Consider the following 234,400-nt stretch of genomic DNA (forward strand, 5'->3'; position numbering starts at 1 on the left):
AATACATGTTGTATCAAAGTGTGCTAATGTGCTAATCGTGGATTGTCCATGATGGACTGCATGTTCAAGCATGAGGGTGTCCATATGTGCTCGAGGCACCAGGGCATCCTTGGCTGCACTTCATTGAAAGACTTTGTTGTCATCTCATCTGATCTGCAGCTGCATGTCTTGGACACTTGGGAGAAGAAAGGGGAGAAGCTGTCCACTGATCACTTCGGTGGTGAGTTGATTTCAGTGACGGGAGAGGATGCCCAGAGGTTGGGTTAAACAAAAGCATGCAGCATGTACCCAAATGGATTTATTTTGGCTAACTTTTTTGTTGCCAAATACTGGGTTTGTCAGAAAACCCATCGTTATGACAAAAAAGTCTACAAAAGTTAAGATAAGTTAAGATATGAGTCTGGACAGAAATAAGTAAGATCATCTTTGCTGATTCCTTGTGAAATCAGAATCGGAACGATGCATAGATGTGACAGCAGTGCAAGAGATTCAGGACAAACAATATCTCACCTGTCTGATCTTTTTAAATGCCTCTGGATCAACATTTGCAAAGATGTTGCACTCAGGAAGCGAAAGGATCTGAAAGGCCACAGCACAATGATGGTTCTCCAGCGGGGAGATGTCGTTGTAGCGCACTGCCAGCTCCGTGCGAGCGTTGATTTGGTATCTGATAAACGGATGACACAGTAGAATGGATCTGAGATGGCTGGATAGTAAGTTCTCATGAAGGTTTTCTGATAAGGTTTTCACCTGCATAAAATCCAGACACAAACGCATCAACATGATTTGCTCAGTGGGAATGTTTTCATACCTGAATTCTCTCCAGGCTGAACTAGTTTCACAGCTCATCAACAACAATGTTGTGCAGAGTATATCAAAACATAACGAGGGTCAGTGGACTTCTCCAGTGCTGCATATGTCAACATTACTACAGACATAGGAGTGAGTCTTACGTGTTGTTGTAGCCAGGGTGGTCCAAGTCATGACACACCGCTGTTGTCATTAAAATTCCCAGATCTGTGAGGGTCAGCTTCCCCTACAGGGTAATGGATGATGAAACAAGCCTGGAAATACTGTCTTTAATTAAATAATCTTACATCTGGTTTTAGTAAATAAGATTGGGACGTATTCAATGCTTCATAGCTCTTTAATTTTTTATATGTTTTGCCACAATAAAATAGCAAGCTTCAATTTTGCATGCATCAAAATTGATGCATGCAATTTTTGCATGCAGATGTAAAAGACAAACTTTTACATCTTGTTAAAGTTCAAGATGTATGAATAATTTTGAAAGGCCCTGAACAAATATCTACCATACCTGCAGGTTGCAAAGGTGAATCATGCCGTACATCATCTGACTAACACAGAAGCAGTGTCGAAAGTTGTGGAAAGGATTGTTGCGATAGTTTTCCTGTATCGCCAGCTAAAAAGTAAAGAACACACACTGTTTTTATATTACAGGATATTAAATTAATCTGTGTTTCTAACAGAAATACGTAGATTAACGCGCGTCTGCTTTATTTACCAGCCAGCGTTTGAGTATGATGGGGTTCATGTTAAATTCCTTCACCAATCCCAAGTCATGGTACATAAACTCCAGACAACTCAACATCTGTCACCACAAATGGAGAAAAATAATAATAATTAATAATAACATCCTTCTTTCTTGGAGGTGAGAGGGATAACGTTAAACCGTAATGATGGAAATCACCAAACCTCATTATGTTCCCAGTGCCAAACGTCAAACGTTGGCTTCTTCAGTGCCTCAATGGTCTCCTGAGACAGTGTGTACTGAATGTGGCAGATAAACGAACACGGTCAGAAAATCCACACACATCTTTTGTGAACTTCAGAGGCTGCATTGCGGAGAAAAATACCTTTGGGTAAGTGGGGACATCTCTTCTAGGTGTGACCTTCTTCCCCTCTTCTGAGAAATTGAATTTGCAGGAACAGCTTACCCTAAGGTCAGAAGTAGACACAGTAAATCAATCTTCATTGTTGCTATTGTTTTAATGTACTCGGTGTGATGCCGTGTTTGAAGTCTCACCTACTTCCACCTCTTGAAGTCATCTCATCTCGAAGTTTCTTCAGATCGTTTTTACATTTTTCGATTTCGACTACTTTCAAACCCTCCACTGAAACAGGGCGAATGATAAATTTGAGTTCCCTATCAGAGTTTTGTAGATGCTTCTCTTTTTTGTTGCCCACTCACTTTCCACTCTCTTTTCCAACGCTGCCAACCTGTTGGTGACCTCAGCCTTCAGCTCACTGATGCGAAAGGCTCTGTCTCAGACAGTTAAGAACAAATGAGAAGTCAGCTCTGTTTACAAGCGATTCAGTTTACCTCTGAGGGCCGTCGCGGTTTCAAGAACTTTTTGCAAAATGGCGATGGGAAAGCTTCAAAAGATGAAGGTGTTACCTGGTGAACTGCTCTGCCACCTGAGACAGCACGCTCTGAAACATGTCCTCCCTGTCTGTGGCAAGAATAAAAATCTGATGAGCCGTTGAACACCAGTACAATAATTTCCCATACGATTTTCTTAAATTCTTTACCTCCTGGCTGATCAGAAGATAGCGGGACAACTTTGTAAAGAAAACTGTTAAGAAATCAGATGTGAACACTTTAGTTTCTCCCTTATCGTATCATCTGGCACTTTGAAGTTCGTTTAGTGCGCCTAAAGAGCTGATGAATCCATCAACGGATGCAAACACTTAAAATCAAAGGATGCAACATGACTTAAAAGAGTTTTGACTTCGTAACTTAACACCTTGAAATAGGACCTGTGTCTCTTTAAGAAGCTCCTGCTCTTTCCAACACTCCATATCGTCACAACAATGTTAGTTCATTATCCCATCTACAACTATTAGGAGAGTTGGACAGAGAAGAGGTTCACATGAAAAGCTCTGCAGACTTGTAGTTCCACCAGATGTTTGCTAATTGTTGCTGCCGCTAGTCTGTATGAGCTGACTGTCAAAAAGTTGATTTTACGTAATTTTCCATTTTTAAGAAAATGGAATGTGAGGAAATTTAAACAAAGGTGCAATATTTCTACAGTATGTCTGGTAAGTTACTTTGGAGAGTTGGTGGGCATTGTGGCATCGATGGAGACCATGGCACCTTCTGGATTTACAACCTTAATGGCAGAGTTCCTGTTGAAAGACAATGAGATTTGAAGAAAAATGTGAGCATTACATGTGAGTATTGCATGCAATGCCTCACAAAAATGCTCATCACCCCTTTTGTTTTACATTTTGCCACATTAAAACCACAAACTTCAGTTTGGTATTTCTTACCACCACCAATCTGAATAGTTTGGTGGGCATTGTTTTTTTTAATAATTATTATTCAGCCCCTCTAGTTTATGGTTTTAGAATAAAACAATTTGAAAACCTTTACAGGGTGTGCAAACTTTTGCAAGTGTATGCTGCCATATGAAAAAAAAGACAAAAACGTAACATTAACTTGAGAGTAAGCCACAAAGCTCACATTTGTCATTAATCCTCAGTTTTCATCTGTAAAGTATGTCAACATTTTGCTACACAATAGAACAGAATGCTGTCTAAATTGTCCCACAGTGGGAAAAGGTTCATATATATATATATGTTTGTATGTTTACTCGGTATTTCCTTATTTTGTAATGTGAAACCAAACCAAACAACAAACCTGGGAAGGTTGGATGAGGAACACAGAAGTTCCTTGATGTCACACGGACTACAGTGCTGACTGAAAACTACCTGAAATGTCGTAATTCAACAAAGTCAGATCCAAGGTCAGACGGCAGAGAAAAACGATTTGCATAAAAAGCCTCTATGTTACACAAATTCATAACATCGAGGTCATACAATTTACTATGGGTTTTTTTAAATAAATATCTAAAAAGCATCTAAGAAAGTGAAATGAGTTTTGGAATAAGCTAAAGGCAACATTGCTGTGTGGGAAAACTTTGACAGAAAACAACAGCTGGAGTGTGAGATTTCCCAGAGACCTTAAAGATGTCACATGCAAACAAATTAGTCTAGTTTACAAGAGTAAGTCAGCACTTGCAGGCTGTGAAATTGAAGGAATGAACAATGATTTACAGCAAAGATCCAGAAAACTGTAGTTTTCATGGGAGCAGGGGCATTAGCCCCAGCTGTACGGCAGAAAAACAAAACCACACCGCTGTCCAAATCATGGGCTTGAAGCTCCTGTGGAGACATGTGTCATAGCCAGACCTCCACTTAAAAAACCTTTTGCATCACTAGATGTGGAGTGCTTCTGCTTGTGCTTGTTATTATTTTGAACTATGATGTGTCAAACCTGAGCCTGAAACCGTATGTTGTAGCTGCTTATAGAAGGCTGAATTTGATTTATTTAAACATTATTCAAGATTTATGTCAAAAACAATTAACATTCAGAGCACTATAAAAAAAAAAAAAAAAAAGTTTTCCAGAGTCTTAAGGATGCAGAAAGAGATGTGTGGATTGTTGGCAGCACCTTAAAGGCTCACTGACATTCTTCAGTGTCTAATTTTAGATCCTTGTTATGGTTCTTGAATCCTCTGGGATATTGTAATTGCTGTTGAACAGGTAACTTATGGTTTAAGTTTTTGTTTATCACAGTTTGTTTTGATGTTTATTTTGCTCTAAACTCCCTTTCCAGAAAGATAGGTGATCTTTTTTTTCATGTTATTGAGAGTGAACTCAAAGATAGGACAAAGATGAAAGAAAAAAACCCCAAATAGCAATATTTGGAAAATAAATCAAGAACTTTGTTTAATTTTTATTCTGTTTGTGTCAAAGTTATGTTGCTTATGTTAGCTAGTTTTAATAAATTTTAAAAAAAGATAATCTGTTCAAATATATAATGACATTTCAAACATACATGGAAAACTATATAATAGACAAATTTTCAAAAATATCTCTTTTGTTGTTTATAGACATTTATTCTTATTGATTTTGTTTGTATTTGTTCCTGTTATTACATTTGCTGTTAAAGCTCTTTGCCTCTCTCTCTGGTGCTCATTGTCTTTTTGCAGGCATAACAACATAATAAATCCATGAATAAGCTTGTGAACTGCGAAGGGTTTGAGTAACAAAGTTTTAATCTTTTCAGTCGTGAAATGATTCTGTTCCTGATGGTGACAATAACGTTTAATGCTCTTTGATGTGTTTTTATTCTATGCTCCCTGACAATTTCATTCATGCATAATCCAGTCTGTGCATATTTAAGTGTGGATCCATTTGATATATAGCATTTACCAAGTTCAATAATACAAACTCTTCATTTGAACATGTACAGTTAGTCTCACCTTCTGCACCTTCCCTTCGACATCCAGGTAAATGTTTCTGGGGGGGAAGGATGAGGAACTGGACCCCATGGCGCTTTTTTGTCTCCTCTGCTAAACACCTGAAGAGGTTTCACTTTGGAGACCCAGTTAACACCCTGAAGAGTCAAAATCTCTGTTCTGCTTCTCAGGATATGCTGGAAATAGGTTGATGTTTTGGTATGCTTTGCACAGGCAATAAATACAAATCTGACAAACAAAAAAATAAAAAATCAAGCAATAACTACAAACACTATGTCAACAACTTAACACTTAAGTCATATTTGTAACAACTTGAGAACTTTCAATGAGACAATGGACGTAATAAATGGATAAAACAAAAGTAATATATACAATGCTGAAAGAAATCAGTGCATGTAGTGAACTCACGGTGTCAGCGATCCTCCTTCTCCCCCATGGAGACTGGAAACAAAGTCCCAGGTGCAGAAGAACCGGCTTACTCGCATCTCACATGACAGCGCGTTTAGACACAAACAACCGCATGCCCACTGACATACAGTAAAAAGGAGAGGGAGGCTGTGAGTGATGAGGCTGGTGACGCCGGACATGTGAAAGCAGTGAATATAAGTAGCACTTGTTGCCATGGGACTGTCACCATGGAGAATAAAGAGACAATCATCAGGTCTGAAAGAGTAAGAGGGTTTCAGACCAGGCAAAAGATGTTCAACTATGTTTGCAAATGATTTAGCCTTCGCCAGTTCTTCACTGGAAAATACCTCAAGCTTGATTGAGTTTTATGAAAAGTGCATTTGAACAGAGAACCGCCAACCCACCGCCAGCAGGGCGGTATTACCAAACAGGTTTCAGTTTGGTAATAGTGAAACCTGTTCCACTGAGTTGAAATGTCGATTGGTTTCAGGGAATAACATTTTTTTTTTAAATCAGCAAGTTAAATAACATCAAAATGGTATAACAGTGTTGTTAAGACAAGAGACAAAAGATAGCTACAGCTATCAAATCAAAGTCTGCCTCCATTCAAATCAGTTTGTCTGTCATACAGCTTTTGGTTTGTTATTTAAAAAAGGAATTATTTGCTTTTGCATTGTAATAAACATTCTAATATTTCTAATATTCTAAAATTCAAAATACCTTTATGCTGCAAGTAAGGCTCCATCAGCATGGGACAAGTCATTTTGGGAAAACAAAATATGCTATTATAGTATAGATTACAAAGTAAAAAAAAAAAAAAAAAAAGGAAAATATATTGTCAGTTAAATAATTTTGCTCCACCCCCTTTTAACATGATTTGAATAAAGTTATAAACATATTTCAAAAAAGTAAAGATTTTAAAATAAAACAGTCTTTCTGCAGGGAATTTCAGATTGACCGACTGGTGTTAACGAGGACATCTGCAGCGGGGCTCAAACAGGCGGCAGGAGGTGATTAATTGGAACTGGGGCGCGTAGATCAGCTCCTGTCAACTCAGACAACACCTTCTCTCCACACACCTGCAGACCCACAAACACACATCCTCTTTGTACTCTGAAGTGATGCATTTCCCCCAGAGTCTAATTACACCCCTTCCCAGCTCTCCTGCCACACCAGGAGGAAAGATGGAACATGACCGGACAGACTGTGTGACCAGCGTTCAGTAAGTGAGATCACCAGAGATTAAAAGAAGCTTTCCAAAGCACAATACTAACCCACTTCCACTCTCTGACAACGTTGCACAAGTGATTATGCACCAGTTTTCTGTGGGTTTTTCTTTCCTTGTTGTCATGTGAGGACACCGTGCTGCATGTGTATTCATGAGTGCGAGCGCCAGTGAACAAATGGTGCATCCTTTAATACAAAGACAGCAATGAGCAGATCAAACCGAGCGGATCTGATGAGGTTATGCAACCTCGGGACTCACACCTTCAGCGAGGGAAGATCCATTTTGGGATAAAAGCAATCGATAACATCGGGAGGATTTCCATAACAAAACATGTGCAGCTGGACTTCTGAGGGGAACGCATTATTCTGATTATACTAATAGATCGGGCCTGCTTAACTGCATGAATTTTCACACATTTAGTTCACATGTAAATACACCTCGTTTAATTTTTTTTTAGCCTGTTTTGATATTTTATGCTATTTCAATGTTTCTTTAGGACTTGGCAACATAAAGAAGGGGCAAATAAATCATGGAGTTGCTTAACTGTTCCTCTTATGCCTGGATAGAGCTGTCATGTTGGGGCAACACCAGACAAAACTCAAGAATGAAAAATTAAGAAACTAAAGACAGAAGAAAGAAAAGACCCTTAAGGAAATACTAATGAACTGAGTTTGGCAAGACCTGTTGAGCAATAATATAATAACAAATATGATCAAAACCCAAAATTTAAACACCCAAGGATTCTACCTCAAAAGACATATTTGCATGGTGTAAGACTTGTAGTTTTCCAGATAACAGATTCTCCCACTTGAGCTTTGGTTCTTGCAGCTCCTCTGGAGTTACAGGCCTCTGAGAAGATCGCTCTCCTTTATGCCAGGTGGATGAAAATATCCTGGTTGGCTTTATTCCTGGTCTCTGTCCTTGATCTTTATCATACTGTTGGTTTCCTAATGCTCTCTAACAAACGTTTGAAGCTTTTATTGAAGAGGTGGATTCGTGAAATTCAATTACACCCACTGTGAAGCACTTAGTGATTGGTTCAGGGGCATTGAATGCAACGTTAGATTTGAAGCATGTGTCATTTTACTTCTACTTTACAATTAGTGCTTCTCATTAGCCCATCCATCATCTATACTCGCTAGTCCCTTAGAAGGTTGTGGAGGAGCTGGTGCCTGTCTCAAGAGGGGGAATGTGGAATAGTTAAAGGAGTATGAAAGCTTTTGCATGGCACTGTTATTTTTTACACCAATCAAGGGGCTTTCTGTGTGGGTTTTACATCTCACCGCCCAAGGCAACACAAACAAGCAAGTGTTGTGAGCCTTGAAAAAATACGTTATCTGTCAGTTACACCTCAAAGTTGCTCTGAGTCACTCCATGTATTGCAGTAGGAGTCAGCATGAAACAACGCTTTGTTCATCTACATGACCTGCTTGGGAAAATGATGATAAGGCTTCTTGATATTGAGCTTTTAATACCCCGGATGGTAAATAATTCTGTTTAACAATACTGAAGTTTGTATCTGCTTTCCAATTCAAAAGCACATTTACTCAACTTCATCTCATTTGAGTATCATACACCGAATCGAGCATCTTTAAAATGCAACCTGAGATTTCTGAGACCTGGTCTATTTCATATTGAGACAGATGTGAAATGCGGTGTGTAAATTGGTCACACCTAGAGTAATTTTTTTTTCTAAAATGAAACCAGATGATTTAAAACATCTGCATGTTGTTTGGATGGATGGATCATTTTGAAAGCACCAAATATCAAAAACTTCAAAATTAGCTCCACAATTCTGGAGCCCTCTATTGAGTTTTTCTATGAAATGTAAGAAGAGTGTTATTTGCTGTGTTCATTTATTTTACATGCACTTGAAGTGGATTTCAAGCTTTTGGAGGCAAGTCAACGAATTTACTTTTCTTGCTATTGACTATTTTGAGGTGCGACTGGGTTGTTTATTCAGGGCAGAAAAAAATTTGCTGGTGTTACTCCTCACTACTGCTTGACAGGGACTCACATGCACAAACATGCACACAACAGGACCCCGGGGGCCACAGTGCTAAAGACAAAAGCTCAATTTACAACAGAGCTGGTATACAGAACTCCCTCTTAACATAGATATACAGACAGAGCTGTCCTCTTGGGGATTTCTACTGTTTTAGTTTTTTTTTTTTTTTGGTCACATTTATTATTTCAGATCATCGAACAAAAGTTTAAATCGTAGCGTAAATACAAAATAGTGCAATCAAATTATTATCATTTTTGTGGGAGGAAAAAACTTACTTTTGATAAAATAAGACAAAAACGAAAGCTTAAAAGATAACACTCTCACTACAACAAATCGTGTCTCAATTTGAATAAACTTGAAAATCAAAGTTATTGACATCTATTAGGCATAAATTGGACTACCTGCTCAGAGTTTATGTGTTTAGTTGTGCTTCTCTTCTAGATGAAGCCACTAAAGGAGCTACTTGTGCCATTACCTCTTTACTTTTTCTCTAATTAAACAAGTACGTATGGACCAGTTTTGTGGAGTTCATTTATTCTTTCCTTTGTGTTTAATTTCTATTTTACTTCTTGTGTACTTTCCTCTGTGCACTGCACTTTATTCTCTTGTTATTCAAGTCTTATTCTCATTAAGATTTGTATATCCTGCTATGTCAAAACTCAGTGTTCTCTGTATTATCTGTGTGAATTATCCTCTTGGAGAGATATCTCCATGTGATTTGTTTTTGTATTTAGGACATCCATATCACAAGTCAGAAAATTTTTGTATACAAATTAGATTTAGAGAACAAAAAAATGTTTAAATGAAAAAAAAAACCATAAAGACAGATAAAACCTGCTCAAAATGTCATTTGTTATACCTTTTGGGTCAAATGTAAAGGTTGGTAAAAAGCAGACAATCCTGTAAGAGTTACTTGTTATGCAGTGTTGCCCAACCAGTTGAAATGTTTTGGTGACACCTAACGGACTGAAGAAGTATTACAGCAACATTACAAACCAGCCAACTTGCTTTAAATTTTCTCAGGATAACAAAAGAAAGTTTAAGATGTTTTAACAAACATTTTATTGTGTCACATGTTTGGTTATTTGAAATAAGCTTCAGAAAATAAACCAGGCGGTTTAACTTGCAGGAGCTGCAGGATTTATTGTCACAATTACATAAGAAGATACAACATATAACAATATTCTTTTTATCTTTATGTTATAAAGTGACCTAATGTGGAGAAAAAAAGAACGTGTGTTTAATGTCTTGAAAGAAAAATAAACAACACAAAGAGCAAATAATTAAAAAAACATAAAACTATCGACTTATACATTTGTGTGGATGCCACATTACGGGTGGCACATTTAGTGGCACCCTATTTTGTTCTGCAGATTTTACTCTGATTATTTTTTAAATTGACCTTCGATATGAGTATACTTATTCAGTGCTAGAAAATATCTTAAGAAGCAATTGTTAACAAAATCACCAGTGCCAACTCAACCGACTGTCCTAAAATAAATCTAACTGGAGCCATTTTTTTTTTTATTTATACTTGGAGAATCTTGAAGAAAGAAATAGTAGAAAAACACCCCCACTGTATGGTGGAGGATCTGTGATGGTGTGGGACTGTTTTTCTTCCATAGTCCCTGAGAACTTTACTAGAGTGAATGGAATCACATTTAACATATTAAATAAAAATCTGGAGAACTTAAAATCTATGAGGTGAAAAAGACAGTTAAGGATTCTGGGTAATATGCAAAAAGGATGAGTTAAATATCCCTCTTTATGCATGCTCTGATCTATTCTCTATTAGATCACTATTAGATGTGCTATTAGACGAGACCAACAGCAGAGATGCCTGATAAATATATTTGATTGAAACAATTGTTTTGCAACATAGGATTTATTTTCCTAACTGAATAATTACACTCAGATTAATCATTTGGCTTAACTAAGCTGCTTAAAATAAAATTCAAATTCAGTATAAGGCTTTTTATGGATGCCAATAAATATGGCTGGGACTTTGTTCTGTATTTTATAAAATTTTTTCTAAATCAAAAACTCACAATATGGAAACAAGCAGATCTGCATAGACCTGAAGACTGAACCATATTTAAGAGAGAATCTTAAAATTTTTTGTGCATAGCCATAAAGAAGTGCATCATAAATACCGACACGAGGAAAAAAAAAAGAAAGAAGTGAACCCATTTGTTAACCTAGAACATGGAACCCAAACTAAACTTTCACATATCTCAGGGTGAAAACTATTTTCCATACGGCTGTCAGTGCTGTGAGGAGTTGAGAGTCTGATCGCTGGGGTCTGTGCACTCTGCCTCCACAGGCAGGTGGCTGACTGGGATGCCCACTGGAGGACGGACCCTCCTCACCGGGCTGAAACTGCGGGGGGACGATCCCGGAGAGTTCGCCGGGGAGCGAGCCGGAGAGCAGACAGGACGTATCAGGGGCATGGGGAGGGGCTGAGGGAGAGGCTGTGCCAGAGGAGACGGGCTGCGGGGGTACCGGCGGGGCGCGGACCAGATCGGTCGCTCAGTTCTGTTGGTGGTCGGGGGGAGGACTGGAACATAGGCGGCAGGGATATTAATTTCTGATTGGACAGCAGTGTTGCCAGAGGATTCTTCCAGATGCTCCAGAGTCTCCTGAAATGATAAAAGAAAAAAACATGCACGTGATAAATGTGTTTAACTTAATTTTTTTGGTTAAAATTTTAATCTTTTGTCCATTCTATTCTATTCTATTCTATTCTGTTTAACAGTAAGGGACTGAATACAACCACAAAATAAAATTTTCAGATTTTTGTAAAAAAAAAAAAAGAAAAACCAGCAGTCTTTTCCCTTCAGCTTAACATTTTGTCACTTTGTGTTCGTTCATCCTGTAAAATCCCAACGTGGCATAACGTAAAAGCTTTTTTTAAATAGTTCAAATAGTTCAGATTAAAACTTTTACTAAACAAATTTAGTCCTAATTTTCATTTTATGACTCAATCTGATCCAATTGCCTTTTTCCCCCCCAAAGATTGTCTGACAATTAAAATTCTTTATGCAACTCTTCTTTTAAGTCAAAAGTTACAAAAAAAAAACAAAAAACAATGAGTAGAAATACGCAGCACTTTATGGGTCATACATTATAAATGATCATTTTTAACTCGACAGGATGCTACCACTGTGCTTGTGGGCATGCTTAGATTTTGCTTAATGCTTTTAGTCAGGTTCAGTCTCAAAGAGAGACAACATGAAGATGTAGCAATCCTAAATAGAGGTCTTGTAAATAAATGAGTGACTTACATCTTCGTTGAGAACATAAAGAGGCATGGGGCTCCTTCGACCAAGCGTACTTGGCTTTGGCACCACATCAACTGCAAAAGACAATCCTATTACATGATTTAGGCATAATCACGAAATGCTGTTATTTGGTAGTTTAGTAGTTCTGGTCGTTTCTGCCATTGTGTCCAGGACTGTAGTTTATCATGTACATTTATGATCTGTACTTTTAGTAGTGTAGGTAATTTGACCTCCCTCCTGCATGCCTGCCTGTATTCAGGTCTTTCAAACAAGGCAGCTTCATACCCAAATTGTTGAGCTACAAAATGAAGTTGTCTGTCACAGAACTTCAGTTCATACCTTGTGGAGGTTTATACCTCCTCAGTTTGCAGCAAATCACAAGATTTCTTCAAACAAGTGATTTGCAGCAAGGTGAAACATGTCATGATAAGGTTTTCTTATTTTGTACTTTTTGGAACATACTGGATTTGGAAATGTTGGCAGCGTTTTTGGAAATATCCGAGCTAAGGTAAGTGTCTACATTCTAGGTGGGATAGGACAGAAAGTCTAGTTTGTAGCTGCTGACGGAGCTCATTGTGCTGATTGCCAACACAAGTTTAAATTGTAGCTGCTCCTTCACTCTCGCAGTTCAACTTTGTCTCTGTTCCTTGAATAAAAAAATTATAACTGTTCGTAGTAACAAGATTTATATTTTGAATTCTGTTGAATTCTGTCTGTAAGTAGAAATGGGTAAAAATCGGTTTTAGGAGGACAAGACTTTGCAAACACTGGAGATTGGATACTGGTCACAAATGTTTGATTGACACTCTTCTCATTTTAGATATGCTATTTATTTCCTGAATTTAGTTATTTACCATATCTTAAAACTGAGTAAGTTTTAAGATATGTATGAACAGAGCAGAATATAACACCAAGAACACATACACACTTGCGTATTTACTGTGCAAGCCAATTTGAGAATAACTGGGCTTAACTACAACCACTAGATGGCAGCAGAGTGCTTCTACTAAGACCTTTGTTATCTGTTAAATACGCACCAACAGTAATTAGTGGTATCCATACATCACACTGTGTTGTTAAAGGAGGATTCATTGTTTAAGCTAATATAGACTCTAGTCTACAAGGAGTTGGGATTACACTGACTTGTAAGTGATGCTTGGATCAAACCTATTCCCAGATAAAAAATAACATAATTTAAATCTTCCTTACAGCTTCAAAAAGGATAAAGTTAAACTGTTTCTCACCATCATGGCCATTTTCACTTTGCTCCATGTAGATAGGAGCTCTTTGGGGAACAGGTCGATGCTTCTTTCTGCAACAAACACCAAAGAAACATCCACTTATGCTAAAAAAAATAACTTAAACTTTCTGATAAACTCAGACACAGCAAATATCATGGCTTTTTTTTTTTCACTTCACAACTGAGCTACTTGAAATTCTTGTCACATTATTGTTCGCTTTATCAAAGCCTCTCAGAGTAGAAGGAAAAACAAGCTGAGAGGAAAAGTGTTGGAAAAGAAGGGGGGAAGATAAAAGAACAGCTCCTACTTGGAAGGTTTCCAGCAAGCACACACTGTCACCAGGGTGATTAGGAGGAATATGCCCCCGGTGGACAGGATGATGTATAACGAGCTCCGTCCTAAACCAGAGTGGTAGACAGAAAAAAGGAAAACATAGAAAGAAAGGCATTAATAAAAGTGTAATTAAAGTTCTGCCTTTTAAACATACCGTAGCTGCTGTAATTAAATCTGAAACCTGTCTGGTCAGTTCTTTTGTTGCATTTCTTTTCGTCTTACTGGGACTCCGCTGGCATGACTTGGACGCGGTGGACAAAAGGGGAGTCACTCTGAGATTTTGTGTGGCGCTTCTATGCATGCAGAGGAAGTGTGTAGCATGTCGGAGGGCCTGTAGCAATCTGCTCATGCTGCATCACATAACAGTACAGCAATAATGAAGTCAGAATTACTGAGGCTCACTGAGGCAAAGCGCTCTCCCCACCTGCCTCCTTTTCCGTCTCCCTCTTCACAAATAGCTCTTCATTCATTGGATTAGACGCCCCCCGCCCATCTCTCCCAGCCTGGTTTGCAGTTCTGCCCTGGCGCCCCATAACAGCCGCTCTGAGGCGTCGCTCTTACGAACACAGCCGGGATTTGCACTCGTCGTCAACAACATTGTTAGGGAGGCCGGCATGCCTGTGTCCTGCCTGCCGTGAGTTGATAATTGCTTTGATGGGCCCCCTGAAAATGAACGGTTTGTAAACAAAGTACTGAAAGTCCTGAGAAACACTTCCTTTTTTGTATGGTTTGCTTCTGTAAAGTAAGGTGGTCTTAAGGCTTTCTTTCAGCTTTCTGTATGTTTTACAAAAACTTTCCTTGAACTTCGGCTGCTTTTCCACTGTATGTATGTATGCATGTTTTTTTATTATTTTTTTATTTTTTTATTTTATTTTTTTAAATTCCGACATGATAAAAGGCTTCCAAACTCATGGGATGTTCTACATACCTAAAAATGTACAACTCTGCAAACCTTTGCTTAAGCTAACTTAAAAACATGAAGTCTAAATATCAACGTGTTATTCATCTCAAAATCATAAGTTGTGTTCCTCCACAAGTGCTTGTGGTTTTAGCTAGAAGTTAAAGAGCCAACATTTAGAAAGCATACTTAAAGTAAACATTCATTTATTTCTTCAGCCACTTAGCAAAAAATCTCATGAAAGCTCACAGTCATGCAGAACTTATTCAATTTGCTTTAAAATATAACTTTTGTTATACAGCTGTTGCTATAATCCCCCTCAAATTAAGTGATTAATATACTTTTAATAAAAATAAAATTAAAAAATCACACAAAAGCTGCCGCCTCTCTTCCACATATTTATGATATCTGGGATTTTCCATTTAACTGAACCAGGGAGAGTCAAACATTGATTCTGATCAATTGTGTTGTTGTTGAAAGCAATTTGCAAATATAATGCCCAACCAGCAGTTAGTCTCTCCTGAGAAATATTAAAATTTGTTAGTATGAGCAACATTGACAGTGTGAAGCTTGAAATGTTTTGAAAAGGTAGACTTACGGTTTTATCCCTGATATGTGAATAGGCAGATTTACATTTATAGGAGCAAATACAATGTAAAATGTTTGAGGGATTTCAGCACAAATGTCATCAAGTAGCAATGGTAGTTTCCAAAAGCATATTTTTCATTCATGTAACATTTTCATTTCTCAGTATTTGCTTATGTCTTCTGATGCGTTTAGGCCAAATTACCCAGCTCTACTCAAAAGGTTTTGATCGTCCGTCACCTCCTTCCTCTTTTGCTCTTGTGTTATTAAAGCAGAGTAACATGTCACCTACTGTAGACGGTGAGCCGAACGGCGACGCTCTTCGTGCTGCTGATGGGGTTCTCCACTGTGCAGGCATAGATGTCGTCATCGGACATCAGGACGCGTGAGATGGTCAACACCTTCTGGTCGTGTGAAAGCAGAAGTCGTGAGTCATTGGTCAGCACCTTCCCTCCTTTCAGCCAACTGTATGTGGGCTTTGTGCCGTTATCGTGGGAGCAGTGGAGGTGGAAATGCTCGCTGTACTCCAGGACGGAAGAAGCCATCATCTGGATGTAAGGTTTTGACACAGGAACTGAGGAAGACAACAGGAGCAAAGTACAAGTACAGCAAAAACTGGTCACTTATATAAGTATTTCAAGCCTGTATTTCTTGCAATTTTGATGATTGTGTCTCATGGGGAACGTAAAATATATTATATATTATTGAGCTCCACTAATCTATTTCACTATGTAAAATAAGTGACAAAAAAACATTAATTTTTTTGATGATATTCTGTTTTGAGCTGCATTTGAGAGTGAATCTCTTATGATAGGAAACTCACTAACACAGCCCATAAACCCATATTGCAATCACACTGTTTGACAATGTTTTCTTTCCATACATACATACATATACACATAAATATATTACTTAAAAACAAATAGCCTGGTACATTATTTAAAACCAATGTGGCGCACAAAGTTAGCCTGAATACCATCCACAGTCAGCTTAATGTAGTGCTCTCCGGTGAATGTGTCGTCTGTGATGGAGATTTCGACCTCGTACGTCCCTTCATCTGACAGCTGCAGGTTGTGGAGCAGCAGGGAGCCGTTCTCAAACACCTGGATTCGGTGGCGATACTCAGGCCTCAGGTTTCCGATGATCTCTGTGCCGATTGACTGAACGACGGTGACAGGCTTTACTTTGTCCTTCTTGACCTGCCACTTGATGACAGGCTTGTCAGCGCTGCTGCTGGAGTAGCTGACCGACAAGAGGGCCTCTCTGCCCACCGTGCCCCTCACCACTTGGGTCTGGCTGGTCACGTTCACGCCGAGTGCCCCACCTGGAGGGCAGAGACACAGTGACAGTGGCGAGGTCAAGAACTGATGGAAAAATGTGCAGTTGAGAGAGTATTCAGACCAGGTTCACTTCCTAAGTATTTATTTTTTTTCACAATAAGGCCACAAAGTTATTCATTTTATTGGCATTTTATGTGACAGGCAATTGCAACGTGGTGTTAAATTGTGGAGAGGGGGATAGTAAACTTTTTTCATTTTACTCATAAAATTCCGAAAAGTGTGATCTGTCTTTGCATTGTGTTAAGTTTCATTAAATCAACACTTTGCTGAATCACCTTTATGCGGCTGCTGCTGCAGATCTTTTGAGAATTTGTCTCCTATTTATTTAGTGACTGAAAGTTTTGGGTCATAAAATAGCAGAAACGTTTCAGATCGAATGGACATTGTGTTTTATAATAATTTGCTATATGTTGTTGTCGCAGATTCTCAGTGAAATAATCTAAAAAATGAACATTGTTGGAACTACACCATTTAACTGCCAATATGGCTGAAACTTTTAGGCTCATCATCCTGCAGGAATGTGAGCTTTCAGCTTTTCTTCACAAAATAAATCAGTGTTGCTTCAGGATCGTCCATGATCCTGTGATGCACGACAAGCCTGCCTGTCTCTGCAGAGGAAACGGATCACCACAACACCATGCGAGCTATGGATTTCTACTGCTCCTCCAGAGTCACTGTAGACCCCCCTGCTTGCTTCTCTGATTAACGTTCTCCCAACCCTCGAGGAAAGTGACAGGCTTTATCTGTCACTTGTTGATGAGCAGCATGAAAACCGGCTGCGAATAGTTGGGGAAATGTTGTGCAGCAGAGGAAAAATCTGATCAGATTAACGGTGGGAAGGTGAGAAATAATAAAATCAGAAATGAACACAGAGCTAAACAAGAATTAAACTGGGACTTTTCAAGAAAGTAAAAGAACAATTAGAGCTTACCTCGACACAAAATTAGCAGAAGACAAGGAAGAGGTAAGAAACTCAGTACAAAGAAACCTTGAAGGGAACATTCCTTTGGTGTAGCTGTTTGTTTTTAATCTGTACAATAAAATCATTTATTTTTCTGGAATATTATCCCTTTCTGTTGCCCCTGCTTGATTTCAGTGTGTCATATTGCATTATAGACCCTGAAGCTGATCTGCAAAGTCCAACATGTAGTCTAAAGATAGCTGCTGACGTTTCTGCCCCCACACTTTTTGAAAGAGTCGTTCGCTGTTCAGGTTTTGTGTTGTTATCGACAGCAAATCATCTACATATTTCTTGCCTCGTGGCAAGTTTGGCACACCTACAGCGATGAGCAACTGTCATGAACTAATTAAGTTGACCTCTCGTATCATGAACAATTTCTTTTCTTTTAAGCTTTTTGGAAGGTGGCCAACGTGAGGGTGTTAGAAACAAATAATTCAAAAATCAGAGGATGAAAAGGTTATGCAGGGGTGGGGGGAATGCCACTTAAAAAGATGTGAAACTTTTCAGAAGAGCTCTCTTTTTTTGATTATAACAACTTCCTCTTCAGGGAGTGAAGCGAAGTGCTCCAGAGACTGACTTAATGACACGCATGTTTTTATTTGATCCTATGCATCTCAATCGCTAATCTGCTTCTCAGAAACTCACTGCTGGAATTTCTCATGACCTCTCAGAGAGAGAGAACAAACCTTGTACTAATTTTGATTTGTGTTCCCCTGTTATTGCCCACCTCCTAGGGGCTTATGGGGATAAGGCTTAATATTGTAAGTCACATTTTACCTTTGTAGTGGAACCCTGTCTGGGAAACCAAACAAAGCAAAGCCATTATGTTCACAGTGGAGGTAGCTATAACTCAGCCGTAGCTGGACACATGGAGGCCCGTACATTGGCTGCGAGCCTGATGGAGGGCATCCTACTGTTCGGCTCCACGGGCTGATGGAGAGATCAGCCCGTGAGAGAGGGAGAGTCTGCGACGCTCTTTTACAGAGAAGCAGTTAGCAGGGCATCGCCTCATTGCTGTGGTAACCGTTTGGTCCCCTTGACAAGAGTTGCCAAGGCAATAACACAAAGGGCACGATTGTTGCAATGAGTTTCCTCCCTTGAAAAGAGCGAGCAAGAGAGAGAAAGAGAAAAAGAGAAAGAGAAAGAGAGAGAGGCTTACAGAGAGAAATTCTTTGTCACTGGTGAAGCTGGAGATAGACACAGGATCCAGTGATTCTAACCAAATGTGGCCTGCTTGGGTAAACTGGGCCCATGGTACTGTTGTAAAATTTATTTTTCTCGGTTAGTCGTCTGGAACGAGCACTTAAAAATATTAACTGTTCCTAATCATCATTCTTGACTTTGTATTGTCCTCTTCATAAACTCTCTTAATGGCCTCTTCAAGTTCCCTTTGGGCACAAAGTGGGAACTCAGCAAACCCATTCAGAGACAAAGCGCACGGACACAAAAGGCAAAATCTCTTAGACTCATTTAACCTCTCGCTTATTTCCATTTGAAGAATGATGTCAGGGATTTAAAAAAAAAAGAAGTTAGCACCCTTCATGTGACAACTGGTTCAAATGTTCTGTTAGTTTGGTTAACTTTCTTGATTGGACAGCAAATATCGGTACCTACCCGTGAAGAGGATGAGGAGGAGGCAGAGGCCGAAGAACGTCAACAGTGGAGGAATGTCCCTGAAGTTGCTGAATTTAGAGGAGGGCTTCCTCTCTACCTTCATCTTGTGTCCTGGGCAGAGTGTTTCTCCCGCTCAGTGAGCATGGTTTATCCACCCCGGGCACGTCTCTGCGGCACAGCACTCTCTCCACTGCCTGCGACGCTGGCCTCTGCCTGGTCACACTGAGCCCCACTCTCCCCACAGCACCCCACTCACAGCCAACAACAGCCAACTGTGTGTGCGGGCGTGTGTGTGTGTGTGTGTATGTGTGTGTGTGTTCATGTGACACAGAGACAGTGTGTTTGGAGTAGATCAGCCCTTCTTTTCTTCCTAACTTTGATCTTTAAAAGTAGGAGATGAAAGGAAAACGTGTTTTAAACAGGACTTGCTGTGTTTGTTCGCTTTTGAAGCCTCGTAATCTACAAACAGAATTAAATGTTAATGTTTTTGCTTTGCGACTGGTTTGAATAAATCAGTAACTCTTAAAGAAACACGCAAAGTGCCTTTTTGGGCTGCTTTTGTCTCACTGTTCTGTGCTTATTCACTGTATAAAGCACACTCCGTGTAAACACGCAGTTAACCAAAGAAAGTAAATCTATGAAGACTATTTTCTATTCCAGCCTTTTACCAGGTACATCAGTGGTATATTACAGTGCCTTGTTAATTTCCTTCTTCTACACCTTGAACGTTTCAACATTTTGTCAGATTTCAATCACAAACATTAATGTATTTTACCATAATTTATTTCTTTTTGCTGTAGCCTATACATGAGACTCAGCAAAACGCTACATGGTGTGCTAAACGAAAAGAGCACATAACCCTGGACACACTATCCCCTCTGTGAGACATGGTAGTGGCAGCATCATCCTTTTGGGAAAATATTCATTAGCATGGACAAGGAAGAAAGATTGAAGGATGGAGCTAATTACAGGCCAATTCTGAAGAAAACCTGTTAGAGGCAGTAACAGTCAGTAATGGAGCAAAGGTCAACCTTTGCTCCATTACCAAACTGGTCATCCAAACCTGACCAGTTTGGATGAAATCATATGTATGTGTTAGAAGGCCTAAATCCATAGTTTGAAATTTACAGCTGCTCTCCATCCACTTTTTCCTGATCTTGAACCATCTTGCCAAGAATGGCCAAGTATTTCAGCTACAAATCTGGGAGAAACATCCTAAAAGACTTTCTGCTGTGATTGGAGTGAAAGCTGAAGTCTTTGGTCAGAGAGTTTGAATCCAGAGGTAAAAAAACCTCCAACATCTTTTAGAGTCTTATTTGATGAAACTGACTTTGAAAACCATAAATACTTCTTACACATATGTGGAAAGTTCAAAGGGGATGCATACTTTTGCAAGGTACTCAGCCTGTTAATTTATTTTATGACAAAATGAGATGCAAATTACCGAACCACGATAAACAATGAGCTAATACTTACTTTGTCCTCTAGGTGGAGTAGAGGCTGCATTAAGACAGCAGTTTCTCATCTGAGAAACAAAGTGAGCAGTAGGGAAGGGGGTGCATCAAAAGAACAGCCTTGGCCATGTTTTCACATTAAAGCTGAGCAAAACTGAAGGAAAAACATCAAACGCACTGCTGGAAAAAAACAAAAAGACCAACGAAGCAGCAGACGAGGCAGAAAACTTTAATTGAAAGACTTTAACACCATACATCTTTTGCCCACTAACAGATGTTTTTTTTTTTTTTTTTTAAGTTTGTCGAATTATTTCATTCCAGATATTTAAGTCTTTGCATGTGGTCTGATGAATGAGCAGCCATTATAAGTGATCTATCTCTCTGACGTCCAGTCTCTCTCTTTTAATCTGGATTTTGTTGGAAACAAAGGTCACCGCTCACTCTCCAGAGTGGGAATCATGGTTGACGAAGAGCTGCAGGACTGTGGGAGCAGCTACTCCTTTAGTCACCCAAATGTTCAGCCCCCTGTGTACCGTGCCATCAAAGTCGAACCTCTTCCCCTCACATCTGCCCTCGCTAAAAAGCAGACCTCGCCACTCCTCTCAACCCCCGATGGTCTCTGAGTCAAGTGGGACGCTTCTTCTCAGACATAAAAGGCAGAAAGGGAAACGTACCGAGAGATTCAGACAGTTTTAGCTTAATGTCTCATGACTGAAGCCATTGTTGTTCTCACTGAAGTAATCCAACAGACGTTTTTGTAAAATCAACCTATATTAAGTTTGAATGTATCAAGGTTGTTTTTCAAAAGATTTTCTATTTGGCTGTTTTACTCAACATGTCTCTGATGATATGGAGCAACTAACCTGAGATCTATTATATCGATGTTGTGATTTTTCCTCCTACTTAGATTTATTTTTAAAATTCTTTCTTTATATGTATTTAATTGGCTTCATCAGCACCATATGTAAGAATATTGCATGGATTTTAGAAAACTATGGCAATCATAAAACATGTAGAAGCACTTTGAGAAGAAGCCAAGGCTTACTCTGTAAAAACTGGATTTATTTTTATTTTTATCTAAGATCTTTAGTGGTTATTTAAAGTCAAATTGCTATAAGAAGCAACCTGGTAAATGTGTTGCAATAAGATTATTTTTCAAGTCCCAACTTTTATGTCTGCCCATGCCATTGGAGTTGGCAAACATTGCAATGGCATGTTCTCAGTTCATATGAGAAGGAAGAAAAGGGAAACAATCTCATTGCTTGAGGATCAGAAAGAAAGATATTCTTGAAGTCTCATGTTAAGATTCAAACAGGAGTATAAGTAGACTGGTACCACTTAAAGCTCTGGATTCTTGTTCCTCCTGTGATGCCATCAACCCAAATACACACAAAGTAGGGTTGGCACGTTTCCTCTTCAGTGTGGAAATCCATGCAACATTTCTCAGCTGCGCTTTTTTTTTTCTTTGACATTTATTAGTGGAAAAACAAGCAAAGAAAAATAAATCATGGTGGCAAAATTTTCTCTTCCTGATTAACATATGGTTGTGACAAAGTGAATGCTTTTTTTTTCCTCCTTAAACTATGCCTTTCTCTTCACTGTCAGAATTCAATCTACTGCGCAAAGTGGGTGTTGTGCTATGTTTGGAGGTGTGCATAATATTGATTGTTCACCCACAGTCATTAAAGAGACAGCAGAACGTGGCCATGGCACCTCTGGGACTGAGTAGGAGAAAAGAATAGGTCCAAATAAAACCCGTAGAGGATGTTTATGAGATTGAGGAGGAGGAGGAGAAGTAATGTCAGCCAGAGAAGGAAGTGTTTGCACTCTGCCATTGCCAAACCACTTCTAACGAGATGTCGGCTGTCCTATCTCTACAGCTGGTGACACAGCCCATCATTTGCGTACGTGTGTCTGCGTGTGTGACAGTGTGTGTGCATGAGAGACGGTGGGAATGAGTGACTCGAGTGTTGATGAGCATGTTAAAGTATGGGCTGTGTTCTTCCTGTGTGAGGAAGTATGTGCAGCTCGGGTTTGTGCAGTGTGCTGCGTGGCTCAGATGTGTGTGGGTGGGCTGAGTGGGTGCACAGGGAGACTGAGGATGCACTATCCTGTTTCTCATAAAGTGAACAAGACTGCCTCGGCAGATAAAGAGAAATGGAGGTACACTTCTGTGGTTTAGCCAGCCTTATTGTAATAAGTCGTCTATTATTGAAAACGGCTCCTTGCGAAGTTATTTATACTGCTTGACCTTTTTCCACATCTGTTGCGTCACGGCCTCATGATATCAGAAAAACACAAAGTAGAGAGCAACTGGGAATGACAGGGATACATAATATTCAAAACTTTTTTTCCTATGAGTGAAAATCTGAAGTGTGGCACGCACTTGGACTTTCTCACCTATGTAGATATTTTTCCCAAACCACCTTCAACATTCGTTCTTCTAGAAATAAATCAGGCTGCTCATTAAAATATGAGTTTTTCAGGTCTGGACTTTGACTGGGCCATTTTTAGACATGACCATGCTATGATAATTCCCATCATAGTTCTGGATCAATGTTAAGATCATTACATTGTAGAAGGTTCACATTCTTAAGTCTCTTCAAATATGAGATTCCCATCTATCTTCACATAAACTGTTTATTACTGGTACCCTCAGAAGAATGCATTCACACATCATGACGCTGCTACCACCATGCTATAATGTAGAGGTGGTGTGTTCACCCATTGAGTTTGGAATGTAAACCTAAAATTTCCATTGTCCATGGGATTCAGCTCTGACCAGAGACACGTCTTACACAGCTTTGCTGTTGCCCCAATACGGCTTTTGCCAAATTGCAAACAGAACCCCTTATGGCTGTTTTCTGGCCATCCTTAAAAACAAGTCCATATTTCTGCTGTTCACAGTTGGTAGTTTTCTTGATTCCCAAAGCTATCATGACCATCTTGTGGCTGTCCAATATTTTTCCCATTTTGGGATGTTGGACTGATGAATTAGTTGCTGTTTGAGATGTTCAAATTATGAGTTATTGTTTCACAGCCCAAACCTGCTTCCAACAACTGAATATTATGATCCACATTAGTCTGCATGATGCTGTTTATTCACAAATATTTCCTAACAATCTTCTGAGGTCTTGACAGAACAGCTGTATTTATATAAACTCACTTTACCAGTTAAGGAAGTTGTGAAGGCAACTCTTGGTCTGCATTTTATTTTGGGGTGTCAGAGTAAACAGGTGCCAATCTTTACAAACTTTTGTAGAAGAGAAAAAAAATCTCATAGCATTTACCCTTTACTTCTCTATCATGCACTGTTTTGTTATGCACATAAAATCTTATTAAACTACATTAAGGTCTGTAGCTGCAATGTGACAAAGTATGGAAAAGTTAATAATTTTGCAAGCCGGTCTCGCCCTATATGCGAGAAGACCAAACATCACTGTGTGGAGAAAACATCTGGAGACACGATTAAAGCATCTGTGCCATTAATCTACGCCGGCTCTCCAACTATGCAAAACATAATTACTATAATGAAGCCGTGTTGTCTAGTAAACAATATTGCTACCAAACCTGGGAACTTTGTCTGCAGCTCGAAAAACACACATCCATGTTATAAATTATTCATGAGATTTCTTGCATTAGTGAGCTCCACAGGAGACAGAAAAAGATTTCAGCTTCAATAAAACATGCTTCCTCTGATTAAATACTCTGCTACTGTTGCGGAGGAGAACGAGCGGCTGAACTTTTAACCATTTAATGCAAGGACGAGATGTAGATGAACATCAAGGGGCCTGTTTGAAACAAACACATCCTCAAGTTTCACTGTATAGTTAGAATGGATTTATTAGTGCAATGCCACGACTCTACACCGAAGTTCAGGTACTACTCAGTTAACTTTTGAAGCACCAGGGCTCTGAAAAAACTTACAGCACAACACAGGAACAGAGCATATAGAACTATTACCGCATAAGGTAAAACTGTACCAAAATGCATCTGGATAAGAGTGTAGATACGACAATGCTTACTGCTCTGGAAGATCAGATTTATAGAAAAATGCTTGTTGTGAAAAGTCTTATCACATGGTCAGAAAGATATAAACAACAAACAGAACATACATAGCTACTTTTCTTTTGGCGATTTGGATGCTTTAATTGTTTTTGTAAGCAAGTCAGAAAACGGTCAAAATACAAGCACATCAAAAAAACCAAAAACAACAAAAAACGTGGCAAATCAAAAAAAACAACAGAAGCCACCAGTCACAAAAAGTGATGCATACAAGGTGTATACACAAGATATTTGCACTGATCCATTCAAAAAATAAGTCCTGTTTAGCTTTTGGCAGACATTCATTTTCACATTCACAGATCATCAACTAAAAACTAGCACAGTACCAGAAATTTCACAAGTACATGCAGTGAGTCGCAAATTCTGGGTCAAACATATCCGTACTGATGAGGCTGCCGAAGAAGCAGGGAGGGAGTGTTAAAGTTCACAAATATTTCACATAACACACCCTCGAAACTGTTCATTTTCTAAAGCTAACTCATGTTGGGGCGTTGCGGGGAGGATATGATTTTGTTGGGGTGGGATTAAAAAGGTAAACCTGCAAACCAGCTTATGCTATCTTGAGCCACACATCTCTCACTACCTCTTCTTGACTCTTCTCCCTCTCATCATCCAGGTCAGGACAGGGGCCTCACTGCTCCGGCACAGATGTGTCGTCTCTCTCTACTGCCCCCGATCTTCCTGTCTCTAAAAACAGAAATAGGCGAGGTGTGGTCAGGATATGAAGAACCTAGAAAGGACTTGTTCCTACATCTATTACCGTCAAGGTTAAAGAGCCTCTCAGGCAAAGCGACACACTGATTGTACTGAAGCTGAGAAAAGCTATTGGAAAAAAAGAAAAGTGAGAAAACGTTTGGTTCAAATATGTTTATTACTTCTCCAAACTTTTAGTGCACAGTTTATATTGGAGTTTTCTTGAGGGTGACAGTTGAAATGACTGATGAGAACATCTCTTGCAGAAAGGGGGTCTACCCCTGCGGGAGGAGCTCAAGATGCTCAGTTCCCCTCCGACAGGTCCATTAATTCTGCTCGGCCGTTTTAGACTTATACTGTACCTAATGCATCTGCAGCTATAAATACATCTCCTACCTAAAGACACAAAGCGTCCAGCAACTGGGTTAGGGAGAATTATTGATGCAGATCCACCATGTTAAACATGCTCACCTGATTAAAAATACTTGGGAAAGAAATGGGTCACACATATTTAAAGTTTTATTTTAAGTTCATGGGGGTTGATTAGAATTACGAGGAGTGAAGGTTGATGTTGAAAGAATTATCTTTGCAATCTGCATTTAATTTTTTTCTTTCTTTCTCAAACAGGGATAGGAGTCAAAGCAGAAGGAGATGTAGTGTTGCAAAAACCTTTCAGAAGGTAAATACACTGTCGAAATAAACTAAGCCTGGAATTCAAAACTAAGACCTGTTGTTTATGTGTATGGATGTAATGGTATGCTAACATACAATAAGTAAGATAGGAAGACTGGGTGATGCAAAGGTATGAAATGGAGTCTGAACTGAGTGACCAGCATCTGGTTGAGTCATGCTAATTTTCTTGAAAGATGCAGCAGTTTTCATTTCTTTTATGTCATGTTTTCTTGTTTTCTTTTTTATTAATGATCTTTTCTTTGTTTCTTTTTTGTTATTGTTATTTTGCTTTGTTTCTCACTGTTGCCTTCGTTTTCAGGCTCCAGGCTCCAGGATTATGAATGTTGTGCCAACTTCACCCTGATGCTTGGATCAGATCTTGTCTGTCATGCCACTGAGTCAATAAAGACCAACATGCAATGAGAAGAACATCTCACTGTCCACAGTTAGATATAAACATAAAAAAATAAGAAGTTGGAGTAACCATTTCATTCATCTTAACATATCGTCACCTTTCTAAAAGAATGATGGTGTTAATTATATAAAATTTTTGTTTTCAAATTTCTACTCATCGCTCCAAAGACACATCCTGCTTTGGTAAAGATCTGATCAGAACGAGAGATTATAACTGTGATGATTATTGGCTCAGATCTTTAAGAGAAATTAAGACATTGACAATATCACCCAGGTGTTTTGGTAAGGCAAAAAAGTCTTATTTAAAAATAAATTTACAAAGACAGGAAACCTGTTTTACAGGTTGCTATATTAATCAAATACAAATTAAGTTATGTCTTTAGCAAACATTGGAGGATTTTTTTTATTGATCAAGAACAAACTGCCAGCACTTTCAGCTCCATGGTTACAAATGTGATACAATGTTTGTTAAAGGAAACATTTCCGAACTCAAGGTTCCACATCAATTAATAATGTTGGTAATTAATATATACATATATATTTCTTTTATATATATTCATATAGATAGATAGATCCCATAAAAATGTACATAATAATAATAATAAAAAAAACTTTTCCTTGGACTTTTGTCACCCACAGAAATGCTGGTTTGTAAAGCTTAAGCACAACTCGTTGAGTACTTTGCAATGTAATAATTAAATGTTAATTTTTTCCCCCCACCTACTCTCTTACATCAAACAGAGACTAGTAAATAGGTGCGAGATGACGGTACTTGACATTTTCCAAGCAAACGGAACCTGAATACCTTCTCCCTCTTGCATCTGGAGGCAGATTAATCTGAGCTCTCGAGGAGAAAAAATGAACTGAGACACTCAGTCATCTGTCGCTATCCCGTGGGGTAATTAAATGAGTCACTCAGTTATGTCTTGCATTAATCACACTTGGGTTAAACCATGAGGGACTTTTAAAAGACAGACTGAATTATGTATAGGATTAAATGGCTGTTGTCCTAATGTTTAAGATCATATTAGTGTTCCTTCAATATGTGTTTGTCTCAGAGAAGACATCCTGAGAATATCAGATCATGTTGCTTTCGTGAATATATCTGGCTTTATCTAAAGATTCTGTCACTGTGATCAAATAAGTAACTTCCCCATCACTTACCTGAAGTTATCTAGTGCAGTTATGATGTGATGAGAGCCTCTCTCTCTCTTACCATATTTACAATCGCTAACCATAATGCCCTCTTTGCAGCATTATGGGACCTAGTCTTACCCCTTGGCTCTACAACACTGACCTGAGCCCCCCTGGCTGCTGTTGAGCACATCCCCAGTGCTGCTCACCTCCTCCCCTTCGGTTTTGTCCTCTGGCTTCATCTTCTTACGAGTCATGTGGCCGCGGAAGCCGGCCTGGATCTTGGCAGCGGCTCTGTTGGCCTCGGGGTCGTCCAGGGGGATGTCCAAGATGTCCTCCTCCTCCTGGGGTCGGCTGCACTCCTCCTGCTACGAGGACAAGCGAGTTTACAGCAGTGTGGGGAACGGACTTGAAGATCATGCGATGGTGTTTTCTCTTAATTTCCTTCCATGAAACACTTGTGGGAGTTTTTCCACTGATAACAGATTGCGAGACCATATTTTGCTAGGTTAACTGTAAATGCTTAACAGTTGTATTTTTTTTTTTTTTTTTTTTTGCCTAAAGCATGTTCGTTTTAGCAGCTGTGATCCGTGTTCTCAGTCTGTCAGCATTCAACTTTTTCCAAGTTTAGATTCTGTTTTTGTCAATGAAACACTGCCGGTTCAAATCTACTAATTTCAAAAATTTATGTTTTCTGGGTTTTGTTTTATGTGTTTGAATCTTCAAAGAAGGTGAGGAAAGAGTTTAATCTTTCATCATGAGAAACTAACAGTGGCCAAGATTTGAGGACTGCAGATTGAAGTTACTTTACATCATTCCAAACTTGCCAAATTCACACCCAAAGACACCTGTCAAAGAAGTATAAAAATACACCTTCTCTACAGCACCCACTCCCCTCCACAAAAAAAAAAAAGATTATCCAGCAAAAAAAAAGAAATTGTTGCAGTCCATGACAGCCACTCAGAATCCACTGTCCCAGAGGACAAGCGGAGTGGGCGGGAAGAGAAATTCCTGCTGGTGACAAATTGTCAGTGAAAAAGTGCCACGGATATTGATGAGTTATGTAAACACCTATTCAATTTTTGTGGAGACAACAGATTGTGCGCACGTCGTGCTTTGCGTGTGGTAACGAACTGACATTTCCCACTAAAGAAATGCAGCCCACAGAACGGTCCCACTGCCATCCCGCTATCTCAGTGAAGCAGCGCATCATGTCTCCAGTGAAACCCCTTCTAGTGTGGGAGTGTGACCACCCACCTGTTCGGCCAGCACTCATTAGCCTCTCTGTCTGACTGCTCACAGAGCAGCCAGCATCCAGCTCGACAGAGACATACACTGCCAAACACGTTTATTGTGTAAAGTTGGAACGTTTTCCTTCTTTACAACACATTCACGTCTTTTAAAGAATTTAGCTTTGGAAAAAACTAAACAAAACAGGAAAAAATAAAATAAAATAGAAACACACCGCCTTAAAGGACACAAAAGAACAATTGGATTGTCTTTAAGTAACAGCAGATTCATCCAAACAGCTAAAAGGCGTTTAAAGTTCATCTGAAGCATTTACTCACATTGTGACAGTCCATTTCTTTTGCTCTGGGACGACTTCAGTCTTCAGGTGAGCTGATCTAGTTTAACTCGAGTGCCTAAATGAATTATGACTTGGGCCAAGGAGGACGCTCTTTAAACGGGTCTCTGATACAATACAGATGCCTGACTGGCTCTCACTAACAGTCGCTGTAGGTTCAGTAACAGTCGCTCACGCACAGAGGGAGAGGGAGAGAGAAAGAGAGAAGCAGGGACACAGAGCGAGAGAGAGGGAGAAAGAGAAAGAGAGACCTCCTACAAACATAACAGCATGTGTTTCATCCTTTTGTTCTCATTAGGGTTGCTGACCTACTCTGTTCACTTTACCCTTCCAAATGTCTAACAGATCCACAAAGTACAACATCAAAATGGAAATTACACATCACATGAGCAAGCGAAAGATTTAATTTAACCATCTTTGTGTAAACAAGAGAAAGCCGGTTCTGCAGGGAACCTTTATAATTGAAATCTGACAACTTTCTCCATCACAGTAAGGAACTTCACAATTAAGAAAAAAAAGACAGGTGACCAGCCTGGACATACTATTTAAAGTCCAGATGGCAAAAAAAATTCTACTAATAGTGTGAAAACAAAAACTGTGCAAGCATCTTGGAGCGTTTTTTTTTTTTGTTGTTTTTGCACTGGGAGGTGTTATAAATTTATTAGAGGCAGAGAGAGCTAACAGTCCTCTCCATCCCTCTGATCCCAGCTGGTACGGCCGCCCACACTCCTCTGCAAGCCTAACAGACAAGACGGGGGGAGAGAGGGAGGACCAGAAAACATCCATTTATCCACGTTATATGTTAAACAGCAACGCAACGATGCCAATTAGCTGAGCAGTTCATCATGGTAATTGCGACACATGCCTCACAGCTCGAAGCTGAGTTGCTCTGATAATTGATAGATCAATATGTAGAAATTTTAAACACATTTAAATAGGTGGTAACAAATCCCTATGAAGCTAATCTGCTTAATTTGTATTGTAAATATCAGTATTCAAAATTGAGTTAGTGAAAAGTGAAAATATAAGTCATAATAAGAAATACGTCGGTGTCACCGTGGCGGTCTTAATGTTGCAAAAGTGGCCCAGTTTTAACTTATGTCAGGGGATCTACTTTTTTTCCTCAGTGAGCTAGAAACGGCTCTAAAAGGTACAGCACTGATACAGAGGGTGCCTAGCAACTATCAGCATCACCATCTCCTATTAAATCCATGACGATATGTGGATGGTGAGGGAGTTTCCATGGTAACATTCTCGGTACCCCTTCCTACACTCCCTCCCTGTATGTTTGGAGAAGCCTGTTGGCCCAGACAAACCAGATGGGGGTTTTACCTGTGAGAGCACTGAAAATGTTTGAGAAATTGTTTAGTCGTCCTTTTAGAGAGATTATAGAGACCAGTTTCACTCTGGGGGCGCTGCGTTGGCTCCCAGGACGAGACTTGATCCAATCCAGACAGCTTTTTTTTTTTTCTTTTTTTTTTTTTACAAGAAAATAGGCATTGATACAGAGGGATGAAGACCACCTAGTCATTTCTATCATCATGCCAGAAAAGATGGCTTTTAAAGTACCAGAGGGAAAAAATGACACATCAAACAAATAATGAAATATTTTGGAGACACTTTCAAACATTTCCCTCCAGACAGAAAGTTGTGTTCCTATAAAAGGCCCCAGTCTCTATCAGTTTACAAACACCAAACATTTATATTTATGTCACAATAATTTTGAGCTTTTAATGATTTATTTAAACAATTCTCTATTTGAGAGTGGATACACAGTATATACAGGATTAAAGATATGTGGATACACATACAGGATTAAATGGATACACAGTATATACAGGATTAAATATATGTGGATACAGGATTAAATATATAATATTGGAGAAAAAGTAAAAAAAAAAAAAAAAAAAAAGAAAAGAAAAAAAACCCAACAACAAACAGCACTTATATAGTCATTAGCAACCTTCCGGCATATTCTGCAAGGTTAGTTGATCCATCTTCTGACCCAAAATGACAGAGTTCATTTAAAATATTTCTTTTCCCGGCTCAGAGCCCATGAACTTTGAATGATGTCAGGGTGTGGGGCATTCCAGAATCTTCAGGCCTGCAGATATGTTGGAAATATGGAAACATTTATTATTTTTACTGCTTTTATTTTAAAAAAGTTAGTTATCAAAGTGGTAAGAACGAGGAGTTCTTTCTGGCTTGGAAATGTTCCTGCTTCACAAAGACTGTGCACAACTGCTTTACAGTGTCGAAGTCCAAACCTGCAGAATTGATTTTTGTCATTTTCACATTTCTGACCAATCATGTGTGAAATACAACTCAAAAAAAGTTCTGCCCAGAATGTGTGTCAAGGAGAAGCCGAAAGAACTCCTAAAGGAGCGTTGCAAAAACAGAATGACGTCATTAGTTGCACAATTAGGTGGTTTCTATGCAATAAGGGATGCTTGCTCAAATATCACGGAGGGTAATATAATTATCACTCTCAGTTGTGCAAATATTAATTTTACTGCATAGCAAAAGTGTGAAATGCATCATAACAGAGACTGTATAGTTTCTCAAACAACCAGGATTACCTTGTTGCTGTTGTTTGCGCCTGCTGTGCTGTCCTCCTAAATCCCAGCAGGTCCTTCCTCTTCCTTTGAGTCAGTAGGTGTCCCATCAGAACTATCAGAAAGACTGTCCTCATAATCTCTCTCTTCACATTCATTATCCACTTCAGGAGTAAAAATTTCATCTTCTTCTTTAAATGTCACCTGCTTTCCTTCCTTGAAGGACTTCTCAGAGCCTGCTGGACTTACACTGGTTTTCTCAAGAGAAACTTCACTCTCTGTTGTTGCCCCCCCACTTTGAGTCTCACTCATTTCCTTCTCTTTTTTAATCTCAGTTATTTCCCTCTCACCTTGAGTCTCAGCTATTTCCTTTTCTTTTTTAATCTCAGTTATTTCCTTTTCTTTTTGAGTCTCAGTTATTTCCTTTTCTTTTTGAATTTCAGTTATTTCCTTTTCTTTTTTAATCTCAGTTATTTCCTTTTCTTTTTGAGTCTCAGTTATTTCCTTTTCTTTTTGAATTTCAGTTATTTCCTTTTCTTTTTTAATCTCAGTTATTTCCTTTTCTTTTTGAGTCTCAGTTATTTCCTTTTCTTTTTGAGTCTCAGTTATTTCCTTTTCTTTTTGAGTCTCAGTTATTTCCCTCTCACCTTGAGTCTCAGCTATTTCCTTTTCTTTTCGAGTCTCAGTTATTTCCTTCTCTTTTTGAGTCTCAGTTATTTCCCTCTCACCTTGAGTCTCAGCTATTTCCTTTTCTTTTTGAGTCTCAGCTATTTCCTTTTCTTTTCGAGTGTCAGTTATTTCCTTCTCTTTTTGACTCTCCATTATTTCCCCCTCACTTTGAGTCTCAGTTATTTCCCTCTCTTTTTGAGTCTCCATTATTTCCCTCTCATCTTGAGTCTCAGTTATTTCCTTCTCTTTTTGAGTTTCAGTTATTTCCCTCTCACCTTGAGTCTCAGCTATTTTCCCCTCACTTTCAGTTTCTGTTATTTCCTTCTCTCTTTGAGCTTCATCCTTTGCTTCTTGTTGGGTGTCCGGCTGGATTTCATTCTGATTTGCAGGTAATTCAACAGCATTTTCCTCAAGTTGGGTTGTTATAGTTTCAGTCTTTTCAGCAGAATATGTGTCTTCTTGACGAATGTCACCTTCTAATGTTTTTGTTTCACCAGGCTCTGAAGGAGAGGGCTCCACAAGAAGAGTCAAATGTAGAAGGCTCTGAAGTGGTTCTTCTTCTGAGCCAACAGTTTCCTGCTCTTCCAATGCATCAACTGGTTGATCTTCTTCCTCATGTTCCTGATCCTTCCACTCTTCGGAAGGATCATATTCAGATCTTTCCCCCTCACTTACATCAGAAGTTTCATTGTCTGGTTCCACCTGAATCAAGCTCAAGTGTAGTAGGTTATCATCTACTTCACTATCTAGTCCGATAATTTGACTAGGTTCAGCTTTGTCTATCCCGCTCTGTTCATCTGCTTCAGATGGCTGTTCTGCATGTTGTAGGTCAGTTTCCTCATCCTGTGGGCCTTCAGCCGAATCAGTTATATCTGAAATTGGAAGATGTTCGGTGGAAAGTGCTGCTTCTTCAACTGAGTGACTTGGTTCTTCTTCAGTTTGGGATTCGCTTGGTTTTTCTCTAAGAAACAACAACGAAATGGAACATTTTTAGAAATATTACAGATTAAAGCAATGCCTAGAATTTATTAAATGCATCTTTCAAACTCAACTGCGACCTGTGTATGTTCTCTGCTGCTTTTAGTCTCAAGTAGCTCTGTTCCGCCATTTCCTCTCAGCCATGACAAAGAAAATCTTCTTTATTTCCTTCTTCTTGTTTGTCTCACTTCAATGTTTTAGGTCATCAAACAAATTTCGATATTGGGTAAAGACAACCTGAGCAAATACTAAATAAAATGTTCTACTTGAAAAAAATCTATCCAATCGAACCCTACCCTACGTGAAAAGGTGGCCACATGCATGACTCTCTTGTTAAATCATGAATTAGTTGTGATTAACCATATCTTTTGCATTAATTTCACAAGCCACATTTACCAGGTGCTAAATTACTCATCAAGAAATCACCTGAGTAGAACCTGTCAGCAAATTGTGGCCCAAAAAACAAAAACATCATGTTCTAAAAAAAACGTCAAGAAAACAAAGCAGTCAACTGAATAAGACCACTGTTTCCCAAGCTTGTTTTATTATGGGGGCACTGCACAAGCTTGCTATTTCTCCATCAACTGCTTAAGTCTGGTTTGTTGAAGCAGACAAACGTCTAACAATACTTCACATGCAGAGTTTACATGCTTTGAGTTCCAAGGATTTTGGACAAAATAAAATTAAAAAAAACATAGGTGAAGTGTTTCTGTACATATTTCACATCATTAATTCTAATTGTATTATCAAATCAGCTGAATTTGCTAGAAATGCATTAGAGTTTCTCTTAAATATTTGCTCTAAAATCTTAATATGCATAATTTTATTACACTAGTATGAATTGGATTCATTTTGTTATGTTTGTCTTCAAAAGTACATTGAGAAAACAGTGCTTGCAAAATGGCCTTATATTAACTCACTTAGTTGAGTTGAAAGGTCAATATAAAAATGTAATGAATGACAAATTGAGTAAGTTTTTTTTTATTGATGAAAATGTAAACTCCAATGTAATTTCATCAGAGCACATTTCTATCTTTTCTCTCATGTTCTTCCTCTCCCTCTCCTCTTGATCGTGCTTGCTGCACTTAAAGTGACACTCACTTGGAAACGTCGGCCTCCTCTGTTGCTGTTTCGTTTGCATGACTAACAGTCTGGAAAAAAATAAAATAAAAAACAATACAATAAACTAACATAGACTCAGTTTAGTTAAGACATGTTAAGAGCTGCAACTGCAAAAAGTGTGTACCTCTGTACCCTTGAAAGCATGGTTATTGTAGAACCTGTCTTCCAGCCTGGCTGCCCACTCAGAAGGGTCCATCCCACTTTCTGTGAAGAAAGAAGGAAACATCAGTCACCGAAATTTTCCTTATTTAATGAAATATGAAGTTTCAATAAAGTACTGGTATTTTATTTTCTTATGTTCGGTTACCTTCTCTTTCTTTCAGAAGTTTGTCAAAATACTGCGCTGCATATGCAGGGATGTTGTCCGGCTGGTCCCGGAGAACCTCTCGGCTCAGTCCCTCTAAGAGGGCCCCAAACCCCCGAGGTACCCTCAGGTGAGTGTTGGAAAAAGGCACTGACATTTTCCTAAACTACGTGCCTGATTCCAAGCTATAATAACAGCAAGAGGTTTCCGGCTTTTCTCAAGTGAAATGTCACCACTAATTTTGCATCTTTAGTTAACGGACTTTCTAAATATTGTTTGGATTCGCAATTAAATCTCGCTGTTGAATCAGTTAACTGTTTAAATGTAAACCATCTTTCTTAAAAATCCGTTCTAATACAACGGTTTGTTGTAACACCTGTTACCTGGAAGCATTTTAAATCGACCTTTACCGAATCGTTTATAGTTAGCTAGCGCCACTACTAGTGCTGTGTCTTGTTGATATCTGTTACTTAGCAACGGTTCCAAGTACGGAGTGAAATAAGGGTCATGTTTGACGCAACACATTCCACCATAGTTCAATAAAAATCTTTATTTTAGACAAAACATGATAACACAGGCAAAGAGAAATACTTATAAACATTTTTTGTATTTTTAATAGACTTAGAAAAAAAATTAATGATACATTCATAAAAACATCTATTTAAATAAATGTGTTTAATAAAACCAAATAATACTTAAGAGTATATTACAAAAAATGACTTTCACAATTGTATAAGATGAACATAACATAGCTTTTTATAAAAAATTGACTATTGATTATCCCCATTTTCTTTTTTTACTGATAAAGAGAAAATGAGTAATTTAAAATGTTTTTAAACAATAGGTTACTGCGGTAATCCTGAATTTGTTCAAAGAACACCAAAACAAAACTAAACTGCTCATAAGGGAAGATCATATTTACACAAAAACAAGTTGTTTTCTGAATGTTTTCAAGTCTTGTACAAAATCATCATGTACTTCATTTTTATTAACATCAAAAAATTACGGTTTGCTTAACTTGGGGCTTTCAAGTTTAAAAGAGTAAATGCAGCTTATCATCAATATTGTGAACTTTTACTACACATAAAACACTGTATTAACAATGTGCTATACATGTGGATTTCATCTACTGAAACATTTAATGCATTTATATTTATATTCTATTTACAATCAGTTAGGTTTTTCTGCAGTTATTCAGTTATCAGATTGGCACAATTTTGTTTAAAGAAAATCCTGATTATTTATACAATCCTGATTTGAAAAAAAAAATTGCTCGATTTCCTTATTCAAGAAGTTTTATTTTAAGCTCTTTACCTGCTGTAGCAAAATAGGTTTTCCTGTTTTTTGTTTTTTGTTGGGTTTTTTTGCATAAGACTAACAAGAACATTTACAACATCTTAACCAGAGAAGATGCATAAGTATCTGTTTTCCATCCTCCCTTTGCAGTAAACCTGCACAATAAGCCTCTACTGGGTGCTGAAATAGCTGTGTGTAGGCTAATGTATCCCTGGCACAGAGGTTATGTGAACAAAATGCTGCTTCTACAAAATACCAAGAAAAGACAACTCAGAATACATGGGGATCGGCACAAACATTTTATGTTGTGAGGGTTTAATGCAAGCTTCTTTTTTTTTTAATGTAACATTTTGAAACTCAAAATCAGCAGAAAGAGGATTTGATCTTTAAGAATTTGTTCAGGGTTTATCTTTTAATTGTACAAAACCATCTTCGAAACGGTTTTTCTCAAGTCAAATTATTTGTCCTTCAGAATCATCCATTTGAAGATAAAAAGAATACATTAAAACTGTATCAATTTATACACTTAATCCATGTTGTCCATATGTAGGCCTGGTGTTGTCAGAGTGAAAAGCATCAGCAAAACAAGAAAGAACATGTGCTTTGTTGTCCATGATTACTCTCTATTTGCATTTTATCACCTCTGCATTTTAAGCAGCACTTGATGGAATAGACCTTACAAAAAGCATTAGCAGGAGTATTTGAATCACGGTTTACACAGTTAAATGTAAGTTTCTGAAATGTGATTGGAAAATTTACCGAGGTCCGGTGGATGCTTCCTGGACCACATGGTCCAATGAAAGGAAGGCTGAAGTGCTTATGGTCAGGCATATGTTATAACCGCATACTCAGAGTTGGTGCTCATCTTGCGGCTGACCTCTCTGGGCTGGGGAACATGCAGTCTGTCAGCTGAACGCGAGGCCTGCAGGTGGCATCTTGGTTCATCTCCCCGCCACTGCACATGAACCAGAAAAAAACCCCCAAAAAAACCTTTGTTTCACAATGAAGTATTGAATCTCTACTAAAAATCCCGCAAATACACACTAAATTAAACGTCATATTTAAAAATCACAACCACTTAATAACGACAAGCTGCAAGTTTCATTGACTCAAAAGATTACAGACCTCTGTTTTACAACGTAAAAAAAAAAAAAGAAATTAACCATGACAAACCAACTGAAAAACATCACACAAATACTCTATATGAGGGGAAAAATATATTAAATAAAAAACTGCAATAACTTGAATGCACAAGTGTGCAAATCTTTCAATTGATACTTTGTTAGAAGATTCAGTTGTTTTTTGTTGGGAGTCGACAAGCTTACCACATATTGACTTTAAGACACCCAATCTAACTCAAACTGAAAGTCCCCAGGCCTCTTCATTTTAACCCAAATTGTTCTAGGTTTGGCTATAGGGAAACCTTTTTCTTATCACTTGATATATTGTCAAAAAGATCTTGCTGATTTCCATCAAAGCTTGGATTAACTAAAATGGAAAAACAATTAATCTTGAACCCCCTGTATTTTCCTAAAGTTTATTTTTCTATAACGGCACAGAGTATATCTGGAAAGGGTAAGAACTATTTTTATTTTAACTGTACATTATATCCAATTACATGAATTAAGCCTCAGCTGTCTTAGTCTGAGTTTCCTGACATCTGCAAATTTGCATCCTTATAGGTTTAAAGTAATCTTTCAAATTTCTCTACTTTTGTCTTCTTTTTGGAAGTTACATTAACGTTTTGAAGCTGTTTAGCCAGACTTCTGACTTGAATCTGATAGAAATTATGTGGAGGGAATGAAAGACCAATATCAAAGAGGCTTTCCAGTCTCAGAGACTCAGAGCTCATCACCAAAAGTTGAATCACCAAAATACCTATCGGGAAACATTAAACAAGATGACCACCAATTACAATAAGGGTCTGATTCCTGTGATGCCAACACAGATTCTTCAAATAATTATTGAGAAAGGCATAAATAATGTCTGCATGATCTGTTCCTAAATTGACACTCCTTTTATGTTGTTATCCTTTGAGAAATTCTTGTCTCATTTCCTATCAAGCATAAACTACTCACTTGACTTAGAATAGTTTTAAATCCAGATGTGATCTGGCTTGTCTTTTATTGAGGTTTGGTGTTTTTCTACATGGGCTGATTTCTGTCGCTGGATAGAGAAGTGAACAAGACAAAGGTATCCAAACGTGAGCGCACTTACTCAATTAGGCGATTACCCCCATTTTTATTTTTTAAATTTCTCTGAAATATTTCCTTTGGTTGTTTAGTTGAATTTCACGGGATATACATCATGTCGAAGATGCTGTAGAACATTTTTTAATTTATCCTGATCTAATCTTTTTCATCGGAGTATCTGATAGTTTGACACTTTAAGATCCACTGTATACGAGTCATGCTGTAAAGTAGCTCATTAATAAATTGACGACTTTACTGAGGTTTTCCACAGCCTAAATGGACAAAAGTCATTGTTTTTTTTGCTTGTCTGTGCTGAAAATGGTTGTGTTTTAATGTACTCAACCAAATCAAAATGTATACAAACTAAGCCAACAGTGTTGCTTAACAACTGATGCAAATTTCTGAGCAATTTGTACTGCCAAATAAAAATGTATAATTCTAAAATCCATAAATATTTGGAAATAAAAAAACTAACTAACACACAAAGTAAAACATTTCTTCTGAAATGTCTTGCGTGCAATAAGGTGGATCGAAACTAAAGCAACAATATCTGTCAAATTCTCTTATGATTCTTGTAGCTAATGACACATCTAATATATAACAGCTAATATAACAGCACTTTAGCACTAGATAACATAAACTAAGCACATATTTGCAAAAGCCTAATTATCATATAGAGATTATATTTAAAAAGTAAAAAAAAAAAGTTTTTTGGTAAACCCTCCTGTGTGATAAACATGGAGATGGAATGATTGTCTTGCTTTGTCTCTCACCTCTCCTGTTCCTAAGTAGCCAACCTTAGTGAGCTCGGGTGTACTGACCCCTCGGACGGTGATCATTATGTCTGCATATGGAACCTCTGTGTCCCCATCATTGTCTGGGTCAAACAGAACAACGCATTTTACTTGTAAATATCAGCCAACATATGGACTATAATTCAGATGGTTCTGCGTGTTTGTCTTACCGGGCGGAGGAATTCGTAAGGTTATTTTCTCGCTCTGTGTTGATAGCGTCCCTGGATGGAGAAGATGGCAAACGTTAGCTGAAGAGCCCTTTCTGTATGCTCTTTATTTATCTGATATTTTTGATGTTTTACCTTTTACTGGTAGGAGGACTGCATTTGGAGATTGAGATGAGCTGGGAAAGAATTGAAAATAATGCTGATTTGTATAATCTAAATCACGAATTTCACTGTTAATCTCACAGAAATGTGAACGAAGATGAGTTTAGACGGCTCACCATGATGTGGACACAACACGCTCCCCTGGAATGAGAGACACTACATTCAAATCTGTGCATTTTTCTTGCTTTCATCTAGGATTTACACTTATTATTTTTGCAAAAGAATACTACATTGTAATCACCTCTACCCTTCCAGATTGGCTTGTTGCGATTTACGCACAAGAAGACGGCCAAAGCTGCAAGAACCATGGCCACTGTGACGGTTACCGCTGCCAAAACCTTCATTACATTAAACTGTCCTGTTGTCATAAAAACAGATGCATTAGAATTTCTTACATGTAAAAAATATTTTTTTTAATCATTTAGAATGTTTTTGTTTTTGATACTGCCTCACCTCTGTTTGAAGTCCCTGATTCAGTAGGAAGCGATGCTAAGATAATTAAGATCATTGTGTTAAAACATATGGATTAATCAAAATCCGTTCAAATAATTGTTGCAAATAGGGAATATTTTGTATCAGACATTGGAAAGGCTTCTCACTATTTTCAAGAAGAGTGTTTGGGTTACTTGTCCAGTTTGGGACATTGTCTTGAGCTACAAGTACAAGAGAAAGGGTGATTCAGTTCTTGCTTCCTTACACAACTTATGTTATATGTATATATACATGTATATATAGAACGTTGCATACCTTGAAGTCGAAGGAAAATAGTGTGAACTGTTGTTTTTGTGAGCGTAGGGTCCTCTGTATCTTCTGTGTAGCAGCTGTAGTTCTTCGCTGTGTCTTGAGTAGAAATGTTTGATAGGCAGATGGACACAGTGCAAAGGCTGCCATTACTTTTAGTTGTGTTACAAGGAGAGATATCAGACTCTGTCCTCCAGGAGCCGCGGACAAATCCAGACGAGCAGTTATAGGTGCAGTTCAGCATGAGACTTTGCCCCTGTCTTACCATCTTGTAATCAGTGGGTGCCTTTGCATTTTCAGAAATCACACTTCCTGCAAAGAGAAGATAATTTAGTTACATTAGAGAAAGAGAAGTTATATTACTATGAAGATGAAACATTAGGAATAATTGTTTTACCTTTTAGAACTGAAAGAAAGAGTATGATCAAGTAGACTAAGACCTGCATTGCCGTTCCTTTTTTCTTATTTCTTCGTTCCTTATATTCAAACATAAAATACCCCGTGTTCTTGCAGCCTGCTGTTGGTTGCACCTGCACATACCCACATATATGTTTCTCCTCTTAAGTTCGGGTACAGGAAGTGGTGTTCAAAAGGATTCAGGGGTGTGCAAAAATAATGCACAACTTTCCATACAGCGCATCTGGCTTCCTGTCAGAAAAGTGCTGTTAAAAAACAAATAGGGTAAACGCATCATGGAACACAATTATGCAATACTGATTTTTTTTTTTTTTTTACTGTAGATTAAGTTTTTTATTTGTGGATTAATACTATGCTCATGCAGTTGACACCAAGCTTTTCAAAGGCCTCACAGCACATGCTAATGCAGGAAGGCTGAGGGTGTCATTTGCTTTTGTAGCTTTGTGTCTGCTCCAGTAACAGCTGTAGTCAACTTTCGATGCTTCACTATATTTTAATTATCTATTTTGCAATTATTTCCCTGGGAAAACATAATGAGCATTATGTGCATCCATTTATTCCATGCAAATAAATGACTTTGATATATTCTATGTCTTAAATCTCCTACTTACAGTGAATGACAGCTCATGGGTAACATAAATAATTTGCTGTGATCCACTAACAGAAACAACTAGGCTAGCGTTTGCACTTGCTCATGCATAATGAAAGTCACAGATACAGTTACAGAACCTAATTGCACATCACTGTCAGCTTGAGTCACCACCTGGGAATCACATTTCGTGCTCATTTCACTTTCAGGCTCTAAACATTTATCCTTGTAGGATTAGACCAAAATGCTGTGCTCTGGATATGGAGAAAACCTGTAACATGCTCTTGTATACGGGATTAGACATCCAGATATGATGTGTTTGGTGGGGGCTATGTATTTGCTATGTGTTTTAGCTCCTGGGGTTTTTCTGCTGCTCATCCAACCTGGAGCTGCTTCAGGTAAGAAAAACCATCTTCATGCTTTTGTTATTTCCTAAAGTGCATTTATCAACATAATGATCAATTTCTACGTTCTCCCTTTTTTGGGGTGAGAAGTCACAGAGGGGAGTGCAGATCTTATTCTCAGTGACGAAGTGCATGTTGGTGTGTGTCCAGAAGGAAAGTACTTCCACCAGCAGCTTTGTTTGGATTGTCCTTCTGGTCATTTGTAAGTTGTCAGGCATATTCGAATCTATAGGGCAGAATATTATTTAATTTTTTTTATTTTTATTTTTTTTGCATTGGATAAAATAAATTAGTAATTAATTATGTTTTGCCTACTTTATGTCTGCTCTATAGCTGCCCTGGAAATGTATCTGCACCTAATCGATGTCCAGCAGGAACATTCAACCTCTACACAGGGAAGATCAGCATCGATGACTGCCAGGTAAAACACTTTTTCACAAGTCTTTGATTGCTGAAGGCCAAAAGGTATGATTTACATTCAAATAAAACTTTCCCAACAATTTTACTTGTTATAACACTTAATTAAATATAATCAAGGACAAGTGTTTTCCAAACATTTTGACACCAAAATGTTGTAGTTACAGTTGCAGTGCTTTCAAAAATTTGGATGCTCCTTCAACTTCTCCAACTTTTGTTACTTTACAATCACAAATTCAGATGCATTTAATCAGGATTTAATGTGATAGGTGGTGACTAACACATAGAAGTAGGAAAATTATATATGGTTTTCAAATCTAAAAAGTGGGGCCCATTTGTTGCCATAACTTCCATAACTAGCCCCCATGTTCTTTAATAACACTAAACAAAATCCTTCGAACGCAGCTGCAATTTGTGTTTTGGTAATACAGTTCACATAGTTAACAGAAATTACACAATCATGGGTTATTTTAATTAAAATAAAACAAAATAAAGTGGCTGTTCTTCATGAGCCTTTATTTTTTGTCTCATATGTTGTCCTTAACGTTGCAGATGGCAACTGGTTGTAAACAACAGTACTACAATCGTTTGGAATGTTATAGAAAAGATACTTTACTTTGGCTAAGTGACAAAATTCCACTGGTTAACCTTAGTGAGCAGAAAACCACACATGTTTGGAGATTAAAAAGCAAGAATTCAAGGTTGATTCATATTACTTTTGTAAGAGAGCATTGGTGAACAAACGGCTACGAAAGGTTTGAATAGAAAATCAGTGGCATGATTTGAACTAATGTGCCTCCATTCTGACTGAGCTTTTGCTATTTTGTTCAGATGACTTGACAAACATTTCAGTCTACAGGTGTGCAAAGCTTGTAGAAACATATTCCAAAAAGCTAGCACCTGTAACTGCAGCAAAAGGTGGTTATGCAAAGCTTGAACTCAGAAAGCTGAATATAAATCCAAATCTTTTATATTGCCCAAATTAATATTTGTGTAAATTAAGTGCCTTTATGTGACCTCATTGCTATTTGCTGTATGTTGCAGCCTTGTATTCCAGGCCTGATCAGTTCAGAGGACAGAGTGGATTGTCGGCTGTGTCCTGCAGGCTTTTCATGTGACGTCACCAATGGAACACTTTATTTATGCCCAGCAGGACAACATTCACCCGAAGGGGTCCTACAGTGTCTGACCTGCCCTTTTGATTCTGTTTGCAAGTTTGGGCTTCCTTATAAGGTCACCATCAACCATTAAAGACGTGAAAAGAATTGAAAACGCTTTTACAGCTTGCTGCACAAAAAGAAAATTTACTTGTTTTTTTACGGTTTTTATGTGCTCACAGTGTGCACCTGGAAAGGAGCCCGACGTGGATCACACTGAATGTATTGACTGTTTCCCGGGTTTTTACTCCACTATTTGTACGGCTCTGTGTCTACAGTGTCCCGCAGGTAGTGCTTCTAGAAAATATTACTTCTTTTTAGCTATTGTGTCTGTTCTATTTGATAGTTAAATGTCATAAATATGTGCCACAATACCTAAGTTTGTGCCTTATGGCTGCTGTAGGAAATTACTGTCCAAACAGTGGGATGTCACAGCCACTTCCCTGTCCTTCTGGTTGGACCTCCACACCTGGACAGACTTCCTGCCGTAGGTGTAATGATACATCCTTGCTGTGTGGAGGCGCTGTGGCACCCCGCTGGAGCCAGTCTGTGCACAGATCTGGTCAAGCCAACACCTGTAGACCGGGAACCTACAAACCTGTAAAGGAAGATGAAGATTGTATTTCCTGTCCAAAGGGTTAGTGTTAAATATTGCTTTATTATTTTAGAAGGGCTTTTTTTTTTTTTTTTTTTTTTTACTTCCAGAAAGAAACCAAACATGATTTGGTTCTTGTTTATGTCGTTGTTAGGTCATTATTGTGTGGGAGGTGTAGCTATACCCTGTCCTGCAGGGAGTTATGGTCCTAAAGAAGGTCTGGAGAGACTGAAAGACTGTGCAACCTGCCCTGCCGGTACAGCTCTATCAAAACCAAATGTTTTCAAGTCCAAAGAGTTGCACAAATTCTGTGGGCTTTAAACTTTCTAATTGCAGTTTCTCAAGCCGAAGGAACTAAATGTTTTCCATCTTTTCCACCATACAGGCTGTGTCCTTTACAAAATGTTTTTCTAATCTATAAATACTTTTCTCAAGGGTTTTACTGTCTGGAAGGGAGCTCACAGAGACCCTCCTCCCAGTTCATGTGCCCACAGGGCTATTACTGTGAAGAGGGCACCGCCACCCCTCATGGGTCACCTTGTCCTGCTGGTACATCAGGGGAACAACTGGGTCAGACAAGTAGGGCAGCCTGTAAAAGATGCAAAGAGGGACGCTTCTGTCCCGCAGGTTAGTCTTTGTTCGGATAAAACTCACTTCACTGGAGCAACAGATACTGAAATTCAAATAAAACATGTCCCAGAAAGTAAATGTTTCTCACTTGTAGAAAACATACACACACACACACAAAGGTAGCTAAAATGTTTCAACAACAGACATTGTGAACAGAGTTTATTTTTTAAAATACGCTGTATTTGTGAAAGACTTCCTCAAAGTTCAATGAGGTTTTTCCAAACGTTTCTTGCTTTGTGTTTTACCTTAAACAGGGTCTTCAGGTCCAGGTTTGCCCTGTGCTAGAGGAAGGTTCTGTCCAGCTGGCACATTAGAGGAAGTGACTTGTCCATCAGGCACCTTCACCCCTCACCAAGGAGCCATAAGTGAGTTTTCAACATGGGCAGTTTCAGTCAGAAGTGCAGATATCATAAGGATGTTATGTTGATTTTGGACTGTATTTAAACTGTGCTTCTTCACAGTGTTAAAGTTATGCTCACAGGCTCAAATATTTTCATATAAACCTCATTTAATTGAGTAGTATGCTTTTTGAAGCCATCAATAAAATTGTGGCATTATTCTGGTTTGATATTTAATCACGGTTATTAACAAGACTGAGATATTTCATTCAAATATGGTGATTTTATGTCATATACCTTTCATTTCAGGGATGGTTAACAATTTGGAGCTTAGGTCAGGGCCTTTCATCAGGCTTAAGGTCAGCTGGTTTGACCCAAAACCAATCTTAATAAGTCTTTGGGATCAAAATATCATTTGTTTCAACTTTTTCAGACTGTGACCTCAATATTGTTGACAATCTGTGGACTATTTTCAAATGAGAGTAGATACAATATTTAACCAAATTGATGGAGATTTTATGAAAGCTGGACAACAGCTGTGGTAATGGTACAACCTGTGGGGGTGTATGAAAAGATTTCAGCCAATAATTATTCTGAACAACAATAGAAGAATATTTCACTCTAGAATAAAATGGTTCACTTAAAACAATTTAAAACTCCAAATTTAATTGTGGAGTATATGTAAACATCAGACCAGAATTGTTTATATATACATATACTTATTTTTGTTGAAACTTACATAAAAGAAGTGACACGTTGGCAAACCTTTTACTGTAAATTAAAAACACCTTCCACTGTTGTGTGGTTGTTGGTAAATGTCTATATTTTGCTTACATTTAACTTAATTCAATCTTTGATTTTATTTTCTAAAGTTTTGCAGGCAATAATTCAATGTTTTTACACTAGTCCAATCTTCTCATGAGGTGAAATGCTCCTTGATTGCATAAATTACTCAGTTACTAAAGGTTCCCCTGGGAAACCACAATATCTAGATGGAAAATCGCAATGGACAGATGCCAAAGAGGGAAAAAAGCTGATTGAAAAGAAAAAAGCTATTGAGAAAAGACTCACAACTTAACATAGCAAAGGAGGTTTATGTAACAGACCTACATTGACGTCAGTATTCTAACTTTTTCTTCCAGGTGTGAAGGACTGTCTTAAATGTCCACCTGGTTTCTACTGTCCTAAGGGGACCAGCGACCCGATGCCCTGTCCAGCGGGGTCCTTCAACCCCTTAGAGGGGCAGGATGAGGTGGCTGATTGCAGAGAATGCTACCCGGGGAAGGCCTGCACACAGATAGCTCTAAAGGCTCCAGATGTAGACTGCATGCCTGGGTAAGCAACCTGTTCAGAAACATGAAAATATTTCATAAAGAATGCTTCCGTATGCTCATGGCTTTGGTACTTTAAGTATGATGAGAAAGAGCAGTTCTAAGGGATTTGTCTGCATAGGTTCGTGTGTCCTCCTGGCTCATCAAAACCCAACGCACCAGCCAACGCCTGCCCTCCGGGATCGTTTAGCAATCGCATCAATCTTACTGACCGCTCACAGTGTCAACTCTGCCCAGCACAATACGCCTGTCTGAGAGGTTACCTTTTCATGTTCAGCAGCTTCTTAAAAGGACTTGCATCAGGAAAAACAAAGTCTTCTTTATGCTTTACAAACATAGATTGGTGACATCTCATTCTAATTTACAGTGTGTTACAATGTAGTCATGCTGCTTGAAATGTTCCACTTTTGTTACAAATGTCAATATATTTTCTTTTGATTTGATGGGATACACATGCATTATAGTGATGCATAAGAAACTGGATTTAAGCATTTTACCCATAAAAGTCATGGCATTTAGTAAAGTACAGCCTCTTTAATTCTGGTACTCCTAAACAAAAACTATCTTTGATTTCAGCATAAATTGAGTTGTTCAAAAAGAACTCAGAGGTCTGTTAGGGAACATTAGTAAATAAACAATTTTATGGAGAACAAGGCCTTAATCCAAATGAAAATCTTTGGTAAGACCTGTTTGAATTGACTATAATCTTGTCACTAAAGAAAAAAAAAAATTGGGCAAACAATTTTGAGTCTAATTTTGAAAAGTTGGTCGAGATTTTGCCAAAAGACTTGCAGCTGTGATTGCAGGACTTTTGTGAAACATTTTGAAGACTAAGTATTGTATCCTACGTCACAGTTTTGCATTATTTTGTGTTGTTTAAAAATATAAAACTGAAATTCAATTAAATTATATAGAATTTTGTAGAATTTTACGATGCGACAAATTCTGAGAAAGTTTAAGGGGTGCAAGGCTCTGAAAACGCATCAGCAGCAATATTTGAAGATTTAAGTATGGATTATTTATCTTTTCTCCGAAACAAAATTTTTTTCTTATTATATTGGCGATTCTTATTTTTTCATTTCTGCTGTTTCAGGAACAGGTGGTATTCAAAGACCGCCACTTCTTTGTTTCGCCGGACATTATTGTCCCCCTGGAACGATGTTTCCGACGCAGTACAAGTGTCCAGTGGGGACATGGAGCAGTCAAAGTGGACTGGAGGCTGAAGCAGAGTGCCAGCCGTGCCCTCGAGGTTGGTACTGCTTGGCTGGGTCTGCAGCTCCATCAGGCCGATGTAACTCTGGACACTACTGTCCTGAAGGTAAACATGTACGAGTTGAAGGCACGGAAAGAAAAGTATTTTTTTATTTATTTTTTTCTGTTTGACTCTGAACGTTTTTAAGATTGTATGTAAATGATAAACTTGCAAATTGTCGTTTAAATATCTTTACAACGTACTGCAAACATTTCACTCATGCAGTAGTCATGAGTCATTCATTCGGATATAATTATGGGGATGTTGCTTTCTCAGGGACAGCATATGGCACCCAGTACCCTTGCCCTGCAGGCACCTACAGCATCCAAATGGGCAACAGATACAGGGAGGACTGCTTGACTTGTCCCGAAGGTTCATTCTGTCAGCTGGGAACCTCCAAACCCTCACCTTGCCCTCCGTGCGTAAACAGAACATCAGAAATAAGATGTGTGCTTTTTGATAAGAGAATGAAGCAGGTGTTAAAACTGTGATTCGGTAACTATGTCTGCTCTGTCACTCTCAGCTCCTCATTTCGCCGCCTGAAAGGAGGGCGAAGGCTGGAGGACTGCTCCCCATGCCCTGCTGGCTATTTTTGTCCCTACTCAGCCACTATCACCCCGAGAGTCTGCGGAGCTGGCAGCTATTCTGTAAGACCCCATTAAACACACGCCTGTGTGACTGTGACTGGGCAACTGACGGCACCAGTGGAAACCAGCGCTGGTGTAGTCCCATCACTCTGGAAACGGTTTTGATTGTCCTATTTTTAGATTACATTTACCACCCACATGCAATCTCCTTATATTACTCACCTACTGTGTACATCTGTAAATGCCAGCAGGAGAGATAGTGTAGTGCTTTTGACATAATATATAATCTTTTTTCCCTCTCAATTTGAGGCCTTCTTAATGTTCCAGCAATTTCCAGAGTCAAATATTTCTTTTTCGCAAGTTTCCAGTGTGCGTTTTGCTGTCTCCCACCTCCATGCCGGTTGATATCTTTAACTTCAACTCCCTGAATGTTTCTTCTCATTCTCTTGTGTGTAGGATGAGGGCTCTGTGGAGTGCTCGCCGTGCCTACAGGGGCATTACTGCAGTAACGAGACCACCAGCGAGGAGGCCATGCTGAGTGTCATGGTGTGCCCACCTGGTTTCCTCTGCTCTCAGGGTTTGGCCAGAGACCCTCAGAGATCAGCCACGCTCTGCCCTCGAGGTTTCTACTGTCCCGGAGGAGGCATTGTGAGTCTTGGAGTAGGGAAACAGATGACTGTAGTGAATATAAATAAAAGAGCACCACATTTTGAATGAATCTGCCTGCAAATTTAAATACGCAGGACCCAAACCCCATTCCATGCCCTAACGGGACGTACAGTTCATCTCCTGGTCTGCGTGACGTATCTCAGTGTGTCCAGTGTCCCGAGGGGAAGTATTGTTATACCCAGCAGCCTCAGGAGCAGCCAATCACCAAGCCTGTAAGAAAAGAACTGAATTTAAGATGAAATGCCTTATTCACTTTACAAGCTATTACCCAGATGAGGGCAAATTTGTTGGCTTTACTGGCAAAGGTGTGTGAAATAAAAAAAAAAATGTATTTGATTGCAGAAGCATGATCTCACGCAGAATTGAAAAATCCTTTAAAAAATGTGTTCCGAGACGGGGTGGGAAAAATTAAAAGTGAGGAAAAAATATTAACAGAGTCACCAAAGGTACATCTGCTGGTAAACCAAACAGTCCCTTCCAAGTAAGACATAAGTTTCTACACTCCTCTAATTAGTATTCACTGATATATAAAAGTGACACAGTGACCCATTTCCCTTAGCAGATGGAATAAAACAAGAAAACAGGTGTTTTGTGAAGAGGATGGTAAGAAACATAAAGAAAAAACCTCTATCTGTTGGAAAAATACAGCAAAAAGAGGAGTCCTGGGGTCACTGATTCTCCATAACAGCTGCCATTTCCAAGGCTGTGAAGTTATGTAAAAAGATGTGTAGGGTGAGCTGAAGAGAAGAAAGCATTAGAGAGGATCCAGCACTCTGATCAGATTAGAGCTGCGATGTTCTAACTTTTTGCCACGTGGGGCAAAACATTTACTGCGAAAGTCCATTTTTTTCTTTTTTATCTTGCCAATAATGAGCTAAAAGTACAATATTTTAACGAAACAAAGTTGTCTGGTAGGGGGAATGTGGGTCATTTGCCTTTCAAAAAAAGCTCTGCAATTTTGTAGTTTGCACCTTTCCAGAATTGTGGTAGTGGGCCAGACAGAATCCTTCTAGCGGCTGCAAACAGGCCAGGGGCCACCCTTTGGAAACCCATGATCTATGAAGATTGAGGAATAGTAAAAGATAGCCTAATTTTAATCAGCAAGTTCACATGAACTAAGTTTGGTTGGTAATTTTACCAGTGTGGAGTTATACAACTATGACAAAACATATATTTTTTCCCTTAAAGTTGCAATAGGTAACCTTTATACAAATATGTGTTTATTTATTTATTTTTACAAATTAGTTAAAACTATTAGTATGTCCTGACTCATGACAGTAGAATAATAGATAGATGTGAAAAAACATCAAGCTTCTCTGGCTCCCTCCAGTGGTCCTACTGCTATCTGCAGAATTGCACTGTGCTTGATCAGAAACAACCAATCAAAGCCAGGGGGAGGGACTTAGCACTCTTGCATGGGCTGCTCACACTCTGCCCCATAGTTCATTCTCCATGTTTTAATGGCGGAGAAACAAGCTTACTTTACTGGAAAACATTTTTTCCGGTCATTGGTGCTTACTAGGCTGTGCATACACAACAGGCTCCACTGCGGGAGAGTCAAATTTTCAAAGTTAACTCACAACTAGTAGTGCATCTTTAAGGTTTTTTGTACATTTTTGCCAGCAATGCCAGTAAATGAATCAAGGTTTGTAGTGACTTATTCATGTATAAGGTTTTTAAAATCTTTATTTGTATTTCACTGTGAATGTTTTGTGTGTATTCTCATACCAAAGACAGAGCCATGTCCTGATGGGCACTATTGCCCTCCAGGGACCGGCCACCCCTACACACACCCCTGTCAGGTTGGCAAGTTCAGAAACAACACGCATGGTCACACTGGAGAAGTCTGCATTTTATGTCCCTCTGGGCATTTCTGCAGCAAACTGGGAATGGATCTGCCTTTGCTCTGCCCTCAGGTGGGACCTAAAGGGATCCACAATTAGTTGAACGTGTTGGTCTAAATATGTTGTAATTTTCCAATTAACTGAAACAATGCTGTTTCTGATACATCAAACTCATAATTACTTTAAAAAAATGATGTCTTTTGGTATATTTTTCCTCAATGGAGGTTGCAGTTTTTTCACCTGCACAATGCATGCTGGGTTGATGACGTGTTTCAGCCCGTTCTGTAATGGAATCTACACAGTAAACACAGGAAGGCTAACTGTACCTGAGTTGTTATTTATCAATTTGCTTTTGACTGGTGTAAATTTAGACAATGCCACACAGTGTCGCTGTTGACTGTAATTCAAAAAATAAAAATAATGAGGTGAGTCTGCGTTGCTTCCCACATTAAAAAGCATACGTCATTTACCCAGGATGCATTGCACCATAAAATAAACGTATAAAAACTTAACAGTGTTATTAATGTATTCCTTTTACATCTAAAATAAATATTTCTCAAATAAAGTCCATTGTTACAACTAATTATAGATCCCTTTAAACAAATTCACTCGTTTCTCTTGAAAGACAGAACTAGCAGATTCCTAAATTGCTCTCAGATTATATAAAAACACAATCAACATAACATATCACCTCATTCATTACTCATTTCAGGGGTCTTACTGTCCAGACGGCACCTCTACTCCTAAGCCTTGTCCCGAGGGAACCTACAGCTCGCACTCTGCTCTCAGTGAGCTGTCACAGTGTGCCCCTTGTGGCGGTGGACAGTATTGCAGCGGTGTTGGACTGAGAAAGCCTTCTGGAAGCTGCAAAAAACGTTTCTACTGCAGAGTGGGAGCTAAATCTGCAGTACGATTCTGTTATTGCTGTGAAAGAACCAGCAGTGCCTAAATGTTTTACTTCACATATATTAGGAAATCATTTTTTTCAGTCGCTTTCAGAGTCCTTGAATTTTTGCTCCTTTTCACATGTAGGGTTCTGTTCATTTATGTCCAGACTCCAGCTGATGGACCAACGGGAGGTTTATGTCCCCCTGGAGGCTACTGCCCTCTGGCCTCAACCTCTCCCATCCCCTGTCCGTCTGGCACTTTCAGCAACAGCTCTGGCCTCAGCAGCCCTGAGGAGTGCGTCAGTTGTCCGCCTGGGTAATTCAACTCAAACTAAATCGCCATTTTTGAGAGCAAATACATTATTTCCATATACAACCATATTCTCACTCTCCCTATCTCAGTTTTTATTGTTTAGGCTCCAACAATACCTCACCTTCAGGACGTTGTTTTCCTGGTTTCTACTGTACTGGAGGATCTTCATCACCAATTCAGAATGAAGTAGAAGAAGGCTTTTATTCTTTGGAAGGAGCAGCCCGGCCAGAGCCATGCCCTTTAGGCACTTTTCAGCCGGTAGGAAGTAATAAGTACATTTAATTTGACGGTGCTAATCTGAAATTGCAACGCATATTTTACCTAAAAAAAACAAACAACTTACCAGCGTCGAGGTGCAGGTTCATGTGTGGCATGTCAGGGAGGCAGGCTATGCAATCGAACAGGCTTGTCCCAGTCACCAGTCTGCCCCACAGGACACTACTGTCCTCCTGGTTCCTCTGCTGCACGCCCCTGTCCTTCGGTCAGTATCTTCATGTTTGTGATGTTTCTGTCTCCCTGCTTTGATGTTGCTACAGAAATATGATTGTTTATGAATTCATTGTTTGCCTGATAATTACAAATGCTACTGTGTGAATGAGTAGAGATGAGAACCATTAAAGCTCAAAACAGTCTCGGCTTACTTAGAGCATTAAGAAATCTGATTAGCATCAAACTTCCTACGCTTTTTCTGCCTCTGCACTGCTCTTTATCTCATGAAATGACTAGTTTTTTTGGGCAATCTAAAATGTACCATTGCGTTCATCAACTCTATGCTCTGTGCAATTGCCTAGTATACTGACATTCTGAATGCAGCCTGTGCAAATGATGGTGAATAATTCATTTTTTCCAGGGCACTTACTCTGACCAGCTAAGTGGTGAGGACGTGAAGCATTGTCGACCATGTGAAGCAGGTTCTTTCTGCAGCAGAACCGGCCTCTCCAAACCTCAGGGTCTCTGTGACCCGGGCCACTACTGCACTTCTGGAGCCACCACAAGCTCTCCTGTGAGTTCTGATGAAATATCCAAAACGATTCAGATGTGCGCTTTTAAATCAAAGCATATGCATCGACTTGGAAAAGTATTTCATAACAGAAATTCAGCTATTCTGTGAAGACATCAGACGTCATCAAGACTTTTTGGGTTTAAAGTAGAGTTCAATTAAGAACCAGTATCTAAAGCTTTAAGTTCTTCTTTAAATTGTTTAATCCATTATCCAAAAATTGTAATGTTATGGAATTGCTACAAATACATCAACATATGGCTGTCTATTTAAGATGCAGGAGGAATCAGTCAGAGAAGCAGCAGAACACATATGGTTTGCTCTAGAAGAACTGTACAGATTGTGGCGCTGGAAAAATCATTTCTGAACATCACGACTATTGAGTGAAAGCACAAGAAACCTGCTTGTAGTTTTCTACAAAATATTTAGCAGACACAAATCAATACATCAATACAATACAATAGAGAAGTGGTTCAGATGATTTAATCCAAAGTATCAGAGGGAATGAATTCACTTGCTTCGCTTATTTTTAGCAGTTAAAAATTGTGAAAACCATGTATTGTCTTTCTCCCCCTTTACAAATATATGCTGCACTGTGTGAGCTTTTCACGCAGAAATCCTGATATTCCTGATAGTGGTTTGTTGGAGTATGATCACGTTTACAAGGCATTGTGCATTTACCCAAAGAATATGCTTCAAACGTTTTGGTGTCTTGAGTTGTACCTGCTCTTTCCTTCATGTGGGTAAAATGTTTGACAAGCTGTCTTCCAGGTACTTGTTTGTGCTTATAAATCAGTTTTGCTCTAGTCAGGTAATTTGTCAGCATGGTGCCACGTATGAGCGGGGGAGGGACTGGAGGGAGAAACAGGATTATTAAAGAGGGAGAAATGTCCTGATTTTGTTTTTTAATGACTCAAGCTGCACATGACTTTCACGTTTAAACACACTTTGACGCAGTTATTTTCATGCCATTAGCATTAATACAAACCCAGAGGAATATTTTGTTCCTTTCTATTTGTTAAATAAATAACTGCAGATCTTCATTTGGAAAAGCCTTTGATGGTGCGTAGGAAATGAGTGACAGGCACCAGCCTCAACTGCCCACATGTCTTACTTTAAAGAACATTTGCGATGAAGCCAACGTCATGTTTTTGACATCCAAGATTATTTATTTAAACAAAAAGTTTGACACCCAGAGGACACCTTGTACTCTTCAGTTTTGTTTGCTGCAAATTGGGAGAGAAATTAAGATTATTTAAGAAGTAGACTGATAGTTGTCTTAATTCCTGCAGGTATCTGTTGCTACCGGTGACTTGTGTCCTTCAGGATACTTCTGTCTGCAGGGGACAAAATTCCCACAGCAGCATCCCTGTCCTGTAGGGACCTGGAGTATCTCAGTAGGAGGCCAGAACCTGTCCTCCTGTTGGGCCTGCCCACCTGGATTCTACTGCAACTACACTGGACTCAGTCAGCCTTCAGGATTATGCGACGCAGGTGTTTCTTTGTCGATCAGTGATGTGTCCAATTCCAAAAACAGTACAATGTTATAGAAATGAAAGATGCATCATCTAGAAATTATTTTGATCAGTTTTGTAATAACTTTTGGTGTAATGTTGCTTTATCTACTTTATAGGTTATTACTGTTCAGGAGGAGCAAGGTTTTCAAAGCCATCTGATGGTTTAACTGGGGACATTTGTCCAGCTGGACACTATTGTCCCCTAGGGTCAACTTTTCCAATCCCTTGCCCTGATGGGACTTACTCAAACAGTACAGGTATAACATACATTCTTGAAAAAGCAGCTTAGTGGATATCAGAGATGTACACAAAAATGTATATCTCTTTATCTTCTTGACTAAAGGGGCAGAAATGTGTGATGAGTGTCCATCGGGGACGTACTGTCTTTCTGGAGAAGGCGTCCAGCCATGTCCAGTGGGTCACTACTGTCTTGGTGGGGCAGTGGAAGGCATCTTGCCTTGCCCGCCTGGCACATACAGCCCTCGGTTTGGTCTTCGTCAGGTGGAGCAGTGCCTCATTTGTCCAGCAGGTGGGAATGTTGTTGCATCATTTTTAGCACTCATTGGTATTCTGCACATAAGAAGTGCTGCTGAAATGGATTTTAATTTATTACGCTGTAATTTATTCACTGGATGGATTGAAACTAATTGATAAAAATTAAAGGCAATAATTCAAAGTTTAATTGTTTTTAGTGAACTAAATGAGAAATATATTATGATGTGAAGAGGGTTTGTTATGGAGACTTCATGCATTACAGCAACTTCATCAGTGGTTTCTGCAGGTTTCTTTTGTGATGACTGGGGTCTGTTTGAACCTACTGGACTCTGTCAGTCTGGGTACTACTGCATAGCAGGTATAAAGCATGCCTCAAAAAAGTATTTAACCACAATCTGATGGGATTGTGTATTGGAATATGATGCTAAATGGAAAGAATAAATAAACATCTGGAAAGTGTGGCCTGCATTTATTTTGGTCTATTTATAAAAGTCTTTTATAAATAGACCTTTATACCCATCTGTTTTTACAAAGCAAAACAGGTAAAGCTCAGTTATCCTGTATGGACAGAGTGATTTTGATCACATATTTCTCACCTAGAATCCCAACATACTATAGTAAAACTTTTGGTTACAAAATGTGAAATGCCTCAGCAGTATGACAGCATAGGTAGAATCACATGCTCACTATTATTTATTACTCAAACTAAAAGGCCTGTTGCTGCATAAGCACTGTTATGACAAAGTGGAACCAATGAGTACACCTCACTAAAATGCTCGTCTTTGCAAGGTGTGAACTTTGAGAATCCCGATGGGAACTTCAGCACAGGAATCGGAGGAGCATGTCCTCAGGGAAGCTATTGTCCCGAGGGGACCAGTCTTCCTCTGCCCTGTCCACCTGGGACTTACTCTGACAGGTTTCATTGACCTAAATAGTAAAATCCATTTTTTTAACCAACTTTAGGTAGTTTACACTGATGGTCTTGACATTTCCTCCGCTTGCAGACTTTATCTGACAGAAGCCTCTGGCTGCAGTCCGTGTCCAGCAGGTCAATACTGTGGCACCACAGGACTCACTCGTCCATCTGGTCTGTGTCAGGCAGGATCCTATTGTCCAGGTGGAGACACAGCAAGCACAGGTAGGAAGTAGGAATACTGATGTATCCGAGTTGCTTTTTTATGCCTCCTTGTCTGATCAGTGAGGAAAAAGGTGTCTTTATCACCTTTGAGCATGGAAACATGATGGATTAAAATTATACAGTTTGGATTAAATCAAACATTAGAATAGAAATATCTTAAATGACCATCATTTAGGAGAGAAACAATGGCTGGCAGATACACGAAACTCAAATGTGTGAAGGTGAATAAGTGATTACAATCTTGCAACTATAACCAGGCTTGAAGCAGTTATCATTTCAGCATCTTTCCATCACGTTTAATTTAATTTTCCTCTTCAGGCTCTGAAGGAGGACTTTGTCCATCAAGTCATTATTGCCCTGAGGGAAGCTTTAGCCCAGTGGCCTGCTCAGCTGGAACCTACAGCAACCTCACAGGTCAGGCGGCGTGTTCCCGCTGCCCGGCAGGATATTACTGCCCAGAAAAGACCGACAACTTCACCAAGTTCCCCTGTCCCCCCGGGTTCTACTGTCCCGATGGTACTGTCATCCACAAGGCTATCAGTCATATACATCTTGAGAAACGGCCGGAATAGCAGGCGGAGATATTTTTAGCACTTCTGTATAGCTTTTGATTCAGTAAACCTCCCTCCTCAGCTTTGTTGCTTTGTAAATATCTGAATAAAATTAATGTTTTTTTATTTATTTATTTTTTGCTGAATATATAGGAACCAAGCATGCCACCCAGTTTCCTTGTCCTCGTGGATACTACAACCCAGAGCCCATGACTCAGAGTCTGGACAGCTGCCTGCCTTGTCCTCCAGGACACTACTGTGAGAAGGAGCGGCTGACCAAAGTGTCTGGAAAATGCAAGGCTGGTGAGTAATGGTGTCTTTGTTCATTTCTTCCGAGCGCACAGTCACAGTCACGCAGCCTAGTTTCCCAGTGTCAGGACGTTGTCCTCTGTGCCAGCCCGTTTTGGCTTCAGGGCCAAGCAGACCTGTCCGAAGCAGCCTTTAAGACTTTGAAGAAGAGAACAAAGGCTGCGCATGAAGCATGAAACATCACAACCCAACAGAGGCAGCGTCTCAGCTGCAACAAAAGCTTTTGAATAATTTTCGACATATCATTTATTCATGCACAAAGATGCACAGGAGAATCCTCAGTCATATACTACCCACATCTCTAAGGTTGGAAGTTGAAGTACGCCTGTCTGGTTTATTAAGTCATCGCATTTCTCCGCAGTAGCAGTGACTCATCCTTTTCACCTTGGCCTGGGTTGCTTCCTTTCCTGTAACATTGGATTTTATGTTTTTACTCACGCTGAGAAAGTCATCACATAATGCTTGTTTTGTGTCGTTTTGTGCTTTTTGTTCCTCTCAGGTTGGTTCTGTGTGTCAGCAGCGTGGAACTCTCAACCCTTTGACCTTGATAATTACACAAATGCCAACTGCCTGTGCCCAGCTACATCCACAGGGGGGCGCTGTCAAGTTGGCTTTTACTGTCCTCTGGGCAGCTCTGAGCCTATACCTTGTCCTCCGGGAGCCTTCTGCAATAAATCAGGTATTTAGATTCTAAAAATCTTTGTGAGGACTGACTGATTTCTAATACATTTCTGTCTCTATATGCTTTGAAAAAGTAATCCTACCACTTCAAATCTTTTCACATCTTGTCATTTTGTAGTCTCAAACCTTGGAGTAAAATGATTGAGATCCCTGTCCTACTGAAAAGTGAACCTTGATCCAATTCTCAAGGCTTTTGCAGCCTGTTAAAGGTTTCCTTTCAGTTTTCGATGATTTTTAGTTTTGTAGATCTTCCCATCATCATGAAGCATCGTTCTACACCATGATGCCACCACCATCATGAGATGGTTGGTGGCACCATTGGTTATGGGATAACCATCCCATTGGTTATCTTAGGGATGATATTTGCAAGGCAGTTATTAGACATGACATGTTACATACTTTCTTCCCTCCCTGATTCTCTACCTTCTGTTAAGTGTCTAATATTCTGTTAAAGCTTGCTTATGCTGTATGATTTTATGATTGAAAGTGCACTTAAAACTGCTTACTACTTGACAAAGACCATTTTGTAAACGGGAGTATTAATCTCAACGGGGGGGTTTTCTAGTTACATTAAGGTAAGAATAACAGTTTTAAATAAAATAAACATTTTTGTGAAGTGCACAAATGTCATGTAAACAGATTCTTCCACAAGAAAACTTTTACAGTTTTGGTTCTTCAGTAAGAATCTGAAAACCTACAAGCTACCATGTGTTTCCATCAACTGTCTACTGCACTTTCTCTTTCAGCATTTGTTAGCATAGTATTTGCTGCACTATTGTATCCTCCTTTGTAAATTACTTTGGATTAAAGCTCCTCAGCTCAGCTCCTTTAAAGTTCTGTGACACCTGGGAGGATTATCTGATTAATGTTGTCTCTGCTGGGTATGTCAGTTTACTTGAGAGCCAATATCTTGGTAGGTTTGCAGATGCAATGTAAGATTTTTCACCTCTGACGCCTTAACACGAAAGCCCTATTTATATGGCCAGACTGTCTTTTCTAACTAGTCAATTTGTTTCTCTGGAACTTACAACACATCCATATCACATTAAAAATCTGGGTAAAATGTGAATTTATGACAAATGCAGCAATTATTTCACTGTGTGATACAGTTTTAAATAAATCTAGCTGCAGTGGTACGTTATCTCCTCTTTACCAACACCATGCTCTCTAATTTTGTAAGGAAAATCTTACAGCATTCTTCCTTGGTGTCGGACTCCAGCTGTTCAGCAGTGCAAAACTTCCTTTGTTGTCGTTTTTCATTTCAAAGAGTTTTCCATTGGTGGCAGCTCTGGACCTCAGGCTTGCCAGTTTTACACATGGTTCCAACAAAGTTACATCTTAAAGCTTGAACACATTAGCAAACTGCATATCTCCCTTTGCCTGCCTCATGCTTTCTGCTTTAAGCTCTTTGTTTTTATCGAGCAGAATGGCCATTCACACAAGTTTGTGCATAAAAATCTCCTTCAGAGTTGTCGCTTTTCTGCTACTTTATTTTATTGAAAGACTTTTATAAATAAACCAATAATTAAAGAGTAATATTGTACTATTTTTGTAATGTTTTTATGGAGTTTAAGACATCCGTTTTTTCCAGAAGTTGTACTTTATACCTCTACCTGCAGCCCTGTGTTGTTTAGGAATATGAGCATAATGTGGAACTGCCATTTTTATTCAAGCAAAGTTTTCTGACTTGGCATTGCATGGGTGCCTGAATTTGTTGCTCCGGAACATAAATAAATCAGTTTCAGTGATGCCTTCATGGCTGTGGCATTAGGCCATGCCCTGTGCACAAATGCATCAACATGCATCATTGATTCTTGAGCAGAGTGCTGATAAGAAGTTTAATGACCCCCCCCTCACACTCTGGGCTACAAAACATGCCTCTAAGCAATGGCTTACATTTTGATAGATCAGATTTCTGGATAGTTTCTCACTTCATCTTATTCCAGCTAAAATGAGAAAGTGAGAAAGAGGTGGCAGCAGTGACGAATCTTTGTCATAAGTATTTATTTCATTGGATGGTTTTCACTGATCAAGCATCATGTAATTAGTTAGTTAACTCATTCTTACATTAAAGACAAACATGTAATGATTAGAGATATGCTGACACTGAGACCCAATATGGTACTATATGAAAGTTGATTAAAGTATATGGTTGAAACCTTAATAACTTCAGAAGAAAGTAAGACAGCACTACATTTGAGCAGTATTTCATCATCTACATTAATGTTTTGATTATGCACTTCTTACTCAATCACTGACAATCCAGTTACTATAGTTTCTGTTTTCCTGACTTGGCCTAATTGGAGTTCCTGTGTTAAAATGCTGCTCCAACAAAGTGCTAACTAGACCCAGGGTTCTTGAACTGTCTTCCTTAGGTAAGGGTACTCAAGTGGTACTCCAGTAGTTGTATGCTAGAAATTGTAAAATCTAGTTTTTACATGTAAATACAGATATAAATAACGGCCAAAATGAGTTGTTGTTGACGTAAGCAGTTCTTGTTTTGACACAGAAACTATAAAGAGAGCTTTGCTGTATAAGCAGGCAACAACAATACAAGTGCTGGGTTTTTTATTTACCTCTGAAATTAGAATGTGCATCTAGCAATGGTACACATTCTATTTGCAATATTCATTTGCAAATTGCAAAAACAGGAGGATGTACTAATTGCTGTGCATGGTGACAAGCAGGCTGCAATACTGGCTAATAGCTGTGTATTTTTTGTGTGTTATGTATTTAAGGACAAACTGAACATGTTCACATGTACACTTTGTATAGTACCATGTGTGAAAATGATTTAATCATTTTCACACATGGTACTATACGCTTTAGCAAACAGCTGCTTTAGCAAACAGCAAAAGCTGTTTGCTAAAGCACCATACTAACACCACCAGGCTTAATCTCTGAGTTAATATAACCTATCGATTAGGATTGGAACATATTTCAGTTTTGCTAATTTTTTTAAACTAAGTTGTGGTCTCCCACTTGAAAAGAGCAGTGTCCTTGTTGTTTTTCATTTTGCAAATTAAAAAAAGTCCTGCCATCAAACATTTAAATGAGCAATTAATTGTAGACCACATGATTCTATTAATTTTGTTTTTATTGCCAGTATTTAAAAAAAAAAGCTGAAATGATTGGAAAATTTCAAAATGAGCTGGTTGCAAAAATAACAATGTTTTCATGTTATCCAAAAAGGTTTAGCTTTGCCAGTGGGGCCGTGCTCTCCTGGGTATTACTGTGTTCAAGGAGCCACTGAGAGCAGACCGACCGATGGGATAACAGGCAACATCTGCCCTCCTGGGACATACTGCGGTGAGACCCACATAAGCAAGCTAAAAACTGTGTGAAGTTAAAGTGCATTAGTAGGAAAATAGATATATAGTGCATTATAACAGGAAATACATTTAACGAGGTGTTGAACAAGGACAACGATGCGTTTGTATTGCAGCAACCATTCCAAATAGTAATGGACCACCCACGCCAGAAAGATAACACTTTCTTTTTATTGATAAAAATCAGTGTTATATTACTAAATGGGGAGTGCAACCTGGGTGGACACACTGAAATACATAACTTTTATAAATTGTTCTTTGTAGCCAAATAGAACAGAGAGCAATAGGGTACTTCTGAGGTATTGTTTTTTTATTATTATTATTTTTATCTTGATTTTATCTTTCCACTTTCACTTCTCGAAAGAGAAAGTGGAAAATAAATTGGATGGGCTGTAGACCTGAAACAATCTAACAGATTTGGGTAGATAAAACTCTTAAATTACCTGTCTGCATCTGTGTGACTCAGTTTATTTCATTGTGTGTTAGCTTGTTAATAAAATGACAAAGCACATGGAGTTTTGCCCATTCATTCAGCCAAGTTTATTTAGCTATAAATTATCTGCCCCTTTTCATTACCCTGCAGTGGCAATTGATGTGCAAATAAGATGAATGAATAGAAGAATGATTGATGACTTTTTGATCTCTTTCTTTGTCTAGGGGAAGGATCAGGACAGCCAGAGTTGTGTCCACCTGGAAGCTTCTCCTCTCTGTCTGGTCTGACTAATGAGGCTAGCTGTCAGCCATGTACAGCTGGATTCTACTGTGGAGAAGCGGGACTTAGGACGCCTACTGGATCTTGCAGCCAAGGTCAATCCACACTCTGTTTCATGAGTTTGTTTGTAAAAAAAAAAGTTTGCTATCTGTTTTTTTTTTTTGTTAAAATTCTCATGTTTGACTTTTATATTTTGACTGTGCTCTATTTAACACTTTAGGATATTGGTGTCCTCCTGGTCAAAGTGTTGCAACAGCTCTGCCGTGTCCTTCTGGTCATTTCTGCTTAGAGGGTAGTTTAGCTCCAGAGCCCTGTCCATCAGGAACATACCAGGATAGAGACAAACAGGGATCATGCATGATCTGTGATGCTGGTGAGCGGGACTTTCTAATCTCAACAAGTTTTATGAATATTTTTGTTAGCATCATGAGTTGTTTTGACTATTTAATTCTAGTGTTGGTCTCTTTCTTTGATTAGATCAGTCTTGTTTATATTTACTTTATTCCTTCCTGAGTGATTATTCTTTATTAGGTTCATTTCTTGTGCGTAGTTATTCTTTATTCCTCTAGTTTAATTTTGTTTCTTAAGTCTTGTTATTCTTTATTATTAGATAATACTAGTCCCTTGTATACTCTCACTCACCCCCTGTGCCATTTTCTTTCTCTCTGCTCAGTCTGCCTGCTGCTCTCTCCCTTCATCCCTGCAACCTGTCATTGCAAGTCTTTTATTCCAGCATTCACCCTCACAGTATTTAAACCCTTCTTTTGCTCACACATCTTGCTGGTTGTTCCTGTTACACCCTGTTATTCTCCCAGTTTCTTCCACATGTCCCTTCCTGTCTTATCCCTTGGATTTATGGTTTTTGTTCTGCTTTGGCTCCCTGTTCCCCCTGTGAGTTTTTGTTTTTTAAATTTTTTATTAATACTTTATACATGATCCATGCTCCTGTCTGCATTTTAGTCCATCCTCAAACTCACACGTCATGACAGAAAGAAAGAAACTAATGAACACAAAATAATCAAACTAGAATTAAGTAATCAAAACACCAAAACAAGAGCTTAACAGTTTTGCCATTTAGCCATTTATTGCTATTGTCCAACTAAAATGACAACTTTCAAATGTTTTTGTGAAATCAGATTTTTTACAATAATGCGAGTTTGAATAGATTGTACAGGATTGTACAGAAAAAAGATAGGCAGCGATACAAACATCTCCACTTTTGATCTGTACTGGCAATTAATTTAAAAATAAGCATTTCTCCTCTTTCAAGGGTACTACTGTGACTTGAGACTGGGTCCTGTCAATGCCTCCTCTCCCAGGCCCTGCCCTAAAGGGCATTACTGTCCTGCAGGTACTGCCCTAGCCAACCAATACCCCTGCCCCATTGGCTCCTTCAACCCAAGTGAGCGAACAAGCAGCCCAGCAGGGTGTGTCCCGTGTCCTGCTGGACACTACTGTTCTTCCGTTGGACTGTCAGAGCCGACAGGTGAGGTGGACACAGATGTCCTGGCAACAATCCAGCTACCACTGTTTAGATTTATTATGTGTAAACCCTTTATATGGTCTGGTGCATTTTAGTTTTACCAACAAACTTTCCACAGCAGTTGAACTGTTGGATCAAAAGTAACTCAGTTTGTGTGACTTACTTGTATGTATGTATTGAATAAAATTACTGAAAAAATCTGTTATGTGCTTTCATCCATAGGACCTTGTCAAGCTGGTTATTTCTGCAAGCTTGGGGCATCTTCTCCTACCCCCCAGGATGGATTCTCAGGCTCCTTATGCCCTCCTGGTCACTTTTGCCCCTCAGGTTATTTGCCAGCCTCTGCTCAATCATCTTGTAGCTGTTTATGCACTGCACATTGTTAAAGCGTTTGTTGTTGTTTTTTAATATAATGCATATAAACATCCGTATGATAAAAGCACAATGTACACAAATGAATAGAGGAGGACGTTATTACCCTTTTGCCCCATTACACTGTATAGCTGTAATGTATTATTCATTCTAATTACCATTTGGAGGCCATTAGCAAGTTCTGACAACGCGCATCTTTCGGCTTCTGCTTTCCTGATGTCTTTGAAATAATTCCAACACATGCCCTCTTTCACTTGGCTGACCCATCTCTTAGAAATGCTGCTGCAGGGCAAACCGATTTGTTGTGAGTAAGCCAACGCTGCACCCAACACTCGTTCCTTCATAGGAGTGTCTCACTTGTACACTTGTTCTCATACTGTGCGAAACATTGCCACGCTATGTATTTTGGCCAAACAATGTGCATGCATAATTTCAACATTATTATTATTTTTTTTTTTGTTCAAACTCCTCTTTAATGCAGTTTTTCTTATTGTTGTCTTTACAGGCACTGGAGCCCCCAAAGCCTGCCCTGTGGGAAGTTTGTCAAACAGCTCAGGCTTGCATAGACCGGATGATTGTAAAGCTTGTTTGGGGGGATTTTACTGTGACTCTGCTGGCCTCACTAAGCCCAGCGGGTTCTGCAGTAAAGGGTACATCTATTCTATGTTTTGTTTTTCTTTTGTTTGAGTCAAAGTCATTCAAGCCATCTTGTAATCAAACCGATTTGGTTTTGCTGCGTTTCTTATGCAGATATTACTGCATAGAGGGTGCTGTCACATCCACCCCCAGTGATGGGATTTCAGGAGGACCCTGTCCTGAGGGTCACTACTGCCCCGAGGGAACTGTTGAACCTTTGCCATGCAATCCAGGGACCTATGTGGCTGTAACACATGCGATTCAGTGTGAGCTTTGTCTCCCAGGCTGGTTTTGTGTGTCTGGCTCTCTGTACCTCTGTCCTGAAGGTTTGTTGTTTGTTCTTTTGTTTGCTTATTTTTCATAAACGTAATTGAAAAGAAAAAAAATCTTATCCATTAAATTATACCACAATACTTTTGCCAAAAGCAGACACAAAAAAGCATAGAGATGTATCCAAATATTTTTTATCTTTTCATATTTCTCCATTTCCATGATTTCTGTTTTTGTCCTATAGGATTTTATTGTCCTGAAGGGACTGGATTTGCCTTGAGGAGCTGTCCAGAAGGAACCTACGGTCCAGATCCTGGCTATTGGTCTGTCTCCCAGTGCAGACAATGCGACGGAGGCCATTACTGTTCTTCCAGAAATGCCACAGCTGTCACTGGACCGTGCCAGGAAGGATATTACTGTTCACATGGAAACGTCTCTCCTCAGCCTCACTCACAGGCTGCAGGTAAACAAATGTTTTTACACAAATGCTCTGCAAAATCACACATTTACTGTAACTGATCCCAGATGTTGCTTTGCTAATGTCTTTGCCAATTTGATAGTGGTTATCTATTAGTGATCTGTTTGAGACATGTCTCTCGCCAGAAGGAGGACCTTGTCCTGTTGGACACTACTGTCCCCAGGCCACCATCCATCCTCAGCCCTGTCCACCTGGAACATTCTCCAACATCACCAAAGTGGCCTCCGAGGTTACGTTCACTCTGCATGTGATTCTGTTGTCCTCTTTACACTGACAAAACTTACTTTACCTTTGCAAAAACTAAGAGGCACAGAGGCAAAAAGTAAAAGTTTTAGACACAAATCAAAACATAGTAATGGCAGCATCATACTATGTATGTGAAAACCTTTCCTTAGCTTTTCTTCAGCTTTTACTTAACAGAACACATAGTTTTTCTCCCACTTTATAACTATTTGCAACCTTATTATGTTTATTATAACATAAAGCCTCAATAAAATACATTAAAGCTGCTGGTGCTACGAGTGTAAGCGTTATGAATACTTTCTCAATGGATTGTATAAAATTATCAGAAAAGTTACTCAGAGTTTTGGTCTGAATTAAAACAGGCTCTTTATCTTCTTATAGGAAGATTGTCAGCCATGTTTCCCAGGTTACTACTGTGACTCAGCGGGACTCTCTGCACCTTCAGGAAAATGCTGGGAAGGCTTCTTCTGTGTGGAGGGTGCAGATCGTCCTGACCCTCCTCTTAAGGACGACCGTGCAGGGCCATGCCCAAAAGGTACTCAAGCACTCTTGAGATATCAGCTGAAGTGTCTTCTTTAAAAAAATTAGTGACTAACAGATTATCCTGGGGAGGAAATGTACTACTGGGGGAATAATACAAATGTGGTCATAATTAGGTCAGGTCTTTATTGTTGCTCAAGCAGTACACCTCAATACAAAACTATGTTTTTAAGACATTTAACAATCAGTACATACATAGATTTTTAAACAAGCGATTGTGTTTTTCATTTACATAACCTGAAAGCAAGTTCATTGTACAAGTAAACAGTCTCTTTCAAGCTTAGTACGCCAAACAGAAGCAGCTGCTCTGATGGGATCAGTAACCAAACCCTGTTTCTTGTGGATTCTGTGTGTCTCTGTTTCATGGCACTTGTCTGCACAAGCAGGTTATTACTGTTCAGAGGGTTCTGCAGCTCCTCAGCGCTGTCCTCCGGGAACCATCAGCATAGAAGACGGCCAAGCCAGCTGCAGTGTCTGTCCCCAGGGGTATGCTTGCTTATCAAGACTCACACGGTCTCCATGAACTGTAAGCTGACAGAGATTTTCACAAGAATACACTGCAGAAGGTGCAGGACCTGTAAATATTCCTATGGTCTGTGTAAGGAATCCGCTTTTGATGTTTTTGAACGCAAGTTATTTGTAGTTTAGTTTTGTTTTTCTTGTTAGTTCTGCGTTGGATTCAACAGAAGCCAAAAACTAAATTATTAATTTTCCTGTTTTGTCTCAACAGATTTTATTGCCCTGGCAAAAGTAACACTTCTCTGCTTGGGAGTTTTGAGTGTCCGCCGGGTCATTACTGCCCAACCGGAACCTGGTCCAAATACCAGTTCCCGTGTCCAGCTGGAAGTTTCAATCCTCGCACTCAGATGACAAAACCCCTGGACTGCCTGCCATGCCCTCCAGGTCACACATCATTTACTGCTAATGATTAATTAAAGATTCAGCAGTTGACCCAGGGTTACGTTTTTGTTAATGATCATTACTGTAATTAAAAACTCTGTTGCTAAAATAGTCCACTTCAGAATCGGTTGTTAAAATGTCTAGATTTATGTGTTTCAGCATAGGTTCACAAATTTTACAACACTTTTTATTTTTTTTCCAGGATATATTTCCAGCGGCATAGAAATGATATCTTGGCTTTTCTTATTTTTTTCTTCCAACAGGCTCATTCTGTGCGACTCCTGGCAAAGATGTGGCATCTGGCCTGTGTGATGCAGGTTACTACTGTATCTCTGGTGCTCGGTCGCCCACACCGGAGGATGGAGGGGTGACGGGTAATAGATGTCCTGAAGGACATTACTGCACTCAGGGCTCCTCGGCACCATTTCCCTGTCCTGCAGGGCATTACAGCAACAAGAGCAGAAACAGTCATATCTCTGACTGCCTACCTTGTCCTCCAGGTTGGAACTAATTTTAATTATTTGGCAGTAATCCTAAGAAACTGCATCAGTGACTGCCTAACAAATGTTTCTGTTTTGTAGGTTTTCTGTGTGTCAGCAGAGGGCTCTCTTTTCCTCCTCATGTCTGTCCAGCAGGTTATTACTGTCCAGGCACAGAAAGCGGCAACCTGCAGAACTCTATAATTTGCTCACCAGGAAGCAAGTGTCCACCTGGATCTGATAGACAGGTGCCCTGCTTGCCTGGGACATATCAGAATTTGCCAAGTCAGGTGAGGAGGACAAAGATGTATCTTTTTTTTTGTGCCATATTTCAAAATGAAATACAACTTAATAGCATGTGTTAAATAATCTTAAGCCCAAATAATCATAAGTATATTAAGTGGATGTGCATTCAGTTTTCTTCTATGTTACTTCTTTACAGGCTGACTGCATTGAATGTCCTGCAGGATTTTTCTGTCCTGGCTTGGTCAGCGCAGATGTTGACCAGGTGACTGGAACTTCCACTCCTGTGCCTTGTCCTAAAGGACATTACTGCCCAGCTGGTGAGCCACGGTACATCGGATATAACAACACATTCATGACAAATGTACAGCCTCATTGCATTATAACGTCACCGATAAATGTGACAGGTTGTGTTGCATTCGACCTAGGAGAGATTGCTTGTCTGAATACCGCAGAGTGCTCTGCTGAACTTGTTTTATTTGCACTCCTGAATGAATGACTGTGGCGCTAAACTGCTTTCCAATTATGCAAATGGTTATTACGGAGCATAATCGAGAAAGACACGGTCATCATAAAACGCTCTTTGATGTTTAGCCCTCAACCATCTGTAGATTCAATACATGTTTATCTACAGGAACCCAGACTGGTGTGGCGTTCCCATGCCCAGCTGGCACTTTCAGCAGCCAGATGGGATTGTCCAATAAGTCTGATTGTGAGCCCTGCCCCCCTGGGAGATATTGCAGTTCTTCAGGCCTGGCTACTCCCTCAGGGTTCTGCTCTCCTGGGTAAATAAACACCCAGGAAAGATTGAAAGTTCTCTCTGTTTGATCTGATCTTTCTACTCTATCATTTGTCCACATATTACCTCAGTTTACCTTTGCTGTTATGACTTCTTTCTCCTTAGTTACCTCTGTGTCCAAGGTTCCCTTTCGGCCCAACCAGAGGAGGGTCCAACAGGTCGGCGGTGCTCTGCAGGGTTCTACTGTCCCCAGAGCACAAGCTACATGGTTCCTTGCCCTGCAGGCACCTTTAGCTCCATAGATGGTGACATAAAATCTTCATTAAAAAGGCTGATACATTACATACAGAATTATGAAAATAAATAGTCAACTATGGTGCTCCAAACAGTCATCACATTGAAAACTGTTTTGCTTTTAGGGCTGCCTATATTTTCAACAAAGTTGTTAGTGTTCATGTATCAGTTCATATAGCTAGGTGAAAAGAAAGACTGTTGGCAAAAAGAAGAATCATTGAACTACAAAGATGTATTTAAATTCTGAAGAAAAATGAAACATTAATTATATAAAAAAATCATAAATGCTTTTAGAAAATTGCTTTGAAAAATTTACCTATGTTTTTCTAACATCTCACTGAGAAAAAAGCAGGTGATGGATTTAAGTCATTTGAGGTACTCTTCATCAAAATAGGAATGCAATTTTTAAAGTTAAATATAAAAAGTTACAATTATGTTAATTTGGTAACTCGCCGAAAACCAAATTCAGTTTGGTACATTGAATTACCGTTAATAAAGTAAAGATAAATGAGAAGGATTGTTTTTGACTGATGGAAAAAAACAATAACCTGAATGGAGACTTTTAAATAATTTGTTCCCTGATCTATTGTGTGCTTTTAAATAATTCAAATGCCACTTACTTTTTTTTCACAATGGGACTAATTTTTGTACTGAAAGGAAGAAGCCTTCTGTATGTCAGAGAAGCCTGGATATATTTGAGATTACAGCATCATCCCATACCTTATTTCTTATTTCAGTCAATAGTTTTCTTGTCTTGTTCAATATTGTACTAGGTGCAGTTTCTATAGACGTATGTCAGCCCTGTTCGCCTGGCCACTACTGTGCTAAGCCTGGAGCATCTTCCCCATCTGGACTGTGCAATGCTGGTTTCTACTGCAGAGAGGGATCACAAGCTGCATCACCTTTGAGAAATATAACTGGTAGCACTTCATTCATGACTTGACCTTTAAATAATGTTAATAAATGCATTGCAACATTCTGAGCAGGGCTTTTGTAAAATTCCTTCAAAGTGAAATTTCAAATTATGTAATAAAAAAAAAAAAACATAGACATTTTTTGGCATTTCTCTTGCACCTTTAAGCTTTTTCTAATAATCTCAAAGGTTTTAGCAGGGGTTTTTTTTCTTATTTTTACAAAGGTTGGTAAATATTTTAGTCTGTTAGGTAACTTACCAACAAAGCCAGTAAAGTCATCCAATAAAGTTGAACTGTCTGTTCCAGGCGAAGTGAAATCGTCAGCCAGATTTGATGGCGATTCAGTCCAAGGGGATGTGTGTCCCGCGGGATACTACTGTCCAAAAGGCAGCGCAAAACCAAGCCCTTGTCCTCCAGGTAGAACGACTGCATGCACAGACAGAGCACATGAAGAAAAAACTTAACATTTAAAGTCAGCCATTTCCATAAAGGATCTAGTGTACTAGATCAAAAATCTTACCAAGTATTTTTGATTTACTTTTGTCTATTGCAAATATCTCACTACACTTGAAATAAGACAGAACTAACTTACAAGTGACATTTCAGCAAGAAATGGGAGCCTGTTTTAAGTCAGCAATTTGATGAATTTGATGAAAAGTATTAATTTGATGAAATTTATTAATAACATGGGGAAAAATGTCTTGATATAAGTGAAATAATCTGCCAATTAAACTAATGCTTTTTAACAATATTAAGCATTTAAAGTAATATTGCACTTAAAAAAAAGAAAAACATCTCTTTCATCTCTTTCAAACTTGAAATGTGCTGCTGGGCTTTTTACCAGCTCAAATCTGAGATAGAGGTTTTATAGTCTGATGAGTCAAGACTGTTGTTATTGGGTTTAAGGGACAAAATATTCATATAAAAAGACACTGCACCACTGAAAATGATACTGCGCCATATTGAGTTGTATTTTTTTTTTCCATTTTTCTTTGCTCAAGACGTATTGGTGCAACGTAGATGGACTAAAGGTGAAGGATGAAATCACCTCCCAATTATTTTAGTCCACCTAAAATCAACAGGTGGCAAGTTTTAGACAAAATGAATTTCGCCTCTACAGGACAAGGATTTAAAACACAAACTAGTTTTTAGACCAACTTTAGTCATCAGGAGCTTTTTATAACATCTATGATTATACTGCGTGTATATGAACTCCTGCCAAGAACTGTGGGTGTTCTGTCTTTTGCTACAACTGCGTTGTCGACAAGGCTCCCACAGAAATGGTTTGTCACACCCACACATGAGAAATGCTTCTGACCTCACACATTTAGCACACTTCTTCAATAGGTACGGCGAAGGGCTATAATTCTCCCAGGGGGAATGTGTGATAGGTTAATGTATCTACAACATTATGGAGAGATGTAAAACCTAACGGGAGTCCAAATAAAGCTGTCAGAATAGTCAGATAGGTACTTAATTAGGTGAGTAAATGGAGCAGCGGAGCACATATGACAATTATCCCATACCCTTTCAAGTCTGTATAGTTATATGTGTGTATGTGACAAAAGGGAGTGGGACTGTGAATCATTTTCGCATGTAGGGTCATTTATCTTCTTTGAATAGGTACTTTCTTGGGGAGGACTGCAGCTCACGCTGAGGACGATTGTGAAGCTTGTCAGCGAGGGTTCTACTGCCCTTCATGGGCTCAGACGTCCGTGGGCCTCATCTGTCCCCCAGGATGGTTCTGTCCAACAGGATCACCGTCTGGACATCAGCCAGGTGTAATTCACAACGTCGTACAAATCATATCTGTGAGAGAAAAAAAAAATCTCTTCTGTGAGGTGCAGTTTCCTGGCAATTAGAAAGAAATACTTGTAGGAGGCAGTTGTTCAATGAGAGAGTAAAGAATTACTCCTTTTTGAAATGAATCACAGTAGATGAACTGTATAATGGAAGCAGTAACCAAACAGAATAAGCTCTAATGTGAAGAAGAAAATATTAGAAAAGCTATCCAATTTAATAACAGTTAACATAATTATTGTAGCCATAAATAGTTCATGCTCACTGTAAAATGATATAGGATTTTTAAGCAGTCATATTATACATATCATAAAACTGTTACTATAATTTGTCTAATTAGAAATAAATTCTGTCCACAATACTTATTAACATGTGGAGTTGATTACTGGATTTAACCCAATTAGAAAAACAAAAAGGATAGGTATGTAATGCTGGATGATTTAAATAATTGGTTTTATTTCTTTCTATTGAATTCAAGCTGATTGCATCCAGTTGCTGACTTGCAGTATTCACTTCTCCTGCATGAGCATGTTTAAAAATGGGACTATAACTTGCAATGTGATGCTGACTTTGCATCAATCCTTCATACTGACCGTGTTTTTAGTGACAGGATAGAAAAACACCCATGTTAATAGGAAGAAACCTCCAGCAGAACCAACTGAGAGTTCAGTAAAACAAAGCATGCACACAAAATATAAACACAGAGGCACTGATCAAGTTGTACTTACAATGGTAAAGAAAACAGAGCTTAAATTGTAGTAGTAACCCCTGTACGGATTTAATCAGAGAGAAACCCAAATAAGCTCTGAACCGCTTTTATATTGTATCTAATGCATAAATACCATCGAAGTGATTAAATGTCCCAGGTGAACTTCCTGTCTCCTTTTATATTGCATGCCAGAGAGATGCCAAACTTCATTTTAGCAGCTCGTGGAGGGCTTTGTCAAATTTCCCGCACTATGTTTCACATTTCGGTTAATAGTTTTAAAGTTGTGTTATGTCATTTTCAGGCTTTGGAGTTCCTTACGTATTTTTTTACTTTTTTTTGTTGAGTATTAGTTCTGCATATTATAGCTAATATTTTTATCATTGCATTGTTGAAATTGTGATGCACTGCATGAATTAAAACACTTGATAGTTGCCACATTTTTGGATTAATACATACATATACTAATTAAAGCTTTTTCTTACCATGTAATTTTTTTTCCCCACAATTTAGCCATTGTGGAAGCAAAATAACAATCTGAGGTTTTATGTCTGATTATTTCACAGAATACCAGTGCCCACCTGGCTATGCTTGTCCAGCTGGTAGTGCAGAGCCAGTCATCTGTAGTCCAGGCTCGTTTCAGGCTTTGTCTGGACAGTCAGTTTGTGATAGCTGTCCACCTGGTAAATTAAGTGTTCAAATGCGTTTATCTGCTCTAAATTTATATATAGTTGTTTTTTTGTTTTTGTTTTTTTCCTTTTGAGTTTGTTTATTTTTCAGGTTTTTACTGCCTGGAAGGCTCTTCTGTACCTTCTCCATGTCCGGTGGGTTATGTCAGTCGATTAGCTGACAGGATGTCCCTGAGCCACTGCTCTCCTTGCCCCTCTGGCTACTTTTGTAACAGCAATGCTCTGACAGAACCGTCTGGACCCTGCAGCCCAGGTCTGTCAGCTCGCAAGTATCAACAAACCTAGCTAGTAAAAGTTATTTTTGTACAATAACATTTTGTGGAGTCAAGTTAGAGTGATAAGTACTTGATAAATGTATGTGAAAATGACTGAGACGGAATTCAGTCAAAATATAGGATCACGGGGCGCGCTCCGGTGGCGTAGAGGGTAGCGCGCCCCACGTTTGGAGGCCTTCAGTCCTCGACGCGGCCGTTGCGGGTTCGATTCCCGGACCCGATGACATTTTCCGCATGTCTTCCCCCCTCTCCATCCCCCTTTCCTGTCAGTGTACTATGAAAAAAGGGACACTAGAGCCCACAAAAAGGACCCCCTGGTGGGGAAAAAAAAAAAAAAAAAGAAAGCAGCGTTAAAGTTGTAGGTCCATCTTCAAATGCAGGGAAATTTGGGTGTGATTATGTTTTGAAAAAAATTTGTGTGTAGAAAATATTTTGTTGTGACAACAGTAATCAGGTTAAAATTTTATTGGATGTCTTTTATGATTAAAGTTTAACATTATGTGTTCATTTTTGTTCATATGGTAAAATTTAAAATATTTCAGTAATCCTTAGAGGGATATTTGTCCGTATTTTCTACTACAGGACATTTTTGCTCCCAGGGTTCCACCGAGCCTTCACCTGTCTCCCAGCCATATGGGGATGTTTGTCCTATGGGACACTTCTGTCCTCAGGGAAGCGGGTCACCCAAACCTTGTCCTGTTGGCAGTTTTCTTCCAGAACCTGGAGCTTTATCCTTCTCTCAATGCCGTCCTTGCCCTCCAGGGAAATACTGCCTCATTCCCGGAGCCTCACAACCCTCAGGTGGGGAACGTGCTTTATTTTGACTCTATATTCATGTATTGTATCAGGTGTAGAACATTCTTTTTCTTTTTTTTCTTAAATCAAATAATTACAGAATACAACCACATATTTATGGGTTTATTAACAGATTGTTTAATCCTCTCTCTTCTGAATTAATGCCTCTTTGTGCTAGGTTTATGTCATGCCGGTTTTTTCTGTGCTGGAGGTGCTGATAGCCCCACACCGCGAGCAAACTCTTCCATGTCAAAATGTCTTGGGGAAATCCTGGATTCTTACTCGATGGAAATAGACTTGGTCTTGTGGATTTACAACCTGTCCTGTTCCAACGTTTCTTCTAAATCTGGTATTTTTATGCATTTCTTGACATTTAAGTAGTGCAGTGAATGTTTCACTGCTTAGGAGGACATTTTACAACATTTTCTGTTCATTTGTATTATAGTCATTTATACATACAGTACAAATTAGAGAAACAGGGCAGCACATTGGAAGCAGCGTTGTCTTTTAGGAAGAGGTTCCTGGGTTCTGGTTCTACTTGGTTCCTTTGTCTGATCTTCCAGTGCATGCATGGGTTCTCTCCTGGCACTCCCACAATTCAAAACATGACTATTAGGTCACTTAGTTCTCAAGTATGTGTGTTAACATACATGGTCGTTTTCCCATGTTTATCTGTGTTGCCTTGTGGTGGACCTCAGGATGTATCTCACCAAATGTTTTTGCAGTCCTGTAGAAAAAGATGGATGAATGAATGGATGAAAAAAATCCAGACTGCAGATTGAACGAAGGCTCATAAAGGAAGAATTACAGTAGAGATTTATCCATCGAGGAAGAAGTCAAGAGAAATGTTGATAGAGGGCCGTCATGTAGAAATAAAACATATTGACCCCTAACCCAGAGATTTCAAAGCATTCTCTATTGAACTCAGTTTTAATTGATTGTTTTAGTGAAAATTCTGCTATGAATTTAGTATGAATTATAATTTTTGCTCTGGTTTTGAGCTGCATCATTACTCTAACATGTAATGTTGTGCAATACAACTCGCTCTTCAACAACTGCCATCAAAATACTTTATCATAGGAAGCTCTGCATTGGTTGCAGAGAATAGGACTTCCTACGCTTTGCAACCAATGCATAGGAAGGCAGAGAATAGGACTTCCTATGCTCTGCAACCGATATTGGATCGATACCAAAATAGTGGTATTGATCCAATGCAATTCAGTCTGTATTTTAGTGATGTGGATTTAGTTACACCACATTGATGAAGCTGTAAAGAATATTTCTTAGAACACTAGTTGTCATGTGACCCAAACTCTAGAAGTCCATAACATGACTAATTTTCTTTATGCCATGTTTTGATCTGAAAAGTTACTTTAACCTAATGCTACACACACAGTTAAAAGGGAAGTTGAAATCCAAACATGCTATTGGTCATTCATTTAGGTTCGGTATTGAAAAAAACTTTTTTTAAAGTATGATAATTGATAATGTTTTATCAAAACAATCCTTAGAGCTGTGACCTTTTGACTAATAGAGATCTGAAAAGTAAAAACCTTGGTAAATTGGCAAATTTCTAATTCGAGAAACTTTACACTTCTAAAAAACTATTGTTTTTATGTATTGCCAATGAACCACCACAAATTTGTTTAGCATATTCCTGTTATAAAATGTGCTATATAACTAGAATTGACTAGAAAAATTGACTTGGTTGTTTTGTTTTGTATCATATTGAGGTATTATTCCTTCAAAAAATACTTATCTGGTATGTTGATTTGATTGAGATGCAAGCATGACTGACAGTGGAAAGACATTCCTCCTGACTCTGATTGGTTGTTTTTGTCCTGGTGGAGTGTACTTTTTGCAAATGGCAGAGACCACTGAGCAACCCTATAGCATTTTATTTTTATCTCAAATTACCACTCTCAATTTTTTTTGTCTGGACAAAGAGACAGTTTTAACAAATATGTAGAAAATATATTTTTCTGAAAGTTGCCCTCTACAGCTTTGAGGAACTCCTGAAAGGCTGCCACAAGAGATTCATAGGGATTTCTTAAACATGCACAAATAAGTCAAAGCAACATTCTAGGCAGGTTTTTGCTGAGGGGATTACATTATAACATGTAGTACAGCTAAAAAAAAAGTCTATTTTGCATTATTCCCCATCTCCCCCTTCCCTGTAAGAAACAGACAGCTGTTTCTGTTTGTGTACTGTCCGTTTGATAAAAGATGTAAAACAAGCAGTTTTTTTAGCTTTGTCTGCCATGTTCAGCTGCAGGGAGAAATGCTACCTGGATCAAAGTAGCCGCGATGCCTCTGGCAGATTCTGATCACAATGTGAATCACTCAGCAGAACATCTCAAGAGTCCACATTATGCATGTTCCACCTACCGAGGAGATATATGTCCTAAGGGTGAGTAAATCCTGACACGCAAAGTGTGATCTAATATAACTTTATCCCCTCTGCCATGGACATTGTCATCTTATGACATTGTCACTATATTTGCTGTAACATATAAGTACTTTCAAATGCGTGCGTCTAAGATTTGAACCTTTTTATTTATTTGAAAAAATAATGAATGTAGTGAGACAGAACATTTTATAGTAGTTGTAGAAAGTATTTACATGCACTTTCTATGATTAAACAATCTTTGCTGTCAATCAAAGCAGCAGAAGATGCAGATGGTTATGCAAAGTGAGCTGCCTCCTCTATTTGATGCGCCCCACTTTGCAAGTGTCCTCATTTGAAGATGTAAAAGTCTGAATGCCATATTGTGACCTCCCTCTTCAAAAGAAGCCTGGTGGTGGAGACGATGTGAATAAAGGCACTATAAAGTAGCCCATAAAAGAACAAATTCAAATTCCTGCAGCAAAGTAATTAGTTCCTCTGAATTGTCAAAGAAGGTCTGGTAGATGGAAAATAAAAGATTCAGTATTTATGCCTGTGTGCGGGACGAGCGCTTGCGTAAAAGAAAACAGATAATCCTCACAAGTTTCCCCATCTTATAGCAGTTGAATAGTTCTATTGACAGCTTTTGTTGTTGTTTTTCAGGTTTCTATTGTCCTTTGGGATCCGCTTATCCTAAGCTTTGTGATGTCGGATTTTACTGTAACCAGACGGGTCTAACAGCACCAGCAGGGCCATGCGTGGGTGGCTATTTCTGTCCCTGGGGGTCCTCAGATGCTTACGTCAACCCGTGCCCCTCTGGACACTACTGCCCAGTTGGAACGCCTCTTCCCAAGCCATGCCCCTTAGGAACCATTAAAAGTGAGACATTGTGGAATATAGTTGAAATTACTAAATTCCTTTGATAAGTTTTCTCTGACGAAAACAGCTTGTAAAACAATTTTTGAACACATCTGTAATCCCTATCCACCCTGAGTTGGAAATAATGAGTATTCAGACACAAACCGGAGCTGAGATAAACAGGACCCAATCCTCCTCTGCTATCATTGTCAGTTTTTTCCCCCATGTTGTCTTCAAATGAACTGAATGTCTGTCTTTGTGGCTCACTGATGTGGAAAAATATGAAAACAGCCACTGAAGCGTTTTTTTTTTTTTTTTTACCTCACTTGGGCGCTTATAAATAATTATTGTCATAAAATGGTTTAATCGTGTAATTATATTCTCGTCTCGCTGCAGACAGCTAGAAGCTCATTAATGTGTTCCGTAGCTTCTTTGTGTGGCGATGAATTAGAAACTGATGAGGGAGCAGGTACTTTGTAGTTTGCATTCAAATTATATTTTTATCTAAATTAATGCTTGATTTATTTAATCTCACATACTGATTTGATATTGTTTTCTTAAATATCCAAAAAATAACCGGTGCTGTGTATTGTTTCCTCTCTTTAATGTAGACAAAGTGAACTTGTTTTAGAACAAATCATGGCCATCTGTGCTTACCAACTGGGGATCTCTCTTACATCTGTTTTCAAAAATCTTATTTAGTTTTGCCAATGTATTCAAAGCTTCATGGGCATTTTTACAACTGTCTACCGCATATGGCAAGTAGTGGAAAGATGTTTTACCTTGATGAGGGTTTAGAAAAAGATTTCCTTCGATCCAATTGAAGTCTTTTGATCTCTTTAAACATTGTAGTAGATGTAGTAGTCTATAAAATGTGTGATTCTCTATGAGACAGAGATCTGGAGGCTAATACTTGATCCAAAGTTTCCCCCAGAAAATTTGCTGAGCCTGGTGGTTGGGGCTCTCGGCAGTCATTCATCCAATGGGCTGTCATGTTTTTAAGTTAAAAATATGTTTATAGATGACAGGAAATTTTAAAATATCGTTTGATAATTATGTATTATTGAAATATTGGGAGACCAATACCCAACGAACCTGTAAGGCTGTGGACGTTTCTTTCATTCAGAAAATATACAAATGCCTCTAAACCTTCTTTCTGGTCAACAATAAAGGCTGACAAGGTGTGAAACAAGCTTTTAAATGTCAACAATTGATGTTTTTGTGATTAAGGAAATCATTGTTATTTTGCGGTAAGATAACAAGTGATTTAATATACAAATCATTACGTCTTGAAAAGGGATCTTTGAAAGACTTAATTATGTGCAACTGTGAGCTATCAATTAAATTTTTGTTTAACATTTTCTTCTGCTGGTTTGTTTATTGTGTGTTAACCCCAGGTTTCCTTGGTGGATCCACAGTGGAGACATGTCAGCCATGTCCTCCAGGTCACTACTGCGATCAAAGAGGCGGCACTGAGCCAAGTGGCCACTGTGTAGAGGGCTACTATTGTCCTGAAGGACAGACCTCTCGGAGACCACAACTGCATGTCTGCTCACTTGGACATTATTGTGAGAAGGTCAGCCATGTTCCATTAGTCCTCAAGCTCTTGTCAGTCATCGCTGCTGAATTTTGTATGAGATTTCCTCACAGCAGAGTGCTCTGGTATGACAAGCACATTACTATATGCTGCAGTCAATTAATGTTGTCTCCCAGACTGGATCAAGACTGTCTCAGTCTTCACCTTGTGCTGTGTCTCTCTCCAGTCTTATCACTGCTCTGCAGTTATCATAGTTGATAGCTGCTGTTCCCCAGGTGTAAAGTCTTGTAAAATCATTTTAATTGTCATTTCAGGGCAGTGTGAGACAGACACCCTGCATTCCTGGCAGCTACCAGTACAGACAGGGCCAAGGGACCTGTGAAACATGCCCTCCTGGCTTCTATTGTCAAGATCAGGGTAAATCATAATTTGGACAGTGACTACACTTTTAGCAGATGAAGAACTGAATTTTGATTAGCCTTCTTTCATGTAGCTTTTAATGAGAGCAAAGTAAATGTTTCTTTGGGAATTGTGCATCAACACAGGAATGAGTCATCCGCTTCCCTGTGAAAGAGGACATTACTGCCCCTCTGCATCAGCAAATCAACGTCCCTGTCCATCAGGGACCTATGGAAACTTGTCGGGACTTGCAGAGCAGTCCCAGTGCACACCATGCGACCCTGGCATGTACTGCAAAGGAGCAGGTAACGTGGAGACATTCCTCAAAGTGTAAGGAAATTACACTGTGCAGAAAGCTACAGTGTCAGTCAGAAGTTCACAGCTGTTCATCATCAGCAATGAGTGTCATGTTATTTTAGGCTTTTTGTGATTTGTTTGAGATGTTTCTTTTTCAGAGTGGAAAGATTCAGAATAGAATAGATTCACTCCAGGACAGTGGAAGACCTGCTTTATTCTAGTCATTAATGCTGTATTTCCAGCCTTATGAAGTTTATGAACATTTATCGTCAGAAACCGATCAGGATTTGGGTTGAATGGTCAAGATCTCAGCACAATTTACCTGGAACATTAGAATTGGCTATTAATAAATGAATAATAAAGACTGACATAAACCTTTTGGGATCTTAACCGTATTCCGATGTGTGTGTTATGCATAGGTGCTGAAATACTGCCAGAAACATTTTGATTAAGATCTACCAATGCTGCTCTAAAGTGGGCAAATATGCACAAAGGTATATTGCCACAGGCTTGCTGAAGGCTATGAAAACAGCTTTTAAAGTTCATTGCCAATGTTATAACATCCTCCCATTGTGGAAAAACACAACTTCAAATTAATTGCTTTAAACCATAAAATGAGTGACATCGATCCTCACAATGAATGTCTGCCAAATTTAAACAGACTTGTGGAATTTAAATGAAGTGCTAAAAAGTCAGACTGATCTTAGTGCCGTATTGTTCCTTTATAATAAAACATTTAAAGTGAAATGTGCTTCCAGGAAGGATTTTCCCCAGTGGGCTTTGTGCTGAGGGGTACGTTTGTGTCGGCGGCGCCTTTGAGCATTCGCCATCAGACAGTCTGACAGGATTCCCATGTCCTCCTGGGTATTTCTGCCCCATGGGGACTTCTGCACCAAAACCGTGCCCTAAAGGAACATACAGGTGCAAATTGAGTTGTATCTCTTCAACCTTTGAATATCTTTCCTTGGCACATACTATATTATCTGCAGAATATGACTTGATGTGGAATGTAATTGATTTTGACGTTTTGAGAATATGATAACATAGATTTTTGCTAAGTTGTTTAAGTATTTACATTTCTTGTCAACTGTCAACTTGTTAGTGAGGTTTCTTTTTACATTGATACAAATAAACATACCAACCCTAATTTTCCTGTGTGCTATTATCAATTGCTCATGTGTTTTTAAAACGTTTTGTGACAGTGAGCAAAGTGGGCTTGGAGACCTTTCTCAGTGTCAGAGCTGCAGTCCTGGATCTTACTGTTCAGAACCTGGTCTCTCTTCAGTCTCTGGTCTCTGCCTCCCAGGTAAACATGGTCCCTCCCAAACTTATTGACATTTTTTGCCAAGATGTGTAAAAAAAACAAAACAACTTTAAATAAATGCATCCGCCAAAATCCTGGATCCTCTCTTTTGATCCCTTCTTGTCTGCTAACTCCACAGGTTTTACAGAGGTTGATTTGTGTCTGGAGAACTTTTTTTATTTTCTATTTTTCTTTATCCTGTCAGGAAAACAATGTCAGCTCATCGTATCCATGTGGAGTATTTGATGCCAAAATAGATCATGTTTGTCTTATCTAGCTAAATGCATGCTTAGACAGATGAGGCTTTTTGTCTTGGAATGTCTCCCAAGCAACCGGTTGGCTGGGCTCCACAGTGGCGCAGTTAGTAGAACTGTTGCCTTGCAGCAAGAAGGTCCTGGGTTCGATTCCCGGCCCGGGGTCTTTCTGCATGGAGTTTGCATGTTCTCCCTGTGCATGGTGGGTTCTCTCCGGGTTCTCCGGCTTCCTCCCACAGTCCAAAAACATGACTGTCAGGTTAATTGGTCTCTCTAAATTCTCCCTAGGTGTGAGTGTGTGTGTGAATGGTTGTTTGTTCTGTCTGTCTCTGTGTTGCCCTGCGACAGACTGGCGACCTGTCCAGGGTGAACCCCGCCTCTCGCCTGGAACAACTTCCTGGGGATAGACACCAGCAACCCTCCCGACCCCGTTAGGGACAAGGGTGTATAGACAATGGATGGATGGATGGATAGATGGCAACCGGTTGGCTTCTGGAGAGCAAAGACGTGGTGGAGCCAAGATGCCGCTTTTTGATGCTTGTTGTCTTAGAGTTGGCTGTGGAGGTTATTGTTTTTAGTCTCCCTTAACCTGCTGCTCACTCTGCGTGGTGGCACCAAAAGTTGTGTTGCTTTTTTTTGTCACAATTCCAAATATTTTAATCTTATTTTTAAATCTTAAAGTTGTACGAATTTGCACCCACCATAAGGTGCTGCAAATTGATATTCATCAGATACCTGATTCAGTTTGTTCAACTTTCTTTATACCTCCAGGTTACTACTGTCTAGAGGGTTCTCAGTCTGCTTCTCCAGGATCAGGTGACTTTGCAGGTATTTGTCCTGCAGGCCACTACTGTCTTGAAGGCACCAGTGTTCCCTTACCCTGCCCAGCTGGTTTCTACCAGAATAATCCTGGAAGCAAAGGCAAAGATGACTGTAAACCCTGTCCACCTGGTAATCCATAGCAATATCTACAAAGCCTCTCATTTTAAGTGCTATAAATTCCTAATCGTTTTTTAGACTTTTACAGTTCCCATAATAATGCTTCTTCCAGGCTGGTTCCAGGATTTACCTGGCCAGAAAGAGTGTATTCCCTGCCCTGCGGGATTCCACTGCCAGCCTCTGAATCCTGGTCCCACCAGAGGGACTTCTCTTGGAGTTTCCAGTCCTCTGCCCTGCCCAGCTGGGCACATCTGTCCCAGAGACAGCGTGGACAATCAGCCTGTCCCATGCCCTAAAGGAACCTACAGCTCCAGCCAGGGTCTTATCTCTACAGGTGGAAATCGGATTTTCCTTTATTATGATTTTATTAATTACATTCAGCAAATTATAGTTAGCACACCCCAAACACTTTTAACAGCAGGTCTGCACTTCATGCTGATGAATTGCACGAGTCAGATAGCTTGTTTCACTGCTTGGCAGCTGATGTCACAGCTGCTGGTCTCTCTGTTTGCAGGTCAGTGCTTAATGTGTCCGGCTGGCCATTTCTGTGGATCCGAAGGTTTGGTGGAGCCTTCAGGATCGTGTGCGGCAGGTTTTCTGTGTCTGATGGGTGCAATGGTGCCAAATCCAAGTGACAACGTGACAGGATCTCTCTGTCCATCGGGGATATTCTGCCAACGAGGGCTTAGAGCAGGTAGATGGATTTGTTATTTTTGTCATAGTATTAGAGTACATATAAACCAGCAGTGAACTCATTTCGTCAGGTGATTGCCAGGCAGGGTTTTATTGTGACTGGGGGTCCACCAAAGCAGATCAGGCTGTGTGTCCAGCTGGTTTCTTTTGCCCCAGTGGAACAGCAAACCCCTTAGCCTGTCCTGCAGGAACGTTCAGCTCCGAAATGAGCAACACTCACCAAGACAACTGCACCACCTGTACCCCTGGTTACTACTGTCAAGGTGAGAGTCAACACATTGTTCTAACATAATCTGCAGCAAAAGGAGCAGTCAGCTAAAATAAAAAAATATATGATTTAATTTGTAAGTACATGATAAACTGTTACATGGACGGAGTTAGTCAATGTGTTGTCTTTTTATAGAAGCAACAAAGTAGCAAGTTTTCAGGATGCATTTGGTTGAGCAGCTGATGTTTTCTTTGTGGTTTGTCTCAGATGAAGGTACTCTCCAGCCTGTACTTTGTCCTGTTGGACATTACTGTTCTGCGGGACAGATTTTAGGGGATGCGTTCCCTTGCCCACCTGGCACACTACAGAGGAGGCTTGGAGCGTCCAGTCCAGATGCTTGCAGTCCCTGTCCTGCGGGTTAGGGAACAGTTTTTATTAAAATAGTTTCTCCCAATCATCTAATCAGAATTATACTTTGGAAAATATTTGTGTGCATCATGGTAATGTATGTTACTTAATGGTTCTTTGTATTATGTTTGCAGGAATGTTCTGCTCTCAGTTTGGTCTGTCACAGCCCTCAGGTCTGTGTCAGGAGGGATATTTCTGTCCTGCAGGATCAACCAGCCCAAACTCCACCGAAAGTCAGGTGAGGATTTTTAGTCTATTTTTTTCTTAATCGCGCTTATGTTCAACTATACGTCTCCTAAAATGTAACCTTGTTACATCAAAATATCCTATCTTTAAGCTTGAGTAGTTTGATAGGATATATTGTTTTTTTTTAAAAGGTTTTGTTGGCTCTAGTGGCCTTTATTTGAAAGTAGTTCAACAGGAAAGAGGGTAATGAGAGAGGGAGAAGACATGCGGAAAATGTCGCCAGGCCGGGAATCAAACCTGCGACAGCTGCCACGAGGACTAAAGCCTCAATACGTGGGTCATGCTTTGCCCCTGTGCCACCACACCACCCCGATGGGATTTATTGTTAAAAAGGCCTCAATAATTTGTTCTTGTGTACATCCCCCAGATTTGTTCAGATTATCCACAGTGGCTCTTAAAACGTAAACAGACACAAAAATGAGCAACACTTTTACAAATTAAGGCTATGTGGCGCCCTCATCACTCTGCCAATCGAGGCATATTTTGTTATTTTGACTAAATTAAATGTAGTTTAATAAGTTCAAAACAATAAAAAAGCTAAAGTGCAAAGCTAATCTTTTCCCCTATGGAAAGTAGATTTTATGGCTGTAGAGAAATTTTATTAAATAGGAGAGAGGGTCAAAAGAAATCTTTGGATCTTGAGGCCTGCTGTCTGAACCTTGCTCTATGTGTTAAATTTATTAAAATTTTATCCACTGGCAACATTTAATGTTGGAGTACATTAGAAATATAACAATGATTCATCTTAAGTCAATTTTTAACTTAAGAAATTGAAAAATTACACTGTTATTAATAACTTGGCTTACATTTTTAAAATTTTCTTCCAGAATAATTCAACCAACCACCATCTTTGTCCATCTGGCCACTACTGTCCATCTGGCAGTGGTCATCCTCTGCCTTGCCCTGTTGGCTCTCTTGCCATTTCTCAAGGACTAAAAGCTGCAGAAGAATGTCCGCCCTGCCCTCCTGGATTATATTGTGACAGTCCTGCAATGTCCGATCTCTCCAATGCTTTGCCATGTCGCGCTGGGTAAAACTTCCTGACCTTTTTCAAATTTTAAAATAGTTGGTTTTAAATGTCATAGATTTAAATTTCATCATGTATGCGCTGTGTATTTTTAGATCTGAGAATTTTTTTCATTAAAACAATCTCGTACAAATTGGAACGCACATTGGCACTATTGGATAACCTGAAATGTAAGGTTGGTAAGGTTAAGTCATAAGCATTTAGCACACTGGGTTGCATTTATCAAAAAAATCACTTGGCAGAAAAATAGTTGTGGAGCTCAGCTGGGGCTTGAAGCTCCAAGGAGGAACTTTGGGTAAATCGGTGGGGCATTGTACAGCCCGAAAGGCACCTGGAAGGCTGCTGTGGGAGATTCAAGGATTTCTCAAACATGCATGAATGAGTCAAAGCAATATTTTAAGTATGCTTGTGGTGAGGGAGTTTCATTATAATTTTGCATTTAGAAAGCTTAAGCTGTTTTTCAGTCAGTTCTTAACACTAACACTCATTCCTTTCATTCTGAACTTACTCGGTGAGCCTCATTATATTCCTCGAGTTCAATTGATACAGTCGGTTTTTGACAGATAATTGTAATTTCTCCTTCTTTTTTTTTATAAAGTGTTCACTCTTTGAGGACCACATGCTCAGCCAGAGAGTTTTATTGTAGCCAAACCAATAATTGCAATGATCATCATTTGAAGTGCTTGGCATAGCCTGACACCCATCCAAAAGTGTTTCGCTGGAGGGACACTTTCCCGCCGACAGTCTACTCGGCTTTACTAATGGATGCTTCCAGTAATTTTTTATTTCATATGAAGTTTGTTTTCTTTGTTTACGCCTACAGATATGTTTGTTTGAGCGGAAGCTCCAGTCCCTCTCCATCCGACGGCTCCCATGGCTACCCCTGCCCTGCTGGCTACAGCTGTCCTGTTGGCTCAGCGAGCGAAGTGCCCTGTGAAGCTGGCACTTACAGTCCTAGACCCGGAGCAGCTCACTGCTTGGTCTGCCTGAGAGGAACCATGTGTCCCTCTTCAGCTACTCAAGAGCCCTCTACCTGCCCGGCCGGTAAAAACTCATTTTGAATCAGCAGTATGAATTCTTGTGGTTTACTCCTTTGGGTACAGGTGCAATATGTTTCAGCCATCCAGCTCTTATTTCTCTGCTTATAAGTCTTTCTTTTCTTAGGCCATTTTTGTCCTGCTGGGACAGTGGCACCTCAGGCATGCCCTGTGGGAACTTTCAATAACCAAACAGGAGCTCATTCGCTCTCTGCCTGCTTGCCGTGTCCATCTGGGGTGTACTGTAGCTTACGTGGAGCTTCTGCTCCGCAAGGTAAACACACACTAATATGCTGATTTTATTTAAAACCCATGCTAAAGTGTCTTGATTTGACTTGCTACAGGACATCAAGCTGTTAGTGTTGATGGGTTTTGTGTAGCTCCATGTTTGCAGGGCTACTTTTGCCAAGGTGGAGCCACAGTGCCAACACCCGAGAGCTCTGAAACCTTCCTGAGGAACGGTCTCTGTCCAGTAGGACACTATTGTCCAGCAGGGTCTCTCACCCCACTCCCATGTCCTGCCGGGAGTATCCGCAATGCAACTGGTACATGCCTTTATTACAACACCATCTAAAATTAATTTCAAGAATATTTATTGCCCTGAACTTTTTCTTTTCTTTTTTACTTATTTCTTATTGAACTTATCTTTGAACAGTTGCAATGGAAAAGTAGCAGCATGTTTACATCCTTAGGCAATTGTTAGTTTTTAATGTCCGTATTGTGAAAGTGGTATCTTACTTTGTTTCTACTGTATAATCAATCCATTTTTCCTATTTTCCAATAAACTGACCCTCTTGAAATCTGTTTATATATCTTTGCTTTTATCACAGATATCGCCTCCACAATGCACAGTCACTGGTTGTTCCTGTTTATAATATATTCTTGTTATGGGTTTCTCACTTGCTGAAGTACTCATCTTCTTTTTGTAATATGTCTTGTGTAAGAAACCCCAAATAGAGTGTCCTATGTGCTCAGAGTATTTCTTATACTATTATTCTTTTCAAAGTTAAACATATTTTACGCATTGAAGCTTTTTCAAATGTTGTCAAATCAATCCTGCAAAGAAACAGAGCTTGAGCTGTTTTGCAAAGAATTTTGACTCTGGATGTGAAAAGCTGTTTGAGCCGTATCTCTAAAAGACTCGCAGCTGTTGTTGTAGTGAAATGTGGTTTAAAAATTTTGAGACGTTTGGGGCAAGTCCCACTGGGGGAAGACCTAGAGGAAGACCCAGGACACGCTGGAGGGATTGTTTCTTGGCTGGCCTGGGAAGGTCTTGGATTCACGTGGAAGAGCTGGCCCAAGTGGCTGGGCAGAGAGAAGTCTGGGCCTCTCTGCTTAATCTGCTGCCTTGACCCAACCCCGGATTAAATAGATGGATAGATTGGCTGATTGCAAACTTTCCTATTAACATTCCACTAAAGTTACTGTCTACAATAAATCCTTTTGTAGAGTAAATTATGAAAAAGAAAATGGAAATGTGATGACTTTTTCTGACTGTAGGAGGTGTTTCCATGGAAAGCTGCTCTGCCTGTCCTGCTGGCCACTACTGCTCCTCTGAGGGCCTTGCTGCCCCCAGTGGTCCATGCTCTGCTGGTTTTTATTGTCCATTTGACTTCTCCTCGACTACTCCATATGCCTTCCTCTGTCCCAAGGTATGTTTATTTATGTACACTTCAGTTTACGCTTCCTCATTTTCCTCTTTTATGTCGTTGGATCTGAATATGCTGCACATGCTGCATCGTTTATTATTAATGCCCTGCCAAATTGGATGCGTCTCCTTGGATGTGCCTCTTATTGTATTCCTTTTATTCCAGGGCCACTTCTGTCCTGAGGGATCAGCATTGGCCTTGCCTTGTCCTACCGGAGAGTACCAACCGAACCCGGGCTCTGAGAACTGCGTCCCGTGCCGACCTGGATTCTTCTGTGAGGAGGCTGTGGTGGGAGACCCGTGGCCCTGCCCTCCACACTCGTTTTGCCCTGCAGGTGCGATATGGAAAGTTTTATTCCCAACAGGAGGTATGTAACAATTGTTTTACTACTGTGACTGTTTTTTTAGGGACAATGGTGCCGCAGCCCTGCCCTAACGGGACGTACACCCATTCCAACCAGACTGGGTTACAGGAAGAGAAGGAGTGCTTGCCTTGCCCTCCAGGGACATTCTGCAGGTACTCAGGAAGCATCTTGCACCATGAGTTGCACGTGTCTCACTGTCACACTCTATATTTAGACCCACACTCTGCTCATATTTGCCACATTTACATCCTACATGCACCAACACATGCTGAAAGGCAAGTTCTGACTTCATCTTTCACTTTACAGGTGGACATCAGGAAGCTATATCATATTGAGAAATTTAGCTGTACTTGTTATGCACTTCTGTTATAACTGGTGAAAACTACAGAGTGAGAAAACAGTGGTATTAAGTGCAGTCCTATTAATTTAAGTGCATATTTTAGTGCCTATGAATAATTTTGTGTGTTTGATTTTGTCATATTTTCATAGGGCTGGTAAGATCCAAGGTGTTTGTGCTGCAGGATATCTGTGCATTTCTGGGAGTGCAGAGTTCACCCCTCAGGGGTCAGTGTCTAACACGACCCACTGTCAGTGGGGTGTGCAGTGTGCTGGCCCATGCCCACCAGGTATTATGCATCAATAAAATGTTCCTCAGTTTCTTTTGGTTCTTGAAGTTTCCAGTTATGAGTCTTAAAAGGAACTTTTTCTTTTTTTCTTTAGGTTTTTATTGCCCTGAAGGTGCAGAGCAGGTGCAGCTATGTCCTGCAAACACAGTCAGGAGCTTCGCAGGGGGAATGAGTCTGAAGGACTGCTTACCCTGCCCTCCGCAGTATTGGTGCAAACCTGGTAAGTGTTGGCATGCATGCTAGAAAAGTTGTCAAAAATGTAATCAGAATTTACTGAGATTTTAGACTAACAGAAAGAAGTGTGTACATTTAAAGTGAAATGAAATGGCTGTATGCTTTACAAACCGTGCTTGCAAATTAAATCTGAAAAGTGTAGCTTGGAGTTTTATTAAACTTTTTTGGGGTATGTCTGAAATGTTTGGGACAAGCAAAAAAAAAAAAGTTAACTTAGTCTTATTTGTGGCCTGCCATAGAAATGCATGGCAGGCACCTATTATTCTATACCTCAACATTATTGCCGCTTCCTACTGCCGTTAATGCGGCTCGTACCACTGCGTGCCCCCTCACAATACTCTATCTATATATAAAAACATGCGGCTCGATCCCATGAGGGGAGCTATTATTTTTGTTGGCATTTCGAGTAACTGTGGCGACATAATTAACAAAAAACGGGCCAAATTCAACCCAAAGCAAAAGTCTAACTGACACAAAACAGTGTCATTTAGACTCAAAATAGACATACAATTTAGTCTTCCCCTCAGAGCTGCTCTTTAGAACTACAGTGATGGCAGAATCTCAGAACTACAGACATGCTGCTATAAACTCATTGCATCTCTAGTTGCTGTGAGTCTCTGGAATGCTTCACTAATTGCTGCTAGCCTAGCCAGTGAGATTAGGTTGGGGAGCTTTCGGTTGCCAGACTAATAGCAATTTTTAGCTTTAGTTCTCAGGGCTGCACAGTGGTGCAGTTGGTAGAGCTGTTGCCTTGCAGCAAGAAGGTCCTGGGTTCGATTCCCGGTCTGGGGTCTTTCTGCATGGAGTTTGCATGTTCTCCCTGTGCATGGTGGGTTCTCTCCAGGTTCTCCGGATTCCTCCCACAGTCCAAAAACATGACTGTCAGGTTAATTGGTCTCTCTAAATTCTCCCTAGGTGTGAGTGTGTGTGTGAATGGTTGTGTGTCCTGTATGTTTCTGTGTTGCCCTGCGACAGACTGGCGACCTGTCCAGGGTGAACCCCGCCTCTCGCCCGGAACGTAGCTGGAGATTGGAACCAGCAACCTTCCCGACCCCACTAGGGACAAAGGGTGAACAGAAAATGGATGGATGGAACAGTTCTCAGGGTGTTGTTTTACCATCTAAACATGCTTTAACTTCACCGCAACTTTATTCCTGACCCAGTGATGTTTTGTCTTCATGATGCTGTTTGTTTCAGACAGTCTTTGATTATTCTAAAATAACATTGCACACAGATGGACTCTATTAACTGTTTGAAGGCAATTGGTTGAAACTCATTTTAAGATATCAGAATATGGGATACAATGCTCACCACACTTTACAAATGTATACATGTAAGTTTCTGTTGGTCTATTCAATACAATCCCAGTTAAACTGGTTTAAAAATTCAAGGGGAAGGGTTAATTTTGCTGAATGCACTGCATCTGCTTGCAATATTGATTTTATGCCTGTAAGAGGGACTTCATACGTCTTACCAGAACCATTCAAACTTAGCAGCAACATCAGTTCTACCATGAAAGCATTTTTGGCTGATTACTGTCTGGGGGATCATTGTTTGCAGGAGATCCAGCCGTTCATCTGTGTCCGCCTGGTCATTACTGTGACGGTCTGCCCGGCAGTGACTTCAGCGGTGGTACCGGACCCCGGCCGTGTCCCATATTTACTTATCGTGCTTCCCCAGGAGCGGGCAGCAAGGGTGACTGCCTGCCCTGTCCTCCTGGTTCACACTGCAACACCACAGGTACCATGTAAAGACCCTTTGGCAAAAGTTTTAATCAAACATCCATGTTACCATTTTATTCTTATTTACCTTACTTATATCCTCTATGTTCTATTAAGAGTGACAACGTGAAACTCACTTTGTTGTACATTCATCTGGTGGACTTGAATTACAATTTTTATGTTTTAAATTCATTCACAGCAAATTTTCTGCAGTTATTTTTATATATGTGTATATATATGCTCACTCACTATAACATTTTTGCCTCTGACACTGCCTGAGATAGGAGTGAAGGAAATGCAATGCGAAGGGAAGCTCCGAATTTAAAACTTGTCACTTGAGGCCACAGAAATAAATGAGTTGTGGAGTTTCAGAGAAAAAAAATTCTTTCTAATCCCTTTTACAAAACCTCGAGGCTTGAAACTAAACCCTATTGTAATTTCAGCTAATGGATAATGCTCAGCAGATAGTTTTCCTACCCATTCCTCTACTGGTTTTAAACAACCTCCCTTTTTAAATAACAAGAAGCAAAGATATTCACGTTTGAAACAGTAATTTTAATATGTCTGAACCCTGAGGAGTATGTTACTTAATTTTAAGTTCTGTTGAATATGTGAGGTTGATGATGCTACAATTTTATTCCTTCCTCGAGGGGTTTCACTTACATTTAATGTTTTTTTTAATTCCCTCAAATTCAACAGCAAGGCAACTGCTGCAGTGGCCATCCCCTCAAAATAGGCTCCTGTTGATGACAGGAATAAAAAATAAATAAATAAGTGCAAATTTCACATAAAACATATTAAGTGTGACAGGAAAAAAGAATGAAGAAATCTCAAAGGCAGCAAACACGTTCCCACAGCACTGCATGTTTGTAACAGTTTTTGTTCTTTGTTTTTTTTTTCCCATTTTTGCTTTTCATGCTGGTGTTGGTTTCCCTCCTGATAGAAAATTAACGAATTTTAACGGCTGCCTGTCTGAAGCCTTTTGCATATTGAACAAGGTTTAACTTGCAAAAAGAATAGAAAACTTCAGTGACAAAAACTTGCCAGTCATTGTAAGACAACTAGATGAGTACGAATGTAATATCCCAATTTGGAGGAAAACAATCTTACTTTGTTAAAAAGCCTACAAAATTTAAAACAAATTTACAGGCTGGCCATTGTGGAGATTAATTTACCTCCCTATAACTTCTCTCTAACGTTTGGGTTTCTTTAGGACTTGCAGAGTACACCAGTAGTCCCTGCCCACCTGGCTTCTGGTGCAGTGGGACTGGACCCCCCATCCTCTGCCCAGCAGGGACCAAGAGGCATCTTCCTGGAGCCGCTGCTCCCAGCCAGTGTGAATTGTGTGCAGGGGGAACCTTCTGCCCAGATCCTCGTGTGACAGGAAGGCCCAACGTGGAAGGAGTCCCCTGCAGGGCCTCGTATCAATGTCCTGTTGGTAGGCTTGTCCATAAATACTGACTTTCTAAACACATCCAGATGAGGTCCTGGTGTTGTAATGAGCTTTTGACTGCACTCCAGGTGCAGTTTCAGAGAAGTTATGCAGAGCTGGCTCGTTCTGTGGACCTCAGACTGCTGAGCCTCAAGTGTGTCCAAAAGGTTATATTTGTCCTGAGGGATCGTATTCGTATGATTCCTCTAAACAACTGTGAGTACATGAAGAATCCATCAAATTAAAGTGTGTGTTCAGACCCAAAAACACCCTGTAAGTTTGATTTAAAAAAAAAAAAGTTGTTGAAATATGGACTTTATTTGAGTCTACAAGTGTTGGATGAAAGCTTTATAAATACATGTTTTGCGTCACCCCACAGATGTCCATTTCCCTACTACTGCCCTGCCAACAGCTCTGCCATGAAATCCTGTTTTGGAGGATCCATGCCTGTCAGCACGAGCGCTCTCAGGGGATCACACAGCAGCAGCTGTAACTTATGTGAAGGTGGCACTTATCGTCCATATCTTTCCCCGAGTCTGCAGTGCCTCACATGTCCACCGGGATATTACTGTCCTCAAGGTTCTAAAACAAAGTAATTATAAAATTATAATTCTTTGAATTTCCAGGTTTTTATTTTTATTTTTTTGTTGTTGCCCATCTTCATAAAGGCACAGAAGATTACAAAACTAACCCCTGCCCTCATGGACATGTATGTGGGAAGGGATACGCCCAGCCGAAGTCCTGTCCACCAGGCACGTTCGGTAACCGTACCCGTGCAGAGAACATGGACGACTGCCAACCTTGTCCAGACAACACTTTTAACCACCTGCCTGCCCAGAAGGCTTGCTTTCCATGTGGCAGCTCCTCCTTCTCAACACCTGGTTTGTTAACAAAATAAATATAGAAATAATATTAATCTACTTTTTTCCCTACGTTCAATTTTATTGTGACACATTGTACAAAAACACAGTACTTTAAAATTGGCTACAATACTTTTCTTGTTTAATTGAGACACTTTTAATCAAAGTTCAATTGTAAAATGTATATAAAAAAGTGAACTGAAGTGAAATTTGTTTTTCCTCTGACAGGCAAAGTTGTCTCAGCAAGTGTGTTATAGACTTTAGCATCTGAACTGAAAGAAACTATTGTAAACAAGATTACCATAGTTTTTTTTTTAGTTTTTTAGTTTCTTTATGTATTCACAAAACGCAATAGTTGCTGTACATCTTTAAACAATTTTGTCATTAGGTCAACAGTTTATTAACAGTTAAAATAAGCAAATTCTGCTTTTGCCGGATTTCAAAATACGCTATCTGTACTTTATGTAATGAAAGGAGTTATTTCTTTAAAATTGAAAAAGTTGAATTTTTATGATTTTACAGTATTTCTTCTTTCAAAATATTATTTTTAGGTTCCATCTCGTGTACCTGCATTGGGAAGCACCGGGCCTTCCAGTATTCTGATGGATCGTGTCTGTGCAGAACTGGTTTCATCTACTACAATGAGCTGGACTTTAAAAGTTCTACTTCTGACAGTGAACTTGACTGCCAGCCTGAGGCCAGTAAAATTATATACTACATAGTTTATGCTGAATATCTTATAAAGCTTACAGAATATAGCGTTGACCAGAATACTTGCATTAAGGCCGATATTTGTGTTTAAATTTATGTATTGTTTTCTAAGGATCCAAACAGAAGTGGTGCAACCAATAGCAACATGCTTGTGTTTGAAGCCAACTCAGATGTTAGTGTCTCTGATTTTTTTTGTGTGTGTGTTTTTAGGTGAGCAGACGGTGCAGCACAGGAGAAATACGAGTAGCAGCCTCCAGAGAGTGTGTCTTACCCTCACTCCACTCCTGTAATATCACCTGTGGATCTCATGGAGGAATCCTGGATGTGGAGATGGGCATGTGAGTCTTATTATTTTATATATTTTTTCTGATTTAGTACTGATTTAGTTTGCCATGCAAAACCTACTCCAGTCCATGACGGCCAAGTTTGAAATTTTCATCTTGATGTGTCTGATATTTCCCTGTCTCCTGTCTTATCTGTGCCTGTCCCAGCTGTCGGTGTGAGCGATATGTGTCCGCAGAGGAGATTTGCAATACTTCTTGCCTCTTCAGGCTGCCTCAGCTGTCTGCCGAGCTCACGCAGGACGGCGACTTGCAGCTCAGCCTTAGAGAAAGAAACAGCGGGGTCTGGGCAAGGGTGAGAGAAAGCTGATCAGCTCCACCTTAAAAGCACAGAAAATCATCTCATCCAATCCAGTTATTTACCATGCATAAATTTGTTATCCCACATGTGCAAATAACTGAGAAGGATATGTGAAAGCTGCTACTGGGAGATAAAAATAGACACAATGCATTATCAGGATTGTAATGATAGAGCCGGGTAATTTTTCAGACCGCATTGTTTGCTTGGAATAAGAATTTTTTTTGGAAAGCTCTGCACAAGAAGTATTAGTCCCAACTTATCACTTACCGGATTAAATAACTTGCAGTTTCAGACATTTTTTATTTGATTGTATCTGGAGAAGTTATGAATAATCATTTCTTTTTGACAAAAAGAAAAGGGAAAACTGTTTGTGCACAAAATAGTTTCTCAGACTGATCTGTACTAGATGTCTCAACATGTATAACTGTCCACATATTTTTTTTACAAAGTAAATCTAGCGCTTTTTAGGCTTATAGAGAAGGTTTTGTATTACTGTCAGAGGTTATGATTCAGTATGTGGATCCAAATGCACAACTGAGAAAAAAAATATTGTCACAAGAAGCAATAAGGTGAATTAATTTTGATTGTCAGCCTTTTTATAACAACTGCAGGTGACATAGTTACTTGATTGCTGGAAAATGGCCCCATGTACCTGGAAAATACATAATACCTCCTTTAAACAAGTAAAGTTGTTAGAAGAAACATTTCAATAAAATCTTTTGACCGTCAACATGTCGTAGCTCTGAAAATCTCCAGATGAAGGTGCCCAGGAGGCTTCTTGATGAGATGTCCCAACCTCATCAGATGAATTTTTTCATTGGGAAAGATGAAATGATCTCTACGTTCTTCCTCTGGATGACTATTCTCCTCAGCTGAAGCTAAGCTTAGCCACCCAGAAAAAGTTATTTTTAGCCACTTGCATCTGAGATATTTTTCTTTCAGTCATGATCCATAGCCATAGGTGAGGTTTGGGACGATAGAGGTTTTCACCATGACAGATCAGAGGACCGCCTGCATTACTGCAGACAAGCCCCAAGCTGTTTTTCCACGTAGAACCATTTTCAAAATAAAATCTGGCAACACTGTCAACCAAACTTAAGTTGCCATTGGATGTAGTCTCAACATTAAATATGGTGAGATTACTTTACAAAGCGTCACAGCAAACATTCAGGTAACTTTCAAATGTACATATTTGATCAACAAAATTGATTAAATATTTTTCTTCTCATAGCACTGGTAAAAATATAGTATTGTAGTACAGTGAGGAGAAAGGTGATGATACTGCTTCTCACACATATTCTTATACACACTGATAAAATAGTTTTTAATAGCAGTACAGTAATGCAAATACAGTTTTTTAGAAATATAGTTAAAGGTGCAGGCTTACAACTGAGTAATCAGAAAGAATACAATTAAATGATCTTTTTTCCCCCCTAAAAAACATATTTATAAAATTATTTCACTAATACTATGACAACGTGTTGCAGTGCCACTCTTGTGCAGTTGTTTTTTTTTTGTTTTCTACTTTCAGAAAATAGAAAATGTTTTGGGTCCTGATATCCACGCACAGACATCTGGAAGAGTACACTTAGTGCAGTTTACCTCTGAAGGACTCTTTGGTTGGATTCCCCTCCAAAGAGAGCTTGTCAATCTTTTCCTTTCAGGTAAGCCCTGGTTAGAAGTTTACATACACTAGTCATCAGCATAAATGTCATAATTAGTCTTAGGCATTTTGTGATATATTTCAACAACTAATTTTCCAGGCTGGTTTGATGGAATAACATGCAACGTAAGTGAATTTGTAAAAAGAGTATGCATAATTTATTGCTGATATTCCTTTATCCAGTAATGGTCAACATTATACTTACAGATTCAAATACATAAATAGACCATCTCCAATATTTGTAATGTGGAATTTCAAATAATACTTTCTTGCAAATTCCCTAAAAAGAAAGGATTCTTCTATTTCACTCTAAATTTAATTCTCAGTGGGAATCTATGTACAAATTGTAAGTATAAATTAAGATTTATTTGTTGATATAATTTAGCTCCTCTCAAATTCTGTTTTTGTAAACATTGAAGTTATTGATCTGCTTGAATATTTCTCAAAAAAAAACAAGATCAGTTCAAAGTTTGTCATATTCATGAAGTGTTTCCTTTTTAGAACCAATTGATATTGATATAAATACAAGAGCAAGAAAGAGGAGAGATACTGAAGATGAAGAGAATAAGGCCGATGCCCTTCCTCGGATCCCGAATCCTATCGCCTGCCTTTCCTTGGGTGACATGCTCGTTTTTCATCTTACCATCAACCACACTGGTATATTGTATTTTATTTACTTTAACAATCATTTGTCATAATGGTGAGATTAAATATGTTTATTTTAGCTATACCAATGATATTTTAACTTTATTTAAATCTTTAGATCGCCCTCTAAGCCACTTCCCAGTGTACCAGAAGGACCACCTGTTTAACAGTAACCCAAGCTGGGACTTTGGAGCCTTCAGACATCTGCAGATCCTCATGAAGCAAACAAAATTCAACTCTTCTATGTAGAGTCGAGTCCACACAGTTTCTAACGCTTTCAAATGACATTTTGCAAACAGTGGTTTTTAAAAAAATCTTTTCTCCTCCCTCTCAGGTTTGCCCATGTTTTTTCAGAAGCAGGAAAGTACGTGTTTGTGGACAGTGTTGTCCCCGAGTGGAGTATTGTTGTGGTGGTCAGTAGGGAGGGGACAGAATGTGACACCAGGGCTGCCGCGTTTCAACCCATGACTCCAACACACCTGGTCAAATATGGGATTGTAAAAAATCACCGCCTCAACCTTCTGCCTGACTGGGGACTCATTGTTGGCAAGCTGTTTTAATTTATTTTTAATGATTGACTTCATTGAGTAAGTGGTACGGGATTATTAAGCACTGGCTGTGTGCAGGGATCCTGAGTCTGCTGTTGGTCCTAGTTGTAGTCCTGACCACAACTGTGCTGGTTCTGCGACCCAGCAAAGCGAAACTGGTTCCCCACTGGAAGATAAGACCAAAGTGGCGCAGCCTTGGAGAGCCTTTTTGCCCAGCTGAGTGTGTTTGCAGTAGAGAAAGGTGTGTTTGGATTACAGATACGCCCGAGTACTACTCAGGCAGCTTTTTCACACTACTTTTTAAAAACTGCTTTTAAACTACATTATGGATATGTTTATTGTCATTGCACAAAGACACAACAGTGGACCTGGCAACAAAATTTGTTGCTTGGCTACCAGAGTACAGAGAAAAAAAAAAAAACAGAAATAATTGACAATTTACACTCAGAGACACATTTATGCACATATTTACATACAAATGTTTTGGCTTAAGGTAAAGAAACAAGGCTGAAGCAAAAGCCTTTTGTTATAACATGTTGCAAATTAAAACAGTTTTATAACATTATAAAAAAATAATTACTGCTTACTTTTATATAACACAAATTTTCTTATTGCAGCTGTTTTATTTTCTTTTTATTCACACGAGATATTTATTCTACTGCATCAATAATATATTGTACCATGTTAAGAAATAATTCTTAACATGGTGCTATGTTAATAATCCCACACAGTCAGTTTTCTGTTTACTTAAAATTGGACACTCATGTCTATTAGCATTTTGTTTTTCCCTCTTACTAACTAATACCAAATACAGAATTAATTCTTTTTAATTATAATGTTCTGTACAATCCCTGCTCATTGTGTATTAACCACCATTCAGTTTGTGTTTCTTTTTGTTGTTGGTTCCAGATTATGGATAAGGCCAACATTCTTCACTTATAAGCCTCTGGTTATACTATTAAGATAATATGTAAATTAAAATGGAGGTTAGAAACCTCTGGGAATTGAGTCATTTTATCAGGTAGAGTGAGATAGAGGGATTTTAACCCTGTGGTGTCCAAAATCAGTCCTGAAGGGCCGTTATCCTGCATGTTTTAGTTCCTTTTCTGGTACAACACACATTAATTAAATGATGGTTTATAAGCAGGGTTCTGCACCATTACCTGCAGAGGAACTAGCTGCCCCATTTGAATCAGCCGTGTTGAAACAGAGACATGTGTAAAACTGCCAGGACACGCGACCTTAAGGACACCTGTGATCTAGGATTTTTTTCTTGCCAAGAAACACAATTATGTCTGTGCCTCTCTGGCTGATTATGTTGTGATAACTGCCTCTGAATGGGCTGAATCTTCTTAGTGTAAGCAAGCTTATCACAGTGTCACTAGCATATTAATGAGCTTGCAACATGCTCTGTGCATGCATAAAATAGAAATTGATTACCGGTAACAGGTTTAAAGTAGACTGATCTGTTTAGCATTTCTATGCACAATGTTTTTCAGTACATTTCATACAAGAGTGGTTATGGTAATTACATACTAAAAGATAAACTTGTACACAGTTGTTACTTAGCACTATTGTTTTTCAAGCATTTTTCTGCTGATAGCCCAAGAAATTAAACTCAGAAAATAAGACACTTATAGTTAGCTACAGACTTTCCTTCCTTACTTCCTTCCTACCTTCCTTTCTTCTGACTTTACTCCATATATTCTGGAAAATAAAATCAGCTTCTCAATGAGCTTATAAGAAGAACCATTTTAATCCCACTATTGATTAAGTTCGAGATTTTGTTACTAGCTTTAAAAAAAAATTCAGACAAAAAAACTTCTGCATCTAACAAAACTGGTATTGGCCGGTGAAGCTTTAAAGATTGTGATCGGATAGAGAACTGCAATTGGTGCGCCTGTAGTCAGATACTCCTTTATCAAAACATCTTGTGAAAACATGTGAGATTTAGAGATTTTCAGAAATCTTTCCTTCATTCATGTGTTTTAGTATAACTGTCCAGAGTCAAGGCGGCGTTCTTGCCAGTCGAGGTGTAGGTGAGGGAGCAGAAGCTGAGGAATCTGCAGTCATAAAGGGAGGTAAGCTCTGTTTGTACTGAAACCTTTTTCATACAAAACTATTATTTCCTTAATCTTTCTTTAAAGCTACAGTAAGTAAGCTTAATAAAAACTTGTTTGTACATATTTGCTAAAACTGCCACAATGTCATAACAGTGTAGTATGAGATGGATGCTTACTAGCTTGCATGTTCACACCAGACTCCACTGTGGGGAAAGAGCTGTAATGATGCAGAGAACAAGGGGGAGGGTGAGAGCGCCACATACAGCGTGATTGGTTCGTTAAAACCCTACTCCTGGCTCTGATTGGCTGTTTCTCACCAGGAGCCGGTGTATTTCTGCAGATGGCAGTAGGACATCAGGGAGGAGACAGAGGAGCTTGATTTTCTTCCCCCACAGATCATCTGTCTCATATTACACTGTCAGAACAAAGTGATAGTTTTACTTATTATGAAAAAGAAGATTTTAATTAAAAAGTTACCTATTGCACTCTTGAGGATTAAAATATCTTTTAAGAAAATATTTTAGTCTTTAAGGCAAGGGTCTGGGGAGGATTATCAAACAAAAAGAAAAATTAGTTATTTTGATTAATTTCTATTTCAATTAAGGGTCGTTGGAAACACTTCACTAACTTTTTATTCTAACTTTTCCTTTAGTGTTTGTTCCCTGCATGTGTAATCATTTGCTATTATGCTCTGCTGACTGATAATGGTGCTGACCCTAATGTTACTCAGTGCGTATTGCATTATTCATTCAGCTTCATAGGATGGTTATAATGAGATCATCATCCATGATAGCGCCTAGTTAGCAGCCTATTCTGAATTAGATAGATAATAAAGAAAATAATGGCTAATGTTAGACTGTAATGACTTGTGCTTATATCATTTATATAAGGAGAGAGCGAGAGAGAGAGCCCAGTGAATCGACATGTGGTCAAATTAAGCAACGTTTTTACTTCAAGATACAGCCGATACAGCACGAAGATCATTTCACAATTACTTATGATTAATTCTCTCATTTAGGAAATGTGTCAGGTTGCCTGGATCTGGAGGAGTTTAATGTGAAGACTCTTTATGACAAACTAGAGGACCAGAACCTCCACATCGCCGCCCAGCTGGCCAGACATCGCAAAGACATGCAGGAATTTTATAGGAGTATATGCCAGCAGGCTGAATCACTCAAGGTTTAGTGGCTTATTTTTGTTTTTAGCAAATAGGTGGCCTTGCACTCAAAATATATTGGCGGAATGAAGAAAATTTTACATTTTGTTTCAGGATGTGTTTGAAAATATGGATAGTAAAAAACTGAGTCTCCTTAAAGAGATTCTAGTCCATAATGTGAGGAAGGATGTGTTATCACACACTCACATCGGAGAGGGAGACAACCAAGGTGAGAATAAATGCACGTATTAAATAATTAGTTAAGCTACATAAATCAAAAAAATATAACTCTTTTTAAAAACACAATGTAATGTTATGGTCAAAGAAAGATAAATTATGTACTTAGCTATTCATAAAATAAATGGACCCATTAATAACAAAATAGAAGCTGCAACTAGAAATTATAGTTATTATTCCCATTATGTCAGTCTTCTGAGGAAGCTTCTGGAAAATCTATGTTGAAATAATAAGGAAAAAAAATAAATGAAATCTTGTTAAATTATTAGTGTTTTGTAATTTCATTCAATATTGGGTGAAGGGATGGACGAACAGATGGACAGATTGTTTGCTGATGTCTCTTACTGCAGTTCTGGGTGCTGCTCTGAAAACATGGGCAGTCTCTCTGTATAAAATATGAAGAACACTTCAGTGCAGTTTTGAGGTTACTGGAAGCTTCACCGCAGCACATCACAGCATTCGACCATCTGTTGTGTGTAATCACTGCAGTCCCTTCTGCCTTACTCTAATTGCTCAGTTAACAGTCTGTGCCTGTGTCTGAGGTCTGGAAACCTGAAGATCAAAAAACATATTAGTCTGTTTGCTAAATTCAATAGAAAATAAAAAGAACTAAACATATGTATGCTCTGTGATATTCAAAATGCTGCTCATATTGAGTCTATTTTTTAGACTCAGTTGGCAACATTATGCCAGGTCTGTGTGTGTACCAGTGGTTCTGGTCAGTGGATAGTAATATCAAAAAAAATTGAGAACTTCCACATTTTTTTTTAGTACATTTCAACTCAACAACTAAATGCTTACAACTTGGACAGTTTGGTGTAAATTCAAACTTAAGCACACTTAACTTAATAATACTAATAATCTAAGTTGTTTTATCAGCCCACCCATAGTTTATTCTAACTATAGGTGTATTTAAAACTATGATCATAAATGTATGTGGTGCGTCGGCATCATCATGATCAAGCAGCCGGCCTACTGATGTTTTTACAGAGAATATTAATAAAATGCTGAGCTTAACACGTCAAATTTTCAAATCTTTAGGATAAATCATGAATAATAAATTGAATAAAATGCTCTTATTAGTAAAGTAATGAATGCTTGTCCAAAATTGGGAGGAGCTTATTATAATTAGACAACTCTAGTAAAAACAAATGCTGCAGCAAAGCAGAGTAAAAATTAATCAAAATTGTCCTCATCACTGGTTTCTAAAAAATACAATCCAGCCTTCTCCTCTAGTCTTTCATTACATACAAAACAAGTTTAATTGTTTCTCTGATTACCTTGATGATCATAATTATATTATATTATATTATATATTGGATATGGACAGATGGAGAGAGGATCCAGTATATGTAAAAAAAATCACTATTTTTCCTTTATCAAATATTCACAGAGAGGATTGATTTCATGTGATTGAAATAACATAAAATCAACATAACATTGCATTGTAAAAATGACAACAGTAGTTTTTATGAGATTGCTTTTCATTTGTTGCTTTAATGCTAATAATCTTTTAGATGTTATTCTTCAGCACCAGTGCATTCATTTAGCCATATTTTTGTTTGCAATGTTTATAAGTTCATTCAGATTTTTGTCTAGGTTAAGGTTCTGTTGTTCAAATTGAGAATATGATTTTTTTTTTAACACTGCTGTAAAAAACAATCTCCCTTTGCATTTAAACTATTTTTAAATGTTAGTAATTTTATTTTGTATGTTCTGTATATTTTCATGAAAGCAGACTTTTCCACCAGCCAAGCTGTGTCTTTACTGGGAGCTGTTCTTAGATCAGTCGAAGCTATTATATGCAAGCTAACAGCAGAAGCTTGGCAGACCCAGGATCTGTGTGGTCTTCCATATTGTCACGGTTCAAGAGACCCCGATGCTCAGGTTGGATATATGCAACCTGGTAACACCAATATATGTTTTACACAGGTAATATAGAAACATTTGCCAATTGCTTCAAACATATGTTGAGAATGTAAAAACTGTATCCCCTTTTTGTTTGCTTCTACCCAGTGCTCATCGATGTCTATGAATAAAGGAGAAGCTGTTTCTCACGAGACAGGTCAGAAACAAGTCTTTAAAAAATTGAGTTTTCTTTTCTCTGTTAAATAAAGCAGGATAAAATAGTACTTGCGCTAAGATGCCGTTTCTCTGTTCTCCAGACTGCGCACAGACAGCTGCTCCTTGTTTCAGTGAAGACAATCTATCCAAATTGGTCACCGTATCTCCTTTGTTCAAAACTCTGCAGGAGATTCAGGAGTCTTTACAACAGCTTACCACAGATGAGTCACAGCAGCATTCCCATAAAGGTGGAAAAACACAACCGTCTTTTCACAATGAACTACATACAGTGTCTTGCAAAAGCAAAAAAACTTCACATTCTTATCAGTTAGTACTTTTATTTAATCAACCAATGCAAAATAGTGCATTGGTTGATTAAATAGAAAGAAAATGGCAGAGTTTCAACTTTGTAGGACCACTTTCTGTATTTATAGATGCAAATCTTTAAGGTTACATGTTCTCTTGCTTTGCAAATCTACCGAATGAATCTTGTCCCCATTATTACTTCCAAAATAGGTAAAAATCAGGAAGAATGTCTTGGAAATTAATGTAAACATCAACTCTAGCACATGAATATCCTTAAGTCTAAACCATTTCATTGTACTTGTATTTTGGGAGCCGATTTTGGACTTAAGACTTTTCCTTCCCCTAACAAGTTTTCTTTCAAAGCTGCCCTGCATTTAGCTCCATCTATCTTTCCCCAACTCCAAACAGTTTCTATATTCCTGTTGTTGAAAAGCATCACCACAACAAGAAGATACCATTACTCCACTTCAGAATGGGGATGATTTGTGCAATCAGAATTAAGTTTTTGTCCACAGACTATGTTTTACACATTGGCTTATGAAAATTGACAAAACAGGACTTCACATGGCTTTTTTAAAAACATCACTTTCTTTTTGCCTCTTCCTTAAACCTGAGATTTTCACAATAAAAGTTGTCCTGTTGACAAATTCTTCCATCTGAGTTACCATGACTCTCCTGTTGGCTTTTCTGACAGTATCACTAAAGTTCACCACAAAGTTCTCCCTGACACCACTAGTCTTTGTGATAGTGTTTATTCACTAATGTTCCCCACCAAACCTCTGAGACCCTCACAGAATATGTTTTCATGTTATACTTTCACTGAGATGAAATTATATAGGACCCTGTTTGCTATATGTTCCTTCTGGGGAGATGACAACTCTGGAGGTCGTTCATCCTTGGGCAAGGCAGTTCATCCACCTTGCCTGCTGCTGGTGGTCAGAGCGCTCAGTGGTGCTGATTGTATGGCAGCCTTGCTCCTGTTGGTCTGCCTACAGGAGCCAGGTTTTAAAACACTATGCAAGTACAGGCCATTTACTATTCTGAAGGCCGTTGGTGGTTGTTTCAGGGAAGAGTTGAATTACAAATGAATGCCAATTAGATTATTTGGAATGAAGTTTTTAAAAATAAGAAACCCACAAGTCATTTTCCTTCCATGTGAAAATGATGTACTACTTTTACTGAACCTGATGAAATGTATTTACTGCAAGTTTGTGGCTGGCATGTAACAAAAGATGGGTAACGTATCATAAATTCCGATGCATCAACTCCTGATTCACCATTTCTCTGTTTTAGCAGAAACGGGGACTTCAGTCCAAGAGAACCACAACGAACGTCTAATTCCAACTGCACTGGACAGCCTGTCTCCACAGCATTCGGCTGTTTACCTTTTTGGTTGTCACGTGGTGCAGTGGCTTGCAGATTCCCCCATGTTTCCCTCTGTGCTTCTTTTGCTGGCAAAGTCGGTTCCCTTTTGCTCATCTTCCTCTAATGAGAATCCCCTGGCGTATTTCACTGGGGACTTCTATTTTGATCCAACCAATCAAATCATTTATCTGTCGGAGGCAAAGCTTCAGCATGTGGGACACTTTATTGCTGTCATTCTGCTGTCCATGGCCCACATAGCAGTAGGTAATAAAAAAAGTAAAAAAGAATCCTGAATGTCATGCATAACATTATAGGCTGGGCAATCATCTTTGAGCAGTAAGTAAGTAATCTTTTTCGGCAGCAAAAAGATTAATTTGTGTTGTTGTTGGTTTTTTTTTATCCAGGATCCAAACCCCAGAGGTTTCTGCAAGCTTTGCATGAAGCCATTTCAGTTGTAAGCCTTCAGCTGTTCAACCTTTCTTTCAAATGGAGCCCAGCAGAAGTGTGTGAGAGCAATCTGAAGCTCACTCATCATCCTCACACAGTTCGAAATGTAGGCTGATAACTTTTTATTGCTTCTTTTTTCAGCCTAATTTTGATGCATTAGGTGGGCGGCATGGGGAATTAGTGGAGCAATTTCTCAATATCAGAGCTCCCTCTGAAGCACGCTTCACTGAGCCCCTATTAGCCAGAAGGTTGGTGGGAAAAAACAAAAAATTACAGCAGAGAATGTTGGATGCATTTATTATAAGTAACTTTTCTCATCTTCTTCTACTTTAGACTTGAGAAATATAAGTATTTTAAACTGGAAGATCTTATCTGCAACCTCAAACAAAGATCAACTCCAAATACAGGTATGGCAGCTTTTAATGTTCAAGTTCAAGTTATTTTGTAGGCTTATTGTTTTCTTTACACTTTAGAAAAAACAAGTGCAATATGAGGCACGCAAAGAACTCGCAAAAGACTTTGAAAGTAGAACATTTACAATTTTCAAACATTTGTCTCTCTACATTCTATCATATCTGCCATAATAATTATACATATTAAGGCTATTAACAGTTCAGTCAAATTCAGAATAGGGATTATAGTTTAAAAATCCACAACACAGACCATCTGCGGTCTGCATTTTTTTATCCATCGCTGTAATAAGAAAAGGTAAACCTAATCATAGACTTTGTAAAGCTCAGCAAATAGAGCATGAGCTTAATAGAGCATGAGCTTAACAGAGCATGAGCTTAACAGAGCAGAAAAAAAAACTACAAAACTTTTGCTGAGTTGCTCTCAAATGGCTCCATTCAAATAAAGATGAGCACACAACTAGTGTGACAATAAACATCCCCCTGATGCTAGCTCTGAGAAATTAGCTCTGCCTCTTTAGGTTTGTGTGTCTAAAACTAATTAATGAATTTAGTGGTACGAAATATGAAATATGTCTTAAGTCATTAAGATGACACTACTTATAAAGTAAATAACATTATTGATTATTTCATAAAACTGCATTTTTATACCTGATTAATCCTTCAGAGCTCTGCACTCATTAGTAATGTCAACTAGTAATGAATAGTAATTCATTAGTAATTACTACTAACTAGTAATGACTAATCCATGCCAGAGAGAACCTAGGCATGCGTGCTCATTCAAAAGCTAGCTCTGCACAATAAAGCCTGTATTCAAACCCATGACTTTATGGGAACACACCAACGCTGCCGTTACCAACTGTGTGTAAATGATGTGTTTCTTGTGCATTTGCTAAGTATAAAGAAACCAAAATGTAGAGAGAGGAAATTTTAACAGTGGAAATCAGTGAGGGTTTTTTATAATTACAACACTATGAATAAGCAATGCTTTGTTACTTTAAATAAAAGCAATAAAATTGTGTCATGAATTTCAGTTTTTCATTTTTCCATTTGTCTTCAGCAGTCTCTACAAAAAAAAAAAAAAAAAAAAAAAAAAAAGAAACACACCATCCTTAAGTCTACTTGGAAAAACTACACTTTGAATGGTCAATAGAAACTTTCTCTTCTGGTGAGATCTTCAGAACATAATCTATTTTGGGTCCAGATAGTGAAACAATTAAGTCCCATTAATCTGCTGGAATAATGCATCTCATAGATAAATGGATGAATCCATTTGTCGTATCAGACTCTCTTTTTCTAATATCTCCACTTCCACAAGCTATAAATATCATTAAACAATTGTGGGGTCTGGAGAGAAAGTCAATTATTGCCTCCCTAATGAGTTTAGAGAGCTTTTGTTTATGAGAAATGATCCAATATCCCAGTACCAGTGAGTGCTGAAGGAGTGCACACAGGGGCTATTGTGTTAGAAAAGCAACTACATTTACTCAGTTTATTAATTGCTTACGTCATTATTTTCTCTTTTTTTAAATATAATTTTAAATGTATGGTTTAATTTCCTCAGGTTTGCCACCAAATGGGACACCGGTGCAGGTAATGAAGCTACATGGCATAAATGGTTAGAAGAAAATAAGCTAAGATAATTTCCTTTATGCCTTGCATAACATGATCCTTTTTCCCCAGATGTCAAGTGTAGAGGAAGAAATTGACCGCATGAGTGAATCTTTCCTGCAGCTAAGCATGCAGATGCAGAGGAGATCTCAAATAAGCACAATGTTAAAGGAGGGAGAGAACTGTGCTGCAGAAAAAGCGGTAATTAGAATGATTGGTTACATATTTAAAATCCTAAAAATATATATGATTTGTACATTATTGTTTAAATTGAATGATGCATAAGTAATTTATTTCTCTCTTATTTCCTGTGTGTTTGTTTTGAAGTTTTTGTCAGATTTGTTTTTGGTTTTTTTTATTTCATTCAGCCAAAATTGTTTAAATTCCCTGAACCTTTTCAGTGGTTTATCTTTACAGTCACAAACCACCTTTTAATAAACTTTTGTTATAGAAAAGGCTACTTCTGGATACCAGTCATATTGTAGCGCTGTTTTATCCCTAAGCAGCTCATGATCACTGTATTTAAATATTTGTTTTGCTTTTATAGATCTAACAGTGAAAAAAAAAAAAAAAAAACTGAAATAATAGTCCCAACAATGTTTTTAGTTTTGGGGATTTGGAGTTTGTTATTGTCATATTAAATAAAAATTCTCGAGAAGATTAAAAGAACAATTTACGATAAGTGTACAGTAATCACCCATCCCTACTGTCAGCAGGTTCTACAACCTGAGCTCTAATTTCTGCAGCTCATCCAGAGTTACCATCCAGTGGAAAATAATATCCTTGCCGAATCTGTTAGTTTGGGTGAACAATCATTTTTTTAGTAAATTTGCTAAACTCTCTTCATTTCCTGATGATGACTCAACAAATCTGAGATGGGATGTAGTAACTTGGATTACTATATTACTGTTTTGCTAGACACCAAACAAATAAAAGACACATTGCATTAATGTAAACACATTAATGGGAATAGTTCCTTAAACAAATCCCTCCTTCATGTTGATGTAAATGTGCTCCAAGTCATTCTTGACATAAAAGATAAAAGCTCACATTAGGATGCATAAGTGTGATGAATGAATGAGTGATCTATTTTTGCAGAGGGAAACATCAACAAGCACGCCGAGCCTGAGTCGTAACGGAACAATCCTGTTGGAGCTGAAGAGATGTTATGTATCACAGCGACTCAACGAGCTGCAAGCCACATTAAACCAAATGAGACGCTGCCAGCCGCCCGATGGCGAGCTCAGAGACGGAACAAAAGGCCGCGAGGAAAGTGACGATGGCTCCGATCAGCACAGAGAAAAGGAGCTTGATCCTGCCACGGATCGCCGCAGTCCTCCAGATCACCAGCGGCGTGCCGCTCTTTCAGCTGGTCAGAAACTCAACCCACGCAGTTCAGAGAGCCGAGGTCTTTTAAATGATAAAGAGGAGAGTTATATTTCCGACCAGCAGAGAAGTGGCTCTGTTCAGAGCAACAACCCGGACATCTTAATGGATCAAACTTTCCGGCGCACCAAAGATCAACTCCATTAAAAAAAAATAGAAAAGGACACAAAACTATTACAAACATATATACATATGTGATGCTTTGATTTTCTTCTTTCAGAGACTTCTTTTTCTGTAATATTTGGCCTCTAATAGCTTTGAGTTAATATTGTACAAGATAATACTTTTGTTTGCTAAAGTGTGATTCCAGTGACCTCAGTCTTACCATTCTGCAGCTTGAAATCAGTTCAGCTCTGCCCTGTTAACTACCAGTGATAACAGGCAGGAATATATTCTGGCAACGAGCCGCAGTATGACACAACCTGTAATATTATCCAGATAGCGTCTCTGTCAGGAGTTAATAAAGGGGTAGGACTATTGCCTTTAGAACAACCTATGTTAATTATAATAATCTAATTATAAACTAAAACTGAATTACTTTTTTTGTGTGTCTCGATAACAACTTGTCTTTGTTTATATATTCATTAAACAAAATCCAAGTTAGGATATTACTTAATTATGCCATTCAGTGGTGGACTTGCTTGTTTGCTTTGGATTATTGTATTGCTGCAAAACCAATATTATGCAATCTCAGCTTGAGATTGACCTCAAGGTCACAAACTGATGGCTGGAGATTTCTGTTATAGAACAAAAAATTATAGTTTCCAAAAATTATCCTCCAACTCCTTTAAATGCAAAGCTGCTCCACATTATTACATACCCACCTCTATGTTTGACCGGTTTTATATATATTTCTATATAAGCTGACATTGTTTTAGTTTAATGTCAAATTTAATGGACATGCAAATGTTCAAAACAAGTTATCTCTTTGTCACATGGATACGCAGAATATTTTTTTCAAAAGTCTTGAGGATTTGTGGAGTTTTTTTGTACAGAAGTAATTTGCCACCTGGAACTCTTCTCTAGGTGTTTACAGTGCTTTAGATGTTTTTCTGGGTTATTTTTTGACCAACTTGATGAGTTGCTAACACTCTCTTGGAGTCATTTTGGCCAGTCTGCCCCTTTTGGGTTTCATTTTGGTTTTCCTTTGTTGATTATAGTTCTCCCTGTGGTTTGCTGGATTCCCGCAGCCTTAGAAATGTCTTTGTAACCCTCTCTCCACAACCTGAGTGCCAGTCAGAGGAGAAACCTAAGCTTCATAGCTGCTGCTTTCTTCTGGGCCAGCGCTTTATCTGACACACAGGGTTCTGGGTCTTATAATAGAAAGTCAGTATTCCTACCGGGGGGCTGTGAGCCAAATCAGAAGGTCAGATGGAACAAGTCTTCACTTAATATCAGTGTTAGCTTTCCACTCCATGCCAAGTCCCCCTTGTAGAATCCAGCAATGCCCCGCAGCAATGTGTGGGTGCTTGTATGTGAGGTGTTGTTTAGTGACTGACCTGAGATTATGTGCTTATCAGTTAGATTAGCTTCTTTTGCCACTGATCTGACCTGCACGTCTGCTTCACAGTGGCACAGACATACAACAAACTGCTGGAGGAGCCTGTGTGTGTAAATCTGTGGGATGTTTTGCAGTTGTACCACATTACACTTGCTCTAGTTGTTTAGATCACAACACATGGGTTATTTCGGGAAGATTAACTTCATGTGACATCTGTGTGGGTATGTTTCCATACGTGTTATGTTTTCAATCGTATGTTTATAGGCTGCAACCGTGCTCCCTTTTAATTTAACTAATCATGTGCATGCTGACCTAATCTGTTTGTTCATTTGTTTGAAAACATTTTCCGAGTAAATTACTGCTAATACTTTATTCATAAAGCACTTTAAGACATCAGCAGCTGCGACAAAGTGTTGTACGGATGAAATCAATGAACATTCGAAATATGGAATGACCAAAAGAAAACAAGACAATAAAATCAAACATACGATTGCTCAAGATTTAAATTAAATCTATGATTAATTGAGACAAGAAAACAAAATGTATCTTTATTCTTTCACAATATGCACATTATATTTCAACCACAAACATTTCTTTTGAGGTTCTAAGTGGATAACTGAAGAAGAATGAAAATGATAAATGATATTTACATTTTGTTAAGTACATTTTTATTCAGCCTCTTCTATTCTGGTGTCAAGAAAGAAAATCCAGGGAAATCATGTCCTCAAAAATCACCTAATTACTGAACAAAGTTCACAATATTAGTGCCAGAAAGCCTAAGTCTGAACACACAATGTCCATGATGATACATGGCAGTGGCAGCATCATGCTGTGGAGATGCTTGCCTTCCACGGGGACAGGAAAACTAGTCTGAGCCGATGGAAACATGGATGAAGCTAAATACATGGCAACCCTGCAAGAAAACAGAAGATGCAACAAGAGACTATTAAAATAAGTGACTGTAACATGACAAAATATTGTAGAGAACAGTGGGTATGATTATGTTTGCGACACAACGCACAACAAAACAGTTAATCGTACCGAAAGATGAGTGATGTCTGGCTCTATAAGCTGCAGCTTTAAGAGGTTTTTCTAGTAAGACACACATGAGGTTTACATCTCAATTTCCATCATGTTTGATCCATGACTGCCTGCTGTAATCATGTTATAATCTTGAAATCCTTCCAAATCCCTGGAAATCTGCTCTAAGTCTCATAGGTCCTGCAAGCACTCTCACACAACCCATCCTAGTACATATGAACCAGCATATACACTTCTGACCACTTAAATTCCTCCATTTTTGAGCGCTCTCTTGATTTTAGTGTCATGAATATCTGAACTCACAACAACGTCCTGTTTGAAAAATTATGTCAATATATACAGCAGTAGTATATTTATAGGCTGCAACTGTGGTCCCTTTAAACTTTTAATATACAGTGCTGGAAAAAAATGAAGAGGCCACTGCACTGATCCCCATTGAAAACCTCTTGGCTATTCCAGCAAATATTGATTTCTGAACTCTTCCCGAGTTAAAACATTAGCATTGTTGTCTCTAAATGAATATGAACTTATTTTCTTTGCATTATTTGAGGTCTGAAAGCACTGCATCTTTCTTTTATTTTGACCATTTCTCATTTTCTGCAAATAAACACAAAATTTTTGCTTGGAATTTCAGAGACATGTTGTCAGAAGTTCATAGAATAAAAGACGAATGTTCATTTTACTCCAACATATACCTATAAAAAATTAATTCAGAGAAACTGATCATTTTTCCAGAGTTGTACACAATATTGTTTTTTTTGGCTTTGGTTCTTGCAGTTAATAGGTCTGGATGTAAGTAAGGGAGAGAAATTGTTCTGAAGCTTCCTGTAGGCTTATAATGAGTTTGCAGCCTGTCACTAAGCAGGCCCTTAGTCACCATGGCACTGCATTACTGTTGCTATGGTTTCCTTATCTGCAGGATGTGGTTCAACCAGACCTGCCATATTTAGTCTGCTTCTCAGCACGCAAGCCTGCTGCTGCTGGATGCACTTAGCTCCCTTGTTTTTCCACTGTGAAGAATGGAGTGGCTCTGAAGCCTTGTTGTGTAAATTTTTACTTTTGCACTTTTAGCACAACATTAACATCAGTTTGATGTGCATATTTACGTTGAGGGGATTGGTAAACCAGAAATTAGATTTCTTAATCTTTGAAATGACAAAATATTGAACGAAATAATGCTGGTGAACCTCACCAAGCCTACATTCTTGTTTTGTTTATATAATCAGCTTATAGTTCCAGATACAAGATCTGCAGGATTAAATACTCTGAGATTATTGTTTCTCTTTATGGCTTTATCACAGTTTGGTCTGAACCTGCCATTCTTTGCTCCTTCACAGACTTCACAGATTGGAACAGCCCACATAGAAATCTCTTTCTTGGTAGAAACATTATCTTATGTGGAATAAAAAAAAAAAAAATCCTAAACAATTTATATTGTGTAGTGAGATTTTCTTGTAGTAAAAATATACCAGACACAGATTTGAGCAAGAATTACATAACTTTGTAAGAAACCCCTCAAATATCCATCAATCAGCTTGGGTAGAATCTTGGATATTTATGTGGAATGTTTCTTGTCTCTTTGGAATGTCTCTTTAAATCTTAATCCATTTCTGAAGTGTAAAAACATAACACAGTATATTTTCATTTAGACAAGGAATATTGAGACTTTAGTAGTTTGTGTTTCTTACTGTTCAGAAGACCCTAGGAAGTACAGACACATTCACAGAAACCAGAGAAAGACTCATCAGAAAAATAGACTACTGTGTAAAACATTCACGAGTAAATGTTTTAAAATGGTTTATAAAAATAAACAATTTTATTTAAAACTTTACAACAACACTGGTGGTTCAATGTCTTAGTGCATTTCAGGACAAGGTTGGGAATGAAGGAGTTGATCGGACTAAAGTTGTCCTCATCCTCTGAGTCCTGCAGCAAGGACAGCAGAGTCTGAGTCCCAAGGGAAGCTGTGTAGATTCTGTTAGGATCCTGGAAGCTCATTTTAAAAAAAAAATTTCCCAAAGAGCTTCAGCAGAGACATTAGAGATATTGCGGTGTATAATGGAGAGAGGCGCCTTACTTTATCTTGCTCTAAATCTATACATTATAAAAAACTAATTTGAATCTTTGTTTCCTATTTAAATTGTTGTTGAACATGACTTTATAACCGAAGGGAATAAAATGGAGCAACAGAGAGGAGAAACTGGATAAATAACAACTAAATGAAATTCTTTACAAAATGAGAAAACCATCAACTGGTGAATCACGATTTTTTAGTTTGAGATCCAACTCTTCAGCGGACGCAGACCGTTTCCAACCCTGACACTAATGATGCACCTACTAAGAAAAATCAATAATGGTTTTCAAAGTTTTAATCATTTCCCATAACGATGATCTGGTACTCTGGAGGCTCTGGGATTTGACGACAGCAGTAAACGTGCGAGGAATAAACCAAATTCATGAAGTGAAGTAGTGTGCGTAGCATTCTTTTTTAACTAAATACGTTTGAAACTTCAGACTTGGTAAACATTCCAAAGGATTTCAATTTATCTTAAGTCTCAAGTCAGGATGCATAGCTTTTTGTTTTTAATTCGTTAAAGTCATCAAGTCATTATTTTTTGTACAGCCATTAAAGTTGTGCAACTTTACTTTGGGAAGTGTTTACACCATTAAATGTACACAATGTTAATTATAGATAGCTAATAATTTAAACTCTTCCATTTTATAGCTTGCTAGTTGGTCCACTGGTGTATTTATGGTCTTTAAATATTTTCATATTTTCTTATATTACTATCTCAAACTAAAAGACGTGGAGCAGGACTAAGAAGTGGTTAAATAAAGCGGTGCATTACTTTTCACCACACTACATTCCCCCTGTTTGACCTTTTAAGGTCTCCTAATTATCAAATAAATTATTCTTAGCATAAACGATCTATTTGTACAGACTGTAAAGTTTTGTTAGAGAACATCAGTGAAGAAAAACAGCACAATGAAGATCAGGGAGCTCGGTGGACAGGTCAGGGATAAATCAGGGTTAGCTTATAGAACAATAAATATATAAACATCTCACAGAGCACTGGACAATCCAATTTAAAATGAAAGGAGTGTGGGACAGCTAAACCTTTTAAAATGAGGCTGTCTAGCTTGACTAATAGTAGCATTTATCGGAGAAGCAGCCAGGAGGCACAAATTCTAGTCTCTGTGCTTTGAAAGCTGGTTACAACATACCTCAGAAGACATACAAAAGCAAATGGGTCTGAGTACATGTACATACAGCTATTCAAATTTTATTTCACCTCTTAATTATACGTGGCTTTGAATTGGTCCGTCACATTCTAATAAAAGACTTCAAAATAATTGGTTATAAAGAGACGAAATGAAAAAAGGGTGGGAATACTTCATTTTTCTATTATTACTTAAAGGCTTGACCGTCTGCAACATGTTTTGTGCCTTGTTATGATGACACTGGAGAGGTTGAAATAATGTAAGGGCTCAAGTGTAAAAAAAAGGGAAAAAAGGGAAATGTCATGAGTGGGCTCTTCCAAACACCTTATGTAACACATGACAAACTAAGGAACCCCATTCTCTTTCATACTTCTATTTCGTTTTTTGTTTTTGTTTTTTTGTTTTTTTGTTTTTTTGTTTTTTACTCCATTGATTTGCATTACATGTCTGCAAGTCATTCTAAGAGCTGCTCGGATTTGTTTTCAGTCAAATAAAAACAAATTAATTGAAGGGGGAGCTTTCTTAGACAGGACCCAAATGGCTATAACACGATCATGCACGTTGTGTAGTGGGTGGGAGTAACTCACGCATGCGTATCAAACCCTTTCCTCCTGCCAGGCGCTAAGTGGAAAACAAAGAGTGAGCAGCGGCTAGGAAATACGTTCAATAGCTTTTTTTTTTTTTTTAAATGAAAGAGACAGATTTGAATCAATTAACAATCTTACCGTATGTCGTGTAAAATAGGAGAAGTGTTGCCGTTTGGGTCTACTCAAGACTTGAAACCTCGAGGCTGTAAGTGAGTGAATCGGCTTTGTTGTTATAGAATCCACAGGTCTTGATCTTTGATTCTTTTTCTTTTTCTTTAGAAGAAAAGAAAATACTTTCGTGGATGGATCTGGACTGAGGTGACTGGATTTGTGGGCGAGGAAACTGTTGCATCACTCGAGTTTGCTTTCGCACATCACGGACCTGCTCATTCCATCCAGGTGCCAGGGATGATAAAATTTCCTGTCTCCGTGTAGATGATGAATTGCGAACCGAGAAGCCATAAAGTCATAGATGGGCTCTTAAAACTGTAAAACCTGTCGCCTCGCGTCGCTTCTTTTAGCGGGTGGATTTTCACTCTTGGGGCAGAGGGAAGTTTCCTGCGCTCAGGGCGGCCGAGGAGAGGCGCTGTCAGTGGTCCTGAACTCGCATATCTTACCCAGGAGTTGGCCTTGAAGACAACTTCAAGACAACTTGGAGCAGCAGTTGTCCCACCAGCAGCTCCTCATAGGGCTGAATATGCTAACTCTGCACAGAGTTCAACAGCAGACGTTGCTTCTGTTGTTGTTTGTCGGTAAGTATTACATTTGAGGATGGCTTATGTCAGGTTTAAATTATCAGCGTTGAATGCTGTGTGCTTGGCTGTGGCGCATTCACGGTTATGAACACTGACGTTTTCCAGAGCTTTCCGTTCGTTTCATATAATGGGTAAACTGGAGAAAAGAAAGGGATGTTAGGCTGTGTCTTCTTATTTCCTTCTCGTCTCCCTCTCTGTCCTCTTGTTTGTTTTCTCTCCGCTCACATAATAAAAAAAAAAAAAAAGAAAGAATGAGATAAAATTGATGTTGTCACTGTCTGCCCTGGGCGAGACTGGTTATATAAGAGCAATGGGCCTAACGCAGTTACATTGACACTGAACCTTTTCACATTTTGTGACATTACAAACCACTATTAACGACCTTTGACAAAAGAAAACATATTAAGTTTTATGAATATACAGCTGTCTAATACTGTTATCTTTATCCTCAGACTTCAGAGAACACTTAAGTATGAATACAACTACTTACCACTAACTGTGACCACTTGACTCCTTGACTCTTTTCTTTATTTATAGAAAATAGTCCACTTAAAAAAACACATAATTTAAAGTCTCATGTCATTGCCAGACAGAACAAGACAAACAATTTCTGCTGTACCATTAGTGTTTTTTAGTAGTGCACATTTTTATATACATCTCTTGACAGAAGGCCTAAACAATGTTTCCTTGTTCTTAAGAGCCACAAACAAGGGAGTTAATGAGTTCTGTTTGGCTGCTGGTTGCAGACTCCAAGTCTATGCATTTATAACCACTGCATCATTTGCCTTTTTTACTTGATTCCCTCCCCACTTTATTCAATTAAGTGAAATGCAATTATAGTCCATCCTTTTCCTTCCTCAGTTTTCTCACAGTATGTTGAAAACCCCGTCAAATGCATCCCATAGTTTGCATGATCTTTACCAATATTGCAAAACCAAGAAAACATTACTTGGCAGGAGCCACAATATTTTCTTTGTCGATCTTTTATGACTTGAGTCTCTCCAGTGCTCACAGAACTGTGAGCTTAAGTTTACACCTGTGTTTATGTAAACTGAGTTCTGCATCTGGCTTTGTATTGGATTTGACATGTACAGATTAATGGAGATCATGAAACCTAAAAAAATAACCCTTCTCATGAGATTTTTCTTTCTGTTTTGAAAAAGAAAAGAATGTTTGTATTTGTTGTCGAAGTTTGTGTGGCTCTACAAGAGAACTTGTAATTCAGTTGCTTTCTTCTAAGCTTTATGTTTAAGCATTTCCCTCTCGAAATGCCCAAAATAAACACCATTACCATTTGACTTTTTTTTTATTACCAAAAAAGCATTAAACCAATTCCATTGTCATAAAAATATCTATTGCTTGATAAACCATTAAGCAACAACAAGCCATTTACCTTTCATCTTATCAAACATAGGATCGATACATTCTCCATTCTGCAAAGTAAACGGTTTGCTCTCTTTTACTTGTTGGTTTAAATTATCTTTATTCTTCCAGATCAAAGACAGAGGAAAATGTTCAAGATTTATTAAACATTTTCTTGAAAGTTGCTGCATTTTAGATTTGGAAGTATGAGTTGATTGTGGACATAAATGTGTGTAATATTGCTTCTTTTTTAGTCCACCTGAGCAGGCCAGTATGTGTCGATGTGGCGTCCGATACGGAAGCAGTGCTGGGAAGCCCCATGAAGCTGACATGCATCTCTTGTTTGAAGAGGGAGGAACTCAAACCAAACACAAGTGTGGATTGGTATTTCACGCCAAGTGAAAACAACACTCATGACAGAATTCATGTATGTTTCCAGAACAGTGTTGTGTACGACCCATACTTTTTGAGCTTCGTGCTTATCAGTTTAGATTGTAAATGTTCAAATTTTTTTTTTTCTTTTTACCTAGATTTTTGAACATAAGAATGGAGAGAATAGAAGCCTGGATGGACCTTTTAAAGGCCGTCTGACCTGGAATGGTAGCAACGACCTGCAAGACGTCTCCCTTTTGATCCAAAATGTCTCAGAGAGCGACCGGGGTATTTACGAGTGCCGTGTTATTCGTACGTTTGAATTTGGAGGCTATGCGCCATCAACACTGACAATAAAGAACATCACACTGACCGTGAAAGAAAAAGGTACGATTGTGTCCATTGGCTTCAGTGTAAATACCGCAGAAACCGGATAATTAAATCACTGTATAAAAAGACACCCATTTTTTTGTCTCAGTTTGTGATGTAGCATTATGCTAACCTTCCCTGTTGTAGGTCAATTAAGACTACTAGAGTTTTAGGCATGTTAATGGCTATAAAGAAGATGGAATAGATTCTTTCCCAGCTCTCTTTAAATTCAGAAATTGCACCCACTAAAAAAACTTTGAGTAACATTTCAGTTAAATATTGGCATACTGGTGGGTGTATTTTAAGGACAGGGTATAAGGAAGAGAAAGAGGACCTCAAGAATGTATTAAGAATGTTATTTTTATGTATTAAAAATAACTATTGTAAAGATCCTGGCGGAAGAAAAACATCCTGTGCCAACATGGACTTAATGCTGCTTTCAGGAGAAAGAAGCTATTATTGCAGTGGAGTGACTTTAAAAGACAGGTTGAATTGAGCAAATGCACTTAAGGACAAATATATTGAGTCTTGGAGACATGTTCTGTGGTCTGAAACCCATAATAGGAGTGATAATGGCCATCCTTACATTTAGAGGAAAAAGCATTCAAGCTCCATAACAATCTCGCAACTGTGACGTATGAGGGTGGCAGAACCATGGTGTCTGGATGTTTTTCCTGTAGGAAGCACTGGTGCTCTTATTCAAACAAAGTAAAACCTGGGTGAAAATTGGTCTGCCAAACGGACAATGATCTCAAACTCAGGTCTGAAAAGGGTCCAAGTGGCTGAAGGGCAACAAAGTCAACGTTTGGAGTGGCCATGTCAAAGCTCCGATCTTCTATCACTAAAAAATATGTGGAGAAGGTTTACAAAGGTGAGAGTAAGAAGAGAGGCCGACTTAGAAACACCTGACACAGTAAGAATCAACTAAAAATAAAGCAAATTAGCAAGAAGAAATCTTCAAATACTTATTCTGGTATTTACCAATTACAAGTAATTTTTGTAATCTCCACTGACCTTAATGAAAAGGCTTTTGGGCCCAATTTTATGTGAGGGAACAAAAAGTCAATGTCCTTTTATGCAGTTCACATGCAGTTTTTGAAGACAATGTGATTTGTATGATATGGCATTTGGTCCACACTCTTTATCAGTTGGTGGTGGTAGTGATCCACCAGCAGGAGAAAAAGAACAACCAATCAATGACTAGAAGACAGCATCACCTATAGCAACCAGGGTCAACCATACTTCCTCAGTAAGATGGCAATTTCTTTCACTCCCAGTAGCTGACTAAATCACTCTTAAGATACTCTTAGGACTTCTTGGCAGGAATTTTTGGACTAAGATAGAAGCTCTGTGAGGGATTTGAAAACCCTTTTGCATACAGGCTCTGGTGTTTAGCTGAAAGCTGCTAAGCAGTTAGAATGTTTTATTTTAGAGCTGCCTGAATCAACACTGTACTGTTAAGTTGCAAAACTGCTGGCCTCTGTGCACCTAGCCCTGTTTTTGTGCTCTGCCTCCTCTTCATCTGATTTTAAAATGTTTATCAGGCCAGCATGACTTGCTTTGTAATTATAAACCCAACTTTTTGTCTTTGCTAAGTGATGCATTAGTGTGAAATACCTCTTCCCTTTCCCACTCTTCTCTATGTTGTGACTGGTTTGAAAAAAAAATAACTGTGTTTTATCTGCCTTTATTTTCTTCCATTAAAGCTTTCTTCTGTTGTCTGTGAAGGGCTTAATTCAAACCAGCTACTTTGCTATCTGTTTAAAACTGGGTAATGTATTATGCTTCCTGTATGTTTGGCCTGCTGAATGTTTCATCTTCCACCTCAGTCGTATATACAAATGAACGTGTATATTTGGAAGTTCCTAATTCTGTTCCATTTCTTTAGATTTTAATTTTCAATGCTTGCATATGGTAGAATTTTTAATAAGATCCATAGTCATGCAGAATGCTGCAGTCAGACTTCTTTCTGCACAAATATCAAAATCTTCCTTCATATTTCATACAACAGCGGTATCAAGTTTCAGAAAGCCTTTTCTTCAGCAGCCATTATGCATATGTTCTGATAATGATTTTCATAATAATAAGGTGGAAAAGCTCGTTTTCATTGGATCTGTGCTTTCTCATCTAAGGTGTCATACTACAAAAACAGCCAAATCAAGTTGGACAAACTTGGTTCTTCTGAGAAGGTTTTCTGGAATTTGGTACAAACAAACAGGTTCACAGTGGCTCAAAAATTTTAAGCTTTTATATATACATTTCCAAATGTCAGTGTGTGTTCCCAAGACATTTTGGCTCCCAAAGTCCAGTTTCATGTTTAAATTGTCTGTTAAGATTCTCCTCCAAATGAAGTTTAATTGTGATTGATGGGTGACGTACAGTGCTTCGCAAAAGCATTTATGCTTCTTTTATATAATTTGCTGAAGCCTTCAGTGCATCACCACATTTTAATAGGGTTTGGTGTCACAGAACAACCAAACTATTCACAAATAGTTAAGTAGAAGGAAAGTAATGCACAGTTTGCACACTCTTCCACCTGAAATATTGAAAGTGTTGCAAGCATTTTTTTCATCTATTCCCAACTTTTCTGCTTGTCAAAAAAAATAATAATAATAATAATGTTCACATGGGATGATAAAGCTACACCATTTTTTGCCAGGGGAAAGTGCTGTGGTGTTAGTTTTCCTCTGCACATATTTTTGCATTTGGGCCAAAAATTTACATTTGAGTCTTATGTTATCAAAGCATCATCTTCTGTTTGGCTTCAACATGCCTTATGACAAAACTTTAAACTGGGCGAAGATTAGTTTCTTGTCAGAAGGCTTTGCTTTAGAGATCAGATTTGGATAGTGCATAGCTAATAAAGGCTTGCCGACAGATTCTCCCACCTGAGCTGTGAATCAGCTTAGAGGATTAGGGCTGAGAAAGCAGGTCAAACTTTTCAGTGTTTTGTTTATAAATAATAAAAAAAACAAAGTTGAAAACAATTTTTCTTAGTTCAGAATTATGCACGATGTTGTGATGGTCGATTACATAAAAACCTAAAAATACATTGAATTTCGTGGTCATATGCGAACCAGCTTGAGGAGTTTAAATACCTTTGCAAAGCACTTCAGTCTCCAATGTTTTTCTTTTTAATCTTTTACTACAGCTAAGTGAAGAATTTTAGAAAATACAAACAAATAGAATAGTGAAAGCACTCTTTCTTATAGATTTAATGATAATAAATGAAAAGAGAGTGAGCAGAAACTGTCTTCATTTGATGGTATAATTGTTTTCAAACAACAAAAAGAAATGTCTCATCCAAGAACCACTGTGAGTTTGCACCTCCATTTTATATCACACACAAATGTACCCTGTGGAGCTTTCACAGTTCAATTGGTAGGTTTGCTCTCTACCTGCATGTAACTTTGTGAAATCTCTGCAAGGCACCTTTTCTTTTACATTTTTAGGTTCTAATATCATCACTCAGTACTTATGCCCATCATGTTTACCTGTATATTGTTAGATTTATCTAAAATGTAATGCATCCAAAAAGCATTGACTTTTAAGAAGAATGTTTTTAACAGTACTCACTGTAACTGGTAATCAGACAGCATCTCATTACTCCTAAATGTAAAAAAAAAAAATGTTTTTAGTAGAACAACAGAAAGTGGGATTTTTCATGTTGTTAAAATTTATGTTGCATGGAAACCATCGTGTTTTGGGGTTTTCATATCTAGAAACGGATAAAATATTGTTTTTGAATAAACCAAAATATAAGTCAAGATAGGATGCAGTGTTCTAGGCTAAGCTACAAAAGTTAAGTGGAAAATTAAATTTCAGAATAAGAGAACATAAACGTGGTAATTGTGCAACAAGGTTGTGTTGCACAATTAAGGCTGCCACTCTTTCCTGGTAAGTGCAGATTTCTTCATTGAATATCATCCAATGGTTTTTTTGCAAGTGCTTCTGAAAATGTGCTGACGGCATGAAAATGTGCTGACAGCGGTCCTCTTCTGTGTATTCATTTCTGTGGCCATTAGCTTGGAAAACATCCGGAAATTGTTTCCAGTAAATTCAGTTTTGTTTTTTTGCGTTTTGCTGTCAGACTGGGTTGGATTTGGCAGCGGAATATTTAGTGGCAAATTCAGTTTCATCGAGCCGAATTGCTGCAAAGAATGTTGAGAACAGCAGGTTTAGATGGTTTTGTCATTATCAGTAGAAGCTACAGGAATATGAAAGCAACCTTAACTACTACTACCACTTTACTAATAAACATATTCTGGCTAATAATGAGTAATTGATGTTTTATGCTCTTTTCACTGCCTCTTTAAAATGATAAACACCTTCATTTCACAATCACGTTCTAATTAGCACCAAGCTACCATATCCAGTGTGTAAAATGCTCTTTATTAATAACAATGTCAACAAGAAATGGATAAATAAAAATACAAAACAAATAACAAATACATCCTTTAAGAAGCTTAAATTGAACTTTTTATTTAGTCAAATAAGTAACCTGCTGATATCTCGTCCTCTTCGTCATAAATGATGCGAGATTTTGTGCCAGCCGTGTTCAACAAGCTCAGGAGGACATTTCCTAAAAGCCACAGCAGAGTCTATTTTGTCGTTCTTCACAAAATGGTGCAGAAAATGAATGTGTGCTGAATAAAGCATGTGCCTATCTGTTGTTTGTGCTCCGCAGCCTCCAATGACACTACCGCAATCTACTCTCAGATCATGATGTATGTCCTGCTGGTGTTCTTGACCTTGTGGCTGCTGGTGGAAATGGTCTACTGCTACAGGAAGATCTCAAAATCTGATGAGCAAGCGCAGGACACAGCGTGAGTTGCACACGTTTCCACCCGCTCAGATCAGAGTGAGCTAACGACAAACACAGTGTTCTGACCTGATCTGCTTAATAGCAAATCCAGTTGATCTAATCTGAAAAGTATGTTTTACACCCGTGGATCCTTGACTCTCTTCTTTTTATGTAATGCTCATATACAATTCTAGGCATTAATGGCTGAGATTTAGCAGGCTGTCAGACGGAGAGCCAGACCGAAAAGGTCAGACTAACAGACAGATATGGAAATAATTGAAAATTGAGGATATTCCCTACTCTGGTTTTTAACCCTCTTACATCTTTAATCTGTTTTTTTAATTTATTTTATTATTTCTCTACGGAAGCCAGCCAGACACACCTGAATTATTCCAAGCTCTGCTGACTGTTTGTCTTTTGAGCAACCTTTTAACATCCAAGCTGGATTTTATACTCCATCGTAAATTTGCTTTTTGTGTCACCTTGTCTCAAAGCCACCTATGTAGTCAGCTCCTCCTGGATTTACACAACACTGACTCTGCCAGCCTATGCCTGTTGACAGCTTATTCTTTCTTTTCTTTTTTTCTTTTTTTTTTAAATATGTGTCATATTCTGAAAAGCAACAGATAATACACAGCACCATGGTTGATTCACTATTCTTGCAATGTGGATAGAGTCCTGCAGCCGCAAAATAAAATGCGGTATGTTCTAAAGATTCCTTATTTCATGGGGGAGGAAATGTGCAATGCAGTCTCAGACTCTGTGAAAATGGTGGCAAATATCTAATGTCACTGTTTGTGCCTTTGGTTAAATGTCATATATATTCTTCTGAAACCTCCCTAGAACTCGTTTTTTAAGCTCTTGTGGCCTTTATTCAAAAGTAAATGGTAGGTGGTAGTGCTCTTCCTGCTGTGAAATGAGAATAAGACAAGGAGCAAATGGCTTGAATCCACATGTTACTGACAACAGCCTCTGTACATGTATACTCCACTAACTGAGCCCCTTTTAGTCAAATGTGTACGTAGATAATTGCAGATATGATTGCTATATTGATCATTATTGGTCTTTAACTCATTGCATAGTGTTAAAGTTGGCAATAGGCCAAGAAGGTGACTAATCTAGGAGCTTATTGTTAGCCTGTTTTATGGTTTTCAAACCTTTCAGTGACTTCTTCTTCTTTTAGCAAGTGAGCAGAGTAGTTGTATGGCTAATATTATTATTGGGAGGACTTTCTTATAATATTCCAGGTCAGCAATTATTTTAAAGTTGTGAGCCTTGCTGTGTAAGGTTACCATGATTGATTTTTGCATTCCAAATAATTACTTTAACCTTGGGTAAACCATATTAAGCTAGATGGTACTTTGATGAAGCTGCTAAAGCTTTGTAGAGGCTTTAGCCCTTTTTAAAAGACACAAAGCTCAGCAGTACAAAAGTATTTAGTTTCTATTATGTTGGACTCATAATTTTTTATATGCATTTAGTCTTTGTAGTCGAAGCAGTGAATTAGCTGTAATATCTGAGATAATTGCTTTAGATCAAGATGGAAAGTGACAACAAAAAGAAAGACTTGGTCAAAGATTTAGATAACTTTTCTTCCCTAACATTTGCTGACTGGGTAACAAAGTTCGTTTCATTAATATACATCTTGTTTAGTCTGCAGAGAAGTCGTGTAGGTGCACTGCATGTAACTGCAAGCATTTTCAGCGGTGAGATTTTAAGAGGCTAAGAGCATGATGATAAATACTGAATGAGTGTGTCAGTTCATCTGGATGTGCACTCGCTGTCTGAAGACTGCACTGATTTCTTTGTCTTTTATAAACTCCACATGGGACATGTGAGGAATTATTTTCGTGTCATTTAAAGGGAAATGTATGTTGCAGCCTTGTTGTTCCAGACTGAAAAGAAGCATTCTGCCTTCTAACAGGAGAAAACCAAGGCATTGTTTTTTTAGACGCTCCTCTGTTTTTCTGCAGGACAAACTACCTAGCGGTTCCTTCTGAGCAGAAAGACAATCCAGTCGCTCCTATTGCCGAATAAAAGCGCTTTTCAGTGACACGGTATTTTACATGTGATTTCCTCAGCCGGAACCCGATCAGTAAAAATCATCCCCTTCCTTTTTGAATCCATTGTTTGTAGCTTCAACACCCATAACTCTGCAGCTTTGTAGACTCCCGTTGCTTCAACCATCCCTCTGTCTCATCCTTCACACACATTTTTGAAAGGCACTCATTTCTGTCCATTTAGGACTCATCTATTTCTCCATCACCTTGATTCTGATTTAGATATTTCTCATTAGAAAACATCTAATGTTATAGTTGTTTCTTTTAAAAAGATAAGTAGACATGATGCATGATGTTTTTAGTGGTGTGTTCACACCTAGAGTCCTTTGAGATTTTGACGTGTGGCTATTATGTGTAAACATTGTAAAAATATCAAACCAGTGAGTGTGATGTTTGCATGTTAAGTAGCGCTCCGTATTGTTTTCAGGTGAATTAGATGCATTCAGTAGTGCAAAACCTCACAAACCCTTGGAGACACAGCGCCTTGAGAAGTTAATTGTATGCCTTGAACTTTATCATATTTTGTATCACAAACTTCATTGTGTTAATGTGGTTGATAAGTGGCAGATCAATGTGTAATTCTAAAGTGAATTACAAATAGACATGGAATGAAAAGTTAAAGGGCAAAAAAAAAAAAAAAAAATCCTGTTTGTCAACATAGATATTCACAGCTGGTTTTAGTCAAATGTAAGATATTTAAGAATGGAGAAAGGAAATTTGACTCCAGCTTTGCAATAAGGGTGATAAGTTAGTTATTTTTAACTTTGAAAACTTTCATTTTTATTATTTCAAAAAAGTTCAAGATATCACTTTTGCAAGGCACTATATGTCCCATTTATATTTTGCTTCCAATAAGTCATTTTTTTGTCAGCTTGTAAATAATGCTTCCTGGAGGCCTTTTCAAAGTATTTATTTTGATTTGATTTTCTTTATTTATGTCGAGCCTCAGTGGTTCTGTGAAAACCAATGAGAAGGTTAATGTGTCTCACTGGTGGTGCCCATCCTTGCTGAATTTTCCTCTTTCGTAAAGGCACAACTATGATGTGCTGTTGATAGTTTTCAGACCTCACACCTTTCCTTTTGTTTCACACATTTACAATTTGCCCAATTTTTGCTAAAGGTTTGAACAATTTGTTGGTATGAAGACTTTTAAGCATTACTGAACATCTGGCTCAATGGAAGCAAAGAATCAGGAAACAATAGAAGATTTGAAACAACACATGATCTTCTTTAAAGGAAGCATTTCAGCTTTCCTGAGGGAATCATGTTCTCTGTTCTCTTCAGATATTAACCACTCAGGATGATGGCCCAGGCAGCACAGTCCCATCGGTGCCACCAGGAAGATATTTCTCCCAGACAGCGACGTGAATCCCGCCCGCCAACCTTCGCTGTGCATCCACTGTGTCTTATAACAGCAAAGTGCTATATATATATATTTTTCCTTATCCCTCTTCTTTATGAAAGCTCTGACATCAAGTGCTTTTACTAATGCAGTAGTTAAGAGGGGGTAAGACTGTCCCGGACCTATTATCCGATCAATATAGCCATACTGTAGACCTTAAGGACCTGCTGATGTGTTGGTGTGCTACCCATTTCCAAACAGCTAGTGTTGTGAGTTTTGTACCTCGGCATTTACTGCTTGACCTAAAGAGAGAGTCTGCTGTTTTAAAGGCTCTTAAACTTACTCTGCCATGTTTATTTTTCTAACCTTTATATAGACCTTGTTGTGATTTTTCAGGTCACAGAGTTCTTTGTACTGGCCAGGAGTCTTTCTATGACGGTTGAATTGAAAAGCTTTTACACTCATACGTGTCTGCATAATCTCTGCTATCCGTTATGTGCCACAAAATCGTGGAAATGCTTGTAAACATGATATTCCGCAAGAAGAAAAAAGACTTTCTATTCAGCTGAAGTTATTTGAAGTTTTTTACTCGCTGCTGTATAAATCTTTAATCCACATACAGCTCTGATGTCAACGTACATTCAGTAGGTCAAGTGGTTCTGCACTTAGTGCTCTTAAATGTATTCTTGAAGCTTTGACTGTTCCTGAGTATTGCTATCGAGACCCGGTGTGTGCCTCCTTCAACAATACAAAACTGTAGAAACATTTCTAACTTGGTTCCATCATGTCCAGCCATTTTCGTTCTGTTGCAGATACAATAATTAATCTATGAATTTTACATTTTTAACTTAATAAATATACATTCCACAGTGTTATTTGGCACTTCTCTGTTATTTCCAGAAAATGCCCTCAAATCTTTATATATATACATATATATATATTTATTAAATTTTATATATATATAATAACATTTTATTTCAGTAATTCAATTTAAAATGTGAATGGCAAGAATTATTTTTATGAAGAAATTAGCCACACATTTACAGAAGAGGCTGCTTTTTCTTAATCCTCCGCTAAACTAAAGTCAGTGAGGAAAGAAGTGCTCGATTGTGGCTCAGTGGTCTAGAAACCATTTTGCAGACCAAAGTACATTTAGCATTTTCTTTTTTTTTTTTTTTTGGAAATCAAGGTCCCAGACTCTGTAGGAAAAGTGGAGAGGCACAAAATCTGAGCTGCTTGAGGTTCAGTGTGAAGTTTCCATGGTGGGTAAGGATTTAAGGTGTCATGTTATCTGTCTGTGCTGGTCCACTGTGCTTTATATAGTCCAAAGTCAAAGCAGAACATTTCATAGCACTTCATGTTTCCCTCTGCTGAGAAGTTTTATGGAGATTTTTTTCGAGCAGGATTTTCTACCATCTCTTACTGCACTATACTCCACTCAAATGTACTTCAATGACTGTGGTCTCACTCTGTTTAATTGGCTACCTAACTCACATGACCCCACAGAATCTATGGGACATTGTCAAGAGAAAGATGAGAGACGCAGCATCCAAACAGCTGAAGGTGAATATGAATCCAACATTGGCTTTCTTCCAGGCAGTTCACCTCCATGCCACGCTGGGTTGATACAGTATAATTCTCGCTCAAAGGGAGCCTCTGCATAAAGAGTGTACATATTCGAGTATATTTTAGAAAGCTAAAATTTCTGTATAAAAAAATACTTTATTAGATTGTTCTTCCGTAGTATTTTAATTGTGAATATCAAATATCATAGTGAGCAAAAAGTCTTGATGTATATATATCACTCCGAGTAATGAATCCAGCTTTTTGAATTAACTTACTAAATGTACTTTATGAAAAAATATGCTAGAATATTGATTCTCAGCAGCTTCCCCCCCCCCCCCCCCCCCACCACCACCACCCCCTATTATACATGACTGTTGTGTGTTTCAAAGCAGTGGAGTAGATTTAACAACTACAATAAAACCCCCCTGCTGTTTTCGACGCTCATTAACGCTGCAGAAAAGCAGCAAGCAAAGCAGGGTTCGATTTGTTTCTGCTTGACTGTCTGCATTTTGTCAGTCGTCTCGCTGTAAGCAAGGCAATTTTTTGTTTTTGTTTTTGTTTTTCCTGTTTTCATCAACAAGAATACTGCCTCAGCTCACACAGAAAGGCAGACGTTAAAGACAAAGACAGCAATAAGCTGCGGCATATTACATACGGGACGTAACGTACGTTCCTCTTTTAGCTTAACCCAGAGCAGAGAGTTATAGCTGCAACTGTTGTTATAGCAACTCAAGCGTGCTTGTAGCAAAGGAGACAACATCATATAATTTGTGAGACATTCATTAAGGTGAAAAGTTGGTATACGTTCAAAAGAGGACGATAATTGAAGGATCCGGGCAAATCTTGCTCCAAGAGAAAGTTCGGAGGGTTCACACAGAGGAGCAGCACTGCAGAAATGACTCCGCACTTCACAGAAAATGACCAGGCAGTGGTTCCTTTTCCTCAATCAACTTCACATAAATTGGTTATTGACTGCCCAACACATCCTATGAACTATCTGGGAGCATGGCGTTATGGGTTTAAAATAGACTGTGAAAGGGCAATTTGACAGCGCTCTTTTCCTCCTCTCTCCCTGCCTCACACCGTTTCTCCTTTTTCCCATGCTGCCGTTACAATGAGTCTCCCTCAGGATACAGCCCAGTAAAGTGGCCCATATTTCACTACATTATGGTTCAATTAAAGGACCCAGCTGCCTCGATGCTTGTCTAAGCATTTTAAGACACACAGTAACAAGAACGTGACACCAAACCTTCCTTTTTGGGGGATTATTTGATTTTTAAATAAAAACACAAAGGTAATAAGAGATAGGCTATATCTGTGGAAAATACAATCTGCACATACAGTAATACTTCTCTGGCATTGACCTGTATGTCTGCTGCCAATCAGACAGTTGCTTCTCAGCAGAAAATCTTAAGGAGATGAATCTGTTTTTATTTACTTATCACCTGAATTTATTAATCACTCAATCGTTAGTCAACAATAACTGTATGTCCATAAAGGGTCTCTGTCTCCCCCTAGTGTAAAGCCCACTCCGTCATCAAATTACACGCAATCAAAGTCAAGGTGTGATTCCTGCTTCTGTCAAACATGACGCACAAGTATCGCACCAAGTACGTGCTGTGCCTAGTAAAAGCAATGAAACACCTGCAACATTTCCTGCTGTTTGTCACATCCCTCAAACTTTGTTGTGTTTTATTTGGATGGACAAACAAAGAGCAGAACGGAAGTGGAAGGAAAATTCTACGTGGATTTCAAAGGGCTTTGTACATACAGTCTGAAAGGTGGGCAGTCGGCATGTATTACTCCTCATTTATGCTGATGCTCCTTAATAAAGCCCAGCACAACCGTCAGAACACAATTGGTAAACAGCTCCCTTCACAGAGTCCTGATTGTCCATTGTCAAAATGGAAAGTCATTTCTGTCCATCTATACTGAGTCGGAGGCAATGAGAGAATTACCCAGAGAAGCAGTAAAGACTTCCATAGTAGCACTTGAGGAGCTGCAGAGATCCACCACTCGGGTGGGAGGATCTCTGAGTTATTTTATTTTGTGATTTTAACAAAATAAGATATCAAAATATCTTGTTTTGTTAAGACAAAATAATCTGCGTGTATTAAAAAAATTATAATCTCCAGATGTGTAAAGCTGTTAGAGTTACTTCAAAGACCCGGCAGAGCGAGTTCTTATATATATGGATGAATACAAATTCAACTCACATGGTCAAACTATTTGTAAAACAAAAAGTATTAAGAAAAAAATGTCACTCTATTTTCATTTTCCTACGATGGACTATGATTTGTTGGTCTATTTCATGAGATCGCTATGAAATATGTAGAATTTGTAAAGTTCTTGCAACGTGACAAATTCTGAAACAGTTTCACAGTTGTGACTGCTTTAATAAAGCTGTGTAATTATCTTGACAGTAACTGCATTTCCAACAAACATAAAACAGTGTAAATTGAAAGTACAAAAATAAATTTGGCAGTTTTGTATTTTGTTAAAACTGCAATGGAAATATTTTCTGCACATCAAGTCATGTGAGCAACACATGACTCGTGTTACTACTGGCAAAGACGTCAAAAAAGATGGCAGGAAGTAGAGGGAGGAGGATCGTTTGCTTTATATATATATATTTTAGACAAAGTGCAGCTGTCTCCACCTGAGCTCTCAAAGCATCACACAGTTCACGAAAAGATGTGTGTCATTCGAACTTGTTGAATCCATAACTCTTCTATAAAATCGGCAACCATAATTTTCACAAAATGCTGCACACATAGCATTTTGTGGAAATTTAATTTCTTTTTCTCAATGGAAACATCACATTTGTAAAATTGTGTTTTCTTTATACTAGCAGAATATAGATAATTATTTGTTCATATTTGTGATGAAAACAGAGCCATAGTTGTGCTTTTTGTGTAATTTACTGATTGCAGGATTTTGTTCCTTTGGTAGCAGTGGACCTTTGTTCCATAAATATTTTAAGAGAGTATATATGTTTTGATAACAGATGCTTTTCAGCAGACAGAGGAAGATTAAGCATGCTACAAAATGATGTGAGTCACAGCCACATGGAAACCCAGCTTATTGATTAGTGATCAATAGTTGCTTTGCAAGATGTGGGGTTGGTCTGTTGGGCAACAAATTGTTTTGAAAGATGGGATGATAATGAGCCAGTAAAGAGACAGATTTTCCTGCTCGGCTTTTGAGCTTCTTAACTATGTTTCTTGTTTTCTCCCTTCTACTTCACAAAGTCCTCTGTGCAGCACAGTATGAAGGGATTTTCAAAGCTTTGCACCACAGAGGGATAGAGCGAGCTAGAAGAGGGTATTTCCACAGTAACTCTGCTGCCCAGCGGTTTAATTTTAATGGTTTAATACACAAATGTGAACATTTGAAAATGAGAGCAGAGAAACGGAATAATTTCCTAAGAGGAGCGTTTTCTTTTTCCTACCCTGAGACAATCAGTGACGCCCACTCATAATTATAAATCTTCACACATCTGATGCTTCTACAGAGAAGCGTTGTTGACTAGCTCCGCACAAGAATGCCCACTCCACTTCTACAGTGTGCAAGTTCCAACTATCTTGATTATGCACTTCAAGCCAAAGACAAATATTTTTAGATTATGACAGGTCTTTCTTTTAGTTCACAAAAGCAGCAAACTGAATCCCTTACATGGTTAAAGGCAGGCATTTCCACTCTTAATCAAGCTGTGCTGATATGTCATCAATAATTAGACTCACCTTTAGAAAAAACAAATGATGTAATGCAGAGAAAAGTAAATTGGGAAGTCAAACCAATTTAGGTAAACCAATTTAGAGGTAGAACGGATCATTGCACACTTCTTCTGCTAATTGGTTAAGTTTAAATGTACTTGCAGATGTCAAACATTTAACAGAATAATTGTTTGCAGCAGTCACTTCTGGCGTAAATCTGTACTTTGCAAACTCCGGTAAAAAAACCCAAAACACTCACCTTATTAAATACATCTGTTCAACTGCTTGTTAGCAGAAATAGATAATCCACTGATTATTTGGCAGCATCTCAACATATTTAAGCATCTAATTGAGGTAGAGATGATTTGCTAAAACAAGGAGTGGACATCCATCTCCGAACATACCTTGAAACAGACTCCAATTTTAAAACAGTGCAGAAAATCCTCTTCATTGTTTATACCATCTCCTTCTGTTTGCCAATTGGCCTGGAAGAAAAGCTACCTGAGGAATCCAAGTGAATGGGAGAAATCCTTGGACTGGCATAGGAAGGCAATGGCAAGGCTACTCCGGACCGGAAGTTCAGTTGAAAGCTGAAGCCTTTTCTTCCAAACAAAATATCCAAAACATCCAAAGGACATAGGAGGAGGCATCAGGAGTCGATGAACGACATTTTTGAACTCCAATTCCAAACAGTAGTTTTGACACAAAGACACTCTCAATCTTCAAAAAAACCCCACCACATCCACAGTATGGTGGCACAAGCTACATGGCCTTGAGTTGCTTTTGGAATTGAATTTAATAGTCAAACAAAAAGATAACTTCAATGGAGTCATTTTTAAATTTTTCAAAAATATTTGTGGGGTCACCCGAAGAAGCCTGTGGATAATTTCAGATGTGGCACTCTGAAAGACTGCTGCCAAAGAAGACTCCCAGCTGTGCAAGCAGGTTTCTTTGCATGGCCAACCAGATTTGTTATTGTTAATGCCTGCCACTAAGGAAGTGTACAGGATATATGTCACATTGAAGGCGGAAAAAGTTTTAAAATTCTATTGTTTTGTGTTGTGTGACTCTTCACATCTGGGTGTTACTCGAGTGCTTAACTTAACTCAGTTTTTTAATTTAAAATAGATACTTCCTTCAGAAGCTGCATGTTGCTTACTTCTTGCCGTCAAGAACGTTGCCTCACTTTTAGATTAGAGACTTACCTTCAACTCCAGGCCCACACAATCTTCAAAGTCATTGGGTATTATGAAAACATAATTCATACAGATTAACACATCATTCAGGCACTCATACAATCTTGATCAGCAGATAAATTATACCTGGACAACTTTGAAATACCTAATTTCCACTTAGGTTTACCATAATTAAACTGCAGGGAACTTATGTATGCCATACAAATGAATCCTGGCCCTTTATTGTATATGCTTATCAACCTTGCCCTTATAGAGATATTATTGTACCCTTGAGGAGTCATTAGCATAAGGAGCAGGAAATACGTTAAAGTGTCTGACAAATGAAGAACTGCTTCAGACAGCTGGATGAGATGCTGATCTTCTCAGGACTATTAATCTACAGACATAAAAGCCTTCAAAACATTTTTGTTTTGTGGTTGTGCATTGGCCAATGCTGGAAAACAACTGGGTAGGGGAGGTGGGAAATTCACAGTCTAAAGCTGAATCCATGTTTTAAACAGGCCTCTTTTCACTGTAGACCCTCACAAGCCCTCCTCCCTATCCATCGCTGTTATCCATTTTCCCGTCCCTCATTTCATTCAACTGCATTTCAAACAAGAGGCATCTTTGATTAGCAAGACAAAGAGCATGCCTTAAATAAAAAGACCATTTACAAGTCAGACTCCAAAAACGACACGATGAGTAAGGGGCCCTGCTCTTTAATTCGCGATGAGAGGATGAAGCTGGCCTGAGCACAATGACGCAGCAGGGCCTATTGTTAGTAAAATGAACACCTGGCTGCTGGATAAGTGCTACATCACTGCCGTGTATTCACCCACACCTCAGGCTCGTCATAAAAACTGGCGCAAAGCAGAACATTACATTGCAGGCTGCATGAATTCAAATATAGCTGTACTCAAAATGTTTTGAAAAAAAATAAAAAATCTAATCCAACAACAGTTGGCACGTCAGTTCAAATTAACTTGTGTTTTTCTCTATTAAAATCTAAAATGTTATTTCCTCGGAGCAGAACTGCTGTTAATGAAACACTATTAAACGTGGTTATACCAAACTTGAGCAGAGAGAGTTATGGCTGCTCATTTCCAGCAGCTTGTATTGATGCTGTTCTCTCAAAAGTTGATCAGGGGAATGGGGATAGTCTTTTTCAAGGATAACTAGATCAATGAAAAGCCATCTGCTTTATTACCTTTTTGCTGCAACTGAAGCAGCAGTTGACAGATACCCCACTGACAGTCCTGTTCAGAGAAAGCCCCATCACGTTTGAACACAGTCTCTTAAGCCAGTCATCGGTGATAACAGACACGATTCATCAAAGCCGATCATTGGAAATATTGGGTCGTTCATACAAGCAAGATAATATTCTCAGTACTGGAGTGAATAAAACCTATTTAATTAAACTCTTCGGTTCTCTTTCAGCCCAATGGGCTTAAACTGTGGAGGATGAAGTTGTGGAGGTGTTCTAGCAGAGATAAAAGCTGCTGTCCTCCACAATTATTTCACGAGAACTGCTGTACAAAACAAGTGCTGGAAGGTGAACCCACCCAGTCGTGATCCTTTGCAAACTCTAGCAGGCTTCCCTCCGTGAATTGAGCTCCGTCCATCTTCCCTCAACTCTGTGCAGCTTTCGTGTCCCTGCTGAAGGAAAGCACCACGTGGTTTATTAACACAGTTTGACTGGTATGATAATACAATGGAGGAGGCAAGCTAATTATTCCCAAAAAGTAAGAGAAATACAAGTAAAATGACCCAGTCTCCATGAAGTTCTACGCTTCCTTAAAACGTTACACTCTCCAAAGCCATAGTTTCACATGTTGGCCACGAAACCAAAAATGCAAAAGATGAGTTGTTAAAAAACTGATTCTTGCCTTGAAGTGAGAGCACCCATAATTGGAGCTAAGCTGAGATTATGTGAAGACCCTGAAGAAAGTGAGCAGAGAACAATTGCTACTGGCTAATTTTGTCTTAATCTGCCTTGGGACGGTGGATGTTGTAAGGACCTCACCCCAAGCTCAACCGCAGTCTAGTTCCACGTTTGCAGCCAGGCCTTTGTCGACATTTTGGTGTTTGTTGGGTAATTAGTTTACTAGAAAGACTAACTCACTGATCATATTTGGTAAAAGGAAAAAGAAATAAAGAAACAGTACCTGAGCTGTACTGTGCCAATGACAACAGACAAACTTTGTCCTGAGGACTTGAAGCAAAATATTTGGTTGATGTTTGTGACTATGTTCTGTGGTTCATATGCCATCAAACACATCATGTCAACCTGATGCCAAAGAGCTTGAAATTCACCTCATCTGACCGCATCACTTCCTCCCTATCCTTCTCTGAATTATTTAGATGTTAAGACAGGCCTCTAATCGGATACCTACCGGTGAAGTAACGAGTTCAGCGATGGTTTATTTGGGTATTTCTTTACTCACAATCATAAATAAAGGAAGCTCAAATCATTGACGGAAATGAGGGAAGATGGTAAAAATAACCACAAATACTAAAATTTTACCTGAATACCCTTGATAGCACTATAGCACAAGGTTTCAGTAGGATAAACAAAACTTTGGTTTTCTTCACCTTTAACCACAACTTTTGGCTCACCAGGAAGGAAAGAGAAAAAATAAAAAAGTATAAAACATATAACAGGAATTTGATCCTGCAGTACAGTTATGTGAACTCCATATAAATGCTGAGGTGGAGTAGAAAATCAAATTGATTTGATAAGGAAACAATATCTTAATGCTTCTCGCTGCAGACACATGCTGTTTTCTTGAAGCAGCTTCCAAAACCAAGATCAAATTTTCTCACCCCCAGTAAATCTGACCCCTGTGCCTTAAAAATTGCTCAACTAAGTAGATGTGATACAGGCTAGATTGGCATTGTTTTATGCTACTGTGGAAGAGTACAAAAAAAGGGGCATGATTGAATACCGGTCAAACAGAATTCGACTAAAAAAAACCTCCATTCCTGGTAAGGAAAGAGTAAACAAATTGAGTTTAGTCAACTTCTCTGTAGTAATTAACCTTTAGACATTAAAATGCAAATATTCATTTTGCAGTTTCTCTGCAGAAAGAACGTTATGTGAGTAAATTAAATACCTTTCACAAACATCTTCAGTTTCAGGCTCTTTTAAAAAAATATTATTATTATTATTTCTTTTTCTTGACAATTTAACATCTAGAAATGAACGGAAAAAATGACATAGCTGGAAGAAAATTACAGAAACTGAGTTAACTTAGTTATGACAACTGGAATTTCACACTTTCTCATTCAGTTTTTTCTAACTGAATGAATCTCAAAATTCTTAGATATTTTTCACAAATCTTTTGAGCAGCTTGTTTACTGAAATGTAATATTTTCTGTTTTTCTCCTTCTCTCGATATCGTCATTCACTGTACACACATCTCCAGACGGTCTAAGACTGGTTATGTATTCTGAAATATTATTATTCATTCTATAAAATGTTGAAGCGATGTGGGGCGCCTTCTGGAACCCTCATCCCTTTAAAAATAAATTGCCCACAATACAGTCAGCTACAGATGGTTCCTTCAGCCAGAATTTAAGAGTTTTAAAAAAGTATTTTGGTTGCACCTCTTGACAGTTTGTTACAGTTTCCTCAATGGACATTTTTCTGTTAAGTCTTTCATATTACTAGGTTTTACAATAAGAAATCTGTACTGTGTGACCCTGCGTAAGTATAAAGTTAACTCATGCTTTGGTGATTGAAATTCGTAAATAATAAATCTGATAGATTTCTGAAAAACCTATCGGAATAAAAACAGCTCTGCTAGATGGGCAGATGGTTTGAAGCAGAGGGCTTGAATGTTGGGAATTTGAAGATACTGCATTATTTTGTATGGGTTCATAAAAATGATAAATTATCAAACTTTAATTTAACTTTAATCAACATCTAACAAAACAGATGAAACGAGGCACAAAATAATGTGTTTAAGTTGGAAATTTAGTGAGCAAAACATCTAATCGTTCTGCATTTTATGCAAAATAACTGTTAATGGTAGTGGCATTATCAGGCCATCACTTTTGAATTCAAACATAAAAAAAGTTACATGAAGAGACTGTGTGCTTATATTTAACGCACCAGGTGTGTTTGTACTGAAGGCATGTTTTAATGACAAATCATATATACAGATCCATTAAGTTATTAGAATGTTACATTTATTTCAAGAACTTTATTACTGAGTGATAGACATTACATAGATTAATTACAAACAGATGGAGGTTTGGAAGCCTGTATTTCTGCTAATATTTCTGCTAATTATGGAGATTGTCCACTCACAGTTGATAAAATATTACATTAAAAACTAGAATATTACAGCAAACCAATTTTTAACTCAGAAATGTCTACTGAATGAAAAGTATATTTAACGCCTTCTTTAAGGTTGTTATTGCAAAAAGGTGCTTTTCATCTGGCAACGAGCCTCATAGATAGATAGATAGATAGATAGATAGATAGATAGATAGATAGATAGATAGATAGATAGATAGATAGATAGATAGATAGATAGATAGATAGATAGATAGATAGATAGATAGATAGATAGATAGATAGATAGATAGATAGATAGATAGATAGATAGATAGATAGATAGATAGATAGATAGATAGATAGATAGATAGATAGATTAGCATTGGTTGGTGGTGAGGTGATTCATGTCATTCTTCAGTTACTCAACTGCAGATGTGCCTATGAGTATCAACCTTATGTTTTTTGATGTGAAGTAACAGTTTGGTCATAAAAAGAAAACAAAAATGAAAACTTTCATGTTTAATTTTTTTTTTTCTCCTGCTTTGTCATTTTGCTTGCTTTGTGGTAAAATGCTGCAAACAGCTGCCTGTTGAGCAAAGGGCTAGGAATGTCCAAAACAATAACTTATCAGTGGATATTCAAATCATTTGCATCAAATCATTTGCAACCATAACTAAGCATGGCCCTGTCCGTCATCTCTGACATGCATTCGAAGCTCTATGCTTTGTTTTACAGGCACAGGAGATTAATTAGTTGGCCAGTTTCAGTGGTATGTGAAGAAGCTCAGTTGGAGCTACAACCTCAGGCATAATTCAGTGGAATAAAACATCACACCTCTTAAGGTGTGAGCAGAGAGTACAGTTCATAAAATCTCAGTATGTCGCATTTAAAAGTGTAAAAAAAAAAAATTCATATCTAGGGAGTTAAATTATAGATCTACTGAATGTGCAAAAAAAGAATTCAATAAAATATTTGCAGAAAAATTTAGAGTCCAAAAAAAAATATGGCAATAAAAAACACACGACCACATTATTTACTATGCACAATGTTAGAACTTTTATTGACTTAAATTAAAATCACATGTGCTTTCAAACTAAACTTTAATTATATGGGTTAATAATGTATGTTCTTCAGATATTATTTATCTTTAAACCAAATATATTTATGTAGAGTGGAAAATTTCAACATATCAAAATATCTTAAAGCATACATGCTTAGAGAAAGTTGTCCCTGTGCTAAGGACCGAACAGCTCACAACGGTGAAACAGACAAAAGTAATACTAAGTAAAAATTTACTAAAAATGAACCCATGAAAATTGGACAAGGTAAAGGGTGACATGACTTTAGATTTCTCAGTATGACTGACTGTCTTCCAACATCATCTCTATTATTTTCATAACTGGCAATGATCCAACGTTACATGTTGACCCTCTTTTAGAAAGTTGACTGGCAGTGTACAGCAACAGAACGGGTAGAGGCAGTGCTGCAATACTCTGCTCTCCCCTTAACTCTAAATTACTCTGGTCATGGGCAGAACTTCCTCTTGTGTCGCATTAAGTGGACTTTAAACAATAGAGATCGTATAACATAAACTCATAAAGGATTTTGGATAATGTTTTTCCCTTAAACTTAATAACGAAGTGAAATGCAGAGAACTAATCTACATCATCCAGTACAACACTTCTGACCGCTGCGCTGTGCAGTTGGTTGCAGCGAAGTAAAAGGATTTAATAAGAAATGCTGCCTTGCTTGAGTGGCTGAGTTAAATATGAGTCTTATGAGGATGCTGTGTCTTCAGAGTAAACTGCATTATTTAATGTCTCCGTCTGAAAAATGGTAGCTGAAAAAGCAATTATGTTTCTGCATTTTATTCGAAAAACATATCAGTGGATCTACGACAATGCTTCGCACAGAGACCAGCGGTTCCTTAAAATAGAAGCACTTCCTGATTGATTGGAGTACAGTCATTTCTTCCAGTTTGTTTAGAAGCTACGTTTAATGATTTGAAAAAGACAAATATGTTAAATGTTCATGTGAGAATTCAGCAAGATTTTAATTATGTGAATGTACAGCATGTTTTAGGCAGACTGGGTAGCATGCATCTGATAAGAAATGTTTAAATTTAGTCATCAATGTGTGTCTCAAAAATTCCTCTGCCTGAGGACTTAAAAACAACTTCAAATCAGTCAAACACGTAACATTAACACATATTTCATAAATTAACCCAACAATGCATCCCAAGAGAAGATTGCAGTTATCCACATTATTGGGTTTATGTTATTTGTACATTTAAACACAGATTGTTTAATCCCTAACATTTTTCTTTTGTGATGGTTTATTTGCTTTGATTCCCACAACAGATGAAAATAGAAGTAACAATATCTTTAAATGCAGTATTACAATTCATGATAGCAGAAAATATCCACTAGAGAGTTGTTCAAACTGGGATCACTGAGCCATTATCCTCACAGTGTTCTTCCTATTTGAACTAGTAAAGCCCCATGCTATTATTTCAGGATCAAAAGGGCTACCTCAACACCAGGGCTATTTTCTGGTGCATAAAGTACATAAACAAAGATGCACAAAAGAAATAACCCCAGAAACCTCCTGGAAAGGGTTCTGAAAAGGCAAACTTTCCTTATGTTGCCCTTGAAATCAGTCTGCACATGAACATCTCTGCCCACTCCTTGGCTTTATTGTAAGACATTAATTAACTGTGATGGCTGTGAATACCCAGCCGAGTGACAGCCAATAACACATTACATAGTGAGGACTTCTGTCACCCACCACTCCACCAAATTTAGAGCAGTCTCAAGCAGAAGTACACCAACACAGCCATGCCCAAATAGCTCTATCACAGAGGGTCATCTTGAGCAAGCAATGCCACAAACACTTTGAATCGTGTATCTTCCCTCAGACCACTGCGCTGTTCTCCATCCCTTACCAGACACATTTTTAAACGCTTCAAAGTGCTGCATGGCCAGCAGCACTCAGTAAACAAGCTCCAATAACATAAGGCACAAAGTTTGTTTTCATGCATACACAGTGATGTTGGGAGGTTTAATGCTGGCAGGAATATCTCTCCCAGGCAATTCCTGCTTTATTGTTACGCAGCAGTAAATGTCTGAATTAAAAGTGACTGTTTATTTGTCTATTTCAGTCTTTATTGTAGCTTTTGAGACAGTGATATTCTCATGGCCTTTCTTATGGGGTGTTATTTCTTAACTATTCATGGCCTCCCTCCAGCCTCTCTTGGCCCCCTGCCCATCCCATTGTCTCATCTCCTGCTCCCCCTGCCCCTCCCAACTCTTTCAGTCCAATTTCCGCATTCTGTTCCCATCATCTCCCGTCTTAAAGCATTCATATGGCAGCAGATAGAGCTATGGCAACTTGGTCTGATAAAAAAATAATAAAAAAAGCAACCCCCAGTAAATGTTAATACCTAAGCTGCAGCCACATAAAAAAAAAAAAAAAAAAAGAATTCTCAGTGAAACTAAATTACGAGTAAAACTGCTCATGATGAGTCTCCACTGAGAGAAGTTGAAATATAACTGTGGGATTTTGTACAATGTTAAAAAAGAGGAAAGAAGAGAGTCCTTAGCAGGAAATGAGGCATTCTACACCAATATAATTATGACAGAGTGAGTATGCCATGATAGGTACAGACAAGAAGAAGAGATTCAAACAAAGAAAAGGAACGAGACAGCATGACGGTTTTGAAGCTGACACGCTCCGTGGTTGAATGTGAGCCATTCGCAGGTTGCCTCAGGACGGGGGTTTGGAGTCTAAGAAGCCAACACTTGGGATTGTCAGCTCTACCCAGGGCAAGGAGACCTCTTTCTAGGTCCACACTCCATATGTAAATACAAATCACATCATCTGTGTGTTTTGAGAGGAACTTAATCTAAAATGGAGATGTATGTGCCTGCCTGATATTTAGTATATTCAAATGAGAATGGGAAAATGAGATGATAGCAATATCTGTAAAAGCAATTTTAAAAATTCAGAAGTCTCAAACATGATTTTAAACAAGTAACTGTAGCGTAGAATGGTCTAGTCCGCTTTAATCAACCTAAGCACTTTGGATGTGTTGTGTTGAACAAATGCAACCCTGGCTCATAAAACCTGTGAAATAGCAGTTTGATTTAGCCGTAGCAGGGATTTTTAAAGAAACATATGTATTGTTAGTGGCTAAAAGTTAGCTTGTTATGATATTCTCTTGGAGTAAACAAATTGCTTCTGTGTTTTCAGTTTTTTTTTGTTTTTTTTAATTGAAATCCACAACCTTACCTCTCAAGGGTTTACAATGGTAGAGGTTATATGGATGAAAATACTCATTTGGGTAGATGCACATCATTTGTCATATTCTTGCTATTGCCTAAACGTTTCATAGATCAACGCAGTAAACATCCAGGTTTCCAGCTGAAACTAACAACTTTTAAAGATTTTTACTGCTGTCTTTCAGTTACAGGCTGTTATTTCTTGCACCTCCAGTATGCACATCTGTGCATTTTTCTCCATTTGAAAACTCAACCCACACAACTACAAAAAAAAAAAAAAAAAAAACAGTAATGGATAACTTGGCAAATAAATGAGCAATTCCAGAAAGAGCAAGAAGGTCAAACGTACTATAACTTTTGCATGTAAAGCATTATGATAATGTGTGAGAAGTTTTAATTTGAGGGACCATGATTCATTTGGACTCTGTGATCTTCCTGGAATGAGTTGGGTCTTTTTCTGCACGATACTCTGGGTATGCTTGCCTTCTCCACCTTTCCTGTGTTTACCAATACATCCACAGAAGTTTATGTTCCCAAGACATCCTCTTCATTAGCAGAGTCAGCGGTAATGGTCACTAATAACAATGATCAATGTTGAATTTTGCTGGTTTTGGTCACAGGTTATAGCTTTGAAAACTGCAAAAATAAATGTAGTTGTTTCCACTACAAGCACTCTCTATACAGCATTCAGGCTGACCTTCACTACCAAATGAAACAGCTACAGCTGTAGCTGTGGATCTATTGAAATTAATTAGAGAAGAGCTCTGTACTGGCCCAATAATAAAGGTCAAAGGCCTTTTATGGTAAATGTCTTGATAGTCAAGTTGTATAAGAATGCATGCGCTCTGGGATTGTTTTGTGGCTTAGCTACAAATAACAGAAATGGTTTTATTTAACCAAATGCTAGATTTAGTACTCCTCTCAATCAGTAGTCTCAAATTTCAGTTCTCAATATCCTGAAATTTTTAGATGTCTCTCTGCTTCAGCACACCTGGCTCCAAACCTCATTACGACCCTCCAGGCTTATTCCTTGACCCTCTAGTTACCGCTAAACACTAGATACGCTAACAGTAGCCATAGGTTACTCTGAATCTAAGAGCACTTGAAAATAAGCAGTACCTTTCTTGCATCTTTCTTTTTAAGTATGCAACTTTTTTTTCCTGTTGGCGATATAGAAAACTATGTGATCTTTATTTTCTGAAATGCAATGGGTCATGATGTGAAGCTGAGGCAGAAGTCTTAACAAATTTCAGACAATTTTTAAGTGCACCGGCTGAAGTGAATTACCTCAGCCAGTGCAAATAAACACACTGTTTAACAATTACTCTCATCTGCATTGCACCACATGGAATCAAGGAAAATGCTCACACATCCCACAATGTTGAAAGCAAAAATATTATATTTATTAGTACTGAATGCATGAACCAAATTGAAAAGATGACATCATCTGTTCAAACGAGTAATAGATCGCATGTTGCTGGCTGTGCTTGATAACAGTTTTTATATTTAGTTTATATTGGTATTTCAGTGCCAGCAGTGGAACTCGGCATAAAAAGCGCGACAAGAAACAAGCTGCTGCTGTGTTACACACAAGTAATTCCAGGTTTATATACAAGGAGCGTTGCCATTAAAAAGAGCAAATGTTCAATGTGTTTTGCTGTAACACCACTTTAACCCTTTCTGAGACCTATGTGAGAAGCTCCAGACTTCTTAACGGGTTCATTGAGCAGAAAAATCATTCCTCCATGGCACACCTGACGGTACGAGTTGTAAAGCAGCAATGGTTACTCAGCATATTCATGCAGTTGCATTCATTGACTTTCTGTTTATGATAACAAATACATGTGATAGAAGCATATACCTTTTGGAAGATTGAGTGCAAATTTGCATTTGTTTTAAATGGATTGGATCAAACCTCTGAATGAAAGAGGTTTTTGATGTGACTCAGAATACAGTTTGTGTACCTGCATTGTAGATTGTTTTTGTTTGTCAAATTTCCAGAGTGACGACAAGAGGTTTTGAAAAATGCTTTGACTACATTGTTTAAGTTTTAGGATAAGATTAAGTTAACGTTCTTTTTTACACGTAAGTTGTAAAAAAAAAAAAAATAAATCATATTTTTTATTATCTTTTTCTATATTTATGCAAGAAATAAATGCCAATTTTTCAAAGAATGAAGTCGGAAGCGAGCACAGAAACACACACACACACCCACACACACACACACACACACACACATATATATATATATTTTGTTCAATTGTTTCACTTAACAATAGAAACAATGATTCATCAAACCACAAAGGCTCCAATGATCCACTGAAACTGTGCACTATGCAGGAATACCAATGTGTATGGCCACAGATGGGAGCTGAGCAATTTTGAAGAATTAAAGTAGTTTGAAGCTCATCATTTTAATCATCGCTGCTGGGAGTTCAAACTGAAGTGGGTCATAATGTGTGAACTGTAAAAAAAAAGACTCAACACATTTTTCTCTAGCATAATTCTCTCTTAGATTATGCAAATGTCTGAAAAATTGTCCATCTGCCGGTTGTTTGCTGTGGGGTGGTGAAGAGTCCTAATAAAGACCGGGGGTAAACAGTTTGATGCAAATAAAGTCTTGAAAGAACAAAGGTACACAATGCTTGTGGCAACATTACCAGCAAAAGACTTTAATACAGGGAAACTGAAACAGGTGTCGGTGACAACGAAAAAATAACTGCAGGAACTACATCCATTTATTATATATTTAACTGCTACACCTAATTGATACTCACAGTAATAGAGTCATGGGTTGGCGTTATCCCCAGACTAAAATCCAAACTATTCTTTAAATTGAGAAGTTGTCAAGTGTAGTTGATTTGTGAAATTTATTGTGCCCCTTTAATCAAGTATTGGGATTTCGCTTCATTTTAATCACAGATTAAATGCAAACACAATATCACACTAATGCCCTATTTTTGTTCTTATTGTTTCTTTTGAGAAAAACATAAGCTATCATTAACTGCTTAGCAGAAGAAAAGATTGCAATGTGTTAGAGGGCGACAGGCATTAAGGAAGACTGACAAAGGAATGATGTTTTTGGTGATTAATCAACATCCTTTATTTTCACATTTCCATAAAATTCTGTCCATGGAGCGCAAACGTTGTGTTACACTTTGAGAGGAAACTATAAACCTCTAAAGGGAACAGATTGTTTTTACATAAACAAAGAAACCCATTAACAAGTCTGAAGATACACTCGTTTCTTGTCTGAAAACCACAAGAAAAATTAACAAAGTAATTAAAAATGTGGAAAAGAAGGCAAATGAAGGGGTCGAATTTAGTTCGCAAACAAAAAATATACTGTAAGTCGCAGGTTTGATATTTTCTTTTACTTTTTAAACATAAAGATACATGTAGTGGTTTTAGTTACAGTATTTATTTTATAAATAAGTATGACCTCTTTAATGCTTCTCATGAAGGCATTTATTGTTTTAATACAATGTTAAGGAACCACATTGTATATCTTGAGAACTGCCTTAACAATCAACAGATTTGGTTTCTGTGCCTGTAATCTTGTAAAAAATCTTGACAAAAGTCAACATATTGCATCACACTGAGTAAATTATGACATTATGACCTTTTTACATTTTGTGGAATCACTGTGGCTCTTTTGGTTTCTATTTTCATACCATTTCCAAGTTTATAGGTCATTCCATGTGGATTGTGTTACTCCCTCTTCTTTTCCCTGGTATTAATTTGTTACTGGCACATTAAATTAGAAACTATAAATTAAGGTTTAGATTTCCCATGAAATACTACCTTTACTTTAAAAACAATCTCTGAATGCTAACATTTATCTTAATCATAAAGTAATCTCTAATTTGGTCTCTTTGCCAAATTAAAAGATGCAATGAAAAGCATATTTCTTTAAGAATTATGATTCTTATTAGAAAATTATTAGAAAACAACCGAACACTGTAAATGTTGTCTTTACTTCTGTATTAGCTGGAGCAGGCCCATATCTTGACATGAGTGATGTTAAATTATTTTATAAAACAATGTTCTAATCTCCTCTTACTGTCTGTGAGCTACTTTGACAGCGGTGAAACAGCCATTGTGACTTTGAATCATTTAATGTAACATGACATGTATCCATGTCTAGCACTGAGTCGAACCGGAGTTCATTAAGAATTATCAAAGCCAGCGGAGGAATACGTGTTCCAGTCTGCAGCCCAATATAGCTTATGTGAGTCACATGCCAGAGTTTTGCTGTCATTGGTGTCAGTGTGGCAGACAAAACTGAGCTGCTTGTTTTTTCTTTGCAGCTTTTCCAGCTATTCAGCAATGTTTGCTGTAGCAACTGTAGATTTGCGATCTCGACCCAGGATTTTACAAAGAATTTTTGAGATCCACATGCTCTTTGAAGAATGAACTTACAGCAGAAAATGCAAGCAGATTTAAAAAAAAAAAAACAGGAATTGGATTCAATCATACCACAATCTGCTACTTCTCTACTCAGTCCCTGGGTTGTGCATAATCACTCCAAACTTACCAAGGGAGAAGCCCTTTTCAATTTTGGATACGACTGCAATCGTCTGCAAGCGGACGGAAAAAGGATACATGAAAGCATCTCAGGGAGACAGTCACGTCTCTGTTCAGTCAAGGATGGCCAGAGGGATAACAAGCATGTATTTGAATGCAAAGAGAAACCCTGTTTGCTCTGTCGTACTGTCCATGTGTGCCGTTTAGCTTGGCAGATCCAGCGGCGTGTGTGACCTTGAGCTCAAATTATAAGTCAGCTTTCTCTTCTCTCTGTTCTACCTTACCTATGACAGCTTGTTCTCCCCGTACCACACAATTCCCATTCTTATTTTTTGAGAAAAAAAAGTGCTGCGAAGGAAAAACCAGACCTGATGATATTTAAGTATTTCTGCCATAAATTATTTGCCACACAGCTTCTTCTCCATCTGTTTGTCTACCAAGCGTAATTTTCACACCTGCTGTGCAATGGCCTTTAAAAAAAAAAAAGAAATTGAAATGAAACAAGACAGACAGTTGTGACAATTGCTGCACTCAGATTTAATGCGCAATGTACAAGTTACACGTCACACGCAAAAACACCAGAATGAATCAAACGCAGTTCATACATGCATTTGAAATATTTTGAAAGTTGATCCTGTCCACATAGGAAATAATCCTCTGGCTTCTTCATTATGTTTGAATGCATAAGTGACATTAATTACAATATAAAACAACCCTGCAGCCCAAAATATACCACCTTGATCACTAAGGATTGAACCATTGTCTCTGTCATTTTAGCTTGATGAATTTGCATAACGATAGTTTTTATTGTCCTTTACAGCTGACATTTTATCTAGTATATTGAGCATTTTGCTCTAAATTACCATAAAAACTAACAACCACAGTTTGACCTAAAGGTTTTTCCTTTTTTGTTGCTTCACTTCCTCTCTTCCTGGTTTATACTATGAGACATAATGTTGCTGTCACACAATTTCTTCTGTTTACTTGTTGTAATTCCATGCTGAGAAATGTCTTTGACTGAAATTGGTTGCTGTGAGGTGATTCAGCTGTATCACGAAATTAATGCTGCGAGAACTGAGATAGCAGAACCAAGCAATCTTTTCAAGCGCCTTCTTTTCTTATTAATAAAGAACACGTCTTGTCTGTGCAGCACTTTGCAAAACTATGTCACATTTTTCCATGGCAGAAACCCCAATCTGAAATTTCTTTTATAGGGATTTTATGTGAAAGACCACATAGTTTATAGAAATGAATGGGGTGAATAAATGGCTTCCAAGCCTGTTCTATGATGAACATATTTTGATCCAAAACAGCAGTTTTCAAACATTTTAACCAAAATTAAAAGGAATCACGAGTCATAAAAATGAAAATATAGGAATAATTTCATAATAATTTGAGTTTGTTTTTTTCCCCAGTACAATTAAATTCAAAAGTACCGGTACTCAAGTAATCTCAAAGGCAAATTAAATAATATTTGAATTTGTCATGCTTAACCTGGAGAATCTCATATAGCTAACAAAGTGTGATTTTTGTGTAACCATAACAAAACATAAAAGAGGCCTTTCACTTTTTGTAAAAATGACATTTCTGTAAATTTTGGTGTCAAATGTTTTTGACACTTTAGATGAAGTTTTTTTTTATCTACTCGCAACAATAAGGAATAGGATCTGAGTAACTCCATGTATTTTCCTCATCCAGTCATCTTCAAGTGTTGAAGATGTGTTCCTTCTTCAACTCTTCATTCAAATCGACTGATCTCTTCAGATGATCTCAACATTTCTTTGGAACCTGCACATTTTAATCATGTGTGCTAAAATGGAGAAACATAAACCTTGCAGAAAACCAGCACCAAACGACGACTGCTGCCTACTTTTACTCTAACTGTTTTGGCCTGTATTTAGCTTTTTCTTCCCAAAAACTCTGACCATCTTCAGCTCATTATGATAATCTATTTATCTAATTAATCAACTAAATTTTCCAATGCTCAAGCTGTTGGAGGTTAGTAAGTATGTTAGATAAATATAGTAATTTTAAATTGGTGGTTTTGGAAAAAAAAATACGTAAAGCAGATTGACAAATCTTGAGTTTGTGTTGTGTTTTCTTATGGTTTGGTTCCTAGGTTGTCTATGATTAAGTTGATAACTTAAATTGACTTTTCTGTTTGTTTTTATGTTGTGTTAGCTAATCCTATTAAGTTGTTGGTGCTGCAACTATTGTCCCTGTTTTTGGTTAATTTCCACAGTAATAATTTTCATTTAAAGTAAATACTCAAAGAGGCTTCAAGCATCATTTTAGCTGTCTCTGCACTTTGACTTGGTGGGAGAACTCTGTATTTAATTTAGAGCATTGCTAAAGGGAAACCAAATGCCTCTAGTGTTACATGAACTGTAGCAACAGGGGATCACTAAATATTTCAGCTTTATTAAATTGTAGTGAAGATGTCTGACAAAATTTCTCATTCTGTCCAATAATTATTGCAATGTCAAAAATCCACACAAAATACATATAGAATGTTGCACTGCAGTTGGGTTTAATCTTACACTAAATATGAAACCAGAAACTGACAGAGTTGTGATGTTTTTCTTTCTTATTTATTTACCATAGATGCACCAAAGCGCTTCACTGTGGTTCCACTCATCCATTCATGCGCACACTCACAAACTGTAATGCTACAGTAACCATGCAAAGTGCTGGCCTCCCTGCAGCTCCGGCATTTTATCCACAGACAGCTTGGCATGTGGAGGATTTGGAGGAATAAATCACAGAGCAGCACGTGAGCCACAGTTGGCCACAATGCATGGATGTGCTTCAGTTATGCATTTGAAAAAGTAGAGGATGATGGATGATGATAGAATGTCCCACAAAGAGAAATTTGTGAAAATTTTAACAGCTATATTATTAAAAAGTCCTCTCTTTTTCCATGGGAGTCTCACTCAAAGTCCTTCTTGATTATCATCGCATGATAATCAATCATGCCAACACTCTCCCTGTCCTCACCTCTTCTCCTCCCCCAACACACAGAGTATTAAACATCAGCTTATAGTGCAAGCGCGAGCCAGGGAACACGCCAAAGTTTCAAACTCAAGGTGTCACAGAGCCATACTTGGTGCTAACCAGTCGTGGTATTATAAATTCTTTATGTGCTAAGGCCGACTTTAAAGCGCTGACCGCTGGTGCGTAAAATGCGATTCACTACCAGGACCACTGTCTGGAGTATGTGTCTGCTGGAAGTGCTTCCTTGTGTAAAAGGAGGAACTGTGAATTTTTCTTTGCAGTGAGCTCTGCTTTCATGTCAAGCCAGAAACCTCAAGACAGCCTCAGAGTGCAGCTACCGCTCTATGCATCGCTCTAGCTTGTACCTACAATCTGTCTCTGTTTGACTTGAGACTAACAGGGAATCCCAGGTCGACCAGAGAACATTGAGATTGCATACAGATATGTGGATCATTTCTTGAATAAATAAATAAATAAATACATTGGAGTGTGACTGGTTTTTTTTTTTTTTGTCATGACACCAGTCTGGAATTGGTTGTGTGGAACAGGACAAATTAAGCAGTAATACATTTTCTGTGACTTACTGGCAGCAACATAAAAACAATTACATTCTGTGACATTTAGCAGGTGTATATATGTTTGTGCCTCCTATGATTATTTGTGCGGTTGCAGATATGTATTTGAGAATATGTTTGTGTAAATCAGTCATAGGTCTGCACTGAGCTTTGGCCCTCTGTCTGAATTTCCCCAACAGGAGCACTGAAGTGAGAAAAGCCGGTCCTCGTGAGACTTGCCTCCAGCAGAGGCAATTATCAGTGCTCCGGTTGTGTCTCTAATCTGTGATATTTCATCAGGAGAAAAATGATCATTATGGTCTACCCGTCTATTCAGTCTTCACTCTGTGCTTAATTTTTCCTTACATTACATGTGTCCTGTAATTTATAACTTGTCAGTTCTTTCTTACTAAAGACATTTCTCAAACGGATCCTGCTTCCCACCATTATTTAAAAAAATATATTTTTCTAACCAGAATGTTTGCCAAAGCGACTGTGTTTGTTGGCATGACACTCTGTGTTCAGTGGCATTAGCAAATATTGGCATACTTGGAAAAGACAAACAGTGAGCCAATGGTATGAATCTTATAACATTTTTTAAAAAACAAAAACTACTTTTAATTTGAGAGCATTCATTTAGTGTGCATCAGGGTCAGGGGGTCTGAACAATGCATGTGTTTTTCCCCAAACAGAAGTAAAAACTATATGTAACAAGTTCTGGTCTTATAAGATGATAGTTGGGTAATAATCCAACATATATGGACAAATCATCACAGAAATGCACAAAATCAAAATTTTTCCAGGTCCATGCAGGTGTGAATGCTATGGAAATGCTGTGGGGTGGACCAAACAAAACACAAGACAAAAATTATGCTCCAACTTTCAAAGAGAACACTAAGAGATGTCCTGGTGGCAAAATGGGGTCACACAGAGTAATCACATGTGGCTCTAAGTGATATAAAAAAAGGCACCCAAGATTAAGAAAAAATCTTTCTCAAAATTCCTTTTTTTTGGGGGGGTTATACTTCTGCAATAAAATATTAGTGTATTTAATTGTTTTCTCAAACATCTATACAAGCAGGGCAAACGACTGTGGAGCTTTACCCAGCAAATGGAAAGCAGGACTGAATGAAACTTGCCTGAGGCATAAAAATGGAACATCAACACGTAGAAAAACGGGTGTCTGTATCAAATTTGTCCTCAAATGCATTTCTGATGTGATTATGAAAAACAAGTTTGTGTCGTTTTATTGGCCGGACTCAGACAACACGGCTGGTTTTCTCACGCTGCAGTCTGTCATTTACATTTGCAGTAGCAAAGATTAACAACTGAGTAACTACAATGACCTTCCTCTAGCATTCTCAAAATTAATTAAAATCAGATTCATGCACAATAATGGAGAATTCAAAATCCAAACCTAACGTCATGCGAGAGTCTGTGAAAAGTTTTGAATCGAATCTTATAACCTTATATTTCAGTTTTGAAAATGTTTTGTAGTGATCTGATACAGTCTTTTTATATGAAATGCTGTTTTCACTTGATGTAAGAGTCAAATCTTCACAAAAGGAATGAAGATTTGAAAATCATGTAGATGTAATTAATCTGTGCAACTGAATATACTTGAATATACTGAACGTGGCCAGATATCTTTCTTTGAAGGACTTAGAAGTTGACATACTGTGCTGGCCTGTCTCATTGTGACCCTGATGAGGAGCCTTTTCCTCACAGCATCAGCACAAGTGTATTAAGAATCTATCGAAAAAGCAAATGCTTTAAATGCATGCTGGAATTTCTCATCTATAAAGAGTAAAGGCGGTGCTCACTCCAGCTTGGAGAGTCTGAAACTAACATTAGGGACTGAGTCTCACACGACGGTGACATTCACAGAAGCATGACTCCCCGCGGTGGATTAAACAGATGTAACCCCGCCTTGATTTTTCCACACTTCTTCACAGTCGCCGCGTCTCCCGCCTCCATCAGTACCGAAGGTAACTCCGCTGCGTGCGTAAAGCTCCTGGACACTCACGCATCGCGCTCACTGTTCCAACGTCTGCTCTACTTCTTCCGAGATTAAAGAAAACCAATCTTCGGTTGATATTAGACTTATGTAACAAAAAAGAGAGACCAATTTTCCAGCATTTTGAAAACATTCTCGGCAGCGCAGTTTTTGGGCACATTTTCGGATCAGCTTGAACTAAATGCATCGCACTCCAACTGACGCACTACCGATCCGGGTCGTTCAAGTTGAAAGTAAAAATGTGCAAAGCAAATAGAAGATATGGCGGGAGCTAACTGGACTTCTTTGGATTTATTTGTCGGTGCCTTTATAAGGGATTCAATCAAACTTATGGCGTGAAGGTAAGATAGTTTTCTTGTTTTCTTCTTGTGCTCCAAAGGTTATTGTCGCTACAAAACTTTTAAAAAACATACCTTTAACAAAGGCTACTTTGATGAACCTTTCATCCTACTCTTGCAAAATTCCGTTTTGTGTGGATGAGTGAGCGCACTGACGGTTCAGGTGAGAATTTGTATGAAAGTGCTGCTTCAAATATAGATTCTTGCTGGATGCGATACTGAGACAAAACATTTAGGTAATTTTCTGTGGTGATCCAGGACTTGGAGTGTTTTTTTTTTCTTCTTTTCTTTCAGTTCTAAGCCTGCCTCCCCACCCTCTGCTTGTTCCCAGCTGGCAATCAGAGCTGGGCTCTTATTACAGGGGTAGCGGGTCCTTAGCGCCACAGACTCGGCGGCGGGCAGGTGGGAGCTGCTCTGACTGCGCAACCTCCCTCCTGGCGCCCACTCTGAGCCGAGAGCAGTTTTTAACAAGCTGGAGGCAGAAGGCTACATAAATGAGAAGGAAATAAATTGATATTTTAATGTTGCAGCTCCCTCAGAACAACTTGTGATTGCTTTCAAGATATATAAGCTTTCAAGAAATATGTTTCTTTTTTTAAAAACTGATTTTATTTGAGTATTTTTAGTCGCATGGAAACCTACATCCAGCTTTTTCTCTTAACAGCAAAAATAGCTCTTATATGTTTGACATTTTTCCCATATTATTCCATCCTCTTGAAGGCACTAATCATACCCCCCATTTCCTCCCCCTTCACTCCTTGAAACTGGAATGTGCTTTTGAACAGCATTTGCCCATTACCAGTATTCTGGTCTGCACAGTTTAGGCTGCAATAGAACCAGTTTGGGAAACTGGTGCAGAAAAAAAGATTTTTCTTCCCCCATAAATGAGCAAAATCATAATTTCAATGCTTTCTGAACACAGGGAATTCAGCTGCTAATCTCAGGGAATGCATTTTCAGGTAAGTACCAGGGGATAAGCTGAGACTGGCTACATGCACCTTATGTGTGTGTCGGCGTGTGTGTGTGTGTGTTGTGTGTGTTCGGTGTTTATCCGGTGACAGCGCCCAGACAAATATTGAATTCTACACACTCCTGTCTCTTATCTGTTACTCTCCTTTGCGAACAAAACAGCTTCAGCTGAGCAGCCTGATGCAGTTCTTGTCAAGACATGAATGCTTTCAAGAATTGCCCTCTTAGAAAGAAGCATTAAAGAAAGGGTAAAAATTCAGTTTCTCTTTGAGTTGTTAATAAATTACTATCCCTATGAAGGATTTACGTTTTCATTCAAGTGCCGATTACAAAAGAACTTTTAAACCATGTAAAATAATATTATAAAAGATGCCCTATTACACATTTCTTCTGTTTTTGTACACAATTTAGTGTCTGAAAAGGGTAATAGGAAGCTAATGACAAGTACAATTTTTAAATGATGATTAATTTCTTAAGTGAAACAAGCTGTCTGCACCGACTTGCCCTTATGCAGAAAAAAATAATTGCCTCCCTTGATAAATTATGAGCTAACTGTGATTAACCACAATGTTTGGCTTAATTTTAGGTCAGGCTTGATTACTTGTTAACCGGTGAAATCACTAAGCCATTTAAATACAAATTATCTGGTAGCGTGAAATATTTTAAAACAGCATCACATCACACCCTGATTGAAAGAAATTCCAGAACAAATGAAAAACAAATGCATTGTCCTCTGTGATTCTGGAATGGGTTAGAAAGGCATTTCTAAAGCTTTGGGACTTCCAGCAAACCACAGTGACAAGCTAATTTTCCTAAAAGTGGTCAGCTCATTGAAAAGAAAAAAACAAAACAAAAAAAACTAGGTGTTTGCTCAAAGGGCTTTTGGTTTTTAACAGTTTCAAATTGACACATGAACAGCTTCATGTACATCACAAATGGACTTGACAAACAGTTGTGTATGATAGAAATTGAGTCTAGTTTGTGGCAGTACAAGTGAAGGTTTTAAAGCTGAGACATACAAGCCTTCGAGAATAAAATAGTCCTGAAAGCTTGCCTGGCATCACTAGACAATTCAAAATTAGCTTGGACGTCCTCTGTCTTAATTTTCAATTTCCAGCTGATGATATCTGCTGCAAACTAAAATGCCTTTGGACACAAATGAAAAGACCTGCAGCCAGTCAGAGTAACAACGTGTGTGATGAAGCGCAGGATTATTTGCTTCAGCTCTGCTTCAATGTACAGTGTTATCTTTTCAAGCCCCCCGCCCCACTCAAGTATTAGATAAACCGCCATGATTGCTTGCCCAGCACAAAGCGGAAATCTGTTTGAACCGAGTGAGGGCCAGCTGCAGTCTGCCAGAGCAAATAAAATATGTATTCAGATTTGGCTGCTTTTCGAGCTAACAGAAAGCTGCCTAAGCTTGTTCTGTCACCAGTGACATGACATCACACTGTTTTGTTCTGACTACTTTAGCTAAAAGATGTCTCACTACAAAAACGCTTTACTGATTAATATTCTCATTGCAAGGCATGCCTCTTTTGGTTTGCAGTTTTTTTTCATTCTCTTTTAATTACCGGATGATGGACTTCCTAGACGTCTGCACGGTGGTGCTAGCACTATTGCGTTGCTTTGAAAAGGTTCTTGGTTCAAATCCTGACCCAGTGTCTTCCTTCATGAAGTTTGTATTGCATGTTTGCTCCCGGGACTCTTTGCACAACACTTTGACAGTGAATGGTTAGATAAGAAAGCCAGTGGACTTTCTATTATGAGCTGCATGTGCTTCGCATAACAGTTGTGTGGTGAGGAAAGTCGACTTTTCTATTTTTATAATAAGTATCTTATGTTGCTCTTTTTAGTGTACAAAAAAAACCTTTTCCACCTTAGGAGTGTTCAAGATTGATTTTATGTCACTTTTAAAGTGGTTTTTGCTCTTATTCTTACATTTCTGCACTTTTTGTGGAGCATATGTTGCTAGATATAATTAATCACAACAGTTCCTCAGTGTGATACACACATGTGTGAAACAGACTAACCATTAAAACAGATAAAAATAACTTGTACCACAACAGTGCACTACCGGAGTGAAAAAACAATAACATAAACAGCCCATCATTTAAAATTCAGTAAAAACTCAAGACCTGCAACAATAGACCTGCCCACCACTCTCCATTGTAACATTTCTCTGCTAAGGTAAACACTTGTATCCACCCGGTCTTCTCATAAGAGGTGTGAAAATGTTTGACAGTCAAGTATCTCTGTTAGTGCACATCACAGCTTTTACTGCGATCATATTTGCACGTGTGTATTAAATACAGAAACACAATGCCGACGCGGGAAAGCTCAAAATGCCCTAATTGGCTGTAGCAAGAGCTTCATATAAATTCAGAGGTGATGTCTTAAAATCTCGTCCGAGGTCACCACTGGGGGAATTGCTTAAATGAACAATCTGGACCAATAAAAAGGGACGCATTGTTGTGGAAGTGTCGAGATGACTATTAAACAGAGGCGATGGAATGAGGATTAATAGCAAAGCTAGAGAGAAAGAACAGAAATTCCCAGGAGAGTCAAAATCCTTCCCTGTTATCTTGCTGCTGTGTGTTGGCTCTGAATGCCTGAAACACGAAGACATTGACAATTCAAGACTTTATCTGAATAGCTTAAAAACAATATTACCAGCAGATCCCCAACATCTGAACTCCATAAGAGGGTACCCAATACGTAATCCCTTTAAGCAAATGTTTACAGGTAGAAATTGTCACTCAAATGTTCATTAGAAGTGTCACTTCACATACTCACGGTCATGAATAATCGTCATAAATTAGTTTTTAGCTTTTTGCTCACCCAGTGTTGAATGACCATACAGTAAACTGACTGACTTCAAAAACAATATGGACAAGTATAAATTAATTTTACGTTTTCTATTCTTTATAGGTCAAAGTTATTCATACAGGCTCACAGTACCACAGAGAAATAAATGGACTTTTCTACATCTGTTTGTTTTTACTTTTTCATTTGACATTTTAATGTTTCAGAGTATTAGGCAAGTTGTACAAATAAACACATTGGATCTGTGTGGAGGAATTTTGGTTCAGGGTTTTTCACAGAAGTAGTTTTATTCAACCAAATTGCAAATGTTGGCAGTTGTTTCCATCATGGGTGAAACTACCAGGCAATACCTTTAGGAGGCAATTACTTTGGCACATTGGGTCATGTTGTTTGAAATAATCTTACATTGATTATTAGAAAACTGTTTATTTGTGTTTACTTAGGTCGCCTGGTGTTAAAATAAGTTTGATAACCAGTTTCTACTCAAGTGTGAAAAGAGCAAAAACAATAATAATAATAATAATAATAATAATAATAATAATAATAATAATAATAATAATAATAATAATAATTTTAAAAAAAACATCTACAGGGGAAAAATACTTTCTGTAACTTCTGTTACAGCTCCAACAATTTTTGATGAAAAGTTACCAGATGCTTTCTGCTGCCGCTAACAAGTTTTGGCATAATTCCTACTGTGTTTTTAACATCCCTTTCTGGCACTCTTGGTGGATTTACTTTAAACTGTTTTATTTTAGGAAAGTTAATATTAATGGCTGCCCATGTCCAGCAGCCATTGAGCAGGAGATGGGCTGCAACCTGGATAGGTTGCCAGTCTTTCACAGGGTCAAAAATCAAACGATTAATTTAAGGAGGGTGGTCAAATAGTGACCACCTTTCTGGATGGTGATGAGTCAGATTTTCTAGGGGCGTGACAACAAGCATGCATCACAATGAAACATGTTCTCCTCTCAAGCACTGTGAAACAATAATAAAGAAAAAATAGCCCCTTCCGTGACATTTTCCCTAACCGCCTGTGACTGTCATGTCTTAAGAGCAGTCCAAGATCCTATATGACCTTTTGGTTCAAGCTTTAATAAATTATTGTCTCAACATATCCTTCTGTATCTGCTTCACTAATGGCTGAATATAGCCGAGCTTTTAACAGAACCACAATCAATCACAATCAGGAAAACCACTTTTGATATATGTTATCAAGTCGATCAGTCCTGGTTACAGAGGTAGCTTCGATCTCTTTGAAAAATGACCAATCTTCTGCTTTCATGCTTGGCACAGCCTAAACGTATTGCTTTGTCTGTCTGATATAGATTTCATGGTTGCTCACCGAATTAGTGAGAGCAGAGAAGGAAGGGACACATGGCTGCTTCAGAAGACAAACAAACATCTAGATATAGATATTGTCTTCCAAACAATTAGAACTGTAATAAATATTTCAGTTTGGAAAAAACTAAAAGTATGCAAAATTGGACAGCTTACTCTAACATGTTTGTTAGTGGGCTGTTTCATCATAGAAATAGAAAGGTTCATAATGCACTTGAGTGGTTCATAAAAATATTAATATTTTAGCTTGCTGTAGTTTTATTCCTAAAATAGTTATCTCTGGTGGCTTTAGAGACAATGACAAGTAAATTCTCAGGTGATCTAATTAGCCTGGCGACCCAAAAACTGAGCTTTTCCTCCTGGTAGAGGTAATAAAATAGAGGAAATAACTGCTGTTTTAACTCATTGTCACTTCATTTCTTGCAATAATTAATTTTGTAGTGACAAAAACAACCCCAAAAAACATTTGTGCATCTCAATAAGCTAGAGAGTAATCAAAAAAATAATATATTCCTGTAATTTATTCATATTCATCTAGTTCATTATATTCATTACATAGAGCCATCAAAGAGAGTGATACATTTCAAACTTTTAGTTTCATATTTCTGAGTATGGCTTACAGCTAATGCATACCCAAAATTCAGTTTTATAGAAAATTAGATTACCAATAATTAGACATAAAATGATTGTATATTATGGCCAAAATATTGGGGACAGTACTGATTTGATAGTTGTCCAGCAGACAGTCTCTGACACACAAATATATCAAAGACAGTTGTTAAATTCTCTGTGTTTAGCTACTCCTGAACTAGAAACAAGATCATGTTAGCAAAATTATTGAAATAATAATCCATCCATCCATTTTCTGTTCACCCTTTGTCCCTAATGGGGTCAGGAGGGTTGCTGGTGTTTATCTCCAGCTACGTTCCGGGCGAGAGGCGGGGTTCACCCTGGACAGGTCGCCAGTCTGTCACAGGGCAACACAGAGACATACAAGACAAACAACCATTCACACACACACTCACACACTCACACCTAGTGAGAACTTAGAGAGACCAATTAACCTGACAGTCATGTTTTTGGACTGTGGGAGGAAGCCAGAGAACCCGGAGAGAACCCACACATGCACAGGGAGAACATGCAAACTCCATGCAGAAAGACCCCGGGCCGGGAATCGAACCCAGGACCTTCTTGCTGCAAAGCAACAGCTCTACCAACTGCGCCACTGTGCAGAAATAATAATATTTTTCTGAAATTGTGCTGCCCTAATAGAATCCAAGCTGCTTGAGAACAAGTGTGAGGTTTCCACTTTTCCATGCTTTATGGAGCCATGTCAGCAGCTGGTGTTCATGCACTGTGTTTCTCTTTTACTTTTCATGTCCAAAGTCACACAGTCATCTGCCAGGAAATCTGTGTTCACTTCATGGTTCTCCTGACAAATCCTATGAAAATGATCATTTCCATTTCCAGCAGGACTTGGTATTGGCTAACACTGTCATAAGATCTGCATTAATCACCAGGATGGATGACGTGTCCCTAAGTTGTTACTCTAAGGTGGATCTTTCATAACATTTTATTATGAAAATTGTTTTGAACATGTTTTATGTACATCCTACTTGGTCAAACCAAATGGAAATTGACACTTAAATGACAAGTATTGGATTGTGCCTTGCCTTTGACTCTTTACATCAAACTCATCGAACTCACTCAATGAACCTGAGGTTAATTCTGATTCTGTCCATGCAATGCTACATTCACAGTGTAATTCTTCCAAAAGAATCCCCTAACACTAGGCGCATATACTGTACAGTATATTGATATATATACATTTCTGTATATAACAGGTTTTATGTAATACTCAGTTCTTCTGATTGATTCTGAATTTTAAAAATTTGTTTGTATTTAAGGCCAGAATCACTCAATTAAAGAGAAATAACCATTTGAAAAAATAAAAATACACAAACTGACAAACAGGCAGACTCAAACCTATGCTTGAGCTCCAGATTTTGTGACTCAATGCTTTGTATTTGAGAAACATTTATGTGTTTACCTCGACAAGCAATAGGATTTATTAAAAGACTTGATTGGTTTCATAAACCTTAAAGATGATATTTTTATTATTTGAAATATTTCTCATCCACATCCCAGTTGTTACTTTATCTACTTTATGTCTGAGTTTTCTTGTTGTTGTAAGCTTGGATAGGCACATCTGTCTTACCTGCCCTCTTCGGCTCCTTGTCAACCATCATTGTGTCTGGCTGGTTCGCCCTCAGCTACTTGCCAGTCTGGAAGATGAACTCTCTTAGGGTTTAAGCTCTGTTGTTGTCAGCTAATTTGTGGCGTGCTCCTATTGGGACTTGTGAGACTTCCAAGCTGTACTAGGCCCTCATACCCCTGCACACTATTCAAGCTTCTTGGTTGTGCTTGTCAGAGTGCACTATCTCGGTGTTTGTCTTACACCTTACTACAGATCCTTGCATGGCCCACGCCTTGGGCCTGCTGCAATAGACATTGCCCAGTCCTACCTTGATAATACGGTTCTAAGGGTCTATTCCTTCTGCTGCTACGATACTAGTCTTTGCACTGCCCTCCAGGTCTGCCACCTCTTATGAGTGTTAAGATTCCTCAGCCCACACCTTTTGCATCCCTAGTTCTACTTTGAAACTTTGGCAAGTTGTTTCCCTTGTGAGTAGTCTAAAAACATCCCAAATCAACAAGATTATTGTTCTTCTAATATAACATAGTTTCACAATGTCAAGAAAATGATTACAGATTTTGCCAGCTTATAAAACGTAGAACCAATATGGAAATTTACATAAGTGATTAACATATATTTTTTTCTAATGTAGTTCGTATATTCATTCTGAAATGGTTGATATATTTTGAGCATTTGCGTTAGCCAATTTGAATGATTATGGTTCACAACTAATAAAATCTCCAAATTTAATTCTCAGGATTAGAATTTTACAATCGGCCAATAGGAAGACAATTTTAAAACAGTATTTTATTTTATTATTATAGCTTAGCTCACAACATTGTTGGTAGATTGTTGACTGGACAGTTGTCCAGAACATAATCAGAGACTGTTGGTAAGGGTGATAAGCCATTAAAAACAGTAGCTTTTCACTCTTGGTTACACAGTTCTTTACGGGCATGAATCAGCAAAGCACACAACGGTCATAAAGCTGCTGGCATAGTTAGCAACAATACTCAGGTAGGCTGTGGCACTGAAGCAATGCGCATTTGGTAGTAAGGGGCACAATTATTTTTTTCATTAGACGTTACCTGACCCCTTGAGAAAATTACCCATAATAGCATCATCTCCATTTTATAGATATTATAAAATTTTTGAATTATAGATACAAATTCCAAACCCACATACAATACCTGTCCAGAAACTGTTTCTAAAAGACTGAGATGATCCCGTCTGGTAGCAACGAACATGATGAGTCAGTCGCTTAAACCAGAAGTTTTCTTCACCAGATCTACACAAAGAGTCACTGCCTTGTGATCGGTGAACTCCTGGTATGTATTGACAAACAGTTGAATAGGTTTTCCATAATAAAGTAATAAAAATGAGTGCATGAGTTTCATTATTTGAATATATTTAATGACATAAATTCAGTTTTCTGAGATGTTTTGTTTTATTGAGGCATTTGTTACACTTAGTAGTGTTGACATGATGCAGATATCTGAGGGTTAGTAGTGGCAGATCTCTATCCGACACAGTAAAACGGTGCTAAATTGACTGAAAAGATCTCCTTTTCTAAATACAGACATAAATGTACTGAATTCTAAAATTATTTGATAACTCAGCAGCAGTACAGCACACTTAAATGCTCCTATTGCTTCATAAGCTTGGTCAAACGTAAAACCTTCACAATTCTAATCTGGTTTTTATACTCACAATTGCACTGACATAACAAAGTAAAGTAAAAAAATGATAAAGAAACTGAAACTGACAAAAACAGTAGGTTGACTACCTTGGTCAAATGTAAAAAATAAACTGCAACAAACCTTCTTTCAAATGGTTCAGAAAGTGCAATTATTAATTCTAAATATAATTTAAATAAATAATACTGCATGACATTGTTCAGAGCACAAAGCATAGAATTAGAGTGAACAGATCTGCCCTTATGGATTAGACACATTAACATCGACACACAATCCAGAAATGTTTCCAATATCGGAAACATATTGTTTCCATGTCATCTACATGACATTGTTTGTTAAACTACGTTAGACTGAAATTATTTATGCATAAAAAAACCAAAATGTTGGTATATTGACAATTGCTGAATAATATTCAATACAGAAAGAAGTGTCAAGCTTAATCTCCTCTTTCTTGACATTTACTTAAGCTAAGTGTGATTTTTTCCCTCCATATCTTTCATCCTGCCACGATCAAGCTACGGTTGGGATTCTTGCAAGATTATAAACTTCCTGATTTGACCTCGAATTAAGTTGAGGCATAAAAAAGCTAGAAACCTACTTTTATTTACTTATTCTGTACACAAGACAGTTGCAGCTGAACAGATAGCGTGAGAGCTAAAGAAGCAACTGATTTATCAGAGGCTTATGAGTCTCTTCTGAGTATTGAGGAAAAAGCCGAGGCAGAGCCGCCGTGCATGCTGATTTACTTTTTCCACACGCCTGCACACATTGCTTACCTGTATGTCTTTGTGGATCACAATGTGCAATGGAAAACTGGCAAGGGGTTTGTCTGTGTGAGTGAATGTGTGTGTTTGCCTGTTTGTTTAGGTCCTATGCACAAGAGATAAACCTAGTTGTTTAGTTGGAGATTCTCTAGAACTTAATGAGGTCAATGGAGGCTTGTTACCAACATCCCTGTCCTCTCCTTCCACTGGGTGAAAATCCAACAATTTATATCCAATTTACATCCTAATGGGTGGATTTTTATTGCAACTGTTAAGACAAGAGTCAGTCCTGATGTGGTCTTGATTCAAACTTTAATACAGACTTTTATTTTCTTCCATCCATTTTTTTTTTGTCTTCATGTGGGCTGTGGTTGGTTGCAATTTAATCCCGTTTTCACCATTTTCTGTCTGCATTCCAATGTGACAGCTCCAACGTCTGTGTCAAATGTGTACATAAAATGCAAATTCTGAGGGTCAGGTTTAGGAATATATTATTTAAGGGGGGGAGGGTATTATGTATTTTCCTGGCACGTAGTGCCATTTTACAGCACAATCAAGTAACTATCTTACTAGATGAATATGCTGCTTACATCAAAGACAAAATAAATTGGATTGTACAATTTTATGCCTTGAAATTGGCCTCTGTCTCTTTGAGAAGTTGTTGGTCTTTTCTGATGCTGCACCTTTAGCATGTCATCACTACAATGTTCCTCCATTATGCCATTTGCAGCTGTTCTTAGGAGCGTTGGACTGAGAAGTAGTTTGTATGATAAGCTCAGCAGATGTGCAGTTTTGCCAGGTTTTTGGTAATTGTTGCTAGACTGCTGCTAGTCTGGAGGAGCAGATTGGGAAGGCCAAGAGGAGCGGTTCTGTTGCTTCAGACCTCAGCTCTAGAAAGGAGCTTTGTGTGGTCAAGCATTTACACACCCCTTAATGTTTGCCGTGCTATTCCAAACACAGAAACTGCACAAAATGTTAAGTTCTTTTAAGAGCAGTACAAAAACATTTGAGAACCCTTGGTATTTTCTATGGTGCAGGTTTTCAGTGCCAGATTTATAGTTAGAAATAGATTATAACGATAAAACATTATTGTACAAAAACAGCAATACCTCTAGGGGTAAATGCTGTGACTCTTTTCTTCATAATGAAACTGTCCTGAAACATTTTTAATTTACGAGTTTCACATGGGGTGGTCTTTGAAGATGCCTGGGAGAGCTTTACTTAGTTCGTCCTGATACAAAGCTGTTCTATTAGGTTGAAAAAATATATCCAAAAAATTTAACTCACAAAGGAAATCATAAGATATAAGAGCAACCAGCTCTCTGTAAAATCCGTAAATCAGTGGAACATGTTGCCAGATAATGCCAAGAGATGGAGAAGTTTTATTGTTTCCATAAAATCTCCAGAAATTTGCTGAGAAAAACATTGCAGATTGCATTTTTACCCTTGGTTGAAAATAATAAAATATGGAATGCAACACAAGAAAAGAAAGCATAATGTCAGTAAGCTCAATTTCCTCAACTGCTGTTTCTAATTTAACCTAAATATAGATCCAAATCATCCTATTGTTTTTGATTTGAGACAAAACATCGAACTAACCTTAAAATTTTCAATTGCATTGGTCTGACTGTTTTCTATTATTCTGCCTGGCCCCAGAGAAACACAGTTGTTTGCCAAGCAAGTGCAGTGGGCTTTTAGAGTCATTGATATGTTGGCGGTTAAAACAGAAAGTACTGACTGCGCTGTTTGTAAACCAGCTCCTGACGCTGTAGTGGAAAAATTTCCTGTAAGGGAAATGTTTCTATGGAGTCCAGCTCATGGGAACAAGGAAATAAATAAGAGCTCTGTGGAGATCCAGTCTTTCACTATATCCTATGCTATTGGTAGGTTTGTGTGTACAGTTTACCAAAAAAAAACACATAGACTGTAATTTGTTGAAGAATATGTAAAAAAACAAAAAACAAAAAAAACAACATTTTAGAGTTTTGGCTTTGAACTTAGATGGTAAATGACATATTTTTTAAACACAAACCCACATCATACAATAACAAAGATGATAAACCCTATTGATAGGGGGAAAATATATCTGAGCAAGAGCAATAAATTTTTAGGTCTGAGATGTTTTTGCAAAATAAAAATAAAAAATCTTTAAGAAATGCATAATTGTCCTGTTGATTCTACTTAAAACAGAAAAGCACCACATTCCCACTACTACAGAAATAATATACAACATTGATTATTGTAATTCAAATTTTGTTATTACCAACATAGTTATAAGAAGACAGTTGGGTCCCTGGTTTGTGCATCGACCTTCTGCTTCTTCTAGTTGTAGAAGTCTTACCTCCCACTTTCACTTTAAACATTTCCCACATATTTCCCACATGACACTTTCTGTTCCCCCTTTCCATCTCTATGTCAATCACATTTCATCATTGTACATTTTAGTACAATAAACCCAAAGCTAATTCTGAGAACTCCTCTCCTAGCTGTTCAGATAAATACAAACATTAATATGCAAGCTACTGTCCACAAGTATCCATAAGAAATAACATTCCATTTACCTATTTAATAAAGATATTGCATAGGAAACAAATGTTTATTTTATTATTATTTTTTCATTTTATTTCCTAAGTGTGACATTTCCAGACCAGGCGATGATAGAAAATGTTACAATCAGTTCTAAAGAGACTTTTCTTGTCCACACTAAAAACCTGCACCTTAACAGCAGTCAGTGGGGGCTCTTTTTAAAGTGGAAGTCACCCCCAATTCAACTTTCTTTGCTGATATAATGTCTAAATAAGTCATTTTGGGGCTTTATTTTTATCTTTCTGTGCAAAGTTTGACATTTTTGACCAATTCTTTTGGTTTCTCATTATTTTGCCTAAAACCGTCTCACCATCTAGCGTCTTCGGTCAAATGGTTCTTAGGCAGTTTAATTTTCCTGTTGGTTGCAACGAAACAGCTTGGCACAACTTTGTCACTTCAGGTGTAGAATTACAGTGATCCCCCTGACCATCCGATGGCGTGTCAGGATTCGGCATAATGAGCATTGTTGTGGTGACTGGCGAGCATTAATCACCAAAGAAGCTAATGGCAGCTAATGGCTGGCTTCTTGCTAAGACAGGCGGCCTTCACCCGAGCTGCAGAAAAAAACAACACAGAAAAAGAGTTGTTAGTTTTATCGTGAGCTGATTTAAAAAAAAATGACTAGAGGAGTATGAAAAATTTATAATTATAGCAACAAGGTGAATAAGTTGACCACAGTACTTCTTTCATTCTAGTCACAGCCACATTCACTACCCCCGCTCATCCCCACACCCGGCCGTGTCGCTTGGCTCCGCCCAATTTGCCTAATTTTGCAACATTTGCCTGAGGCATTACTATCAGATGGGGGTTAATTAGACTTTAAAGGCAGGCATTTACAATGCTGTAAAATTACATCTTGTAGCAGTTCCAAGGTATTTATATTCTTCAACAATCCCATTGTTTACACTGTTAATTTTGGTTTCCAATGGAGGAGAAGCCTTTGTTTCCTGCATTGTTTAAGTGTAGCTAGGCTTCATCACACCATTTGATAAGGTCCCCCACCACAGATCAGTTCTTGTCCTCATTACCATTCAGCAGACTAACAATAACTGTATCGTCTACAAATTTAAGGACTTGCCTGTAGTCATGGAAACTCCTGCAATGATCAGTCTAAAGGATGTACAACAAGGATGACAGAAAATATCCTTAGGGAGAGGCAGTGGGTCTGGAGTTCATCATCAAAATACCAGTTAAAACATGCAAAAACCTGCATGGCTTGGTTTCAAAACTGTTACTGTGTTTTATGATTGTTATGAAAAATAGTTGTCTTATTTCCTGTCAGGAAAAAAAAAACTTCTTAGTTCAACAGGAATCATTTTGGAGCTTAATCTGGCAGGGTTATGAATTATCTTGGTCTCAGCTGTGCATTTGGAAGAACTTGCCATCTTTCTCTCTCTCTCTCTCTCTCTCTCACACACACACACGCCCACGCACACACACAGACTTCCTCTGCTGCCAGCTCAGTGATGCAGTAGTGTTAGATCACTTAACCCTCTTAATTTCACCTTAGTTATATTTAACATTACACTAAAGCCGTTTTTTCAGGCCAGTTTTAAAAGTATCAGGTGCTTTGGGCTAGCGACACTATTATTATTCATTCAACCCACAGGAAATATTGTTTTAGATAAAATCTGGTGGTAGCTCATTTTAAACTTTTTTGTGAGAGAAAAGTAGTAAAAGGAACAAATAATTTCCTAATCCAAAAACAAGCTGTTTTGCATTTTCAGAATCAGGGTGATAAGGCACTAAACATTTAAAATCTTTTACAATCATGTAGTTTTTAATAGATTTATCTCAAAAACAGTCAAATAAAATTGTGATTGTTGCATGTTCCTTTCAAACAAGCAAAAAAAAAAAAAACAAACAAAAAAAAAAACATCACTTTGAAAATATAATTAACAGGGATTCATCTTCAATTTAAAGCTAAATGCACCTTGATGGGTTTTACTTTGGGGGAGGAGGGAAGGGAGACACCTTCATGATGATGAGTGCAGAGAAAAAGCGCCCATAATTGCAGTGGCAGGATAATGACACAGTAATTGGTACACTGAATGAGCAAGTTTATTTTCAGCTCTGTAAAAGTCATAGCAGCCACCTCCTACACAGCCAGCCAGTCGACAGGGACTTTACACTTTTACATAGATTTTTGTCTGGTTCTCCAGGAGCACAGAACCATGTCTCTGTGACAGAAGGTAGGACATCGGCCAGTCATTGGCTTTGACCAAAATCAGTCATTCTTACCTGGGTGCTGAGATTCTGACTGATAGTAAAACAGATGAGGGAGAACGCTGTCGTGCTGTCGCAGGTTAAAATAAAAATATTATTGACTCGATTGTATCTGTGTCAGCGACATTGTACTTCAACTCTTCAATGACATCATTGTATATGTTTTACAAAAAGTGAAGCTTCTCCAAAACGTCTAGTGGTCTTCTAATTAAGCATCATGTACTGAGTGGCTGAATCCACAGGTGATTCTTCCCAACTTGCATTCAGAAGAAACATGTTGGTAAAATTAAAATATTACTTTCAAACTAAAACTGCCAAAAGTACGAAAAAGGCCCTTACATAGATATAATCATCTATAAATGTAAATAGTTGTACAACTTCTTGTGCTTTAGCAAAGAAAATTCTACTTGAAATGAGGTCATACCTGAAGGCCAATCGGTTAATTGTGGGGGTTTTATTGAAATGTGGTTTAATAAATTGACAAAGCAGTATCATCTGTAATTGGTTTTCTCTGGCTTTTATCAGTTCACGACTCTTACATATATGCTGAATTGGATGGCAATTTAACTGGTAAATTGATCAATGAAAAGATTAATCAAAATTTGTGATAATCTCCATTCCATAATCAAGCTCAATTTAACAAAAGAAAATGATGAAAGCATTTTATTTATTTTTTTTAGTTAAAATGTACACTGGGGTTAATTAGTGGAGCTACAGAGAAAACAAAACATTTTTATTTTCTAAGAACGGATTATGAACTGATTAAGGTTGATGTGTTTAGACAATAGATAGCTATAATTGCTGGTTAAATTAAAATCTGTTTTGAACCACTGTAGCAGAATAATTGCACCTTGTAATTGTTTTTTAAGTGCCCCCCTAATTTTATTAAACTCTCTTTTGGTTAGGATCTCACACGGTAACTTGGGCGCTATTTCTGGTGATAGAGCACAGATCCCGCTCTACAAGACATGCCATGATTATACATAAAGCAAAAATGCTATTTTTAATGTAAATATTTTTTTTAAACTGCCTCTCGTTTAAAGGCTCAAGGGTGGTCGCTCCACACTCTGCAGAAAAAAGACTCGTCATCCAGTAAAGCATGATAACACCCTCCTTGCTCTCGTAGATCAGTGTTGGGGTCGACCGGTAATAAAAATATGCAGTAAGATGTGAGAGCAGGATTGTAGGCAGGAGGAGCAACTCAGGCTATTTAAGGATTTCGTCCAGGAAAGGTCAACTGCTCATGATCCAAGGGTCATCGGCTGGGGTATTGTGCCATTTAACCCGATTAATGATGAGAGGTGGATACACTGTGGCTGCTGCTCTGTGATCCGCATCTTTAATAATGTAAAGCTGCTCTACAATTATTATTATGTAGGAGGAATGTCTCACAGTTGAACATCTCTTTGGTTGTAATATGAAATCTTTGCAGGTCTCTGTGGACAGTAGCTGCACGGTCTGCACGGAGAGAAAGGAAACAAAAGGACATTTTCAAAATGGCGGCACTTGTAATGCATAAAAATTTAAAGGTATGAAGCAATTCCATTAAAATAGACAATAGTGAGGATCCAGCCTTAACCATTTCTTTATCCTTATTCCAGTTTTTTAGCTACATTATGCCAAGCATCTCTTCACTCTCACACAATGTTCTTCCTTGGGCTTTTTTGGGGCACTTTGTTAAATGCTAAGCAAGAGAATGAATTCTACATTGCAGAGTGAGTCTGTGGTAGTTTAAAGAGACTAACCTATGAGGATGGTTGATCGCTTTCATCCCATTGTGCCCAAATGGCACAGATTCAAAAGCAACGCAGAATTTGGCTGCCAAATGATTTTTGAACAGCTGTGTATCTTGTCAGGATTTGCAGACTCCAAACTAACTAAATGTCTGAGCCCACTCATCATCGATCTGCTGATTCAGGCTCTGTGGTCCTGTGTTGCTGCAGGTGATACTTTTGGCTCATTTTACTCCTGAAATGATAGGAATATAGTCTTTTGGTATTTTTCTATAATATTGTTTATTTGGCATAAACAATATGCCAAATATTGTTTATTTGGCATGTTGTTTTGTATAACAATATAACAATATTTGGCATGTTGTTATATTATTAAGTCAATAATATAAATAAATACATTTAAAAGTGTTAATCATTATAGTCATAATGCAACAACAAAATAATAAATAAGAAAATGTAAATGATTTATTACAAAGTAACCACTGTTTCAGAGAACAAAGTTTGGAGTGAGAGTATTTAAACCCTGTAACAGGTTTTAATCGATTTATTATTTGCGGTAATTGAAAGAAGATTATTTTCACTCATGAACAAACTGTTTTGCATGCTTAATCCAGGGAGAAAATATTTGTGTTGCTGACCACTGCCAGGACAGAAAGTATATGTATGTGGCCTGTAGATAAGAATTTATGGGAAATGGCAGAAAATGGTCATTTCATAACCTGCAGCTTGCCTAGTGAAGTTTGTATAGCAATCAGAAGTAATAAAAGGAATTGACTGAATTCTAACAGGATGAAAGTCCAAACTGTTTGCCTAATCAATTTAGGTAAACTTAGCACTGTTCACTGCTAAGGAAGGAGGGCAATAACCCAATAAGCCAACAAATGACTGGAGGTCTGGAAACTCATGAGGGTGTGGAAGAAACACTGGATTCCTACTGGCAGAGAAGAGCACAGGTGAGGCAGGGAGACAATTAGACATGGCACAGGTGGGCTGAATGAGGCTGATTAGAGCAGAGGGATTTGCATGGGAAAAAAAAAGTGAATCATTATAGAGAAAATACATTCAAGGTTTGAGGTTATAACAAAGCCAAAGGTGGAAAGGTGAGGGACTTTACACTTTTACATGTAAATCTGCAAAGTTCAAAGTGTGCATTCCTGTAGGCCTATTTTAAGGCCTCGATATCTTAAAGTTAAAGATACTTCACACTTTATAACTCAGACAGTAATAACTTACATAACTGATGCAACAGTTTCACATAATTCCATCAACAATGGTCCACTGGGTTTCATCATAGCTTTCCTTTGTAGTTTGCTAAAATAAATGTGGAACTTGGAAGTTATAGTTGCACCCTGGTCACTCTTAGTTTATGTGTGTTTTCCTACCAAAAACCATATTTACTATTTTAGTTATTTGTGCTTTCCAAATAACCAGCAGTTCCTGAGATGACGGGAAAAAACACAATACAGAGGACTGTAATACCCATAATGGGTGTCTTCTGCTGCCTGCTGTGCCTTCAAATGGCCAAGATTAAAAAACAAACAAAAAAACCCAAAACATTAAGTGTCAAACAGGAGAAGCAAAAAGGTGGTAATTGCTGCTGCACCTTAAAGGATTAAATATCATAAAAGCTGCCAAAAATAATGGTCCATGACAAGGTTAGCTGCTTTTGAAACCTCCATTTTCTTTGTTTGAGAATCACAATGTGATTCTTGTTGAAAGGAAACAGGAAAATATGAAAGATGTTGTGCAAGCAGGGTGGTGCAGCAAAAATGATTACAGAGAAACTGGCATCGATTAGACACACATTGAAGCCTTTGCAGAAAGGAGATAGGAGAACTTCTGTTTGTTAAAACTCTGACAATATTGCTTTAATTTGTAAGCTACATTAACGACAGTAATAATGTTTTTATTTTTTTCAGTTTAACTTTTGTGTGACTTAAATACAACATAAACATTAGTAATGTCTGAATCAATATTCAACCAGTAGGAAAAGTACAATTCAATATCTAATACCTTTCATTACTTTTGTTTATAGTAAATATTCTATATTTCAGAATTAAATGTACTTTGCATTTTTTCAAATTTATTTTTAGACCTATTTGGCTGCAGATCTGCCAAGTTGACTTGATACCTAACTAAGAATAAATTGCAAATAAAATTTGATTTAGTTCAATTTAATTTGCATCCTTAGAGATCCCAGTAATTATGACAATGGCAATCAAACTTTTCTTCTAGTCTTGAATAATTACCCCCATAAAATTAACGTGCAAATATTTGCTAGTGCAATAAATTTTAAGGCGTGCCTTTACTATGAGTGTCAATAAATGTGAAGTGCACTACATTAATAAAAAGATTCCTGCAGACAAAGTCCAGGTGGCAGCCTGGTTTTATAAAGATGCAGAATGTAATTTGGTTCTTTTCACACGGCTTAGACTGATTTACAGTGCTGCTCAATGTCATTTCAAATAGACAGTGGTTAACAGTAAATCCGAATTGCATAAACATCTTCTTAGAAAATATGTTTGCATTGATTATAAGTATTTAATAAACAACTGTGCCCTTTTACTTAATGGTTGAGCTTTAAAACTTTGGCTCCCAAGTTCAAGGTGTCAGCTCTCCAGCTTTTCACTGTCTTCCCGTTATAGAAATACAGCACAAAGTTGGGAAAGTTTACAGAGACGGCCAATAAATCTTAAATCTGTCACCAAGTGCTTAGTTGTTTGCACAGCATTCCCAAGACCTTTAACTCATTCAGAAAATTCAGAGAAACTGCAATGCTTGTCCGAATGTTTGACTTCTGGCTGAAGCCCAATTCTCCGGATTTCAGAGGTCACTTGTAGGTGACTTGAGGCATTAGATGCTAGTCTGAAAATCAAAGCTTTAGATTTCCTGTAACCACGGTCCATACGGTGAAGTGGCGTTTTAAGGAAGATGTATATTATCTATATTATCTTTAGTACTGCATTCATAGACAGAAAAAGAAATGCATTTGAGTGAGAAAAAGTGACTGTGGAAGACAAGAAACGCTAAATAGATGTAGAAAAGAGAAGAAAATGATTTTCCTTCTATGTTCAGTTCAAGGAATTTTAGTTATGATGTTTAATCTGAGTAAAAAGCAAAACATTGTAAAGCCTCTTAATCTCACTAGTAAAAACAATGCCAAGACTACTGGCATTTGAAAAAGAGCATTGAAAGATCAGTCTTAGTGTTCAACATGTATGTTAGAAACTGTGCGTGCAAAAAAGCTTTTCCTGTTTAGATGATTTACCCTAACCTTTGATTTGTCCCTCAGATCGGTCTGTCCCTGATACAAGAATACAAGTCTTCAAAGACAATAAATTAGGAAAGATAAAGTCACGGCCCAAAGAAAATAACCATCTGTCCGTTAAAAGGCACAAAATTACATATTTTTTCACAGGTTCAGAAATTATTTAGATCTATTTTCAACCAGACAAAATAGATTTTGCTGTGTTATAATTTATTAAATACAGAAGAAAATGGGGCCTAACATCAGGACCACCTGCTTGGCTCTAAGCTCATTGTTTTTGCGTCTCAAACCCTGCCAGAACCATTTATGCTGAAAGAGCCCATGGCAATCAGGGAATATTATTTTTAAAGAAATGGTGTACCAGGAAAGCTGCAATGCTCAGGGTAGTGGTATGTGTAACATCCACATGAATGACAGTACCCAAGGTTTCCCAGAAGAATATTTCGTAACAAAATCAATGCACTGCCTCTTCCCATTAATCTTTTATCCTTTAGTTCTTTCAGTAAGTCAGGCACATTTGGTAGACTATCCTTGTCATGTGAAAGAAAGCGTGTATCATGTCAGATACATCTCTGCTCTGAACAATTTTAGTGGACAGTGATCAGCATTAGCATCCTAACTGGTCGGGAACAGTTTGATCAATGTCAGATCATCTTCTCGTGAAATATTAACTGTATTGTAAATGTTGATAAATCTAACATAGACTTCCAAAAATAAATATTATAAAAAAGTAACACATTCTGTAGTTAGGGTTGCACAAACTTTTCTTCTTCAACCAACTGGTGAATACATGCAGAATTCATCCACTGTTAATGGCAAGCTTGCCTATTTTTTCTTGCTTCATCAACTATTAGAACAAAGTATAATTTTTTTGTCCTTTTTAATACCACCAACCAATTAGTGTAGCGCTGAAGAGATATTCAGTGTTCTTCCCTTCGCTCACCAGTGGTAGTAGTGTTATTCCTTATCTAAGTACTCAAAATCCTAGAAATTAGGGAGTGTTCTGTCTTTTTTTTTTTGCTGTACTCTGCAGAGATTCAAGACATTAGAAAGAAACCAATGATGTTTATTCAAGAAAGCACCACCTACCAGGTCAGCAGCGAGAGATATTTCAAATATTGCAACGAAGGAAGTAGATTGAGCAAACAAATAAGATTAGACAGCGCAGAGCATCTGCAGGGCACACACACACACACACGCACACGCACCCACACACACACACACACACAGGCAGCTGCCTCAGACCATTGCTTACATGTCCTAACGGGAACATGCTTTTTCCCTACTCCAATTCTCTTTCCTTCTTCTACTGGCCCTCACTTAATCCTTCTTCATCCTCCTGTAGCTTTTTTAACCTTCCATATCAGCTCCTGCATGGAGTTAAATAATTAGTTTTCAAAGAGAGTTGGTTGAATAAATGAACTTTTAACTCTAACATAGTTTTCCTTAATTCATCAGTTATACTCAAGGCCAAACACTTCATAATAACATCTTAAAAATGTGAGTAATCTCATCGGTCCTGCTGTGGATCAGATGTACCAGACACTTTGCAATGCTGTGATCAATAGGGATTTTCAAGGACCTTAAAAATAAAAACAAAGGGTGCTTGTATTATGGCTGCAAAGGTCACACAAGAATACATAAAGGTCTGGCCTTTACAAGTCAGTGGTTCACAGCAATGAAGCTCAGGTCAGTTACGAATCTCCCCACAACTTACAAGAGAATTCAGAGAAGTGAAATTAATAAAATATGTTTAACATTGACACCATAAACACATAAAGCTGAGTTTTTTTTGTGCTCATCTCTGGGCATTGAGGTTGTAAGCCCCCTTGTGGTGATTTAAGGATATTAAAACCTCAACAAAAGCAGAGTGTTCATGAAGAAAGATGTTTACACAAGATGCTATCTGTTAATTGCTACTGATGAGAAACCATGTCCTCTTCTGACTCATCTGTTTACACTTAGCATAAGTGTATTTATGTAAATAGTACATTACAGCAAGTTGCTTCATGCATTTCAGACGGAAGTGGTTTTAAAGGCACTTCAAATGTTGTGGGATAGCTCATGCTTTGTTTATTGTATTTTGCAACAACTTTTTACATAATTATTGAAGTAAGTATGTTAAATTTTTGGTGTTGTTGTCCCAAAGATGAGAGCTTTAACTTTTGGTAGCCACCGTGATATAAGTTTCTCTACTAGCGAGTTTTTCGCAGCTGTGAAACTCTACAGCAATAGTGTTGGGTCAGTTAGGAGAAATGCAAAGTAAGTATCATAGTTTTTCCTGTTGAACGTTAGTTATGAACTGGCAGATGACAATGGGGTAGAATCCATCACTGCATTTATTTATTTTTTTCTAACAGCCACTATAACATTGTTGCTCCCTTAAAATCTTAAAATTTTTGTATTACTCGAAATAAACGTTTTTTGAAATTGGGGTATTATGTATTTTCCAGTCACATTTAGCTATTCATTTTATAGCAAAATGAATATAATAACTATTTTACATTGTTATGAAATGTTGTATATGTCAAAAACAGTTTGACTTTGCGTCGTAGCCTTATCGGACACTTTTAAATTGGCCTCTGTCTCTTTAAGAACCTCCCATCCTTTCCAAAACTTTCCCTTTAGCATGTCACCACAACACTGCTTCTCCATTGATTTGAGTATTCCTCAAACAGCGGCTTAGGAGTATTGAAACCAATGCAGATAGATGTGAAGAGAGACACAATAGTCAAAAAGATTTATGCTGGGGAGATTGCTAAACACGTCACAAATCATAAGGTCGAGAAAAGATTTCTGAAAGGAAATTTTCCTAAATATTTGACGTTATTTGTTTTAGACTAAAAAGAATCTATAAAAAAATCTACAAAAAAGTTTTGCTGTAAATTCTTATTTTTATACATAAATGATGTTCCACAATCATTTCATGTTCAAAAAGAACACTTAAAAAACATGAACATGCCAAATGTGATATCCATGTCAGTGTTGAGTGTGTGTAAGCTTTTCACTGGAATGTGTTTTTGAATGAGAGCTATCCCTAAAACCAGAGTGCATACAAGGTTGTGCTGAAGTAGGAGTAAAAGGATGGTAATACAAGAACTAAATAGCTTTTTGTTTAATAAAACCTCAACTGTGAAAACCCTGATGTTTATTTACAGTCATTTTCCAAATGACGCTAAATCAAACATTTGATGCATAAAAGAAAAAAATTATTCACTCAAACATGAATAATAAATCAGGAAGAAACATTGCTATTTTAAAATTCTTTTTAAGTAAAACTTAATGTAACAAAAAGGTTTCGTTTTTCCACCTGTTCTTTTAAAGCAAAACCCGACCAAATATGCTCAACGTTTAGAAGAGATTTCTAATTAGAATTATCATGAATTATGTAAAAACACACATTGCAAAAACTGAATTTTAATTTGCTTAGCCAAATAGATTCTGCTGTTTTCTATCTTTACAGGGAAAATGAATACAATTATCTATAACAGTTATAGATAATTGTTATAGACGATTGACGATTGTTCCTGCATACTGAAACTGCAGGAACACTTTCACAAGTAATACAATTATTTTTTAGCTATGAAATCATTTAAATTTGCTAAGCTAAAATGGCTTGGCTCTAGTTGAGGATGGAAAATCATTTTGCTTCTGCCTCCACGTCAGACTACAGACCTGTTTTTCCGATCAAAGTGCCGATAAAGGGTGAAAAACACATTTGGTTGAAAAAGCGGAGCATTTCATAAAGCATGCATCGTCACAGATGCATGAGAAGTTTATGACTCTTTATTTTTATTCAGGTTTTTATTACAAGACAATGCCAGGCTTGCAGGGAAAGGAGTGTCCCAGCAGCAGTGTCACTTTGATCCAGTAACAAATAAAGCAAAGCACACATCAAGGTAAACTGACTTTTTCTATAGCCCACAACCATCTGGTATGTGTCAGATCCCAGACAGTGAACAAGCAGCAAAGCAGTTTTGTTTACATCAAAAGCTCAGAAAATTTGTCCCAGGGAAAAATAAGATAAGAAAACAAAAGCGATTATCATGAGGTTATTCTTGGGGGCTCTCAGATTGCATGCAATGCAGCTCTTGGTGACTGGTTTCTGACACAGATTTTGGCATCAAGTCATATTTTGTACGACTATTATCTCCTTTAGAATACTGTAGTACCTTGAATATTTAAGATTGCTTTTGTTTTAAGTAAAAGATAAATCTAATTTGGTGTTAGTTATGGAGGAAATTTTATTGTAACACATTGACCTACCAATATCGTCCATTTTCAACGGTTCTTAAAATATTGTAATTAATTCAGCAGCTGTGTTTAATTAATCCATTCATTTACATGTTCATGTGTTCCAATTTCAAAGTAATCATGACTTTGTGTTGCTTGTTGCTGAGAGCCGACAGAGGAAAACTGAAGGCCACCTCTTGAATGTTGTTGCTAGACTTAATGTGTGGGATGCACTGATGACTGGCTGTTTAGTTTACACACGGACCATTAAGGCAAAAACATCCTGCAGACAAGCACTGATGTGATATGAGCAGTCAGTCAATATGAACTGATCGGCCTCGGTGTTAAAACTACAAACAGGGAAAATGACATGTATTGACAATGTCATTGAAATGTTCTGCTCTGCCGGGAAACCTTGTGTCTTGGCATGCTTCAGGCTCTCCAGCAGGCTACTGTGGCTTTATTTGTCTGCAAACATGCTTTAAAATGATCAAGCCTCAATCACACATAGCAGGCGCCTGATTCATTCAGTGGAAAAATATCAAGAGGGCCGCAGAAAACCTGCATGAATAGTAGAGACAGAAAAAGCAAGCTCAACCTGCATGGGAGTTGTATTTCTCAAAACAGCTGTGCTGTTAGCTGCCTTTAAATAGCTGCAGAACTGCAAACGTCCAAGAGGTGACGTGATTGGTCAATGGTTTAACTCATTCTGTGTGTCCAGTTGTGTAATGCTGTATGTAACTTTTTTCTTTTTTTTTTTAAGTATTTTACATATTAAAACTATCGCTGTATAATCTGTGGAAAAAATCGAGCTCCTTTGCCTTCTATCTATGAGTCTGCTGCCATCTACAGAAATACAGAAAAAAAAAAACCTTATCAGAGCCAGAAGGAGGGTCTTCATTCTGTCAATCGTCACACTTGCAATCACTTTTTTACTTGCGCGACGTGCAGCTGACCACCGAAAAGTAGTACACATAAAGAAATATTTTAGTGGCTGTTGTTTGTTTCACATGCTGTGTAAATATACACATGAAAATATGAGTGTGCTGTGCATTAATAAGTACAAGAGTCAAACTACTAATATACCTATATGTCACATTTTCCTGTGAGGAATACAAACCTTTACTCAAAGCAACATCTATAATCTCTTAATCGTCTAGCTTGTTGTCACTTTAACTTTATTGAACCTGTCATGGTTTTGAATCCAATCTCCACCACAATTTGAAATCAAGTCCAATCCCATTACTGGGCTCAGCAGGGTTTAAAAGATCAATCAAGAAACTGCTTTTGTTCTGCAATTACTAAAGCTTTGAAGATTATCTAGGGAGTATCTTCCCGTTTACAAACAATTCACTGAATTCAACATTGAAATACTGTCTCATCTGTCTTGCAGGGCCACTTCCTGGCCTCCATCACTCACAGCTAATGGATGTCTTTGGCCAGTATGCCTACAATGACAGTTTCAATGATAACGGAACATGGCACTTCAACGAAACAGAGCAAGAACAGAGGCATCCTTACAACTACTATGCCATGCTTCTCACGCTACTCATCTTTGTCATCGTCTTTGGCAATGTTCTGGTGTGCATGGCTGTGTCGAGGGAAAAGGCTCTGCAGACCACTACCAACTACCTGATCGTCAGCCTGGCTGTTGCTGATCTTCTGGTGGCCACACTGGTTATGCCCTGGGTTGTCTACTTGGAGGTAGGATGATAGAAATGCCCAAACACAAACATACACACAGCCACAAAAAGAAACAAACAAACAAAGAAAACACATTTCATCCATATTTTGTTGTAATGAAACATAAACGTGACATTTCTTATCCCAGAGACATTCTTACTCTCTTCTCTGTACATTTTATGCTCTTTCTCTCTGCGTATTACATCCATAAAAAAACAACAGCAAAAGATTAAAAAGAGTAATGGTTAGAAAACTAAGGCAACAACTGTGTTTATTTCCAGTATTATAAGTGACTGGAAGATTTGGACAACACTGAAGATCCAAATACAACACATGATTTAAGAGACAAAATTCACAACTGGAGGGTAAACATGTCAGAGCAGATAATGGATTTAGATTAAATATAGTTCTGGTGAAACACTGGTGGAAAAAGGCTTTGATAAAGAAAGCTGCACACTGCAGCTGCATCATCGGGTCACAGGGACAAGGTAAAACAAGAGTGAAGGTTAACATGTTCACATCAGTCTTGTAAACAGGAGCCATGCAGTGGTCAGAGGCCTGTGATTTAGCAGATATGTGACAACAGCAAAATGTCAGACCAACCATTTTTTATTAGAGGTCATTGGTTTATGAATAAATCTTCCTGGGTGCCTTTAATCCAGTGTAGCACAACTGATATCTGTTTTTTTTTAAAGATTCCTAAAAGCCCACAAAAAATGTTTGCTCTAGCGTAAAATTATCTAATCAGTGATCAGTGGGAGGTTATGTTGTTTGAAAACCTCTGTGTGTGTTTTGTACTGTGATGTGCAGGAGTCTTCCTGTTTCCTTAAGTCATTGGCGAGTTTCAATGGCTGGAAGCTTTTCCAGTAACCAAGATCATTTTTAGAGCCCTTCTTTGTTGTGATAAAATCTACCAGATGTATATTTGGGTATCTGGGTCGAAGTGTATTCCCAATAAGACTCTTGAAGTGAGGTGGTGCTTGAAGATTTACTCTAAGTCACAGAGAAAATGCACTTGTGTGAAAATATGAATTTTCACACAATTTAACATGACAAACCCAGTCAAATTTGGTTTCACTTTCTAGAAAGTGAAAATAATTGTTCAAGAAAATATGTTTGCATTTTTTTTTAGTACTGTATATTGATTTCCATGAGATCTGTCTTTGCTCATCAGCCTATAGTGGCATTGGACAACAACAATTTTTAACTTGACTGTGCTCACAGCCCATTAGACGATGAGTAATCAGGCAGTTTTTTAGTGCGTTTATTCTTTTTCGGTTGCTTGGGATTTTTACTATATTTATTTATTCATCTCTGTTCTTTGTAGCAGTAAGATTTCACCTAATTAGTTACTTCCTTGTCTTTACACTCTTTTAAAAATTTTGTTCTGTTTATGCATTTAGTTTATATTTTTTGTGTTAGTGTTAGACATGTTTCCCTTTGTGTCTATTTTAGCTCCCTCCATCTTACCTGTGTTTCTTATTATTAGTCTCTCCCACAGCTGTTTGACCTCCCCTGGTTAGACTCACTCGGTTCCCATTTCACTGAAGCCATCTCTGTGTCTGCATTTGTTGACAGCTGGTTTCTTCAACATACATATGACCTGGTCCTGTCCTGTCCTGTCCTCCTCGTTCTTCAGTATTTTGTCTGCACTCTGCTCCAGCTACAACCTTTGAACTTATAACAGACATGGTACAAGGCACACATTGGGATTAGAGGAATCAGACAAGATGAGATTTTTTTTTTTTTTATGAAATTCATTATGAGGCTGATTAAATTGGCAAACTTATTATTTTAGTTTTGTTATTTTCCCCAAGCTATAACTCTCCTGTAGTAGGAGGAGTGACCTTTCCAGCAGACACAATTTACTTAAGCCGCACAGTTCTTTACACCACAATAGAAAAGACACAGACGTGATGTCCAAGATAAAACAGAGGGCTCCAGCAAAGGAAGCTCTGGGGGGGAAAATATTTTGAGTCACATAGTTGGGATTTTAACATGGCATAGACAACGTTAGAAACACACTCTTTTTTTTTGTTCTCCATGATCCATTAGAACAGCTCTTAACTACCTTTTAGTGATTGCTGTGAGCCGTAATACAGAGCAGAGTGTTCATACTGTGTTTTTATCAAAATTATTTACTTCTTTCTCTGTTGTTGTGGGCAGCTAGCTTCTCACAGCGGGGGGCACATCAAAGCATGCCATAAGCGTTGGAGCTGATTTGCTGCCAGACGCATTTCAAAGCACCAAATGACACCATAACACTTTCTCAATAGAAAATTGCATTTAATGGCATACCAAAGACTCAAAGGAGAGTCTTTGAAGGTGTAAAGTGGTTTAATTGCGTATAGGTGTTCAAACCTAGCTGTGTTTGTTTAAGGATGGCACTTTGGAGTGTGCTAAAAGCAATCACTTTGAAATATTTATCAAATACAAGTAACAGCAAGCTTTTGGGTATAGGTTTGACAAGCATAATTCTTACATAGACAGCATCAAATTACAAGAATGCTCAATATATCCTCAAGGTTTCTGTCCTTTTTGTGCCAATTTTGTTTCTCTGCTGGCAGGATCATAAAAACCTTGTTATGTCAGTTTAATGAAACTTGAAGAACTGGTGTATGTGTTAGGGGAGATAAGGGAATGCTCATTAAAAATTAAATATCTGCAACCCAAAACACTGCAGTTATTATAGTGGGTCAGAGTTGTCCTTTTGACTACACTTTAAGCATATTCCCTGTCTTTACAACTTTTCAATTCACAACTTTTCAGGCCACAGTTGTTACATTGGTCACTACATGAAGGGTACAGCTAATTGTTTTTCCATCTATTTTCAGGACACGGCCAATTAACCAGACAAGATGGATAGCAGTACTAGGATCCAAAACAAACACATAAGAGCAAAACAACAAGATAACAAGATATGATAAAATGCGAACAAAATACTTCAGGTTAGTTTGCTCTGCCTTTTTAGCACGATATAACAATGTCTACCATTAGAGCCTGAGAGAGTAAAGGCTGAGTTGGAAGTTTTCATTGAGTGTGCGCGACTCGAGCAAATGGTGTGACTTTGTCACTTTGACTGGCGGAGGCTCAATGTTTAAAAGGAGACTTAGCAAGAAAAATAAGTCAAAGTAAATTTAATAAAGAAATGCAGATTTGCACCAACACCATTACACAGTGACAGAAAGAAGATGGCTTTATATCTTGAGTAATTTTAGCAGACATACATAAAAAGGGGTAATGAAGCAAAAAAGAAATAAACATTAGTTACACAAACCTAACACCAAAACCATAAATGGTACCAATAAATATTTACATGCATTCAGATCATTACAGTAAGCTAAACTGAGGTCAATCCCTCTGCTGCTTCACTCTGCTGATGAGACACACCAGTAAAACGTAAGTGCTCACTATATAGCTCACATATTTCCAGCGTTAGTCTACTAGTAGTCTTCCACCTGTAACACTTCATTTGACTCATAGTCAATTAAAAACCAAACCTGTAAAATCCTGTTGAAGTACATCAGTTAACAGATATTGGACACATTAGTTAAAAATATTTGCGGTGTTTTTTTGTTGTTATTTTTTTAGGCTCTACCTTTGATATGATCAAACAAAAATGTTTGATTTTTGAGAATGCACAGCATGCAGCTTCCTTTTCCAGCTCTTGTCTGCTGTACCAGAATGAAGATTCATGGTCAACAGCGAAAACTAGGGACGAGACATTTGCTCTTTTCAAAGATTTTGCTTTGGCTCTGTTAGAAAAGTTTCGAAATGGCTCTTTATTCTGTATCATTCTCACTGGCTTGGAGTTGCTATGAAGTTTTTTTGTTCTAGTAGGTTAGTTCAATTTTTTTTATTGCATCTTTTGTTTTTTGTTTTTAAAAAAACCTTGAAATGCCTTATACTATTGAACATTTTAATCAAACTATTCACCAGAAAACTGAAGAGAGAAACAAACGTGTGATTTAGTTTGTTCCTGATGCATATCTTGATCATTTAATAATCTGCTCTCCATTTTACTGCCTTCAATATCAGTGAAATACATCCAAATGCTACCACTTTTTCTCAGCTCTCAGATGCTAGCTTTTAAATCCATCTATCTATTGTTCTATTGCTCTTTGTTCCTGGCCCTGAACACCACACTCTTTCACGTCCCTTTCCTCTTTTTTTTTTACATCATGGTTTGCCTATCGATGGGGTGGTGTACTTAATCTGAAGGTGAGACAGAGACAAGCACTCTCCAGACAAAGCCAACAACACACAGCCCAGCCAGCCTCAAGTATTCAGCTGCTACAGTTCGATGAGAGTGTTTACCACCTTGGATATCTCTTTGCCTTTTTGTAACAATTAAATGTTTCAAATGATCTTCTTCTTAACCTGCTTTAGGCTGACAGATTTTAATAGTTTTTTGTTTTGTTGTTTGTTTGTTTTTCATTTGCTCTTGTTGTAATTTTGATTAAAGAATAATGTTTTACTCTTTAAATCTTTTTAACGTACTTGGTTTAACAAGACTGCTTCTGTTTTACTTATTTCTTGAATATATCAGAATGGCAAGTGGAACTGGTCAATTATAGCTACAAATTATATAAATATATATATATATATATATATATATATATATATATATATATATTACATATGGTCAGATTGTTTTGGATAACTCTTTCTTTTTCGTTACATTTTCAGAACATTTGACACTAATTTTTATTGTTTCCGTTAGTATGTCTTGGATACAATATAATATCATGTCAATGTATGGAAAATAGAAAAAAAAATGACAAAATGAAAAAGGGAAAATGTGTATAGAGCTCTGCATGTGTAGTATAGAGGTATACAGTGTATTTGCAATAACAAAAACAACAACAACAAAGACAGACACTGTTTTGGTAGGTGGTCAAGATCTACCAACACCACACTTTCCTCCAGCAAATGTTGTTTTTGATTTCATCTGTCACTGTCCATTATTGTTGGAGCTTAATGTATTTGACATTAAGCTCAAATTTCTTAGAGTATCTGGTAACTCCTGGAGCATAGACCAGATTTTTTTTTTTATCATTCGCCTGTATTTTTTTTTTTTTAATTCTGGTGTCTCTGACCATGTCCGTGACCAAGGCTCTTGTGTTAAAAATGTTTTAGCATATCTTAGTCACAGAGGGTGGGCAGAGCATTCAACTTGCCCTTTATTATTAAATGCTAGATTTGCATTAATTACCACAGTTTTTGCTTTTTTTTTTCCATGTGTGACGGATTTTTGGAGCCCATGGAAGGAAAATTATGCGTGATCTGAATTGGTGGAAAGACACTTAGAATAAATGTTAATTATCATCTGCTACAGCACACATGCTTAAGCAGCAGTGCAGCTTTTATGTAAGTTCCTGGAGAAAGTAAAAATTAATTTACATTCACCTTTCCATTTTGATTCATTATACCTTATTATTATCAGAGGCAAATTGTTTCACATGTAACATTCACTGTGTGCCATTTACAAAAGCCCAAATTTATGTTAAAATATATTTCCAATTGTAATTTCAGTTTCAGTGTATTTGTCATGCATGCTTTTCAGTTTCATTTTTGCAAGGCTTCATTTTTCCTTAAGTTAAGTTTTGCTTTGTTGTTTTCTCTTAGAAGTCTCTATCCTTGCTGCACCTGATGAGCAGTAAATATTCATTATCATGTAGAACCTTATTATAATCTTCTATTCTTCAAGTATAGAAAACTCTGTTTCACACCCTTACTGTGCATGGGGCTTTTTAAAGGCTGCTTCAGCAGCTGAACACAGATTAAACTGGTCTTCTCCTTTTTCACAGTAGTTAAAGTAGGCAATATGTCAAACATATCATCTTGGTTGCTCCTCTTATCTCGGATAAACTTACTTTCATATCAGTGTTGACTTTTTTGAGATCTATTATTTTTTGAGTTCAGAACAGCCTTATGATTGCAATTTAGGAAACTGTTACATTGTTTGAACTCAGAGTGATATTCATATGAAATTATATAGCATGATCAGCTGTAACTTGCCGTGTGTCCATTGGCAAGGATCCATGGAAAAACAAACAGGTAAATTTGTATGCTTACACTTTTAAATCAAATGGGATAATGAATGACAAATGGAGCTTAGGCGAAAATTCAAACTGGGAGACTCGACCAGCTTCAACACATCATCTAATCACCACGCCGGGCCTCAGCCAATCCGGTACGGAGCTCCACGCCGCTCCAGCCAATCGTCGTCCGAGGACACCTTCAAGAGTTCAAGCTACCCTCGGGGCTTCCTGCTCGTCAGCCGTGCTTCGACTCTACGTATGCGCTTTCCAACCTCTCCCACATTCAGTCAGCTAGTCAGCTGCCTCCCGTCCGCCTGCAAGCCCTGTCCTGCAGTCCCCAATTCAGCTCGCTGGCGCACCTTCCGATTATCTTAGCCCTCTTTCAGAACCAAATGCAGGGAGTGTCCCTCACCTGCCGGCTGCGCTCCTGTCGACTCCCAGTCATTCCTCACCGATCTAACCACCCCATCAAGCCTGCATTCGGCCTCCATTGATGTCTTTCCCTCATTGATGACGCAGGCGTCCTCTGCCATCCGCCTGGCTCCCCGTTCCTGCTCACCGTGGTCAGCTGCTACGGCTCACTGGTGCTGTCAACCTGCAGCCAAGCGCTGGTTGTCTCCACGATCCGCCGTGGCTCCATTGACGCACGTCGGCTCTTCCTCCTCGTCCCATCATGGACTCGATCCGTTGCCCGATCTTCTCTACCAGTCCACCTCCAGGAGAAAACCGAAATCAGATCACTACGCCACCTCCGCGTAGCTCAGCTCGCAGCTGGCTCTTCAGCCTCATCAACCGGAACTTCCATGCCCATCGGGCGCCGTTTCAGGTAAGACGACCCACTCCTGATTCGTTCATTTTCATACGCATCATGTCACCGTCAGCGCACCAGTACCTTTAATTCAAGTTTATCTCGCCTCCTATTGCTGGTCAGTTGGCATCTTCAGGGTCTAGAGTAGCTCAATTAGTTAGAAGAGCCGGGGTTCTCACGGCCCGCCATTTAATGACGACGCTCTTTGTCAACCTCATTCTATTTCCCGCTCAGGCCGCTGTAGCCCTCTCTTTACTCTGTTGCTTAGCTCGCTCCAAATTCTGTCAGAAGTCCCAGTTCGTATCTCAGCACATTCTGCCCTCCAGCCCAGCTGCCGCTGGTCTCCTAATCACAGCACTATGTTTCTTTAAGCTCTTTTTACTAATAGAGGGGATTCTTTTAAAGCTACACATGAAACACACCTGAAAACGAACGAGTTTGGTGCAATCTTTTACTTACAAATTCCTCTTTTATCGGAGGAGGGAAAAAAGAAAAACTTAATCGTTTAGTTAGTAATTTAGTAAGAGAATTTGTTGAGGTTTAGGAAGTATTATTATATTGCATGTATCTAAATGCATAATGTTTTAAGTGTTTTATTTTAGTTTGTATGCCTTATAACTTCAGTGGCCACTTAGTAATTTATGCAAAAGAGGCGAGGTGCCTGGTGTTAACGGAAGAGAAGGGAATAGGCGAGGTCGCTGCAAGCGAGAATCGACAGAGCCACGGGTTTTCAACCGTAGTTGGTTTTGTGGGGATTATTTAAGATTTGACTGCTTATGAAAGGATAACACAAGATACAGTGGAATAAATCTTTTTGTTTTACATCTTTACATCGGAGCGCTGTGGAAGTTGTGTTTTTCCTCCTCAAACACACGAGGGAAATCAGCGATATTAACCTTGTGGCAACACACATCGCCTGCGATAAAGCTTACATGATCTAACTTCCCTGGCATGTGGCCGTTTACCTAAAACTGTTATCGGTTGTCCCTCCCTGTCGGTTGCAAACGTAACCCAGGCTTTCCCTCTTCAAACCTGCAGCTGGTGGAGACACCCTACGGGCTCTGCGTTGTGTCATGTTGTATGTGTGAAGGTAGGATGTGTTCCTTGCAGAAGAGTAATCAGGCGCAGGGCTGTTAGTCGTGGGGAGACAACAAAGCTTACGGCCATCAAGTCTCACAGACCGCACACCCCACCACGCGACATTCTCCCGACCGACTCACTTCAGTCTTCACGGACGCCGCCCCGCCCTCTAGTTTTGGGGGCTTTAAAAGGTAAATGGTTGCCGGAGTGGCCATCCTAATTTCCTCAGTCTGAATCCTCTTCATTTTATGAAATATTTCCCTTTGCCATAGCTTCCTGCCTCTGGGGCCGTCTTTGGAGCAGAATGCGTTTATTAGCGCGCTGCGATAATATTGCCATAATCCAAGCATTAATAAAGGCCGCCCATCCGTTAGCTCCATTATGCCTTTCAATCGCCGCTGCACTTGGCAAGCTGTCAACAACATTCATCATCTCAGCTCAGCACGTGTCCGGTCATACAATGCTATCGCCGACTCTCCGCCCCGTTCTAAATTTCAGGTTTCGCTGTTCATGCCGTGCTACCGACGCTCAACCCGAGCTAACGCCAGCCTTCGAAGATTTGATGCTTAATAAATGGCTCTCTCCACTCCCTCTCGCGTTCATCACGCCACTACATAAAGTTGGTCTTCGCCCCATCTACACTTCCACTTCTTCACATACTCACGCCTGGCAAACCTTCACCGTGTCTGCGCTGCTATCAATTATCCCCTTTACCCTGATAATATATCCATAGTCCTCGCTTTTATCACACTGTTTCGACCATCGTCGATTCGTACTGTCCTCCATCCGCAGTCCGCTCGCGGGCATCAGTTTTCACATGAAGCTACAGAAACCCAGTTAATCACCTAGCCTCTTCTCGAACTCTGCTGCGAAGCTTCTTTCCAAAGGGATTGCTAGGCATAGCTCCTCTATTTCCGATAGCGGAGACCGATCACTCCCATTACCTAGGCGTCTCATCACTGCGCTCCGTCCGGAGTTTTCTCCATTACACCTAAGCGCTCCTCCGTGCGCTTGCATCCTAGCCTTCCATGGATTTCTTGGGCTGAGTGAGTTCATGTCTGCATTGAAAGTATTCAGTTCGTCATGAGATCTATCTATATCTGATCTAAAAATTCTTTGCGGACCACTACAATCCTTTACATCAAACACAACAAAACAAAAGGTTTGCGTGCTATTGCACGCATGGACGGTCCGTTCTGCGCTTTTCACACCATGCTCAGATTCACATGCAAAGACATCAACTCTGCCACGGATCCAAATCTCTGTTTCTCACACCTGAATGCTTCACCTGGACTGCTAACTGGTTCACTCACCACTTCAGACTCGCGTTAACAGCTTGCGGTCTTCCACCTAGTCACTTTTCGGGCCATTCTTTTAGAATAGGCGCCGCAACTTCTGCCGCCGTTCAAGGCGTCCCCACAGCTTCCCTCCTTCAGCTCCGTCGCTGGTCCTCCTCAGCCTTCTAGTCTTACATCAGACCGGATCTCTCAACCATACTCGAAGCTCAAAGTTCCATTTCTGCAGGTGAGCATCTCGCCATATATGGTGGTGGAGCGTTTCGCCATTTCTAACATCTCATTCTGCCTAGGAGATCCGGCCGGACCATCGGTCCTCATTCCTCGGCTCGACAGCAGCCATTCCATCCTCCACAGGTCACCAAGCGGTCGTGCCTAACAAGTCTATCAGACTGCAGGCCCCCGCCAACGCGGTTCGCGCCTAACAAGTCTATCAGACTGCAGGCCCCCGCCAACGCGGTTCGCGCCTAACAAGTCTATCAGACTGCAGGCCCCCGCCAACGCACTTCGCGCCTAACAAGTCTCGCCAGACTGCAGGCCACGACTGACGCCTATCAGTTCGGCAGACTGCAGGCCCTACCCGACGCCTATCAATCCTGTCAGACTGCAGGCCTGACCGACGCCTATCAGTCTTGTCCGACTGCAGGCCTGACCGACGCCTATCAGTCTTGTCCGACTGCAGGCCCTGACCGACGCCTATCAGTCTGGCAGATTGCAGGCCCCGACCGACGCCTATCAGTCTCGCCGTGCTGCAGGCCTGACCTACGCCTATCAGTCTCGTCAGACTGCAGGCCCTGACTGACGCCTATCAGTTCGGCAGGCTGCAGGCCCTAACCGACACCTATCAATCCTGTCAGACTGCAGGCCTGACCGACGCCTATCAGTCTTGTCCGACTGCAGGCCCTGACCGACGCCTATCAGTCTGGCAGATTGCAGGTCCCGACCGACGCCTATCAGTCTCGCCGTGCTGCAGGCCCGACCTACGCCTATCAGTCTCGTCAGACTGCAGGCCCTGACTGACGCCTATCAGTTCGGCAGGCTGCAGGCCCTAACCGACACCTATCAATCCTGTCAGACTGCAGGCCTGACCGACGCCTATCAGTCTTGTCCGACTGCAGGCCCTGACCGACGCCTATCAGTCTGGCAGATTGCAGGTCCCGACCGACGCCTATCAGTCTCGCCGTGCTGCAGGCCCCGACCTACGCCTATCAGTCGTCGACTGCAGGCCCTGACCGACGCCTATCAGTCTTGTCCGACTGCAGGCCCTGACCGACGCCTATCAGTCTTGTCCGACTGCAGGCCCTGACCGACGCCTATCAGTCTCGTCAGACTGCAGGCCCCGACCTACGCCTATCAGTCCCGTCAGACTGCAGGCCTCAACCAACGCCTATCAGTCCCGTCAGACTGCAGGCCTCAACCAACGCCTATCAGTCCCGTCAGACTGCAGGCCTCAACCAACGCCTATCAGTCCCGTCAGACTGCAGGCCTCAACCAACGCCTATCAGTCCTGTCAGACTGCAGGCCTCAACCAACGCCTATCAGTCCTGTCAGACTGCAGGCCTCAACCAACGCCTATCAGTCCTGTCAGACTGCAGGCCTCAACCAACGCCTATCAGTCCTGTCAGACTGCAGGCCTCAACCAACGCCTATCAGTCCCGTCAGAATGCAGGTCAGTCAGGCCTCGGCCCGGCTCCCTCTTTTGGGGGGAAGACTATCCGAGCTCGCCGAGCAGACCGCCTGCTCACGGCGATCCTCGGCTCGGGGTCTTCTGCCGGGTCCGAGCGCCAAAGAATTGTACCATTAAATCTTTTTAACTGCTATTTTCTTCTCTTTGTGAGTCTCTCCAGATTGAAATGGAGCTTAGGCGAAAATTCAAACTGGGAGACTCGACCAGCTTCAACACATCATCTAATCACCACGCCGGGCCTCAGCCAATCCGGTACGGAGCTCCACGCCGCTCCAGCCAATCGTCGTCCGAGGACACCTTCAAGAGTTCAAGCTACCCTCGGGGCTTCCTGCTCGTCAGCCGTGCTACGACCCACCTCCTCCCCATCTCCACCTTCACCATGAGGGACATACTCTAGGATCCTCCGGGCTCTCCCATCTCCAGGCTCCGCTCCACCACCAGATTCGGTCCCGGGGGGAAGACTATCCGAGCTCGCCGAGCAGACCGCCTGCTCACGGCGATCCTCGGCTCGGGGTCTTCTGCCGGGTCCGAGCGCCAAAGAATTGTACCATTAAATCTTTTTAACTGCTATTTTCTTCTCTTTGTGAGTCTCTCCAGATTGAAATGATTTTACAATAACTTCCCCTATATCTTACATGAGCGTTCTTTGCCCTATGTGTAAAAATAAAGCTATAACTTGCACTAGTGATGACAGCATTGTGACAAAACACTCTAAACATATTTTTTATTGCTGTAATATTCATGAACATAACAGCAGGATGTGTTTATATCCAGAGTCATCAATCTGCTCTATCAACCACTTACCAATTGCAAATGGAAATTATAATTGCATATCAATCATGGATTCTGACAGCAATAGCTATAGCCCTTAAGTGACCGTATTATGAATGACCTTAGATACCAACAGCAAACTTCCCATTTTACATCTGAGAAAATGACCAGATCTTAGTAGGAGACAGCAAAACAACCAGTTCTTTGTTTTGTTTTTCTTTGTTTGTTTTGTTTCGTTTTCTTTTTTCTCAATGTGGCAAATGGTATTGTGTCTGAATTCACATTGTTTGTAGTTAATGTGAAAGCAGGAGATTATACTTTTCTGTCCTCTCTATTTGTGCAAATGTTGTAATTCCAGATGTGCTTTTTTAGTGTGACGGAAACAGAAGAGCTGGATTTGGCACGCTGCCTAATTTTTCTCACAGGTCTTATGTTGTAAAACAAGAATGTTCTTACTTTTCGCCATAGATCAAAAGGTGTGCCTTACAAAGCTATTGTATTACAAGAGACATATCCGACTGCAAGCAGGATTTTTTTTTTTTTTTAAACATGGAAGTTTAGGATCCTTAAATCCTAGAAAAGCCTGTAAAAGCCAAGTTTTGTGTGGCAAAATGCAATATGAAGTCGACAGGCAGAGTTTTAAGTGGACAACAAACGATGTGGATGTGCAGTGGACTGTAAGATCTAAAGCTTAACTCAAACCCAAAACAATTTTTCTGACTTTAGAGCCTAGCAAGCAATTTTTATATAAGTGTGAAACCACTATCTTTATCCACCAGTTTCTAAAGTACATTCTAAAGTAAAGAACTCTCGAGATATATATATATATATATATATATATATATATATATATATATATAATTTCCTTCCTTCATGCATATTTGAATAACGTTTTGAAATTAGTGTTCAAAGACAGAGAACTACAGTGACTGTTTGCTTAAAAGCAGCCTGCTGTACATCACAAGTACGGACAACTTTGAATAGATTTCCTTTTAATGAACAAGCAGTTGCACAAACATTTACAAAGAAAATGTGCACTGCTAATGTCAGTCTGAATTCACAATACCTAATTAGTAAACTTGTACTCTACTGAAGAAGATAAAATCTTTCATACTTCCAATGATATCAAAGTAACTAGCAGGGCACAAACATTATTAATACTCAAGGTGACTAAGTCAAAAGTTGTAACTTTCTTTTATGTTTTTTGGATGATCAGAAAGTAAATACAAAAAAATGAGAGAAATAAATAACCTTTAGGGTTGTACAGTAATATGTGTAAATGTATTTAAAATTAAAAATATATATATTATTTTTGTGAATGTAGGAGACTTGTAATTTTGGTTTTCCAGTGGTCAAATTCATTTACGGTATTCTGCACGTTTATTGACACCCTGATAAAGATGTGTGTGCATTTTGAAGAATGGTTAACAAAATTAGGTTTCTGTAGTCTGAGATTTAAATTTAAAAATGTATTAATAGTCAAATCTACCATGACACACAGTACTTCCAGTGAGCAAATGCAAGCTGCCATTTTTTTTATATAGCAAAGCAAGTCGCCAGTGACTTTACACTGTAGGCAGTTTAATAATGACAATTGGATAAAATCCAATTGTTTTATTGCAGTGACCATAAATGAGGTGATGCTTAGATTAAAAACATCCAGAGTTTATCCAAAAGATTTATATGCATGGCTTTGTAGAACACACTTCACGTCAGGTATGTGCTGCTTCTGCCGATTTCTTAAGAAATTAACGTGCACACCTTCATGGGGGAGTTACTTCTTTTTTCCAGCTTCAACATGAGCAGACATTATTTATACATAATCTTCATGATCTTTAAACATTTTTTAAGTTTTAGGCCTCATTTTATGACTTTTCTCTCAAACTGAAATATTTACATTACATTGTTGGCTAGATCATTATTTGAAAATCATTTTCTCAATGGGTTTACATAAGGATTTCTCTTTCATTTTGCTTTAGATCGTTCAATTTTATTTGTCAAAGTGACCCACTTTGTAGAGATTAAACATGAGTTGTCAGCTTTATTGGAGCTGGCATGCCTAAAAACATAGTTGACATTTAATTTACTGACAAATATCTATGATGAAATTTTTGCCCTGCTAGCCTCCCTATTATGTAGCAGGGAACGACTTTTTACCTGTACACTGCTGGTATTGTACCATCATCCATAATCAGATTTGCTAATCTTGTTTTTTCATTTACTTACATTTTCAAAATCAGATAATCCCGAAGACCCTGACAACTTGCCAACCATCTTTATTTAGTAGAATTAAATAAAGACTGGTAAACTTAGAACGATTTCTACATATCACAAAATATGTTTCCCTGGAAGTGCAACATCAATGTCTGCCATTTTAGTTTTATTTTTTTGAGCAATTAGGTTGTAAAATGCCACTTAATTTACCTTTCTAAACCATGTGCTGTACGCTCTTCTGAACGTCTTCAACTTTAAATATCCATATTGTTTTGTGCTCTAAGACTACTGAGAATTCAAGATTAAACAGCTGCGTTGAAAGGGTTTTGAGAAAAGTATATCCTGATATATCTGCTTACTGCTATTCCAGAGCAGAAAACCAGGTGACGAGAGCAAAGTGCACACTCTCAATCAATGCAGAGGGCATTATAATTGTTTTGAGATGCAGAGGAGGCAAATGTCAAGTGCAAACGGTTTGTGTAATGTTAGAGCGTAAAAGAGCCTTTGAGATGTGAGACAGTCATGGCTTGGTTAGATGGTTCTCCGTAGTCTAATCCCACCTGCATCGACATACAGCTTTTAAACGATGGATCTGAATTTTCTGAAAAGAGATCACTGAGACAAAGATCACTTTTCAACAGGGAGGCAGGAGGTGCCCCGTGACACTTACATCCCCCTTACCCTTTGCACAGCTGTGGGAGGAAGCAGGTAGGATTTTGTGCCAGCTGGGGTGGGCGTAATCCGAGCTGTCAGCGCATCACCGGTGATGTTGGTTTCATCATTTGACCAAACCATGGCGACCAACTCTGGTATAGATATAAATAGGTTGCAATGTTGTTCATGAGAGAATGCTGTGCAAACTGTAATGTATGTTGTAGGATTTTTAGCTCACGAGCATTTAAGATATGCAATAATTTGTTACAAGGGCCTTCTTTAAAGCCTGTTATGACAAGTCAATGTTTGAAATAAATCTGTTTGTTATAAATATTACATTACAAAATACCAGTTTAGTTTTCAGAAAATGACAAAATGGAGAGGGAGGGTTGTAGATTGGATCCCATCAAGAGATTTTTTAGGGTGCATTCACAAAAGCCTTGTTTAGTCTGCTTTAATCAAACTCTGATTCATTTGCATAGAAAGTCTGTTTTTGTTGGGGGTTTTTTTCTTTTGGTGGATGGGCAATCAAACTGATGCGAACCAAAAATGCAACTTTCGGTTCAGTTGCAGTGAACTTTGGCGCGGTTCAAATCCAGGTGAATGTGGACCGGAGACCGCTCCAAAAGCTGGAAGAAACGGCTCATTTTCCTCTGAAGATGCTCATTGTCTGGCCCCTTCAGACATTTTCGTGTTACACTGTCATACTTGGCATCATCAGTTGTAAGGACTTTGTGAACTGGTGTCAGCAGAACCTCCTCCTGATCAATGGAGGAGAAAGCAAGAAGTGGTGGATTTCTGAAAGCACAGAACCACCCCACCGACACCGGTGAACTTCCAGGGAGACGACATTGAAATAATGGATTCTTTTAAATATCTGGAAGTTCACATAAAACAATAAATAAATCAGAGTTGACTCATAATATTGATGCCCTTGCAGGAAGAGTCAGATTAGACTTTACCTTTTTAGAATAAAAAAAATAATAATCCTACTTCATTGCACATTCCTTGGATCAGGATACACTATTTTAAATAACTGCACAGATTTTTATGTTATCTTGTGATTACATATTTTAACATGTTTTTGCGTATTATGTACAATACCTCAGTCATCTGGTAATTTAAAGTGCTTTGTACATAAAGCTGTATTGGATTGGAAACCTGTTCTTTATTGATCCAACATATTGTGGGATAAAATATTCAGCTCAGGGCATACCTTCTAAAATCTGATCCCCTCAGCATGATTTAAATGTGTTTATGAGCATGAAGAAGTTGAGCATGTTGTTATTAAGGTCCAAAAATAAATATAGAGTTTTATGTTCTTGGAAGTGGCAAAGATAAAAGAAAATTGTTTCAAAATTAGTTGATTTTGATAGTGATTTGAAATACTCTAAGACTCTAAAATTATCTTAAGGGGCCAAAAGCTTTACTTTAGTCAACCCTGCTTTATAATTCTCCCCTTTTTTGACTTCTTTGCCTTTTCAAGAAACCATGCTTGGGTTGTACTTCAGCAGAAGTAAAAATTCAAAATGTTAACTGTTCACCAATACTTGATTTTGGTCCTTTTTCACTTACCATGGAGGAAATAACACATCAAAATATGTACGAATGCTTAACAATTGCTTTTTTGAAGATAAAGAGGTTATAATATTGGTGCTAGAGATTTGTGTAGATGTATTTTGCTGACATTCAGTAAACTGCAAATGTCTTTTTTCACTAGGTAGTGGGAGAGTGGCGCTTCAGCAAGATCCATTGTGACATATTTGTCACCCTGGATGTGATGATGTGTACAGCAAGCATCCTCAATCTATGTGCCATCAGCATTGATCGGTAAGTCTGATGTTGTAGATTTGCCAAGTGTGGTCACTCATGATTGCAACATGGAAATCAATGGAAATATTTAGCTTCTGAATGATAAAAAAATAAATCCCTGCCTCTTGGTGCATGACTCGCCAGGCCGTTGTGTCTATTTACAGAGTAAATGGCCTTTTCAGACATGAATTTCACTCTGCACACAGTCTGAAAATGAAACATTTGGTTTTAATTAGGGACCCCCAGATGTCCTACAGATATAACATGAATAGACCTTTTTTTTTTTTTTAAATACATAAATAAATGTTTTTTTAAACTATGAAGAGAGCATAAGCCAAAGAAAATGTCATTGCGTATCTACCAGTAAATTTAAAAGCATTTTATACAAAAATGGTCTTATATTGTACACAAAATCATGTGAAGGAGTTCAAACTTCGGAAAAAAAAAAATTAATACACAATTTTCAGTTCAGCTGTTTTTCAGTTTGAAACATTGTCACAACTATTAAAACCTAAAACAGAATCTTTTGGTATTGAAATCAAAAGTCACACCAGGAGCTTTAGAAAACAAGACACTGACTAAAACATAGATCATAATACAACATTTATTTATTTATTTATTTATTTTTACAAGCAGAGCTGTAATCTAGGGCTTATAAAACAAACACCAGCACTAAAACAAGGCGAACAATTTTCAGACTTTGACGCATTAAAGTCTTGCTTTCTACTCCTTTATTTTGACATGTACACTGCTCTCATTGCCTCATGTAGAAAAGCTACAATTAAATTTATGCCCTTTTCTGAGCTAAATTTCAGATTCATTAATTCACTGCTACAGTATACTGCCCCTTTTATAGTTGTGTTTAAGATTCCATTGCTTGATTTGAAAAGACTTTTAATTCAAGGGCAGCTCTTTACATGACTGAGCTTTCAAAGTCCCACATTCTCACCAGAACACAGTGGATGAAAAATCTGTTTCTATTTGATTTCTGTGGATTCAGGCTGAAAGGTAGAGGTGACTAAATCCTATCTGTGGTGGCCTTTAATCTGAGGAACGGCCTTCCCTTTTAAACGAGAGCTGGTCAGACCATTTAAAACCAATTTCCTCCCTCCCCCATTTAATCCTAGCAGACCAGTATATGTAGGCTTTTATTGTCCATGTTCATTGTTCTTTTGCTTAGTTTATTGCAGTTAAGTGTTTTCACTGATTTGGAAGTTGTCAATACTATATGTCACACAACAAACCCTGTTATGTTTGGATGGAGCTGCTTTAAAATTTGATTTTGAAAATTTATTTTATGCGGTCGATCAATGATTATTTGTAATAAACAAAAGGTAAGTGTGGTAGCGTGTGAACAGCTGGCATGATTTTATGTAATTTTGTGCTAAATTTACACTATTTCTACTTGGCAGAGCTTTATCCAGATGGTCTTAAAAAATTCAGTCATTAAATCGTCTGGTCCTGCTCAACTGTTTCATGCAAGTTGCATCAACAATTGCATCAGTACACATTCTGCGATTTCCAATTACCTAATCCCAGAGCGTACAACTCTTTTACATGTTCAAAATCTAAGAAAAAGAGACAAAATGAAAATTAATGTATTTTTATTTTTGCTGAATTCTTCTGTAGGGATACAGATTAAATTCATAATATAGCATAAAACAGCTTAATACTTTGAAGCCATCATACAGACTCATTCAGTAAATTAGAATATTACTCAAAAGCCTGTTTAGTTCAGGAACTTTATCACTAAGTGAAACAGATTGTATAGATTAATTACACACAAATGGATGTTGGAAACCCATATACAGTACAGACTAAATGTTTGGACACAAAATTGTTTCCAAACATTTAGTCTGTACTGTATATGTTAATTATGACAACTTTACACTTAAATGTAATGAAAACGTGACATTTAAAATTAGAATATTACATTAGATTACATTAAAAAACATATTTAAAATAGAAATGTGGGCTTACTGCAGTTAAGCAAGCAAAGTATGTTTAATACTAGATCTTAAGCATATTTTATTAATATGTATGTGTAATAGCATTCTCAAAGGCTATTATTATCAAAAGGTGCTTTTAGTATGACATTCTAATTAAAATGAAATCACAGTTTGTCAATAAAACTAAGAAAACCTCCTTATTGTTTATATTAGACTTAATAATATTCTTCATTGTGAAATTTCCAAACAGCATGGTCTATTTTCTTCAGGATCAATCTGAGACACCAATTTTTTAAATGTGGACACTGTTGGGCAGGTGAAAGAAGGACGTCCTAGAAACGTGCTTTATTATAACTAGTGTTCCCTTACAGTGGCTTCAGATGGTCATATCAGTCATTATTTGTGGCATGATATACCACCTATCCTCTTAATTCATATTATTCAACTAATCATCTTAAACTACTCAAAAATTGCATTATTTGATTAAAAAATACATGGTTCTGAAGTAAACAAAATAACTGATGACATTTCACTCTTACTCATTGTTGGTACATTGAAATTGTTTCACTGACTTGGAGGGAGTATTTTGATTCTTCTCCTAGTCATAAGAAAGCGCAGTACAAACTTCCTCCAGCCCCAGTAAAGCATCACCTGCATCATGGTTTTTAATTCTTAAAATCTGAGAATTCATCCAGAAACTCAGATTAAGACCTGAGTGGAGGCTGAAAATGTCCCTCTTTCCCCCACGTTTTATTTCAGTAAGACAAACTAAGAGAAACTCTCAACTATAGATTGTCGCTGGCAATTCTCCTGAGATAGTGGTTCAAGACAGCTCAAAACCAATTTTGTGTAAGAAAGAGCTTCAGAAATATAATGATGTATTTCTAGTGATTAATAAATTACATTAAAGATTCTTTTTCTCTTCAAGTAGAAAGAAAAGTAATTTAATAATATAATAATTTTCTCCCGTTGTGCTGATTTTTGATTCATTTATTCTGAGCTGTCGGGGATCAGATATGGTCTCAGTGGGGTTTTTTTAGTGGATGGCAGGAGTGAAGACATAGCAGAGATGTGTGTAAGATTAAGACTCTTTCTTAGTTTTAACGGTAGGTTGACATCCTTCAGAGAACTACTAAAAATATATATGAAATATACAAAGTAGTGGGAAGATCACAAAGGTGGAACTCACATTACAGTCATGGTTTATTAAAAAAAATTATTTATTGCAGTAACGTGGTTCAGCAATTCAAACATGATATAGATTAATTACACTGGGACCAATGTTTTCAAGCTGTTCTTTCTGCTAAAGATGTAGATTTCCTGCTGTCGGGTGATGAAGCTAGGAGAGGTTTATTTGTGCAGCACATTTCCTCAACAGGGTAATTCAAAATGCTTTACATGATGAAAACAAAGGAGATCAGACAAACATTACTTTGGAGAGCCATAATAAAGAAAAGTAATAGAAAATTGGAATACAGGAAAAAAATATATATATAGTGAAGAATATCAAACTCAAGATGCCTAGCAAAACCCCAAGTTTAAATCTAAAATATAATGGTACTAAAATAAAATGTGTGCTCTTTGACATAAGGAATATGGTGGCACACCAATTTGTGGTTAGGTTGCTGCTGTTCAAATCCCTTCCCCTTTGCTGTAATATCACTAAAACTGACATACATTTAGCCGTGAGAAGATTGAAGAACTGGATTTGTTGCACAGGAGGAAACTCACCACAGCACCATGTAGAAATTCACTGAGCTCCAGAGAGTGATCCATTCTTTCACAAATATTTGCATAAGCAGCATGTCAAGGTGCTGGATTTCATTCCCCTGTAGACATGGAGGTAGTTTGTAAACCTGATTTCCATTTAGCTTTTCGACTGTGAATATTAACTAACTGATTTTAGCCTGGGTGAATTAAATTTAGGGCTTGAACAATACTGATCATAGCAGTTCTTAAAGTACATTTTCTACCTTGGGTAACAGTAACACTGTACTCTAAGTCCTAACCTTGTCAGTACAAGTGAAAATAAAAGCAAGCTCGTGTACCTCAGAGTATTTGAGCTCTTTTGAGATTTTGGACTAAAGATATTGGTCTCAGTTTTGATTCTTTGCCAGAGTAATGTTGCCACTTACCAAATTTTCTACTGCGATGTAGGATATTTATATCTAAACCAGGAGTGTCTGAGGACATAACCGAAACACATCGTAACGTAAGTGGGAGGATTCTTTTTGTCCTTTTTTGATTTTCTATGCTGAAACAGGAAAAAATTACTCCATGTACCAACATGGCCATTTCATTTTCTGAACTGGAATCAAACTGATTAATAAAGGCTCGTCTAGCTGCTGAGAGAGTAGCGATAGTTGCCATGGCTTTGTCTCGACGTAGAGACTTATTGTCTGGAAAATTAGCAGTTGCAGTTGTTAAGCATCTTTGGCTGGATGTGTTTTATTATATTGGTTGTCTGAAATAACAGCCTCGAAGCCATTTAAAAACTGAGTGTGTGCGGTCCTTAGATTCTGTTCAGTAACAATACTCGATGTGTTGTTGTAAATTATCCAATTTAATTAAATAGTGCCAGTAAATTAAAGCAGATCAACAGCAGCAGGAGCCTGCTCGTTTCAAGCTGGACGTTTTAAGAGTAAATCTGCGTTGTCATTTTGCTAGGTTAACTTCCAGAACATGTATTACAATTCCAAGTGCAAGACATCCCCAATATTTTCTTTTTATAGATTTCCGCCCTCCTTAATTTTACATTATTTTCTGCTTGGCTGCATGTTGGAGTCCACACGGCAAATAAAATCTAGCATGGTCACACATGGAGACTATTCCAGCTCTTATCGAAAGCAGTGAATAAGAATGAAGGATGACTCTCGCATTTGGAGCAAGATCTGGTTGATCTGAATAATATCATGGTTGATTCCTATTTGTGCATATTGTAAGCTAGTGTCCAAACATGCAAGAGGACAATGGCTTCAGCATTTACATGTTGACAGTATTCCACTAAGCTGAAAAAGCTTACTGCCTATTTGTGAACACAGAAGAATAAGAAGGAAGAAGAGGAGGGATGAGTGTGAGTTGATCTAAAGTTTCCTCTCCTTCCTTCAGTATATTTCTGTTTCCACCCATATGAGACTGATTTGTGAAAGCCCTGATAATAGCTCAGGATAAATAGGTGTGCTTTTATCAGTTTAGCGGCTCTGGGAAGCAATGAGACGTGTTCACGCAAACACTGTCTGCAGCTAAATCTTCTGTGAATGCAATCATAAAAAGGATGAGGACATTAGTGGGGAATTGAGTCTTTGCTTTCTAACAATGACCAGTCACTTATTTAGAAACAGAAGATGAAACCGTCTTAATGTAGGCAGTGATAAGAGGACACACACACAGGAAGTATGATTCATGATAAGACTAATTAATTTTTTGTTTTTTGTTTTTATCCTTTTTTCGGTTGCTACAATATAGATAGGACAAATTTATGACTTGATACTGAACTTTCAGAAGAGAAAGTTCAGTACAAGTTCATTTATAAAGTTTTTTTTTCTTTTTAAATTGTATACACACTCAAAAATATTTTAATAGGCATTCAGCCTTTTCTTCTTTGCATTACCGCATGCGTCTCAAACTCTAGTCCTCAAGGGCCGCAGTCCTGCAACTTTTAGATGTGCCTCTGCTGCACCACACCTGATTAGAATAATTAGGTCATTAGCAAGGCTCTGGAGAACTTAGGAGAACAAGGAGGAGGTAATTAAGCCATTTCATTCCAGTGTTTTGTACCTGTGGCACATCCAAAAACTGCAGCGGCCCTCAAGGGTTATAAATGTACTAAAAAGTCCTAAAAATATCTAAATTGATATGCAGTAATCAATGTGTATGGAGACAAGTATTTAATGGTTGCTTATGTCAAAATGCTACAAGGCAGCACACATTCACACGCTACTACTACAAGTGTAGTAGCGTGTGAATGTGTGCGTAAATACTTGCTTGACTGAATGTTGTGTAAAGCGCTTTGGAGTCCTCTGGGCTAGATGAAGCACTGTACAAGTACAGGAGATGTGCCATTTTAACATTTAAGGGGAAGAGTGGGGGACGGGAATGCGTGTTTTATTTTATGTTAACAGGGATATATTTTAAAAAGAGGTTTTATTTTGTCTTATTCAATTTCTAATGGTATTACCTATGAAACATTGTTATATTGTTCCATTTTTATTTCATGATGCATCTATGAAAGTAGGCAATATTTATTTTATGTAACAGCATCCTTTTATTTTATGTATCACATCAATGGTATTTAGTCTCCTAAAAAGGCCAAGCTACTGGACTTTATGCATGAGGACTCTCTCAATCTGGTAAACAAATCAATGAATGACACATACTGAAATGCTGTTCATTTCCTGATATTTACAACAAGTACACTAATAAGGTCAAATAATGGGGCAAGGTTAAATGATAAGGTCTCTCTTCCAACATGAAAAAACGAATTTGTGCTTTACAGTTTCTCATTCTGATGTGAACAGAAGCCTGCAGCACAAGACTGTTTCCAAAGGGCCAGTCCGACATCCAAAAGGATCTGATCACAAATGACAGGCAACATTTTAAGTTTAACCCACTTGTGGACTTCATGTTCTCTACTGCGCTTCAGGCAAAAAAATCCCACCAAGTGAAAAAAAAATAAATAAATAAATTAAAAAAAATAGCAGGTAGCATAAGGATGAACATAATAAAATAATGAATACAAAGAATTTCAGATTATATGCACAAACAAGAAATTTAACTTTAGTTTCAGTTTTACCTTAGAGGACTTACAATAAAGGATAAGAGGAAAAGCAAGGTCATGTAAGAGTGTGTGCGTGTGTATGTACAAACATTGTGTTTTTCTATAAAGAAAATAAAAAAAGGGGGCTTGTTGTGGTAGTGCATATGCATACTTTGTTCTGCAGCAAAGTAGCTGACTACGGCTAACTTTCCCCACAGGCTACTCATGTTGTTGTACTATAAAAAGGTGTCCGGCTACACAATAATATGGTGTTTTTTTTTTTACTTTGCTTTCATCTTAGATACACAGCAGTGGCAATGCCGATGCTGTACAACACGCGCTACAGCTCCAGGAGACGAGTCACCATAATGATCTCTGTTGTCTGGGTTCTCTCCTTTGCTATATCATGTCCCCTGCTGTTTGGCCTCAATAACACAGGTAAGAGGGAGTTGAATACAAATCTTCTCTACGGTCACTGTCATGTATTTTGTGTATTTGTCTGACTGTTTACCCAGGCGGCAATAGTTCTACATGGCTTCACTCTACAAACTAATGTCAGTGCCGCGCAGCCATTTATAGAAACACTAATGTAATTTTTGAACAAGGTTCTACTCTCAAGATTCACCTATCGTAGTATAAGCCTTGGTCCTTCAGGTTGGTTAATATTTAGCTGCAGTCAGTCAAACCTTTGTTTCACCAGGCTACACGTGAAGTTATTTGCAATAAGTCTGAAAATGCTGAATGTTTAGCACTTTTGTTCTCACATCCATTACTGGATCCTAACTATAGATAACTATGTAACTCTGTTTACACATGCTGGACTCTTGGAACCATTTTACTGGCAAAACCCTGGACGACAGTGAAATTGGCAATTCAGCAGTGGCAGCAAGTTCGGTGCAAGACAAACCTAAAACCTACATCCAGTTTTCTGAGAAAATTTAGGGAAGCAACCTGTCTATGTGCTTGGTCTGTCCATTGCTTTGAGCAACAACTAAGCTCCAAGCTGCAACAATTTTAAGCTGGAGCATCTTTGCAGTGAGTGAGGCAAGTGTTTAAAAAGTAATTAGATTTTCAAAACCAAAACAGCCCCCAGTTTAAGCAAATATGTCTTCCTCTATTCAGAACATGCAGCATGAAGTTTTCCATTCACCTTGCGCTCATCTCCGCAGCAACCCGCGACGCGTCTCTCTGTGTCATCGCCAACCCTGCCTTCGTGGTGTACTCCTCCATCGTGTCCTTCTACGTACCCTTCATCATTACTCTGCTGGTTTATGTGCAAATTTATGTGGTCCTGAGGAAGCGCAGAAAACGTGTGAACACAAAGCCAAAGCGGCATGTGTGTCAGCCCGCTGACACCGATGTAGCAACTTCACTGAGGGTGAGTGGCTTCAAAATTATGGCTCCTGTTTACAGCTTGGCAGCTTTATTGATTCAATATAAATGAGTTACCTCTTTGTTATGCGAGAGCTCTTTATTTTTATGTGATATTTTACCGCTTTAAAATAACATTTTCTCCACACATTGTTTAATGTAAACATGTGGGTACAGACAATATCCTTTATTTAAAATTTATATGCCTCTGCAAATCAAAACTCTTTTCAGCTCAATTACATTTGACAGTTTTAAAACAGGCTGTGTCTACAATTGGCATTTAGTTAAATAAAGCAAAAAATAAAAAACAGAATATAAAAAAAAGATGAAGCGGAACCAGATGGATTTTTTTTTTTACATCAAACTTAAATTTATAGTTACTATAAATTATTGTTGGTAGTTGTACTACAGTTGATAGTATTTTATGCATATGAGGATGCAATGTTAAATGTGCATTAGCTGCTAGATTTCATCGTTAGTTATTAAACTGCATTAAATGTAATGTACCTTAGAGGACCTTTTCATTCAGTGGCTATTGATTTTCTCAACATGAAGAAACTTGCAGGAACTTTTGTTTCGAACTAAACTTTTAATCAGATTCTCATTATGCTCAGCCTCATACTGGTCTGCCAGTCAAATATAGACAATACACACACACACACACACACATATATATATATATATATATATATACATAGATATATATATATATCTCTCTATATATATTTCTCTATATATATCTATATATATATATATAAGATATAATTAAAGATTAATTAACATGTTTTATTTCTAGATAAAATAATATTTGTTAAACAGCTTATTACTTGTCTGTGAAGTTAAATTTTTCCAAATCAATTGAAAGATCCCATTGTTGCCAAACCACACCCTCCCTTTTCCACCCCCCGACACCAAAAAACCTAAAAGATCTCATCATATCCTCACATCCACTATTACTTGTCTGTCTGTTCTTAGACAGCCCCGTTAGTCGGGGTTTTGAGGTCGTACCGTCTCCTGGCCTCACACAGCTGTTTCCGTTGCAGGATAAGTGCACTCATCCAGAAGATGTAAGGTTGTGCACCATGATTGTGAAGTCCAATGGAAGCTTACCTGCCAACAAGAAAAGAGTGGTATCTTCTCTTTTTCTGTCACTTTTTGAAATTGTTTGAGTCTCATTTCTGTTCAAGTTTCTTCTTTTTGAAAAAAGCTCTAGACTTGCAACTAATGCTGTTTTGATAGTCCACCAATTCATCAATATATTTCTAATTAGTCTGCTTTAAAAAAAAAAAATCCAACTCTATTTTTTTCTGAAGGCCTACCTGTTGTATGAAACATGTTTAAATTTCAAACTTGCATAATTTGTCACTGAACCTATTGACTATATATAAAGACAACATCGTGTTCACAGCTTCCAGTGCATTGCAAACATTACCCATCAATTATTTGTGGTCAATATTGTCATTTATGTCAACAAACATTTGCAAACCTAGTGGGCACAGATAAAATATGTTCACTATTATACAAAACTTTTTAAAATAACCCAATAACCCAATTCTTTAGAGCTGCCTTCGATTCATAACAACTACAGTATTGATTCCTTCTTGCCTTCATTCCAGTATTTGATCAAAATTATTTAGACATCATTAGTCTAAATGTAATGTTTGTTGCTTTTTTGCTGTTGTCAACACATTTGATTATTATCTTTTGTTTTTATTGTGTAACGCACTTTGATAAAATGTCAAATACATATAAACTTGACTTAAATGACACCACACCTTTGTACAAAGCAGTATATATTTTTAATACATTATTTTTAATGTTACCCTTTTCTTCAAATGATCAATGACATCCTGCTTTGCTTGCCTTGGACTTCAGATTTTCATCAAAGAAGCTGCCACTGACGGGGATGACTTGGAGCTGGATGAGCTGAACAACAGCGGCAGCAGCCAGAGGCAAAGACATCAGACACACAGTGCCCTTGGAGACACTCCGGCCACTAGTCACCAGCAGCTAATGCCCAACAAGGCCAATGCTAGCCTCACCTCCACGCCTCCCACACCCCCCGAGGACGGCCACAAAGCAGAAAAAAACGGCGAGCCCAAGGAGGCCCTGGCTGACCCAGCACCAGTTGTAGCCAAAGCCTTCCAGACACAGGCGCTACCTAATGGCAAGACTCAAACCTCTGTCAAAAACATGAGCAAGAGGAAGATCTCCCAACAAAAAGAGAAGAAAGCCACTCAGATGTTAGCCATTGTCCTCGGTACGCTTCATCTACTTAATGTTTCTTTCATTTTTTTGTTTATTTTAGGCTAACATTCTCAGTTTTTGTGTAGGGCTATCAGCAATGAGCACAAATTAATAACAATCGTGTCCGTTTTAGAGGAAACAACTCTTGTTTACAACTTTCTGTTTTATTGGTAAATGATTTTGTTAACCCATTTAAACCCAAATTTTTCCCAGACATGAAAATATTAAAATCAGACGTCATTCATAGCCCTTTGAACTAATCAAGGGGAAATAATTTAAAAAATTGTGGAAAAATATATGAAAAGGTGTGTTTTATAATATTTAATATGGTGCTCTTACTAAGCTAAGCTAAAAGTGCTTTTTCCAAATAGAAAAGATTGTAAAAGGTGAACATTGTTTCTTTAATTAAATGTATCTTTCCACAACATTACTTTATTGCAACTTTTTCTCTGTAAAGTACAAATTTGACTATCTGTATATTCTAAACCAAGATAAATTTGGGTGTTTAACTGTTTATGCATAATTATAAAGAACTTCAGTCTGTTGTATTGATATGTTATCCCATTAACCTAGATCATAAAGATAACATCTATAGTAGAGGCCTTCATTTCTATTATTGAAAATCATGAACATCTGTCAGTCTCACTGTCATACAGTAATAAATTTAGTCCAGGGGCCTTCAACTCCAGGGATTAGAAGTTTTATTAAAATGCAGGATTCTTTATTATTTAAACTAAATTGAGTGCAAATTTGTTTTTGATTGAAATAAGTAAGTCTTGTTTACCTATTTCAATCATAATATTCATTTTGCATTTTACATAAGTTTTTTAAAATTATGACAACATTTTAAAATTCAGATTGTGGAATGGCACAATTGCTCATTTCACTATTGAATTTGAAAAAAAAAATAATTTATCAGTTGTCTTCACTTATCCAAAAATTCAATGTACCTTTGACTTGTTAAACTTCATATTTAAGGTTGTTTAGTGATCTTTAAGCATAACATTGTTTTGATGAGTTGTCGTGATTTCAGAATCAAGCAAAAATAATGGTGACTACATGTTCTTTTAGAATCAAGCGGTTCTAATTAAACCACTTAGGGAACGCAGCTTGAAACTGATAGTTAAATTGTTATTTAGGCTCTAATTAGCAACAGGACATTCTGTCACTGAGCTGTTCTACATTTTTGTCTAAGTCTCCAACACATAATTGGCTGCCTGGGTGAGCATATTGTAGAATAATACAAAAAAGAAAAAGAAAAAAAAAGAAATCAAACTGATGCAAGAAACAGTAATGATTTCTGTGCTCTGAGAGCAACTTTTGTTTGCAAACCCATATTCTGGTCTAATATACAGCAAGGGCTTGACTTTGTTTTCTCTCTCACTTACAATGTTTCTCTCCTACTATCTCCTCAGGTGTATTCATCATATGTTGGCTGCCATTTTTCATCACCCATATCTTGAACACCCACTGCACCAAATGCAAAGTTCCCGCTGAGATGTACAACGCTTTCACTTGGCTGGGCTACGTGAACAGTGCTGTAAATCCCATCATATACACCACCTTTAATATCGAGTTCAGGAAGGCGTTCATTAAAATCCTGCACTGCTAAGCTGCTGCATCCCTTACAGATCAGACTGAGGGAAAGGGCACAACTAAAGGGCCTGGCAATTACCTCATCCTGTGAAAGGAAAATGCACCACATTGGGAGAAAAAAAACTGAAAAGTTACTAAAAAACTGGCAGTGTCTTTTTGGAAGACGCGTTGACTACGTGTGTGTGATTTGTTTGTGGAGTCCTGTTCTCCAGATAACTGAATGTAAAACAAGAAAAGTCTGTAACAATGATCTGTTTATGGAGAAAAAAAAACAAAAACAACTAACACTATTCTCTAAAATCATTGTGTGTGTTATGTAAGGAGTCATATGTGTATACCACACACATGCAAGTAGCATACTGCTATTTATTATGTGCGTACTCCATGTTCCCATGATGGAAAAGCTACGACGTCAGTGTTCATGGCAGTGTTGATATCGATGCATCCGATCTTACTCTTGAAATCTCTTACGGGTTGGAAATGTGTAGGGAAGGAAAGATTTACTTACTGTACAATGTGACGATGCCAATATTTGCAATTTTGCATTTTATAAATAATCTAATATTGTATCTTAATGAATCAGAATATCCTTGAGAAATTAATTTCTTTCATTAATTCAATTCTAAAAGTGAAACTTATAAATTCATTACATGCTGAGTAATATATTTTCTTCTGATCATTTTAATTATTATGGTTTGCAACTGATATAAACCTAAAATTCACTTTCTAAGAATTGTGGTTTACTAAAAAAAGTAGTTTTTTGTTTTGTAGGGTTTGTTAGACCCTGGTTCTGAAAGTCGGATTTTTGCTACACACTTTCTCCTTCTACTCAATTTTCCCTCCGTTTGGTGGGATAGAATACTATATGGTCAATCTTCAACATTTTGTAGAACAAAATGTTGGGTTTTCATCAGCTGTAAGCCATAATCATCTTAATTAACAGAAATAAATGTTGGAGTTATATTATTCTTTTCTGTAAAGACTATAATTCAATCTCACTTTTAGAATTTATATTATGACAGAATTAATCTTTTGATATTTTATTTATTGAGATGCATGTATTATTATTAATTATTATTATTATTATAATTATAAATATTATTTTCATTTTCTGTACTGTACATAGTTTTCATAACACATTATCTGTGAATATATGCCTGCAACGGAAAAGTGATGCATGTTTTACTGCTCCTCTACTTGACTTTTCATGAAATGTATGTTACAAAAATAGCAAAGGATCTCCAATAAATGAAAATAAAATGCATAGTTAAGTGCCACACAAATGTCACTGTTTGTTGTATGTGTCAATACAAGCTAAATTATAATTTAAAACTGTTACTGTTTTGGTAGTCTTTGTTTGATTAATGTAGCCGCTTTTGCTTTTGCTTTGCTTTGCTGCAGTTGAGTTGTTTTATGGCAAACTAATGACCTGTATGTGGAGTTTGCAGCTTCCAGGTTTAATTATTTGGATGTGTATAAAACCCCAAAGTGGTCCCCCAGGGGTTCTGCAAGTGAGAACGAGGTTAGGTCGATGCAACAGAAACAAAAGCTGTTGCAATAAATCACTGAAAGCTGTTTGGAGTGACACATTTTCAATATATTCAGTACAACCTTAAAGACATTATCAATAGGAGCCAGTATGTATTAAAGTATCCGTATGCTAAGAGAGGTGGCAGCATTTAAGATGATGTGATTTTACAGTATTTTTCACAGAAGTATGAACATGAGTTTTCCATCAAAAACTGTAAATGCCAATTTAATTTTATTTTCTGATCAACACCCAACTTCAAGAATTGATATAGAAACTATAGTTTCTCATAAAAATTCCTGAGTACTTTCCCACATATGGTCTAGAATAACAAACATATCAGTGATCCAAGATTAAAATATATTTTTAAGGAAAAACTTTTTCTGCAATTTGAAACAATAACAGGAGTACATACTAGAAAACTTCTTAAGAAATTTAACCGGAACCTGCCAAAGTGTGCCCCATTGGTTGGAACCCAGAGTTCTGATGCTAAAAATGTGCAAGTCATGTCGTCATATTTGTTAAATTAGAAAATGCATTCTAGACAATACATTTTGAAAATAAAAGCCTTTGATATAGTATTACAAATACTACATCAAGATTAAATCATTTTATTAGTGAAAAATCATCAAAATTAACAAATGTAAAGACACTGTAAGAAATGTATTTAATCCAACTATTGTGTTTCATTTAGTGAACTGAGATAATGAAACAATTTAACTTTTCAATAATATTCTAGTGTATTGAATATAAGCCTATAATATTAGTTAGGTTAAGCGATCACTCTTTACAACTTATTAAAGGTGTAATAGAAGTACAATCATTTTCTGTTAATTTTTCTTCTGTCTATCAACAGCCGTGTTGTTGACGCCTCTGTTGTTGCTGCTGCCGCAGTGCTGGCCATACTTCTGATTGAATTTCTGATCGTATTAGGGAAACGTTAGAGCGTTGGCAATTCAGTTCCAGGCGTCAGTTCCCCTTAAGCCCTCAGGGCTCCAGTTAAAGCATTACTAAAGCTTCTTTCTTCTTGTTTTTTAGCTGCAGCGCTCACACCTCCTCTTTCTGGACCCTATGTGTCCCAAATATATTTTTAAATGCTGCATGCAGAAATGACACATGACCTGGCTGTGATACTTTTCTTGACAACATTTATGATGTTGCACTCTGCATCGCTGGGTCTACTGAGCAGAATATCAAAGATGGGGTAAAGAAACAAGGATGGAAGAGTTGGCAGTCTGCTGTGAATGAAGTTAGAGGCTGCAGCATGAAACATGGGGTCCATGTGAAAGCCTTTGTTATGTCAATCATCTGTTTTCTTTCTGCCTTTAGTCTCCAGTCACTGTTTTTTCCCTTATCCCCACAGAACATTTCATACTGAGACAAGTCAAGAAAAACTGCTGGGAGTCTGAGTAGGATAAAGGCTTTTGTTATTGTTTAGGTAACAATAATTAAGTAATTTTACATGCTTTAAAAAAGGCTTATGGCTTTCAATGTTCAGCACAGACTGAAGAACATCACTGTGAGCTGGGTTAAAATGCTCATAGACTACTCACTTCATAGGTTTTGCAAAAGGTCTTGGTGGTATTTTAGCCGGCTAAAATAAGAGAAAGAAAAGAGAAAATATTAGAAAAAAAGTTAAGTGTGTGTTTTGAATCTTTACATCTTGATCTGGCTAAACATAATATCTCTTTGCCATCATGTTTGCTTATGTCATTGTAATTAACTGTATTTATATCTGATCTGAATTTTTTCCTTTTTTTGTTCTCAACTTCCAATAAGGAATAAATGCAGTATGAGATTCTGAGAAATTAATTCATATTAGAGTACTCAGAAATAAACAAACAAAAAACTAAAGCAGATGAAATCTTTTAAAAAGCAAAGCGGCACAGCTTTATGACGTTTGAGAAACTAATTTAGGGAAAGTAAAAGATGACAACAAGAGGAATTTTGTAAGGAAAATACACCAGGGAACAGAAATATGCAGAAAGAAAAGTGGTGTTTTTGACCCTGTATACTGACGCGAGCTCAGCTCGTGAGCAACAGCTATCGACAGCTAGCAGGACAGTGCATTGTCATGCGCGGGAGTCAAATACCGTCGAATGTCGAATCTGTATAGAGAGTGAGATTGTGGAAGAAACCAAATGCTAACAAAAATGCAAGACAAGTCGTTTCTTGTGTAACAATAAAGTGCTGCTCAATTCAACTCAGCAATTTCATGACAGCTGTATGGCAAAATGCATTTTCCTTTTATGTGATCTTTTTGCATTACTTTGTAATAACTTTGCCTATCCTTCCATCAAGAATTTTTAAAATGATCCCAGTCTATGTCAAAACCTTTTGCACTGGTCCATCCCCATTACATAACATAGTCTCTGTTTAGGGAAAAGGTCTGAAGCTGCACAAGAGGATAGATAATGTGACACTTCAGAATAATGCTTTTAATACTCCTTTCGAAAAGGTCAGACTCTAACGGTTTACGACTATAGGCTCAGAGTGGCACTTCTGTCTTGCGGTGGTCGGTAATGTAGTGGTGAGTGCAGCCTTATTGCTTGCAATGTAGTTGTGTTTATTTGTTGAATCTCTTTGTTCTTGAATTTCTCCACAGCAGAATTGCTTTATTTGTTCTTTACTCTAGAGATAGACAGCTTCAAAAGTGTTTACAGTGTGATAAAAACAGTATTTGCACCCTTTCAGGTTTCTTTTGGCTTTTTTCTTCACAATCAGATATTTTTAATTATACTAATTCAAATAGTTGGCGCAGATAGACTCGGTAAACACAAATATCGGTTTTCAAATGGTGATTTAATTTACTGAGAGACAAAAAAATAAATATCTGAAAATATATTGTCCCATAAACGAGATAATTGCTTATGCCAGACAGAAATATTTTTAATGTACATAGCTGTGTGAAAATGTGTCCCTCTCCTCTTTGTTGAATTGTTTTAGTTTAACTGCATTGCATAATATAACAAGCATAACTTTATGATATCCCATAAGGTCACCTCCAATAGTTTTAATGATTCTATCAATTACAGCATGTCGCCTGAGCCCTAAGAGCATCAGGGTAACACTGGCTTGTCACGTAATCAGTTTAATGTTTTTTTTATTAAATGTTGTATGATTTAATGCCACTTATTGTAGGAGACACACTGCTCCTGTTGAAGAGTTTAATCTTTTGATCTAATGTGCCCACAAAGCTTTTCTCAAAAAGTCCAGATGTTGTTTTGCCAAACGTGGGCATGTCTTTGTAGTCTGTTCATTATGCAACAATATACATAAGTTAAAACATACCATACAGAAAAGTGAGAAGCTTTGATGCATTCTTAGTTAAATGCCAAACAAAATTTTAAATAATAATGAAATGACAATCTAATAATCGCTGATTTTATTCACAGGAAGTGTTTCTTATTGTTCAACTGATATATTTATAATAAACAGCAACTCTTTCTAAATGACACTTTCCATATTGTTGAGAAAAGTCAAAAATAAACTCTATTATGGATGAATCAGCTTCACCTGTCAGTCGTAACGTCTGTGAAGAATCAAATATATGCTAAAAGCAAGTTAAAAGTGTCCAACATCTCAGTAGTGCTTTCAAACTTTTTCAAAAAGTGTCTTAGGGAGGAAACATTGTAAGACAAGAAAATTGCAACAAACTTGACTGATTTTATGCATTTCGTGCCTTGTAAATTCTCTGACTCCAGAGCTGAATTTGATAACAAGAGGCTCACAGAAAACTACAAAGATATAGTACAAAAAGAGTATAATGGGAGTCCCACGACATTGGTAATTATTTATTCCCCAAGGCAGAGTATCAATCTAAATCTTAACACAATCCATCAGATCAGAATCTTGAGGACGGCGTTTGAGCACCTGAAGTTGGGTTCCTAATTGGACTCAGAGTGAAACTGGGAGCCTGAAGAAGGGCTCTGAAGTAGCAGAGCGGAGTTCTAATCACATTCTTGGAGAAATTGGTCATCTCTTCTCTCTGTATTCACTTCTCACTTCTATTTAATGTGCTCCATGTTTTTCTGCTTTTGCACTTTACTCTTCCCAGTTCCCAGGGGAGACATTACAGCATTGCACCTGTCCACCAGAAACAGACAGGATTTTGTAAAAAATAATAAAATAAAAAGGTTAAATCTGGCAGCGTTAGTTATGCATCAAGATTTTGTAAAGCGGGAGTATCAGAGAAAGTTTGATGATACAGAACATTCTTAAGTGAACTAGACTATAGCTTTCTCTAGTTACTGAATCAAACATTTCTCCACTTCCTAAATAAATTTGGCCACTGCCAAAACATTTGTTGCATTCCTTACTAATGTGTAAAAGATGGAGGAGGTGAGAAAACAGATTGTGGTGCTACATCCTATTTTAGATTTATTCTGTCTTGATGGTGATAAGAGTGAATTCGTAAGTTTTATTACCAAATGTTTTTCTTGTAGTATTTCAGCCAGCAGAATGATACAATAATAATCACAGGTTATTCAGAAATACATAAAGTGCTGTCAAGTGTTTTCCCCTTTCCAGACTTTCCAGTTTTTAATCTCTTATTATGCTGGCATGTTTCAGATGGTCAACCAACTTTAAAAATCAAAGACAACCTGAATATATCTAAAAAAAACAATGTCAAACAATTGCTTGATTTAATAAGTAAAAAAAGCTATCCAAACCGACATGTCTCTATGTGTAAAGAGTAATTGTTTTATAAACCTATAGATTCACTGGATTTGTCAGTTTTAGTGGCAGAAACTCCAAACAAGCTCTGATGCAACTTTTACATCACTGTTGAGAAATTTTTTCCAATCTTCTTTGCAGGAGAGTTTTATTTCAACCACACTGCAGAACCAATTTAAGATCATAGCACAGCATTCCAAAAGGAATGAAGTCAGGACTTTGATTAAGCTGCTCCAAAGCCTAATTTTTGTACTTTCTGATTAACACTTCAGAGGTGAACATGCTGGTAAGATTAGGATGTTTGTCCTACTTAATGACAGAGGTTGAGACATCGCAAATATGCTTCCTTCACAGTGAGCGTTGGCGATAGGGCGGAAATTTTGTACACAAGCGCTCAGGGGCAGTTGTTATTTGAAAAGAGGGAATTGCTTTTCTTTCCTATTTTTTGCTTACGCAGTTTTCGGCTTTTGGGCGCAACACACCTAAAGAATAGATCCTGCGCAGCGTTTATAAATCAGACCTCAGAAGTGTTCGGATGTTTCAGTGTATGTAATGTGAAAGTCATGACCACAATTTCAAAATGACATATTTTAGGATTTTTTTTATTACTCTTTCCATGGAGCTCCAGCTTCTTAGACACTATGTGAGTGTTTGGTCTGTTGTCAGTTCTTGACCCATGAGACCACATTAAGGTCCTTGCAGCTACGCCTTGGCAGAAAAAGCCTGACAGTTATTAAGGATGTGGGATTTACCGAGTCACAAAATGTCACTTAGTTTCGTGAGCAAGTGACATCTTGATACAAAAGAGAGATAAAGACAATATAGAAGCACATATTATCTTAGGACTTTCTACGGTTCTTTTCTGTAAAGACAATGTTTAAACTCTCCAATAAAGTATTGATGGACTGCTTTGTCATCACAGATTTTCTCTTTAATCTGAACTTGCTCTCAAAAAACTTGACACATTTTCTGAGATAACCAAACTTAAACTATATATATATATATATATATATATATATATATATATATATATATATATATATATATATATATATATATATATATATATATATATATATATATATATATATATCCCTATGTATCCATGTCTATGTATCTATGTATCAAATGAAGTTGTGACCTTACATGTTTCCCATCTCCTCTTCAGCCTGGAGCCTTTTAAAATAATCCTGGAGTTTCATTTTGTCCCAGATTATTGATGGTGGTATGAAGACGAGAAAACGAGAATTTGAGCCGAGCAAAGGACAACATTTCCACCAGCTCCCATATCTGGTAGATTTAGTGGTGGCACAACTCACCCTGTGTAGGTTTTCAAGTTGTAAGGAACACTATCTGCCATAGGAAGTACAGCAGCCCCATATTTTTGGTTTTGGCAGGTTTTGCTTCAGTCTTTGCCTGCCTTGGAATAGGGCCATTTGTTCATTGATGACCAGCTTATCGCCCGTTGGGACTGAAGTTAGTTTTGAGGATAAACAAACAATGAAATAATGAATTGGCGCTCGGACCCAGGAGGAAGACGTTGCGCTGGTAACTGCTGTCAGAGAGAATGAGCCGCTGTGTATGAAGATCAGAAACGTCTTCCCCCGTGGTTCCGGACACTGGTGGCGGAGAGGATGGTGAAGACTGAATGGACATTGGAGAAACCACAAGCTTAAGATGGAGGAGGGGTGGAGGAAGGTTGAAGCTCAGCCAACGAGCGGAAGCTGATGAACAGCTGAACCTTAACCAGGGAGCGACGCTTGATGATTGGAGGAGGAGACCATCACCGATAGATTGGAATCGAGGCGCATGAGGACATCTTTGGTGGGGCAGGTGAGATGAATAGAGTCTTCCAGTTTGAATTTACGCCTAGGTGTCATTAACTACTATAAAGCCATATGTTTTTGAAATGGTTTAATGTGGTTTGCAATTTTTTATTATCTAAATGTGATTTCTTGCCCCCACAACATCGAGCCAAAGCACATTTTATGGAAATTAGTCCACCCCCCCTCCAATAATCAGAGGAGCACTATATCTCCTGATGGCAGAGGCAATGCTGGTTCAGTCCCCCTGAACAGCGTTTAGTGTTAAAAATGAGCAGAGTCCTAACATGTCTGCATTTAAAAATGACAAGCTTAATCAACTCAGCAAGCCTTGGCAAGAATGTTATGAAAACTGTCCTAATCCATCATTAAAAGGAGTGAGAGCACAACGTGAGATGCTGAACAGCAACCGAGTCAGCAAAAAAAAATTTCATGAAGGTTGAATAAATTGCCTAGTAAATTTGTAGTAAGAAATGAACAAGCTAGTCAGAAAAATTGTAATTAGTAAGTCTTAAAGTGAGACCTGTCAAGTAAAAGATTACTAACCAGATTCACAAGGCCCGTAAATCCAGAGTAATGTGAAAGGAAGTGTTTTCATTTGTTTTTTACATGTTGGAATCAGTAACATAAATGGAAAAATGACATGACGGACTTTGAATTATTAGATGTGATTTTTAAAGAGCTTATTAAAAAAAAGCCGTAGTTTTGATTAAACAGAAAATTGTTTATCACTGATGGGAGACTAAAGCCCTGGCTGTTCCTTCTGCTCAAGAAATATTGAATGAATCAGTCCTCACAAAGCTGCAAAATACTAAAAAGTCATCAGTTTATTAAAAGTTTTTTAGCATTTTATCTAAATCAAAAGTCTCAAATTTATGTCCATTTGATAGTGGAAATACATAATGCAGAAGTTTATTTCTGAATATTAAAATATCCCATTTTAATACGCTCAGTTCTGAACCAAAACCAATGACTTTCTTTATTAGCAAAGTATTTTTATTTTTTTTTACCTCTTGCCTTGATATTAGGAATCTGCTGTAACTTCCAAATGCACAAAATCCTAAACCCAGACCTAAAAATATTTAATGTTTTCCCTCACATGGACAAGCTGAGCATTTCTAGTGTTGTAGTGTTTTAGAGAGCAGCGATCTGGTGCCCCTCACACAACAAGCACACCTACTCTGTCAAAGCCCGTTCAGAAAAAAAAAAAAAAGTTATATCATTGATACATACACTATAAAGTGATTCAGTCCAGGGTCAACAATCCTATAAAAACCACCAGAAGAATTGCAAATTTCTTTTGATTCTGCACTATTCTCCCATTTACCTTTTAACTTGCTGTTGGTGTACCTTAACTACCCCACTGTAGAATAATATTCTATTTTATTCTATTCTATTTTTTATTGCAATATTCAATCCCAATTTAACATTGCTATTTTTTAAACATTCACTTTAAATAGTGCCCATTTCTTCAAAGTTATGAATTATGAAGCTCACGGCTGTCATAAACACTTCCACACAATCTACTGTCTGGCAAAACAACACTTTGGTATCCTGGGGTGTTTTCTTTTCAACTTCACGTTACATGCTTCAACTGACAAATGAATCCTTCTAATAATCCAACTACATTCAAAGTGCAGGCAAACATGTTTTCATTTAAATGCTAAACAAGCAGTTAGATAAAGTGCCTTAGATTCAATAGAATAAACAAAAAGCAGAGAGTAGGACAATATCCCTTAAGATAAACAAATAAAATGAGGCAATAAATAATCCTAAAAAGGCAAAGCAAAGTTAGATAAGAAAGTGACAAAAGTTTGTTTAAATTGGGTTTTTTTTTTTGGGTGGGGGGGGGGGGAATGAACAGACCGGAATGGCAAGAACAAAAAAACAAGTATGCACTAGGATCACATAAGCAGAAGTGAAGAACTACAAACGTGATGTGGTTTCTCTCCTCCTTATCAAAGCAGACATATGTAAATTATTGTTGCAATACATCTAAATGATGCGGTATGTGATGGAGACCAGGGGTTCCATCCCTATTAATTGATATTTATTTATAGAACAGATACTTTTTGTTTCATTTCTGTATTTCAGTTGTGTGTTGTGTTAATTGGAGTTTACCTTCCAGGTGTGTCTTCTTAGAAGGGTGGAGCATACCATGTGAGCCAAGAAGGGTAATGCTCTAAAGTTATATTAAGTTTGATTTAATTTCTTGATTGACTTTAGGATTAATTGTTTCTAAGTTGCATGCATGTAAATATTTATTTGTACCATTCATTTTGTGTTGGGTTTGTAAATAATTTATTGTTGTTTTGTCACCCCTTCACCTGGTGTGGGTGGAAGTGGCCAAAAGCTAAAGCCAGCTGCTGTGCTTTGCAGTAGAGAAATGGGTGTCGGTGTATTGGTGAACTGCAGCACCAATAAAACTTATTCCACCAAATCTTGTTGCGTTGCCTCACCTCCTTCGAACACAGTGCCACCCTCGGAGGGTGACACGGTATCATTAGCAATGTTTTTAAAGAGCTTTATTCAAACTGATATATTCCTCCATGACTGCTCTCTTTTCATTTCTGTCATTTAGGTGATATATATATATATATATATATATATATATATATATATATATATATATATTTGCAAAAGTCTTTAGCACCATAGCAATTGCTCATTTTATGCCATGGAATTACAAACAACTGCTTTATAAACTGAAATAAGATTAGCATGGCAAAAAAAGGTTATACACTATAAGTGTACAGGTTATCTCAAGTGTCAAATAATGTTTTATTTAATCAATTTTTGCATTATGTGTTTTATTTAAGTGGAAGGAAAAATTACTTAGATTTTCAACATTTGTCACTAATTATTCAGTAGAATAATAATTCTAATAATAATAATAATAATAGTAGTGTTTTTTTATTAAATACTTTGGCAGATTTCAGTTTTTGCTATTTCTTTGTGATAACGATTCTCTGTCCTTGATTTTCAGAAACCTGTTCAAATATGCTGACTTTTCATTAAATGTACGCAGACCTAGTTATTTTCTTGTCCTTAGCCTTCAAAGTCCAGCATTAATCTGCCCTTATGGTATGTAAATGCAAAGTGGAAGCATTGTGAACTCAACAGACCTGAACAGGGGGAATAGTTAAAGTCAGATGCAAATAGAATATATATTAAAAAAAAAAAAAAACTATATAGACCACCATCACAGTGTCCTTCTGTCAAATTGATGAATTCCTCCTCTCTCTTTGTGGTTTATTGTTCTTGTGCTGCTATGGAGTAACTAAATGCTCTTATGTACTTCCTCATCTGTCTTTTATAATTTTCTTTATGTGTCCATGCATGCCTTTTCAACTTCACACCTAAGTTGTACATGTTTCCCCCTTTCGCAATCATATTTTTCAATTTCACAAAGTCTCTATTTTCTTATGTCAAACGCTTTTACCTTTGGACTTGCTACTCTTTTGTTCTTTTGAGATAGCTTTGTCTCCACAGTTTGATTGCACTGTTTTCCTATTTTCAAGTGGATTAAATGGTAGCTAGATTTTTTATTTTTTTTTAAAAGTGGCTTTCTTTGAAGTACTTATCTGTACTCAGCGCCTCACCCGTTTTAGACTGATGCTTTATCAAAGTTGGGAAAGATGGGGGAATTATCTTGCAGGAGGAATGCTAATGACTTGTCAGTCTGACTACAGGAGACTAAACTCAAATGTTTTTTACCCCTGGATGTCTATACTAGCCCATATTAATGAATTTTTTTTCACTTTTGTATGAAACTGTTGAATACAGAGCTGCTGGTTTCTCAGCCAAATGTCTCAGTTGGTTCTGAGTTGGTGAAGAGTTCAGGGATCTTCGGGATCAAACCTCAGGAATTTGTATTTGCATATGGATAATGAAAAATGATCATTTGAGAAACAAGACTTTTATCATAAAGAAAACTTGTCATGCTGGTTGACAGGGGCACTTTGAGACATTTTAACTTTAAGAAAATGAATGCTTCACAATAACAAAGTGGCACAAAAGTGGGTTTTTTCCCCCATTTGTTTATTTCTGCATAATGCTGAATTCATAGAAGTCATCTTTACAATCTTATAACAACATGCAGATACCTTTATTTTGTCCTGCTAATGACAAGTCAGGAAGTCTGCTTAGTTTTTGACATGAATTACATTCTAAAGTGCACCTTCTTGCACTTTAAATACTAGATTATGGGCATACAAATAATGCTTTTAAATGGCTTTGCTGTAACAAAATATCTTCTGAGGGGTTGGGGAGGCATATTAGGAAGTAGGAGTAATGACTCGACCAGCTGTGCTGAGCCAAATGTCAGCATTTTCACAAAGGTGTTACTTTTTAACCTGGTTAGATCACTGAGGTAGACTACACTGAACATATTACCTGATTTAGACCAGTTTATGTTGAGCAATCTTTCATAAGGCTCACTAATGTTTCTCAAAACAACGAACAGAAAGGTTTACATTTTTTCGATGATATCTAAAATTGTAGCCGGAATATTAAAATCAGTCCAGCAAGCCTGGATTAACTGAGAGAAATTCAGGAATTAAGATGTTATCTAGAAAGTCAGCCAGCAAACGACTTTTCTTATGTTTTTATTTCTATAAAAGGTTGTTATTCTTATCTGATCTTATTTGTGGAGTTTTTCATAAAAAATATTAGTAGAAACACATTTTCCTTTTCAAAATTAGCACTCCTGTTAAATTTTCCAATTTCTTTATTTTTTCCACACAAATAATATTCATTAACTAGCCTCTGTTACCTCCTCAGAGTAAAAAGCTATTTTCAAAATATACTTAGCATGAAATCTACCCAAGCCCTTCTAAACTTTGCCTTTTGTCTTGTTGCTATTCCCTGGATCTCCAACTGAGCACCTGGACCAAGTTTCTTCAGTTATTCATACGTTAATCATTTTCATGTCAATATCGTTGTTCATCTACTACTGGTATTCTTGCATTAGACTCTAAGCAAAACAAATAAATATTACAGACATTTGGATATCTACTTATGTTTTGTTTTTTTAAATTCTGGTCAGGTTCAAACTTCTTTATTGATTTGACAACATGCTTCCTATGCTTTATTGCTTTTTAATCCTCACTGCAGTTTGAAAAGATTTTGAATCACAGTTGATCATGCAGCAAACAAGGATCTGCACAGTTCATATTGAAGAGTTGTACTTGTTTTTATTTTTTGTACAAGCCCTTTTAAACAGTCAATTAAATCTGTTTGCCACACTGAGCATTGCAGACTCATTTAAATGTATTCTGAAGAAGAAAGAAGCAAAAGAGTGGCTAAAAGCATCCATTGAATTTACTCTAATTTGCACAAATTGCACCTTTCAAAACTATTCAAAGCCTTAAAACACAGCCTCATGGTTGCTAATTGTGTTGCAAAAAGATAGTTCTGAAGGCTGTTCTTCATTTGAAGTATTTATTAAATACTTCAATAAATTTATTGAAGTATTTAGCCCTCTAAAATAATCAATATATCTATTACCTTTCAAAAACATTCACGTTCTACAAACTCTTCAACATTGTTTCAGGTTACCAGCTCACCTCAATGCATTGCTTTTGGATTATTTTTCATAGTCCAGCACAATGTCATGTACATTTGCAAAGTGGTAGAAAAGTAATAAAGGTTTTTTTTTTTTTACATTTTACAAAATATAGCATGCAAATGTATTCAGACCAGATTAAAGCCCTGAATGTTTTCCAGTCCAGTGCAAACGACACCCCAAGACTTGGGATGCTGTTTGATAGTGCTAGAGCACTGAGCATCGTCAAGAAATATGGCACAACACGACTGCGTCTCTGTAGACAACCCAACATTTAATTGTGTATTTCATAAATCTGGTCTTTATGTAAATGAGGCAATAAAAATGACACTATAGCAAACCCTGTGTATGGTGTGCCATAAGGAGACATGGGTCACGTGTGAAGAAAACACCATGAACACAAAACAGGGTGAATGTTTTACTTCAGCAGGGATGGGGTATGGTCTGAAGACTGGATCCAGAAAAAAATTACATCTGGGAGGTACAGAAAAACTATGAATTAGCGTGATCAAGGAAACAGGAGCCATAAGCAGAATCAGGCTAGATGTCTGGTCAGACAGCAGCAGACTGTGGCTTGATTCTACACAGAAAGGATTAACATCAGGTGACAAGTGATCATCCAGCTGAGCTTCTTAAAACCCAAACAGGTGATTAAATAATCACAGTCAGGTGTAGCACCTGCAGCAGGTTAACCATGCCTTGCAGCACAGATCCTCTGTTCAGAGGTCTCACCAGCACACAAAGACACAAACCAAGAACCTGACGGAGTTACAATGATTGATCTGGAACAGGGGTTTCCAACCAAAGTCCCAGAGAGATACTGATCTTCAGGTTTTGGATGCATCCTGCTCCAACACACCTGAATCAGAGGAATAGCACTTGTAATAATAGCACCAGGCCTTTGCCAAACTTGATGGCACGTTGAAGACTTAATTCAGTAATTTCATTCTGCTGCAATGGAGAACCAGGAAGTTGTACAAAGCTCTGCACCATTTTGGGTTGGTCCGTCTGATGAAATCCAAATAAAATCCTGTATTTTTGGATGTTTTCTGCTGGTAAAACCTGGAAACGTCCAACTAGCATTAATCCTCGTTCAATGCCACATATTTTTAGTACAGAGCTTTGGACAAAACCAATGTCATTCATTTACTTGAAAGGGTTGGCAAGATCATTTCCTGCCCGAAAGACAAAAAAGCGTAAACTCAGTTCTCTAACAAACCTGATCTGTGGGTGGAAGATGAGGCTATGCAACAAACTGTCTACAGAGTATTGAAATAGTGCATAGTGAAAGAGTGTTGGAGAGTTTCTGTTCTGTGTTAGATAGCAGCGTGATCCGCCATTAATCATCTTACGACTGCATGACAACACCAAGGAGAGGAAGCTGAAAGAATAATAAGAATGCACAAGGGAACAGAAGGCCAATAGTTCAATAGTTACGGAGCAGTTTTTCTTCTTTAAGTAAGTCACTTATTCAAAGTCTTTATGTGACTAGAAAGTAATTAACAACACACTTCATTGAGCTAACAAAAAAACTTTTGGTCTGAATGGCTCAGTGAAAATTGCAGAGCCATCATCAGCCCTGTGGGGACGAAGAGAGACTGGCCCCGCTGTTTGCTCTCTGTTATAGAGAAGAGTGATAGATCACCAAAATATTTCCCATGTCATGAAATCCTCCCGCAGGAGCCAGAAGGGATCACTCAGTCAATTATAGTGGCCACGACAGGAGACTTCTACCTCGATGCTTGCTTGGAGCCGCGGAGGCTGCACACCTGGACCACAAGCATCAGCTGCATCAGTCACAACTGCAGCTGCTCAACAGTGCTGAGCTTGATGATGTGTGTTACGAGGGGGGCCTTGCGAGAGTCTCTCTCCTGAGATGCTAAACAACCAGATTACATCCTTTCCATCACTATGAGTGGTGTGACTATCAGAGAGCCCCTCTGCATCATCTGGATCTTTATGCCTGTGCATGATGACTTAAATGAGATGCAAGGAATATAATTAAGCTGTGGGTAGCTAACACAAACTCCAACGCTAACTTGTAATTGACACTATGTTGTTTTTATGATATCAAGATGTTGCTGAAAAAGCCACCGTAACTATTTATGTGACCCTGTAGAATCTAGATGGCATCTTGATACATAATCAAAATTCACTGTGTATTTAGCGAGTTAGTTGCAAAAACATAAATTTGGTCTTAGGAAGAGAAGTGTCAGGCAATCATTTAAAGCAATGCAAGTCACCGATGCCAAACAGGCACACAAAGAAGAGCTATAAGGTTAATTGTTAGATTTAGTAAATATTATGCTACTTCTTTCAGATTCTGACATGGACTGCAAATCATTTGTTACATATTCTGATGGACTTTTTGAAAACCCTGTCAGACAGGTGTAGTCTTCCAGCTGCCAGGGATTCAGCCTTATAGGTTTGAGCCAAAAGTTGAATTTGGCGATCATGGGCATTTATGCTGATGTTAACGACCATTTTCAGAACTTGCAGAAATATTTTTAAGTCACAATTCAACTTTTTTTATTTGATTCATTTCCATATCTGTTTGTTGTAGATGAAACCTTTTTTTTTTTTACTAGCCTCACCCTGTCTGGTTCTGTGACATTCCAGCTCAGTAGGTTGTTGTATGACTGCGCACAAGTGGATTAGAATCTACGTTTGCTACAACCTACCTCACCCCTCATGGCATAATTAATATTGTACCATGGGTCGTGTTCTGTGGTTAGACAAAAAAAAAAATCTTTTGGTAACTTCTTCCCAGGGACGGGTGGAAGCATGGTGGTGCTAACTTGTCCAACTGTTAGCACAGTTAGCATGATCCATAATCATACTTTCTTCTTGCCATTTTTGGCCAAACAACTACGTGGCAATTTGCAAATCCTGGCAAAGTATGTTGTTGAACCTTCAAAGTCAAACGAGCCTGTTCATGTTGTTCTGGGCATCTTAAAAAACTACTACCACAAATTCCTGCTGGAGCTTTCTCAAGAGCTTTTCTGCAGTCATAGAGAATATCAACAAACACTTTGGAAGGCTAAATGTGAATAAAATCATTGATGGCAGAACAACTAGTCAGACTTTGAGTTCAAACATGCACAAGTCGTCATTATGCAAACTAAAACCTTCTGAGATGTCTCAGAGTAATGCATTCTGGATGAGGTTTGTTTGTTGAAGGTCAGTTCTTATGCAGTTAAATAAGGATTTATAATGACTTAAAAAATAAAACAAAAACTTACTGTAGCAAAAGTTTAACTTTGTAGCTTAGTGATTTTGTTTAGGGTTTTTGATATATTTTCATGATACAAACCCTGAAATCCAGGGGCATCAAACTTGTTTTCATTTCAGACCATTAATGTCTTCAAATGGCTGGTTGTGGTAGAATGTATTGACAAACTGGTAAAATGTCCAAATGTTCAATTTGTAATCCTTAAAACGTAAAAAATGCTTAGATCTTTTCACATTGATGTAATTTGGTCCTATAAAAATGTAAATTGATTTGATTTGACTGATAAAATAATACTTAAGCACAACTTAAAGTTAACAGTTGTGACCTAAAACAACTATTTGGGGCGTAACTATTTATGTGACCCTGTAGAATCTAGATGACCAGAAATATAGTTATGGAGGGCCGGATTTGGCCCCTAGGGCTTGAGCTGTAATCAAAAACAACGCACAATGAGGAATAAAAAGAGGTTCAGTGGCTGACCCAAGGCTTATTTGAGGACAAACTAGAACCAAAGCAGCAAATTCTGACTGAAAAGCAATCATTATAACTCCAGAAATACAGCTCTGGTAAAATTATCATTCTAAATATAACATGTAAAGTCAAAACTATTTATTTAAGAGAGAATATAACAGGACACCATGACCATTAAATTTTAAAACCACTGCTGTGCAGTACCCCTGTCTTTGTTTTGCTTTGCTTGTTTGTGGTAACAACAACTTACATGACATTATCTTCTTCCTGCTTGTCTCCCTATTAGGAAATAAAATTAGTTTAGGTGCCTGAAAACCCAATTACTGGTCGAGATAGAACCTATCCGATGTGTCATTGCACGTCTGTGTAAAAAGGTTGAGGCAAAATCATTGATTTAAGTGGCTCTGATTGGACAAAGGTGGGAAAGTCAGTGTATTGTTTATTTCCTGAAGCTGATCCAGCAGCTTTGGTATGAGGAAAAAGAAAAGACGGGTTTCAAAAGATTGGTCTAACAAAAAATGTTGTTAGACCAATCGCACAGTGACACAGCAGTGCATTTCACAGAAACGTGTCATCAGATGACAAAAAACCGCAGATAGAAACTGGTTTGGCTCCAGTCTTTAGGTGACATAGCTCAGCAGGAGAATGGGAACAGTGAGTCATACCATGTGGCTCTAAGCTAAGCTTATGCCTCTGCATTTTACACCCTCATGCCCCACACAGAAACAACCACACACAACTCTCCCAAAACAACTAAAATAGTTGTTTTAATATACAACTAAAGTTAAGTTATATGCATTATGAAGAATTTCTAGTACCATAAATAGATTTAAAAGATGTCAAGACAGTGACATTTATTTATACAGCTTACATCAACATGTCTGCTCATGCCTTAACTGATCTGGCAAACTTTGATCTAGGTCTTCTCAATATTTTTTAAAGTCAGATACATATGTACTCTAGGTTAGTACAAAGTTGAATAAAATTTATATGTAAAAGCCACAAATTTGCAGCATCCCAATTAGGTGATATTTCATAACAGCACGTAATATGAAGTAAACATAGTAAAATAAAATTAATTTACTTGCTATTTGTACCCAAATGTAAGTTTTTAATTAAGACATATCTCTGGAATGAATTGAATGTGTTTATTTTTGTTTATCAGTAACTGCATAGGGTATCCACTGTCTGGGTATTACAAAAGCACAGACAACAACAATATATGCTTTGGTATTTGTAATTTAATTATAATTGACATGATTACCATGACTTTTCCCATTGTATTTGGCCACAACAGACAACAATGCATTTTAATTAAAACAGCAAATTAAACAAATATTGTTAATCTAATGTATAGATTTCTGATTGCTGGGCTGTTGGACCAGTTTTTCTCTGGTTCCCTGCCTGATTTGATGTTGTTATGTTCAGCAGCATTTAAATCCTGGTGGTCCAGTGTTGTCCAGAAAACAAGGTATGTCATAACAACCATTACTGAGTACTTTGCTACAAAACCTGTTCTGATTAGCAGAGAGGGCATGCACTTCAATTTGGATGGAGCAACCAGGGTCACCACCATTCAAGACCCTACATAGAAATTAGTACTAAACCTTTTTTATTATTATTTTTCCAAAAGCACAAGCTGTCCCAAAACAAGATGCCACTATAGACAGCGAGTCACATCACCATAATCCACAATGGCCACTAACTCGTTCATTACACATACTCTTTTTGATGGTCTTGACAAAATGCAGTGACAGCACCATATACAAATTACAAAATTTAGCTACAATTTACATTATTTAGCTACAAAACAGGCTTTTGTATTTAGCTTTTGTAGCTAAATAATGGGGAGTGAACAGGACCTGCAATTGGTACAAGATTAATCACATTTAAGATATGAAATGGGGCTGCACAGTGGTGCAGTTGATAGCACTGTTGCCTTGCAGCAAGAAGGTCCTGGGTTCGATTCCTGCATGGAGTTTGCATGTTCTCCCTGTGCATGCGTGGGTTCTCTCCGGGTTCTCCGTCTTCCTCCCACAGTCCAAAAGCATGACTGTCAGGTTAAATGGTCTCTCTAAATTCTCCCCAGGTTTGAGTGCGGTTATTTGTCCCGTCTGTCTCTGTGTTTCCCTGCGACAGACTGGCGACCTGTGCCGGATGTACCCTGCCTCTCGGTTAGCTGGAGATAGACACCAGCACTCCTCCCAAGGGTGTACAGAAAATAGGTGGATGGATGAAGACATCTCCATCCGTCTCTGTCGTGTCTTTGGGCAATACACTCCACTCCACCTACCATATCTGCTGGTGTTGGTCAGAAGGGCCAATGGTGCAATTAAGTGACATTTTTTCTTTGCATGTCCTAATAACACTCTATATAAGTTTGATGTCATTTCATTAATACGGAAAAATTTAAACAAATGTTCGGCTGAAGTCTGAAACTATGTGGCTTCTCTATTGATCAAGGTTATGGGAAATGTTTTATAATGTTGCATTTAATGTGATAACCAACACTTTGGTTTGAGACAAAATGTCTTGTATATAACACAAATGTATTAAGGGATTACAAATGGGGCAGAGAATCAATATTCAATTACTTTTCTACCAAAACAGTATAAAGAGGCTTAATGATTTCATGTTATTTTGTTTTTTGTTCTTTTGGTCTCAATCATTCAAAACTGCGTAATCAACCAACCTGAAAGAACCTAAATTACATGGAGGTCAAAGAGGTGGGAAAGATTATTTTCTTCTGTAATGTCATGTTTAACACATCACTGTTACTTGGCAAAATCTTATCCCAGTTTATGTCTATTTATAGTCATGTAGTTAGTTTGAACTCTCAGATCTCCAGACATTTGAATCTTGCAGTTGCAGGATAAGCCCTGTGAAAGCACAGTGTAGGTCACTGATGCTCCTGAATGCAGGCATTTCATTTCATTTTAATAAGATGTCAGTCTGGTAACTGAGCATGGCGCAAGCTGTGTAGCACTCCCATTGCTATGTTGGAATTGTCTTATAATTATCTTTTCCTATCATTAGCCACACAGTGGATTTTTTTTAAAATAAAAATACTGTCATTTTTGATTTAGCCAGATTTTTGAATGAACATTTTGTCTCCATGTAATGAGGGTGTGTAGAAGTTCTTACAGCCTCTCTCCTTTAGTTTTGTTTTCTTCTCCCAGTGACAAGAATAATGATACCCACATTTAAACTCACTGTCATGTTTCATTGTACCGTTGATGTCAGTTTTCACAAGTCTGAAAGCAATTTTCTTAAATTTACATACATGCTTTGGGAACAGTGGCAGTGCCATTTTAGACAGTGCTGGGTTTTTTTTGTGGGTTTTTTTGGCTTGTCATTTGCATCGAGATAACATGATTGTTTGACAAATGTAATAAAAATAGGTTTCTCATGTAACCAAAACAACATTTGTGTATGAAATCCACCTATACTGGATGTTTGTAATATGACTGACCACTGAGGCACCTTCTGATGCTCAGCAAACAAAACAAACAGACAAAACAAACGCTCCCCCACAACATGTGGTGTTGTTCACAGGCTTCATTGTGGCCTCATGTTTATTGGTTATATAAATATGATCTGCTGGAGAGCCAACTAGTTTTATCAAGTGCTTATAAAGAAAAAAACAGAGTACTTTGTGAAAAGCCAATTGTGAAACCAGGCCTATTTAGTTGCCTGAGCAAAATCTCAGTCGGCCTCAATTATATATTTATATATTTGTAGTTGGATGTTGGACAAGCAAAATGTTAAAAGTCTTTAAATGTCTACTTCTAATCCACTTTTAAAAACTATTCTTGTCATAACAAAAACGACAAAACTTATCAAAAACCTTCAACATCCTGGTACAAAATGTCACACCAAAGTCCCAATGACCGGGTCAACAATACTGCACTGTGGTCAATTATCAAAAACCTTTCTTTGCTGTAATTTACAATTCACATTCATTTTTCAGCAGCTCCACGATTTCCCATTTTTCACACCTCTGGGCTACATTCAGTGCTGTGGATCCAGAAGAGTCCATCAGTGTCTTATCTGCTCCATTTAGCAGCAGAGCTTTAACAATGGGCATGCAGCCATGTTGGCAAGCTAAGTGTAAAGGTGTTGCCTTTCCTGAGTTTAATGCATTGACATCTGCCTGATGTGATATTAAGTGGAGGACACATGGAAAGCACAGACTGGCACAGGCGAGGTGCAGGGGTGTCCATCCGTCACTTTCCTCTTTGACGTTTGGGTCAGCTTTTGCTGCCAGAAGCTTCACCACTACCTCCGATTCACTCTGGTGGCAGGCCAGGTGCAGTGGAGTCCAGCCATTCTGGCCTTTTGCATTCACTGAACCACCCTTATTCTCCAGAAGGACCACTATAGCCTCATGTCCTCTTAGGGCTGCCAGGTGCATGGGAGTCCACTCTTGATCGGTCTTGCAGTTCGGGTTGGCCCCGTTGGAAAGCAGCTGCCTGCAAATGCCTGTATGACCCTTCAGAGCAGCCAGATGAAGTGGTGTGTATCTCCTGATGTCTGGAATGTCAGTTTTGACCTCCTTAGTCAACAGGAGTCTGACTATGCGGTTATGGCCTTGCTCAGCTGCCAGATGGAGAGCAGTGGAGAAAGAATAGTCCATAGCGTTCGGATCCACACCACTACCAATGAGAAGTTTGGCGATGTTGACATGCCCGTAGGAGCATGCAATGTGGAGCGGTGTTCTACCTTCCTCCTCCACCTGATTTACAATGGCGTCCTCTGACATCCGCGAAAGCAGCAGGCGCACAACTGTCTCATGGCCATTCTGGCACGCCAGGTGGAGAGGCAACCAACCGGCTTTTTCTCGCACATCGGCCGCAGCTCCTTTTTCCAGTAGGAGACGGATGGTTCTGTCATCCCCATTCTGTGCTGCAAAATGCAGCGGCGTCCACTGGTCTTTGTCCCCTTGCGTTGTAGATGCTCCATGATCCAGCAGTAAACAGGTGATGTCATAAAACCTGTGCAAAAAGATAGAATTTGACACCATTATCTTCTGCTTAACATCACTCCGAATAGAATAGAAAAAAATTGCCACATCAAGGCCACGCATTTGTATTTAACCAATCGTGTGTAGAAGGTCAACATTTATCTTAGTATCATCCTTCTCAAAAAGAATATGAGAAAGTCAGTGGGACAAAAAAAGACAATTCCTACAACACAAAAAATGAAACAAGCAGGATTAGTGATGTGGAATTTGCTGCTGGATAATTTAGTTAAGCTTAAAATTATTCATGTTCCTGGCAGGTTAAAATCTAAATTGATACACAGTCAACCAAGAATTTTATTTCTGCTAGAAAATGAGACCAACATCTTTCAGAGATATTAAAACACTGCATGCAGTTATGACAAAAAAAAAATGTAAATGGCATGTTGAAAATTACTGGTACTCTTTACAACGAACATCTTTATATTGTTACTGGACTCAAACCTTTCTTTCTAAGCTTTTTCAGCATTATGCACCCACACACAATGCGCTGCACTATAGGGCCCAAAGGTTTTGATGTTTTCCGGGAGCAACAATGGACAACATTGAATATAATATGAAACTGCTAGTGTTTTATGAAAATATAAGATCTAAAAGGTCTATTTTACATATTGTCCCTCTTTTAAGAGGTGCCTCGGTTGGTTCATCTTCAAAATTTTATCAAGAAGAATCACATTATGTACACATCACATGTGTACACATAGACATGTAACTGTGTGTATGGGCACAAATGCTCAAAAAAGTACCAGTTCGGGTCAGAAAATGCAATGCGTTAACAGTCATGCCTTAGTTTTATACCTTATTGCGACTAAAATAAGATTAAAATAGTGTGGTTGTCATTTTCTGCCCAAATACACCCGTATCTCTGACAGATTGCATTTGATCCACAGTATGCCATAATTGGTCTGTGTTCTAAATAGGACCTCCACTGACACACGTCATTATCAATTTTAATTTTCTACACAGCATGCACTGAGAGAATCTTCTCTGTGAGCATGCCTCCGTAAAAGCACAAACAGATAAGCTGGCCAGTGTTTTATCTCCTGAATGCTTGACCCGGCTGGTTGTGTTTATCTGAACCACTGACTCACAGCAGATTTTTCACATATTTCTGTCTTCTTAAACTGGCACTTAGAAAAGTATTTGTATCCCTGCATAGGACTCCCCACCCTGTTGAATGATAATTTTTCTACCCCAACAATCCCTCCTTTCACACCTTTTAAAAGTGAAAATCAGTTTTGTCTGACATTTCCCTTTGTGTTTCTATTGGTCATTTTGTTTCAGTAAGAATCTCTTCTACTGCTCATATCTGAATAAGAGCAGCATTATTCTTCTCTCCAAGCTCCAAAGAGAACAAAATGTGTATCCCATGAAAAGTTCATCGGTGTTCTTCACAAAATGTTAATATATTCAAGCTCCAACATCAACAACTCTGCCTTGCTCCACTCGAAGAACACTTTGTGCCCAGATTTTCATACAGACCTTTGCAAAACAGCGATGATAAGGGGAGTGTAACCTCTGGCAGTTGTACAGTTCACTTCAGCACCCAGACTCAGGACATGCTTGACACTTTCTGCATCACCGCTGGCTACCGTGAAGTGAAGCAGGCTCTTTTGGCCCGAATACTGCATGTACACGTCATCTCCTTTCACAGACTGCCTGAAACTGCTAAAGTCCTTTTTGGCCAGCATAGAGAGAATGCTGTTCTTGCCGTGGTGGTCATCTGTAAAAGGAAAACAAAGGACAGAAATGCTGATCACTCCATAGTAAAATTAAATTGCGAGGGTTTTTTTTTTTCTTTATTAAAGAGAACTTTTCTGTTGTTGTTACATAAGTGCAGGCTTTGAAATGCTACAGGACAGGTCTCAAACGCCAGTCCTCAAGGGCCGCTGTCCTGCAGTTTTTAGATGTGCCACTGGTACAAAAAACGCTGGAATGAAGTGGCTTAATTACCTCATTCTTGTGTAGATCAGTTCTCCAGAGCCTTGCTAATGACCTAATTATTCTGTTCAGGTGTGGAGCACCAGAGGCACATCTAAAAGTTGCAGAACACCATGAGGAATGGAGTTTGACACCCCTTAGAGGCTTTTGCTAGCTAAAACTCTATCAAAGCTCCAGCATTGTAACTTTCTGAATAAAATATTCTACCGGGATAAGAGATGCAGGTATAATACCACAGTTGAAGAGTTAGTAAACAGCCAAAATCCAGTTGTGTCCCAGTTGTGTATGTGAATCCACCTGGACTTACCTGAAAGTGTTTCAGACATCTCAAGTAAACTGACCTAAAGGGGGAAAGACAAATAAAAAAGAAATACCACAGATTATTGTATATTTGAGTTTATGCTTATCTCATTACAAAGCCAACTAATGTGTGGTTATAGTTTTAAAAAGCTTAACAGAGCCTGTACTTTTTTAAGGCATTCAGTTATTCACACTGGTAAATAACTGAAATAACTCAATAACCTAGAAACCAAGGGGGTGGTTTCTAGAGCTTAACTATGCACAAAGTCACTGTCTACATATACAGTGACTTTGCAAATTAAATGTTGCAATATTTTTATAGCAATCTACACTACATATAAAACAGCATGCAGGGCCAATTCTGTATGGTTATAGTTATATGACTAGATTCTCACAGCTGTGATCAGAGGACAGAAAACAGGACTGACAGCCATAGGTCAAGCAGGCATACATAAGAAAAAAGCAAAACAAAAGCTGAAATGAGAAAAGAGGAGAAATCACAAATAAAGCAGAGAACAGGTAATTAATAGCTACAGAGAAGTTTGAGATAAGCACAAGGCAACGCCAACAGAGGAAAATACATAAGAATACATTTGATGCAAAACTCAGTGAGTGCATCAGAGTGAACTAACTTTGTGTGCTGGCGAGAACATCCAGGGATACTTTGATTCCTGCTCAGGTTCGTCCTTCCTTTGACCTGTTATTGTTCCTGGGATCTTCAAGACTTCGTTCAGAGTCTCTGTTTTCCTCACAGTGTCTGCAAACAAAAAGCAGGAAACCACTAAGACTATATTAAAGACGAACATCATGTTGAACAAAAAAAAAATACTGTTGACAGCACAAAGGTGTTGACTGAATTGCAGCTCAAAAACCCAGTGGGATTGTCTAAAATTTGCTTTGATATGGAATGTTCATGCATGGCTTAGCACAAAATTCAGTCACAGATGTGGTAATACAAGCTGTGAAATGGCGGATAATTACAAATTGGCAGATGAGGGTTTTATAAATAAACATGACACTGATTTGTATTCACAAAAACAATTCCTGTATATACACCCATGTGCTTGTAAAAACCTTGTGGGAATGATTAAATCTAATTTTACCGGTGTAATTTTCCGTCACACTCATGAGAGGATTCACAAAAAAACTTTTTCTGTCTCAGTTTTCATATTGAGGTGAAGGGAAAGCACATACTGTTTTGATAAATGTACAAACTTGCAGGACCAGCACAAGAGAGGTGTCACCTTCTTATTTGTTGAAGCTTAACTGGCATAAATTGGATAAATGCATGTAAAACACAAGATCCTAAAACTGTTTTTTTTTAATCATTATTATTATATTTGATGTTGGAACCTGAGAATAGGGGCCTCATCTGGGGATTCTTGTCCCAGCACTGTTGCATGATGCAGATCAACTCGTCGCACTCCTCGGGCCTCTTCTCAGGAATCATCTCCAAACAGGGCCTCTTCCCTTTTGATACCTGCAGCAGCACCTTGGTCACACTGCACCCTGTGATGACAAGATATGTCTGTCAGTTCAATTCACCTTATCTGTTATACACAAAAGTACTTCTCAGAATATTTTACATCAATTGAAACTAATTGGACCAAGACACATGACACATGCAGCTGCAGAGACGTTCATAAGATTTTCATCTTCAGCAGTTAAATGTGCACGTCCTCATTGGATTAACTAAAGAAACTTAGTACAGGTTTTGTCTATTATCTTTGAATATTATTCATGCTGTAATTAAACTATTTCATAGCTTATGGTGTTGATTTCTGTCATTTTTGTCATTAATCAATAACTTTTCTTCTGCTGCCTGTAATATATGGATATTAATTTTGCATGGGTTTCCCCTAGACCTGTACACTTAAACTCAAATGTAGTAAAATTAAGTGTTTTTTTCTCTGTGTACAAGTTTTTTGGGGTATGTCTCTGTTGTTTTTGCATATCTAAAAACTCACAGTTTTGCACTTTCTTCTTTGCAACGGAGCTTAAGCTTAGTCAGATTGATCAGAGAGCCGTTTTCAGGTCCTGCCACAGATTATACATTGGACTTAAGTTTTGAACTGCAACACAAGGATTCACTTTAATCTTAAATATCTGATAATTGCCTGAACAAGATTCAGGTTAATGTGCAGTAATTTTCTCTAATCCTCAGCATGAAGAGCCACTATTTTCTCACCGGAGCTGTGACATTTTTACAGCTCCCCCAGAGTAAACAAAAACCTGTTGCCTGCTTCTCCTAAGTTGTGCTCTTCTTGCCCAGCCTGTCAGTATCACTAGATGCTTTGGCAATGTCATAGTAATGGGGGTTAAATACAAATGTGTGGCACAACTTTTAGATTCTTATCTGTAAAAGCATCAAAAAGGAGAGATCATGTTTAAATTGTCTTCTGTTGGCAAAATGATAAATAAAACTGACTTTCCATGAAGACATGGCATAGGACCGACTTAATTTCTTATACAGCAGTAAGATCTTTGAAGCCTCAGTGACTTTTACTTTAAGAAGCACATTTTGACCTTGTTAAATGTTACATGACTCTTCACCAAAGTAAGAGTAATAAATCTGTTTGATGTGGAGATGTGATTCATTTCAAATAATTAATTCCTACCTGTGTAGGGTTTCTGCTGTGTCAGTATCTCCCAAATCACTATCCCGAAGCTGCGGATCAAAGCAGGAAAAGGATTTTCAATAATAAATGTATAATTTTACATTATGTGCATTCAGGAAACTTTGTGACTTATGCTCTTTCACACAAGGGCACAGAGAACTTTTCCTGTCCTTCTTTCTGACATCCAATAAAATATTGAGGGAAAAAAAGGGGCAAGAGAGAGTGAGTCAGATGGGAGCAAAATGTCCAATGTCTCTATGGCTGGAAAACATCAGAAACATCCAGAATACAAACAAGAACAAGGTTATGCTGTGTGAATTTTGGATTGTGCACTGAATCAAACAAAATAAAATGCAGAGATTCTGGTTGTGGACATTGAAGACAGCTCATAGCAGGTCACCTGTAAACATCAAAAGCAGTTCCTGGTGAATCGGAGCATTCGGTGAAGACCTCAGGAGGAATGTAGTTTATGTTGCCTCTTGCTGTCAGGCGCTCCATGAACGTCGCCTTGCACATGCCATCCTCCCAGTGGACAAGACCAAAATCTGAAACCTTGGGCAAGAAGAGTTGAAATAACTCATCATCATACATCGCTAATGGATATTATCTGGAAAGGTGCTTCACTGACCTTGACATGAAGATGATCGTCCAGTAGGATGTTGGAAGTCTTGAGGTTAAGATGAAGCAGCGGAGGTTTCGCGCTGTGAAGGAAATTCATGGCCATAGAAATCTCATGGACCATCTGGAACTTCTTTTGCCACATGAAGTGGTGACTGACTAGGAGATTGTTTAGGGATCCATTACTCATGTACTCCATGACAACAGCTGTAGCTTCGCTGCACACGCCATAGATGGACAAAATGTACCTAAACTTCAACTTGGCTATGTTGGACAATACATCTTTTGTTTTCCTGTGAAGTAAAATCATAGATAAAAGAAAACAATGAGGAAAATATTTGTAGTTTTGACTTTATAAAGAATGTTAAAATATATAGAGTGTGGTCCAAAAGTCCACATCCTTTCAAATACAAAACAAGCTTGAAAGTCACTAACTCTGTGTTTTTATACTGCAGTATTGTTTTAAAAAAAATAAAGATCCGGATGCAGAAAGGTGGAATTAGATTCAGATTGATTTATTTGCCATATACTGGTAGACATAAGTAAACGATACAGGATGAAAAGAATCATGAGTTGGTTATTGCAAAGGTAATAAGTAACACTGACCTGAGTTATAATGGGGAATCAGTAGTATATAGGATACAGTCACATGGAGCAGCAACATATATGTTAAGTGTCCTCTGTGTGCCTTAGTGCAGTATTATTGTCAAGTCAAGAGTTCAGTAATCTGACAACTGAGTCTTTTTGTACTTGCTGTTTGGCTCCTGTTCTGACTACCAGAGAGTGACAGATGGAAAAATCTTTATAAAATCCTAAAAAAGTCCTCATAATATAAATTTATGTTTTGTCTGCTATCTATACAGGGTCAAACCAGACATATAGCATAAAAACAACTCATGTACACACCCATCATTGTTTGGTTAAAAGACCCTCAAAAACTGAACTTCTAACAAGTGTATGACCAAATTCTAGGTAGTAATTTAAGAACTTCTTTTTTAATTTAATTCATTGATTTAATTCAATTTGCTCTCTCCTTGGCCTCAGTTTGAGCTCTGGGACATAGCTCAAACTAAGCAAATGTAACATTTTGAAAAGTTTAACATCTACCAGATTCATCAACTCCAAAACCAGTATGTGTTTGGGAACTCTCAGTTTTGGCCACGTTTCAATGATCTGATGCAACCTGTCTCCCTCAGCGGAAGTTTAACTGGGTCTGATGTTAAAGAACAAGCCAGGAACCTTTAATTTGTATAATAAGCTGGAGGATTGTGGAACACCAAAGTCAATGAAATCAAATGTATGCACCCAGTTCCAAAATTTTCTTTTTAAAATCCTTGTTGTCCATATTGTGTGATCATTCCACCTGAATAAAAGAATAGTTCAATATGAAAAACCTTCCAGAGAGTTGAATGTATTTCATACCTGTAAAAGTTGTTGGCAGACAATGTTGCATCAAAGGTTTTCAGAGCACACTTTTCCCGCCAGAGCTTGACTTTGACTTGGTACACATGACCAAATCTACCTTCGGCCACCTTAGTCCATTCAGCCTCAAAGTCGTCCCTCTTGAAGTCCCTGAATTGTCCAGCTGATGTGTCACAGCAATCCATGAGTACAAGGATCCTCCGGCCACCGTTAAGAGTCCAGTCCTAAACTGAAACAGCTTTTGTCCTACAGATCCATCTCACCCAGCCGATCTGCGGGAACTTGTTGCTCATTCAGGTGAACAGGAAAGTTCACAGCATACGCAGAGTTTTGCCCTTTGTGGGCAGAGCTGAAGTGCAAAGCTGATTTGTGTTGTCATGTTGCTCAACCAGTTTTCCAACATTCATGGTTTCTTACGGAACAACTCTGTAATCTAAGCAATGCAATCTAAATTTATAATCTCTCCACTTTGATGGTAAGATAACATAAGCTTTGAATTTAACAACAACACAGTATCAATTATTCAGGCTGAAATTGTACCTACGCACATAGTGATTGAAGTCTATATTTACAGTGACTTAACACCCTAATGAACCGTCTATCTATCTCATTGTACTTTAACAAGACATTTATTTAATCCCAAATTTATTTAATCAGTGGAAGGACTCTGTGCTGTCTTTGAAATCAGGTTGATGACCGTTGGAAATCTTCCCTGACAGCTGAAAGTAATCCAAACTCATTTCAGGCTGGTCTCAAAATATATACGTTACTAAGACCTCAGTTTGTTTTCAAATCAAATTTACAGACTTCATACTGTATTTCATCCTACCATGACCTACACCTATCACTGGGACATAAGTGACATCTGTCTTTCTGTGTAACCTGTTCAGCAGGACTTTATTCTCCCAGTTTCCTGAACCCTGTGTTTTCCATTACCCTATAACACTTTGTTTGTGGACGTCTTTTCACAGATAGCTTTCTGTATTCTCTTCACTAATTGACCAATAACCTCAAAGGCAGTTGTTTTCTTTCAGAATAGAGAAACTATCAAAGGTTTCCTCAATTGGAGTGCATTCAAAATGACTGTTGTTATCACACAAGGTTGGGTAAGGAGAGGAAACTGTTGTATCGTAGCAGACATTTCTTTTTAAAACATTCTGGTGGAAGATGTGTTTTAATAAAGCAATTATTGATTACTTTTTAATTATGCATATCGACAATTAAATAATTCTGGGTATTTATTATTAAGAGTGTGTAGAATTTTTCACATTTAATGTAAAGTCTAATTTCTTAAAAGCACAGTTGGGCAATTTGCTTTAAGCCTCTGAGACAGAAAGAGAAAACGTTAGCCTTTGTGCCTCAAGGACTTTTACACTTACTGCCTGGTTGTTTTTCAATCTTAATGATTGTTTGTTTATTCTCTTAAGAAACTTGCTGTGCAACTAGGCAAAGCCTAGATTCTTTTATGGTAAATATATATATATATATATATATATATATATATATATATATATATATATATATATATATATATATATATATATATATATATATATATATATATATATATATATATATATA

General features: G+C 38.1%; 9 protein-coding genes and 1 long non-coding RNA gene across 23 annotated transcripts in view; 3 read left to right on the forward strand and 7 right to left on the reverse strand.

Annotated features, from left to right (window-relative positions):
- The window catches only part of pde9ac (phosphodiesterase 9ac), a 13,423-nt gene extending 7,547 nt beyond the window's left edge, over positions 1-5,876 (reverse strand). For 2 of the 4 annotated variants that reach the window (XR_006370938.1, XM_044120588.1), the window contains exons 1-14: positions 5,697-5,876; positions 5,292-5,516; positions 3,665-3,735; positions 3,073-3,150; positions 2,554-2,597; positions 2,420-2,474; positions 2,213-2,283; positions 2,048-2,135; positions 1,878-1,959; positions 1,717-1,791; positions 1,526-1,612; positions 1,319-1,423; positions 954-1,036; positions 511-667 (exon numbers count right to left, since the gene is read on the reverse strand). Coding sequence is in view for 3 of the 4 variants with exons in the window: in XM_044120588.1 (XP_043976523.1) it covers positions 511-667; positions 954-1,036; positions 1,319-1,423; positions 1,526-1,612; positions 1,717-1,791; positions 1,878-1,959; positions 2,048-2,135; positions 2,213-2,283; positions 2,420-2,474; positions 2,554-2,597; positions 3,073-3,150; positions 3,665-3,735; positions 5,292-5,360 (1,065 nt within the window). In the remaining variant the exon portion in view is untranslated. Of the gene's footprint in view, positions 1-510; positions 668-953; positions 1,037-1,318; positions 1,424-1,525; positions 1,613-1,716; positions 1,792-1,877; positions 1,960-2,047; positions 2,136-2,212; positions 2,284-2,419; positions 2,475-2,553; positions 2,598-3,072; positions 3,151-3,664; positions 3,736-5,291; positions 5,659-5,696 lie in introns of those variants that run through there. The other 2 variants (XM_044120590.1, XM_044120589.1) reach the window with 2 other exon arrangements.
- Positions 5,877-10,045: 4,169 nt separating this feature from the next.
- On the reverse strand, positions 10,046-19,409 carry hepacama (hepatic and glial cell adhesion molecule a). 3 transcript variants are annotated; one of them, XM_044120591.1, is made up of 8 exons: positions 19,186-19,409; positions 16,247-16,594; positions 15,563-15,844; positions 13,762-13,852; positions 13,458-13,525; positions 13,357-13,380; positions 12,217-12,287; positions 10,046-11,571 (listed from the first exon to the last, which is right to left on the reverse strand). In XM_044120591.1, the coding sequence occupies exons 1-8, from the start codon at positions 19,286-19,288 to the stop codon at positions 11,197-11,199; spliced, it is 1,362 nt and encodes a 453-aa protein (XP_043976526.1). In that variant the 5' UTR covers positions 19,289-19,409; the 3' UTR covers positions 10,046-11,196. The 3 variants fall into 3 exon arrangements, with proteins under 3 accessions (XP_043976526.1, XP_043976528.1, XP_043976527.1); XM_044120593.1 differs by lacking the exon at positions 13,357-13,380; XM_044120592.1 differs by lacking the exon at positions 13,357-13,380 and having other exon boundaries at positions 12,217-12,302.
- Positions 19,410-24,464: 5,055 nt separating this feature from the next.
- Positions 24,465-29,475, reverse strand: LOC122833197 (neurogranin-like). Of its 3 annotated transcripts, none has more exons than XM_044120595.1 (3): positions 29,186-29,475; positions 27,781-27,985; positions 24,465-25,391 (listed from the first exon to the last, which is right to left on the reverse strand). In XM_044120595.1, the coding sequence occupies exons 1-3, from the start codon at positions 29,198-29,200 to the stop codon at positions 25,336-25,338; spliced, it is 276 nt and encodes a 91-aa protein (XP_043976530.1). In that variant the 5' UTR covers positions 29,201-29,475; the 3' UTR covers positions 24,465-25,335. The 3 variants fall into 3 exon arrangements, with proteins under 3 accessions (XP_043976530.1, XP_043976531.1, XP_043976532.1); XM_044120596.1 differs by having other exon boundaries at positions 27,781-27,982; positions 29,186-29,414; XM_044120597.1 differs by having other exon boundaries at positions 27,827-27,982; positions 29,186-29,399.
- Positions 29,476-31,086: 1,611 nt separating this feature from the next.
- LOC122833199 lies at positions 31,087-32,244 on the reverse strand. The gene is made up of 2 exons (XR_006370940.1): positions 31,782-32,244; positions 31,087-31,306 (listed from the first exon to the last, which is right to left on the reverse strand). It is a non-coding gene; the product is annotated as an uncharacterized LOC122833199 (long non-coding RNA).
- Positions 32,245-34,369: 2,125 nt separating this feature from the next.
- On the reverse strand, positions 34,370-35,254 carry LOC122833196 (sperm surface protein Sp17-like). Its single transcript, XM_044120594.1, has 3 exons — positions 34,834-35,254; positions 34,651-34,730; positions 34,370-34,555 (listed from the first exon to the last, which is right to left on the reverse strand). Exons 1-3 carry the CDS (start codon positions 34,985-34,987, stop codon positions 34,502-34,504), a joined length of 288 nt encoding a protein of 95 aa, XP_043976529.1. The 5' UTR covers positions 34,988-35,254; the 3' UTR covers positions 34,370-34,501.
- Positions 35,255-36,003: 749 nt separating this feature from the next.
- On the reverse strand, positions 36,004-43,671 carry LOC122833068. Its single transcript, XM_044120366.1, has 11 exons — positions 43,600-43,671; positions 40,580-40,712; positions 40,189-40,494; positions 40,041-40,094; positions 39,895-39,930; positions 39,683-39,799; positions 39,558-39,582; positions 39,415-39,455; positions 39,283-39,333; positions 39,092-39,195; positions 36,004-37,081 (listed from the first exon to the last, which is right to left on the reverse strand). Exons 1-11 carry the CDS (start codon positions 43,669-43,671, stop codon positions 36,950-36,952), a joined length of 1,071 nt encoding a protein of 356 aa, XP_043976301.1. The 3' UTR covers positions 36,004-36,949.
- Positions 43,672-43,777: 106 nt separating this feature from the next.
- Positions 43,778-109,346, forward strand: si:ch211-286b4.4. Its single transcript, XM_044120598.1, has 98 exons — positions 43,778-43,803; positions 43,916-44,017; positions 44,197-44,388; positions 44,646-44,756; positions 45,872-46,064; positions 46,182-46,318; positions 47,154-47,378; positions 47,589-47,730; positions 47,836-47,959; positions 48,356-48,547; positions 48,643-48,780; positions 50,302-50,484; positions 51,125-51,319; positions 51,467-51,615; positions 51,702-51,870; positions 51,959-52,093; positions 52,463-52,615; positions 53,905-54,106; positions 54,246-54,386; positions 54,473-54,658; positions 54,911-54,982; positions 55,414-55,540; positions 55,629-55,762; positions 56,081-56,278; positions 56,467-56,616; positions 57,122-57,301; positions 60,496-60,612; positions 61,290-61,439; positions 61,565-61,717; positions 62,615-62,830; positions 63,050-63,154; positions 63,705-63,849; positions 63,950-64,161; positions 64,350-64,568; positions 64,709-64,812; positions 65,208-65,361; positions 65,753-65,852; positions 66,097-66,269; positions 66,530-66,766; positions 66,848-67,035; positions 67,188-67,308; positions 67,623-67,773; positions 67,893-68,032; positions 68,795-68,941; positions 69,242-69,352; positions 70,559-70,714; positions 72,008-72,124; positions 72,222-72,383; positions 72,988-73,206; positions 73,379-73,549; positions 75,470-75,610; positions 76,250-76,465; positions 77,842-78,020; positions 78,296-78,398; positions 78,527-78,685; positions 79,436-79,598; positions 79,880-79,983; positions 81,006-81,185; positions 81,286-81,507; positions 81,688-81,867; positions 81,938-82,129; positions 82,342-82,491; positions 82,617-82,720; positions 83,556-83,758; positions 84,579-84,799; positions 84,920-85,066; positions 85,173-85,337; positions 86,293-86,444; positions 86,607-86,775; positions 86,849-86,957; positions 87,295-87,431; positions 87,526-87,651; positions 89,226-89,405; positions 90,600-90,824; positions 90,908-91,034; positions 91,198-91,397; positions 91,487-91,699; positions 92,230-92,375; positions 92,600-92,727; positions 92,881-93,025; positions 94,563-94,695; positions 95,196-95,351; positions 95,458-95,584; positions 95,674-95,885; positions 95,966-96,128; positions 97,880-97,968; positions 98,969-99,129; positions 99,221-99,335; positions 101,082-101,275; positions 101,360-101,408; positions 101,509-101,655; positions 103,007-103,342; positions 103,483-103,580; positions 103,667-103,773; positions 103,859-103,932; positions 105,500-105,528; positions 105,619-105,747; positions 106,645-109,346. Exons 3-98 carry the CDS (start codon positions 44,244-44,246, stop codon positions 107,077-107,079), a joined length of 15,189 nt encoding a protein of 5,062 aa, XP_043976533.1. The 5' UTR covers positions 43,778-43,803; positions 43,916-44,017; positions 44,197-44,243; the 3' UTR covers positions 107,080-109,346.
- A 3,944-nt stretch (positions 109,347-113,290) lies between these two features.
- scn3b (sodium channel, voltage-gated, type III, beta) lies at positions 113,291-125,222 on the forward strand. Of its 5 annotated transcripts, none has more exons than XM_044120600.1 (7): positions 113,313-113,492; positions 113,563-114,035; positions 115,655-115,827; positions 115,931-116,159; positions 120,829-120,967; positions 122,919-123,002; positions 124,290-125,222. In XM_044120600.1, the coding sequence occupies exons 2-6, from the start codon at positions 113,981-113,983 to the stop codon at positions 122,980-122,982; spliced, it is 660 nt and encodes a 219-aa protein (XP_043976535.1). In that variant the 5' UTR covers positions 113,313-113,492; positions 113,563-113,980; the 3' UTR covers positions 122,983-123,002; positions 124,290-125,222. The 5 variants fall into 5 exon arrangements, with proteins under 5 accessions (XP_043976534.1, XP_043976539.1, XP_043976538.1 ...); XM_044120602.1 differs by having other exon boundaries at positions 113,313-113,488; XM_044120599.1 differs by having other exon boundaries at positions 113,291-114,035.
- Positions 125,223-149,331: 24,109 nt separating this feature from the next.
- Positions 149,332-204,886, forward strand: drd2a (dopamine receptor D2a). 3 transcript variants are annotated; one of them, XM_044120605.1, is made up of 8 exons: positions 149,334-149,799; positions 175,030-175,340; positions 191,593-191,702; positions 198,691-198,827; positions 199,559-199,767; positions 200,804-200,890; positions 201,636-202,020; positions 203,423-204,886. In XM_044120605.1, the coding sequence occupies exons 2-8, from the start codon at positions 175,062-175,064 to the stop codon at positions 203,617-203,619; spliced, it is 1,404 nt and encodes a 467-aa protein (XP_043976540.1). In that variant the 5' UTR covers positions 149,334-149,799; positions 175,030-175,061; the 3' UTR covers positions 203,620-204,886. The 3 variants fall into 3 exon arrangements, with proteins under 3 accessions (XP_043976542.1, XP_043976540.1, XP_043976541.1); XM_044120606.1 differs by lacking the exon at positions 149,334-149,799 and adding an exon at positions 150,659-150,755 and having other exon boundaries at positions 203,423-204,874; XM_044120607.1 differs by lacking the exon at positions 200,804-200,890 and having other exon boundaries at positions 149,332-149,799; positions 203,423-204,874.
- A 19,184-nt stretch (positions 204,887-224,070) lies between these two features.
- Positions 224,071-233,128, reverse strand: ankk1 (ankyrin repeat and kinase domain containing 1). Its single transcript, XM_044120608.1, has 9 exons — positions 232,820-233,128; positions 231,408-231,690; positions 231,180-231,331; positions 230,780-230,829; positions 229,515-229,670; positions 228,794-228,918; positions 228,169-228,202; positions 227,403-227,643; positions 224,071-225,894 (listed from the first exon to the last, which is right to left on the reverse strand). The coding sequence occupies exons 1-9, from the start codon at positions 233,002-233,004 to the stop codon at positions 224,847-224,849; spliced, it is 2,274 nt and encodes a 757-aa protein (XP_043976543.1). The 5' UTR covers positions 233,005-233,128; the 3' UTR covers positions 224,071-224,846.
- Between the last annotated feature and the right edge of the window lie 1,272 nt (positions 233,129-234,400).

This window comes from Gambusia affinis, linkage group LG06, assembly GCF_019740435.1.
Source record: "Gambusia affinis linkage group LG06, SWU_Gaff_1.0, whole genome shotgun sequence".
Lineage (NCBI taxonomy): Eukaryota > Metazoa > Chordata > Actinopteri > Cyprinodontiformes > Poeciliidae > Gambusia > Gambusia affinis.

Excerpts from the sequence above, each read along its gene's own strand:
- hepacama (XM_044120591.1), bottom strand. The coding sequence starts at position 19,288 with ATGAAGGTAGAGAGGAAGCCCTCCTCTAAATTCAGCAACTTCAGGGAC. Across the intron at positions 13,381-13,457 it reads AAGTGAAAATGGCCATGATG|GTTTGATCCAAGCATCACTT; the intron begins GTGAGAAACAGT and ends ATCTGGGAATAG. Across the intron at positions 12,288-13,356 it reads GATCCAAGCATCACTTACAA|TTGATGTGGTGCCAAAGCCA; the intron begins GTCAGTGTAATC and ends TGTCTTTTGCAG.
- LOC122833197 (XM_044120595.1), bottom strand. Across the intron at positions 25,392-27,780 it reads CAGCAGCCAGGGGGGCTCAG|AGACAGGAAGATCGGGGGCA; the intron begins GTCAGTGTTGTA and ends TTCTGTTTTTAG.
- LOC122833196 (XM_044120594.1), bottom strand. The coding sequence starts at position 34,987 with ATGTCAGTGCCTTTTTCCAACACTCACCTGAGGGTACCTCGGGGGTTT. Across the intron at positions 34,731-34,833 it reads ACTTCTGAAAGAAAGAGAAG|AAAGTGGGATGGACCCTTCT; the intron begins GTAACCGAACAT and ends CTTTCTTCACAG. Across the intron at positions 34,556-34,650 it reads ATGCTTTCAAGGGTACAGAG|ACTGTTAGTCATGCAAACGA; the intron begins GTACACACTTTT and ends ATTTTTTTCCAG.
- LOC122833068 (XM_044120366.1), bottom strand. The coding sequence starts at position 43,671 with ATGTATCATTACACCTACGGCAGGAAGTCTGTCCAGGTGTGGAGGTCC. Across the intron at positions 40,495-40,579 it reads CTTTCTTTCAGTTCTAAAAG|GAAGTGTGATTTCTGAAAAT; the intron begins GTAAAACAATTA and ends TTCTCTTTGCAG. Across the intron at positions 39,334-39,414 it reads AGTCCTCCTACCAGTAAAAG|GGACGCTATCAACACAGAGC; the intron begins GTAAAACATCAA and ends TTCTCCATCCAG.
- si:ch211-286b4.4 (XM_044120598.1), top strand. The coding sequence starts at position 44,244 with ATGTGCCCACAGGGCTATTACTGTGAAGAGGGCACCGCCACCCCTCAT. Across the intron at positions 52,616-53,904 it reads GAGCCACCACAAGCTCTCCT|GTATCTGTTGCTACCGGTGA; the intron begins GTGAGTTCTGAT and ends TAATTCCTGCAG. Across the intron at positions 63,850-63,949 it reads AGCGGGTTCTGCAGTAAAGG|ATATTACTGCATAGAGGGTG; the intron begins GTACATCTATTC and ends TTTCTTATGCAG.
- scn3b (XM_044120599.1), top strand. The coding sequence starts at position 113,981 with ATGCTAACTCTGCACAGAGTTCAACAGCAGACGTTGCTTCTGTTGTTG. Across the intron at positions 114,036-115,654 it reads GCTTCTGTTGTTGTTTGTCG|TCCACCTGAGCAGGCCAGTA; the intron begins GTAAGTATTACA and ends CTTCTTTTTTAG. Across the intron at positions 116,160-120,828 it reads ACTGACCGTGAAAGAAAAAG|CCTCCAATGACACTACCGCA; the intron begins GTACGATTGTGT and ends TGTGCTCCGCAG.
- drd2a (XM_044120605.1), top strand. The coding sequence starts at position 175,062 with ATGGATGTCTTTGGCCAGTATGCCTACAATGACAGTTTCAATGATAAC. Across the intron at positions 199,768-200,803 it reads ATGTAGCAACTTCACTGAGG|GATAAGTGCACTCATCCAGA; the intron begins GTGAGTGGCTTC and ends TTTCCGTTGCAG. Across the intron at positions 200,891-201,635 it reads CTGCCAACAAGAAAAGAGTG|ATTTTCATCAAAGAAGCTGC; the intron begins GTATCTTCTCTT and ends CTTGGACTTCAG.
- ankk1 (XM_044120608.1), bottom strand. The coding sequence starts at position 233,004 with ATGGATTGCTGTGACACATCAGCTGGACAATTCAGGGACTTCAAGAGG. Across the intron at positions 228,919-229,514 it reads GATGAGGCCCCTATTCTCAG|ACACTGTGAGGAAAACAGAG; the intron begins GTTCCAACATCA and ends TTTTGTTTGCAG. Across the intron at positions 228,203-228,793 it reads TGTTCTCGCCAGCACACAAA|GTCAGTTTACTTGAGATGTC; the intron begins GTTAGTTCACTC and ends TTCCCCCTTTAG.